Source organism: Trematomus bernacchii, unplaced genomic scaffold, assembly GCF_902827165.1.
Source record: "Trematomus bernacchii unplaced genomic scaffold, fTreBer1.1, whole genome shotgun sequence".
NCBI lineage: Eukaryota > Metazoa > Chordata > Actinopteri > Perciformes > Nototheniidae > Trematomus > Trematomus bernacchii.
Window position 1 is genome coordinate 938,506 of NW_022987593.1, and position 243,793 is coordinate 1,182,298.

The 243,793-nt window shown below is 40.6% G+C and overlaps 16 protein-coding genes across 22 annotated transcripts in view; 6 read left to right on the forward strand and 10 right to left on the reverse strand.

Annotated features, from left to right (window-relative positions):
* chic2 (cysteine-rich hydrophobic domain 2) overlaps positions 1-1,993 on the reverse strand; it is a 5,689-nt gene extending 3,696 nt beyond the window's left edge. The window contains exons 1-3 of the mRNA XM_034130186.1: positions 1,679-1,993; positions 315-369; positions 1-35 (exon numbers count right to left, since the gene is read on the reverse strand). The exon at positions 1-35 is cut by the window's left edge and continues 121 nt beyond it. Coding sequence (XP_033986077.1) covers positions 1-35; positions 315-369; positions 1,679-1,812 — 224 coding nt within the window. The 5' untranslated portion in view covers positions 1,813-1,993. The remainder of the gene's footprint in view (positions 36-314; positions 370-1,678) is intronic.
* A 965-nt stretch (positions 1,994-2,958) lies between these two features.
* On the forward strand, positions 2,959-4,428 carry rhbdd2 (rhomboid domain containing 2). The gene has a single exon (XM_034130308.1). The coding sequence runs from the start codon at positions 3,224-3,226 to the stop codon at positions 4,211-4,213; it is 990 nt and encodes a 329-aa protein (XP_033986199.1). The 5' UTR covers positions 2,959-3,223; the 3' UTR covers positions 4,214-4,428.
* Positions 4,429-4,820: 392 nt separating this feature from the next.
* Positions 4,821-10,636, reverse strand: LOC117482256 (OCIA domain-containing protein 1-like). Its single transcript, XM_034130309.1, has 8 exons — positions 10,454-10,636; positions 10,175-10,259; positions 10,009-10,062; positions 9,869-9,916; positions 9,095-9,218; positions 7,556-7,728; positions 7,076-7,225; positions 4,821-5,030 (listed from the first exon to the last, which is right to left on the reverse strand). The coding sequence occupies exons 1-8, from the start codon at positions 10,505-10,507 to the stop codon at positions 4,993-4,995; spliced, it is 726 nt and encodes a 241-aa protein (XP_033986200.1). The 5' UTR covers positions 10,508-10,636; the 3' UTR covers positions 4,821-4,992.
* Positions 10,637-13,299: 2,663 nt separating this feature from the next.
* slc34a2a (solute carrier family 34 member 2a) lies at positions 13,300-19,543 on the forward strand. Its single transcript, XM_034130307.1, has 13 exons — positions 13,300-13,362; positions 14,417-14,480; positions 14,593-14,703; positions 15,056-15,184; positions 15,540-15,683; positions 15,875-15,986; positions 16,289-16,481; positions 17,515-17,610; positions 17,702-17,822; positions 18,176-18,343; positions 18,436-18,552; positions 18,740-18,864; positions 19,007-19,543. The coding sequence occupies exons 1-13, from the start codon at positions 13,339-13,341 to the stop codon at positions 19,541-19,543; spliced, it is 1,941 nt and encodes a 646-aa protein (XP_033986198.1). The 5' UTR covers positions 13,300-13,338.
* A 2,290-nt stretch (positions 19,544-21,833) lies between these two features.
* bglapl (bone gamma-carboxyglutamate (gla) protein, like) lies at positions 21,834-23,847 on the reverse strand. Its single transcript, XM_034130394.1, has 4 exons — positions 23,775-23,847; positions 23,316-23,669; positions 23,114-23,210; positions 21,834-22,711 (listed from the first exon to the last, which is right to left on the reverse strand). The coding sequence occupies exons 1-4, from the start codon at positions 23,833-23,835 to the stop codon at positions 22,609-22,611; spliced, it is 615 nt and encodes a 204-aa protein (XP_033986285.1). The 5' UTR covers positions 23,836-23,847; the 3' UTR covers positions 21,834-22,608.
* A 7,316-nt stretch (positions 23,848-31,163) lies between these two features.
* Positions 31,164-37,659, reverse strand: LOC117481613 (endoplasmic reticulum resident protein 27). The gene is made up of 7 exons (XM_034129357.1): positions 37,526-37,659; positions 36,241-36,326; positions 34,855-34,992; positions 34,652-34,768; positions 33,858-33,983; positions 32,975-33,172; positions 31,164-31,351 (listed from the first exon to the last, which is right to left on the reverse strand). The coding sequence occupies exons 1-7, from the start codon at positions 37,581-37,583 to the stop codon at positions 31,310-31,312; spliced, it is 765 nt and encodes a 254-aa protein (XP_033985248.1). The 5' UTR covers positions 37,584-37,659; the 3' UTR covers positions 31,164-31,309.
* Positions 37,660-44,824: 7,165 nt separating this feature from the next.
* LOC117481614 (retinal cone rhodopsin-sensitive cGMP 3',5'-cyclic phosphodiesterase subunit gamma-like) lies at positions 44,825-45,168 on the forward strand. The gene is made up of 2 exons (XM_034129359.1): positions 44,825-44,919; positions 45,051-45,168. Exons 1-2 carry the CDS (start codon positions 44,825-44,827, stop codon positions 45,166-45,168), a joined length of 213 nt encoding a protein of 70 aa, XP_033985250.1.
* Positions 45,169-47,626: 2,458 nt separating this feature from the next.
* LOC117481615 (retinal cone rhodopsin-sensitive cGMP 3',5'-cyclic phosphodiesterase subunit gamma-like) lies at positions 47,627-47,972 on the reverse strand. The gene is made up of 2 exons (XM_034129360.1): positions 47,878-47,972; positions 47,627-47,744 (listed from the first exon to the last, which is right to left on the reverse strand). Exons 1-2 carry the CDS (start codon positions 47,970-47,972, stop codon positions 47,627-47,629), a joined length of 213 nt encoding a protein of 70 aa, XP_033985251.1.
* A 5,221-nt stretch (positions 47,973-53,193) lies between these two features.
* Positions 53,194-53,768, forward strand: LOC117481616 (retinal cone rhodopsin-sensitive cGMP 3',5'-cyclic phosphodiesterase subunit gamma-like). The gene is made up of 2 exons (XM_034129361.1): positions 53,194-53,303; positions 53,651-53,768. The coding sequence occupies exons 1-2, from the start codon at positions 53,194-53,196 to the stop codon at positions 53,766-53,768; spliced, it is 228 nt and encodes a 75-aa protein (XP_033985252.1).
* A 1,513-nt stretch (positions 53,769-55,281) lies between these two features.
* On the reverse strand, positions 55,282-90,665 carry rbfox2 (RNA binding fox-1 homolog 2). 6 transcript variants are annotated; one of them, XM_034129364.1, is made up of 13 exons: positions 89,544-90,665; positions 82,768-82,818; positions 69,223-69,426; positions 68,252-68,413; positions 67,683-67,736; positions 67,451-67,543; positions 63,648-63,735; positions 62,225-62,281; positions 61,966-62,113; positions 60,847-60,883; positions 58,892-58,983; positions 58,580-58,676; positions 55,282-58,204 (listed from the first exon to the last, which is right to left on the reverse strand). In XM_034129364.1, the coding sequence occupies exons 1-13, from the start codon at positions 89,793-89,795 to the stop codon at positions 58,160-58,162; spliced, it is 1,380 nt and encodes a 459-aa protein (XP_033985255.1). In that variant the 5' UTR covers positions 89,796-90,665; the 3' UTR covers positions 55,282-58,159. The 6 variants fall into 6 exon arrangements, with proteins under 6 accessions (XP_033985255.1, XP_033985256.1, XP_033985253.1 ...); XM_034129365.1 differs by lacking the exon at positions 60,847-60,883 and adding an exon at positions 61,271-61,316 and having other exon boundaries at positions 58,604-58,676; positions 89,544-90,664; XM_034129362.1 differs by lacking the exon at positions 60,847-60,883 and adding an exon at positions 61,271-61,316 and having other exon boundaries at positions 89,544-90,664.
* A 2,482-nt stretch (positions 90,666-93,147) lies between these two features.
* On the reverse strand, positions 93,148-103,958 carry LOC117481618. Its single transcript, XM_034129369.1, has 18 exons — positions 103,575-103,958; positions 102,431-102,580; positions 101,835-101,953; positions 101,562-101,739; positions 100,409-100,521; positions 99,136-100,327; positions 98,838-98,962; positions 97,422-97,677; positions 97,059-97,186; positions 96,862-96,958; positions 96,619-96,741; positions 96,180-96,352; positions 95,676-95,773; positions 95,065-95,192; positions 94,672-94,852; positions 94,363-94,507; positions 93,565-93,641; positions 93,148-93,194 (listed from the first exon to the last, which is right to left on the reverse strand). The coding sequence occupies exons 1-17, from the start codon at positions 103,927-103,929 to the stop codon at positions 93,567-93,569; spliced, it is 3,636 nt and encodes a 1,211-aa protein (XP_033985260.1). The 5' UTR covers positions 103,930-103,958; the 3' UTR covers positions 93,148-93,194; positions 93,565-93,566.
* A 5,476-nt stretch (positions 103,959-109,434) lies between these two features.
* emp1 (epithelial membrane protein 1) lies at positions 109,435-116,218 on the forward strand. The gene is made up of 5 exons (XM_034130154.1): positions 109,435-109,546; positions 110,307-110,397; positions 111,540-111,639; positions 111,881-112,021; positions 114,811-116,218. Exons 2-5 carry the CDS (start codon positions 110,323-110,325, stop codon positions 114,969-114,971), a joined length of 477 nt encoding a protein of 158 aa, XP_033986045.1. The 5' UTR covers positions 109,435-109,546; positions 110,307-110,322; the 3' UTR covers positions 114,972-116,218.
* Positions 115,907-120,971, reverse strand: zgc:101679 (uncharacterized protein LOC450058 homolog). The gene is made up of 12 exons (XM_034130153.1): positions 120,842-120,971; positions 120,395-120,441; positions 120,118-120,190; positions 119,407-119,566; positions 118,455-118,523; positions 118,220-118,340; positions 118,025-118,117; positions 117,738-117,802; positions 117,353-117,434; positions 117,183-117,229; positions 116,757-116,812; positions 115,907-116,651 (listed from the first exon to the last, which is right to left on the reverse strand). Exons 1-12 carry the CDS (start codon positions 120,898-120,900, stop codon positions 116,570-116,572), a joined length of 954 nt encoding a protein of 317 aa, XP_033986044.1. The 5' UTR covers positions 120,901-120,971; the 3' UTR covers positions 115,907-116,569.
* Positions 120,972-121,033: 62 nt separating this feature from the next.
* On the reverse strand, positions 121,034-124,286 carry si:ch211-243a20.4. Its single transcript, XM_034130155.1, has 6 exons — positions 124,088-124,286; positions 123,232-123,498; positions 122,391-122,512; positions 121,926-122,042; positions 121,668-121,778; positions 121,034-121,569 (listed from the first exon to the last, which is right to left on the reverse strand). The coding sequence occupies exons 1-6, from the start codon at positions 124,179-124,181 to the stop codon at positions 121,507-121,509; spliced, it is 774 nt and encodes a 257-aa protein (XP_033986046.1). The 5' UTR covers positions 124,182-124,286; the 3' UTR covers positions 121,034-121,506.
* Positions 124,287-126,604: 2,318 nt separating this feature from the next.
* si:ch211-243a20.3 (uncharacterized protein LOC100151507 homolog) lies at positions 126,605-130,548 on the forward strand. Its single transcript, XM_034130391.1, has 5 exons — positions 126,605-127,096; positions 127,524-127,593; positions 128,474-128,604; positions 128,808-128,937; positions 129,934-130,548. Exons 3-5 carry the CDS (start codon positions 128,490-128,492, stop codon positions 130,253-130,255), a joined length of 567 nt encoding a protein of 188 aa, XP_033986282.1. The 5' UTR covers positions 126,605-127,096; positions 127,524-127,593; positions 128,474-128,489; the 3' UTR covers positions 130,256-130,548.
* A 5,836-nt stretch (positions 130,549-136,384) lies between these two features.
* grin2bb (glutamate receptor, ionotropic, N-methyl D-aspartate 2B, genome duplicate b) lies at positions 136,385-238,896 on the reverse strand. Of its 2 annotated transcripts, none has more exons than XM_034130513.1 (16): positions 238,415-238,729; positions 233,659-234,280; positions 213,855-214,544; positions 180,590-180,733; positions 178,059-178,329; positions 175,436-175,628; positions 166,072-166,186; positions 165,474-165,664; positions 163,586-163,757; positions 160,809-160,962; positions 159,396-159,521; positions 155,934-156,163; positions 154,812-154,972; positions 152,593-152,780; positions 145,937-146,175; positions 136,385-143,078 (listed from the first exon to the last, which is right to left on the reverse strand). In XM_034130513.1, exons 2-16 carry the CDS (start codon positions 233,665-233,667, stop codon positions 140,724-140,726), a joined length of 5,238 nt encoding a protein of 1,745 aa, XP_033986404.1. In that variant the 5' UTR covers positions 233,668-234,280; positions 238,415-238,729; the 3' UTR covers positions 136,385-140,723. The 2 variants fall into 2 exon arrangements, with proteins under 2 accessions (XP_033986404.1, XP_033986403.1); XM_034130512.1 differs by lacking the exon at positions 238,415-238,729 and adding an exon at positions 238,846-238,896 and having other exon boundaries at positions 140,724-143,078.
* Between the last annotated feature and the right edge of the window lie 4,897 nt (positions 238,897-243,793).

Here is a 243,793-nt window from a genome sequence, read left to right on the forward strand (position 1 = left end):
CGGTTGATACTGGCTTTGAATTCCTCTGGTGCCACCTGAGGAAGTGCACATACAGTTAGCAACATTGAGTGTTTTCAGATGGAGGGTTGCAATGCTTTGAGTAGCGTTCTAAATCAATTTAATCTAGGCCAAATAAATGTAATCTGCATTTATATGTGGTTTACTATCAACACTGTTTGTGCTAACAGAGAACAACATGCATCATATATTATGTATGATGTGTTGGCTGGTAGAATATAAGGTAAATATTTTAGATGTGAAAATGTAATTTTGCCATGAATCATATGCATTATTTATTACAACAAGACACTCACCTTTCCTGTAAGTGCTGAAGGAAATTCTGACTCAAATTTGTTGCTAAGCCCAAACCTGTGGGAGAGAGGGAAAACCTTACTCAGTTATACATAGGCAAATATGTGCGGTTAAAATAAATATTTACAAAAGGGGCATCAAGTCTACCACTATTTTACATTGCAGGCCCCTAGTTTACGCCCGTCGCCTGCAGCTATCAGGGGTTATTTTTGACAAGTTAAATATGCCAAAGGATAAACTTCCTCATATCTACCATCTTATTTATAAAAGGAGCCCCATAAAACAGACAACATATAATTATATTAAAACCGGATATTATAGTATCTTCGGTATGTCAAAAATGATAGGCCTACATGGCTGTGTTTGACCCCCAAAAACCCAATATGACCATGTACCCTAAACCTAAATCAAACCAAAAGTGATTGCCCACAACATCATACATCTTGTTTTTCCACTACATTACACAGCCATATGTGCCAACAAGAGTAACCACAAAAGGAGTGCTGGCATACAATGTAGTATCAACACTGTAGTGTGCGAGAGAGCAGTGAACAACGAAACAACCCTTTTAATTTCAAGTGAATCATCAGCACGTTGTGTGTTCCTTCAGTTAATACTGTTACAACAACTTTGTGTTTTTTTTAACACAGTAGCTAGCTACACAGAAATGTTATTGAGAGTACCAGTAAAGTTACATTTTTAGGGACTTATACCTCACTACAATTCAGAGGTTAATTCAGAGGTTTAATGTACTTTTACTCTACTGCATTTATTTATACCTTTAGTTACTTTGCAGATTTGGATTAATGATGTGAAACCTAATCAACACTTAAATAAGACTTTAGTCACACCTGGAGTAAATTCACAAGCTTGCACTATACAACAATTAGCTCCACCTTTACCAGCTGTGGTAAACACTTTAATGCATCAATAATTATGATCAAAACATGTATAACTCTGAGATGGGCCAATGCATAATGGAAACTTTTACTTTTAGTACCTCAAGTATATTTTGATGCCAATACTTTTGTACTTGTAGGCTACTTGTAACAAAGTATCCCTGCTGGTAGTTCTACTTTTACTTCTACTTTAGATAACACGAAAATAGCAAATACAACAACATACGTTAAAAAAAGTATGTAATTATTGAATATGTCATGTAGCTACATAGCTAAAACGAAAGCTCAATCTAATCAACCACTTATAGCCAGTTAGCTGGGTGCTAATTTAGTAGCTAGCTGTCTGCGCTAGGTCACCATGCTAACTCAGTTAACAGCCAGTGATCCACGGAGACTGCGGCTGCTGATCTCTTAACGGTACCGGTAAACTCCTCTCTGGTGGCCCCTAAGTGTCGCCGGGTGCTTACACAGTGACGTGGCCGGACCCTCGCACCACCACCGGGTCCGGAGCGTACTTGAGGAGCTGCTCCTCCGCGGCCCTGTCCTCGTCCTCCTCTTCCTCGTCCTCCTCTTCGTAGATCTCATCAAAGTCCTCCATCATCGCACAACTCGGCCTCGCGCTTCCCGGGACCGACACCGGGACAGACACGATGCCGACGAACAGCGAAACGGTACCGTTAAAAGAGTACACAGAGAAACGTGAAGACAACCGCACAGAAATATCCACCCGTCCCGGAGACGAAACAGTTCACATCGTTTTGCTCCGAAACAAAACATCAACATCCGCCGCAGTAACCGGAAGACACCGGAAGGGGGACAGACCTTATTATACATCCATGGACAGACGTGCTTACGTCTGATTATTTTCCCTTTTTTTTTTAAACAAAATGAATGAAGGGTGCTTTATGGCATTGCAGCATTTGTCCTGTTTTGTACTTTACGTTTAATTATTTACCATGACTTCAGTAGGTATTATAAATATGGAAATATTTTGTTTTTATATATGTAAGAATTCTTACAACAAAATCCATATCTCTATCATTGTCTCTATATCTATGTACGTTAACAGTATGTACAAACAACCTGACAATACCAGGGGTACATAACAAAGTAGAAGAAAGAAGGACATATTAATATATGATCTGATCAAAGTAAGTATGAGTGGCCTACTTAAACACATTTCTATAAACTCATGTGTATGAAATGCTGAGTATTTTAACCTGAATCATGCATTATGTCAAGAATATCTTGTGTTCTGCATTCAACATTTTTACAAATCAAGTACATTTTTTGAAGTATAAGCATTACATTTACTCAATAGGAAATAATCAAGTAAAATACAGTACCTTACGGAGAATAATGTTTAGTTATTTTTCACCACTGTTGCTATAATTTATTAATTTATAATTAATCATTACTTTTTTGTCCCAATTTTAACGCTGAAAATATTAATACAACTGGTTATATGTAAATATTATGATGATTATAATATTTATGACAGCTTACCGGAAGTTGTTCTAACAATCCTTCAAAATACGGCATGAACGTTGGAGAGATGTGACATTTATCCTGAATCTGAACCCAACAGGCTATAGATTTAAATTCCGACTCAGATACAGCTTAAATGCCTTGATTTCATACGCAGTTAAATACAACTTTCACACAAAATGTGCCGGTCTTTGTCAATACATATTTTATTTTGAAACGTTTGACCAGAAGTCTTCATTTAACACTCAAGCAGCGCGAGTCTACTTCCTTCTGGAAACAGCTTGCCATCGAACAGCGTTAGTTTAAGTGTTGCCATTTAAAAAAAATAGTTTTCGCACATTTAAGTTATCCATAAGGGCATATATCAGCCCGAACATTTTAAATATTTTATAATCAACGGCCCTAAAGCAATCTGGATATACCGGTACCGCCACTTCCTGTTTAGTAAGTGTGAAGACAAACGAATCACAGGCAAAGTTTTTCTTCCGCTCATCAGCCGTGGATATCTGAAGTGGTTTTTCAAGATGATGCGAAATGAACATTTTAAATGGATCTTTCAAGAGTTCAAAGGTTTGGTTCCTGACCTCACGAGCGGGATTGTAATAGTGGTACTTTTATCGTGTGCTTTGTTCGGCATACAAACATATTTCAACTTCACTCAGGGAGTGCTCAGTGTTGGTGCTACTGTGTTTCAACATGGGCACCTCCAAAGGCTCTTGGCGTACCCTTTTTACCACAAAACCTCTGCTCAGCTCCTCGTGAACATCACAGCTCTGGTGTTTCTCAGCGGCAGTCTCGAGAAAGGTGTTGGCACTGTTCGCTTCCTGTTCTTGTTCCTGCTGCTGTCGACCACCACAGGCTTTTTCTACAGCTTCCTGGATCTAATGCAAGAAGACAGCAGCCGGAGTCCCGCAGAGGGGCTGCTTCCTGCGGCCCTGGCATGTGTGGCTCTCACTACCATGCACACAAAAATGACTAAAGGATTCCTGTGTGGGGTCAGTTTCCCCACCATGGCTCTGCCTTGGGTGCTCCTCATAATCACCACTGCCGTCGTTCCTTACAGTGTGCTCCCCTGTAACATTATTGCCATCCTGGTTGGTTGGATGTATGGGAAAGGATGGTTCTCTCTTCTGAATATATCTGCAGAAAAGGCTGGAACTCTGGAGAAGATGATACCTTTCCGGTTGTTGAGGAGCATCAGGGGTATCAAGTTTGTCCCTGCTTCCACAGAGGAGAGGAGGAAAACACTCCTTCCACAAATCAATCCAACCCCTGGTTCCTACCCGGTCCAGGCTTATGCTCCATTGTCCAGCATGAACCCAGCCAATATGACAGCCAATATTTATGAAGGCTGGTCCAACTCGACTGCCGCTCTTTCCGGTCTCACACCACCTGTTATTCCCCAAGGCTCTGCTCATAGCTCTGGGCCAAATCATGGACATGGTTCACAGCAGAGTGTTGGCCAAAGCTGCAACCACAGCCATAGCGACGGTCATGGTCATGCTCATTTATAAGCATGATGATTTATTTAATTGCTTTACAGTGTTCCATCCATATAGAGGAGCCTTGCTGCCAGGCACCTGCAGCGTCTCTCGTTTTTGGCTTGATTTTACATTAGGGTATTACAGTATTTGTCGACCGTCTGAAGCTTGTATTTTAATGACATTTGTTTAAATGTTTGAAGTTTATGTGTAACTTTTGTACATACATTTAAAAAAAACAAAAAACATTTTGTACTATTTCTTCAAATAAACTATGTGTACTAAATACTTAAAGTCTTGGAAGAAAAAAACATCCAGTATATTTAAAGAGGGCAGGATTAAGTTTACTGTATGTTAACTGGACTGAAGCTCCCAAAACTTGATAGAACTAGAAAAACTATTTATTTTCATCCTCTCCCTTTTCAGGCAGAACTATGGACAAGGTATACTTGTATAGTGTGACAAAACTAATTATGATCTGCTGATGTTGTGGTCAAGCTATACACTTTTTAAATCGATACGTCCCTTGAGATAGATTACAAAAATAACAGTTATAACCCAATCAACACTGTCTTTGTCGATCCAAATTGTGCTCTAATAGCTTGCATATTATCTTTTTGTGTCTAAGAATAGAGGACAGTTTTTTTTCTTCTTGTATTTTGTTTTATTTGACTGTTTTGCAAAGATATATATCAAACTCTACAACTTCAGGACACATGTCAGACTGGAACAAAATTACCACTGGGCTGCCATCTATACTGCAGTATATGTGATGCCAGTGTACAGATTACATCTTAATTTCACATAAGGACTCATTCCTCCCAAGAATCTCCATAGATGTTGTTCTTCACTGTAACATAAGAGACACAAGAAGAAGGGGTTTAGTGTTTTACTGAAACATTTAAAAACAACAGCTGCACTAATTTCAACTCCTAGGCCAGCCATCCTCAAAGTCCGGACTCCGGTCCGGATCCGGACCGAACCACAACTGTCTCTGGACTCTGAGCAAATTATACTTTTCATATGTATTATCTGTGTTATCTGCGAGACATCGCCACAACGCAACGAGTCAAAATTCTCCACTATGTCCACTGCATACAGCGCTCTGCATGTCAGACTGTTCCACTGTCTGTGTGTCTGTCAACGCTTTGGTCCAATCACATTCAGCATCCCGTCAGCGTTTTTTCCCCCCACCAACAGTCTGCGAATCAGAGGCACAGTAGGGCGGGTCTTCGTTTTGCTGAACAAAATGGTAATCGCTGCATTCAGCTGTAATAGACATGTCAACTTGATGCTCTGCTCACGGATGAGCATACAAAACTGTTAAGATGATGACCTTACGTGTGTAAATATATTTTTTTCTTTGTGGGGGTCTGCCCCCAAAAAACAGTTTTAAGTCCTGAGAAAGTCAAATAAGACGGTGTGTAAAACTACACTGCCCACTGCCCAGCCAAAAAAAAGTAACCACTTTGATTTAACTAGGCCAGTAGGTAAGGACATTCCACTGGATAATAACTGAAATATAAAATAATGCATGACTGAAGTGATGGAGACCATGTTTGAAGGCAAACAAAAAGAGGAAATAACAGGTCAAATCAAGCAAATCCCCCTCTCAGATTCCACAGCAACCAGAAGAACATAAATACTGGCTGGTGATTTGATTAATCAGCTTTGTGATGGAATACAAAATGCACAGTGCATATTGAAACATTTTTTTTGGACCTTTAAGATTTGTATTTGAGTACCCCTGTCCTAGGCCGTATCTCATTTATGGGATTTCCCCTCCTCGAATCCTCCGGTAGTGACCCGGAAATGAATTTCAGCGCGCCATGTTGAAGGACATCTCATTTCTCTAAATGCACTTCGAGGATCGAGCGTCGAGGAGGCTCTCTGGAGGAGCTATAATCGAGGATACACTGATGGGTCCTCCACGGCTCCTCCGTGGATGCATTTCCGGCAACAGAGATGTTTCAAAGAGTCGTGACGCACGGGCGGACTGATCTCAGCCAATGACAGCTCTGCATGCATCCCCTGGATATTATTTTATTAACTGCTTTCATCGCGACGCGATGTTTACAGAGAGAACAGCTGTGAGGTCCGTGCAGAAAGCAGAGCAGTGTGTATAATATATATCACTCAGTATAACAGGCCTACTCTCTTTATTTGCTTTAGTTTAGTAGATATCTACAAACAAAGAGTCGATATTTTTCTAAAACCATTTAGTGCTTCACATAATAAAATACACAACGGCTGTAGCCTGACTATGCTTTAGGAGCTGTGTGTGTGTGTGTGAGTGTGTGTGAGAGTAGATGCAGCAGACAGACAGGTCTCAGTTGGTTTGGTGTCCTCTGCTTACTTTTAATACTTGTAAATACAACTTTTGGCCCGTAACTTATTTTCCTCATTGTAGCGACCAGAGAGGGGAGAGGGGGGGGGGGGATTAATCCAGTCTCTGATTGTGTTACGTTATTATGAGAGTGCTCTCATACTTGTTTGATTCTGAAATTGTATATATTTATATAAATATATACATATATGTGTGTGTCCGCATCTGTAGCCTGTTATTGTCTCATTATACCGCACTGTGAATGAATTAAAAGTAAATATATAAGTCGTCATGAACACATCTGTCCATCAGACAGAGGGCTGCTGTGCCTCCTGTCATCATTAATGGACGTCTCTTTAATATGACCACTCAGAGGAGAGGAGTTCTAATTTCTCTAACCGCCTGCTGCTTCCCCTCCTCTCTCCTTGGCTCCTCCGCTCGCATCTCCTGTGGGCGGGACTAAGACACGAGGATAGGAGTCGAGGAGGGGAAATCCCAGAAATTAGATGCGGCCCTAGTCTTTTCCCAACCCAGCAAGTGTTTTAAACATCTCTGCAGTAGAAGCTTACCGTCTTTCCTGGGTCTCCCTGGCTCCCTATCAGGTGATGGTTTAAGCAGAGTCTCTGACTTCTGAGTGAGCGTGACTTCGTAGTTCTCTCTGTTCTTGCCCCTCAGATCCTCATAGAGGATGGACTTCTTCCTGGGCTCTTCGTCTTCAACTGAAAGTGGTGGGGACAGTAGACGGGGACAAAAAGCGTTATCTAGGACATAGTAAAACTTAGCAGAAGTAGGAAACACATTTCATAGTTGGATTTATTAAGTAGAATGAGGAAAATAATGTCTGACGCCATCAATAAGCCTAATTTATCTTTAAGAAATACTCTTCAGTTATTTAATCTGTGAAAAAGCACACTCGGCTCATATTGTCTTTGCAAGTTTGCATCAATTATAAATGTGAAACCTCATCATCATGATGCTCTTTAATATTGATTATTTTAACAACTCTCTTCAAAAGACAGTAATTATTACACTGTATCTGAAAAACATACTGTAGCTCCCTGGAGCGCTGAAGTCATCTTCTTTGCCCATTGGCACAGGTGACTCTGAATTGTAGTCATAACTTTGGGTAACAGGCGCGTGGCTGGGGGCTTCTGCAGCCTGGAACATGGTGTCAAATGACTGGGTGTCTGGGTCACTCATCTCTGACTGAGGGCCTTTGGATCTGGGGAAGAGAACAGAAACATATTTAAGTAGTAGATGGAGGAGGAAAGCATATAGTCACAAACAAGTGTGTGTGTGTGTGTGTGTGTGTGTGGCAGTGTTGTAGTCAAGTCACCAATTCACGAGTCCAAGTCACTCTCGAGTCACCACTCTTCGAGTCCGAGTCCAAGTCCGAGTCACCAAGGGAGAGTCGTAGTCGAGTCCAAGTCCGAGTCACTCAAGGAGTGTCCGAGTCGAGTCCGAGTCCGAGTCCAAGTCCGAGTCACCCAAGGAGTGTCCGAGTCGAGTCCGAGTCATCAATACCTGTGTCCGAGTCCGAGTCCAAGTCCGAGTCACCTAAGAAGAGTCCAAGTCAAGTCCGAGTCACAAGTCTTCATGTATTAATCTTTGTGGATATATGTGTTGAAATGTAGCTGCTCCTCTACATTGCTTTTATCCTGTCATGTTATACTAATCTGTCTAGTGAACTGCTGTGAAGCCAGTTTGGCTACAATTCTTATAATAGGTGCTATACAAATATAAAGCTTATTACTAATATTAATATTATTATTATTATATATAAATAAACTATGTTTAAAATGAGTTACCTTTTAGAGAAGTGATTATATTGGTATGCCAATATTTTCTATGGTGAAGTTTTCGTTTTGCACTTTTATTTTGATAGTAATAAGACCGGGACTCTTATTTTGAAGGAACTTTTACCGGTTAAATCAGTTTACTGATAAAGATTTAGCCCCAGAAAGCACATGGCTACTTAGCATGCAAAATGACGTCATTCTGCATGTTAAGTAGCCATGTGCTTTCGGCTGAATCTTTATTTATTGATTAGATCACGTTACTCTGATGATAGTGTTCAAGACAGCCTATATGTCTGAACTCGATCCTTAGAGTAATGTGTTACGGAGCCTTCTCTTCAATATTGTTTCCACATAGAGCACTTTGCGCTGCTCTTTTCCAATGTGGAAGCAGAATGTGTGAAAGCATACAGCACGATGCGGGGTGTGTCTCTAGACATCTTTAGACTGGAATAGCGGGGCCCAGCACACGCCAGGATAGAGGACATCAGACTCCATAGAAAACTTGCTCGAGTCCGAGTCCGAGTCCAAGTCGGAGCGTCAATGTACAAGTCGAGTCCGAGTCATCGTGGGGGGAAAAATTCACGAGTCCGAGTCCAAGTCAGCGTACGCGATAATTCACGAGTCCGAGTCCGAGTCCGAGTCCAAGTCATCGTGCGCGAAAATTCACGAGTCCAAGTCCGAGTCGCGTCAATCAGTGCGCGAGTCCGAGTCGAGTCACAAGTCCCGAAAATCGGCACTCGAGTCCGAGTCCAGGACTCGAGTACTCCATCTCTGGTGTGTGGTACTCACACTTGTAGAGGCAGTCCTTTTCTGATGGCCTCTCCCAGAGGAGAGTTCTCCAGGCTCTTGAACTTCTCTTTGCATGGTCCCATGTACGACATTTTCCCAGCAAAGTAGCCACAAAAACCAGCGACTGGATAGGCAAACGTTTTTTTAATTAAATATTTTATTCTTTAAGACCTCACTCTTGATCAGACATTATTTTGGCCATTACTATTTGCTCTTTCATATAATATTCAGGCACATTTAAACTAGGGGCAGGGGATATTCATCACTGAGAAGAGTTTTGTTAGTGAATATGATACAGTAGCTAGTAACATTATTGACAGTCCTCACATATTGACTAGGAAAACAAGTTAAAAACATTTTGTAATTCAGTCAGAGGGGATGTCCGGTTTCATATCACACTAATAATAACAACTCAACTGCCGGTTTATTTGGCGAACACGGTCAATGCTAGTGCAGTCCAATAACAGTCAATTCCTACCTTAAAGATTTTACAACGTTCAGTTTTTCAGTAAAATTGTTTTGGAGAGGTGTTGATCCAGATTTAAGATTTTTCACAAAACAAATGTCCCACCGGGATAATAATCTGATTGATTCTGATAATAGATGTATTAGTAACACCAGACCAATCGACTTATTTTTTAGGGGCTGTAGTTTGTGTTGTTGGTTCATGCTTTTATTTATTTGTTACAGTTAGAGGTGTTCTTAATATTTTGTCCACTCATTAACATGATGCAAAATGTTTAATCTCCCAGCTTTAAACAATCATGAACTTACAGAAGACTTTGGGTATACTTCCAAACTTTGGATGCGGAGTCAGAGCACCTGTAAATAAACAGAAAAGGGTCAATTGAAAATGTAAAGTATGTTTAAAATAATTTCACAAGCTGATTCCTCTCCATTGTGCATAGCATTACCTCTGGCAAGTAGGGCTCGAGTGACACCCATGCTGAGCACCGAGAAGGGCAGAGCTGTAAAGGAAGCATGTTGAAGTCAGAATTAAGAAGACAGATTTCCTTTTAGCTGTGTTTTTTAAACAACATAACACATTTCATATGTCTTGTATGTCAAAGAGAGACTTACACCTGTACCAAAAGCTTTCCTGGGCGCACTCTTTAAACACCCTCTTCTCCTCTTTTGTGGGGATGTACGAAGTGCCCATAGGCTTCTGAAGATAAACACACACACTCACCAGAGTTAGCTTTAATTCTGTTAGTTAGTTCATTAGCACTAGGCTTATTAGCAAGCGAAATAGGCAGTCCCACCTCACAAACTAATACGCTTTCAACAGCAGTTCATCCAAAGTTAAAGCTAGCCAGCTAACACGTTAGCATCCCAACGCGTGTTTATGGTTGTGTTTACCTGTGCTACCTTTTGCGTACCCTCCTCTGTATAACCTGCGGTGGTAGACGACATGTTGACGACAATATCCGGGCCTATTTAATGTTTCAAAGCTTGTGAAATAACAAACTGTAAGCCACTTGGCGGTCTGGCTTCTCTGTTTGGTACAATGTCATTGCTCCAGATAGCAGCACTGACATAACCCGGAAGTTAAAAAGTATAATTTGAAGGTGAAGCGACAAAAGTGTTGTTGTCATAAAAATATTCAGAGCTCATGATTTTTACAAATGATCATACATACTATACATGCACATAATCCTAAAAGATTGCATAAATTAGACAAATGGGTGCTTTTAAATGGGTCTTTTATTTTGAAAATGATAGTCTCATCTCAAGCATCTCAAGGTATTCGACCTAGCCATCTAGTGGTTGTAGCCTAAATAACAGTGGAATATATTTTTGGTATAATAAAGGCAATACAAAGTAGTAGTGTAATAGTTATAGTAATAGTAAGTCATAGTAAAAGTTATATGATTATGAATAGGCTATTGTATTTATTGTTCACAACTAAGCCTTTGCATTGTAGGCTAATTGCTGCTCAAGTTATACAACTGGACGAATAACATAACATTACACACATTACTTTACACTATTCTCTTACATTGTTATGTTTATATTTTTATATTTCGCACATTCACTTTCTTTAGTTACATAAATAAGTAAAACATTTAATTAAGTATCAATTGTATAACTCTTTTGCTTACACTGTGCTGCAGTAACATGTTTGATTCATTTCGCATCTACAAATGATGACAAAAATAAAAAGTAAAAAAACAGTATTCCAGTTAATTACATCTAAACAATGTCAAGAAGTTGCCAATAGGGAATAGGAAATGTTGTAATGGCATTGTATGGTGTCTAGGTGATGCTGTTGATACTGATTGAAAAAGAAGACTTTGATTGCCTCTTCATGGGATTGCATAAAGTAAAGCTAAAACGTTATGCTAGTGCTGAAAAAGATAGTATCTAAAAAAAAATATCTGTTTAGACAAAGCAGGCACGAAGAGACAGAGGGGTGATGATGAGTGACTACACAATCAATAGGCTTACATTTATCGATAAAACTAAAAATAGAGGTGTATATTTTCCTTTGTTGTCCCAGTTATCCTCCATTCAATATTACTGGCAAAATGACATGAGAGGAAGTGCTACATCAAAATAAATTTGTGTTTGATCTGTGGTTGTGTGTGTGACAGAGGAGGGCTATGATTAATTTTTGTTCACACACCAGAGCGGTTTAGGGGCCGATCAAATGTAAAATTGGCTGCATTTTCGCTGTAGAGGGGGACCTGTGATTAATTATTGGTCACTTGAGCTAAGAGTCAATTATGTCTTAAATGCCTCACATGAGAAATGTAAATCTTTTAACAAGTCTTAAAAGAGGCAAGTTTAAAATGTAAACCCATCAAACACTCGTCTGCCTTCAGCTTTGTAGTGGTAGAGTTGTAGTCATGTGAAGCATAGTTCCTTTATAGCCTAATATAGAGCTTAATATAGCTCTAACCTTCTAAAAGTCGTGTTTATACTTCAGAAATGATACATTTGGTGTTCATATGTGAAGATTATGTAAAGTATAAGATTCAATGGAAAAACCCCATTGGCTTTTTGTCTCAGGGAACCAGGGTGGTTCTAACCTTTGGGTTGGCCTACATCACAAAACATCATCCCTCCAGGACTCTGCATATATTGATCGGTGTTTCCCAATGCCAACAATGACATCCTGAAATGTTTTTCTTTGTCCAGAACTCAAAGACATTCAAGTTTACTGTCATAAAGGAGTTAAGAAACCAAGATATATTTACATTTAAAAGGCTGAAATCAAAGAGCTTTTCTAAACGATTACTCAAAATGATTAATGGTTTATCAAAATAGTTGACCATTCAGTTAATAGTTAACAAATAATGGATTCATCTTTAAAACTCCATTGTGCATTGAAATGTTAAAGTACAGCGATAGGGACTGTATGTGTGCACACCACTCAGAGACAGAAAGATAGAAGACATTTCCTTTTTTCTTTTCTTTATTAATTTCTTTATAGTCTTTATAGTTCCTTTATAAATTCATGCCAATAAAGCATAGTGAATTGTAGATTTCCTCACCAAACATTTTCCAGTCACAGCTTCCATGTGGCCGAGGCTGACTTTTGTCCCTCTCAGTTCTTTGTGCCATCAGCCATCATCAACAGTTTGATGGGGCTAAACGTAAGTCGTTGATGTGTTGGAAGTATTGAACAATGGGTAGCTGTATTAAGAGAATCAATAGATTGCTCCAAAAAAATCTCATCATGTGCCCAAAATAGAACATAGTGCACATCCGGCAACCCCCTCACTACCCCATGCGGTCTATCTGTTAGTATAAACCTTTGCCAGGGAGTCATTCTCGATGACACTCCTCTCACATTGGACCACCAGCTGGAGCCAGCATCACTGAGGGCTGTGGAGTACTTTTGTTAAGGCGATACAGGAATTCGTTTTTTAAATGGATGGACATATTTGCAAAACGGACCAACAAACAATAGAACCTTATATAAATCTCAGGCCTAAAACCAGGCGTTTGGGTAATAACAGCAAGTGTAGGTGCAGGTGAAGGTAGACACCACCAACTCAGGACTTATCAGGGACCATGTGAGGGGGATTGCAACACAACCTGCAGAGAGATTACAGTTAACAGTTGAAGGTAAGACTAAGCAAGGTTTGAAAGGCGCGGTCATCTTATCTATGTGAGGGAACTCACATCACACTCTCCTCTGCCCTCCACGCACATCAACCTCCAATATTTAACTCTATCTGCGTGGAGATAGCACTTCTAAACCTGAAGCCCAGGTGAGCTCAGCACACACAGGGAGCATGGACTCGCTCGGCCAGCCACAGGTGAGGACAAGCATAGCTTCTATTGATCTGAATAATGTATAAACTGTTTCATATTAATTTACTATTTGAGATTGAATACATTACAATAAATTGTATGTATTAAGGGTAAATAAATCACAAAGTTATGCTATTGCTTTATACAGTGTATTATATATACCTGAATTATACTCTTACAGATATACTTTTTTCTCTAAACCTTTAAGCGTGCTGTTACTATTATGATGGTAACATATTTTATCATAGTAACATAATGAGATATCTTCTAGTTTGTACAAAGCCATATTTTTACGTTAAAAGTTCTGAAGCTATCATTTTTATAAATGATTGACATGAGTTGCATGTAAGTCTATAAACATGTGTGCCCTGGCTGCAAACACAAAGGACAAAATGGATCCAGGTTATTGAAATACTGGTAAAGTATTTATATTTATATGGAATTGATTAATCAGGTGATAAAAGAACACATTGACATTTCGACCATTAAAACATACAATTGTTTAAAAACATGTGTTGATACTATTATGGACATAGGTACATTCACAGTGTTGTGTACATTAATGATATACATCATATAATATAAGTACATTAACAAAGATTTGTATTAATAGATAACACATGAATTCAAATAGCTAACATAATGTTGTTTGAATGGAATTTTACTGCAGCTAGACCACGTGCCAAAAAGATCAATACCCTGGCATGTGTGTGTGTGTGTGTGTGTGTGTGTGTGTGTGTGTGTGTGTGTGTGTGTGTGTGTGTGTGTGTGTGTGTGTGTGTGTGTGCGGGTATGTGTGTTACATACTTTGTCTAACAGTTCATAATTAGCTGTTAAACAACTCTAAGTATGTAACACACATACATGTTGGTCAAATGTAATGATTTGATTTGACTGAAATGTCTTTTTCAGACAATATATGTTCATACAACTCAAATTAAACTTCAATACATTTCCTAGAAAGTATGTGACGTTTTTAATTTGGAAAAATAGCATTTCCCCCAATCATTCAGAAGGAAATCCTTGTATAATATCTTATTTTTCCCCTCTCTTTTTTAGCCAATGGCTACTCCAAATAATTGCGAGGAAGGCGACAATAAGAGCAATGACAACATGTGCAAAGGTATTTATTTTTGTGTGAAACGCAACAGAAGGCTTTTGATGAATTGTGATGATGTAATTGATATAGTTGTACAAAGAAGTGCCGTAAATGTGCATTGGTTTGTCTGTCTTAGAGGTCAAAGCGAGCCTTGCACACTCCACTGTGGCGTTGGTTGAGGAGGAGCCAGAGGAAATAGACCCGTGGGACCTGCCGGAGCTGAAGGACACAGGGGTCCCATGGTCAGGTAAAGACTTGTAATGGAACAATTATTACTAAGGTACAGTGTGGTCTTATCATTGGACTTTTGGAGGATAACGTGTGTCCTGATTAGATGTACATGACCATGTAATACATTTACATGCCCACTAAAGTATACATATCCTACTGTACATGTGACAAAGTGTACATAACATAACGCACATAACATTGTTACACAAGCACATAGAAGCTGAACATCATATCAATAAATTCAAATAAACAGTATAACTGGAGTAACTGATTCTGCCAAGACATAATTGCCCTATTAGTCGACAATATTTTCCCATGTTTATTATTTATTTAATATTTGTCATGTCTTGTCTCTGCTCTCACTCTAGCTTTGGATACCAAAGGGAAGGTGTGGAGGGTGTTGGTGTCGGTGGGGAAGTTCATCCTGCTGCTGGGTTTCCTCTACATCTTCATCTGCTCTCTTGACGTCCTCAGCTCAGCTTTCCAGCTTGTTGGAGGTAAACACAGTAACACCTATCTTAAGCCACTTTTATATTTAGTTTAACTTAATTTAACCAGGTTTGTCCTATTGAGATTCAAGATCTCTTGTTACAATGGAGAGCTTAGAACAGCAGCAACTTCAACACAAAGTTTTAACGACTTACTCAAAAGCACATAGATTTGAGTAACATCAAATAATGCATTTTCATTATATTCCTTATCATTGTTTTATCATTGTTGTATTGATGTATTTTGTATGGTTACTTACCTTTTTATTCCTATGTATTGTAACCTTGTCCAGAAAGAAGTCAATGATACTATTACTGTTTGAAGGAGGTAATATACACATACTCCTATGTTCTCCTTGCCCAGGTAAAGTAGCGGGGGACATCTTTCAGGACAACTCGGTTCTGTCCAATCCTCTGGCTGGTCTGGTCATTGGTGTCCTGGTCACCCTGCTGGTCCAGAGCTCATCCACTTCCTCCTCCATAGTGGTCAGCATGGTCTCTTCTGGACGTGAGTATGGGCACACACACACACACACACACACACACACACACACACACACACACACACACACACACACACACACACACACACACACACACACACACACACACACACACACACACACACACACACACACACACACACACACACACACACACACACACGCACACTTAAGGTTACCTTTGTTGCTTCGGCAGTGTTATCCGTCCGGCTGGCCGTTCCTATCATCATGGGCACCAACATCGGCACTTCTGTCACCAACACACTCGTCGCCATGACGCAGGCTGGTGACCGCAGCACCTTTCGCAGGTAATTATTTTGTATTTGATGGATTGGTTCCTTTTACTGCCTTTCTCTGCAGTCAAAAAGCCCTCAACATGTTCAAGAACATTGTGTTCTTTATCTAATATTCTGTATTTAGCCTATAATTTATGATCATCAAATGTATCTGAAAAGTCACAAAATGTGGAGATTTCTATTATAAATAGTTTTACTTTCATGCTTTCTTACTAGATGACTTATTCCTGTACAGCAATAATATGTAATCCCATTAGAAAGATCAAAGGTCATCTCACTTTGCATTTATCTACCTCCTTTCACAATGTACCCAGGGCCTTTGCAGGGGCCACAGTTCACGACTTCTTCAACTGGCTCTCCGTGCTGGTGCTGCTGCCTCTTGAGATCGCCAGTGGATATTTGTATGAGGTCTCGAAGCTCATCATCGACTCCTTCAAAATTGAGAGTGGAGAGGCCCCGGAGCTGTTAAATGTGATCACTGATATCCTCACTGACTCAATTATACAGGTAAAATGTTTCGCATAATTTCTGATTATTGACATTCTGGACAAAATGTTATTAGGTCATTTAAGCTATCCTGTGGGATTAAAGAAACAATACATATTTTAATATAATAATTGTATATTAACTCCATTATCATTTTGAAATTTAGCTGGCACTTATATCCAGTTTGAATTTGAATAAGCAGCCGTTTTCATTTCATTTCAAATCTTTATTTATCCAGGTGAGTCCCTTGAGATCATTGATCTCTTTTTCAAGGGAGACCTGCTCAAGTAGGTTCCACATGAAACATAAAAACATAAAACAACAGAACAACAAAAAGGACATCATACAGCATCATTACAGGGATTAAAATGTATCCACATGAACAGGTACCAACAGCATCCGATTGTGTAGCATCCAACCGAGCTTTAAAAACATTTAGTGGCACCAGATTGCTCAGTTTCCATTTAATTTGCAGACTGTTGCAAGACAGAGGAGCTGCGCATCTAAATGCTATCTTTCCCTAAGCAGTAATGCTTTTGTTATCAGCTGTTGGAAGTGTCTGGAAATATCGTACAATCATTTTCATAATTTATACATTTGCAGAAAGTAGTGAAACACTCTCCTTCTAGTTTCTCCAAGTCCAAGTTAATGTCTGTTAATGTGTTTTTTCAAGTCCAAGATTGAAATATATCCACTTTGTTATGGTATAAAATAAAGAAAAGAAGATCATTTCCATATTGGAGAGGCTGAAAACAGCCATTTTTACCAACAATTTATCAATTATAAAAAAAGCTTTGTGGACATTCTGTAACAGTAGTCATAGTTGGGCGGATACAGAAGTTACTGCACAGTGTAATCTACTGTACGTGGTCCACTGAACCTCTCATAAACCAATCACATGATGTCAGGGTTGGGGAGGCAACTACTTAACACTTTAGGGATATAACTACGCCATAGGGAGAAAACTAGTTTGGTTAACAAAGCCTAAACAGTTCCTTAAAGTTCTTCTTTGTCATGGTTTTGATCTACTTCTTTATTTTTCCCTTCAACCTAGTTGGACCAGTCCGTCATCAATGGGATTGCCACCGGAGACCCAGCAGCCAGGAATAAGAGTCTCATCAAGAAATGGTGCCATACCTTCACCAATACAGTAAGACCAAAACATTTCAGCTCCAATATCAAATATTCAAAAACATTAAGAAGATCAAAATCTTTATTGTCAAACTGCCAATTTGTTTCAGTCCTTAGTGTACGTCACGGTTCCTGGTCCAGATAACTGCACGTCTCCGTCCCTGTGCTGGGTCGATGGCAACTACACCATCACACTGAAGAACGTTTCTGAAACGTACAATCTCCAGAAATGTAAGAGCAGTTTTGACAGTATACACTCTATTTTCTGTAATCTCTCGATTAAATTAATGTATATTATTCTCACTGTGAAAAATTGGCTTCATTCAACATGACGTTGCAAACAAAGCACAGACACTACTGTTACTGTAAGATCATACATCTTTTAGTGAAACTTTTAAAATGTATTTACAATTGTATTGACCCCATTTCCACCAGCAGAAACAGATAAGCCGTATCCTTAGAACACATAATCGTTGACAATGTTTTGTTGTTGTTGCAGTAGGCCATAAAAAAGACATACATGCAGCTTTAAAACATGAAGGATACCAGCCATCGCTGATGCATGTGTTTTTGTTTGTCCTCAGGTAAGCATATCTTTGTGAATGTGAATCTGCCAGACCTGGCGGTGGGTCTGATCCTGCTCGCTCTCTCTCTGCTGGTGCTCTGCTCCTGCCTGATACTCATAGTCAAGCTGCTCAACTCCATGCTGAAGGGACAGGTGGCCTCAGTCATCAAGAAGATCCTCAACACCGGTGAGTGGCACCGCACACTCAAGTGCAGAGAAATGAATGGGAATGTGTTGGTTAGTAACACATGCATGTTGTGTGTCTGTTTGTGTGTGCAGATTTCCCATTTCCATTCGGCTGGGTCACAGGTTACATTGCCATTTTTGTCGGAGCTGGAATGACATTCATTGTGCAGAGCAGCTCTGTTTTCACTTCTGCTATCACTCCACTTGTCGGTGAGGTCATTCATCCATTTCATTCATCTCTATTTGTGTTTTTCGTTTTTACTTAAAATTCCTGTCAATCTTTTCTTCTTAGTAAAACAATCTACCTTGACTAACTACTTTCCTGGTTACACAGGGATGATGGTAGTTGAAGAGAGGGAGTGTAATTATGTGTTTTAATTCCTGTTTATTTGAATAGGTATTGGTGTCATCAGCATAGAGAGAGCATACCCATTGTCTCTGGGTTCAAATATTGGTACAACTACCACAGCCATCCTGGCAGCTATGGCTAGTCCTGGAGAGACACTGGCAAATTCTCTACAGGTCAGTCACTTGCACAAGAAAACATGCACACATACACCACAAGTACATTTAAATATGTGTTAAATTTATTTTTGCATTTTGGGAGATACAAGAACTATTAGGTAGAGGGAGCCTGTTTTCACAGAGTTGATGTTATTTCCAGATTGCCCTCGTACACTTCCTGTTCAACATCTCTGGCATCCTTCTGTGGTATCCAATCCCCTTCACCCGAATCCCTATCCGGCTGGCAAAAAGCCTGGGAAACATCACCGCCACCTACCGCTGGTTTGCTGCCGTCTACATCATCAGCTTCTTCTTCATTTTACCGCTCTTCATCTTCAGCCTGTCTCTGGCCGGCTGGAAGGTGATGGTGGGCGTGGGTGTTCCTCTGGTCGCCATGCTGATCCTCATCGTAGTGATTAACGCGCTGCAGAAAATGAAACCCCGGTGCCTGCCTGCAGCCCTGCGATCCTGGGACTTCCTCCCTCTGTGGGCCCACTCCCTGGAACCCTGGGACAAATTGGTTGGTGCTTGTACCGCAAAATGCTGTTGCTGCAGCAAATGCTGCCAGCTTGCTGTTGAAGGGGAAGAACACAAATCACACATAGCAGTGTATGATAATCCTGCAATGAGTGCAGAGAAGGAGGTGGAAAATGAGTTCAATTTAGAGCTAAACATTCTGAAAAACACCCGGCTTTGAGATTTTAAATATATATTTGTGACTATGTGTATATAATGCAAAGAGGTACATTAGGCATGGCACAAGGACCAAACACATCCAGGCAAAACTATTTAAAATGTATGTTATTCATTTAGTATAAGATGGTTTAATAAGGAATATCAGACAATGCGAGAAGTAAGAATCCATTTTATGATTAAGATTTGTGAACAATAAGGAAAATATAATTTTCTATTGGCTTATTCTACATTATTTGGTTTTCTAACATTTTTGAAATACTTCTTTCATTTGATCAAATCATGAGATTACTAAAATAATTCAATACAAATAAGGTATAGCGTATGTTATTTAATGTTAAGTTAAGTCAATAACTGGGGCTCATAACGAACTGTTATTTAAAAAAGCAAAGCAATGCAAAGGTTGTTTTTTATTCTATATTATTACAATGTGAACACTCTGAGGATGCCATGGCCTTCCATACAGGAAATACAGTCGGTCAGAATAACATCTGCACAGAACCACAGGTTTTTACTGTGTATAAGACACACTGAGATCCTTATCACATCGTTTTAAGGTGTATAATAATTCAATTTAATTGAGACAGATAATCGTATTCAAGGAATATGTAGTTTGAAATTAGATGACTGTGCATCTGACTTAATGTTTGTAACTCTTTGTACTTAATCTTGAGTTTCTTGTTGTGTTGCAATAGTATCTATATGAACATGTAAAAATAAAATGTTAAAAAACTATACCCAATTGAACGTTTTTTCCCCTCAGCTGGCCGAAACCACTAGACTCATCATTTTAAATGTTCCCTCATTAGCTTGTGACGGCCGCACATTGATTTCGGTTCGTTTGCGTTACCGTTCTCGTGTGGCTCCAGCCTTAGAGAGGGGAGGGTTGAGAGGGTGCAGTGGCCTTGATTAGGCATTAAAGACAATTTCGGTTTATCGCAAGCTCCTTATCTCAAAGTACCATAAACGTTATCAGTATCATTAGTATCACTATTAATATTTCACAACCTCTCTAATAGCTGTCTTTCAGAGAATCCAGTTTTTAGCTGGTTCTTTTTTATGACCGTTTGTCCAGGAAACTGTAGTGCTGACGTTTCACTGTCACTGTAATTAACCAATTACAAACAATATGACATGGATAATCAATATGCCAATATTGAGGGTGTACGACTGTGCCAAAGGCACATACAACCACGAGACACTACATGGTAAACTGACTCAAGTTAATATACACTCAATATAATCCTCAAGTGTTTTACCAAAGCACATTTTACTTTACAATATATACCACCTTTTCGACAGTATTGTCAATTACATTTGAGCTACAACGCTTTTTAATGAATGCTGCTGACAGCCACTTGTATTCCATAACTGCAGCTATTGTAACTTTCCAACCTGGTACATGGTGGATCTTGTGACGCTGTGAAACTATCAAATGTACATAAGTACATCAAATTTGATATATTTTACTTTACTTGAATAATTCAACAAATTGCTTTGGTGTGGCAGAACTTTATCAATTTTATCCCTCAACTAACCCCTCAAATGTAAATTGTGACCACTAGGTCGGGAACCACTAAACCAAAGAATCTTACTTTATAAAGAATGTAATCTACCTACAAAAACGTAATGCTGCTAACTGTTAAGGAATAATTCTTCTAGATATCTAACCTTTTGCTCTGTGACCGGTCAACTTGACTGGCACGAAGGGTAATTGTTGTGGGAACACTGAGGCACTTCTTTATCGGTGTTTGTGGGCTCTAGGATGTGAAATCCTTGAGGCCATGAGCGTCGGACGCAGGTGGCTCAGTGTTCCCACAACAATTACCCTTCGTGCCAGTCAAGTTGACCGGTCACAGAGCAAAAGGTTAGATATCTAGAAGAATTATTCCTTAACTGATGCATTAGGATAACAAATAGTAACATACTGCATAATGACCTATCTGTCCTGGGAGAGGTTTATTCAGACTTATGTTTTACCAACCTTTGTTCATAAAAGTTTTCCCATGGATGTTTTAGACTAGAGTACAAGATCTATGATTTTTTAAATTATAATTTAGGTTAAAAATGGGGCAATTCATAACATTATAAGTAAATATATGATATTTTCTTACACTTCATTTCATTTGGGAGTGCAATGTGATAATGTAATATTATATTCTGTCAGAAAGTTGTTATGTATTTCAACAAATACAGCACCAAGTCCTGACTTTGGACTAAAAGCTAATTGCTCAAATCTTTTTGACTGACCAACACTGTCATCTAGTGGCAAATATCGGAAGAAGTAGATGCTGTTGAAATTTGCGCATGTTTATTTATGAACACCAATTGAGTACAAAATACATTTTAGCCACAATTAAAGCAGCTATAATTAATATTTTTATATTAACAATGGATAACTTGACTACTTGTATCTGAAATGTGTTATTTGTAGAGAGGAACCCAGGAGTTATCATCCAGTTCTGCATGTTTAAACATATAATGTGATTTATTTTACCAGCTCATAACATTTTGTTCATTGAGGACAGAACAACAATTCGACAAAACAAAATAATCTATTATTTTGAAACCCAGAGGCAATTTTTGGTTACAGTCATTACAAACAACTGATGTGCATTTTACACACACTGTACACTACCACTATCAATACACTACTACTTAAACTACACTACTTCAATACTCCATCTACTACTTACAAAACTGCTGCTTCTAGTTGAAATAAGACTAAAGCAGGAAAAAACAACGTCAATACATTTACATACAATACATCTGCATTGGAAGCACCATTTGTTGCATTATACAACATACATGAATTATAATGTATCTTGTGAGTGTTACTCCACAGGCTCAGTCTCCATGTGCCTCTCTGAAGCCTGGAAGAGGCCTCATCACTGGACCATAAAAGCTGGTCACATTTGCAAGGATTTATGCCTAAAAGTTGAGCATCATTACATGGGCCAAACACTTTTTTTCTTTGATTGTCTAGTCCTGGTTCAGGGAAGTTGCATCATTATATTACAAAACGACAGAGAAAAACAGTTCTTATGTTGATAAAGAGGAATCTTAATCTTAGAAGGGGACGGGTCCGTAGTAGGCGACGTATGCGGCGACGATGCCTGCTGTTTCAGCCATCTCGTCACAGCCGTCGTGCAGCTCACACACCTCCCACAGACTGTACGGCAGAGGGGAGAAAAACATTAAAAGTGCTGTAAAATTTACTTATGTCTATTACTTATGTAAAATGTCTTATGTACTTAGATTCCTTATTTTAAATCAGAGCTTTTTTTTACACTAGATAAAAACTACAATGATTATTTAACTTTTGTTAGGAGTGTCCACAAATGATTTATGTTGACTACCGGACAATTTAATTAAAGTACATTTCCAAGTTCAAGGCTTTTATCAGTCATACGTACATAGCTACAGTGTAGTTATGATGATGAAAATCTTAGGTCACAGGCTCCACCATAAGTGTAACACAATAAAACAGGGGAAAAAAAGGGAAATAATCCCTGTACAGAGTATATTGTTGCGTAGTAAGTCAGTAATTTCCACATAGAGTAAATAACTGTACCTCTCGAGCTGCAGAGGGGAGAGGTCTCCTGCTGGGGCGGCTCTTCTTCTCCTCAGGAGAACAGCAGCCAGGTCTCTTGTCATGACCACCTCGGGCGCTGTAGGGACAAACATTACAAGCTCAAACCTTCTTGAATTTCCTTGTAATACAGACACACTTTAAGTCATTTTAAACCATGCAAAGATTCTTTCCAAAAACTTACCCTCAGTACTGGCTGACTCTGAGGAAGATGAGGAGGAAGAAGAAGAAGAAGAAGAATCGGAGGCAGAAGAGTTGGATGCTGAGGAGTCAGACTCAGAGGACTCAGAGGAAGATGATTCAGAAGATGAGGAGGAGGAGGAGGACGAGGAGGAGGACGAGTTAGAGTTGGAGTCAGATGCAGAGAAAGAATCAGACTCGGAGGAGGAGGAAGAGTCTGGAGCAGCAGCAGCCGTGGGGTCAACAGCTTCGTCAGCAGGTGCAGCTTCAGCAGCTGTGTCGTCTACAGGGTCCACGACAACCTCAGGTTCAACAGCTGTGTCGTATCCAGGGTCCAAGACAACCTCAGGTTCAACAGCTGTGGAGCACAGAAATAACACTTGATACACACTCTGTAAAGGCTTACATTATTTCATAACACAAAAGCAACAGGAATCACAGCAATGATGAGAGTCAGCCTTACCTCCCATGGACCAGCACACTGACAGAAGAGCACAGATGGAGAGGAGAGTCAGAGTCTTCATGATGCCTTGAAGTTAGTTTCACGCTGTAGACACGCTGATTTATTGGTTGCCTGCTTTTCTCAACCTTCCTTCGATGGCTTGCTCTGTTTCTTTCGCCCAATTCCAGGTCAATATATACTGTAGTCCACCTCCTTTTGTCAAACCAGAGATGACCTTCTGATTGGCTGGGGAGTCAAGTGTCAACATTTCCGCTTCCACTTCTCATAAAGTAAAAGCTCCCGTAACACCCACGCATCCCTGGCACTTGGTCCAAAAACTCCTTCACCCGCACACAGACTTACACAGCCACAAAAATTCCTGGCATTCATCTGTACGTACGGAGCATATGCAGTGTGTTAACCTATATCTACTGTATGCATGTTTCCTTTACATGAAATTAGAGACAAATCAAGGGAAAACAAGGGAAAACATGAGAAAAGACCTGTGGGAAAAAAAATTGTATTTAGGGGATTCCCTTTCCCGATGATTCACATCGAAATACACACTCTATATTTAATAAATATTTACCTTTAATTCCAATTCACTCTTTTGAACCCAATGTAAATGGCTACTTATATTACTGAATTTACACAGTTTCTCTCTCTGGCTCTTGGGTTATCCAAAAATTACTTTTGATCATATTTCTTCCAACAAAAATGCCATTGTTTCCCTGTCAAACCAACAATTTTTCTATGTTAACAAAACTTTTATGAACAAAAATATGAAACTCCAAACCAGTGGTGTTACTGATTTCTAAAAAATACCCTTCAAATGTAAATGGGATTTTAATCAGGGAGAGATTGTTGGAGGTTTGACTGTTAACATGAACTTTGCCAGTTCTGCCAGTGCTGTTATGTTGCTACACTCTTTGCCCCAGATGTGATCAGCCACCCCCACAAACCCCAAACTATAGCCCGAGCTGACCACAAGCTACTAATCGAGTGACATGGAACAGCAGTGAGCCTCATTATGCGACAGAGCTTGATTACAGTGTTGCAGAGATCCACCAGAACCGCAGTCAGTCGCTATATACAGAACCATCTCGGAGCAACTCCTGGCCAGATTCAGGCACGGCCATGGCTTACCAACGCGTGGCCCAATACAAAGCCCCACTTGATGTATTTCAGCGGGTATAAATATAAGCAGCCCCCATGTGTTGGATGCAGCTCTATGCATGCGGCTTTGGATGCAGCTTTCTGTTGTTCCATACCGTTTAAGTGTGCCTTCTGCTGCGGTTCATGTTGGTATTTGGAGTTTGCAGCTTGGTCCTATAAACCCTATTGCAACTTAAATACTGTCTAGATAACCCAAAGTGTGTGCACACATATCACTTAATGTGTATATATATATCAGAGGGCCCCCAAACAGCTCCATTTGTCATTCAGTGAGAACTTCAGTGCTGCTGCAGGGTGACCCTGGTGTCCTTCGTGTGTCAGTGTTATTCCTGGTGTCTTGGATTTATCTTGGACCTTGTGCTGTGTAATTTCAATGTCTGGTCCAGTGTCCATTTTTGTGGGAGAGAGGCAGTCGGAGAAAACAATTGCCAAAGCATCCCTGAATAGACAGGAAATACAGTTGATCTGGTGCATTTCTGCATTTGTGTTGTTCCCTTGGCTTTTAAATCATTTGATATGGACAATAAAAGATGGCAGCTTTATCTTATTCTTGTTCTGTGTTTACACATGTCCTGTTTGTCCAGGGGAAACTGGAAAACTGAGGTGCACAGGTGAACAAAACCCTCTCTCTTTTCCTCCGTACCCAAATCTCTAAAAACGGGGGTACAACGGAGCTGATCCAGATTTGCGTCCGATATGACGTAATATCGGAAATATGGGCTGGCTTTACACCCACGGCCCTATCAGAAATGTTGCTATCAGAAAGAAATGGCCGACTGTTTTGGACGTAAAGGCCCTGACACACCAAGCAGTCACCAGAGAACTCGCCGACGCCGACTGTTGCTTCGCCGTGTTCTCCTGCGTCTTGGCCATGTGTCGCACTGGAACACACCGCAAAGACTTCAGCCGAGCACGTACGAACTGCGCATGCGTGAGTGGCAATAACTCTCCTTACCAGCAGGCGGCGGTAGTGTGTATTCGTCATTCAAAAGAGGCAACAACCGGAAGACAGAGAAGAAGAACAGACTGCGTGATCTAAACAAACAACAAATAGCGTGTGCGTTCCATTTTCACTCTCGTCCATCGAAAACATGTTTCGTGCGGTACGTGGATTTGCGTAAAAAAATAGTTTTTCGGGGTTCGGGTGTTTTGTTTTATTTTAAATAAACAAAGTGTTGGCTTTCAGAATATGAAACTTTTATTTCCAAAATCACACGATAAATACATTTTTGAAGCTTGTAAAGGGAAGATGACAGCTCTCACTCACAATCTGCTCTTCCGTAGCGCAGCTTCCCCTCCCTCCGGCTGACATTATGAATGTAAGGCGTATAGTAATCATAGATAACACGGGAGGGTCAATTACAGTTTGTTTTCATCTGATTTCAATTAAACAAAGTCTTGGCTTTCAGAATATTAAACTTGTTTCGGCAAATTCAGATGATAAATACAACTTTGAAGCTTGTAACGGTATAATTACAAGCGGAGAACGGAGTAACTTGACGTCACAGCAGGCATAACAACAGCCGGTGTTTCTCGTGAGTGTTTTCCCTGGGAAATAAACTAGGGCTGTCAAGTTAACGCGTTAATAACGCGTTAACGCAAAAAAAAAATTAACGCCACTAATTATTTTAACGCGATTAACGCATGTGTATTTTTTGTCCTCGGCCGCCGTAGTTTCAGAGCGCATCGAGTTTAAAATACCATCTACAAGCTGATGCTGACAGCCCCGCTCCTGCTGCCCGCTTGTAGCAGACCACACTTCCACGCTCACCGGCAGGCCCGGACTGGCCATCGGGAGGACCGGGAGGGTGTGTGTATGTGTGGCGCGAGCGAAGCACACCTTACGTGTTGTTGTTAGCATCTGGTGCTAGCTAGCTGAGCTAACGGATATAAGGAGCTGTTTCAATGAAAACAGAGGAGTGACATTTCGCCGACAACTGCGCCGAGCACTTGACTTTATGCAGGTAGCCAGACAGCACACTCAGCACGGATAGTGCGCGCAACACAGCTCATACACACAGGCATATATGCCTTGAGCTGCACATAGCTCCAACGATCCTCCACATTCACACACACACACACACACACACACACACACACACACACACACACACACACACACACACACACACACACACACACACACACACACACACACACACACACACACACACAGTATTGTATGAGAGAGGTTCTAGGTTGAATTGAGGCGAATATTTGTAATGTTCAGGTTGTTGTGTTTAATATTCATGAGAATATTTGTCATTGTTCAAATGATAATAAACAAACATATAAAGCATAGTTGTCCACTCATATGTTGATAAGAGTATTAAAAACTTGAAAAATATCCCTCTAAGGTACATTTAGAACAGATAAAAAATGTGCGATTAATTTGCGATTAATCGCGATTAACTATGGACAATCATGCGATTAATCGCGATTAAATATTTTAATCGACTGACAGCCCTAAAATAAACACAATACACACAAACGCAAAATTACACAAACACACACACACGTATACACACACACACACTTGCGAGCTTCCCCCAGTGCAGTAATCCAAACGAAAATATCTTCCCTCCGTAGTATTTTGATCATTTGCTCCGCTAATAATCAATCAGATCGATGGATTCCAGAGAAGAGGAAACTTTAAAGGCCTTTTTCTCAAAATGATGACTCGGTGACAGTCATTATATAATGTGACATATTTCGCTTAATATTTGGAGTACAAAAACAATCCTGATTTCGATGGAGCAGGTCACATTATGGGGTGTTTCTCAATCGCGAGTACGCTTGCTTGGTAGCACATGTCTGCCGAGCATCTTGCTTCAGAAGCGAGGCAAGAATACTTCCTGACATTTGGAAAACAAAGAGTGGAACAGGCTAACAAGTGTGCAGGTGTGCGTCATATGAGAGGCCCCGCCTTACATCTTCCGCCACAGATTTGGGGAAATTGGTCCGTGCGCAAAGCATTGTGGGGATTTTAAGACCAGTTTACATTAACAAGCATCGCTAACACTCAGAGCTAACCTGTACTGGAGAGAGCATGTGTAAAAAAACAGGAAATAAAAAAAGGAACTCACCTTGTGGTAAACCCGCAAAAGAAAAGAAGCATTTGAGCTCCATACTGTTTCTGAAATAATCCTTGATGTGGTTTGGAACATGATACGGAATTGAATCACGGCAGCATTTAGCTGTATCTGCCGGTAGAAGGACCCAGATCAGCATAGGCGGTGCGTGAGGCTCAGGTTTGGGAAGGCTAAATAACTTTTTTTACCTGACGCTGCCCGCCTCCGGCATCTATAGAAAAGAGATCAACTCAGTGAAAGCACCGCCTGCTAACCAATCAGAGCTCAATGTGCGGAGTTTAAATCTATAAAGTCATATTACAGGATAAAGGAAATACAGAACAACTGCCATATGCAGAGAAGACGCCGACTTGTCGCACTTATCATTCATATCACATCATCAATCAGATCATCGATCATATAATATCATAATATATCATATATTTCCTTATCTGAGTCAGCTTCTCGAGCCGTATCTGGCCGTGCAACACTTACATTGTCACATACTATGCAGAAGTATTATTTTAAGCAACACATTAGGTTGACGAAACACTCAACTCAAATGTAATTAAAGTCAGATCCACTCGTGTCTTAGTGATATCATAAAACTGTACACGCTTTCAAACACTCGGTAGTTTATTTATTTTTTAACCAGTTGTTCTATATTCACCTTGCAGGTGCAACTATGCTTGTATCCTGGATTATATGTTAAGTCATGGATGTTTAAAGTTCATATTTGTCTAATATTAGTTTACTTTTCATTAATGAAGTATGACGCTGCGCTGTCAGTACACTTGTCCCTGTTTGTGATTGGTCAAATATTACTAACCCCGCCCCTTTCACGTGAACGCGCTCTCAGCTGGAGAGAGAAACCCTGGCTTGATTTACCGAGTTGATAACCAGCGTCGTAGGACCGCTTAGCGAGATCTCGTTTGTTAGGGTTAGTTAAGATAACTCAAACATATCCAGGATTCCAGGGTATGTTGAACTGGCTTCGTAGTACAGGGCACAGGTGGCTGCATAGCAGCGCTAATGTCAAAGACACAAACATTATACATTATATTTTTATTTTACCAGGATGCAGTGACAAAGATATTTGGGAAGGCTTAGCCTTCCCTAGCCTACAGTACCCGCCGCCCCTGCAGATCAGCCATTCTCTAACAGGGCTGAAATAGAGGGATATGAGGGATGTCTAAAATGCATGATCTGTTTGGTATTCTGAGCAATACATATCATAGACATGTTTTTATATATTTTTATATATCTGAGACCCATAATATATGCCTAAAAATAGCATGATAGGAGACCTTTAAGACCTTTGAAGACTACTCATATCAGTAATAAAGAATGTATGACCACTGGTCCGATACTGGCCAAATTCACTGGATTAGATATCGGAGAAAAAGAGATGCATTTGCCTAAACTATCTCTCAAAACATGTAATCAAGGTAAAAGGTTGCATTGAGTTTTGCTATCGTACATACGTAGATTTGAACTTTTGCAGATATTCACACTCAACATTTCATTCGATTTTTGTACTAGTGCTGAGCAAAACAAATCTTGCTTAAATTTCTGTGTAAAACATTTAAAATAAATACAAGTATGGTAATTGTTTTTAAACCACTTAATTTGTTCAATAGTGCAGAAAAAACATTTCATTTGGCATGTTTTGATATTATGCCCTGAATAAGATAATCTTAAGAAATTGTTGTATATTTCTGTCAGATCTATCATATTTCTTTTCCCATTTTTGATGTAGTAAGGTGTTTGTGTGCCCCAAGCAAGGTAGGATTTAGAGAAATATGCAGGAATATAAGATGATAGTTGTAAACTTATGGAAAGAAGTAAATATCTACAGCATTCTTAGTTATTTATGATATGTTAGACAGAGGTGATGAGGGACATTGGACCTTAAATTATTTATTTTTGCCTAGAACGAAGATTTATTAGGTTTATTTGGGACTGCATAGTTTAGACAAAAAGGGCCCAGACATCTTCAGAATTAAATCTGTTTTGCAGACGTTTGTGTTTAGTTTAAATTAAGGGAGAATCAGTTGAAAAAGAGATTTAAAAAAATAAGAAAAATGTTAAATTAATCTTAACTTTGACAATAATTGCTCACATTGTGTGTTCTTGGAACACAAAATCCCAAAATGCTTCCACTGATTTTACTACATTTTATTGTATATGTAAACACAGAACAATGTCAACTTAACTCTCGTTCGTCACTTCTTAAAACTAAATGTCATGTTAAGTTCTCACACAAACATTAAAAATGTATATCAAAAATCTCTGGTTTATGATCAACTCTGATCATCATGCATCATCATGCAACAATTAAGTTTACATAAATGTGACATTTAAATACCTAACATTAAAAAGATATTGTAATATTATTTCAAGTCAGTTGTTATGGGGCTGACTATTTTATACATATGCATCACACAGTTTGCTTGTTGGTGGTATAAAGCCATCTCACTGACCCTATCACATTTTATTATGTAGCATGTCTCATCTGTGGAGTGTCTCGATTGCAGCTGTAAACAAACCCGGATGGCAGGCAACACACGCTATATTTCCTCTTTCCAGGCTTTCCAAAATCCGCCGGAAGCATTGGCTTGGCAATACAACACCACTAATTACACCGATCCCAGACTGGGCCTTGAAATTCCCTTGTTGCTTAGGAGAATATTTCTGGGTCAAACCCAGACATTTTCACCCTTGATGTAGCCCATCTGCTGTTCTTTTATAGAGCCTTTATTGCTAAAAACTCTCTTTATCCATATTTAGATACCGATATTCATCTGAGTTAAATCTTAATTGTGAGTTTGATGCCTTGATCTGTGATTTTCTTTACTGGGTTTCTTATGTAAGTTAGTCATGCAGATATTATGTTTTTCCCTTTATTTACACACTGTCCAGGATCAATTATATGAGCAACTTTACTGCCTTGCTCCATATCTTCCCAGTCTGCTCTGTGTCAGTCTCTCTGAGGTCGTTTTGTTGTGGGGTTGACAATAACTTTTGTGGACAGACGAACTCACTCCGCCAGATCTCTGCGACTTGTGGCCAGTGACCTGTGGTCCGCTTACCCTACCGCAGGCGGGCTCACTCACATAAACATAACACGAGGTAAATAAGGAAGGACACACATGCACACTTGCAAATGCTCATTTTGCATAGTTTATTTTGTGTTGGAGGGAACAATTGCAGGGCTTGACCGTCTGACACAGCCACACTGTTTTCATAAAAGAAAGAATTCACATGCTTTTCCCATTTAGATTTTTTTTAATACATTTTGCATTTGTCCTATAGCTCTGTTTTGGGTTCTACTCCTGCCTGCGGCACCTCCTGAAAAAGAAAATGTTGTAAGTTAAATACAGCTGAGAGGATAAATATGTTCAACATAGTGTACTTATGTAGTGTTTCATAGACATAATGAGTCTGAATTTGTCTGGAAGAAGGCTCACAGAAATGCTTTCCTTAGGGAATTAGCTTCTTCTATGCCAACCATATTGCTGCTTTTTAAGAAATTATTTCATTTGCTTTGCTTGACTTTTATCTGTCAGGAATTGTCAGTAGAATATAACATTCATTGCTTTAACAAGAAAGAGTAATGGGAAAACACAAAAGTCTAAAGAAAGAAGGCTTTGTAAGCTGACAGTTTTCTTTTGATACAGCCAAGGAGCAGATCTGAGACTTTATAAATTAGCAGTAAACACTTTGATACTGACCACATACCTGATAATCACACATGGCATCACTAGACACACAAATGCCCACAACACAACAAAATGTGACGAATAAAACACACATACTAAAGAAACAGATGTGCATGCAGATCCTGTTGAAAAAGACGTCCGTGCTAAGGTCAATCAGACTGAACAGACGGATAAAGATGGAGTACGACTTTAGAGAGAGATCAATGTGGAACTAGTGACACACACATGGACCAATAGATGGTCAGTCAGTGGCACTTTTAGTTCTTAACTGACATTTCCTCCGTCTAGTCACATGTTACTTGACCAGCACATTGATTTTAATGTTCCAGCCACAAGGCACTTATTTTAGTAAAGATGATGACACCTTTTCACAGATTTTGGGACTATGAAGCATTTGCCCTTACTATAATATATAATGTATAATAACTGTGGAACATATTTGTAGACTGTTTTGTCCCACTGTTCAACTTCCTGTATCCAAGAAGAGAGCGCAGCACTTCTTCTGCAGGCTCTTTAAGCCATGTTGCTGTTGTTTTCATTGATTGTCCTGTAGCATGTAGTAAACATAATTCATACGTTTACATTAAAAGCAGATCATTTTAATTGTATGTTTTATAATATTTTCTCAGGTTTTTTTGTTATAATTGTTTCTCTTCGTTAAAACCATAGTGCAAGTCCGCAAATACTGAGATATGATGTGGTATAATAATTGACTGCAAAACAATGATTCAATAATTCGCAATACTTTTACCCTACAAAAAGTTAATAATAATAAATGAATGATACGCTGACTGTGTCTAAAAGGTATGAGAGTGGAAATGTGATCAATGTCAACATGTGTTTTTTGTCAAGAGGATGTTTTCAAGGCCTTTACTTCAGGAAATACCAGAAAGCTAAGATTATCAAAGGCCTGTAGAGCTTCAGACTGTGACACCCAGCTGCAGCTCAGTGTGGTGTAGCAGTGAGGTTTTCTGTCTGTGGTGTGGTGTCTATACTTTACAGCACCACTACCACTTACCTTTCAGCCACTTCTTCGAACATGACAAGTGAACAAGCGCTCCTGTTCTGTTTCATCTTGCTATACCTTCAATCACTAAACTCTGTTGCTCCTTTCTGCATTCAATTGTTAAAAGATCACTCACAAAAAATAAGTCGTCCCAGCACATTGAGCTACATTTAAATCCTGAACGTCTTGTAATATATGTTACCAGCAGCAATGACTCATTTTAGGTAAGCCATGTTGACTGCTCACCTTCAGTTCCCCTCGTAGGAAGGACTGGCAGAACTCCTGCACTCGCTCCGTAGAGATTTTCCCCTCAGGCAGGAGCCACTTCATGTCAGAGTCACCGTCATACAACCCAACTCGAGGGAGGTCCTTAGACTTGAGGCCGAAGTAGCCCAATGACCGGGAGTTGGACTTCACTGCTCCATTTATCAGAACAAACAATAGCTGGAACACAAATGTAATCATTTATATAAATAAAGCTCAATATAGATGATATTAAAGTTAGATTCTCCCGGTTAGGATTACTTAAAGGTCACCTATTATGCAAAATCCACTTGTTCATGTCTTTTATACATAACCATGTGTCCCCTCTGTGTAAAGAGATCCTGAAACTTTCAGGAAAAAAGATTCGCTCACTTTTTGTCCTGATCCATTTATATAAAAACCTGTCTGAAAATGAGCTGATCAGTTTGTCCACTTTATGATGTCATAACGATTTTTTGGCTTGTGTAACCATTAGCCAATAACCAACCAAGGTAACCCCCCCCACCTCATCACCTGAATCTCCTCCTAGAGCACCATTGTGTTATTTTTAACCAAATATCTCGCAGAGGGGCGTGGGGAGTGGCTCCTTATTTTCATCTAAAGTAACAGACAGAGAATCAGCACTTTTGAAACAGGGCTGAAACAGAAGGGTTTATGGGATGCTACAATGATCTGTTTGATATTTCGAGCCAAACACTTCAGAGACATGTTTTTGTATATATCTGAGACCTATAATATATTGATGAAAAACAGTATAATAGGGGACCTTTAAATAACCGCAAAAATCTTACTTCTACTTTAAGTCTATAAGATCAGTTTGTTATTTTTAAAATCATTACTTTTCAGGTGACAATAATATCCTCACCTTGGATGTGAACTGAGGGGCGAGAGCTGCCAGTCGCTCCTTCAGCTTAGTGTATTCTTTACTCTCCCTGTTGGCAAAGAGCAGGAGGTGCACCTTCACCCCCGAGTTAAACAGACCCACCGCAGTCTGAGGAGAGAGACAGCAGCGTTATATTCTGACCAACCCTGATCTGCTGTTTCATAGCCCTGTTACCTCATAGGCCTTTGATATGTTGTCTGCTAAGTACAAATTATAAAGTAATTTAGTTTTAGTTTTATTATTTATTCATATGTTGTACATTGTAATATTAATGTAGGCTATTCATTTATCTGACACATTTAAACCTAGGACTTGACTTGAACATTGCTGAGTAATAACCACCCAACCTTTTTTAAACAAGTAAAAATAACGTTTGCAAGATAACAATAAAGTGCTGGTTAAACATTGACACATCAAGAATAGTGATAAAGCAGAGGTCAGTGAGATACGATGAAATAACACTGACTTTCTGCTGCTCATGGTGTAATTTAACTTTTGAAACTTTAAAAACATTTTGTTGCTAATACTTCTGTAGTTTTAATAGACGCAGGAATGTTACTTGTAGTATTTCTGAAGTATGGTATTGATACTTTTACTTATTTAAAATATCTTTGGTTGATTAGTGGGAAGTTGCTTTTTGTCTTTTATTAATTTTGCATTTGTCTTCAATTAAAATGTAATTAATGACGAAAGAATTAAAGCTTTAGAGGTCAGATGGCAGGAAATAAATAATAGTTTTTGAGACAGAGAGAAAAGAAAGAAAAGTTGGACTATACCACTTGGTTGTATTCTGTGATGTATCGGACCTCGTTGATGGTGATGAAGTTTACAAGGCCATCAGTTTCTACCTTCTTGGCATCGTCAAGGCTAAGGTTCTCCTGGTGGTTATCTGCCTGGATCACATAACACATCAACATTGTTAAACTGACATAATTTATTGTTGAAAAGATGCCGCGAGTAATAAAATAAAAATAAATACCTTTCTGAAAAGTGTGATGGTGCCTGAGGAGAGGCTGTAGTCCGCCCACACCTCTTTCTCAGTGACGATGGCGATTGACACAGAGTTGACTCGCTTTGCAGCTGCAACGAGTTCCTGATAGCCGTGACTGTCTTCTCCCTGAGACACAAGAGAACCGAGTCAGTGTTACATCTCGTCTTTTCATTACCTTCTTTTACTTTAATCTATGTTTATTTCTGTGTTTCTTTCATTATCGCCTGCTATGTAGTAACTTTGATACAATTTCTTGTCTTTTTTAACATTTGTAGGACATTAAAAAGATGCTTTAACATTCAACATTTGTTGTCCATTGGTATATATTTATAGTTTATTAACACATGTTGGCCAATGCAATTCTTACCAAACAAGTGGGCATGACATATGTTACATTATAAATGTTATATCTTTAAAATTACAGGACATGTATTATTACTTTTTATTTGTTATGACCATCTTTACTTTTTTTCTATTTTTAACAAACCGATTTTGATTCCTGCTATGAGATAATTATTATTATACATATGGTATCCCTACCATTTCAGAGTTGTGATGCATTGTTTCTCCTTAAAATGACTATACTTTCATTAAAGACCACCAGTAGGTATACAAGAAAATTCTCCTGTTACCATCCTGTTCCTCGAATACAATTTGAAAAAAGTGAAGCGAGCATAGAGAAAGTCAGAGATGAAACAACAAACAGAACTTGCAGGAGGAGAGAGATGGAGCTGACTCAAAGAGAGGTGAATCATGTCTATTTTTGAGACAGCATTGCATGAGCTCTGGCTATCCCTTTCATTATTTTGCAGCCTGTAATATGTGTTCTTTCCTAGTGAGTTACAGTACCAATATTTTGGTTTCTTTTGACCTTCAGCATCATGGTTCAACTATGCTTTATCCTCATGTGCTCTGTCTTATATTCTCCTCTGTTGAACTTTCTCTCTGTGTTTGTTGACAAGAGGGTCAATGGAGCCAATCCCACAAGCCTTCAGATACGTGTGGCTTTCCTGTCAAGTGGCCGGCGATCTTCCCCCGCACACAGAGTCTGGCCAAAGGGCTGGCCTCTGTGGGACAGCAGCCACTCTCGCTCCTCGCAGCACCAGCTATGCCAAAGGTGTGGCCACATGAAGAGTAGGCTACTCGTCATCCAAATCTATTTGTGACAGCAGTATCACCAGCAGGCTGCAAACAAGAGCTGTATTTTTGGAGCTCTCGCAGTCTCACTCTCTGCTAATTTGTCTGATCATGACCGGTTTTCAGCATGCATAATAAACAAAGCCATAAAACAGACTCTCTGGGCTTCAAAGTTGTCTGAAAGCTGATTTGTGCAGACTGTTTTATTCTTCTGTATATGCAATTATCATGTCTGACCTCCAGGAACCCGATGACCACCACTTCCGCAGAGTCGATGAACGCCTCGACAGCTTTGGTGTCACTCAGTCTGGGCAGGGCACTGTCTGAGAAAGAAAGACAGGAGACACACTATTTAACGTATTTGAAATGTACGGTCCTAGTAATTGTTTCAACAATATAACAAGAGTACAGCCACACACATCCTCACACATTACCGTTGATTTCCTACATGCTGATGTTAAGCGGGCATTTTGTAAACAAATATTTCACATTTTATTTGATCATGTTAGTAAGCTAACATTTGCTAACACGAACTATAGACAAAGTACTGTTTGAAATCAGTTTGCAGATGAGCAAACTTTATCCAATAATCTGAAATGTCAGAAATGTGAACTTTCTGATGGGGGTGAAGGGCAGAGTTGGGAAGTAGTGGGGTACTAAACTTTCTTACTGTACTTAAGTACATTTTTCTGGTATCAGTAGTAGTGTGTTGTTTCTGAGGAAGAGATAGAGTCACCCTAGAATCTACAATGTAGGCGTTTATTTCCCCACTTTGTTTGTCTTTGCTTGTGTTCTAAATGGTTGTTGTTCAGTGTTGAAACATTCATTAGCTAACAATGACATAATTACAATTTGAAATAGAAGATCTTTAATGTTCTATTAATATAAAGTGAGGTCCAGTTACCAGTTACTCTATGAAACTGTTGGTAGTTATGGGTACTTTTTACTTAAGTACATTTCGAAGCCCATACTTTTTTACTTTTACTTGAGTAAAGAAGTTTAGTCAGCACTTTTACGAAAGTATTTTTAAACTTGAGTATCTGTACTTCTACTTGAGTAAAGGATGTGTGTACTTTTGCCATCTCTGCTGAAGGGATAGTCCGGGGAACCTAGAAGGATTCAACGTCTGAGAATATGGGCATTAGAAAATATCTTGTGTCAAACCAAACGTTTTAAGATACTTATCTGGATATATTTTATGGTGGCACTACAGGACATGTTAGGATTCATCCTCTGGGGACCATGCTTGTCTGCAATTTATTTCAATCTATGTTGTTCCTGATATTTTACAAAAATGGGGTAGAGACAGGGTCACTAAAATGATTTTGATTCTTCCTCCGGGAACTATTAGGTCCAGATCTAAACAATTGTACAACATTTATTAACAAGTTTAAGTGGTGAAAGACTGCCCCAACATCTAAAAATGTACAGAGTTTCAACATGTTGAGGAACAAATAATGTAAGCAGTGAGAAAAACTCTGGAATAAAACCAAGAAGAAACTGATTACTTAAATTAGTTTACCTTTCTCTGTGGCAACGACAGACGACACCAGGAGGGAGAGAAACAGAATGATCAGCATGTTTCTAAAGATCTGACTGACTGGAAGGCAGAAATAAAAGTCCAAAAGACTTTGTAGCTGTTTGACTTTGTACAAGGAGTCGTGTCACCTCTGCTGTGTCTCTCACGCTCGCCACTTGTCAGCCGGCAGAGGCTGGTGCAACTTCTCTGGGATGTGATTGGAGGCTCAATGGGAACCAGCCAGGTGCTGTTGATATAAGCAGGGGTGGTGGGGTGTTTTACTACGTGTCACTGTGGGACAGGGGACAGGTGTAAGTGTGTGTCTGCACTCTGGTGTGGCGGTAATCTGAGGGTTGAGAGGGACAACATTGAACCCATTTGACCTCCGCTTTTGTGAAACACACAACTCCTTTTTTCTTGTATCTTGTTTTGCTTAACAACTTTGCTGCTGTGCATTACATGAATCTATAGGCTGGATAACATGCAGGCTGCAGATATACAGTGAGGAGGCCAGGGAAGGACCAGCCAATGGGATGCATGTTGCTACATTCACCACAGGAGGGACACAACTCCTAGACATCCTGTTATTTTCAATGCACACAGGGAAGTTTGTTTACCTAAATGTGTGATGAGTTAAGAATATAGCATTTGGAGAGACAATGACAACTTTTTTCTTCTTGTTACTATCGTGAACAATTATTTTACCTTCTTCTAAAGCATCTTTAAGTACATGTCCATGGGTAATATAAAACAGATGTATTACTATTTTCATTTTCTTTATATATAGAATAGTTTTATAATCAAAAGTGTTTCCTAAATTCAGTAAGTGTAAAGCAAGACAACTGAGCAATGTCTATGTTTTCCTAATGCCATATGAATAAGACATTTCATATAATTGTAAAGTGTTACAAGTGTCACAATGATGTTCAATTAATTAAATTGGCTATAAATACCATACATGCAAGGAACAGATTTGATCATCAATAACATTTCATATATTCTCAATCATAATAATAATCATAATCATAAAAATGAAAGCAACTAAAGTGACATTATAATAACAATTTGAGTCCACGCTCCCTCTGCAAGTAATTATCTCACAAATTCATTAAAATAAAATAAAGCTCTAGTATTGGTCATATTGACCCATGCTGTTGTAACCATGGAACCATAAACAATAATAGAAGAACAACCATTGAATGTAAAACTGTGGGCCAAGAAAATAAATATACAACATTCTTTCTCACATAACTTAGCAAGAAAAAGATCCCACAAACTTACAGCAGCTCCCACACACCGCCACAGAAATGTTGTTTTATGTGGAGATGTTAAAAAACAAAAAGGCTCTCAAATATTGATACATTTATTTGTAACAATCCCCTAAAAAGTATTAAAGTATTAAAATACTTTATATGAAGTTTGATGTTTTACTGTATTGAAAATACGTCTGATAAAAATGTTTTTGGGCATATTGCATTTTGGTCGACCACAGAGCGGAAAAAACTGCTGGATGCTTAAAAATAAATACCTTGAACTCATGAGGACAGGATGGTATGAACTCTGTAAACTTTCTCTAGTGCTCTCAATAAAATAAAATCCACATTTAATAATAAAAAAAAAGATATTTGGATTGAGAAATAGAGAATAAAAAGCCCCCCAAATGCTGCTCTACATGTGAAATATCACAATGTGTTTGTTACGGCCCGTCCACACAGCGGCGTGCGTTGAAGCTTCAACGCTTCTGCCCATTCACTTTGAATGGGGTGACGTCACGTTTCGCCGAACTGCATTGTGGGAGCGAAGGATAGCTTCAAAAGCGTTGCTCGCTGCAAAAGTTGAGCAATGTTCAACTGTTGAAGCTTCGGCGGAAGCGTCAGCCAATCGAATAATATGCCAGTACAAGCTCTAGCCAATCAAACCGCGTGCTTGTGTGTCAGGGGCGGGAGATTCATGTGATTGGTTGTTGGTCGAGTTTCAGCCCCCCCCGCCGGCAAGCTTCAACGCACGCCGCTGTGTGGACGGGCCCTTACAAGGGGATAAGAGCAATAATGAAAACTTGTATTTCATCGCAATATTAGCAAATGTTCCCTCAGACAAAAACATGTTCATGTTTGTTCGGGCTAAAAGGCAACACTAATACGTCATTAACTTATTGATATATTGATATGAATATTCTTATTGTCGATGAAACTGAAATGTAAAACCTTTTTAGTGTTTATGGTCACTACTTCACAATTATTTCCTTGGTACCCTATATTTATAACATTTTTACATAGAAAGTTGTGGGCGGTAAGGTAAATCATTACTGAATGAGGTAGTGAAATATGGAGGACGGAACATGACTTAAGTATAAATAAATAAATAAATAAATGTGTAAATAAATGTATGAAGAAATACAGGAATAAATAAATAAATACGTAAATAAATAAATAAATAAATACAGGAATAAATAAATGATGAAATAAATACACAAATAAATAAATGTTGAAATAAATACACAAATAAATAAATAAAATAATAAATAAATAAATAAATGCATAAATAAATATAGAAATAAATACACCAATGTATAAATAAATAAATAAAAGTCGAAAATAAAACAGAACACACGTTATTATATATCTTTCATATATTTCTACATTTACGCGAGATACATTTATTTATTTATGTGTCCGTATGCTAATGAGGTGGGCGGTCCTAACCTCAGTCTGAAGCAGGATTCGCCAATTGTTGGAGCCAGGCAGAAGCAAGAGATTCGTGTCAAGTCGCATCTGTTCATTCTGTGTACAGTGTACACCCACGGCAACTCGCTAATAATGGCTTCTTTAATAATTGTTCTTTCGTACTCCCGTTCGCGATGTCCCCAGCGGTGTGCCCCCAACGAAGATGTGCTTCAATAACGTTTGGGGGCAACATGTAAGATGGACGCCCAAGGGTCGCCTCCTCTGTTTCCGAGAGGATTTCAAGTTGGCGGGCAACCTCTTGAAGACTCTCAAACACAGCTGGATTAACATCCACATCCATGTCGAGCTGAGCCAAGTACTCTATACATCGTTCCACATGAAACTGGACATAGAGAGGACATAGTCTTTTGGTTCTCCGTTCTCTAAATGGCCCGCTAATGATCTCCAATGGCTCTTAAACCAATACCCATAAATAATCCTTACAACTGTGGATAAACCATGGATGTATAAAGATAAGGGCTAAACAGTAAAGCTCCTGCATTCGAATCAGCGCGGTTAGCCAGGTAGTATAGCCCTCTGCCAGAAATGATCACACACTCCTGTAACCAATCCTGCTTCAGACTGAGGTTAGGACCGCCCACCTCATTAGCATATGGACACATAAATAAATAAATAAATAAATGTATGTCGAGTAAATGTAGAAATATATGAAAGATATATAATAACGTGTGTTCTGTTTTATTTATTTATACATTGGTGTATTTATTTCCATATTTATTTATGCATTTATTTATTCTTTTATTTGTGTATTTATTTCAACATTTATTTATTTCTGTATTTATTTCGTCATTTATTTATTCCTGTATTTATTTATTCCTGTATTCATTTCGTCATTTATTTATTCCTGTATTTATTTATTTATTTATTTACGTATTTATTTATTTATTCCTGTATTTCTTCATACATTTATTTACACATTTATTTATTTATTTATTTATACTTAAGTCATGTTCAGTCCTCCATAGTGAACGAATATTCTGTAACACTGGAGATATAATGTAAAATGAATGACAAAATCGTTTAGTATTTTTTAGCGGGGAAGACCAACATTTTTGTCCAACTGGCCAAGAGAAGATTCGGTTTAAGTAAAAATGACAGGCCAATGACAGGTTGCTCATATGGTTGGAGTTGCAAATAAACAAAGCAAAAGTGCTGATTACAATACAAGCAATGGCAGAAAAATAAATGTGGTGAAAGTCAAAACAAAATGAATAGGCGTTGAACATTAAATATACAACATGACAACCCCTCTGTATTAGTTATAGCAATATTTAAAATCTTTAAGACTTTAAATTATCTTTGTATTTTATTATTCAAAGAAATATCAGAGCAATACCTGTGTTTCTACTCATGAAATTGTGACAGATGCTTAGATGTTTGATGGTGACATAAGTGATGTAATGTAGGTAAACATGAGGCTTGGGGATTACTGGCTTCAGAGTGTTGCCAGGTTAAAGCTGTCACGTCTCCATCAACCATTACACAACCATTAACCCTGTTAGGCTTTGACTCAACCTCTTAGTGTAAAGGACTTAAATGACAGTAATTAATGCATGATCATATTTCAACACTTTTTGCCCTCTTATTCTAAATGAAAATAATTGCCCGGTTGGCAACAACACCATGTATGAGTGCATGTTTCTGTTGTTTTTAGCAATCAACTTTAGATCAAGATCAAAATAGCAGGATAGTGATGAAACTCACATGCAGCACTATAGATACTATGTGTGTCTGCATTGACCCTTATGGACAAGTCCCAATTCTATTACAGCCTGTAAGCTGGCAGCCTGTCAGGCCTCAGAGTGAAGAGTCGAACCTTCGTGTCAGAGCAAACAGCTAAGTGGACAGAAACCATGACAGTGCCTGACAGGCTTCACCTGAGGTATGAGGCAATCAGCCTCTCGAGTTCTTTTTTGTTTTTCTTGTGTCTGTGTCTGTGACCTGCTGCTGGGATTTAAGGAGGAATAAGATGTTAGTCTACATGTTGTAATCACAAGCACATGGGCTTTGCAGATCAACTCTCTCCTTCTAGGAACTGTATTTTAATACACACATGCCATAGTTTGTGAGCGATTTCTGGACCCATAGGCTGCAATTTAGGGAAAGATTTGGTTCATGGTCAGCAGTATAATGAAACTACACTGCAGTACACATACACTTTAAAACATGTGAAATGTTTAGCATAATTATTTCTTTAAGCTTCAAATGTAAGGTTGATAAACTGAGCAGTTGCTGGTGTCTGAGGCAAATGTTGCTAATCCCTGTTACTTCATTGTATGTCCAAATATATTAAGTTATCTTTTCTGCCAAGAGTGTGTCATTTCACACACATGCATATATTCTCTTTAAAGCCCATCCCTCTGGCTTTTTTCGTATCTGCTTTCTGAAGACAGAAAAAATACCAAACAGTTTAACTTGCTGCATAATTAGATGGTTTTGCAAGGGTTGTTTGATATTGCGAGTTAAATAATTTACAATGACACATGGACACATGATCAATTAAATTAGAGAAGCATGTGATTCCTGTGACTTTGCAAAGTCTAATCCTACAGCCACAGAGTATAAATAGACCCAAGAGGATATTTTTCACTCCAGTTACTAAATACATTCAGGGTTTGCTGAGTTAAAAAAAATATATACAAACCATATCATAAGATATTTATCTTCTCTTCTGACTTTTTTCATGCCACACCCACCACAGTAACTCCTATTCCTCTCAGTAACCAGCAGGTGACAATCATGTTTCAACAGAAAATAACCTGCGATTTAAAGGAAAAGCCAGACTGCTCTCGCCTCTGACAGATAATCTCATTTTCAGATGAAGTGGACAGACCAACAACAACACAACACAACATATCTTACACAACATTCTTTAAACAGCTTGTTTAAAGGCATGTTTGTCTTTCATCCAATATAATCATTTATTAATCAGGCATTTTATGTGCGGTGATTATTTGTAATGTGCGTATTTTCTCTACTTTCAAAAACGTCAAAGCTTTATTGAGAGGACTCATTCCCTCTGCTCATCAGTATTTCTTTGAGACATGATCTTGTGATGCTTGAGATATGTTTGTTCACTTGTGTTGGAGTTTTTTTTTCTTGCACAATCTGTAGGGATTATTTCCTGACCTGCCTGGCCCTTTAAGAAAAAGGAGTGCACTTCCCCTTTTAAATGCTTTTTAATTTTTTCGGTTCTAAACATGGGAACATGTTTGTTTCATAAATGTACTTATTGAAAAGTACTGTGCTTTAATGCTGTGAGATACTTTACTTGAGCACATTTTATTCAAATGTCTTTCCCTTTGCTACATGCATAGAATTAAACTATTAAACTACTATGTTGAATGCCTCCCTATGTTTAAGATTTCAATACTTGTTTCTCCAAGGATAAACATTTTGCATTTATTATGCATCCTACTGATCAAAATTAGGCATTGCTTATTTTGAATGAATCAGTGAAGTTGGCAGTATTGTCCCTCTTTAACCCGATTCCACGCCATGAGGCCAGGGCTTACAGCTGATTGGTTAAGTGGTCTTTATTTGTCTGTGTGATAGTGAGACATGATCTGAAGGGGGCTCAGGGCTCTTGCCCTTTCCAGATCATCAGGAAATGTACGTCATGCCACATGATTGTTTACAAATAAAGTGAAACCATTTTCCCACTTTTTGTTTTTTATAGATAATAATGTGCCCTTTGTGGCTGGATCATAGCATATTTTTTCTGTAATTAAAGTGTAGAATTGAATGCAGCAAAAGTACAGTGTATGTACTGTCACTTAATAAATTACATAATTTCAACTGACCCTTTGACAGATTTACAGGCACTTCTAATGCACCTTGTATGTAAACTTGGCCACCTTTAGCTCCTCTATTCTTGTCTGAGCTGGAACAGGAGTGGTCAGAGCAGAGTTGGCAAATCAAACAATGCCAGAACATTTGAGTGGATTAGGAGATCAGAGAACTTTAAAAGGCGAAAGTCAGACAGAAACACAGAGAGAGGAATACCACACGCTCATCTGAATACACTTTGAGACTTCGACAGAAGGTAAGATGAAACTGCAGTTTTGTCTCCGCTGTGGTACAGAGAGGCTGTTTCTGCTATGATGGAAGAGAAAGATGGACAGAGTGATGGATTTTAAGCTTTTTTCTGGAGTGTCATTGCTAAAAGATCTGAAATAAGATCTGAGATACTTCCTGAGGAGACTTCATAAGGAGTATTTATTTGTGCTGGACTTCTTGTTGATACTGTTAAAGCCCCAGTCTCTATGTCTTAATATCTCTTTTTAATTGATACATCTGATAAACACAGAGGAGTCTTGAATCCTGTTTGGTATTTTTCATACTTGTGCTTTGGTGGCATGTCTGGATGTTAAAGGTGTCTGTAATGATACCTTTTAAAAGAGGAAATCATTGGTTGATGGTTGCAGTTTAATCTGATGAAGCAATGCATGTTTATTGTAGAGCACCTTCTAACAGCAAGGGCATTCAAAGTACCTTAGTACCAATGTACTTTGCAAAAACATCATATATCGTTCTTCTTTTTCAGTGAATAACTAAAATGGCAGACGCAGCCGTTCCCAAGGCCGCCCCCAAATTCAAGCAGAGGGCCATGCGCACCTTCAAGAGCAAGGCACCCAAACCCGGCCAGAAGGGGTGAGATGGATTTAAGATCACACACATATAAACAGTCTCTTTCTTTATTTGCCATTTCAGATCTACTCTCAAGCAATAAAAACTTTAATCTCAGTTTGTACTCATCCGATCCTTTCATCTTCTGCACTCAGATTCGGAGACGACATCCCCGGCATGGAGGGTCTCGGCACAGACATCACCGTGGTCTGCCCATGGGAAGCCTTCGGGGACATGGAGCTCAGCGACCTGGCCAAATATGGAATCGTCTAGCCCCCTCCCCTCTTCCCTTACCCGAGTTATCCCAGTTGTCCCTGATGTTTTCCCACTGTTGATTTAGCAGCTGAAATCTTCTTCATCTAATCTTGTTTGATCCAGAGAGGAGAAAGCTTTTGATCATTCAAAGGTTTGACCTGGAGAAAAAGAAATCCAGCACTCTCTCTTTACTCATGCACTTTATCTGCACACGTCTTTCCACCAATTCTCCATCGTCTGGACCTGAGCGTGTGCTTTCCCCAGAGGAAGAAAATAAATCCAATGCAGTACCATTTTTAATATGAAAGAGATTTTTCTACATGTTTTGCTCTTCAATGATTCTTCAACCTTTCCTCAAAGCTGCTAATTTAACATGCACAAATGTTTATAAGTAAAAATCTAATATTAAGAGAAAATCGACCTCCCTTTTCAGTAAAATATATCGTTCTTGTGTTATGTCACTAGGGAGGAACATTTCAATAATCAATAAATGTTCCATAAACCAGCTGTATGTGCATCCTTCCATTATTAACACCAAATGCCACACTGATGTTTACAATATGTCACTACATAGCCGACTTCAGAATATAATAGTATATTTATGGCATGATTACTCACCATCTGACACTAGTGTAGCCAGAGTGACTAGAGTTGCTGCTATGTCACCTTAAACTGCTTATTCACAGTAAGTCTATTACTTACTATAAGAAGAAGATGGACCTTTAGTAATCCCCAGAGGGGGAAATTCAGTTTCCACTCTGTCATACACACACATGTGTTTTTTATACAGGTACATAAAGTACACACTTTTTACATCATGCACATACATATACAAATACACACACAATTATATGCACACATGCACATGCAGTTGAGAGGTCAGAGCGGAGGCAGCCAGTGAGCAGTTGGGGGTTAGGTGCCTTGCTCAAGGGCACTTCACCAGGAGGTGAACTGGCTCCTCTCCAGTACTAGTCCACTCTCCGTATTTTTGGTCCGATTGGGACGTGAACCGGCGACCCTTCGGTCCAAAGTCCAATCCCCCTACAGACTGAACCACCCTATAACATACACACCACACCTCAAAACAACATTTTCAGCTACTACAGAAATCTTGCATTTTTTTGAAGTTTATAAAAAAGAAACAATTTAACAAGAAATAATTTGTCCGAAAATTGGTGTAGAATATATATTTTTAAATAATAAAGTTCAGTTTAGTTTGATAAAACAAAATCTAAAAATAAATGTGGGCCTATGTTATATTACATATTATACTATAGTAAAATATAATATGATTATATAGTCATATAATAGTTTCTCATGGAAGTTCATAACTGTTGAGAAAATGTCGTAAAATGTCATAGTACAATACAGTATGTAAAAAATGTGATACATTTTATAAACTAACATAAAAGTCTAAGTATAGTTATTCCTGAAAATGTCATAAAGTAAAAACAAGTTAATAGTATACAATGTCATTAAAAACAGATTAAATAAAGAGGTTTCTGTGATAGCTGAACATTTTGAAGCTGTTCATCTTATGTTTCGAAGCCTGCGAGATAGTTCAGGCTGTCGACTGGAGCACCAACGTGACGCACCTCGTCCCTCTTAAAGGTCACCTATTGTGCAAAATCCACTTTTTCATGTCTTTTATACATAAACATGTGTCCCCTCTGTGTAAAGAGATTCTGAAAGTTTCAGGAAAAACAATTCTCTCACTTTTTGTCCTGATCCATTTATATAAAAACCTGTCTGAAAATTAGCTGATCAGATTTTGGCCACTTTATGATGTCATCATGTTTTTTTAGCTTGTGTAACCATTAGCCAATCACCAGGCCCGAGCCTAGACACCAAACTCAAACTATATGCTACTTTTTATAAACATATAAAAGAAACACATGAGTTGTCTGACTGAACTCTGCTAGTGGCAACAATAGATTCAGTCATCTTCTTCTTGTACAGATTTTATGTAATATATTGCGGAGGAAAATTGTGGTATTTGAATAATTGTGCAGAAATGCTGTTTTATTTTGTATATATACGATAATACGAACAGTGAAAGACACAAGAAGCCAACCTATAAAGTAGTTATTTTGGGTGAAATGCTCAAATGTGTTTAATGAAAGGAAGAATACAAGGACAGATCTTTTAAAATATAAACATTTATTGTGTTTCTGGAATTGTTTCTCTCAAAAATAAAAAAAATAGGTTGTTTTCTGAAAAGTTTATAAAGAATTCAAGTGCAAACGTATTCGGTTAATACACAAAATAGATATATTTGCATCTTGACATGAAATCCATAACATATAACAAAACCTATTTTATATTACAAATTGAACTGCATTGGATTTCTTTTTTTCCCTGGTCAAACCTTTGAATGATCAAAAGCCCTCTCCTCTCCTCTCTTGAGCAAACAAGACAAGATGAACAAGATTTCAGCTGCTAAGAGAACATGAGGGACAACTGTGAAAATTCAGGGCTAGACGATTCCATATTTGGCCAGGTCGCTGAGCTCCATGTCCCCGAAGGCTTCCCATGGGCAGACCACGGTGATGTCTGTGCCGAGACCCTCCATGCCGGGGATGTCGTCTCCGAATCTGAGTGCAGAAGATGAAGGGATCGGATGAGTACAAACTGAGAGATTAAAGTTTTTATTGCTTGAGAGTAGATCTGAAATGGCAAATAAAGAAAGAGACTGTTTATATGTGTGTGATCTTAAATCCATCTCACCCCTTCTGGCCAGGTTTGGGTGCCTTGCTCTTGAAGGTGCGCATGGCCCTCTGCTTGAATTTGGGGGCGGCCTTGGGAACGGCTGCGTCTGCCATTTTAGTTATTCACTGAAAAAGTAGGGAAAAAAGACGAGATATTTTCAGTACCCATAAACCTTTTTTTGTTTGACACTGCTTTGTCACAAAGTTATTTAAAGGTCCCATGTCATGCTTTTCTGGTTATTACCCGTCCCCTTGTGTGTTATGTAGCTTTTTATGCATGTAAACGGTCTGCAGAGTCACAAACCCTCAAAGTACACCCTGTAGCGAGTAAAACTCTAACACAGAAAATACCTGTCTATTGCTGCCCCAGAACGCCTCGTTGGGGATTTCTCTTTTTCCATTGTTTACTTATTGGGTATAGTGACGTATTTCGGGTATAGTGACGTTACGTTACGTCCGCGGAGCCGTTACGTTTGGACCAATCCGCGGACTTCCTCACACACACACACTCGGCGGGACGTTGCGCGAGGCTCGCTGCTGCGAGGAGCGGGACACTGTGAGCTGGCTCACTGGTGTGGGGTCAGCGAGACATCGAGACACCGCGAAACTCAGCCTGGGCACGCACACAAACTCCCAGCCAGGCTGCGGGTGTGTGTGTGTCTCGCTGTCTCGCAGACGGCCACTGGGCTCACAGGGAGGGAGGGGCAGGAGCTCCAACAAGCCGTTTAGGAAAGAGAGTGAATACACATACTATACAGAGATGCTGTATGAGAAACCAATGTGAGTTTGGAAAATTGCACAATATTAATTTATTTTAGTAGACCTCAATGGAATTATGATCAGTAGAAATGACCATGACATGGGACCTTTAAGTCTCTCGCTGCAACACAACTTTGAATGCAATTTGATGTGCATTGCCTCTAAAAATTACTCTGCAACCATTAACCAGTGATCTCCTCTATATAGGTGTCAATACACACAAATTGAAAGCAAAAGCTTGTCAACATCCATATATATAAAAGCATAAATGCATTTCGTTTTCAAAACTCCTCTGTGTTTATCAGATTTATTAAGTAAAAGAGGCATAAAGACATAGAAACTAAGGCTCCAACAGTATCAACAAGAAGTCCAGCACAAATAAATACTCCTTATGAAGTCTCCTCCGGAAGTATCTCAGATCTCTTTTCAGATCTTTTAGCAATGACACTCCAGAAAAAAGCTTTAAATCCATCACTCTGTCCATCTTTCTCTTCCATCATAGCAGAAACAGCCTCTCTGTACCACAGAGGAGAAAAAACTGCAGTTTCATCTTACCTTCTGTCGAAGTCTCAAAGTGTATTCAGATGAGCGTGTGGTATTCCTCTCTCTGTGTTTCTGTCTGACTTTCGCCTTTTAAAGTTCTCTGATCTCCTAATCCATCTCAGATGTTCTGGCATTGTTTGTTTGCCAACTCTGCTCTGTCCACTCCTGTTCCAGCTCAGACAAGAATAGAGGAGCTAAAGGTTGCCAGGTTTGTATACACTTATTTCAAGCGAGTCTAGATATATCTGTCAAGAAGTCACTGGAAATGATGGCCGTGTCATTTATTGACAGTAATTAGAATGATAATAAAGTAAAAGCCAAAAAATTATCAGAATCATCATAGTCATTATTAAGAAATGTATTTTCTATCTGTCCCACATACATCAGTATTTCACACACACCTTATTTGCATCAATGATAATATTTAAATGTCAGTTTTATGCAGTTTATTTACTGCCACATAGAGACTTGAGACTCCTAGTCATATTGACACCACATTTAAGACACAGCAGTAACTATAAAAAAATACTTAAAATTGGCAACACTTTCACTTTACTTGTAAACAAACACGTCCTGACATAACTTGCAGGAGGATCTGGAAAGTGCGGGGAGAGCCCTGAGCCTCGGTCAGATCATGGGTTCAAATAAAGACCACTTAACCAATCAGCTCAAATCCCTAGCCTCATGGACTCATGTTAAAGAGGGACATCTGCCAACTTCACTGATTTATTTATCATTGTGGCATAAAAAGAAATGTCTGAGGGGAAAGAAACACTAATGCTACACTCCAGTGTTTAACTACAATCACATTTGAACCTAAATCTCAGAAAATGATGTGATTTGAAAAAGAAAATCTTAATTTAAAATACCCTTTCATTTCATTAGCTGGTTAAGACTGTTACATGTGGGTAACAGCTCTAAATGGACCTGAAACTTATATTTAACCGTCAAATTGTTAACAAGGTGAAGAATGAGCTTAACAGACTTAATTAACAACTAACTAAAGGTATGTGTTGTGATTGTATATGATTTACAATTGTAAAATATATATATATTTTTTTTTAAATGCTCACGTATAGAACATACTATTGACATTGAGCTGCCAAAACAACTCATAGCCTTCAGTAAAATCCAGTGGAGACCTTCTGCATTATGTAATAATGTTACATACGTCTTCACATGGCACAACATATGCTTTTTGAGCTCCTCCTTAACCTCATAGCAGAGAGGTCAGAAATTATGGAAGAGCATTTCAGGGGGATTAGTAAGAGTGAGTATATAAGCAGACTGAACAGCAAAGACTGGAAACACAGAAACTAACCAGAGAGATCAGCAAGAAGCCCACAGCAAATAACAGGTGAGAAGAAATTCAGCTTTTGATCTCTTAACAATTTGGAAAGGATTAAATATAGAGAATAAATAAGAGTGGTTATATAAAGCATGGCTTCTGATAGATACTGTGGGGAAGAACACATGTAATTGATGTGACCTTTTAATTGTAGAAACCTGAATTATGTTTGGAGATGAAAAGAGCTTGGCTTGAGATGTGCTGTTCTTGAACAATTTTGATTTTTTTTATCTGAAGTCTAAGCTAAATCAGGGAGAAGCTGATTGTTTTCTTTGGCTTTTCCTTCACCTTGTAAGTTAATATTGTGTGTTCTGTGTAATATGCATCCTTTTGTTTTATATGTTTTTCTCATCCATCTTTTCTATCTTATGTAAGCCAATCTTAATAGTGTTTTTAAGTTTTATTTAAATAAAGGGCAGCTGTTGCTCAGAAGGTTTAGTGGTTATCCACAGATTTTAGGGCCTCAGGTTCAAGCCCCAGCTCCTCCAGTTAACATGTTGAAATGGTTTTGCTAAAGAACCTGAACCCCAATTTTCTTCGGATGGCTTATCCAATTGTGTGTGAAGGAATATGAATGTTGTGGCACCTTGTATGGCAGCCTCAGCCTCTTTATGCATGTGTGAATGCCGACTTGTGTTGTAAAAGTGCTTTGACTGGCCGCAAATACTAGAAAATTAAACAATGTATTAATCAATTTACTGCTTATTTTTGACCTCACGGAAGTGTTAATTGTTTTTTTTCATACAGCACCCAAAACCTGTTTACATTGTACATTGGGGCTGAATAAAATCAGGATAGAACTTACAATTAGGAAGAAACACAAACTAGTAAAGTTCAGGAACTTATTGGTTAATAAAGCAACCAGTTTTGTTTGCGTGTTCAAAGTATCATCATAGAGGTCAAAGTACATTCCCAACAAGTCTACAGCACTTTAGAGCTTTACTGTAAAATAAGACTTTTACCTGAGGTCAAAGATTAGAGGATATTGAAAAAAAAAATGTCCTTAGACTCAGGGTTTATTATGTGAAACATATGGCATGTATGTGTGCTGACCCTAGAGCAGGGGTAGCCAACACGGTGCCCGCGGGCACTTGGTCGCCCGCAGAGGCAACGTGAGTCGCCCGCGGGGCATGTTCTAAAAATAGCTCGCCAAGCAAATCCAAAATGTATAAAATACACAAAACAAAAAAGGAAATGTAATTAAAAGAATCTACCCTATGCATAAACGAAACCTAAATCATAGCGAACTCTATCTACTTACTACAACTCTATATCTATCTAACACCCCTCCTGCCCCCACCCCCAAAATTAATATCTACCAATCACGTTCTTGCTTGATTTGCGGGACCAGCGTTGCAGTCTGGAAGAAAAGCAATGTGGCACCTCCCCGCTGATTTTCCTTCTGGCAGAATCTACACAACACATCAGCCCCATTGAACAGCCTATCATGCCAGCCTATACAACACATGGGGGGCAGAGTTTTACTCTGTGTGTTGCAACTTGCATATCTTTATTGCACTTGACGCACACACGCATGGCGTCATTTCCACCTGGGACAGGGGGGAAATGTCCCCCCACTTTAAAAATATGTTTATTATTATTTTTTAACGCAAGCCGTCGATCGCCACGGAGGAGCACACAGCCTCTGTGAGCGAGCGAGACAGAGAGAGAGAGCGAGAGAGAGAGCTAGGGAGGGAGAGGGGGAGAGAGAGGGGGAGAGGGGGAGAGAGAGAGAGCGAGAGAGCTGGGGGGGAGGGAGGGAGGGAGAGAGAGAGAGCTAGGGAGAGCATACCTTTATCTATTTAATATAGATAAAGAAAGAAATCATTCCAATGTGTAGGCCTACTATAGGACAGTAAAAAAAATCAAAAAACAGTTTGAAAGGGGAGTGATTAGTAAAATAAGCATACATAAAAAGAAAAAATGCTAACTAGGTAACATAAGATAAGAATAAACCAGTTTAAATGATTTGTTATTGGTTGTGATCATATTCTAAAGATGTTTGGATTATTGAAAAGTATACAGCTCTCTTTCATCTGAGTGTTGAGAGCTGTATCCATCAATTCATGTTGTGCTCAAAGTGCTCCAGATTGATGCATTTCACTTCAACATTAAAAAATAATCTTCCTGGGGGTGCATGCCCCCCGACCCCCCTAGAGGAGGTGAGGACCCCCCTGGAGGAGGTGAGGCCCGTCCACCCCCAAATAAAGCAGGTTAAAATAATTAAATTGCATACATGTTCTTTTAGTAAACACTGAAAACGGGTCCCACAGACCCAAACAGACACAAAGGTTAAAGGTCAGCATATCATAATGTTAAAATGTGCTAAATATATACACTGCAAAAAAAGAAAAGAAAAGAAGAGTAAAAGTAGCCCCCGACTTGTTTTATTTTTTAAAAGTAGCCCTCACCCTAAAAAAGGTTGGTGACCCCTGCCCTAGAGTAACTAAAGTATTACATTAACTTTGTGATATTCTGGTCTCTTTGCCATGAGTAATCTTTAAAGCCAAGGTGTAAAAATAGACAAAGCTACTGTATAACAGTGTCTGAGGAGCTTTATGGTGGCCTCACATGGAGTTGTAATATTGTCCAAACATAGAACAGTAGAGCTTAGAGGTAAGATGTTGAGGAAAGGTCTTACACATGAAGACTAAAACAAACTGTTTTTCTCTCAGTGCTTAAAAGATGGCCGACGCAGGCATTGCAGTTCCCGCCGAAAAGAAGGCCCCTCCCAAGTTCAAGCAGAGGACCACTCGTACCTTCAAGAGCAAAGCCCCTAAACCCGGCCAGAAGGGGTAAGAGAGAATTTAAAGAGGGGCAGAAAGACATTTACTAAAGTACTGTACTTAAATGTTTACTTGAAGCACTTCCATTTTCTGCTACTTCAAACTACTCCACTAAAATGTTGCACTGAAATTGTGTACTGTTAACTTCACAACATGTATCTGACAACTAAAGCTACAAAGTACTTTTCTTAAGATTCTTTTTTTAAGATTTTTCTTAAAAGAATAACAGAAATCTTATTAAATGAAGCCAGTGATTGTGAAGGATCTGAATATGTCTGTTACAGATTAAAGTCAAAGAAAATCTCAAGTAAAACATTCCAAGGAAAATTAGGACTCACTTTTGTTCCTTTTTTTAGATTCGGAGACGAAATCCCCGGCATGGAGGGTCTGGGCACAGACATCACCGTGATCTGCCCATGGGAAGCCTTCGGGGACATGGAGCTCAGCGACCTGGCCAAATATGGAATCGTCTAGAAACCTGCAGCGTTTTCACCACAACCGCTCTACCTGCACTGATTTTCCTTTTGCCCGGCCCACCTACCTCGCCCTGTTCTCCATCACCTTCCAAGATACCTGAGCTGATGTCTGTTTTGTGTTAGGCCAACCTGGTTTTTCGAAACTTTGCACAAATATATCTAAATAAAGCTGATCTGAAATTGGCAAATAATAATTATATAATACAATTTATTATTTATACATGCTTCACTGAGGGGTCAAATCTATGAGCAATAAATCGAACTTCCTTCCCCGGTACTTTGCACTTGGCTTGTGAATTTCTGAGAGACAATAGACTGAATCTGTTGTAAGCATGGTTCGATCACTGTTTTGCAGTTTATCACCACTGAACCTTCACTACTCTCTCCTGCCTTTTCTACTCCACTTCCCTTCTCCTCTTTGGAGCTATTACTTTTTAATGTACAGCTATTTATTATATATATATATTTCTATTTTTATGAACCATGAATGTATGTGTGCACAAAGTATTAGAATGTGAATAAATGTTTTCCCCAAATAAATGTTGTCTTCTTTAAGTAGACAGTAGAACTTAATGGGTTAGAGGGAATTACTCTCCCAAACACCCCAAAATGCCTCGATTGGACTCCTTTGTTTACTTCCGTAACATAGTGACATCAAAATGTAACACTGGCACTTCTATTTGCTAGAGCCCCAACACATTGTATTGATATATGTTATAGGATTAGGGGAGGGAGATCTTTAAGCAATTGACCAATCACAACAGTGCAGGAAAGCTAACCAATCAGAGCAGACCGGGCTCTGGTTTCAGACAGAGGGTGAAAAGAGATGCTGCAGCACAGGCAGTTTGAGGAAAAGAAGGCATTTCTTGAACATTAAAGGTGGGGTAGGTACGTTTGAGAAACCGGCTCGAGATACACTTTTTGTTATATTCCATGGAATGCTCTTAACATCCCGATAGCAATGAATATCTTAAGTGCTTTGACAAAAAAATCCCTAAAAAAAATGTAATCTGTGGAAGCCGTAATACTGTAAAAAGCACGACCAATCATTTTAGCCGGCCCGGCTAAAATAACTGGATGGCCTACCTGCCTGTCAGCCTTCCATCTGTGCACAAACTTATCTCGTGCCCTCATTGGTCATGTGTGCGTTCGTGCGTGTTGGAGGAGGGGCTCTGTAAGGAAGTGGCAGATTTTCTCCGGCTGTGTATTTTCAAATTCTTGCACACTCGAGCTGGTTTCTCCAAAATTACCTACCCCGCCTTTAAATAACGTGTAAATGTCCCAGTAGAGGCAAAAAATGAAAATATGAAACCTGAAAATCAGCATTATAGGGCCCCTTTAAGGGCTGTCAAACAATTCTGCTGGAGGTTTTAATGTTACTGACTTGGGGATCAATAACATTTTAATAGATCATAAGCCCTAGCTTGTGTGTACAACATAACCTACAGAATGACACTCATCCATCTTACTAAAACAATAGAATATCAAAAGAAAGCAAACTTAAAGCCTGATCACAACAAAACATTTTTATATAAAACATTTTATATGGACATTCAATAACAAAAAACATAATGGCAGTCAAGGGGGATATAGACATGACAGGAGGGGGAGAGGACTGTTCATTGAGAAACCATAGCAACTATGAAGTATGGCCACATAGTTAACTATAATACAGAGGCAAGAAAACCGCGACAGGAAAATGAAGATGCCACTTTATGTGGCAGCCATTTTGTTTGTCAGTAGGTCTTTTTGCCAAACCGCACTGTGCTCTTTGTGTTAGCTAGCTTAGAAACGGCTAGCTGCCTGTCATTCTCCGGAGAGTTTAGTGGTAAAGAAGAACGCAACTGGGCTCGGCTGCTCAGGAGTCAAATATTAAAGACACAAGATTCATGCAAAACTTTTTTTAAACTTGACAAGTATCGCTCATGCTGGTTTGTCCATGCCGTCAGGGCTTCAGTAAGTCCGTCTTTGTGTATTTTGTGTAGCACGCCTTGAGTTGAAAACGTGTTGGGGACTGAAGGTTAGCATCTTTGGCTAGGTTTCCTTTTCTTTTTCTTTTTGCCCAGAGCACATTCGTAATAATTTGGAAATATTACAACAAAAATGTTAAATGTCATGATGAAATCCAACAGCAGCACACTTAATAGAAAAAAACCATCTTATTGACCTGTTTTTCCAAACGTGAGAAATGAAAAACAACGGTAGCTTTGAAATGAGTTAATAGGAGAAATAAAAGACATAACAGCCCCATTTTACACACAACTTAGATCATATCCCACAATGACATTTCATTTTTAACCATGTTGGAATATTACCTGCTAATGAAATGAAATGTGCTAACACATTTGACTGGATATCTTTAAAAAATCTGGAGCGACCATACAGGTCAGGCTGACAGATTAAACCACTGAAATGTAAGGAGTCTGCTCAAAACAACAAAACAATTAAATAAATGTAAAACTCAAACAGAAAGGAGCACAGCTGGTTTGCTGGCTATTCATTCCAAATGTCTCGGTCTCCTGCTAAATATGTTTTGAAATATAATCAAATGTCACGCTAACGGATCCTATAATCAACCCAAACAAAAAAAAACATAGTGTGGATTGACTTGATATTTAACCAGAGGACAATAGTTTGATAGTGTTACATGCACACTTTAGTTTGTGCCTTCCTAGGCGCTCCCAGCTCAAGATGTTCACTCCAAAGAAGAAGAAAAAAATAAAACTTGAAATTGAACTTGCGCCTTATTGGAGAAGGAACAACATTTACGGATATAAAAAAAGAAAGAAAAGACAAACAGAATATGAAAAAGAAGTAAATAAAGACAGCCATAGGATTATGATAATAACAATAACAAAGATAATATATTTATACATACGGCAGAAAAATGTGCTTTCTACAAATCTTTGGAACAAAAACAAAAGCCAAAAAAAGAGCCACGTTCTGGAAATATAGAATACAACGGTATAGAAATATGCACAATAGTAAGGTGTTTTGCATTTAAATATTTTCTATGAACTCACCGACACAATCTCTCTCTTGCTCAGTAATCGCTGCTGCAGCATCTCGAACACATTTACCTACTAAAGTATGTTTCAGGAAGACTCATTCAATGTTGGACTTTGCTCTATAAAAGATGGAGCATGAGGGGAAAATCCAAATAATAAATCTCTACATTAAAGGATCAACAAATGCTTGAACCTCAGGGTTGTGGGTGGATGGTTTTGTTTGGATCTAAAGCTAAAAATCAATTAAATACGACAATGCTTTAGGGTTGCACTTTTTGTAGTGTTTTCATGGTGGCTGCACACAGAGTGTAGTGAAATCCTGTGCATGGAAAATATGATGTGAGACTATATTTGTGTGAAATAGTCAGATAGGTGAAATATTTGTTATATTGATGTTTATTTTCAGTTTTAACCCCAAGGTTCACTGTTGGATCTACATGTTCTACATCAGCAGGGTGTGCCGAGTCAAACAAAATAATGGTTTTATAAGAATAATAATGAGAATAATTACAATAATAATAATAATAATTTGGTAACTTTTTTCTCTAAACTAATTTCTTTGCATATCATAACAATTTTAAGTTTAAAGGTTCACCATTTCCACATACTAAGAAAACTTGAGGTAAGGAACAGCTCTAATAACCCTCCCTCCCTTCAGCCTTCGGACATGATTTCCGTAGCGTTATTAACCGTCACACATCATTCTTCCAAGCCGCCATGTTCAGTCTCCTCTACCAGAACACAGCGAGAATGGAAGTCCTCTCTCACTACTATCCGCCCACCTTAAGGAGGAATTATAAAAATCCATCAGTGGGTGTTTTTATCATTTTAGTGACTCTTCTTTCTGTTTCAAAATGTTTTTTTCCGGTGCTCTTTTGAGGCAACTTCCTGCTTTCCAACGCTCTGACATTTCGTGGACATTTTGATTCCCTCTCTTTCTCCTTTAATGTTGAGTGTGTGCAGGCCACACAGCACTCAGCTCTTTTTCATACTTGGTTGTCAGCTGTTTAGTTATCCACCTTCAGCCTTTGGAAGAACATCTGGGCTCCATCACGAGTCTTGTGCTGCTGAGTGCCGAGGGATTAAGAAGGGGAGACTATAATACAGCCGTGCAATAGGGAAGGCGGCCATTTACTGTCTTTTTTTCTTCTTTTTTTTTTTTAATATAGAGGCCATCCATCAGTCTTTAATACAGCATTCCTCTATTTCTGTAGTAGCGTATATAAGAAAACTTGGGACTGCTCTGGGGTGGGATCTGAAATATCTTGATGTGGTCGACACCACACTTTAAAACTGGGTGCAGTCCACCTCCACGACAACAGAGGGAGCTCTTTCAGAGAAAATCAATGGAAGAGAGAAGCTCCTGGGAAATGTAGTGTCTTTAGTAAGGGGCAAATCTACTGTATCCTCCCCTGTACAGCGCGGCCTATGAAACGACAAAAGACAAACAGTTAGTCAAATGCTCACAATTACTTTACACATTAAATTATCATTCTGGTGATCTATATTTTTCTTATTGTAAATAAACAAAACAAAACAACCTAGAAACAACTGTGAATGTATTGGTCTAACAAGTATTTTCTGTGAAGTCAAACCCATGTTATATCTCTTCCCTGTTTCACAGACCTCCATTATTGTAAAAAATAATAATCAGTGAGCCACATTACTGTAGGTTCATTTCAATCCTACATACATGCTAATGTAAGTAGACAAACACATTGTTGGTTTTGCTCTTTCATGACAGTTGTTGACAATGACAAAAATATAATATATCCTTTGCCTTATTCTTTAATTTGTTTACCTGATATGGGCTGAGGGAACTTACCATTGCTCCCACTCCATAGGCCGCTGGGTTGAGCGCAGCATGGTAAGGGTCTGCTGTGTAAACTCGTCCGTAGCTATTGAAAATAGACAAAAGGGTAACATGAGTTATCTCATAATATTTTTTAGGAAAAATAAAGGACATTTCGCTAAATGATGTATATGTAACCTCATTTTGGAAATGTTACTACACTTCGATATTTTTGTGTGTCTTTCTTAGATAGTGTGTCTCCTTAGTGGTAGAGGAAGTTGCTGAAAAAGAGCATCATCCGAGGTCTCTTTGTCCACTCACCTGTCACTGTAAGCTGCTGCTGCAGCAGCCGCCGCTGCTGCCGGATTTGCTACCGCAGTCGGCTGGGCATAACGATACGCAGCATAGCCCCCCTGTGATGAGGCGATGGAGAGGATAGAGAGGGAAGGGGGTAGTGTGTATGTGACAAGAGGAAACGATGAAGGGAGAGGTGGGACGGAACAGAAACAAGAGTAAATTATTGTTAAAAGTTTGCTGTTTTCTCTACACACTAATACTATTAGTTAATCTAAAGGGTTACATTGTGAGAAAAACTGCTGAGAAGAGAGCGAAAGATTAACAAGCAGACAGTCAGCAAAACTGGCTAATCTGGTGCAGTACAGCATTCACAAGGATGTAGCTCAGGCTCTGTGTCGGTCTCTCCCTCCATGACTAACTCAAAAACAACATCTGTAATTGTACATTATGTGCCTTACTGTTTGGAGCGTTCCCCAGTGTATTATTAAAGTGCTTTTATCTTTCCCACTATGCGTTGGACATGGAGGGAGAGAGAGTTCATACCCATTACTGTGCCCCACCCCGGTTCCCTTACCAAAAACACACAGTTAAAGAAAGGGGAAGGGGTGGCAAGATGATTGTGTCATTATTTATGTTGAGGATGAACAGCTGATGAACAGACACAAAATAAACTACAGGTGTAAGAAGACAGTCAGCCAGTCAGATTAAAAACACACACACATACGCTCACAGGGCCAGCGACCAATCACTGACAGACACAGCATGCTTTCCCAAACTCAGAACGTAGAGCGTATTAGGCCAAACATCCCTAAAAAACAAACAAACACCGCTGCATTCTACCCTAGAGGATCAGTCAAGACCAAGTCCCCGCATTCAGGACCACACAGCTGCTGCTATGGGAGGGAGGCTGGACTGGGGGAAGGGGAAGGGGAGAAGGAATTGACATGAATAGTACAGAGGGATGAAAAGAGAGAGGGGGGGTGAGGAAGAGGAGTCAAGAAAAGAGAATAATAACAGAAAAGGTTTAAATGATTATCTGAGAGAATGAAGAACGTGAAGAGAAGTGAAATAAAGCGTAACAGATAGAGATAGTTTAAAGATGGAGAAGAGAAATCGGGGAGGAAAATGGGGGGGGGGGGGGGGGGGGGTTGGCAGGGGGAGGGGTCAGCCTTGTAAATATGTCTGCATGCCGACATTGATTCAGTTAGCATGCCACAGGTGAAACAGATAGGGAGATTCCTGGAAGGGGTCTGAATTATCTGCTGATAGAAACTGTCCTCCCGTTTCATTTTATTATTCATGTATTGTTTAGTACAAGTCCTGTTTGTATTAATGCATGGAAATGCAGATTACTAACTGAGGTTTGTGTACAATATATATTTCTAAATGACATTTAATTTAAAACACCAAAACGTCCTGCCTTGAAAATGTGTTGTCAGTATTTTTTAACCCTCAATTATTTTCACATTTTGGAATACAAGTGTGATGAAAATGTTAAATAATTTCATAAAATCAGTTTAAATATGTTTTGCAATAAGAACATTATCAAAAGTATAAATTCAAAGATGAATTTTGGTGTGTGGTGTCACCAAAACAAGACAAAATGCATTTGTTTTCACACTGAGCTAAATGTTAAGTTCGGGAACAATATGTACATTGTTAGCTGGATTTATTGCCCTTTGTAATAGGTAAAAGTATCAACCATACATACTGCACCTAAGTTACCCATAATGTACCTCTCTCCTGTAGATTATTTGTGAATGGAAGTTTTATGTGGTATAATTATTCCGTAATTCAGATTTCAACATAATTATTTTCTCCCCCTTCCGCAACTCCACCCATGTCAGAATCCAGTGAGTTAGTAGAAGAAGACAGAGAAGGCATTTCAATCTCAGATGGTCAATTATGTCTAGCAGCACGCAGTCATTGGAGACGAGGAGGATGCACACTGGCTCTCACACAGAGTGTGTCAACCCTACCTGGGGCAATCTGCCACTAATGTCCTGAAACACTAGTCTACAGAGAGAACAGAAACAGCTATTGTCAACCTGGTCACACACGCACACACACACTCATAATCACATTGGTACAAACTAAACTCACAAATGCACAGAGACAAACCCTAGAGGCGTCTACTCCTGAATGTACTGCGACTAATATATGTATGCATTGTTTAAAGATATATGAGATGGTTCATGGAAACTAAAGTGATGAGTGTCATTTATTTGTTATCTAAGATTAAATCAGGGGGAAAAAATGTCTCTAGCTGTGATGAAACAAAACACCCAGAAGTACACGTCTCTATGGGTTTGGTCCGTGTCGTTTCACACTTGAAAACCCACAGGCAAGAGGGGGACATCGTAGATGAGGAGTGAGCAGTAGAGGAGAGAGAGGCATACTTACATAGAGGTCAGCTGCACCGTAAAAGCCATCCTGATAGGCCATCACACTGAGAGGGAGACGACATAGGAAGGAGGGAAGGAAGAGAGGAAAGGTGGTGGAAAGTCCAAACAAAAAGATGGTGCGATGCGCCACCATGTGGGCATTGTAGAAAAGTGACGATTTAGGAGAGAAAGGTGAGAAAGCGGGGCACAACAGATTGTGAAAGAGAGAAAAGAAAGAAGGGTGATATTATTACACACCGTGCAACATGCAAGACAAAATACCACCTCTTTGTATACATATGCACAAACATTAGAGTGAGACTACTGTGAGACAAATGTCTATTAAAAGAAAAATACTACTCTATTCGATCACTAAAGTATCATATCATTATCACCTCTGCGGTACAAGGAAATGGTATTTCAGCTCAGCAAATTACAATGTCAATATTCCATTAAAAATGTATTCAATCACACAGCATGCACAATTATGACGTATTATTTTCTACCAATTAACGACATGCATTTAAGAAGAGGGTGATATGCATAACAACATGTCTAGCTTTTATTATCAATAATAGTTTGCTGGTTTAGTTATCAATGTTATGTGTATGTGTGTATGTGTGTATGTGTATGTGTATGTGTATGTGTATGTGTGTGTGTGTGTGTGTGTGTGTGTGTGTGTGTGTGTGTGTGTGTGTGTGTGTGTGTGTTTACCCAGGGTAGGTGGGGATGGCGGGCTGAGGCACAGCCGCCCGGACCGCACTGTAGACGGGCCGGGCGCGGCCGCGCAGGTGAGCGCCTCGGAAGGTCGCTGCGGTGGAGGCAGCTGCTGCGGCTGCTGCTGGGTATGGGAACCCTGGTACTGAGATGGAGAGAGGGTGAAAGAAAAGCGTCTTAGATCCCTTTAAGATTTTAATATTAAGTGTGCGTCTTTTTCTCCATCAGACTTGTTTGATTATCCTTTTTGTCTTACCTGTATAGAGTTCAGGGCTGTACATGGCTCCAACCATAGGACTCAACTTCCACCCTGCTATAGTGAAACAAAGACAGTTTAGAGGGAATATTTTAAACTTCCTGACTGTCCGTCTGCACAGAGCCCATCTGTCACCACAAGGACAAGTTAATATTAGAATACATCAAAACAGTCATTTAGACTAAATTAATATCAGAGAATAAGAAAACCGAGGCCTTTTGATGCTGCTGCATGTAAATATGAATAATACAAACATAGGAATGTATTGTATATTTAATTACTTAATTTGTATTGCCATTATTAAGTGGATTTTATCATTTCATTTTACATTAATAATGGCATTGTAACCCCTTCTTTTAGTTTAATCTATGTTTATTCTATGTCATCCTCGACGGCACACTTTCATTCAAATCTCACATCAGTAATATCACTCGGTCTGCCTATTTCCATCTACGCAACATCAACCGCCTCCGCCCGTCCCTTAACCCTAAGACCACCGCCATTCTTGTTCACACCCTGGTCACTTCCCGCATCGACTACTGCAACTCCCTTCTCTTTGGTCTCCCTCTCAAATCCATCCACAGACTTCAACTGGTTCAGAACTCTGCCGCCCGCATCATTACCAGAACCCCCTCCATTAACCACATCACTCCTGTTCTTCAGCAACTTCACTGGCTCCCCGTCAAATCCCGTATAGTTTTTAAGATTCTGCTCCTCGCCTTTAAGGCCATCCATAACCTCACTCCTCTGTACATCTCCGACCTCCTGCACATCAACACACCCATCCGCACACTCAGGTCTTCTGCTTCCCTCCACCTCACTGCACCCCCCTTCCGTTTAACCACCATGGGGTCCAGAGCCTTCAGCCGCTCTGCACCCCGCCTCTGGAACTCCCTCCCACCTGACATCCGCAACACTGACTCTCTCCCCATTTTCAAATCACGCCTCAAAACATATCTCTTCACACTCGCATATCCACCCTGATCATTATCCATCACACATCCTCTGTTTTTTATTTATTTGGTTATTTGATTGATTTATATACTGCATTGTCTTGTTTATGTTTCTTATGCTGGTGTTATCTATTGTGTATCTTGTTTTTTATGTATTTGTACGGCGACCTTGAGAGCCTTGAAAGGCGCCTATATAAAATAAATGTATTATTATTATTATTATTATTATTATTATTATTATTGCTTACTGTAAAGCACTGAATTTCTTGTATTATTATTATTATATCAAAATCAAGTTTCATTATAAGTGTTCTTTTCATAGAAATGTTGTTGTATTTCTACACAGTTCTATTGTGAAACTTCATAAAAATGATATGGGATATAATGGATTACTCTCGAAACTCATAATGACTGCCATATTACCAAACACTGTCACAATCTATCAAAACAGATTGTAAAGATTGCATTACCGTATGGCAGAGTAGCGAGGCCCTCTCCGTTAGAGTACGGGGTCGTCATCTTCTTGTTTGTCATCACTCTGGCTGTGGCATTATTCACCTGGACACCAGAAAAAAAAGGTCAGGAGCTTATTCAACCCAATTTAGCGGATAAACAAGCACTGAGGAATTTTTGTCAAAGGGATGCAGAATCCAATCACAATATAGTTTACGTTTCCTTTAACTGAATGTATTCTGTGAGATATGAGGGAGATACTCGGCACATGATGATCAGCGTCTTCATATGGTGCTTTAGATGTGAGGTGTAATTATACTTGATTTTGTTTACTTATGACAGAGGTTAATTCTGTTGATGAGCAGCGATGGTATTTGATGCATGCACTTCTTTTATAAAGGAGAAAGACATTGAAAACAAGGATCCTGGTGAGTAAGTCAGGCAGTTTTGCACACAAACAATGCAACCATTGGCACACAGAACAAATCAAATAATAAAATATTTCATAACAAAAGCATTCAAAAAGAAATCCAAGAACATTGTATCGCTACCTTTAAAAAAGGAGGGAAAAGAAGGTGAATTAAGCTGCAGATTCATCAGTTGAACACAATGCAAAAAACATCAATCAAAGAGTTCATACACAAATTACACGCAGCCAATCAAGAGCGCATCACATCACCAGAGGTGAGCAAAAACTAGCCAATCAGCAAGCATCAGATGCAGCAAGAGACCAATCGGAAAAAGGTTGGCAGCCCTCCCAGTCCAATACACATCATACAGAAAAAGGAGGGGAGGGAGAGAACGACAGAGAAATATAGAGGGATGCAGGAGAAGGAGCCAGTCCACATGAAAGGACACAGAAAAACACATACATGATGTGGAGAAGAGAGAGAGTGAACAATCCATCCAAATGTGCAATTCTTCTAATGAACAAACAGAAACAACAAGATGCGATACACACATACAAAAGTACATCCGACCGTTTGCCTACATTGGATCTAACTGTACAGGAGCAACAATGGAGAAATGATAAATGGAGCAAGAACAAAGAGAGAGAAGACTAAATAAAGACAGAGAGAATGGGGGATGCAAATATCATTCCTCAAAAAAAAAATCAAATCAAACCATGGTTGTGAAACACTGCCAGGCATTCCAGATCAGTGTTGCACACCAGAGAGACCTCGAACCACAGAACCACCAACACACACCATCCAGAACCAAACTGATCGAAAAGTAAAACAAGGACACCTCTTTAAAGGAATCAGAACAAATACAAATCTGCCGTGTCTTAATCAGTTGCACTTATGTTTGCTTTGATGGGGTCTTCAAATTAATTTATAGCAGCTTTTTACCTTTATTACAAAGGACTGAAATGCTTAAAATGTACATATTACTAATGGAAAGAAGATTGGCTTAAGGTAAGCATCTTATATGGGGTGCAATATATTAATCTAAGTCTATATCTTGAATTTGAATTTTAAGTCTTAACAGCCATACCTCTACAACTGTCTGCGGTCTACAAAGTGGTACAGAAAGTGATTATCAAGTACTACAGTACACCATGATATACAGACAACTAGTATCCTCTCTCGAGTAAAGCTAACATAGCACTCATGCTTCAGCATGCTGTCCCACTAAGGTGCAGAAATGCAGCTATTGGCTGACACATGACACAGAGAGATGACATAGTACTATATGGCGTCATACAGATGACGAGAAAGAGAGTAAACCATGCAGGATACAGCTCTGGAATTAAATGCTGAATGCAGTTAGAGAGGTGATTGGAATGAATGCATAAGAAGTGGTAGTCATAGTTGTTGCACTTGCAGATAGATGCAGTACATTCAGTTATACAAGTGGCCTTCATAATGCCATGCGATCAATGGCTAACCTCGTAATCGTTTCATTCACCACCTCCCCAATCAATCACAGGATTAGCCAATCAGCTTCTGTCAATCAATCAGGCTCCTATCAGTAAAGGGGGCCGTCATTTGGGTGTTGGGTGCTTTTTATAGATTTTTTTTTGACGGATGGGGTGGGGGGGAGGGGTCATTCAAAGATGATGCCATGTGTACACAACTTACCGTTGCCAGGGAAACGGCGTGAGGACACGCGAGCAGTTACCGTGGAGACTGACAACAACAACAACATACAAAAATCATCAGGGAAATAGAGAAAATATATGTAAGAAAGAAATGATGAACCAAAAAAAAACATAAACAAAACGAGGTAATGAAAAGCAACCCCCACTTCTTGGTAGAGAGGAAGTAATGTAACAGGTCACGTGTCAACAGTCACCTACAAGTATCAGCCATTTGACAACGACCTAGCCTCTCACTACAAACACAGATCAAAAGTTGATAAAGGAGCAAACAAATGGAAACAGAAAATATCAGAAATAAAAAAAATCTACCTTAGGAGGCAAGCTACCTGTTATTATTGCTCAGATTATATTCAAATAACTGACAAAATAGTTACTTAAAATCAAACTTCTCCAAACCTAACTTCATCACAGGACAGGGAAATGGACAGAGATATGGGGAGGGATGGACAGCAGAAATGCAAGTGGGGACACAGACTGGGAGACAGACGTACAGACTGGCCTGGTGAAAAAGAGTGGAGAGAGATGGAGGAGAACCAACAAAAAGAAAGGAAACAAAGACAGGAGAGGGAACGACTGCTATCTATTGCATTCTCTCTCCGCCCTCCATATTTTTAATCCTTCACCACCCACACACAGACAGAGAGGAGTGCAAGACTTTCGAGATCATGCATGCAGAGGAGCTTTAGTGGCAAGTAAAAAAATAAAGCGTGAATTTAAGAGCCAGAGCAAATGGCATAAGCATGGTGTATCTGATCTCCAAGGCCATTTGCAACTGAAATCTGAACTCATGCTGACAAATAATAAAATATGTCACAACAAAATGCACTTCCGTGATATCTGGTGTTCTTTTCAGCAGTGGTGGATGCAAGTGTGTGTGTAAACAAAACATTGTTTTTTACCATCCATCTTGCATGTCTGAAATTAAACAGCTTTTTTGAAGCATCAGAAAATGACACCACACTTCTCACGGCAGTCTCATTCCAACAAAAAAAGAAAACTGCCCCCTGAATTGCTTCCCGTCATGCATCAGTCTGCTAACCGGTCATTCATTAAAAAAGACTGCTACCCAGAGTCACCCGTGTGATGTTATCAGTGAAAAACTCCATGACGATATCTGACCTTATCATCCATCCATGCAACATAGAGTAGCCTCTCACAATCATCAGCAAGCACTTTTTTTTCAGAGGAAAAATAACTGAGAGGCTAATAACGCCCCCTTCCAATCATTAATAAACCAAAAATGGCCACTCATCATGACCATGACAGAAGTGATGATGGTGATGGAAAAGGTGCAGGAGAAACAAAAAAAGAGAAAAGATCCTACATGCTGTTACAGAAGCGGATATCGACAGCGCCCGTGTTGTAGTGACGTCTTTCCGGCCATGCCTGTTGTGTAGCCACTCCACACAGCATGCTTTGCAAACCACACAGCTTTAAGATCAAGGTGCAATGGACAGCCCACAACATCAACAACAACGACAGCATAAACATCGACAGGAAGTGCCGTCAGAGAGATGTCTGTGTGCGTGGCACCACTGCACCATGCTATAGTGAAGCCAGAGGGGTTAGAGTCAGACACATACAGCCACCCGGAAACCTTCTCTGGGGCAGAAACGACCAGAACAGACTCAGCCTAATTATCTGACATGAAGGGGGAAACTCCTGAAGAGGAGAAAATGGTCGCCGTTTCAAAAAAAGGCAAGGGTGGTGAGTTACCTCGATTTTACGTCCTTCCACCAGCGTACCGTGAAGCTTCTCCCTGGCCCTCTCTGCATCTGCACTCGTCTCGAAAGTTACAAAACCAAAACCCTGAGAGCAGAGGAGACGAGGAGATGGAAAAAAGAAAAGAGGGGGAGAGCGAGAGGGGGTTGAGAATACACGTTAATCTTTCGCTGAGCTCATTTCTGTCAACAAGGTTTTTTTTCTTCACATTTTAATAACTTCATACCTTGGATCCTCTTTCATTGAAAATGATCTCGACATCAAGGATTTTGCCGTATTGCTGTAAAAGAAAAGGCGAGGAAGATTTAGAGGCGTGAGTCTTGTACTGTTTCTTGCCACAGGGTGTCAGCACTGACCAACCACGATGAGCTGGCATTGAGCCAGCTTTGGCAGACTTTTTTTTCCTCATAATATCCTTCTTTCCTCTGCACCACATTTCAAAAACATTCCTCTTACAAAAAAGCCTAACATAAGGCCAGATATTCACATCTGGCCTATAAAATCGTTCTACAAGATGGCTTTCCAAGTAAAGGTTTAGTTTTTTATCCAAATATGAAAAAAAGGATAACTTTTAGCTGAAACTGATGGGAACAATACTTCTTTCATTTGAAAATCCTATTTGAGGACACAAAATAAAACTATAAAAATTGAAATCTGAAGACACAGTGCTGTCGTCACTGTATTGGTTCTTTGAGTCGTTCTTTTTACTTACTAGAAGCTTTAATATAAAGCTACTTTTCTAGGTTATGTAATAATGCATATTGGTAAAAAGGGGGGATATTGCGGTCTACATACACCAAACATCTGCCGTAGGTCAGGGTCTCTGAAGCGGAAGGGGATGTTGGACACGTGGAGGCGTTTGGGTGACCCCTTAGCGTCTGTATCGTCCCCGATGCTCCCTCCACCTCCTGAGCCAACACCCGACTGACCGTCAATCTGGGAGGACCCATCTGACTGCTGGGAATGGAAGAGGAATAATGTAATGTTTACAATCCAGCCTGCAACAAACAATTAATTTACTAATGATCTGCCAGTCATTCTCTCGATTCTTAGCATTGTGTGTATGCATTGTGTTATTGTAGTACTGGGTCTTTATTGTATATTGTGCACACATTTAAAGTGTTTTGTATTATTCTGCTTGTGTTGTTTGTGTTTACTGCGGTAAGACTGTTGAGGCTGCCCTCTAGGCCACGTCACTCTTGAAGACGTTTTTTATCTCAATATACTTTTACCTGATTAAAAAAAGTGTATTTATACATAGAGAGGTTTACAGATGTTAATGTGTGGAAAGGGCCGATGGTATCATATCTGTAATTACTAACGTTCAGTATACTGATTCTGCGTATCAGAGCAATCATGGCACTGAACGCTTGCGCTATTACCGCTTAGTCTTCCTCCCTGTGCAATAACCCATACATGTGCAATATTATACACACAAACATATTTATTATGATATACTACTTTAATTATTTCCTGCACTTCATTTTGTTATTGTTTTATGTATGTATGAATGCTGCTTGTCTTTGTTGTATGTTGTCCATTCTGAATGTTTTGATAGCTTTAATCTTCTCGTTGTACTTGTATAATAACAAATAAATGCTTCTAATCTAATCTAATGTTTGGGAAAAGAACAATCAGATTGGTGCGTCCAAGAGAATTTCTACTATTTGGTTATCTTTAGAACCTGATCCTCCACACTCTCGCTCTCGCTGCCCTTTCAAGGCAAAGCCCTGATGTGGGCTGCAGAGGAAGAGACTGGCACTCACTTGGACACTGAGGCTGGCAGCGTTGGCGGCACTGTTCACTGCTCCACCGAGTTCCACGGGGCCCTGGACGGCCCCCGCTGCATACAGGCTGCCCCCGTAATCCAGGGCCAGGCCGTTCTGGGGGGGCGGCGGTGGAGGTGGAGGGAAGGCAGAGAAAGGCGGGGGTACGAGGCCCTCCTGACCGCCAGCATTATCCTGAGCGCCCTGTTGGAAAAAGAAGAGAAGAGTGAGGAAGGAGTGAAAGCTAAAGTAGCCGGCTGGCTAACGTCCACAGTATCTTTTACAGAGAGCATCACTCGACCACACAGAGACCACTTTCCCATGAGCCTCAGTCTAAAAGTCATACAAGCGTGGATATTATATTTCCATTTCCCCACGTACGGGTGTGTAAATGCGTGCATGTATCCACACACCCCCCACCTATTAAATATTCACTGCAGCCACATCTATTATTGAGGGTCAGATGCCTCCATACTCAGTGTTCTACAATGGTGAGTGTCTAACGCCTGCACACACACTCACAAACGCCTCTGCTCACAAGCCACCTTTGACACGCAAACACCCACACACCTAAATGCTCACACAAAGACCAACTGTTAGTGAGGAAGCCTGCCCAAGTATCACTATTATTATATGACAGGGAACAACATCATTACCCCCAGAAAAGAAACATGGTACTTATATTCAAGTGCGTAGGAGAACAATACCGGCACCCACAAACACGACACAGGGATAACAACACACACACACACACATTCCTGGCTGTTGGCAGTGGGGCATAGATACCCTAAAATGGTAATAGTAGGAGAGTGAAGGAAGACAGCGGGGACAGGGGGGGAAGGTAGGTGATGAGTGATGGAAGAAGCATGACCCTGTCTGTGATCCATGGCTACAAAAGATACACCAACCTCCACTGTCTCTCAGATCCTTTTATAACTCGCTAACGCAGCACTAGATGGCAGATGAATTCAAGACAGTAGGGAGAACATCTTTTTTTGTTGGTTTATTGACCAAGCATTATACAATATTTATAGCAAGACTAAGTATAAAGTCATGTTGCTCTGCTCTGGAGATTTGTGATTAAGGATGAATCATCATGCTAACATGGATTCAATCATGTTTACCATTTTACTTTAAGTAGTTAGCATGCTGGCATTTGATAAGCAAACTAAGCTAATTATCATACTCTTAAAAACAGCTGATGATGATGGGACACAGGACAATATTGAACTGATGATGGGATCAAGTGGAGAGTTGTTATAATTATTCCTGAATGTTTGTACAGACTTGTATTAAATTCAGCTAGCATGGCTTTATAAAGTATGAAGAATTAGACCTTGAAGGGGATTCAAAAGTCCTGGGCATAATTGCATTTTGTCCCGGGTGTTTTTATCAGTTCAACCATTAATTAAAAAGGCCACTGGCAATCTGTCACAGTCTGACATTAAGATATATTAGAAAATAAAAAATTAAGAACTACAAAACTGAACAAATAATAATTCCTTTTAGAAAGCGGACAAGGTAATCAAAAGACACCTAAAAAACTAAGTCAGATCATGAAAGACAACAGTTGAGTGAAAGAAAAGGCAAACAATGGCTTCTGTATAAGATTATGCTCTTTCTGTCTTCCGGTTTCCCTCCAACTTTTAAGAGTCATAATTACTTGAACTGTTATCATTTTGTATTAGCAGCAGAACTAATTATGGTGGCACTAGGAACAGGTAATAATAACAATAGTTTATTAGTAAAATAAATATTCAGCTTCTCTTTATACCACTAAAGAGAGATGCTTACTAGACATCTGCTTGATGTGTGTATATGTGTGTGTGTGATGCAGAAGCGATGCCCATCTGAGTTGCACAATAGATCTCTGTCCCTTTGGGAGTGTTAAAAGTGTGTGTGTGTGTGTGTGTGTGTGTGTGTGTGTGTGTGTGTGTGTGTGTGAGTACACGCCATCTGTCTCCCAGCTTTTGACCTTTCTCAGCATCACACCTGTGACACGGTAGCCGGGCCCCTCGACTCAGCAACAAAGCGGCGATGCACACGGTCGACACGGATCACATCGATATTGTGACATGAGAGCAGCGACAGCAGAGCTGCACCGAGTTGACAGTGAGAGGGACACTTTGTCGTGTAAATGACACAGGTACACATGTGTAATGCAACCAGGCTTTACGTATAGTGTTTAATATTTACAAATCAAAAATAAGTGACATTACAGAAATAATCTGTTAACAGGTAGAGACATTAAAACATCATCTCATTAGTTGGGGTATATTGCATTACACATTAAATGTTTTTTTTGGTTTTTAGAAAATGCCACCCCTTGCTGTGCCGGTCAGGACCTCTATAACAAAAATGTGTCTCATGTGTATTTAACAAATTGTATAATAAACCCTGATTGATGCACTTAAGCTTTATAAAGACATTTCTGTTAATTATTGTATTACTGTATATCCCCAAAGCACAATAAAGTAAATATAAGTTATTACTAATCAGACCTCAATACTCAAGACTTTAAAAATAAACTTGCAAAATAACCACTTACTATGAAGCTAATAACCCACATTTAATTGTAATACAAAAGTGTTCAGACACAGATACATGTTTAAGACAGTAAAGACCTCTGCAACACTACAAATCTCTGGCACTAACATCACCAATATATTTAATCTCTACTCTCTATTTCTATTATCTATTCAAATAGATTCACCTGATGTCTATTTCACTTTTCCAAGCACATTTTTTGAGAAAACAGGGAATGCTTTGAGATGCTCTGAACCTTTTATGACTGCAGCTCTGGCCTGATTTCAGCAGGATAACCACAACCAGCAATCCTGTTATCTCCCTCCCTCCCTCCTCTCCCCGATAACGTACAGTAAATGTGTGTTCATCAGGAATCTGCACTGCCGTCCCACTCACTGCACACATCCTCGCTTCATACCTAAACTGCTTCTGCTGCCAGGTGAAGAGTCTCCACCTCAGCCAGAATAGAAACCATGTTCTCCATATCCTGTGCCGAGCACTCGAGCCTCACAGCCGCCAGATTACTGACCGCAGAGTCCAAGTTAAACTGCATTCACATTTTGAAATAGCAGCTGTGTCCGCTCCTCTAAACCCCGCAGCTGTATGAACCTCTTCCAATGTTGTCCACAAGCATTTAGAATAAGAAGTTGATACGTGATAACATCCCTCACATCCTTGCTTTCCTGTCCTGACCAAGTTTCATGTAGCAGAATGACCGTTACACTTCTTCAGAAACATTTAGTCATTATAGTCACAGGCTCATTCTGCCCTGTAAATGTTTTAATATCATCATGCAAGTAAATACACATTTAGATCTGCGATATCTCAATCTCAGTCAGAAAATTCCACGTGTACATATTTTCCTGTCAACCATTCTTTTCATACCTTTTTCTTTCAATAGTAGTTAGAATTCTAGGCTCTAATTAATTTACAAAAGCTCAAAAATAGGCCAGAAAAATGTTAATATGCAAAGGCATTTCTCTCTGTAACACTGTTACATCACTGATGGTAATAATGTGCACATGAGCTGAAATCCTCGGATGAGACATCCTGCATTCATTAGGTCTGAGAGTGAGAGAAAAAGAGAGCCGAGATGAGAAACATTAGTCAGTTTAGATCGGGCTTTACACAGCAGGAGACATAAACACATTATGTGCTAAATGATACACTTGCTGACTTCTTCTTACATCTGCTCTTCCTAGAATCATGCCAAGTTACTAGGTAGGAGCCCACTTGCATGACAAACAGAAATAAGGAAACTAGACCTGCTCCTGTGTCACACTAGAAAGGGAAAGTTGATCACCCCGGTTGGGTCAAGTGGTGAAATGAACAAAGTAAAAAGAGGGCGATACACTTGGACTTTACCTACGTGTAGAGAGTTTTACCTTATTGCTGCAACATGTTAGCAAACAGCTTATTATAAAAATGAAAAACAAGACAAATGTTGATCTCTCCACTGCTTTTGTGCCTCCTCTGATGATACATTTCATCTAGCAAATTAGGTAAAAAATAATATGCTTTTCATAATTTTGACAACAAATCTTCTAAACTAATGACATTATCAGCCCCAGCTACACTTTATGTTTAATGCTCATTTGAAAATGTTTGCACACTAACAAGTTTAACGAAGGCGGTGAACCTGATAAACATAACACCTTCTAAACATTAGCATATTAGCATGCTACTGTGAGCATTTTTCCAATGCACTGCTATGCCTAATAATTAGTTTGTGTTGTCCAATATCGTAGGGAAAATAGTTTTTTAGGTGATCCAAATGGTTGCTGCAGAGAATATTGTCTACAGACGAAGAGCAAAAACATTCTACCGCTTATCAAATGAGTTGGGAAAACTACCATCCTCCTGCATTTACATTTTCATCGCAGCTCCCGTTGTCTTACTCGAGTCCCAGCATTGATGAGTCATGAGAAAATTCACTTATCTGCTGATGAGTCAGTCTTGGACTTGACAAGTTGTGATGCAACCAAGACAGTATGATGGTGACTTGAATGTTTATTACTGCACACTTAGGACTTGAGGATTTCAAATCTTGGCGGTGATACTATATATTATCTCCACAGTCTATACCACTGAGCAGATTATATGCCTATCAATCAAAACATCCTCCTCATTAATGTCGTTGCTCACGCACAGAAACAGACTAAAGCCTAGCAGGGGAATGGACAACCCCGGCTGTTGCCGCTCCTTCTGCCAGACAAAAATAGAAGCAGGAATAGGAGCCAAAAACAACCTTGTATTTGTGTTTGACGACTGGCCTTTTCAGAAGAGATCCATTTTAGCCGCATCTCAACAGCTCTCTTCCTGATACACCGTGTCAACAGCCCAGTATCTACAGAAATAGTGTGTGCCTGCTTTTTTTCCCCACTCTCTCAAAACCTCAAGTTATGGGCCTTTTGCTGACTGTGAGCGGCCTTTGTTCTTCGCATCCGGATAAAAGCAAGTGCTAAATAAATGGACACAGATAAGAGGAGGAACACAAAGACGGAGGAGGGAGGGCAATCCTGTTCAATTTGAAGAAAAGTACTGCCCTGTAGACAGAAAAGGGTTGGCTGTGCATTTGTGCCAGCACTCAGCTTTGTGTACGTTTTGTTTGTGTACATGTCGTGTGCATATCAGCATGTGTGCGCGTTTGTGCTTCCGCTCCCCTGCCGTTGGGGCGTTAAGGCATTAAGGGTTGTGTAAGTGTATGCGTTGGCCAGGCACAGGCAGTGACTCAGAGCGGTAGCTGGCTTACTTTCGGGTCAGTTAGCAACAGCAAGTGTTTCTGAGGAGACATGTTATAAAATCGGCCCGTCTGCAGCAGTCTCACTACGCTACGAGGAGACGGGGAGGAGGAGAGGAACGTGGCTAAGAGCTAACTAGGACAACACCGGGTCATTTCACATGAATAATGGCATTTCAGTAACTTACATTCTCGGGCCCGCAGCCATCAGTCTGTAGCCTAATTCAACAAACAAACTTGACTGTGGAAAATGTGATTCATGCTGTTAGCAGCAGCTTACATTTTGGCTCAATAATTGTATTAAATGGAGAAGCTGTGTTCAAGTCAGATATTGGCTTCTGACACCATGCCGATGCTACCCGAGCTGCAAACAGCTGGAGAAACATTTACGGCGTGTCTGTGGCATACCGATGAGCCAGGAGACACCCTCTTGTTAAATTATTCCATCCCACGTCAAAACCTCCTCCTCCTCCCCCTCTTGCTCTTCTTCTGCGCTCCTCTTGCTGCCGTTCTCCCTTTCCTCCCACTCTCTCTGCTGCGCTTCTTTACGCTTCATAAAATCCAGACGGGACCCTTGCATACGTCCCGCCCCCACTCATGTCAATCAAGCACATTTGCTTCATAGCAACAAGATATCGCTGGAGCCTGGGCTCCTCCTCCCTCACTCTTCTCAATCTCCTTATAGGGTAACATGCCTGCTTGTCAAACAAACTCCTCCCAGTAAACCCCCATCCTCCCCTTGTAGGGTGTCACATACGACCCCCCTTTCTCACACACCATTTCTGGGAGACCCCACTTCAACAGACATGTGCGCAGGGAGACACGCATGACTAGCCTCGTCATCCCTCCACAAGCTGTGTCAATGGCCCGCTGTGCTCCACTGCAGCATTTTATGAAAGATAAACACTGCAAACAAAAGGGTGATGACATTATTTGTCCACATTTATTTCTCATTAAAAGCAACGCGCCACCCCAAACAAACAAATGTGCAGGTGAACACACAAACTAGCAGGCGGACATGTGTTTACCAAACGTGCATACGCGTCTTTCAATACATTAGGTATGACCATCAAACGAGTTAGTCTTGTTTGAGCTCAGGTAGGGCTCTGTGAAAATAAACGTACTCGCCTGTTTGTCGTGTGTCGTTTCAAAATGCACACAAACCGGCCATAGGACAGTGTTGTCACTGTCAACCGCACAAGAGTCAGCGAGCGCAACCCTTATCTCTTTCAAAAGGCAGGTTCTTTTCAAATTCACGCATATACCTCACTGCGAGTGCTTTTGAAGTGATTATGCAAATAGCTTCTCAAAAAGCCATAACCGCTCCTCTAACGCCAGGTTCGGGCAATTTCTTAGTCTTTTTTGTTCTTTTTTATAGAGGCATAGTTCAAAAAGGTGTTTACCTCACATGGCTCTCCCGACGACATTTTCCTCACTCCTAAAACCATTTAACAATCCCTACAAAATGTATGACTCATGCAAGTTGCCACGGCAACACAGCTCATTGGGATCACTTACCGACCATCATTGTTAACCCTGCAAAAAATCAATAACAAGATTTGTGGAGGGTGGGAGGGAGGTGCAGAAGGGTGGGTGAGGAAGGGGATGAAACCTCGTGACCCGGTTACAGTTTATGAAAGCGTGGCAGTGGTTGTGTGCGTGTGCGTGTGCGTGTGTGTGGGTGTGTGTAGTAGTCTTGCAGCAGGTAGGCATCTCTCCCTTGCCTTAGGGCACACACTTAGGTGGGGCTTGAGAAAATATTTCAGCTTTTGCACCCAATGTGCTACTTCAAGTCTCTTGCAGCAGCGAGGGCCAAATATATTAGCATACAGCCACACAATAAAAGGGCTAATAATTTACTGCCGTCATGAGGCAACTGAACACTCAGTCACACACACACACACGCGTAACTGCAAAGTCAGCTCTACAGTATGAAATTGCATCACAGAGAAAACTAGCTCTCTCCAGTTGACCTAATATTGTTGCTTTCAACTCCTCTCATTTGTCTACCTCTGCAAAATTCCAGCTTCTTAATCCATGAGCAATTGCCTGAGGGGGTCCCATCACCTTAAAAATCAATTTTCTGTTCTCCCGCTCTCATTCTTTCACTCTTTTCCCAACCCATCCCCCTCTTCCAGGGGCTCTTAGAGGAAAACATTGAGATAACAGCTGCCAGGGCCCCAGGGAGAGCAATAGGAGGGAGAAAAGAGGTCAAACAGTAAAGACAGCAGGAATCCAAGGTACAGCTGAACGAGAAGCACGCGCGCAATCAACGATAGGCAGAAATGCACACACACAGACCCTGACTCACACCAAACGAAATGTAATGATATGAACGAGACACTTCACGCACCAACTTTGCAGCCCACTGTGTGCTTCAGCTGCTGTGTGTTTGTGAAATGTGTGACACAGAAATTACAGTGAGGAGGTGTTGCGCTGAATAGAGGACATGCAGAAGAGAGATAGAAGGAGGAGAAAGAAAGAGAGAGAGTAAAAAGACAGAGACAACTGTTTTCTGGGGACACCTGTCCCTTTCGCTCACAGGGCTTGAGCGATGTGCAGAGACAGCTGCAGAGGCAATAAAGAAGAAAGACTTTTTACGTTCCTCACCCTCCCCCTTATTCCCTCACTGTTTCCACTCAGAAATGTCTAAAGAGTTTACCGCAGAAACAGCATACTGCTACATCCAGCGGTACAGACTAACATGCTGTACTTCATGTATCTTCGGAGCATACATAATACATGGCAGAGCACAGTTTCTGGCAGTGGCAGCTCTAGATGTTCAGAGTGCGTGCGCTTCTAGCTCTGGGCAGGAGAACAGATGCCACAACAACAGCGTAGAATAACACGTCGCCACTCGTGCATTTCACCGTAGCAAATCATAATTGTAGAGATACGATCTCCAAGGCTGTATCTCGCTGTCATCTACGCCTACTCCGCTAGTTTTCTGTGTTTATGTCCCTCGTAGCAACTGGGTGCCTAACGAGAGTCTGAAATGCCCTGACCAGAGCACTCTAGTGAAGCGGGTCGAGAAGAGTCCTCATCTGTTAGCAGTTAATTAACATTTCATGCTCAATGACAGCCCGCTCTGATGCCGTTCCATGTACTGTGGAGGCTCGGCAAAGAGATACAGCAGCAGACGCGTACACACACACACACACACACACACACAGAAAGGACGATAGGGAAAATATATGGAGATAAACACTCACCGACAACACGGAAGGATAGTACAGTCCCATCATCGTATTCTGTGCTACAACTCAAACTGCTCCTCTCTCTCTCCTTTCCTCTTCTCACGCTGCCTTGCTTTCCTCTCCCTCCCAGAGCCTGTGTCACCTCACCCGCTCAGTCTCTCTTGTCTGTCTCACAGATTCAAAATCTCCCTCTCTCTGCCCCCGCTCGCTCTGTCTGCCATGCCAACCCCCCCTCCTCTTCCTCCTCCTCCTCCTGTGCTGGCCTCTGTCCCTGTCACTCTCCCTCGCTTGCTTTTACTTCTCCCTTTCTTCTCCTTTCCCCTCGTTATCTCTCTCTCTCTCTCCCTCGCTCGTTCGGTCTCCCACTCACTCTTTTCTTTCTCTCTCTCCCACTCGCTCCTTCCTTCCCCTCTATACCCTGCCTTGTGTTTTGCTGCTGTGCCCTTGCCTGCTCATCTCTTCTGTCTCTTCTCCAGCCCTCCTCCTCTTTCACCCAGATAGCCTGACGCCTCCCCCTCCCACTTCTCTGCCTCTGTCACACCTGCAAACTTTCCCCTCCCATTTGTTTCCCTCTCATGGCGCAGTTCCTCCCTCCCCCTGTCTCTCTCTCTCTCTCTCTCTTTCTTCTTCTGTTCTCTTTCTACATGTAGGTGAGTTAACTGGGGCTGCTGGCACCACTGGGAGAGGAAGAGAAGACTCTCCTCTCTCTCTCTCTCTCTCTCTCTCTCTCCCCTTTTAGAGATGCTCGTTGTTACATAAATGTTCTCGCAATTTACATGTTTGTTTCATGTTTGAATAAGCGCCCAAGTCATTTTTCCGAAAAGTCACGACTGCACTCTAAATAGATTAATACAGAAACGTTTCCATAACAAATTACAACCCAGCTGAAGTCTGAATACAGTCACAGTTATAATGCATCTTATAGTTGAAGTGAAGGCAGGTTTTTCTTGTATGCAAGAAATGATGAGAAGGTCAACCTGGGACAACAGTTGTTTTTCTACCAAGTTGGGACAGGCTGCCTTTACACGGGAACGTTTGCGTTTACGCACCGTATGCGTTTTCAAAAAAGTCTTCCGTTCACACGCATTCGATTCATTTAACGTGTCTGTTCACACAAGACCGCTCGACCCGCTGGAAACGCTGTAGTACATATGCCAGGCGTGTAAGTGGCGCTGCTGCCGCCACAAAATACACCAAAAGCAGCGAAGAAGACCCCGGAGCATGGTTGCCCTTCTGTTTATGCCCCGCGGTGGATTTAGCAACATGTAGTAGTTCATGTAATTCTCCATGTCCACTTGTTGCTGATGGTTGTGGTAGAGGAGCTGTAGATTTTGCACTAACATCTGTAGCATGGTCAGTAGCAGTAGCACTAGCAGTAGCTACTGACAGTAGCTATCTATCGGGAAATGATCGTATAGAGGCGATTACACGGAGCCGTTTGACCCCCCAGAGCGTTCCGTTCGCAGATCTATCCACCTTGGGACCCGTTATCGTTTGCGGGGTCCGTTTCTATCGTTTTGTTACGGCCTTGTGTAAATGAAAGGGCTATACGCAAGAGAAACTATGCGGATACAACCCGTTTCGTTCCCGTGTAAATGGGGTCTCCCCCTCCTCCCTCTTCTTGATGCCCCCTAGGCTTTTTATATTTTGTTTTCTTATCTGTCTTGCTACAAAATCTAAAAATCTCTTGCCCTTTGCGGACCATTTAAAGTAGAAAGAAGTTGATAATCCTTAAAGAAGGACTGATCAATATTGTTTGCATTACCAAAGGGCTTTGTAAAGCTGGATCAATTCCTCAAACGGTGCATTTTAGCATATTTCAGCTCATTGTTCTGGTTTGACAGCTTTACTCTTTTGTTTCACACTGACCACTTCCACCAATATGTTTCAAGCTGCACAAAACATCTATTTTCAGCCAAAAAGCACAAAAACACCTGTACCCTACCTGGCCTGCAAAACCACGGATACACTAGGTTAGCGACTAGCTGGAGAACATAGTGTGGAAGAGGCTTTAAATGCAGCAGCTTTTAATTAGCAGCTAAAGAGCCAGATATCTTTCTCAGACATATTTAAATACGGGGATATTACATTATATGTTAATTGTTAGACGCTTTTATCCAAAGCGACTTACATACTCAATACTGTGGGCAATCCCCACAGGAGCAATTTGGGGTGAAGTGTCTTGCCCAGGGACACAACGACATGCTGACTGCAGTGGGGTTTGAACCTGTGCTCCCTTGATCCGAACGCCAATGCTCTATCCACTGCGCCACACGCCTCCTAGAGTATATCAACCACTGTGACAGGGAACATGCCTTGGGCAGTTATTCCAAACATAAATTCAACAAAAGAACGACGTGTGTATCAAAGCCAAACAAACCGTGGGACGAGAGGATGCATCATGTCCCATCCTTTTTAATAAAGCAGTCAACAATGTCCTTCCAACAAGGTAATACGTTACTCATACAAAACAGCACGGCATCCAAGAGATGCACGCATGGTTTCCTGTGTATCCCTTATGCATGGAAAGGCAATTTAAATCTTGCACGGGAAAGGCAGACTCACCGAGTAACAATGAAAACTACTATAACAGCGAGAGCATATTAAATAATGTAAATAATTACATTTTATTACGAAATGTTGGCTATAATGGAGTTTGATACAAGATTTAAATATACAGAGAAAGTAAACATGACTCCTTTTTGGAATTAGATTATTCACTGTCAACCCACATGTCCTTAATTATTGTGATGTAGGGAAACAATTACTGGTTATTTATTTTATTTTTTGAAATATCTGCTGATTCAATTAAAGCGATAATTGTTTATCATCATCATCATCACAACTTCACAGGGCCAAACATGACGACAAAAAAAAAAGGTTTAACTTAAAGTCTAAATGCCCAAACTAATTAGTTTACAAAGTTATATCAATTAGGAAATCCTCTTATTTGAGAGTCTGGATTCAAATAATGAAATTGTTAAAAAATGACTGATATTATCAAAATAGTTGCCAATATTTTTTCTTCTGTCCTCTGTCACTGCGATGAAAATGCTAGTCATCTAAGGCCTAGGCTCCACGGGAACTAAAACGGGTTGTATCCGCATATTTCTCTTGCGTATAGCCCTTTAAGCTACACGACGCCGTAACGGAACGGTAGAAACGGACCCTGCAAACGACAACGGGTCCAAAGGTGGATAGATCTGGGAACGGAGCGCTCTGGGGGGTCCAACGGGGCCGTGTGGCAGCCTATACGGTCATCCTTTTCTGATAATGACGACGCAATAGCCCCGCCTCTCCCCGCCTCTGCTGCTCACCCCCGCAAAAGTACACTGTACACTGAATTCAGATTATTTATCTTTATCTCGATATGGACATAAACGCGAGTGAAGTCTATTCTGACAGGACGGAGACACGCAGCTCCTCCCGCTGTGATGCAGCGGGAGCAAAACACACACTTCAAGTCAGATCATCACCCTTAGCTATTTTAATTACCTCTCAAACTACCTAAACTAGTTATAAATATGTTCATTTTTACTGTCGAGTCATCATTACTGGATCAGCTGCTGCATGAGACAGACACTGACTCTGTCAGAAGAGAGGAAAGAGAGACAGGCTACGTGTATTTTATTATTATATATCATTATATAGAGTCGTTATTCATTTGTTTTAAAGCTCAATAAATAACAAAGAAGACCTTTGACCGGCACTTTTATAATTTTGTCCGGAAGATTTAAACTTTAACACACGTTGACCGGCGAAAAACTCTGCCCGGTTCCCTCGGCCCCCACCGCTGAGAATAAACAGAAGTGCAGCCATGACAACCATTCTTCTTCGCTGCTTTTGTGGAGGAAGTTGCTGCTTTTGTGGAGGAAGTTACAGCGCCACGTACAGGCTCGGCATATGTACTGCAGCTTTTCCAGCGGTTGGATCTAAACAGAGCTGTCTCGTGTAGCAAGACACAATCCGGTGTATATTGCGTGTGGACGGAAGGTTTTTGGCGTTTGCGTTTGCGTTAATCCTATGCGTTTTGCCGTATGCGTTCCCGTGGAGCCTGGGCCTTAATAATTGTATCTTAAAACAAAAGAAGCTAGATACGTTTTATATCTCATGTCTGAAAAGTCTTCGCCCCTCTCTTCACACATCAGGCTGCTGCTGCTCTCCAGGCTCTTCCTTTCAGGAGCCTTTGATCACATCATCCTCACACCGCTGTTGACAGTTTAGCACCTCTGCGTTGTGGGAGCCTCCAACGGCCCGCATTGTTTTTTTTCCTCTGACTTTTTTCCCTAGTTAGAGGACGATTCATACTTCCGAGTCCCTTAAGCAACTCCTGACTGACCTCTTTACATCCTAACGTGAGATTGCTCGCACGAGGCAACACTACTTCGAACATTATTATTAGCAAGGAAACGGATCAAAGATGTATCATCTTCCATTGAAATGAAAACTGGCTAATTGGCTTCCAGGCTTCCGCTAAATGGCACAACAGACTGCCAAGAAATCAATCTCTGAAACTGAAGCAAATAAGAGCGTACAAGTAAAGGCTTAAGACAGATAGAGTGCAGATAAGCAGCCAGAGGTTTTTTGGGTATCACAGAGAGCGAGGGATGAAGGGATTATGGGCAGAGCATGAGAGGATGAAGGGAGGATGATCTAAGGATTAACCACATAAACTGAACAGTCTAATAACACAATCAGTAGACTAATACAAACACTAGTAAACAGATTGTTGCCTTGCACACATACTTAATAGGCTTTCATATGGTGTTTATTAGTATTCATTTGCGGAGTGAAAAACTAGAATATCTCTGGTTAAATAGCAAAAATTGAAAAGATAAAAAATGATTAATATCCGTACTTCTTGTTTGGAGTAGAAAGGAAAGTTGTGGGAGGGCAGGACTAGGGGAGTAAAGGGTGTGGAGGAATTTCTTCTTCTACATGACTGATTCATTATAATCTACACCCCCCCCCCCTGACCTTTTGGTTTAGGGATCTTCATTGAGCCTTAACAATGTTTTATGAATGGTAAAGAATTATCAGAAAACTGGATGGAAGAATTTAAGAAAAACATGAACTCCTTACCTGACTAAGAGATGGGTAGCCATGGTAGCCAAGGGTCAAAGGGTCGTTGTTCTGAAAGACAGGAGAGCAGATTGTTGTACACATGGTCAGTCATTTGCAAAGCAATACATCCCTTTGATGTAATTTTTTTGTATTATTAGTCAGGAATGCCATTTCATTCTCTCACACGCGTCTTTATTCCTTCACACATTTTTATTTGACTTTACAGCTCTGTGGTGTTACCGACTCCTAATCAAATTAACTCGCCCGGTGACACACTCCTGCCATCTCCTCCAGAGTTTTCCACCCAGCGGATCTTTTGTCTGCTTGCAAAGACGTGATAACGGGGGCGAGTGAGATCAGGCGAGCAGAAGATGAAAGGCGAGCAGAAAGAAAGAGCTTTCACCACGGCTCTTAAATCATAAATAGGTCAGGAGTGTCGGCGAGCATGAAGCCCGTCGGTGTGAAGCGGCATCATGAGCACTGATGCAATCCCCGACACATTCCTCTCAGTGTTCTGGCTGTGTAAAGCAAAGACGGATACATCTGACATCTGGTGAGTAATTACAGTTTAACATGGCACGTTACCCTAAAAAAACAATTTGTTTGGAAGCAAACATTTCACAGAATTCATGTCCCTATTACAGGAAGATAGTTGTAACTCTCTTTTATTGTACTCATAACACTGTGTTCTAGCTTTTATGCTAATATATTCCATTAAAAAAGGGAGCTTTACGCAGCAATTACAGCACGCTTTGAAGGAGGAAAACAGATTTGTCTCTGGATTCATATCACTAGATTAGAAAACAATTCAGCTCCTCCCCCCCCCCCCCCCCCTTTCTCTCTTCCCCCCTCCCCCCCGCATGATCTTCCTTTCAACTGAAACCAATGTCCCTCATCTGCTCTATCCTCAGGGGGAACACTTTGCTTTGCGCACTTTAAAGCTTCAGTTCGCCTGATTAATACTGTAGCCATCTAACTTTGGACCCCATAGGGCCTTTTCGTTAAAGCAAAGAACAATGTTTCCAAATGTACCGGGCTTGGTCGGGGAGGGGAGGAGAAGGAAGCATCTTCCCGGTCGAAAAAAAAGCAGTTTGTGTGAGTCTATCTCAGAGCCAAAAATGTACTTAGTGAACTGGCTTTGGGAGGCAGAAGCTCTAAATAATGTATTACCTCTTAGAGGCTTGAATAACATGAATAAAGTATTAGTCCAAACTCTAAACACAACACACTGGAGGTATGGAGGAGGATGGAATCCAAACCAAAAAAATGAGAGACAAAAAGAGGCTTATGGGGCAGTACACCGAGGTAGAGGGGCAACACATCTGGAAATCATACTCCGAGAGGCTGAATGAGGAACCAGAGATGGAAATACAACGGGAAATGGACAGCAAAGGGGGAAAAGAGACGGAGGGAGCAAAGACAATGACTCATACATGAGCGGAGTCATGTGCTTAATTTCCTCAAGGAACTGGGAGGAATGAGAGAGGGAGGGCTGCTGAAGTCGAGTGTGTATCCCTCTCAGCACCGCAGTCACCATCACAGTACATGAGAGGCAAGAAGACTTGGTACGATAGTTAATCAGGCTTTATTTTGCCGATGATGACGAATGGAGCACAGCTTATTCTTGTCTGTGGGTGGTGATGGCGTTTTAGGGGGTTGGGTGGCTAAAACAAGAGAATGGACAGCAGGGGAAGACCGGGTGAGCAATCAGGAGAAAGTAACAAAATGACTTGAAGTCAACAGATGGCGAGGAGGGGGAGGGAAGGCGAGCTCAGGGGGGGGAGGGAACAGGGCCGACCCTGTGATAATAAAAATCGGAGGACAAGCGATGTACAAAAAGAGCAGAGCAACTTTCTCCTTCAAACTATCTTACAATACAATTCATTGTACACATAAACCCATTGCACTCTTCTCCAAAAACTACAGGTGGTGAAAGGTGTTTGTGTGCAATTGTTTTGCGAATGTGTGTGGGGTCTAATTTAGTCACAAGACTCGTATCTATTCCTATCGTGCCTTGGGACTGCTGTTCTTTTGAAGAGGAGTGGAAGAGGAACTACATTTCACTGCTCTGAGAGTCATCCTACCTAACTGCAAAGCAGGGCACTCCACACACTCAGGAGGATGTGAATCCATTTCATCCACAGAGCACTTATGTGCTAAGCCTCCAAACAGTCGGCCGGTGATCTGAAGTTTGTGTCCCTTCAATGTACTTCACATCCCTCTGACTTTCCACAGTAAACCTACACATGCTTTTTCAGGACGGTGTTGGCCGCAGGCAAAGAGGATTTTTGAGGCAGGCTTGATGGTTGTGCGACAATGATCACCATATAGCAGTATCGTCTGGCGCATCACATGCAACAGAATCTACTGGTGTTCACTGCGCTGATCTGCATGTTAAGATAAAGCTATTTTTATCGCCCAATTTATTTCAGACCTGATTGGAGAAGATTAGTATTTGCATGTAATTATTTACTGCAAAACATAATTGCCTATTATGATCACACTCCATGATTATTCCATAACAATATCATTACAATAACATTTGAGTCTGAAACTGGACTTTTTGGGACCACGGTGATGACATTAAAAAAATGTCTGCTGTGTACTTTTATATTTCATCTGGTGTTTATTACATTACTGTTTGAAATTAGATACTGATATCAGTCTGACACGGACTCAAATAGCTGGATGAGGTATTTGTGACAATAAGCAATGTGGTATTGGATTTCAATATTTTTATAAATAACAATTTAGACATTTATACCTTATCGTTCCATGTTGCTTTACAAACTTCGGAAAACCGTGTTGAAATCACACTTGTTTCCTTATTACAAAATAATTATCCCAGTCGCTTGCACACAGTGCTGTACACATTTTGTTTTAATAATGGTATGATTATTATTATTATTATATATAATGGCCGATCAGTGAATCCCTAATTTGATGAGCACAGGGCTCTACAAGTGCAGTCAAACTATGTAATAAATAATTCACATATTTCTACCGAATCTGAAGCACTTGTATATCAATTATGTACTGCTACTAATAATTATTCTTAGTATTTCTTGGTTAACCAATTAATTATCAAAACATTTCAGAACACAAGATAATTTCCAGATCAAATCAAATAAAACATTTCTGATTTACCAGTCATGTTTGTTAAACAACAGTACATTTTCACATTATATAAAAAGGGGCTGGAAAAAGTTGATTCGTCATTTAAAGAATTATAATAATTAAACAACTAGTGAATTAGCAACATGGGTGAAAATTGATTTCACTGATTTTCATTAACTCATTATTTCTATGATCTATGATTATTAAATAAAATATTGATATTTCAATCTGTCAGAAAATATTTAGTTGTAAAGTATATGGATCAGCCAAATATATATTGTTGTTGTCGAACAAAAGATCATAAGAGATAAAGCATGGATGAAGCATTAGATCTAAATGAACATGATTAACTATAAGCATACAAACAACATCATAATCATCACTGTAGGGTAACAAATCACTTAACTACAATTGACATGTGAGGATGGCTACACTTAAAGCACATCCAATCTGTCTCCAAGCGGAGCAACCAAACATGAAGGCTTCTCTCTCAAACATAATCCATTTAATAGACCTCTGCTGTCAGTTTATCACAGCAAAACCGGGTCCCGAAAAACTAAATAAATATTCTCAGCTCAGAGCAAGAGTTCATTTTTCTTGCTGACGTTTCCCTGCTATGTCAGTGCCGTAGCTGAGATGAAAGTGCAGAGGGTGATCCACCAACATTAATGTCCGTATCAAGTCATTTGTCCTCGCCGCTGTCACCCCAGGCAAGACCTTATTAGGTTAGAGAGAGCCCCGGTTCCTACGCAGTGACAACAAAACACGAGCCACTCAGCAGTAAAGCAGATGGATATTCAAGCGGACAACCTACTCTCAACATTTCCCCAAACCGACTCGGGATGAAGATGCAGAGTGTTGTTATGAAACCACTGCCATCTGGTAAACGCAGGACTTCCCCAGTGCAGCACTGGAATGCATAACGGCCTGAACATTTTTATTTTTTATTTTATTGGGAGCACTGTGGCTGGTGGCCTGTGCAGTAGATAGCTTAATATTCATTTAAAACCTATACTATTGGACGGGCACAGTGTCCATGGCAGGAGGTCAGCACAGCAGCTAATTTCTATGAGCAGCCATGAACATTTGAACTCGTACTGTTGACTGCACTTAGTGATCTTTATTCGTCCGTGTTAGCTGAGCATTCAGTCATCCACTGCATGCTGCAATGATTTATATATGCACTGCTGCTCTGCGAAAACTTTGCAGATTTGACTCGACAGAGCATTTCCACCCCCGCTTTGTGTTGACATCATGCCCCTAATGAGAAAAACAGCAGCGTCAACAACAGAATGGGAAAGATCCCATTATTGGACAGCAGTGGTGCAAATGGTTTATATCACAAGTCAGAGTTCAACTTGTGCCGTGATGCTGTTATTACATTTAAAATGGAATAAGGATGGAGGAAAGTAGACAAGGTTCTTGGAAACGGTTTGCTGTAACATTTTCCATCTTTTTATGCCCCTCTGAAGATTAGCTTTACAGAAGAGCTAGTGTGCATTTTTACAGATGCCTCTTTGAAAGCAGAGTGCTGCGATTTAAAAAGTAGGAAAATGTAACGTCACTCAACCCAATTCGCTTCTTGAATATCGATGGAGTCAGCTTTTTCTATGGGGTATAAAAAGATATCAAAGTGTTTAACTGTATATACACAAACTGGTATATTTAAAAAAAAACTCTAAGCTGAGCTAACAAAGTGAATATCAGTCTTTAGATGAAGCAGAACATTTGTCACAACTGACAAGTATATTCATCATATTGTATCAATTAAATCAATTGATAATTTAATCTATACATTGTCAATTACAGTTTCCCTGAGGTGGCATCTTCTTGATGAATCATCAATAACACTTCAGGGAAAACGCACATCACAATAACCTTTAAGTTTAATGTGATGTCTTAAAATGTCTTATTTTGTCAGAAGAAAGGCCAACATATTTTTTTAAATAATAGTTAAATAATAACAATAAAAACAGGATATTGTCATATTTGATAAGCTGCAAACAGCGCATGTTTGGTCCTTCCACTTATAAATTAAGTTTAATTTCATAAGTAAAAAACATAAATAATCTTTATCTAGATCATACCAATGTATATGTTTGCATTTGTGCATGTGTGTTGTATAAACCCCTTTGCCTTAGATAAGGATCACAGGATCAGTGTGGTTATAATGCCCCCTCCAGTATGAGATGTGATCCCATTAGCTGGAAACAAAGCCTCTTTACTGCCAGTGATAGGGTAAATCTGTTCCTGCACCAACTGAGAGAGGGGGAGTAAGGGAGGGAGGGGAGCATCTCTCCCACTTTCATTTCCGGACTGTCCAGCCAGCTCACATTCAATACATTTTAGGGGCTGAAGCTATTGATCTGCACATCTCTCTACCCGCACACAAACAAGCACACACTCTCTTCCACTCACATCTGTTTCTAAGTGCATTACGTTCCTAAGCCTGTCGGTCAGCACTCACCAACAGCACAAGGATGTAAAACAAGCCATTTAGTTTTCCACACAGAGGCAAACAGGCCACTTCACCTCCATTACTAGCGCTTTCAATGGCAAAGAAATAGCTTTCCATTTTCCAATAGAGTGCCTCACCCCACCTAATACACCTTAATGATGTCCAGGACATCCTCCTGCAGCGCTCTATTAAGAAATATTTCCCCATTGTTGGGCTTCAAAGGGAGAAAACCTGCAAATTGATTTGACTGACATTGCAAGAAAATAGGTTAAGAGAGTCAGTCACTTTTGCTGATTCAAGCACAGACCAAGAGGCAAAACACTGCAGCAGTGTTGTTGATAAAAGCAGGGGTCTGAAATTCAAGGTAATTAGGTTGATTAGGTTTGGGCTGTTTGCCCCCTAATAAAACTGGAGGCCTTTGTTTACTTCAAGTAGCCCCTCCTATCCACTCCCCTTCCTCAAAGATCACACAAGCAAACACTGACATCAATTTACATTTTAAACCAAATGTTGTCCCACCATGATGCCACATGGCAGAGGGTTCTTTGTATGATGAAAAGGTCACGTTTGTTTACATTCTCCACCCTCAGCAGAGACTGCCTGGGCTGTACTTATATTCGTACAGAAAGGCAGCTCTTTGGGGAGTTAAAGCAACTAGATGTAATGTAACAAATTGATACACATTGGACTATTGGACTTGCTATTAGGTAACAAGTTATTTAGTAGCCTACGCACATAAAAAGAACTTTTAAAAAGAGGTGCTGGATTAGCCTGGATATAAAACAATCCAAGACAATAATCAGATTGGTATGGTGTATTACAAGATATACATTCTGCAAAGGCACTGTACAATCTTCTAAAATTGGTTTGCAATATAGAAGCTACAATGCTATTTTGTAGCTAAACAGCCCAGTGAGCACCATTGATTAAATGCTTACTATTGCAACCCCCTTGTAAAATTGAATTATCAGCATGTAGTCATGTACAGCTGTGAAATGTGGTGGTATGTCCTGTAGTGCTGCTAGTGGACTGTCAATGGTGGCCTTTCTGCTGCAACTGTATCTGCAAATATGAATTCGACATGAACAGATTACAACCTAAAAAGAGGAAATAGACATTCACTTTAAAATACCCAAAGAGATCATTACACCACGCTTGTCATTAGCCCTAGCAATCGTGGATGCATTTACTGTATTTGGAAAAAGAGTATCCTCCTCACCTGGCCAACCTCGCCGATCCCTCCCGAGCCGTCGATCCGGGGACGCTTGCACTCCGCCCCGGTAGAGTCCACCAGAGCAGCCGCTGTCTGTCCGTCGGGCTCCGGGTCTCCGCGCTTCATGCCCCGGACAACCGCAGCAGGCCCGCCCACGTTAGGGTGCACCCCGGCCATGGGGTCCAGCTCTCTATCCCGGTCCATGAGACCCCGGGATACAGGCAGCATGATGGATGCAACGTCGGTAGACATTAACATTTAAAAATCTTCTTTTGTTCCTTGTCTTTTGCTAAACTGGGGGTGAAAGAGACTGCCTAATCCTGTGCACCTTTGTGCTTTAAGTCAGTCTGTGGACGGTGTTCCACTGCAGATCAAATTGTCCAATAATTCTGCAAATGAGCCTCTACTGTATTCTCTACTGGGCCTTTGTATGACCCCCCTGAAGAGTTGAACTGTTTTGTCTCTCTGGTTTAAGAATGTAATCTATCCACCGCGTTTGTTTAAAAAAACAAAAAGCTCGTAAACGCAGTTTTTACCTTACTGCAAAACAGAGTGTCTCAATCCAAACATGTCCCCCTAAAATACCAGCAGCTTTGTATCGCGTTTGCTGACCGTGTATGTATTTACTGCAGGGCTGCCTAAGAGGCCTACGTTATTTCAGATCATAACACGCCAATTAAATAAACACGGATTAAAACAATGGCTCGTGAGCATAACCTACCGCCCAATTTCCATTTGGCCTCGTCTTGTTTCTCTACGAGCCGTCTGTTTTTTAAGAGCACAACATCAACATCCTACGGCAACCTCAAGACGAAAGAAACCTCAACATGTCTTCCCTGTCGCCTTTTTCCTCCCTGTCTATTAGCCACAGACTTGCACCAAAGAGCAGAGGTTCACTGAAAGTCAATCCGCGTCAGGAGCTCTCTCTTCCCCCCATGTTAGTCCGCAAGTCTGCGTGAAAAGGAGATACGATTTCAACCCCAAAAAAAACAGCAACCAAACGGACGGAGGTGTTGCGTTGTTTCCTTCCTCTCTCTCGTTCTCGCCTATAATTTTCTTTCCTCTCTCCGTTTTCCCGGTGTGATCTTGTAGCGTGTGTGTTACAGAAAGGAAATTGTCCTCCCTCCTCCCCTCTTGGTTTAGTCCTTCCCCTCCTCCTATCTTCCGCTCTCCCTTTGAACGCTGAGCCAGGCAGCCATGCAGCCTGCAGAATACACGCAGTGTGCCGCAGTGCTTCCATACATTTCACCGAGGGGAGGTGTGTGCGCATATGTGTGTGGGGGGGGGGGTCTTATGGCAGTGAGACGACCACGCTGTCACAGTATAAACCTAAGCCTTTAAATCATGTGTTCATTTCGCTATTGTTTTTTTACCGGTACATCATTTCCAACATTTATCTTAATGAAGCCGTTTTTACAAAAAACGTGTTTATTGGCGGTCACATTACATGGCAGAATAACAGAGAGTCTGGTCTTATCAAGTCCAGCTCTAGAAGATTTCATTCCCAACTCATTACACAACCAATAGGCCAAGGTCTTCACACTAGCACAGCTGTGAGTCATGCAGCATGGAGTACCTTGTGTTCCTCTGGCATTTTTATTGCTTGGATGACACCCAGTGGTCAAAGGCTACCATGGGAAGCAAATACTTCAAAGGCAATTTGCTGTAGCAAATTATAGGCCTAATACAAGCAAAATATGATTTCAAAAGTCTCCCATTTGACTTGCAGGGCGTGAGAGTGGTTAGCCTCCCCTGACTACACCACCAATCTCATGCTGAACATGCCAAGGTGCCAGTACAGTATGTGTGTTCATGCTCACATTCAGGCACAAAATGCTCAACCGCAGGGTATAAAGAAAGTCTACACATTGTCTGCTCCAAATAAATACTTTATTTGTCTGTCTCTAGTTCCTCTTGCCTGAGAAAGATCTTGTAGATGGAAATGTCTCCCTGAAAAGAGAAATAAACAATGTATATGGACATTGTGCAGCCTCCTTTGCGTCTGCCCTTACATAGTTACCATATACAACCTTTATGAAAGAGGAAAATGCATGTGCTCTTTCTGGGTTAGCAGAAAGATCACTCACATTTTGTTACATAGGAAGTTAAAGCCAGGAGATCATCTGCTAAGCTTTGCATAAAGACTGGGAGTGAGGGGAAACCGCTATTTCTACAAAAAAAACATAATCCACTTAGCAGCACCTTTAAAAAAGGACAAATTGTGCTTTTACTAGTAGTATTTGTTGGACCATTTATTTTGAGCTGTGACTTCCAAGAAGGTTCCATTCCTTGCCACCCATAGACTGTATATATAAAGTTGCCACCCTGTAAACCAAATAGGCAACAAATTGCTACTTTTGCACTTTGGTTCTTCAACAAATAAACAAACATACTGGCTATGTTTGAACTAAAATGGCTGTTGGATGGTGCAGACCTCCACCTAAAATAGGTGTACATGTACATCAGCCCCATTGTCTGAATCCACTCCTACATTGGAAATACACGCATACATGCTTTGCTTAAGTGTCAGAGGGGATGACAGGCAGAAGACAAAGTCAGGCCAGCTGTTTCCAACAGTTTTAGCTAAGCTAAGCAGCTGTTAGTTAGAGCCTTATAAAACATGTGTATACTCTATTAGAACAGCTGTTCGGGTGGTCCAATACTTTTTTAAATCCCCTCCCCCCTCACAGCAAATTAGCTGAGGGCTTTTGGTAACTTTCCAAACCATCAATCAATCCTGCGTACACATCCATTTTACAGATGTGTGGATGGAGAAATGAACCAAGGTTTAAACTTCTCTTTTGTCACAAACTATTTGTCACTTTATGTGAAAAAAAAAGTAACAAATAGTCAACACGATGAAAGAACTTCAGGAGAGACCATCTGAATATGTGCACTGTAAATGCACAGGAAAAAAGCAAGGTTAGGGACACAAGTTGAACATTTAAAAAGCTATAAACTGTCTGTGCAGCAAATCGGCTTCATGCACTATAGTGTAACTATGTCAAATATCATTAACCACTTCAAATAAAATAAAAAATACAATTTGTATCAGAATTACCTGACAAATTAGCACGCAGTTAAACTATATAATGTTCCAACTGAGTAATCTGTCCATATGTGTGTGATCAAATTTGGGTGTAAATTTGTTAAAGTTCCAGACTTCATCCCCATACTGATGTTTGGATAGGAATGCTTTTCTGGACATTAAATATATGTTCTTTGGATAAGAATACACTTACACAAACACCAATAGAACTTAAACTTCTGCCTTAAACAATTAGACTGACTGTGGTCATGGTCATTATAGACACTTAAAACCAACTTTATTGTGTTTTGACATTTTAAGTGTTTGGAAATTGTTTTATGCACATTTCTTGTCTTTCTACCTTTTTTACAGAACACTGGTTAATAGCAAAAGCTTTAGTTATCTTGCTCAAACTTATGTTGCTGTAAACCTTCTGTATGTTTTACATAGAGGGCAGAACAGCACAGCAGTCTCAACCATGTTTATGTAAAAGATACTGCCTCCCTGTTTCTGTGTGAGTGCCACTTCCTGCTGTAAAACCTAGTGGCTGCAAGCTCAGGCACAAACACACACACTCAGTCAGTCCTTTGAGAGCTTTTATTGGCGGTTGATAAAAGTGATGTCCAGATCTGAAAAGGAGGAGAAGAGAGGAGATGTGTTCAGTATAAAACAATAACATTGTGTTTCTACATGAACAAAACACATTAGTACTGCATATCAGATCATAATCATGACCATCATCTCAACCAACTTTAATTGTCTTCCATGTCGTAACTGAAAAACAGGAAATGGATCAGTCTTGATAAATAATTCAAAATTCTCCTCATTACTAAATCATTGCCCTGCTGTCAAGTAGAACTGCAGCTACTTCAGGCTCTCAGGCGGTTTTCAGTGAGGAGGGTTGTAATGGAGCTCCTTCATGTGTGTTTTCATGTCATCTTCAAAGTTCTCTAAGTGCGTGGTGGGTGATATGAGGACAGAGTGCACATTTTCCCTCACCGTCACTGGCCAAAGCATCCCTCCACACAAGGCCCGTCCCGTGGCGAGCAGATTTCAGTCGAACACATGAAGTAGATCTGAGAGGGAGGGGAAAGAAGAGCAGGATTTGGATGTAGAGTCCAGTCCCGAGAGTGTGCAGCATACTATGACTAACAGCTGCTACCAATTGAGATTTGGCCACACTTTGCAGTTTACAAAATGGCCTCGCCACATGTCCTTGCAATGAATGCTGATTTAGAGATACAGCTGTCAATGGTTTCATTCTCCATGGACTTAATGCTCATTTTAAAAAGGCACACAGCCATATACGTTTTACATTTATTTTCTCCCAAGAAAAAATACATATAAAGTAAAGGTTCCAATGCCAACAGCCACTATCAGATAAGATTACATTGATGCTCAACTACTCTAGGCAGACAGCTGCACGTTTGAAAGGTTTTCCATTGCTCGAAAACATAAAAACTATAGGGGAAGTGGGCTTAGAGCATTGTGAGACATTTAGGGAAATACGCATATTTGTTCTCTTGCCAAAAGTTAGACAAGAAGATTGATACCACCATTAAATATGAAGCTCGGGCCAATAACTGATTAGCTAAGCTAAGCACAGAAATGTGGCACAGAAATCCCTGAACAAGCACTTTATAACACTATTAAACCACAACCTGTCATTTTTGTACACTTCAGCTTTTGTATGGATTAAAGAAAACCAAATAAAATGTGTTAATTGGTGAACTTTAGATTTGTGGGGACAGAATTTAAACAAATTAATAGAATCCAAGAGTCTCTGCTTATGCGTACCTCCTCGTCCGGGTCCTTAAAGTCGCCGTCAGGAAGGAACTGGAAGGTGCTGATGGTGAAATGGTGGGTCTGAGCCTGAGGAGAGGGAGGCCGAGGATCAGAGAGCACAGCTTGCTGCAGGGCTGGATCCAAGGGGTTGGGACACCTATGAAGTGAAAATGTGTCATTGGGCATCACAATTATACTTCCCTGATATTTGCAGTTATCTGAGTGAAATGCACTTTCTAAATGTGTTGTGTTCCATCTTCAGTAAGCTTTTCCTCAATATTTTGTTGTTGATGTTCCGCTTACAGAAACATTTGGACATACCCGTTGTAAAGCAGCATCCAAACAGCCTTCCCAGAGCGGGGGTAGGCCACACAGAAGTTCACCAGCAGCACCAAACTGGGATCCGGGGCGTTGAGAAGCCGCACTTCCAGGTAGAGGGGTTTCCCCAGCAGCATTTGCAGGGGCTGGTGATACTGAGGGTAGAAGCTGCTGTACTGCGCGTCTGGGATGAGGGTTGTTGGGTTAGAAGGAGGTTATTTGTGAAGCACATTCCACACACTCAATGCTATTTCTCATACAGCTGATCAGGAGATGTTTGAATTAGAACATTTTATTTTTTATTCCTGTGTCGGGAGACACAGGAATAAAACAGCACAATATTAGAAGTTCTTAGCTGTACAAAGCAGTAGTAAGTATTGAAATAAAGACACCTACCTTTGGCAATCCTGAGCTGCACTCCAAACACCCCCTGTGTCTGAACTTCAGATCCAAGAGTGGGAGTTTTAACCAAGTAGCTCACACTCAGAACGGTGCCTGGCAGAAACCTGCACTCCACCAACAACCTAAAAATGAGACGGATAACTTAATAGATATACAGCATGCTTCTGTTTTTCTGTTTTAGTTTTTTTGGCATTTTTCCTTAGCAGGAATTAAACCAGAAACATTATGATTTAAATGGCAAACCATTGGACTGGCTGGTAACTAAGTGGAGCATTTAGCAGCTCAAGAACATTTCTCTTAGGGGTTGGAAGAGACCAAAAAACTAAGAGGGATAAATACTGGGCTATGATTCCTCAGGTGGACACAAGCACGACTCTAAATTAAGGAAAATGTTTCTCCATAACTGCTGGATGAGTATATGAGAAACAAGTTTGCTCCATTAACCTAAGAGATGATATGTCATATCAAGCAAGTGTAACTAATCTTAATGTGGAGCTTAATGAAACTGACAATAGATCAACTAAATCTAGTTTTGCCTTTGCTCAAAAGAAAATGCAAAAGTCAGGAAACTTTTACTCTGATAGTAAAAAACAACATGCTCCAACCTGACAGGAGAATCCCTTGTGATGGTGCCGTAGTTGAGGCTGAGTGCTTGAACCTTGTTTATGATCTCCACCATGTAGATCACCGTTTTTCCCGCCATCTGTCAGGACACAATCGGACATGTCACTTATTATGTGGACATTAATAGTTTTTAAATAGTCCATGATCAGTAAGGTAACACAGGAAAACGTACAGTTTGCTTATTTTAACCTCTGCCAAAAAAGTAATATTTTTGGTTCTGTTTTTTTGTCAGCAGGATTAATGCAAAGCTACTCGCCCAATTTTAAAGAAACTTGAAAGGGTGTACTGTGGGCCAAGTAAAGCTTGGGAGCGCTCTTCTCGTAACTAGTTAATATGGGTATAAATAAAGTAATAATAATTATAATATCACCAGACAAGTCCTTTAATCATTATTATATTTAGTAAAACCAATGGTCCAGACATACATTTACTACTCGGGTTCTTTCTCAACTTTAAAACAAATATTTTCATTCATAAAAGCATACTAATCTGCGTGTCCCACAGCCATCCATCGGGATCTTGAACAAGGCGTAGTCGGAAGTCACTCTCTCAGGTTTGCAGGTGGAGTTGCCAGCAGCGACAAGCATGGCAGGGGAAAGAGGGGGGTCCGTGAGGGAGGCCGGCACGGAGAAGACAAAGTGGCGGTCAATAGTGCATTCTGGAGGAGGACACAAACATGCAGTCATGTAAAGGTCAGATGAACAAAAGGTCAGTAATCTCAGGAGGCAGCTGATAATGAGACCCAAGGTATCTTATACCCTTTCCTCATTCTGTGCCTCTTCCAGCTTGAATGATGCTAAGCTGGCCCTAAATAGGCCACTTTACATATTCACCAGCTGTATTGCTAATAATTACACACACACAAAAAGCTAAACTGTACTCAGCTAAGTGGCTGGAAAAGCCAGCGGGACACAAACTACTCACCATCCATGGGGTAGTAGCAGGCAGGGGGGAGCTTGCTGAAGCAGCAGCCCACGGAGAGGCACTGTCGCTGGGATACAGAGCGGGGTCCGCAGGGGAGACGCTGTTCGATGGGAAGGTTGCACTCTGAGGGACAGCACGACAAATGTCAGCTGCATCAGTTAAAATAACTCTGAATGGCCGGGAGAAAACACCCTTTGGCAAATTGAATAGCCTTTCAGAGGTGTAAACATAAAATCAATTTACCTTGTTCAGACCTTGGGATGTCAACTGGACAGGAAAGCCGAGCCTTCCGTTGCCCATGTAGCGTCACGTAGACGACAGTGATGATGTACAATTTACCCTTTTAGTGAAAAATGTTCATACAATAGTTAATGGGCACAGCAAATGGTCAATTAAACAAAAGGTCATGTGCTCAGTGTGAAAGCTGAGTCAATACTTGCCTGCACACTCATGTGGCAGCGCGAGTGCAACTCCAGACTCAAAAGGTTTTTGCCATCTTTGCCTTTTCTTGCAGAATACCCACAGTCCTTTGGGGCATCCTGGAGGATCATCTGGTTCCCTTTGATGTCTGAAGAAGTAAATGTGCAAATATACAATTGTGTTTTTGTGTAGACTTCAAAATGGCACAATTACAGCCCTCAGCATGGCAAGGCAGCAAGTTTTAAATGCATCCCAGTCAAAACAAAAACCAAGACCTACCTTTTCCTCCTTGAACTGTACACCAGAGAGGCCCCCCTGAATCAATTCAAGTCATGCAGACCTGATGGCAACCATATGCAACTCCAATATACACATGCACACACCTTTAACAACAATTCCTGAGATGGGACCGGGGGCGAGCTCCACAGCCATCTGATAGGAGGAGCAGAAGACTTTAGGCTTTGGGACAACAGGGGTCGGGCTGACCTTGGCGTTGGGGGTGCTGGCTGGTGTAGGAAACACTGATGGGGTAACTACTGCAGGAGGGGCAGTTTGATACGGGCATTGCAGGTCCAGAGTCCTATACTGCCCCATGGAAAGGTCCCAAAACCGCAGTGGTAAGGAAATAGTCGTGGGAGTCTAAAGAAAAAGAGATCAATAAAGTCAGTATGAGCCACCACGCATGTTTTCCTTTCCAACTGCATTTAAAAATAGAGCCTGCAAGCTGAGATCAACTCACAAAAATCCCTGAATTCATACCAGTTTTGCTGCACAGAACATAAAAAAACGCCACAACGTACACAAGCATGCAGAGCTAATGCTGCATATGTTCCATATGGGATTAATCGTACAAATTTGAGCTGCTGACTGGGAAAAACTGCTGGTTCGTATTATACAAGCAGGACGGGTGTAAATCGCTGTAATGTCAACCCAAGAGAAACCAACCTCCAGCGTCAGCAATCTAATTTCTACTTTGTGGTGTCATTGTTTTGGACTTTGTTTAGGCAAATTAAACACTTCACAATATAATGTAGTGTAATAAAATCACCACCAAAAACTACACACTCAAAAAGGAAAGCTCATGACCTCTTCAACACCTCAATTACATCTTTCCATCTGGTTTGTCTCCGTCTTATTACAGTTATTGAGAGTCTATTGGTATTTTATATGGACCAAAAACACCTTCACCAGAGGAAAGAGCAGGACTTTCTCTTTTCATTGCAAGTTAAAATATGTTGATCCTACTCACCTGTCACTAAGACTTGATAGTGTCCAAAAACTGAATTGAACCCATGAGCTTCTCAAATACCAACGTTTATCTTAAAGTATCCTGATTTCATAAAGGCAGATATAAAGCCATTTCATGGAGACTTCTAAAAGATACAAATAATTCCTACAAAATGGTTATATTGTCATTAGACCTCTAAACTACATTATTACTACATTAAGAAATAATTTATTTAAAAAGGATCTGAATACAATATTCAGACTCAGAGCATATCTATGATTAAAGGGATGGCCTCCACAAGGCTGTCAACATGGCAACGCACAGCCGTACTGGCTATGCAAGCAAAGAACAGAGAAGCTCCAATTACAAACACACGAGGGAGAGCGACTTCATTCTCTGCTCAGGTAGACATCTCCCCACAATATATCTTCATAGCAAATTGTTGACTTTTAAAAAAGGCACTGAATATATTGAGATCCTTTCAAATAAAGACTGGGACAGAGTTAAACTAAAGTAATTATATAAAAGAGGACATTTTCAGGTGTTGACAAGGCATTATGGAGGATCTCACCCATTGCTGGCTGTGGCAGGCAGGCAGAGGAGAGTGAAGGAATACCCCAGAGCCCTCTGCTATCTGCAGCATGTACCTACACACCGGAGACACACTGGAGACTAACAGCCACGTCATCATTTCGTCTGTTAGAAACAAGGATTGTTAGATAGATGAGATGATATGACACACAATTCATGTAATTTAATTTTAGCAGTAAAAGCTGATCTATGCACACTAATGCAGTGGAGTGTTTCTGACATGAAAAGCCACAAGTCGTTCCAACACGGAGAGCCTCTTTGTTTACACACACACTGACCTTTGACCTGGATGGATTCTGGGTGAGCAAAAGGCAAGAAGACAACTATCGCCCCCATCAGACACTGGAAATGCTGTGGAGTGGGTGCAGCTGTAGGGGAAACTGGATAACTTGTGTAGGTAGGAGTAGTAGGGATCGTAGTGGTACTGGTGGAGGTGGTTGGAGGATGTGTCACTGGATGATGGGGGTACGATGGAAGGTTGTGTGGCGGGTAGGGAGGATGGTAGTAGGGATAATAGGGATACGGGGGGTGGACATACATGGTGTGAGTGTTGGGTTGAGTGGTTGGTGTATGAGTTTCCTGAGTAACTGTCTGAGCCATCTCGTTGCCATGTGGCGGAGCTGTGATATGTGGAAAATAAATTGTTTCTTTAGGGTAAGACTGGTGGAAGGGATAGCTGGGAAGGTCGGGCTGTTTGGGAACCATTGTCCTAGTGATTGTAGGTGGAACAGGGGAAGGTGTAGTGATGGCAGGATGTGAAGTAGGAGCAGGCTGCACCCCAACACCAGGGTTGGAAAACAGTCCATGATCGTACAAATTAAAAAAAGCGGGAGGATAGAATGGATAGACAGGGTACTGTAGACCAGCAGGTTGTTTCGGTGACAGCGGGCTGGGTGTGAGAGGAGCTGGTGCCTGGGTCACTGGTGCCGCAGTGGGTTCAGGATAATAGGGCATCTGAAGATAATACTGAGGGTAATAAAGACTTGCTGGCTGTTTGGGTGGGTGGGTAGCTGGAGGGGATGTGGGATGAGGGGTGTGGGCAGGTTGTTTCGGTGACAGCGGGCTGGGTGTGAGAGGAGCTGGTGCCTGGGTCACTGGTGCCGCAGTGGGTTCAGGATAATAGGGCATCTGAAGATAATACTGAGGGTAATAAAGACTTGCTGGCTGTTTGGGTGGGTGGGTAGCTGGAGGGGATGTGGGATGAGGGGTGTGGGCAGGTTGTGGTCCAGAAGGGAAGACCTGGGGAAACGGTGGGTACTGGAATGCAGGATCGGGATCATTGGGGAAGTGAGGAAGCTGAGCAAAATGCTCCTGGGTTGTAGGCTGAGGAGGAGTAGTAGTAGTAGTAGGAGGAGGGGTGGTGGTGGTTGCAGGGCTAACAGTATCTGGGTTGTAGGGAAACTGAGGATTAACTGGGCAGGAGAGGATGTATATCTGATCATCTAATACAAACTGGAGATGAAGACCACCCTGAAAAACAGCATCACATCAAAATATAATCAGTACAAGCCAGCAGCCCACCACATACTCCATTCAAGTTAAATAACTTACTGAATGTGTGATACAAGCAGCACTGTAGGAGATGAAGAAGGCGAGATTCCCAGGACTGGAGGAGACACGATACGCGCACTCTTGAGATACAAACGGACCCCAACCTCCATTGACTGTAAAACATTTAACACGTGTTTTTCGAGAGGGCATATTGGCAATATGGGAGATTTAATAACCTTACTGGCTAACTATATTTAAAATGTGGCTCTTTTTAGAATAACATAATGAATAATAAAACAAAGATCAGTATATCTCCACTATATTGGTAGAAATGCTGAGATGGCTTTGAGACAGCATAGAGATCTTAATGCAAGAATATGAACCAGTCACTCTTATTTTTACAAATCCATACATTCACATTGAAAACATAATAAATATTAGCATTGATTTCAGGGGAAATTGAGATAAATATTTTTCTAGTGTTGGTTACTGTACATGTAGTTCAATTCCTTACTGAATAATAAAATATATTGTCAAATATTTATGTATAAAATATTTTAAAAGGGTTCATCTTAATTAACCATGTCTGTTTTTCTTTCATTCTATTGCGTTTATTTTACATGTTGTTCATTTCTAATCACGTAATCTCTAGCTAAATAACTATCTCAGAGTTTAGCCTGTTTTACCTTGACATATCAGATTATATTATTTTTCAGGAAAATGTCAGAAAAAAAATTAATCATTAGGGAAATTGTGGACCCATAACATTTAAAGAAAATGTATGACCTTTTTATTTCCCAAAGAGCAAACAATTGATAATGTTTCAAAGCCATCTCCATGCTGACAAGAATATTATCTTGTTGTATTCATTATTTATTTTGGCCTAAAAGTATACACATTTAAATAGATGTGAATCCAAAACCATTATGTCTGAAGAAACTGCATTTAGCCTGAAAAAAACCGTAGCATGTAAACACGGCTAAATGTAGATCCATCCCTTGTCAGATTTAAATCTAAACCTCAATTATTCTTCAGATAAAATGAACAAATTCATTAAAAAGGGCTAGTTTGTTATCTATGTAGATTATATTATACTAAGATATATAGTACTAGGCAAACAAAGCAAAGACACTTTACAATTCAAGTTGTTGTAATAAAAAACAAGTACTTTGTCAAACAACTCAGTATTAAATCACAGATTACCCCAACGTACCTACGACTCCCAGTAACTGTATATCCTGCTCCTGCATCTGCAATGCCATGCCGTAGGGTGAGCAGAACACCCAGGGGGCCGAGTGGGAGGATGAGGGGACAGGAGAGGACGCTTGCACGGGACAGGAGAGCTTCAGTGGGCTGCCCCACCACAACATGGGCAGCACATAACTGCCATTCTGACAGAGAGAAACATACAGGGGGTGATGAATACAGGACAAGGGAATCACTGGTGGAGATATAATGCAGGTGCTACTGCTGCTGCTGCTGGTACCTCCTGTGTAACGTAACATGCACCATAAGGCACCATCATCTCGAGGTCACTCCATGACGTCTTCACCAAGTAACCACAGTATGGAGGTAACTGGGACAGGGAGATTGGAGAAGCTGTCCCTGTAAGAGAAAATGTATTTAAAATGTGGATTGGACGGTTTAGGCATTAATCAAGCTAAAATACCAAACATCTGCTAGCTCCTTAAATGTGAGGATTTTCAGATTATTTGATTTTGATTATGTTTGTAATTGATTTGTTGCACATAACTAGCAATTTCAGGACTCTGGGAAATTGTAATGGGCTTTTCTAATTAGTTTCTGGCAATTAACAGAATAAACAAATTATAAATGTAATTGAAAAACAGCAGAGAGAAAGACAATTAAAATAGGGGTTACTTGAAGTCATGGTACATTTTAAGAAACATCAATAGTACTGTATTGATTCTCACCACAAAGACTAGCATTTCATGTAGATATTCATTACCTGTATATAAAATATGTTCTGCTGTTCTAAAAAGTTCCTTCATAACATTTCCATTTTCCACCCAAGCTGATAAAAACATTCAAACAGCAGTGCACCGCCTTCATACATCTTACCTCTGTCTACTAACAGGTGTGTGAATTCTTCTCCAGCGGCAGTGAAGGTCATGACACCATCATCACACTTCACTAAGGGGCTCATAGCTAGCCACTTTGATAAATATGGACTGGAGGTGGGGCCAGACACCTTCCCCTGCACATGAAAACCTAAAAGGATATAAAACAGCATGTTAACAAACTGTAGAATAGTTTACACTTTACAGCTCCCCGTCTGAGCACTCCTTGACAATGGTAAAAGAAGATCTTTAGTAGTAACAATATAATAGTATCAGATTACATACTGTATTTCTTTCCAGAAAACATCCTAAAAAGAAAATATATTCAAGATCTAAATTATCTTTCAAACACTGCTTTCAGTATTTCAAATGTTGGTTTATTTATTCATTTGGTTGGCCTTAAACTAGTAAAATCTAAATACAGTGACTTCAAAACTAGTTTTTTTACAATAATGAACGATAAATTGAAGCCAATACAGCTATATTGGTGATATTTAAGTCTATACTTCAATTATTATTATTAAGATACAAATGGGTCTCAACTTATCAGAAGCAGGGATGTCGTTTTTTTAAATTCAAGATTCAAGGCTTTTATTGTCATTCGTACATAGCTACAGTGTAGTTATGTCGATGAAAATCTTAGGTCCCAGGCTCCTCAAACAGTGCAATAAAACAGATAAAATAGTGCAAGTAAATACAATAAAATAGAATAGAAGTAGAGCCATAAGAGTCTATACAAGTGATACATAATTTGTCATTTGTAAGTTGCAAACAGGTAAATGTTATGGTCAAAAACTTGGGCCTACATTACCCACAAAAGCAACCCCACTACTGTAATGGGCATCAGGTGTTTTTGCAGTAGCGGCTAATTTAGCCTCAAGCTGCTAACCTCCAACGGACTGGAAATGGTGAGCAACAGAGGTCTTATCAACTCACTTACAGTATTTCTCGTCCACAGACTCTGAGTTTTGACTTGTCTCCAAACCTAGCCGACGCTGACTCAAGTGACACCTTGAGGTCAGTTCTTCACGCCACTGCCTCTGGAGCCACATTTATACAACTTAGTTTCACATATGCAGCTGTAGGCTCACCCTAAAACACTCGCAAATTAAATTAAAGTGCTAAAGTATGGGTTGTTTTTGTACCTGTAAAATCTGCTTGATAATCATTTTTCGAGGCAGAAGTCGAGGTCCTTTCAACCGCTCGGATGTGTCCGATAGTCCTAAACAGTCGATCATGACGCGTCGGTGCGCTGCCATGTGGGTCTGGTTCTCCGAGGGAAACAACAGATTCAGGCCGAAGCTCGGTGAGATCCGGCGGGTTGGATCTGGGCAAACCTGGGCCCTGCTGCTGGGAGTCGTTGTCATGAACTTGGTAAGCAGGTAAACCTTCCTTTCTTTGTCCTAAACTTACCGAATGACTTACTTGAAACGTGAACAAACACAGCGTTGCAATAAATGACAACAAAGTAATATAATCTCTTCTCTGTTTGCAAGACATGCTGTATTGTTGATGCTTTTTGGTCGCACTCCGGCTTCACCTTAACAAGAGGGCGATCAATTAAGAGTCATCAACAACGGACCAATGAGAAAGCTGCACAGATGGTAATGCTGGTAAGGAGCCAACACGGCTGAGTGCATCTTTTGGTAATCATAGTGACACTGACTTTACCCATTTATATTGAACATTTATTTCGGTCTAAAGTCATATAGAACTTGTCTATTGACGCACCAGTACAAACACAAAACAAGACGTGAATATTAAGGTCATGATGGAGCTTTCAAATAACTTGTTTCACGGTAAATTAGGTTACTGAAATCCCACAACATATGGCACGATGAACTTTATAAACAAATGTAAGGTTATTTGGTTGATTCATCATTAAAGCTGCTTTTTAGGACATTCTGCAACCAACTTCTGATGCTTTCTCATGAATATATTGTATCACATAATAATGTTTTATTTAAAATAAGAACACAATATTGAATCTGTCCTTTTTTATTTATAGATAACTTACATTTGGTCTTTTCCAAGTTAGAAAAAGAGGTTAGAAGACGCCCTATCCTAGACATCATGGGGTTAGAGGTTTTTGTAAGCAGGAGGTGGATGCTCCGATTCAAAGTTTGGTCCTGCTCAATGGTTCCCAGCCTTAGAGTTTGTGATCCCTTAACAAAGCAATGTGTACTTATTATGACCAATCCTCACAGGTCACCGATGTCTACTGTTGTGACTCATGTGCATTTCAACCAAAAGGTTTTGTTATTAAAAGTAAATAGTTAGTAATAGACTGGCAGTAATAGACAATGATTTTGTATATGAGGTAGAGGACTGAAAGCTGAACTGATAGTGCAGTATGAGTCATGGTGGAGGGAAAATGTGACTGTGGTGGAGTTTCTCCCTTATTGTGTTGCTGCAGATTGGCAACAGGCCGTATCGGGGTGGACCGGCTGTAATCCTGGGTGTCCAGAGGCAACGAGAGTCTCTGAAATGTATCTGAAAAGCTCAGACTTTTTTAACCTAAAGCCTGTAGTGATGGCTTTGGGAAACGATTGGATGTTACTGGAATGTGCACTGACAGTTCAAAGGAAGGCAGAGCTGGGGAGTGTACAGTAGCAGACAGGGATTTGTTGTGGAAAGTTGTATGCTGCGTAACAATTTCAGCACGTTGTTGCTGCACGTGGCCTCTGTAACACTAATGGCCTTTTCAGAAAATGTGGTTTAAGCTGTGCTTGGGGCTGTCTTCATATCTATCAAACTGGCGTACCAACATACTCCCAATGACAAGGCTACATGCGGAAGAGGAGCAGGTATATTGCTTAGCATGTTCAACATTTTAGAGTAGCATTTTAGCAAATATGCTAATTCGTATTAAACACAAAGTATGCAGTACGTTAGTATGCCATTTCAAATACAGCCTTAGTCATAAACCAAACGGTGGGCCGACTGCTTTTTAAACCAGAAAAAACAAACAGATGATGGTGCTGATGAATGTCAGAGGATCGCCAAAAGTTATCAATATAAATCTTCAGTGAAACATGAATGTCTGCACAAAAGGTCATGCCATCCATCAGGTAGTTGTAGATCAGTCTGGACCAAAGGGATGGACCAACACTCAAGTAATGATGTCATAAACCTCTAAAGGAAAGGTAGGAATATGTCATTTCATTTTAAAAGCCTAAGATGTCTACTTGGATATTACATTTCTTCAGGAGTAAAAATATAAATTATGTAAAAAATAAACACATGGATTTAATTATTTTGAGAATATTTCACTTTTTTAAATCAGGTCTTTCAGTAGCATCTACTTCTGTAAAATGTATTTCCAATGGATGCCCACTGCAAAAAGGATGTTAGATTGTACTTTCTGCAGAGGCCCACATGTTGTGATGGGAATAGAAAACTCCAGTGTCTCAGATGTGGTCCATGAGCACCCACTCACCGTTCACTGTGAGGATATGACCAACCATCAGGGCTCTGATGTAATGGTTTCAATTTTGACTTCTATTCAGAGTTACTGCCAGGAGAAAATACTTCCCCTTGTCTGTTCCTACACCCTGTGACAATAACACATCTCTCAAAATGATTTTCATCTCAAGAGTACTGAGACTTACAATTGTGGCTCTATTAGCGCCCATTCAGTTTTGCACTTAGTCATATAACAGAACATGTGAGAAATGTATTTACTCTCCAAGAGATATTTGGTTTCAATAGGTCTCATCCAGAATTGCTAGTCTTTAACTTACCTCTCCCCAGTTTTGCATTCTCATGTTAAAGAGCACTGTTACAAAGCTTCAATGTTTGGGAAAAAGACTACCAGGCAATCTTTGATACAGCATGTGTCTTGAAGATACTTCCAGAATTCTCAAAAATAACTTTGACGAGTAGGCTGAAAAAACTACAAATCAGCCTGAAATATAATAATATTTTAGTCGCTGGGGACATTTAACTACATTTGTACATTTACTATGATACTTAAAGTAAATTTTTCTGATTAAAAACAACATTTTTATGCAGGTAATTTACTTGTAATAGAGTATTTTTTAACAGTGTGGTATAACTATGTTTACTTAAGTAAAGAATCTGAATACTTCTTGCTCAAATTGTACAAAATACAAAAAAAAGGTTACATGTATACGATGATGTTCAATTCTATTTGCACATCTTCACACAGAAAAATGTGTTGATATTTTGCATGTGATTTCTAAAACGACCAAAAACATTATGTCCTTGACTCCTGGATTAGATATCACAGAAGAAAATTGGGTAAAAGGTTTTGAAGAGTCTTATTATGGAAGAACCTAATAATTATTAAATTACCTTCTAGGTGGCAAATGTTCCCTTTAACAAACAACTGTAGGAGAAGGGAGCCTTCTTTGTGCCAAACCACAAAGAATAAACATTCCCCTTTCTGTTTTACTTCAATCACAGCATCTGTACACGCTGTACTTTCTCTGCTTTCTGCATTGAACCATGTAAACTGCTTATTTAATTCTTGCTTCTGTATTATTTTACCGGCCACAGATGACCAGAGTGGGAAAGTGTCAGGATAATTCCTAATCCTGATATGTTTCCAGGTTACTGAGTGAATCTGTACTGTCAACAAATGAGGGAATGCTCTGTAAAAGAGCAAAGGGAAGCAATTATGGTATCCATCCTCATCCCACCTTCAGGGGATAAAGTAGCCATTGTAGTACGGGGATCAGGACTTCCTCAGTCCATTTGGTCTTCACTAGGAGTCACACAGGCCTGAGGGGAGATAAGACACAGGCCTATTAGGAGAAATATAATACCTTGAAATGTTCTTTTTACTGTTTTGTATGTACTGCTTCTTTGTAGAAGTTAGAAAACCCATAACTGCACAAGCTTTCTTTCATCTGAGACTGATGATAAAAGGATTTATGTGCACTGCTGCAAAGTAATCCCCTCATAACATAGTGTTATTTGACTGCAGCCAATAATAATACCAACCTGACAGTATCTATTTAAAATATGACAGTTAGTTTTTATCAGAAGAGTCAAATCACCTTTTACTGTTTCTGCTGGCCACCCTTGATAATGTAAATGAGTATTTCTATTCATGCCACCCTTTTGTGTTCTCGAGTCCGATGTCCAGAGGAAAAACTAAATGTCGTATAGTCAACTTGTGAGTTTATAAATGTCAGAAAAAGCTTCCTACGGGTATTATATGGATGACATTTCCAATGCAATGAAAGCTCAACCCACTGCCCTTGTAAAAAAAAAAGAACGCTTGGAAACACCAAGGATTTGAATGTCAGCACATATATATATATCTTTCCACCAAAAGTGTTTCAGAATTTGATTATTAAGAGCTCATGTAAGGGCACAATGAATGAGTTGATTTACTTTGGTTTATACGTGTACATGTAGGAAATGAACCCAGTGTGGGGAAAGATTAGACATTTTATGACAAATGTATAAAACAAGGTTTAACTGAACATTTACATGTGATTCACCACTTTGTTTGACTCAAAGTAATTGATATTTGTTAGTTTTCTGTTAAAATATATTTTATGTCGTTGTACAGTATGTTTTGGATGTCTTATGAAAACTTTGGGAATATCATCTTAATCTGCAAATATGAGCTGGAAAATAAAGTAGGTTTATTTCATGCTGAGAATCTGTTTTTTTGCCAAGTAGGATTTTACATACAAGGGTTTTGTTGTGGTGTATAGCGGTGCATACATTAACACTGTCTTCTACACTCACTAAACATGCTCCACAGAAGCATATCTCTGTCTCTGTTTTCCTCCCGCTCTGTTCACACTAAAATTGAATTTTTCCAAAATGATCTCCAGAGTCTGTTGATATTGAATTCCGTCAAGATCCGGGCAGTATTAATGGAGCTTTTTTAAAACTATGATGTCCTGTAGGCTGGCCAGGTGATGGTTGAGGTGCTGGCTGTCAGTAAAGTAGGACACCGTTTAGTCACCTCTATTTCATCTCAATGTTGTGAATAAATAATTCACATGTCTCTGTGAAAAAAACTGTCCTGTTGCAGAAATCTGATTATCATAGTGTTGCACAGCTTCTAGCCCACTTAACACACTCAACATGTGTTACTGCAATGAGAGCAGAATCAATGTAGTCACACTGAATAATCTATTGAAGGCTCTTATTGATTTAAATGTCACTCTCTTGCACCAATCGAATCTTCATCTACTCCAGCCCATATTTAATTACATTTTTACTTGCTGCAGAACACGTTGCCATCAGAGAGTAACTGCTGTTAGGAAGATGTCCCTGATGTCTGGGGTGCTGCTGTTTGAATCACTTCCCAATGCCCCATCTTAAGAAATCATTTTCTGAGCTTAATGAACGGGCAATGTGTGAAAACACAGGTAAAGACACACTAGTGTGTGCCCTAAATCATATTTCATATTCATAAAAAACACAGGACAGCTATTAAGATAAGATAAGAGAGATAAGAGTGTTGTGCCAGAGTAACAAAGACACAATAAACCCAGCAGCATAATAATAAAAGTAACAATTTAAAAAAAAACTACAATAACAGTGCCGTACAAATATCAAATAAAAAACATAGATGGTCAAATGATGATTGTAAAAAACTGTACAGTGAGTGATGAGCAGTCACCTATATAGTGCAAAACATAGTGGCTGATCATTTGCAAGTTATTATTGCACATTGTTATTAATATTGCACATGATTTAAGCAGAAAGTGTTTGTAATGATGATAATAATTGTGGCCAGAATGTAAAAAAGATGTGACACTCAGGTAAGAAATCTCCCCAAAAATAATTGAGCTTGAAGCAGTCTGTAAGGAAGGTAATTGAAGGAAAAAAGAGGTGATAAAAATCAATGTGACAATGAATGATTAGAAGACTCTGATCCTCTTTACGCACCGTTTGGAGATGAAGTGGAGATGAAGGGGTGGAGCACAACCTGAAGGTTTTTGGTTCGTCTGGACATTTCATTGAGGGGAGAAAAAAAGAAACTTTCTGGGTGGGGCTTGGTCCGAGGAAAGAGAGGGAATGGAGAGTGAAAACAGGGTGATGTGTGTGCTGTGAATTCAAAACTGGGTGGGTCTACACTGTTTCACATTTCCCAAAAACTCCCGGCGCGTTAAAGTACTTACAGGTAACGTTCACAGCATTGTTTTTTACTTTGTTAAGTTATTGTTTGTGTACAAGACGCTGTATAACGCTCTTACGTATGGTGTGTGTGTTTTTGTCGCTGTGTAGAAAAGTTAACTATAGATTTTCTTTGAAGAATGGTGCGGATGTGACTGAGCGCAAAAAAGTTTTGTAAAGAATAAGCAACTTCAACTCTGTAGATGAATGCAACGTATATCAGTCAAAAGTGTTTATATATAAAGTGTGTAAAAGTTAGAGGTGTGTTTATTTTTGGTTTTCTGTCGTCGTATTCTCGCGCTCTTTTCAAAGTGGTTGTGTGTGTGTGTGTGTGTGTGTGTGTGGGTGGGTGGGTGGGTGTGTGTGGCACCCATTTGGGAATGCCCTCACTGTCTAAACAAATGCGCCTTTCTTGTCGATGGAAACAGACTAAAGCAGTTAAGAAAGTCGTTAACAAACGGATACGTGTTTCTTTTGGGAGTTACAAATGACAGGCAACATACATGCGCTGTTATTCAAGAAATACATAAAATATGTGAAACTAGTGGTTGTGAAGTGTGTGGCAGCAGATGTGCGTTTGTGTGTCCTTCTGGGGCGAGTTTGGGCTTGCATGCAGCGTCTCTGTCCGTTTTTTTTCCGTTTTGTGGCGTTACAGTATTAATTTGTGACAGCTGTGTGAATGGTTGCTTCCTCACAAGCCTTTCTTATAGTCTGTGCTTGGAAAATACATAATGGTGTGCATCCTTCCTTTTTCCCCATGTTATCAGTTTTCAGAAGGCCACGATGTTGATGCTAGCAGGAATCGTTCTTCTGCACATTACCACTATCATCCTGCTGCTGGTGGCCGCCATTGATAATGTAAGTGGATTAGTTGTATCTTTTGTTTTCTCATTTAACACACTCACAGTGCTCAGAGGAAGAACAGGAGGCTGAGAATGGGCTAATAAATTCCCACCAAATGGCTCTTTCCAGTGCTGGAATGTAACTGAGTACATTTACCCAAGTAGGCCTACTGCAATTAAATACATTTCAAGGTAATTGTATTTTAAATATCCTTTGTATTTTATGCTACTTTATACTTCGATTGAACTACATTTAAGAGGGAAGTATTGTAGTTTGATATCTCCACTACATTACGTTATTCCTCCCATTCCTGTCCAGTGAAAACCACGTATCAGAGGTTTTGCTTTTGAGTGTTTGTTATAAACAGAAGGATTCTCCCAATTTCTCCTAAAAAAATTGTTTTTATTAAATTAAATTCTTAAAAAACCATTGCATCAGCTGAAATTGCTCTGTTGTAAGAGATACAATCTTACAGGGCTACAAATATATGAAGATCTTGTGGAATATGAAGTGTTGCTGTAATTGAAACCGACCAAGGGGGTATAAAGGAGTTTAAATTAGCAGAACTACCAACTTCTACAACCATAAAATACAACATTAATGCAGCAGTAATATTAATCAAAAGACGGAAAAGGAAATTGTACTTCTCATTGAGTCTGTTTAGTTTTTATACTTACTTTTACTTGAGTAAGATTTTAAATGTAGGAATTTTTTGTTTTTAGTAAAGTATTTGTACAGTTTTACATTAGCACTTGTGCTTAAGTAAAGGACTTTAATACTTCTTCCACCACTGGCTCTTGCACAATTTTCCAAACTCCCAACATTATATACAGTATATACATTTATGGAGGCAAAGGGCTGCACGTGTGTCATTAAACCACTTGGAAATACCCAGAAGTCAAATGTCAAAATATGTTTTTGGTATTTTGCCACACACAGTGTTGCAAAAACATACGGACAGACTTTCACCAGCTCTTACAGAATATGTAAAAAACAAACAGCCAAGCCAACTCAATAAGAGCGGGAGGGGTCACTGAACAGGAAAATAATTGAATAAACAAAATACTCAAAGTATTTATTTGCATACGTGGTGCAACCAGTGTATGTGTCTTCATATTATGTTATGTATTCATTCTTACCTTCCTGTGTGTCTTCAGGCCTGGTGGGTCACTAACACAGTGTCCACTGACTTGTGGGGCAGGTGGGAGTTGGCAAACTCCGCATGGCATTACACCAACCTGAAAGACTATCCAGAGGGTAAAGTTCATATGTTGACTTGATCTGAAAGCAGATTCAATGTTTTAAGCTGTAGAAACAGAAAGAATGCTGATTATAAAATGTTTATCTTCTACAGTATGTAAATATGTTTTCTTTAACTATTATATGAATGTTAATGAGCAGACCAGTTATAGTGCTGAATGATGCAACATTTACACTGCTTGCCTCTGTGTTGTTGCGAGTCCTTCACTGACTGTGTTTTGTCATCCCGTTGTTGCAGAGTATCTCCAGGCGGTGCAGGCCACCACAGTGCTGGCCTGTATCTTTGCCATTCTGGCCTTGTTTGTGTTCGTAGCTCAGCTGTTCACCCTGCCCAAAGGCCAGAGGTTCACCTTCTCCGGCATTTTACAGCTAATCTCCTGTAAGTAACCCCGAGTAAAAAGTCTAAACTGCAGCTGAAAAAAATGTTTATTTGTTTTTAGCTGAGATTTGTTAATTTCTATGGAGGATGTTTGGCAAATGCTTGACTTTTTAGACATGTATTTCTCTGAAAATATCAATAACTTAATTTAATAGGACATGACTGACCGTACAACATATTGAAATTCATTAACTTTCTCTTCAAGGACATTAAGAATATCAGCATGTATAGTGGTAAAACAGACATGGATGCAAATACAGATCCACATACAGAACATTGACTTGTTTTCCGTAGAATCTCAGGCGTTAGTGGCATAGCTGCAACAATTAATTGTTTAAGTAATTTATCTTGCAAATATGGCATAAAATGCGGTTTTACTTAAAGTATTTGGGTTTCAGACTCACAAAACCAAACATTTAAACACATAACCTTAGATTTTGAGAAACCTTGATTACCATTTTTCACATTTTATAGTCCAAAATATAGATTTGGAAAATAATCAGCAGTCTAATCAATAAAGAAAATAATGGTTGGTTGTAGCCAGAGATTTGATTGAAAGTCGGTGCGGTTGAGATTGTATTGTCATCATGTCTTGATTATTTTCTCAAACTTCAGCCTTTCGATCTTAAATATAAAACTGAGATGGTATTTTCAGAAAATTTGAAGGTGCCAGAAACCAAAATAATTTATTTTGAGATGCAGAGATTTGCACAACAAGTGAAAGTTAAAAAATCTGTAAATATATTGTTTCGAGTTTCTTTTATAAAAGTAGTTGATAATGTCTGCATCTAACAAATTATTTATTGGTATCTCATAAAAGAACAAATATATATCAGGGATGCAAACTTGTCACCTTTCGGCGAAATTCGCCGTTTTGATTCCAAAATAGGTCGTTTGTGTGATTCATGTAGATCTGCAATAAAAATATTTTTGGGGTATGGGGGGGGTCTGGGACCCGGAGTAATCTGCGGCCGCGAGCTGTTATGTGCCATCATGACACGCATGGTGTTCTTTTTTTATATATTATAATGAAGCGCGAGCACAAGTCTTCCTGCCTGTCAGCTCTGCTCATGGATGTATAATAAGGCTCTGCTGCTCCGGGATGAGGGTCTAGCTTCAGCAGCTACATTACCTACGGTGCGTTCGTTAATATTAACTGTGCGGTCCAGAGTCACTGTGGCACAGACTGGACCGCTGGTTAGAACGGGGTGTTCGGAGCAGCAGAGCGTGATGTGCACTGAAAAGTGTTTCTGTCACAATATTATTTAATGAATCGTTGAGCTAGCTAACTAGCATACATTGTCACTATCTGCTAACGTTAGCTTTAGCCTTCGTTTTCAAATAGTTTCTTTCATAGCCTATAAACGGAGGTGGTATAAGTATCTTGTACTTGAGTAAAAGTAGAAGTACTCAGGTCTTGTACTTGAGTACAAGTAGAAGTACTCAGATCTTGTTCTTGAGTAAAAGTAGAAGTACTCAGATCTTGTACTTGAGTAAAAGTAGAAGTACCAGACTGTAGGAATACTCTGTTACAGTAAAAGTCCTGCATTCAAAATGTTCCTCAAGTAAAAGTAGAAAAGTATTATCATCAAAATATAGTTAAAGTAGCAACAGCAAAAGTAGTCATTGTGCAGATTGGTCCATTTCAGAATAATATATATGATATGTTTTATAATGATTGATCATGAAAGTGTTTCCAAAGCTGGTAAAGGTGCAGCTAGTTTGAATGACTTTGTATACTGCAGGGTAGCTTGTGAATTTACTCCAGGTGGAACTAAAGTCTGATTTAACACTTGATTATATTTCACATCATTCATCCACATCTGTGAAGTAACTAAAGGTATTCAATACATGTAGTAGAGTAAAAGTACACCATTTACCTCTGAACTGTAGAGGAGAAGAAGAACAAAGTAGCAAAACATTGAAATACTTAAATAAAGTACAAGTATCTAAAAATTGTACCCAAGTATAGTACTTGAGTTTATGAACTTAGTTACTTTACACCACTGGCTATAAAGATAGAAAGACAGCCTTGCACAGAGGCATGAAAATACATTTTCAAAATGCTCAACAGTCCTGCCAAAATTATAAACTGACTGCTCCACAATTAAAATAAATGCTTAAATATATTTCTATTAGATGTGACTCTTTGGCGTTTCTGTTATTATTAACTGCTGCTTTAGTTGTTCTGACTGCTAAAATCCTCTGTTATTCCTCATTTTAAAGCCGATATTCCGTGGGGTCGGAGGGCTTGGATCCTTGTCACCTTTTTCATACCTGATGAGTTTGCATCCCTGATATATATTGTAAGGACTGGGACAAGAAAGGCATTCCTCCTTACTGATTATTATTAGTCGGCAACATTAAAGTATTTCAAACTGAATGGTGAGAAAAAAATCACATTCATACCACTGAATTATCGATATCACATTAAGATTTCATACTGTGACAGTTTTCTGTAGAATTCAACATATGCATGGTTAAAAGAGCTTTGAACTACACTAATCTGTATGTCACAGTATAATAAAGTAAAGAGGGTTAATGATGGATTATATTTGACACTGCTGCTAGTACATAAAAATACTTGAAGTGTAAAAGTAATGGACTTTGAACATGTTTCTAATGACTATCTTTGGGAAATTAGAAAAGTGAAACTGCCATGTTTCTCATTTATTTGTAATTGCACTGAAACTGTCCTTGTTCATGAGTGTTATCTCATAATGGGAAAAATAATGACTTCTTAATAGCCTGTCGGGTGTATTTGACAATTCTCTCCTTCTCTCCTGCAGGCCTGTGTATAATGATAGCAGCCTCAATCTACACGGCCGAGCTTCACCCCAACGAGACGGAGGGGGGGTTCGGACACTCCTACGTCCTGGCCTGGATCTCTTTTGTCCTCACTTTTATCTTAGCCATCACCTACCTCACCCTGCGGAAGAAGAGCGAGTAAGAGGATGAAAGGAAGGAGGGCAGGCCAGAGATCATGTTCTCAGTTTGAGTTTGGGAAATGAAAGAAAAGGATTTGTTTAAAAAATTGGAGAAAAAAACGTAGGATCTTTGATCTACATCTGCAGCTAAGAAAATAGGGAGGGATGGGGGGGGTTTATGTCCAATTGCTTACAAGAGCCATTTGTTTTGATTTTTTTTTTATGGAAATGGAAGTCATGCTTGCATTACATGAAGGGCTGAACTTGACGATATTACTTCACAGATTTCTATTTGATGAAAGGGCAATATTTCACTGAGTAGAGCAGTGCAGTGCAACACAAGGGATGGGGCAACCTTTAAAAGTGCTTATTTCATAACAGTGTAACCATAAAATAATTAATAAATCAATGTTCTTTTATAAAGTAGTTACATACACGTTTGGAGAACTGTCCATATCAGTTAGTAATGTAAAAGAGTAGTTTGAACTCTGGAGAAAGATGTTTTTTCTTGCAGAGAGGATGGATGCCATTCTGACTAAGATAAAGATTGGAAACAGTTAGCCAACCACCAAGTGTGAAATGTACAATTGTTGGTTTTAGGACTGATATCAACTTGACTGTTCGTTTGGTAAAGCACTCATCAAAAAAACAAGAAGCTAGACAGCGTTAGAGGTGCTGGTTTGTGGATTTGGTTACCGTTTGACTAGTTTCCATTTGCACACTTTTGCTAACATACAGTAATAAGACAGGTATCAAATATTTCCATCCAACTCTCTGCAAGAGAGGAAGAGAATAGCTTACCAGAGCACAAACTATTTTTTAAAGAAAGCAAAGGCCCTTTTAAGATTTAGCAGTAGAAAGTACTTATCATCCAGAGACTGAAAAGGTCCTGTATCTGAAGGTACGGCAGGTGGGAGAAACTACAGGATTCCTGTCTAACAATCAGGAAAGACGAGCCTTAATACACAGTACAAGTTTAATCATGTATCCTTATTTTACAACTGAAGTATAGTGTATCTTTTTGTTTTATGTACATTGTAACCATTATATTTTTGTAACATTTTGTATTGAGTGTTTTTGGTTGATTTCGTGTCTGTGGTTGGCTGCTATCATAAGAAAAGTACATGCAATTTGTACAAGTGAACGAGGGATGGAGGACAATGGTGTTTCATTTCACCATAATTCAAAACTATGCAATAGGTTTGTGTGTTTGTAATTACATTGGAATTTAAGCCATATCATTTATTAATAAAACAAATCATAACACAAAGCCTTCATGTTTCATTTTTGAACTGCTATTAATGCAACAAAGTCACTGTTACATAATAAATATGGATCAATTCAGTAGCCATAACTCGAGGACACAAGATTATATTAAAATTAATTTAAACTAACTGAAATTAGCATCCTAAATAAAAACACTTCTTGAAAATGCTATTGGATTTTCACAGACTGCTTAATAAGGTCAAACGTTTCGCATTGCAATCATTTCTGCAAGTTACAACATTGAGGTTTTGAAAGCAAATCTTCCTCAGGCCTTACAACAGACCCAGTCAGAAACAGGAATGTTCTGTTATATAAAGTATCGCTCCCAGAGGAAGTGAGTAAAACCTTGACTGCACTAAATGCCTTGGCCAGACGGCGTGATGCGCTCCTGAACCACCAGATGGAGAAGATGGTTCTGCTCAGCACTCAGAAAGGGCCTGAGGAGAAAAAAACACATAATGAATATGGAAAATTAAGATTGAGAAGCAATAAAAACGCTGCTCAATCCCCCGTCACATGATGGAACTTTTCTGAATGCTCACCATAGCTCAGTCTGAAGAGACTTGAGGGACTCTGTGTCTTTCTCCTGACACGCCATCTGCAAAACAGATTCACTGTTATGCACTGCACAAATAAAACCATAACTGCAAAATCAGATGACCTTGAAAAATTCCCAGGATTTTGTCAAGGTTTAAGCTCATTTTTAACATTTTTCAATACTGTGTATAGAGTCTGTTGTGAATAAACATCAATCTGGATCCTTGAATATTTTATAATTGCGTCATATTGAAAGACACATCAAAGTCTGAACACTGACATTGAATGCTGCAAATAGAAAATGATAATTTCATTGTCAAAGGAAGGCAAACTTGAGCACAATCCTCTCTGGTGACTGATTTTCCTGTATGAGGCAGGAAGGATCAGGAAATCCTGTGAACCGTCTCAAGTATGTGAATGATAAAACTCACCACCACAGACTGCAGGAGCAGGAAAACATTCTCAGGCAGGAAGGTCACTGGAGGAGAGGAAAAGAGCCACGTTTACACCACTTCAAATACATGGCACTCAATAAAAGACAATGGTTAGAAATCACACCCTGTTGCTCTAATATCTTGAATGAATAGTGCGCTGCATTCACCTTGACTGTGAGGGTCGAAGGACTCCCACGCGTACCTCTCCAGGGTCTGGGCATGTTCTGGTAACAGCTTCTGAGGCGGAGGCTGGAAGGGAAGACAGCAATGTTGGACCGTTAAAGTGTTTCTGCACCAGTAAATACAAATGCAACAAATACAATTTGCCGTTAGCACTATAATTGACATTATTGACAAACATTTTTGGACCCAACATGTACATGTTTGGAAAATGTTAATGTATTTGTACTGTATTTATAATAAAACATAGAAAGTTAGACAAACAAGTTCTCCTGAAAACCTTGATGTTAAGATGTTTCCTACTCCACTCATTTTAGGCTTGCAGGTGTTACAAATTATAATATAATTATTTTAAATATAAAAAAAGCTTACCTCAAGCAACATCAACAGCAGTACTCTGGAGACCTCACATTTTGCCACAATGTCCAAAAAAGCACCTTTTTTCAAGGAAAATTAAGATACAGAAGAGAAATGTATTCATTTTCTTATCAGATCCAGCTTTAGATGTTTGTAATTAAAACGTTCTTAGCACTAAATTTGTTCTGATGACATTGAAGCCTACATTTAACCTGTGTCATTGGCAATCCATTTATATTTAAGATTATTTTATGCAGGTAGAGCCTAAGATTATTATTTTGTATATAAATTCAGAGCCTCACCAACGGGGGTGCTGATGCCTGGAAGCTGCAGTCCTCTCTCCTGGCACGTCAGCTGCATCTCTGTGAACACTGACAGAGCACCGTCATAGTCACCTGCAAAACACAAGAGACATGAAGGCTCAAAATGCAGAAAATCAAGAAAAATCTCACATAAAGCACACATCAACTACATATCAGAAGACAAACTGAACTCACGTGTTAGTATTTTACACGTAGCCATTTCTCCCATTGACAGCAGCGCTTCAATGGGCGTCTGTGTCTGCAGCTCTGCAGCCCTCTGGTAATGAACGATAGCCTCCCCGGGTCTGTTCATCTCCTGTTGAAACCACAGAGGGGGAGAGGTTAACAGGTCAGTTTAACAACAGTATATACAGTTACAATCAAAGCTAAGATAATTTATCGTTTTTACATCTCTGATCCAAAGTTTTACCTTCAGTGCGTTGCCCAGTTCTAGACTCAGGCTGGCTGCCATCACAGGCTGGTTCATCTCAATGTGCACCTGTAACCCATTCATACGTCAGCATTATCTTACAGTCTCTATGTATAGAAATTTGGAAACAATACAGGAATGTACTTTGTAATTTATTCTGCAAACCATAAATATCAGGGTTCATACACTTTTTCACCAATGATCTTCCATGACCTTTACCTAATTTTCCATGACCAAAGAAATTACTCTCTCAGCGGTACCACTGAAAATGGTTTATTTTAACATGGAACAGGAAAATAAGGTCTGAAACATGTTGTGCCTATCTAAAACAAATCAAATAGTAGGCTTACTAGCTTCTACACGCTAAAGCAACTACAATCTCTCACCAGCAAAATACCTCGACAGTTAAATGCCATTTTACGTTTCATTACTATACGATACAGTATTTATTATCATTATAGTATTACTATTTCGGCGATTAGATAAAATATAAATTATATTTGATGCAACTTTAGTTACATTTCCATGACTTTTCCAAAACTTTGGGAAAAATATTGTTTTCCATAACTTTTCCAGGGCCTGGAATTAGCATTTTGAATTTCCATGACTTTTCCAGGTTTTTAATGACCGTAAGAACCCTGAAATATGTAGTCCACGAGAATTGAATACAGTATATACTCTATGAATACCACATTATCCACATAAAATGTAAAACTAATTGAATTACTACTGTTCAAAGATTCTGTCCCCACCTCCCTCTTGTTGTTTTTTGAGTGTAAATATTTTGTAAAAAAAGGTAACAAAATGCAAAATAAACAAAGCTGAAGGTGAAATCCAAAACGTTCTATAGATATTGCAATTTTGTTATCGTGAATTCTTGCAATAATAAATGTGTAGTGACTAAATGATACCAAGGCAGCCTTACTTCAAGCATTAAAAAAATAGGAATCACCTTGATGGCAAAACTGTAGCAGTTGAGAGCAGCCTGGAGATGCTCGTCGAAGCCCGGGGCCTGCAGCGCCCGGTTCTCCTTCTCAGACGTGAGGAACAGGCGGGCAGCGTCGGTGAGGGCCAGCGCCTCTCCAGGAGCGTTAAAGAGAGTCTGCTCACACCTGCAGTGAGACATTCAGGATGGGTAATAACAACAGATGAACATGACACCCATATGTGACTGTTGAACATTATATACCAAAGCCATGCACATTTACATGTCTACTCTTCTGAGTCAGCTTTACACAAAACGTGGAGCTTGGCTTGAGGGATTTGATCTTTTGCTGCCACAGGAAAGATAATGTAAGCCACTGTTGGGTGATGCGATCTAGATTAGAGTCAACAGTGTCTCAAAGATGTTGGATGTGGTTGATGTCAGAGTGTGTTTAGGGAAGAAGACCTATTCAACACCAAACTGGGAAAACCCATGCTTTATGGGCCTTGCTTTGTGAAAGAGGTCACACGCAGAAAAGAGCCAAACTGTTGCTAATGTAAAGTAGGAACCAGGCCATTATGTAACATTATGTATGTTGGGTGGACACCACTAAAATCATCTGCAATACACAATGAACACATACTTTGGGCTTTAGAATGTATCTTTTCTTCTGTTAAACACTGACCTGGTTTAGGTCAATATGGTGCAACATTTATGAGTTTACACTTGTCCACTCACCGAGCCATGGCCAGGTTACAGAAAGCCGCATACTGAAGGCAGTCCTGCTGCTTCAGCTCCTTTGCTAACTGACCTGAACACAAGTGAAAACAGGGAAATGCAAATTGAGAAGAAACTGATGATATATATTATAGATTATATGAAGGAGAACAAGGAGAAGGCCGGTGTTGGTGTCATGTCGTGCGTAATGAACGCATACTGTAATGTTGACACCATAGGATAGGTTGACACACAGTGTAAAGGTAGCGTGGGGTTGTTCAGAGATACTGTCACTTACCAAACTGCTCACTCGCCTCCGCTACATTGGGTTTCCGGAGGAAACGTCTGCGACAAGGAAACAAAAGCCTTTCAATTTTCTAAAATATTACACTAAGCTCTACCAAATACACTTAATCTAATATTTGAGGTGCTTAACATTTGAATGAATGATGCCTCGCTAGTAGGGTTAGCTAGCACGGATGTAACTATTAGCTGTCAAATAACGCCATAATTAATCAGTTACTATTATTCATGAACTAAGCACTTAACACATATTGACATGATATCTGCATTAAAAACTACAATCATGCACACAAAGGTAGGTTAAATAGCGTAATGTGACGTTAGCCTAACATAGCTTGTTAGCGCTAGCTGTTTAATCTGCAGCATTATTGTCTCGTAACGTTAGGCTATTCCTAATATGCTGTCATCTATCCATATGAAATGATGAAACTCAAAGCCTTACTTCTTTAGTTTATTCGACACAGCACGATATCTCGCCAGAAAATCGCCCTCTGCAGCCATGATTAACCCAGAAAAACACAACAAACCGAACCAGGAAGTGCAGCTGAATGGAGCGTTGCCACTGGCTCGTAGAATCAACACCTAACAATGTGATTGGTCAGCATAGCCCATATCAAAGAATGAAATGCCACAATTGTAATCAGAAAACTTTATTACAGCCTCAGGTTACAGATAAAATACAATACACTACTTGGAATAAAATACATACAAAGCATGTTTAAAAAGAAATTGCATGGATTAAAAAGAAATAACTTAACTCGACCCAATATACTTATCCTTATGTATATAATCATTATAAACCCAAAATGATTTTAGTCATTAATCTTGCAAATACATTCATAAATTAGACTTCTGAAAACACGTAGCTTGTAGATTACTCCTCATTCAGCCATAACACATTTAAATAAGAAGATACGTTGCAGGAATCAGACTCTGTAGTACACGTCTGTAGTACAGTGCTGAGGAATTTATGCTATTTTTTAATTGTGCTCCAGTGCATTTGAAAGAGAAACATATTATAACATGATCATTTAATTTCAAACATTTGCACTCACTCTGGCCCTGATGGTCAAACACAAAGCAACAATTCACATGGTTATTTATGATTCAAAAATTCTCATAGACACACTCAAATGTGCCTTCATTCTGGTCTTGTGGGCTTTGTGGCATCTGTGGAGAAAGTACAAGACACGTGATCAACTACAACAAAAGCTTGGTTTTTCTTTTATAACAGCAAAAGTGACGAAGCACCTGAAGTCCACACTGACCTTTTCTTGCGGTTCCTTTTTCTTGGGTTTAGATTTTCTTTGGTTTGGCTCTTTCTTAGCAGCTGAGTGGTCCAGCACATCATAGATGGACCTGGGTCGAGTCTCTAGACTCTGAAAGAAGTTTTGTAATACATTTTCAACAAATGTGAAAACATGAACGTGAATGCAGTGAAGATGGTCGACAGAAAAGTATTGCGTTATAGTTGAATTCAAATGAAAAGCATCTGTCTCTATTCTCTTGAGAAACAACGTTCTTACTGCATAGAAAGACGTAGAAGGAGCTGTTATTGCATCCATGTTGTCTTCCTCCACCTCTCTCTGCTGCATTTCTTCTCTGTTCTGCTTTCGTTTTCTGCCGCTGTCGCCACGTTCTTTCTACAAAAAGGTAATTTTATGCATCAAGAGAAAAATGAATATCAAAACTGGATTCAAATTAGACTAAAGCACATGATTCCGTTTTTGTTATGTAGCAGTTACCTCTTTAGGTTTGTGTCATGTGAATGGAGTAAATTCAATGCTTGAATATAATAATTTGCACAAAATAATCTGGCTTTATAGGACAGCCTGCCTTTAGACTTGAGCTATGAAAACACCAGTCACAGGATGAGGTAACAATGAGGTTTTGATAAAGGACTCAACTTCATCTGGAGCTTTAAAAACTAAACGACAAAACTGCCTGTCACACACAGCAATATTCTCACATTGCAACACGTTGTTTCTTACCCCATGTCCTCTGAAGACATACACTGAGCCGACCACACTGAAAACCAGCAGCACACCCGTGAAGACGGCGACCACGATGATCCCTGGGTTATCCATATAGACCTGCTGCCTGTAGCCCTCATCTGGAAAAACACCATTTAACATTTGATGTCAGTATGTGAAGCAATGTTTCATTAATTGGCTGATTTGGGCTTTTTTGTATGTAAACTGAACACTTTCATTCAGCATCAGTACTAGTCCACTTGTGGCTTTGCACTTTACTGAACAGTACTTTCCAACCTGAAGGGTCCCAACATAAATCTCAATGGTCACTTAAAGGATAACAAAAACATTTATTCTGTCCCACAAAAACAAATCTGTTCATTTAGAAAATACGAAATTGAGTTTTTCTTGTAAAATATACAAAAAAGGTTTTGAGGGGCTCTTAATATCCACATCAAAACGCATGTCCACTCAATGGAAAAAACGAATCCAACAATATTACATTTGTTGGAAGCTAGCTTTAGCAAACATTATGTAAAAAAAACGTTCTCTAGCAAAGCCAAGCAGAGCTCTGTTTATGCCTCAATCTGTTGACACTGGCATGTATCCATCTGATAAAGACTGCACTTCCTGTCCCACTACTACATCACCTTTTCTTCACTACACATTTATGCTCATTTAATCTAAATCACTGTTTTCATCTGGTCAGTCGTTAAATTGAGTCATTTTTAATCCTATGCTATCCTAGTGCTTTGAAACTGAAAATGAAGAGGATCAGTAGTATAAAATCTGGTATTACCGCAAATCTTAACTCCTATAAAAAAATCAATATAAATTACATTTTTCTTTTAGTACTCACCTCTCAGACGAAGAAACCAATACACTATGGCTGTTTTATATCGGCAGCTGTATTCTCCTGAAATGCTCAGGGTTTTCAGCATCACTGGTAGCATGCGCCTCAGTTCCAGGCTATTCTCAGGGATTTCAGAATTATATATCACTTTTTGGAGCGGGTTGGAGCATGAGAAGGAGTCACGGCTTTGGTTTGCTGGCATCGTCAACCAACAGACAATGCTGAGATCTTCGCCTTTTATTCCCACAAACACTGAGCTGTCCATGCTGAGTTCTGTCAGGAGACATGACATAGAGTACAAAGAGGAAATGTAATCTATATTATCTAAAATATCTATTATTAAACAAAAGCACCAACATGCTTTGGTTTGAGTTTCATAAATGTGATGATTTTCAGTTTTTCTCTCTTTTGTTTCATTAGAGACTAAGTCTTTTGCTGAGTTCTGTCAGGAGACATGACATAGAGTACAAAGAGGAAATGTAATCGTTTAATCAGGTAGTGGTTGAACAAAATATCTATTATTAAACAAAAGCACCAACATGCTTTGGTTTGAGTTTCATAAATGTGATGATTTTCTCTTTTGTCTCATTAGAAACTAAGTCTTTTATCGTCTTGGCTGGACAAAATAAGTAATCTGAACACTTCACCCTGTTTTTTTTTATAAACAATTACACATTTATAGATGAAACGATAACAATAAAAACTAAACATAAGATTGATAATAAGAATAATCATTACTTTTTACTTGATTTGAAGCTTAAGAAACACATATCTTAACTTCTTTGGCAGCAAACAATAAAATAGATACGTTAGTAATTTACAAAGGTTCAATTTCAGTCAGAGAACAGTTTGAATGGCTTACTTGGTGTGTCCATTCCTGTGCATTCAGAAAGGAACAAACAGACAAATATCCAGGTCCACAAGAAAGAAAGATGCCAAACTTGTTGAGCTCCCATGTTCTTATCTTTGGGTTTTTGTAGAGATGTTTCTAGTCTTCTATGTTGAGGTTGTTCCACAAATCTATTGAGTGTTTTAGTTTGTCTTGGTTAATAAACTGCAGTGTTGGGTTTCCTGTTCCTGGCAAAACCACTTCCTCAATTTGTTGAGTTTTTTCTGTTATCATTGCAGACACACCAAAGCCCAAATGAAAAGAGCATTAACAACTCTGTTTCATGCAAGAGACATTTAACATTAAAGCTTGAAATCAATGCACAGCATAATGTTACATCCACATCATTACAATATAATATTACTACTTGCTTTGTATTGTGTTGAATGGGAATATTTCTTGTTGCAGTTCTTCTGTGACATTAGCTCCTGGAAAAGTGAAGTGCAATGTTGGCCTTCCACCACAATGAGACAGTGTTGGGGAAATAAAAGTGAGCCATGAGCCCACACCATTATCATGTGTTAAGTCAAAGATAGAAGAAGCAAAAAAGACTCAAGCAGGGAGGGAAACAAATGTGTGTGTGTGTGTGTGTGTGTGTGTGTGTGTGTGTGAGGGTTTCCGTTAGCCGGTAATCACTTTATCTACTATAAGTAGTTTGTTTGAATGTAATAATTATGTTGTTTGTTGTTTGTGGAATCATTTATTGAAAAATGAATCTGAACTTTTCGATCTGTTACGATTATAAACTGAAGCAATATAAAAATGACTCCCATTAACTGAGTTTTAAACATCAGCATATCCGGTCATAGTCCGGTAATTACCTGCTAACGGAAACTCTGCTACACAATTATTATTATTATTATTATTGAAACATGACCGGTAAGTTTCAAATTTGTCCGGTAAAATAAATTCTTTCCGGACATTTGACCGGCAAGAAAAGATCCTAGCGGAAACCCTGGTGTGTGTGTGTGTGTGTGTGTGTGTGTGTGTGTGTGTGTGTGTGTGTGTGTGTGTGTGTGTGTGTGTGTGTGTGTGTGTGTGTGTGTGTGTGTGTGTGTGTGTGTGTGTGTGTGTGTGTGTGTGTGTGTGTGTGTGTGTGTGTGTGAGGAATTCAGCTGAAGGTGACAAACTGCCTGTTGTTAATGTGAACCATGTGGCGGCTGGTGGGGACTTCTTCACAGCAGTAACTCTCGGAGGCTGCCAGGAGAGGCGTGCACATGTGGAACTGCAGTGGTAATCATCATATTTAAACTCTGTTTGTTTGTCTGTTTTTCTCACCCCAACTACCCCATTTATGCCTCCTTCTTTCTTCACTCGTAACTAGATTTTATTACCATTTTCTTTCTTGGCTGCATTAGTGGCCAACTCTGACCTCACCCACAGCCGCAGCATGAAAACAGACACAGAGAGCTGGAATAACATCTGGATGCCAGTCAATAGAGAATAATTTGTTCCATTTCATATCCCGTCTGCTGCACGCCATATCTCCTCTCTTTCTTGGGGCTTATAAAAGATAATTTAAGCAAAACAAACATCTATGCACCTGCAGATCTTAAAACAAAACATATTTACATATCAAAGACTGTGAGTGTTGCATTGGAAAGAACATTTGAAATGATTGTACATTAAATGTCTGATATTCCCTGATGTCTACATGGTGGTAAATAAATAGGAACGTTACCTGCAGTTTTGAGAAGCTGTTTCTGATACAGTATACTTGGATCCACCACAATTCAGAGGGAAAGTTTTACTTTTTACTTCAACGTTTATTTTGCAACAGTAGTTTCTTATAGGTTAAACTCCAAATGATATAGTATTTTAAAAGAAACGCCACCTAAACTTGCCATAACTTCAAATGTCTTGTTTGTCCAACCAAACGTTGAGACTTAAAGGTGGGGTAGGTAAGTTTGAGAAACCGGCTCGGGATACACTTTTTGTTATATTCCATGGAATGCTCTTAACATCCCGATAGCAATGAATATCTTAAGTGCTTTGACAAAAAATCCATAAAAAAATGTCATCTGTGGAAGCCGTAGTACTGTAAAAAGCACGACCAATCATTTTAGCCGGCCCGGCTAAAATAACTGGATGGCCTACCTGCCTGTCAGACTTCCATCTGTGCACAAACTTATCTCGTGCCCTCATTGGTCATGTGCGTGTTCGTGTGTTGGAGGAGGGGCTCTATAAGGAAGTGGCAGATTTTCTCCGGTTGTGTATTTTCAAATTCTAGCGATCTCGAGCCGGTTTCTCAAACTTACCTACCCCACCTTTAAAAGTAGTTTTAAAATGTCTTGTAAATACTTCTGTTTTTCTAGTTATATAATATTTTTGTAATGTGTAACAGCTACCTAAGGGATCTAAATTCTTCTTACAGTAAGAAGCCCTTCTCAGATACACTGTATATTATATTTCGATAATTGTCAATGCTTTAAGCAGCATTTTATTGCTGGAGCTGATGGAAGAGGAGCTGGACGACAGGAAGCAGAGAATAGATGGAAAAGCTAACTATAACTCAAATTTGAGGAGAAACTGGATCCTGCAGCGGAGTGAGATCACAGCTTGGACACATATACCTGTCTGTTCCACAGAGGGCTGAAGAGAAAAGAGAAAACGAGGTCAATTATGAGACTTATCTGAAAGAAGAGCAAGTGCCACACATCTGGCAGCAGCTGGTGTCAAAGTTTCAGAGAGTAGGAGTTGTGCGTGTGTAGCAGTTTAAAGAAAAGACAGCTCTCTACAAATGAGGAGTTTTTAACCTGTGCGTTGGACCTGCCACACTCTACTTATTATATCACAGCTGGGAGGCGAGGGGGGAAAGAGCCGGGGTGAAAATAGGCGAGAGAGAGAAAGACAAGGGAAGAAATAATAAGAAAAGACCAGAGCATTGTCAGAGTGGAGAGGCGACAGAAGCATATGGTATTCAAAATACTTTGGAGAAGTACTTCCTGCTGAGAGTTGAAGCATCATCATCATTTAAAAGTCGTGAGTATCAGCTCATTTGCTCTCCAGCTTGTGATGCTTTACAAGTGAACTGTTAGTTTGTAAAGTTAAGATTTTTCAGCACACCACACTCATCATCATAGTGAAGGGACACTGTTATCGGCTTGATTTTCAGTTATGTGTTTGTCCAGATGTGAAAAGTGAGATTATAGCCTGGCTCATTTTCACAGCGCCTTTCATCAGCCCCCAAATTCATATTCTCTGAAAACATTTATAATACCTCAACCATGAGTCATCAGCTTATTATTGTCCAGTGTGATTCGAAGACTGTCATATGGATGCAATCCTGCTTTTCCCTTCTTTATTTTTCTTTTCTGGGTCGCATGAGGAGGTCGACCTCCTCTCTTGTTTTTCCTCTCACACACCTGGAGTCGTTGATTGGAGTAAAAACACTCTCTTTGTTTTTCAGATCAGACTGTGTTCATCCTCTAACAGACGCACAGGACTGACTGTCACAGGATTAAAGGACTTCAGTTAGAGTAAGTGCAATCTTTTGAGGGATTTCTTTGTTATTCGTTAAAAGCACAGGGTATTTGTAATTGATTTATGGATGGTTTTGAATGTTTAAATAAATAAAGACAGCTAGCTGTACAAGTTGAGGGAGAAGTATCAAACCCTTTTCTTAAAAGAGAAGAATACCACAGTGTCAAATATGCTTTGAAGGTAGTTTGTAGAAGTAAGCAGCAAAAACTATGAATTATGAAAATGTGTTAGGTCATTATTTGTTAAAAATATTCTGTAAATGTTGTATTGTAATGATCACTGATTCATACACTGGATTATGTAACCCAGTGTATGAATCAGTGATCACTACAGTATATTCATTAGCTGCAAGAAAGCGAAAAAAAATATGCCTTTAGCCATCAAATGCATTCCATTTCATAAACTGACCATATGTGTTTCCCATTTTATATGTTAAATCTTAATCTACAAAGTCAACAATGTGGTCAGAAACAAATATGTGAAAGATAAAAAGTATAAAGTAGCATACAATGAAAAAGTAGAAGTACTTGCAAATATGGTTTGCCCCCAAAATAATTGCAACAAAAGGTTTCTTAATGTATTATTGTATTTTGTTGCAATTTTTTTGGGGGTAATGTGTTTTTTTCTCCATATATGCAGCTGCCTTTTATTCTATTATGTCACTCTCCACCACGGGTTACAATGTGTGTGCACATCTGCAGGCTGCTGATATTTTTCTGGCTGTACAGCACAAGTAGTGTGTCTGCGTTTCATCACTTCTATTATTTATTTCTGTGTGTGTTTTGTATTAGAAGAAAAAAAAACATGTCAAGAAGTGTATCTGTTCATTTTCAACAGACGACCTGTAGGTTTGTTTTTCTCTCTTTCTTATCAAAGGGGGAAGTTTCTCATCATGGCCCCTCCCTCTGTGTTGATGCTGCTCCTGGTGGTTGCTGTGGTAACTGGGGCCCGTGCAGCCAGCGAGGAGAACGAACTGGATTATGGGTACTGGAACTACAGAGAGGGCGGTAAATCACGAGCCTCGTTTGGTTACCTCACATTGTAGTGATACAAGGCCTGTAGAATCATTGAAGATGTGAATTATGAAAATGTTGGGGTATTTGGATCTTTAAATGATTTCTCAGCACATGTGCCTATAATACTCATGATTCAGCCATGCTGTTTGGACTGTAAATTGAAGCCTGATGATGGTGTGATGGTTTGGTTCCAGCCGACAGTGTGAATGTGGCCTCAGTGCGCAGTGTGACCAGAGTTTTGGACGCATGGGGAAAACGCATCTTCCGTGAGATCAAGACTCTTCTGCACTCTCAGCCCAGCACACTGCTGCCAGACTACTCCAGGTAACTCCAGGTCAAACACACACAATGTGACACTTTCGGCCTCTAGGGGTCACTTAGTGAAAAAATTAAGCAAAGTAATTGGTGCTGTTGTAAAGGAGAGTGGGATCATGGGAGTCTTCTCCCTCATTACTGTCATAGCTGTTTATTTCCACTTCATTCTTCAGGGAAGATTCAGGACCCCGTGATTTAAATCAGTAAAAACACTGAATAAATCAGTTTCACAAGGGAGCTGCTAATGTTTGCTCAGCTGGTTTATCTAATAGGCCTATCTAAAGATCAAGGCATTCAATTACTAAAATCCTTCATCTCAGTTAAAGTATAATGGCTAAAGAAGACTGAGATCCAGAAAGTAGCACTTTGGTGCGATTCAAGAGACTGGCATTGTGTTGGCCACTCATTTGCGTGATTTTGAGAAAAAATGTGCGTGATGTTGAGATGCCCCTGGTAACTCCTAATAAACTTTACGCTAACCATTGTCTAAGGGAAAAGTAATGACAAACGTAGAAACACATTTTACTGAGCTTTTTACATAATATAAAAGAAAAGGTTTAAAAACAAGTCGCCATGTGAGGTCAGTAGTCCAATCAGGTGCCAAGTGTCACACTCATTAAGCATCCTATGATGAAAAGCAGTTTGACCCCTTGAGTCCAAAAACTGCCTTTTGAAGACGTCGCCTATCATTAGCTATAACATCCACACACTGTGCGTTAGTATATGTTTCTTAGAGGAGTGGCTTTGGGAGGCCTTAACGGTGGGACTGTGAATTTTTCAGATGGATAAACTACTATGAAAATCTAGCTACTCTGGTTTCTCCATACCCTAGTTTAAACCCTCTTCAGCAGGCTAATGTTATGAGTGATACTAAAGAAAATAATCAGAGTTAGTAATGTATTGTATTTGATAATCCTCCCAAGATATTATAATCATCCACCCTGTCACGACACACTGGTATCAAGATATTTAAGTATAATATATCCTCCCCTGTTCGTCCTGTAGGGTGCGCCCTCTGTCCGAGTCCGTCAACGACCTGTTCAGAGAAGTCTCCCTACTGCGCAGGCGCATTACAGAGCTCTCGAATCGCCTAGCAACCCTGGAACCGTTCCTCCGTCGCCACGGCTACCGGGAGGAGGGGGAGGAGAGGGCGCGAGGCGACCGGGCGCATGCTCCTCAGATCCTGAGAGGAGAGGTCGCGAGCCTGGCCCAGTACACCGCGAGGACCCCACCGAGGGGGAGTCGGGTGGTGAGCAGGAGACGGGTGAGAGTGAAGAGCGGGGGAGTGAAGCTGATCCAGAGAGAGATAGACACACTGACACACTGAGAACTCCTGCATATATATAATATACTTAGATCTTTTTTATATTCAATACGACATAAACATAACATATTCACTGCTTGTCTTATAAGATCATACTTTTTTTTTTCTGGTTTGCATTTGTCAATAAATAACTGTAGCCTATAATGATTGGCACACTGACACAGAGAACAACTCCTGCATATATTATATAATATAGATTATTTTATATAAAATACTTATATACATATATATATATATATATATGACTTTAACATAACTGCTTGTCCTATGAGATCATAATTATTCTGGTTTGTATTAGTCAATAAATAACTTTTTTTATGATTCTAACTATTTCATTGCCCAGCTCTGAATGTCAGATTGAGTGTCAGATTTTACCTCAAAAGGAAGATATTCATTTATGTAAACACATGAAACGATTACACCCTTGTAAAGGGCTGTGTTAAAAAAAAAATGTCATGGTCAATTACGGTAACTTTTGTGATTATGGAAATTAAAATGTAGAAAATATTTTAAAGTACTGATTTTACCGTCAAGTTTTTACCAGAAGTCACCAAAAACTGCTTAGGTAGCAAAAGGCATTTTCGGCAACAGGCTAAATTAACAACAGAACTCACCTTATTCCTGTTGTTACCTGTTCAGGTACACATTTTGGCTTTTGTCGCGGTTCAAACACCGACATCCATAGAAAAGTTTGGTTTCGTTTTGAACCGAACATCGGAATTAACGCCATACATGATATAATAATGCACTAAAGTTAGACGAGACGCTTAAAACCAGTGAGAATTGTTATTTTATATTTACCGCCATCTTGTCTGTAAGGGTGTCGGGAGGGACAAGTGAGTGTGATTCCATTCTTCATAGTTTGGGAGGGGAGAGGAAGACTCTTCTTTTATGATTTAAAATCAGATTTTTGTGAGCCCGAAAACCTAGACGTGTACTAAACTGGTAACAGCACCCTTTTAACTATAATGCCTATGCAGTGGTTCTCAAACTTTTTCTGCCAGGCCCCCCCTTTGGAGGAAAAAAAAAGTCGGGCCCCCACAACACAATAGTCAGGCTCAGTGGCGGCGCCAGAGATTTATTTTGGGGGTGCTGTGGGGTAGCTTGACGTTTCATGGAGGGTGCTCAAACATTTAGGGTTTCCCATTAATGTACCGGTCACTACAGTGGAATTTTCTACTGCAACAATCCCCACGCATATACACAATGTACCCGCGACTGTTATGCTGCGTTCACACCGGACGCGATGCGAATATTCGCTTCGCTCTAATCGCTCCTATCGCATCGCTCTAAACGCTCGAGTTTCACCGCGGCTGCCAGCTGTGTTTACTCGCATCATTCAAACAAGACGCGCTGGCTCGGGAGCTACAACTACAACAAAATGAACATATTTTACCGTGATTAAATTGTAATACACGTTTCTAAATGATGCCGAAGTAACAACATACTGATACCCAGTGGCGTCGCCTGGCCTGGGCATCCGGGGCTTTAGCCCCGAATGTTTTTTCTGTAGCCCCGGACAATTCTCCCTCAATAATATAATACATTAACCGTGCTTTACGTGAACCTCATCATGACACGAGAGGACGGCAGCACTGTAATTTCCCGTGTTCATTGAATGCAACAGAGGCATGACACCAGACCAATCAGAGAGTTGCATGGAAATAAACGTGTGCTTGTGTCATTCAAGCTCGGCTCTGTGTGTGTGTGGCGCATTTAGTGTGAGAGAGAGAGAGAGCGAGAGAGCGAGAGCGAGAGAGAGAGAGAGAGAGAGAGAGAGAGAGAGAGAGAGAGAGAGAGAGAGAGAGAGAGAGAGAGAGAGAGACACACACACACACACACACACACACACACACACACACACACACACACACACACACACACACACACAGAGAGACACAGAGAGAGACACAGAGAGACACAGAGACAGAGACAGACCGACGCCAGCAGGGACCGTGTTGTTAGCATCTGGTTAGCAAGCTGCGGACATAAGGAGCTGTTTGTTCCACAACAAGCTGGAGGAGAGTCCTCTCCTCTCAGACTGAGAGACTCAGGTGAGCTACTGTAAAGGACTCTCTGAGTGTTTAGATACTTACCTTTAGTCTAAGTTATCTCAGTGGGTCTCAAACGGTTTGGTCACAAATTATTCAAAAGATTATTTCCGCGGCACACCTTCATATGATCATTATAGTTACACAAAAAATAAGAGAATAAATGAAAAACAGTTATGAAATACTATATGGCAGTAAAACAAGAATAGAGTTTAAAAGGGGAGTGATTAGTAAAATATCCATAAAGAAAAAGTACATCTGTTTACAGTTCTGCTTCATATGGGTGTTGAGAGAGGTATCCATAGATCTCTTCATTTTGCTCTCAAAGTGCACCAGATTGATGCTTTTAACTTCAACATTTAAAAAAAAATCTTCCCGGGGAGCATCCCCCCGGACCCCCCTAGAGGAGGTGAGCCCCCCACTCATAAAAAATACCACTTTACCCCTGCCTATATGCCGTGAGCTGATTATCGACCCGCGTGTGGGGAGTGTTGCAGTAAAAAAATGCCACTGTAGTGCCGCCGCCACTGTGGGCTAAGCCCCGAATGTTTTCAGGTCCAGGCAACGCCCCTGCTGATACCGGTTAGTAAAAACCATGAATTAATGCTTTGACAAGTCTACAGACAAGACGGCAGGCGAAAAACCTTTTAAAATGCTTGTTTTCTGAATGAAGATCGGGTCGACCAGGCTAAACTAACGTTGTATATGCTCATTCCACACACATAACAACGGCCTACAGACATAAATAAAGCAGCGACTGTATTCGCCATGACACAGACAGTCTGTGGTTTGTACTTGTTTAACTTTTGTCTAGTTTCTGAACAGATATGAGGAGCTGTGAGCTCTGAGTGCTAACTGCTAACAGCTAACGGCTGATGTTGTGTGGTTGAACGTCAGTGACGGCAGGCTGAGATCCTCACCGCTGATTGGCTTCCGCGAGAACACGTCACGTGAATTTGACGCTCGAGTTGAAAAAATTGAACTCTCGCGTTTGACGCGGCCCCCTTCAATCGCCTCAATCGCGTGATTCGCGCCGCGTCCACCGCTTCATGCGCACCGTCGGAGCGAATTCGCGTCTGTCCGCATCTCTGCATTGACTTTACATGTAATCGCGCCGCCCCCAAACATCGCATCGGGTCCGGTGTGAACGCAGCATTACAATGAAGGCTCGATAATCAGCTCACGGCATATAGGTGTAAGCAGGGGTAAAGTGCTATTTCTACAGGTGGTGTGTGGACCTCACATAGGGGAGTCCGGGGGCAAGCTCCCCCGGGAAGATTTATTTTTAAATATTGAAGTTAAATGCATCAATCTGGTGCAATTTGAGAGCAAAATGGAGATCTATGGATACCTCTCAACACCCATATGAAACAGAACTGTAAGCAGATTTACTTTTTCTTTAAGGATATTTTACAAATCACCCTTTTAAACTGCATTCTTGTTTTACTGTCATATAGTATTTCATACCTGTTTTTCATTTATTCTCTTATTTTTTTATAACTATAATGATCATATAAACGTGTGCCTCGGAAATAATTGTTTACATTAATGGTGACCAAAACATTTGAGACCCACTGAGATAACACTGAGAGAGTCCTTTAGCTCACTGAGTCTCTCAGTCTGACAGGAGAGGACTCTCCTCCACATTGTTGTTGAAAAAACTCCTTATATCCGTTAGCGTAGCTTGCTAGCACCAGAAGCTAACAACAACGATCTCAGGTACCGGTGCGCTCTCTGTCTCTCTCTCTCGCTCGCGCAAACAAAATGGCTCGTTCCACACACACACAGAGCTTTAATGAAACACAGAGACCCAGACGTAATAGTACTGTACTGTATCATATTATTTTCGAATCAATAATCTTTCAAATTATGATTTTTTTTTTTTTTTCTTTTTAATAACCATTTTTCCTTCTGGTCTCTCGCGCCCCCCCCTGGCATGCCTCTGCGCCCCCCAGGGGGGGGCGCGCCCCCCACTTTGAGAACCACTGGCCTAATGCATCATACTCTTAAGCTACAGTGACAGACTGACAGGACTTGTTGTAGTCCTAAACCCTAACTTTGAATAAGACTTTCCAGAAGCATCTCTCACCACTTTGCTTTGACTAAAAGGGAAACTGAATATAAAAAAACAGTTAATGACTTACATTAAGACACGTTTTTTGGGGCATTTCAAGTTTTTTCAGAAATGTTATTTATAAATGTGCAAATGAAGCAAGTAATTGTTGAATGTAGGAGAAGTTTACAGGAATAAATAGAAAAAGTTAGAAAAATACACATTTAAAAATGTCTTTTTTTTTGGGTGTCTTCTTTCTCTGAAAGAAGAGCAAAATAGCCCAAACACTTTAAATTGATCAGTGCATGAAAGAAAAACGTTTTTGCCTGTGAGTGTCTATCCTTGAGTTTACACAATATTTTCCAGTTGCATCTCTCACCCCTGAGCTTACTTTATCTCTGCCTTGAACTGCACTTATAAATGCAATGTACCGGTGCACCGTGTCCTCATCAACATGCTGGAACCAGAGGATGCCATGTTGTTGCCACAGGATGTCAGTGCTCTCCTGCTGCCGTAACATGGAATTACAGCTGATTCTCGGAGGCTTGATCTTTTGTTTTTTCTCTCAGCTGAAGTCAGGAGCGGTCCTCATGGGCCCAGCAGGGGGTGCCTATTATCTGCTAACATAATTATACTGTTTGTTTGTGTATGGTGATCTTGTGTGTGTGTGTTGTGGGCACAGGCATCAAACTTTATGCCTTCATTAAAACTTTGCAGAGTGTTTCTACAGCAACCAGTTTCTTTCCTCCTCTTCTACAACTCCTCTTGTCTTCTCCACCACAGACTGCAGCATGTTTCTCACGTTTTTAACTTGCATCTGTTGCACATTTGCTGTCGGTCTGTTCCTCTACATGGGTTTCATCTACCCCTACCAAACTGTAATCTGTACATCTATCCCCCTCCCGTCCCTCCGCCTCTACTTCTCTCCTCTCTATGCTACTGTGTGTGGGCGTTATAAGCTCAGGCTGTACTTTCCATTTTGGTATTGTTTTGTCGATGCATTGTTGCATCCAATCCAGTTAAGATGCTGTGGGAATACTGTATAAATCTCTCTCGCTGTCTCTCTTTCTACACCCTGCCCATCTCTGGAAAAAGAGCCAGTTGCTAGGTAACAGTTAATTGTCAAGAAGTAGTTACATGTGTTGCAATGCACGCTGAGGTTGTTGGGGCGGTGTAAGGAGTAAAGCAGGAATATGGAGAAAATAGTAAAGATTTTTCTTTTTTAAGAAGCAGGAGATTACAAACTGATTAAAGGATATTTCCTACCGCCTCACCTCATTTTGATTCAGCCTCCCGGACCGCAGATGTTAAAACTCTCCCACCAATTCTATAAACACACAAGGCATCAGTACATTTTGAATCCTGCAGCTTTCTTTAAATAACTCCTGTTGCTGGACAAGGCTTTCAGAGTAAAGAGAGTCTGAGGAGGGAGTTTTTTTGGGGGGCTTTGATCTCTGCTGCTGTTTCAGTTTGCATCACTTCTTCCTCCCTCAATATCTCTCTCTTTCTTCTTCTAACTCTCGCTCCACCTTTTTATTCTCAGGCCTCTTCATTTATTTTCTCTTTGGTCTACAAAGCACTTATCCAACATGAGAACGACACTCAGCTGCAGCCATTATCTCCTCTGTCGACCTACAGCATGGGACATAATAAGAACATGTAAACAGTACATTTAAATGTCAAATATAAGACACACATGAAAGATATAACTGTTGCTTGCTGCCAACCTGTGGACTATCACAATTTCAGTGAATTCTAATTAAGGGAAAAGGGAATTGAACATAGATTATTGCAATACATAATTCGGAAGACATAATAGTGGTATCGGTCAATACAATTACAATAAATGTGTTTTTTGTGGGTCATGTTTTAGGGAGATGGAGAGATAAGTATATATACATTTATCTAAGAGGTGGGTTGATATCATTTTAAAAAAATGTCACAGTCAATACCGGTATATCGTGACAAACCCTCCTGTTGACGCAACAAATGATAAAAACAAGACAAATCAGTTTGAGATTTCTTATTTTTTATTAATACTCAACACTTTTATTCCAAAGAGACAGAAGAATAATATTTCTCAGCACTTATTTTCACATTGACTGCGTTTAATCTCATTTTCAATATTACTAAATATTCAATCAAATTTGAAATACTCTCTTCACACAAGTAATTTCTCTCCATACAAAAAATGCGAGTTCGAACTAGATTTTTGTCCTATGTACATTTTTCACAATCTGTACAGTTCAGGGGTGGAGTTGTTCGATTCTTCTGTGGCACAGAAACACAAAAACAGAAGATTAGCCAAAGAGGAAAGAAAAAAGAACACCTCAGTAAAAATGCGATACATTTTCGATTGTGCTTTCTGTGGGACACTTAGTAATGGTGCGTTGAGAAAACAACCTTCTTAGCTGGTCTTTGACCAAACCAAATCAGAAATAAAATCACATTAACAAACCATGACGCATTAAATGTGCACAATAAACGATTGCACGTATCCTGGCCTGAAGTCATTACAAAAGCAGTTTTGCGTGGGGACCAACGAATCAAAGATTTATCCCAAATAGATCTATTCATTGCCATTTTTGTACAGTTTTTATCAAAAGTCCATGAGCGTGAGGTAAAGTATTTACATACAGTTTCATAATACATGTACAATTAACAGTTATCTCTCACACACACTCTGTCTCTCTCCCATATGAGCACACACAGAGGTAATTAAGCGTATGTATTCAGGCACATACAACAACGGAAATTATGATATTCAAAGGAAAATACCAGGAAAGTAGTTGAAATGATGAAAAGGCTTCTTCAGTGACGATGAATTAATCAAGACCTCAACCTTGTTAAAAGCATTTACACCAACTAGCAAGAAAATTGATCCTTGTAGAAGATTTATAAATATATTTTCTAGTGTAATCTTGACTTAATTTAGCAATTTGTATTAAAGTATAACTAAAAACTTTGACTGTTGAGATTGGTGTCCTATCTTGCACAAACACACACGCACACACACACACCTACAGTACTACATGGATCATCAGTACCAATTAAATTGATAAAAATTCCAAATATTGTTCAAAAACACCCATTTTTCTGGGCTAAAAGTTAAGATTAAAAAACTGAAATAAAGAAGAGTGTATACATGCAAGTCCTCACAAACACTAGAGACCCCCTAGTATCATACATACTGACTTGTCAACCTAGAGAAGGAAAGTCTTCTAAAGTTTAGACTGGGATGTTCAACAAACTAAATAAATCCAGTCAGATTGTGCTTAGGTTTCTAAATTTGGTTTGGCAGAGTGACTAAATGTCTGGTTTATCTGACAATAAATAACTGGGAGTGGGGAATAGAAGTTTACAATTGTGATTGATAATATTTAATGGTGGTGAAAGGCTTAAACCAAATCTTACTATTTGTCAGTTTCAAAGCAGAGATGACTTTTGTGTCTGATGTTGTGAATTTGGGAGCCGCCATTTGATCATGAAACAACATCAGTTAGAAAGGTGATGCTTTTTACTAAATGTGCCACCTGCTTCACTTTCTGCTGACTTCCTCTTTCTTTTTTTCTCCTCACGTCTGCATCTGACACAATTCACACAGGATCCCAGAGGACTTGAGGGCAAATTATTTCCTTCATTAAAATCTCAGCATGTGAAACAGATTATGGTCCAGCGGGGGGGGGGGGGGGGGAAATCAGTGTTACAGAACATTGTGAAATTATTCTTTATGTTCTGTTGAATGTGAGTTTCAGCTACACGCTGGGCAAAATGATGAAAGGGATAATATGATGAAAGACTTATAATATGATGAAAGTCTTATATTATCCAGGTTATCTTTTCGAAATGTAAGAAAAAGTCAATACAGTGTATTTCTTTGTTGAGATAGCTGAGATCGATACCACTCATCAAATATCAGTTTTTTAAATAATAATTCAGGAGCAGTGGCCTGTTAGCGTAGCTTCTTAGAAAGACTGGAAACAGGGGGAACACATCACACCTTCCCAATTATACACTAGCTCTTTATATCTCCTATGTTTAATCTGTAAATAACTCAAACAAAAGTATCAAACAAGTTGTGGTTTTGTGGACTATTCCTTTACCGGTAACTTTGAGAAAGTCCCACAGCCTCCAACATATCATCGTTACACTTCAGTTTTTGTATGGATTAAAGCAAAAAGATATATCCAGAGAGAAAAGTAATATATAATGTTTATACCTATGTTTAATTAGTGTAAAAGGACCTGAAACTAAGAATAGTTGTGTCTTCGTTACCTTTTAATGAGCCCTTGGTATCTAGGTAGCTGAGCTGTTTCAGCGTCTGCCATGTTTCAAAAAAGCTCGAACGGACAAACTAAACTCAGGCTGTAGAGAGGGCCTTTTTACCTTTTTTATATTACCTGAAGGCCACTGGTTCTCCGAAGCTCTTTATCTGCTAGATGCCACCAAAACCTACACACTGGACCTTAAATAATAACCTTTAAGGCAATGGTTGGTGGATGCTGTTTTGTGGGACAGAGCTAGGCTAGCTGTTTCCCTCTGTTTCCAGTCCTTATGCTAAGCTAAGCTTACTGACTGCTGGCTGTTGCATTGTAAGAGATTGGTTTAGATTTTCTCATTAAAAGCTTGGCAAGCAAACAAATCAGTGCATTCCCCAAAATGTCAAATTATCAGGGAAAAACTATTAAGTAGCATCATTGGGAGCACAGTTGCATGTACCAAAAAACCCCATTTTAAAAGGTAGAATTACTTATTTATGAGTAATTGCAAGAATAAATCAAGAGATCATTTGGGACTAGGTACCAGTTTCCTGTGGTCTTTTACACCAGCAGAGTGGACATGTTCCCCCCCTCATTATTCAGATGGGACCATCTAATACAGCAGGCAGGGCTTAGAGCTGTAATCGTGAAATAATTAACATTACTGCAGCTCATCGCAGCAACAGAGGCCTCGCTCTGAGTCCATTATGTGCCTGTCCTGAGCAGCAAACTGTCACGGCCGATTGAGTTGGACCAAGTGAGACGTGATGAGAGCAACAAGAGAATATTAAATGTGATTTACATGTTTTTAATGGACAGTCGGATCCTGGGTCCCAGTTGTGAACTGAGGAGGTGAGGAGTGATGAAGCTAGTTGAACTTCTTTGTAATTCAAGGACTTAGTTGAATGGTGGAGATAATAGAAAAAGAAGCCCCCGTTATTTTCAACTCTTATTTTTTCTCATGCACTTTTGGGGAAAACAGGAATGTTTTGTTTATTATGGCACTGTGGTTTTAACCCTTGTAATCCTGCTATTGATTGGGACAAATGCAGGAATTGAAGCTTCCTCTACGGCGGCAAATTCTGCTTTATTACATCTGTCAAATGCCTAAAAGTCTGTTATGCTTATGAAACCCTCATCAGACTTCTTCAGGTGTATTTTCACACTTAAATCAATTTGACTAATTGTTTGCAGGTGGATCTGTCTACCAACAGAACAGACCTTGTGTGTACAAAATCAGTAGTTATCCTTTAAGGCACGTCCAGCTCAAAATGTGAGACCCATTTGGTACTGCCGAGCAGAAAAAAGGAGAGGAAACGGCAAATCAGTATGATGATGTTGCTTCTGCAGCTGAAAAAAATACCTTCTTTGCAAATGTATAAGTACATAGAATGTACTCAGCAAGTCATGCCTTTCACATACACTTCACAGCACTCAAGAGTAAGAAAAGTAAAAAAGAAAATCAAACATGAAGAATAAATAGCAAAGAAGAGTCCAAATTACAGGAACCCAAAAAAAGTCTACCAGTCCCCTGTAACATTGGTAAGCTAAGAAATAATTAACATCATACAAATATGTAACATGAACTATTTAAATCAATAAAATTGAAAAAACAATCCAAACCGATCATCATTAAACACTGGAATAATATTCAATAATATTATCAACATTATCAATACAATTATTATTAGTTTACCCTGTTACTTCAACAGAAGTGCTGATTTCTCATTCATGATTGTATTTCTGTCAAACAAAATGTTTGTTTTGGCGTTAAGGAACTGCAGGAAGGAGGGAAAGACAATGAGCACGTGAAGAGAGCAGAGACTGGAGATTTGATTTCACTTTTCCCCCTCCCTCCCAACCGTTCTGAGCGTTGGAGCAGCACCAGAATCCTCTCTTCTCATTAAAAACTTGTCTCCCGCCGGACTTCACAGCTTAGCCTGCAGCGGCCTCTGTGCATCGTCCAAATTACATTCCCATTTATCGGAGAACAACACACACAGTATAGTGTCTCCTCATCCTCACACAGAGAGGTCATCAGCATCTGTGTGTTTCTCCCCCTCTTTTCTTCACCCACTTCATCTTCTCCCTCTCTTTCTGCCTCACCCTCAGACGTCTGACTCAATGCTGGAGAGCTTTTCATAAACGTGTCCATTGCTGGCACCGTTGAAGGGTCTATGCCCCGGCCCCAAACCCAAAGTGTCCCTGGCCACAGGCATTAGCTTGCTGGCCCCGTGGTGGTTCCCCATGGGCCCCCCTACCCCGCCCAGACACAGATCGTTGGGGAACCTGGGGGCCACATTGGACATCACCCCAGCTGTGGCGGACGCGGGCAAATAGGAAGTCGTTCCCATGGAGCCGCGGAAGTCCCCTCCTCCCCGGCTGTTGTTGAGAAGTTGCTGCTGCTGTTGCTGCGTCTGTGGCTTTTTGATGTAGTACGGTTTGCCGCCGTGTAATAGACACTGGTCGTCGTCGAAGGTTGGGATGAAGGGGTTCTGGTTCACCTTATCTGGGTAGAGAGATTTAGACAAGGAGTAAGTCCCGGCCCCTCTGCTGCCACCACCACCTCCTGACATAGCTCTATCTCTGTCCCTCAGGTCTCTCTCCCCCACCGACCGCTGATGCAACCCACCTTCTCGGAACAAGCTGAAGGACGAGCCTCCCTTCGCCCTATCCCCGCCTATTCCTCCGAACATGGAAGACTCCCCTGCATACCTCTCAAACATGTGAGCGTAAGGGCTGGGGCCCTCCATGGAGCGATCTTTGTCTTTTAAGCTCACACTCCGAGGCTGGGCATAAGGCCCCCCAACGCCTCCGCCAACCCCTCCCATGCGACCCGTCCCCTCCCTCTGCAGGTCCACAAATGTGTCATACGAGTGCTGCCTCCGTAACACCCTCCCCCCTGGCCCTAGCTTCCTGCGCTGCGCCTGAGTTTGAGGTTGGGCCGGTCCCACGCTACTCTTCCTTGCAGCGAACACCATGTTGTTGTCCTCGCTGATGTTGTAAAGGTTTCCCGGCGGGACCTTACAGGAGTCGCCGCGTTTGCAGCTAGCGGAGCTGGGGCGACTGCTGCTCCCCCCAACCCCGTTAGCCGGGCAAGCGCCACCCCCTCCGTGGTGACACACATTGTGGCTATTACGACACTCCCAGTCACCCCCTGCTATGCCCCCCCCTCCTAGCCCAGAGACCCCCTTCTCCCAGCAGGTGTGGGCCTGCTGCCCTGCCGACACTGTGCCGAGCCCACCTTTACACTCCGGCTTCTTGCCTTTACCTTTGAGGAAGTCTTCTACAGGAACTAAGCTCTTACAGATACCACCACCACTACCACCGCCCACACCGCTTCCTCCACTTCCACCCTCGTGCTCCCACTGGGCCTTGCCCTCCTTGGAGCGGAACTGGTCCGCATAGAAATCCCTCAGGTTCTCCTTTTCTTTGCGGAATACGAAAGGTGAAGAATTACCCCCTCCTCCTCCTCTCTTCCGCTCCAGGGGAGGTGAGACCGTGCGGTGTGCCTGAGGCCCGTGGGGGAAGTGGTGGTGGACGGTGTGGTGGTGGGCTCTCCTCCTGAGGCCGCTCAGCTCTATCTCGTCCTGCTCCCGTCTGCACTTGGCCGAAGCTGGCCTCTTTTTCAGGCTGTCCCTGTACTGCTTACGCCGCTTGTTGTTGCCCTCCAGGTTGCCGTAGGTGACAGTGTGCGTTGAGATATCCGAAACGTCTGAGCGAATGTTCCCATCATCCCCCCCTGAGCCTGCCCCACCCCCACCACAGTACCGGTCATGACCCCCGATGAGCCCCGTGCTGGATGCGCCTCCTTTGAAAGAAAACCTCCCGTACACATTGTTCCCCTTGAACCCACCCTGGTCGGAGTCCGCAGGGGCGTGGCCGGCAATCAGGTCGAACTTATTGGTATTCCTGTGAGTCATGGATGGGCGGGGCTGGGTGGTGAAGATGGGCGCTACCCCTCCCCCTAAACTGTCGCAATCAAACATGCCACCTTCCAACGAGCTAGTGCTGCCTAAGCTACGCGGCCTGTTAGGCGCGGGGCCGGACATACCCAGAGCCGAGGCCGGGTGGTGGTGCAGGTAATGGTCCTGGTACAGGTTGCTGTCCTTCAGGGGCAAGTTCCCAAAAGTCCTCTCCACCTCGCTGATGTAGTCACTGAACATGTTGTCCTCTGGCAGGTAGGGAGGCGCTGTCTTGCAGTCGGCAGGGTGACCTACCAAGCTGCGCCGGTGCTCCTGCATATCATAGATAGTCGATTCACGCGCGCTGTGGCTGTACTCCAGCGCCGGGTGTGGAGAGCCGTTAGCGCCCGGGACGGCAGTCATGTCCTTAGCCGTGCGGAGCAGCCGCAGGATGTTGGAGTGGGTGTTGTTCATGTTCTTCTTCATGGTGGCTGAGGGCGAGTCAATGGTTGACTTGTTTTCCTCAATTTGTACCCCGTGGATGCAGCTCCAGATACCCTGGAGGGGGAAAATTATAAGAAAAGGGAAGCAGAGAGAGAAAGACAGGGTGAGACAGGCCATGGGAGGAAGTAAGAAGTACGAAGCCCAAGAAAGAAGAAAACTACAGTAAAATGTGTCGAAAGGAATCAGGTAACAAAGGGGGTTAAAAGTAAGAGAGAGGGAGTCAAACAGCAGATGCATATTGAGAGGGAGAGAGAGAGAAATCAAGAGAGAGGGAAACAGAGAGAGCGAGAGGCAGAGAGAGGTTAATGCATTGCCATGTTCTCCCTGACCACCCTCTTGTTTACACACTATTAAACAGTAATAGGGGCTGAGTTCATAAATGACTTTTCTCCAGGGAGCAGCGTGGACCCTCAGACACAGAGAAGGGAGGGAGCCGATCAAAGCTCGGGCGTTTGACTGCCAATCAATAGTTTTAATCAATGTCATTTAAATGCAGTTGACACAGGTGCTACAGGCTCTCTGCCGCAGCATTGTTTTACTCTTTTTCCTTTTACACTGTCAAGGAAATAATCATTTTGTAAAGGTTTTGTTAAATGTCCTATAAATGTCAAGCCATCTAGAAAGGTAACTATGAATAGTCATTTCCTACAGTAAGTACATTCGGTACGTTGATGTATTTCCAAATATCGATTTTTCTCTCTTGACTTCTCACATGGTTTCATTTCAAGTGATCGATTATCTCACCAAAAAGAAAAGATTTTTCTTTCCTCTCCCATCAATCATCTCGTTTTTAATACTTTACCTAGATTTTGCCGCCAATACTTATGTACTTTTACTTGTAATGGAGTGATTTGACATTGCTGTATTGGTACTTTCAATTAAGTAAAGGATCCAAATACCTCTTCCACCACTGATATCAAGAGCCATATGCATTAACAATCGTCCGTTTGAAAAGTCATTCCCCATTAGTATGTGTGTTTTCTTTGGTTTATTGGTAAGTAGGATTTTCGAGAGAGGGGAAAGCCTTTTGCGGGTGAAGTCAAACAAGCGTGCTTAAAATGTGGCTGAGGGAATCTGTGGTTGATGCGACAGCCAAATCCGAAAGGTCGAGGACATGCTACCCACCAGCCAGCACGCGGTCCAATGCTCCTCAAAGGCGTCAACTTGTCAGAAACGGTTTCTGTCTGTCTCTTAGTCACTTTCCCTGTCACTGAGCCACATTCATGAATCTGAATCTTCAACCCTCTTTTCTTTCATGGCTCCATTCTCTCTTTGTGTCTGTTTTATCTCAGTTTCCGGGTGCTCGGGTGAGCGGCAGCCACTCCAATGGGATTGTCTGTCTTTATCTCTCTGCATCTATAGCTACTACAGCTCCTGGGAAAGGTACCAGAACTGTGTCTGTTCTTTTCTATACTCTGCCTTTGTCCTGGCACCCGTTTTAGTCTTTATCATGACCCTCGCTAACTGATCTCTCTTTCTTCCTCTGTGTTTTATTAGCCCTTTGTACTTTCATCACATGTCCATCCTTACACTTTCAATAAACTGTATATGATAAAAAAGATTTTAAAATCCCACACCATGTGTTTAACCAGGCATGGAAATTTATAAAATGCAGAAGCACCTTCTGAAAGGTGTATGCACTTAAAATGGATGTTGTAATGCAACAAGCGAAATCAGCCTCCTGCAAGTAAGAGCTACTGTAAGAGTAAACTGTCAACGCAAAAAGTAGTGCTTTCGATTTGCATAAAAATAGAGTTTCTGAAGGAAACACAAAGACATTTGTCCAATTCAACAAAGACAGACAAATGATTGTGTGTTTATGAAGTACTCGAGCCCACATCTGTGTTTTAAATTGCCTCAGGTTAGTTTGAGTTGGTGTAAACCAAATGACATTACAATTACAAACACCAAACACATAAACCTGGTTGCCCTTTTCTCAGGCAAACAATAACTGAGACAATTTTAATTCGACAACAAACACGCCACCCCTCTCTCTCTTTCTTAAAAGGTAGCATTATGCAAATGAATTACACCTCAAGTGATTATTTATATGGACCTAAGCAGCCTGCATCAATAACACTGAGACGCGTTGTTTAGTGACCCATCTGAGCAGAGTCGTAACCACGCCGAGATCTTCGACATCCACAAACACAGCTTCAGGTCACCGGCTGAGAATGAGCAGCATAGTAAGTAGCTTTTATTTCAGCAACATTAAGTCAATTAATTATGGACTCTTCCCAAAGACTGCACGATTTTTTAACCCTGTCAAAGACTGGAGTCTAAGTGATTGTTGCATAATAATGCTGGTTGGTCTCACTGTCAATCAGCATATCAGTAGGCGATGTCTTTAAGAGCAATGATGCTTTTTGTATCTGCTTCTTGTGTTTTGTATCGCATTAATGTGTTATTTATGCATCAAATTAGTTTTTCACTGTCCCTTATAGGTGAATGGGCTGTACAAGTTTACAATGTTTTAATAACATCAAACTTGTTCTGTGTATTTAAATTGTCCTGGTTATTCTAATAAGTAAATGTGCAATACGATATTTTAAACTAATGATGCAACTGTAAAAGGCACATAAACTAAGTTTTGGTTTGGGTCTTATAGGGTTACATTTATATTTGTATATATAATATTATGTTATTGTAATAGGATGCACCTCTGACTTGCAGTGTGTTTAAAAAAATGTAAAATGTCAGGTTGCGTTAGCACAGTTAGCTGTTGACTTGTGTTCTGTTGTTTAACAACTGCCTGCCTGGGCTAACAAAGCCACAGGTTAAGTCAGGTGAGTCATCGTATCCTGCTGACTGACTCAATACACCTCAACCACAGCCAGTGGTTTGAAAACAACCACTGCTGTGATCTTTCTGTGAGGAGGACAAAGGTCAAACCCAAAATAAAACACACTCACTCTGCTAATGGTGAAGGTGGCCGCGGGCTGTCCCGTGCACACGCCCATGAAGCAGAAACGCAGCTGCCAGTAGAACCAATGTTCACAGATGAAAGTGAGTAATGACAGAATCATGGCGGCCCCGAGCATGTAGAAGACGCCCGCCATGTTGTCCACGTCCAACTGGCTGCTCATCACCTCGTTCTTCTCATTGTGGCAGATGCCCGTCAGCCACAGAGCCTCAAACTCCTCCATGTCACCTGAAGGAGGGAGACACACACATAAGCAAGTTACTGTAACAATGAGTGTGTTCCCATGTTGGTTTGACCTGTGCACTCGGATGAGTCTGCCTCTGGGTGTTGGAATATGTAAGTGTGAGAACAAAAAGAGGGGTCACATCTTTTGGATGGGAGTTGATGCCAAAAACAGCTCAGGTCTCATATACGTGCAACAAATGTCATGTTGCATTATTTTCACTGAACACCCCCCTGAGGATCATCCTCATTAAGAATTGCTTCTGCAAGGCTATCCCTTACTTGTTGTGGGAAAAGAAACAACTGCCTGCTGGGACTTAACAGTCCTTGGGGAGGAAGTGTGTGTGTGGTCATGGGACGAGCGTTTCCGCCCTTACATTTCTCCCCGTCAGTTCCACATCCCCGGGGGGACTGCTATGGGGGGAGGACACGTCCAGAGAGATTTGTTTGATCTGCACTGATGGTCTGTTTTTAGTTGCGTTTGTGTGGGATCAAGGGGGTTTATATTTTCCCAATTCTTGTATAAAACCACTTTGTCTGTGAGGCATGTGTTAGTCTCTGACAACTGCCGGTTAGTTTTTACTTTAAACTCAGTGTAGAGCCATTATTGTAGAACAACTATCTGTAAATGTGTGTGGAGAATTGTGATACTGTATTTTAATCAGATTTGTAAATGTTTGATAGAAATCTCCAAATCTGTTTTTAGATTTGCTAGTGAAGGGGAAGTAGTCTCCTAGCGGCGGGACGTTAGGCTGAGTGACCTCAGGATGCTCCAGCTAGCTTACATTTTTCTCATTTCTGGTCTGATAAACAGTAAATAAACCAAATTCAGTGCCCCTACATTTTCAAGCTGCTAGTGAGAGGGCAAGGTTTTGATTCACAAAAGGTGATAACTGGAGCGGTACAAACCAATATCCAAAAGTCTGCAGATCTCGGCCACCGCAGAGGTGTAGCAAAAAAATCATGTGCAATAATACAACCAAAAATAATATGTAAAATCATATCAAATCTGGAAGCACAGATAGTGTACATTTCTATATTTCTTTCTGCATATCGATTAAACAAATGGCATAAAACATGCTTAGCAATAATCTCAGTAGGTGTTGTGTATTTCTGAACCGTGAGTAGAGCCAGGGTGCTGTTTCCCCTGCTTTCATTTTGCTAAGCTAGCTAAGCTAATTGCCTCTAGCTCCATACTTAATGCATGGACATGACAGTGTAATTCATTTCCTCATCTAATAGGATTCATAAAATGTCAATCGAGATCTCTAATAGGAAAATGTTATAGTGTTCTGCTATGAAAAGTCAAAATGCTTGTTATGAAAATATGCCTATTCGATATTTGATGTCTTCTTAATAAGTAGCAATAAAGTGGTTAAAAAACCATGGACATTTCAAACACAAAAGTCTTAATGCTTCTTGGGGGCGACCCTATCATCTTCAGATTAGGGTTGGAAACAATTGGTTCCCATTGACCTCTTACACTATTGATCCTTCTTCAGTCTGCAGATGTTATGACAATGACTTAAAGGCAGGATACATGTTCCATTCCTTCTTCCTACTTCTCCATCTTCAACCTTTTTCTTCCACTTCCTTCCTGGTCATGTTTTTGTTCAGATAAAGGGGCCCTCATTTTCTCCTGATAGTAGATCTTCTTCCTCTGCACATATGATTTTCATCATGTTCATATCTGGACTCTAACAGGACACGTCAGATATGAGCAAACATCAATGAGTCTGAACTCTTAACCTGGACCAACATCTGAGTGCCGACAGCTGAGTCGGACTGCATGAGGTAAGAAGTAATGTCTGACATTATGGACTTCGATTAGGGAACATTAGTGCAGACATGATGCCTGATGTTTGGTGAACATACAGCCAAGCATGCACAACTCCAAACACACACCCACACACAAACAGACACACACACACACACACACACACACACACACACACACACACACACACACACACACACACAACACACACACACACACACACACACACACACACACACACACACACACACTGGTACTTCAGGGTACATCACTCAGCAGCGTATGTCGAGGTTTGAGTCGATTTGGCTCATAAAGATCTGATCTGAGGTGAATGTTCTCGCTGCACTGACCCCTTCATCCATCACACACACTGTGATGGAAAGTGATAACACATCAAAGTCGACCATGTGTGAGTGAGTGTGTGTGTATGTGTGTGTGTCAACCTGCTGTAAAATATATGTTCTGGCAGGTGGTGAGCAGTATGCAGCACATACTGTCTCTGGAGGTGGAGTGCTACTGTAGGTGTACTCTCCAAAGGCAATGATTTATATCAGGAACAATCATTTATTTAACATGAAGCTGAAACTCCTGAAACACAAAATAAAAAATAGCTGGTGATGCATACTCAAATCTTTTATCGCACTTCGCTGTTTCCCACAAAACTTTAGCCCTTTCCAGCAGGTAGGAAGTACGAGAAATACTGTAATACAATAGGATATTTGATGCCTTTGTGTTTGTGTTATCTTACTTGTCAGATAACAAGAAATATGCGCAAAAAAAGATTCACCATCTTCTCTCACTCTCTAGCACCAGGGTCCTTTTGGACATAGGACAAGCAGAGGAGCAGAGACATCGTTTTTCTAACCAAATCCCTTCAGTTATTCTTCTTCTATTCTGATACATTTACTAATTTATTGCAAATTTAAGAAAATATGAAAAATGGCCCCTAAGCCTGAGCTTTTTTTGTGACATTTCTTTTTTAAACATATCTTTTGCTACATTGGTACTTTGGTAAACCTACAGTATAGTAAAAAACATAATTAAAAGAATCAATATTATAAAAGTTTGACAGACAATTGTCCTTTCAAGGTCACTTTTTTGTTTTTATCTAAAGCTTTCAAACACATCATGCTGCGTTCACAAACAGATGGAGGTGCTTAGTTGTCATGGAAACAATTATTATCTAGACACATAGAAGGTGTCCATATATGGAGTAAATACAGTTTTTTGAAATCCTGAGGAAAGTAGGAATATTTTATTACAACCTTAAAAAAATATGTTTTTTTATCCACAAACACCTACTGTAACTCAGACAGTTCTACCTAAAAGTCTTGAGGAAAACATTACTGCCAGCTACAATGAACAACAAATATAAAAATGGTGAAAACAAATGTATGAATCGACTAATAGCAGACAACCAGTTGGTAGACTTAAAGATGGAAAGCCAGCCTGACAATTCATCAAAACTTAAAATACATTTTTTGAATCTCAGACAATCATGGAGGCGTGCAAGACAAATGTAATTTCCTTCAAGAATTAAAGGTAGCACTGGTTGAATAATTGATAAACAAATGGTCAACTTGAGGTGAATCATTCCTAGTTCATAGTGGACCTATTATGCTATATTGAAAAAATATATTGAAGTTTTTTGCTTAAAATACCAAACAGTTCACCCATTAGGCGCGTTCACACCAAGTACTTTGCCGTATTTAGTGCCGGCACTCAGTGCCCCGGCACTTATTACCCCAAGGCAAGGCAAGGCAAGTTTATTTATATAGCACCTTTCAACACAAGGCAATTCAAAGTGCTTTACAAAAATGGAAGACATTATGAAAATGGCATTTAAAATCAGTCATTAAAAAGAAAAGATAATAAAATAAACATTAAAAGAAAAAATACATGGATAAAAGTTAAAAGTTTGCAATTTGCAATTCGCCCAGCCAATCAGAACTGGGGCACTTTTTTCCCCCAGGAAAGTACCATCTCTCAGCAGGCACTAAAAATGGGGGTAAAAGTTCCCGAGATGAAGTGCTCTTTTTGGTGTGAACGCGACATAAGGGGTACTAACGGAACTAAATGTGAAAAGTACGGTGAAAAGTACTCCGGTGTGAACGCGGCTATTGTAGCCATGCCTCATACTGCTCATACCCCTCTTTTGCAGCCCTGTTAGAGAAACAAGGATTTTGGGTCCTTAGCTTGAAAAAAAAAAAAAGAGGAGGCGGAGCTAATGCCTGATCAGAATTCTACTGGAGATAAAGTTAAATTCTGCTGTGATAAAACGCCATCCTGTTCTAAACCACATCAAAGATTATTTCTGAAACAGTATGGAGCTCAAATGCTTTTTCTCTTGCGGGTTTATCACAAGGTGAGTTCCTTTTTTTATTTCCTGCTTTTTAAACACATGTGCTCTCCAGTACAGGTTAGCTCTGAGTGTTAGCGAGGCTTGCTAATGTAAACAAAGACGAGATTACGTCCAAAACACGTCAGGCATTGTTTCTGATAGCAATTTTCTGTGGGTCCGCTGCCGATTTGACGTCAGATCGGCAAGAAATCTGTATCCGCTCGTTGTACCCCTGTTTTTAAAAGATTTGGGTAAGGAGGAAAAGAGAGAGGGTTTTATTTTCTGACGCTGCGTGAGTTCCCCGACGCACCGGGGACACATATTTATGTATAAAAGACATCACAAAGTGCATTTCGCATGATAGGTCCCCTTAAAGTAAGTGGACCTTTTTCTCTTACAGAATTTCCTGTACAACAATTTCAAATGTTTCAATAACCAGCTTTTAGATTGAAACCTTTATCACAGATAAACATTGACCTGCAATGTTCAGATCCTACTGTACTTTTTCTAATATGTGGAACAGCAGTTTCAGAAGTCTTTGAACAGGCTCCTTTAATCTCTAAAGTTCAGTTTAATGGTTAAAAATGTAACCCACACAGCAGCAGCACTCTTAAGACATGAGATGTTGTACGACAGGAGGAGGCCCGGGGGTCCATTGTCACATTATTAGTGCACACTGATGAGAAATGTGTGTGTCCTGCATCAGCCTCGACCTCGGTGTCATTTGTGGCCACAGCCTGTTCAAACAGAGGAGCCAAATGAGCATCCTGACAAACAGACACAAACCACCTCAACTGGCTCCATCCTCTCATAGTGAGAGCAGCAGCCTGATACTGAGGTCCTCGTGGATCATTGCACTCGTCTTTCTCTCCGACTGAGGCCAGACACCCTGCCGGCTTCTTTCGGTCACTAACCAAAACACACAACAACAGCTGGGTCGCAAAATAAACACACAACCAAAAGTAATTCACCTGCTCTCACTAAGGCACACATCATGTGTGTTGCTTTCTGCAAACTGTGGATTTAATCTCACTACTTGTGTTTAATATTCACATGTTATGGCGCTTGTGTAGTCAAACATACATGTGTCACTATACTGATGAAATTATCAGCTGCTGTCACAGTTATACTGTATTAATTTTTACAAAAACACGTGGTGAACACTAAATAGCCTATTTCTTATAATTCATTAGCCTTTGGAAGTGGTAAAAGGGTTTCAATTATTATTACGCACATTTCAAAATCTTTGGCTGAGCTTTTCGGCTTTTATGTCTGATTCTTCTAAGGTGGCTAACAAAGCATCAGGAAGTACATTTAACAGTAATACTCTGGTCTAAATGATGGAGGGATTTCACTTTTAATGAGCTGATACTGTGATTTATGGACAAAAGGGATTTTAAATATGAGCCTGCTGTTCATACCGGAAAGCTTTAAAATAACTCAAATCTTGTCAATTTGGAAAAGCTTGTTGAGATGCTTTACTGTTTACTGAGCTGGAAAAAACTCAATATATTTAAGGTTCTTCCTGTTGAATGACTAAATCCACAACCTCAGCTTGCCAGTTCAGTTTCTCTGAAGAATTATGTCACTTGCAACATCGTCCACAGAGCTCCTTCTACTTATCTGGAGTCAAGGTCAACATTTCCCCTCCCTGCCAAAACAGGCTTTGCAGTGTGCTGCCAGAACTTCCTGATTTCCCAAATAAACAACCTGCTACATTCCAGCTTTCACTTCAGCAGCGGCAGCTTCCCAGGCCTGTGGTTCCTGGGTTTTCACCACAACAAACAGCAAACTTACCAGTAAACTCTAAAATACCATTAAGAATACCAGCTAGGGCTGCCCTATAGATCACTCTGTTGGGCTGGCGGCTCAGTCCCTGCTGGGGAGGACCCGGGGCCATTAACGTTCCTTACTCTGTGTCCTCTTTTCAGCTTTGTCCCTCCAATGAAGGCACTGATATTTTTTCTTAAAAACAAAACAAAAAGTTTACCAAAAATACAAAATTTGTTGTAATTTTTGGACACAATCCTAGTGTTAATGTAAGGACACAACACCCATGAGATACCAGACCTAAACATCTAGGATATTGGATTGAATTGGAGATTTAATCCATTATTTACAAAATCATATGAATATGAAACTAATTTTGCAACTTCCACTAAAATCAAAAACAAACATTATAACCTCTGCTTAATCTGATTATCTGTTTTATTAAAAGAAACATGAGCCATTCTCATCAAAAGCTGCTTTAAAATGATGACCTTTATGAGGCCTCTTATTTCAAATAAAATAAAAAGTTCCTCACCGTCTCCAAACAGCATGAGGATGGCCAGATCCACGGCTCGTTTCCAGCCGGAGTCTTTCTGGATGGCGATGCCGTAGCCGGTGGAGGCAAACACCTTGCCGCTGCCGATGGTGACCAGCTTACAGCCTTCGTCTCGGCCCGCCATGTAGTTCAGCACCGCAGCGTCGTAGATGAAGGCATCCAGTTTGCTACAGAGCGCCATGAAAGGAATAGCTGTTAGAAGACACTTTTAAAGTCTGTGTCCATTTTGGACTTGTGAATGAGTCTGAAATCCCTCACTTCCTCATCACTATTCACATTAAATTAGCATTGATTAAACTAAACATCTATTAACACAATGTATAACTCTTCACACCAACATTCTATGGGTTTGTTATTTACTTTGAAACTTCTGAAGATTTTTCTTGAAAGTCTCATGGTACTTATTATGAATCTAATTCAGACAGTTGTATCAGCTAAGTTTGTTTGGTTTAAAAAGAGTTATAGGATTCATTTCCATGCATGATCCTCTCCATGTTTACCCCCCAAAAATATTCAACTCAACTCAAATCATTTATTTATAGAGCCCCTTTCCTACCAACATGCAACCCAAAGAGCCTTACAGAGAGGAACAAAAAGTGAAATGAATAAATAACATTTTGCATGGCTTTAAAGGGCAAAATACAACAATAAAATGTTAAAAATATTTTTTAAAATAAAAGCCAATAGAACAGAATTAAATAAACACCAGGGATAATAGCATACTGTTAAAACCAATGAGCTTAAAAAGTAAGGTTATTACATCACTTGAAATTAAATTAATTAATTCGTCATTCATTATTTTTGGAGTGCTCTCCATTAATTTGAATTGAATGCTTGCCTGTGCACATTTCTGCACGTTCAGACGACCTGCTGTGCATCGAGTCAAACACTCGAGGAAACGCTGGCTTAGCATTTAATTGGAATTAATTAATTGAAAGTATAACAATTGAACTTTCTCTGTTTCAGCAATAATTAATTACAAATTGCATAATCATTTCAAGGAAACTTACAACGAAATTATAAGAAATGTATGAGACCATGAATAATTAAGGGCTAATAAGCAAAACATTGCATTGAGGTGGTGTGCATGCTAAAGACACTATGAGGAACTATACAGCATATTGAATAATAATATGTCACAAAGTCAACATAAGAAAGGGAGAGATTCTGGATACAATGACTGATCATGTTATTCTATTCTCTTCTGTTCCTGGGTTTCCTGTAGTATTCCCTCAAATAAAACTGAAAAAATGCTCTGTTGCAAACAAATGTTTATGATAATTACATCTTTCATTCAGCAAGAAAGTTTTCACACCACTAGTTTGATTTTTGAAGCATAAATGCAATCCGGAGAAGTGATTTACTCAGTAAGCCACTTTGCCAGTTTGCAACCACCTTTTTTAGGACACATTAAAGATTCAAAATGCACAAGTTGGGTATTTACTGACAAATAGAAGTCCATAAAACAAAAAGGTGAATATTATATTGTGTGTTTATATATAAAGTGTATATTATTTAAGCTTGTGTTAACCACAGACCCTTTTTCAGGCTTCAACAAAAAAACACTTCTAAAATCTGAGTGGCTTAGGGACGAGGTAATTGTTGCAAAAATGCTATCTCTTTTCTTGATTTAAGGTCTCAGTCCTGCAGCAGTGAATTCTTATATTTTCTTTTCAGATCAACTCCGTCTGATTTTAAAGGTAAATTGATATGACAGTCTGCAGCTTAGTGACAAACTTCAATGAAACTGTTCCTCTGAGCTCTGAAGGCCTCTGTGGTCATTCAGAGGTGCATCCCTGCTTTGCATTCCTAATCTTTAAGCAGCTGGTTTGCGAAAAACATTTAACGACAGGGAGAGAGAAACAGTAAGATACCCGCCTGAGTTTCAGTGGCAGAGAGGGAGAATGTGAGCTAGCTTTCATAGTAACCACAAGCTCCGCTGCTATTCTGGGTGCTGATGCACAGCTCTACTGGCTGCCCACCCACATCGCCCTGAATGCTCCCTCTTCCTCTGTCTCCCTCTCTTATTCCTTCATCATCTTTCCTCTGTGTTGCATCAGTACAGGACCTCACAGCTCCATCACACTGTCTCTCTTCTCCCTGCTGAGATCCTTTCAACTCCCCCCCCCCCCCCCCCCCCCCCCCCCCCCACCCCCATCTGTCTCTCCGTCCTCCCCCTCTATCTCTCTCCTCCTCACCCGCTCTTCAGACTGTACAGCGCTTCGTCTACGTTCTTCTGGTGGAAGCTGGTCATGTAAGTGTGCATGTCCCGGTAGTTGTTGCGGATGTTGCGCTCTGTGCTCCCGTTGGGCACCGTGCCGAACCGGAACGGCGGTGAGAATTCGTTTGGATTCTGGAACTGTGGCAGGGGGTTTTTCCGGAAACGAAACCACACAGAGAAAATGAGAGAGGACACCTCGTTAGCGTTGAAAAAGGCGCTGAGCCGCATCAAACAGCCGTTAATGCACCGTTGAGCAGCATCACAGTGCTAAGTAGACCCACACACCTGGGAGACTCAAGACACATTTAGACAAACATGTACAGTACAACAGATCAAGTTCAAAAATAATCACCACCATTCAGGTCATACAAGTGAGAAAAGATTATTTGAGAGCTGCAACTGATGATTACTTTCATTTCTGATTGATACATTGAATTTATCGACTAATCGTTTGGGCTGTAAAGTGAAAAAGTGTCCAAAACTAATTTAGTTTAACATAATATAAGACAAAAAAAAGTAAGATATAAAAGAAGAGAAGCAGGTCCTCACTGTAAGTACTTTTTGACATTTCTACGTGAAAATAAATCGAAATTGATGAATATATTGAGGCAACAGGTAGCTTCACTGATAGAATGAGTGCATCATGTAGTAAGAGTTAAGCAATCATCCGCGGATTAATCAATAATTAAAAGAATTGTAAATTGTTATAACTTATATGTTACTAAGAGTGTTAGATTTGCTTTAGATACATTTAAATGATCACATTTGAAACTTCATGGGTGGTGTTAATTATAGGACGCTCATATAATAATGGGGAACCCCTGAAATAGACGATTCATCTCAATTTATATAAATACTTTTAGTTTTTTCAATAAAATGATGACTCACACTCTGTTTAAATGAAGGTTAACTGAAATACATTATAGAAAAAGGAGAAATCATCTCTATGGCAGCCCTAAATTGTAAACCCAATTATATATTTACTTACTTAGAATGCTTTAGAAAACTAAAAGCCATCCACGCTCACATCACCCCACATTACACACTTCACACACCTGCTCCTCCGCCCCTCAGCCCCTCACATTCCTTCAATTCACACCTTTTTATCTGACAGGCCCGACACCTGGTCCACATACTCCTCTTGGATCATGAAGGCGGCCAGGTTGGCAGTGTAGGAGGCCAGGAAGATGACAGCGAAGAAGGCCCACACTGACACCATGATCTTACTGGTGGTACCTTTGGGGTTCTGCACGGGGACGGAGTTGTTGAAAACCAGACCCCATAGCAACCAGATGGCCTTTCCGATGGTGAAGGAGGGACCGCCGGGCTCTGGGACAGAAATAAAAGAGGAGGGGTGCAAAGAAAGATGAAAGAGGGAAGAGAGTGAAAGAAATCAGTCTCACAGATCCCAGGTGCTGCTTCATTTTATCTGCATTTACTCATGAGCGCCGTGGTGGGAGGCACTTGATGGATGGCGCCGACAAAGACAGGATTTCTTCCCATCCTTCAGTTTTGTCAGCGATCGCAGGATGTGCTGTACGGTCCACGCCCGCTCCTCCAGACGCTGCTGTGACAACCCACTGTTACAGACTACCTCTGTTCCACCTACCTCTGCGGCGGCATGACAGGAAACACTACCTACTGTAGCTCTGAGGTGGCGGACACAGGGAGGAAGAGAGAAGGGGGGGGGGGGGCGTCGATGATGAGCAAACAGCAGGCTGCAATTATGCTACAGCTGGAGCAGGCTTTACATAACCCAGCGATTAAACCACACACAGCATACACTGTCATTCAGAAAACACTAACATAACTCCCAACAAAACACCATTACTCTCCCCCTCTCTGCTGCTTGATAAAAAGACCGAGAGCAGCAATATAACACATCTCTGGTTTGATCCTGAGCGGCTGTTTCAGGATAATGCAATCCTGAGTCAAACAGAGCTAGGTGTATACAAAATAGATTGAATCTGAACCATTGATTTTGATGGGTAAATTGATTTGAACGGCCTGCTGGAGCTGAATTCAACAGGGTAGCGTCGCTCCATACTGTCAGACACCATTGAACCTGACACATATTTTTCTATGTATGGTAATAGATCTACTTAAGTGTACTCATCGGTTTAACAACCCTGAGGTTTAACAACCCTGAGTGTGGCGGTCTAACGACGTTGTGTAGTATTTGAGAATGGCACTAGAAAAAAAGAGGTTGGAACAGAGCAGTCTTTGTTCTCACGGTGAGGGTAAGAACACTTAAGATCATCCATCTACTGGCTCTTGTCAATGAGCCTTTTCATTAGTGAAAGGGCTTAAGTGACTGTAGATGGAGATAAGTACTCCCAGACCCAGCTACACTCATTCAGAAGGGATTTTCAGAGTCATTTTGCACAAAAAGGTGCTTTCAAGGTAACAAAACAGGCAGAGTTATACTCTTTTCCACCTAATTTAGCTCAGTTTGAAAAGGTGATAGACCCATTTCCCATTGCCAGGAGAAGAATGTTTTTCTCTTTTTCCAGTGTGTCATGTTGGGCATCAAGCATGCACGATTGGTATACAATGGAAAGCAGATATTATTACATGTCATTTGTTAGACGCTTTTATCCAAAGCGACTAACATACATTCAGTACTGTGGACAATCCCCACAGGAGCAATTTGGGGTGAAGTGTCTTGCCCAGGGACACAGCGACATGCTGACTGTAGTGGGACTCGAACTTGCTATCCCCTGATTCAAAGTCCAGCACTCTATCCACTGAGCCAAAGCCGCCTGTGATTGGTTACTTCTGTTTGTTATCTGTTACCTATTCAGTCCCTCTGTCAAACTCTGAGACAGAGTTGGTTATGGATGAAGCATTGGAAGACGAACCAAGTCAGGTTGATACGTTTTCAAATGGTTTCTGTTGAGTTTAAATGAAGTGTGTTCATCTGTGAATAATATTACTATCATCTATTACCATAACAGTGTGACTGTAGTCTTGTGGCTACGCAAAGGGAATATAAATGATATGCTTTAATTATAATAAATGTCCAAACGATTTGCATTTATTCTATATTCACGTCAACATGCGTCACATAGCATTGTTCAGGAAAAGGTGTGAAAATGATCTTGATGACCCAGGTGTCATTCAGATAAATACCTGTGACTGCGGCAGAGTCATTTGTTAGCAGATTGAATGCAGATTGTAACCTTGTGGATGAAGAGATCGCCCGGTAAATGAACTTCAATGTCATCTTTTTGGAGCATCCATTGACCTGAGGCCTGTACTACGAAGCTGGTTCAACTTAACCTGGATATGTTGGAGTTAGCCGGTTGGCGTAATCCAAAACATACGCGCTGGCGCTAAACTGTACTACGACGCTGGATATCAAGTGGATCGCTCAAGCCGCCGTGTCCTATCTAGTTAGGTGCGCGTTCACATGAAAGGGGTGGTATTTGGAGCATTCGACCAATCTCAAACACGGAGAAGCGTACTGACAGCGCAGCGTCATACTTCCTGAATGAAAAGTGAACTTTAATATTAGTCAAATATGAGGAAGTTAAACTTTAAACATCCATGACTTAAACACTTTACCCAGGATAAAAGCCACATAGCTGCACCTGCAAGGTGAATACAGCTGGTAAAAGAAAAAGTGTTTGAATGCGTACATTAACAGGTTTATGAAATCACTGCCCCGTCCAAGACACGAGTGGATCTGACTTTAATTAGGAGAATTTGACTCGAGTGTTTCGTCAATTGAATGTGTTGCTTAAAATAATACTTCTGCATACAGTATGTGACACTGTGAGTGTTGCACGGCCAGATACGGCTCAAGAAGCTGACTCAAATAAGGAAATATATGATACATTATGATGTGATATGATATGAATGATAATGGGACACATCTACGTCTGCACTCACAGTGCCGCGGACTGTACTTAATGTTACTCTGATCCGGTTACTTATGTCGTGGCAGATATTTAAGTAAGCTTTCTTAACGCTAATGTTATAATAGTCAGATTGCTCTGAAGATGGGAGGGGATATTCTATTAATTTTCACGTTCACACAGTCAGTTGATTTTGGCCGGTCGTCTTTCCTGCAACGGCAGTTTAAACTGTATTTCCTTTCTCCTCCTGTCATATGAATTGATCGCTTTAAACTCCGCACACGGAGCTCTGATTGGTCAGCAGGCGGTGCTTTCACTGAGTTGATCTCTTAGCCTGCCACCTAACCTGCTCCGGAGCAGGTTTGCCGCTCAGCATAAGTTACCATGGAAATCTAGCCTGCTAAAAAGAGAACCAGCGTCGTAGGACCGGAAAGCCCGAGATTTCCCTGAATTTAGCCGGCTAAGCGAAAATCCAGCTTCGTAGTACAGGCCTCTGGTTTGATATTGTGTTTGTATATGTGTGTGTTTGCATCAGTGTGTGTGTGTGTGTGTGTGTGTGTGTGTGTGTGTGTGTGTGTGTGTGTGTGTGTGTGTGTGTGTGTGTGTGTGTGTGTGTGTGTGTGTGTGTGTGTGTGTGTGTGTGTGTGTGTGTGTGTGTGTGTGTGTGTGTGTGTGTGTGTGTGTGTGTGCGATCCTCTCACCTCGCCCATCTGCCAGGCAGCGATTGTAACCCACTGGGCTGAAGTATTCAAACACAAACACAGCCACGGCCGACACCAACAGCAACATCACAAACATCATCACCCAGACATCAGCACTGAAGGGCTCTGAAACACAGAGAGGGAGAGGGGAGACAGGGGGAGGACAGGGTGCAGAGGAAGTAGAAAAGGGGAGGTGGGGAGGGTTGTGGGAAGACAGAGAGAGGAAGTTCATTAAACCAAATTAAAGAATATTACAAAATCCCCCCCTGGTGTCAACATGATTATTTGTATTCAGACGTTATGTACCGCGTGGCTCATTGTTCAGATTGATGGATTTTGTCTGCGTTTGTGTGAACACTAACAAGCACTTATCAACAGAGCAACTGAGAGGATTGGTGTGAATGGACACATGTACTCATTGAAATGGGCACATTTTCCACCACTTGCACTCTGCTTTGCAATGTTCACAAACATGGCAGTCTTGGACAAATACCGTAGCAGTCTAGTTAGCAAAACATCTCATTACAAGCTCCATTTAGTGGCTGCTCTGGAGCTTTCTACTGTATCAGCTTCATCAGCAGTGTTTATCGACAATTAAAGTTAATTGTATCAAAGCCCACTTTTCCTACTATTTATTACGGAAGCCCTGAGACGCAATTTAGAAAAACATTTCCAAATTGGATCAATATTGTTTTCTCTTCTGTCTGTATGTCTTTTAAAACATGTGAAAAATAAGTTTCTCTGTGATACAAAATGTGTTGTAAGGTTATTTGTAGGAAACATTTCTGTTGTTGTAATACCCATTTCGGCCCACTAGAGGCCTTTGTTCTTAATAGGACTAAAAGCAGCAGATTAGTGCTGATTTCTAGCCAAAAGAGAAACATGACATTGAGGTTACATTACTTTCTCTGAATTAATTTAACACAGAAGAGAACATTTTTTAGATAAGTCTTAAAAAATAGCTAACAACAATGTTCTCTTTTACTTTATTAACAATTACCTCTCTCTATACTGTACTGTTGTCAGATTGGATGTTCCATAATAACCACTAAATGGACCCTGGGGCGGGATTCATTAATGAACTACACTTTCTAAAGATTAAGAATGACATTTAAATCTCGGCCACAGCACTTTCACAACATAATGTTGATGCACAGTTTGTACAGATCATGTTTTTGGTGATATTCACAGAAAAATATAAACTTTTCAACCGCATATTATATCACCACATGACCAAACTTGTTGTTTTGTGCTGCTGAAAAACACAATTAAACAGTGTCCTTATTTGTGAACAACCCGCTTGTTATTGGTCTGTGAGTAAGCATTTATTATTCAATATGAGTGTGTGTGTGTAATTGTTCTCTCAATTGTGTGGTTCATCTGCCAAAAGTACCAGGTGTGTTTTTTCCTCACCGAGAAAGGCGGAGGGGGACACGGTGCCGTTGCTACGGGAGACCATGACACTGATGCCCGTCTCAATGAAAGGCACAGAGAAGTCGATGACCTGTGACCTCTCCTCGTTAATAGTGAGCGAACCCACTGCCATGTGAGCATTCTTCAACACCACCTGAAGGTCAGCCACAGACACACAGAGACAGACGGGGGGGAAACGTAGAAGGTCAGTGCTCAATTTCCCTAGGATCGCGGTTAAAACAGAGGGAGATGTGAAAGTCATTCAGTGCTGCAGTCCATAAACAATCCATATAGCAGCCATACATATATAGTAGAGGGGCCAGGTCGGAAGGGGGTTCTATTTAGAGGATACAAACCACATTTCTTAGTTTAAAGTCACAAATCGTAGCAAAAAAATGAGTTTGCAGTGATGTGATGACAACCATGTTTTAGGTTGTGGGAACCCCATTACAGACGGTGTAAGTAACTAGGGAATGCAACACTAACATGTCAGAGAGGAGGTGCAACAGTATGAAACATGGCGTTAATCTTACATTTGTCCATTGCGTTCCTGATGAACAAAAGCTATCAACTTTCCAGATCAGTAAATTATTATCTTCTGGATATGCTCAAATCACGACAATGTCTCTTCATATTCCAAATGCTAACAAGATGTGTTGATTCTGGGCTGAAATAACAATAATTTCCTCATTGCTATATATAATTGCAAAGTATAATTTTATCATCCAAGCATAAAACACATAGATGTGTGCCTTTGTGCCACAGTTCTGATGATCTTTTACGCAAATGTATGACTTTATAATCTCAGGAAGGTTTTAAACTTGTGAAGATGTAAGTATTCTTCCACTGAATATACCACTTTAATTGATCAAATATCACAGTTGTAGTTTTTTCTCTGAATGCTCCCCATTACCTCATCTCCTTTACATTTATGTTCACCCACAATGACCCTAATAGGCTGTGGTAAAAGCCACCGACTTTGCCAAGTATTTAATACGCTATTTTGGTATAATGGGAGCAGCAGGAGAAGGGGATCATTACTACACTAGGTCAGTCTTTGACTCCCAACCAACCCCAGCTTCCATCTGAGTGTGTTTAAGGTATATTTAGCCCTAAGTAGCTGGAGCCTCGAGCCATTTATTACAGGGAGCACAAAGACTGTGTTAATAAGGGATATATTCAGTATGTATGCCAGAGTGAGCAGACATTCTACGCTCAGTTTTGTTTTTCTATGTTTGTCACACTTCTTCATGAAGGCCTTCTTTATGTTCTCGCTTTCGGTTTCCTGCGTTTACTTCCCCCCCCCCCCCGGGCCCCCCCTAAACAAAATAGTTAGCTGCTTGCTTAGGCATTTCAGGACATGGACTAATGCACCAATGCATGCAGGCACTGCACATTTACTATCAAAACAAAAATATATATATGCAGTTTGTACTGTTATTATATTGCCCTGCACATATGAACTTGAATACGTTCCTAAGATGATAATAGTAAAGTTGCTTGTTTTATGCCATTATCAATTCAAATGGACATCACATTGATTTGTGAAGACTGCATTGTGCTGATGTGTTCAGGAGAGCAGGGTTTTTCCCTGAGGCTGCTTCCTCTCTCTCCTTCTCTCTTCCAATCACTTTCTCTTTCTCAACGTCTCTTTCTTTCTCCATCTCTGATTAGGAGCCTCATTGCTCTCCTCCTCAGGATTTGCAGAGCTGATCCCCCCCCCCCCCCACCCCCCTCAGGCCACATATGGGGAACAAGTGCAGCCTGATGGCGGACAGAGACATTGAGAAGGAGACATTCAGACAGTATATAATTAGACCTATCATCAAAATAAATTCCTCGGGGCTCCAAAACCCAGTTGCAGTAGTTAGCATTATTATTAAATGACATAGTTACTTGCTTTTTTATTTTATTTTTAAAATAAATTAGTAATGTGTGCATTGAATTACACATTATAAAAATAATAGTGAATCACAAACTGCTATAAGAGCAGCGATTTTAAGAGGTAAGGCAAGGAGACGGAAAAAACATCAAACATACTACAAACATTAAATAAGTAAACATAAAGTTGAATGAATACATGTAAATAATGTAATGATTTAAGAATGATTCATCTATAACTGCTGCATTTTTCAACCAGCATTAGATTCAGTGTTGGTGTGTTATGATGGGTTTATGAACAGAAAAGTAACACTGCATTTTAGTTTCAATGGCCACATTTTGTTTTGGTTCATATTTGTGAAGCCAGTATTCGAGTGGTCCAAATTGAGTTATTCATTTTACATTTCAGAGTTACAATTTTTAAAAGGACCTCCATCAGGGAATATTAACACATGCTAAGACAAAGCAAAGCTCGGTAACCAAATTCTCAGCTATACTCTGAAATCGCAAAGGTTTCTTACACAAAAAAATAGCAGATGTTAAATTTGACCCCTGCCATCTGAAGCAGACTAAGTTTTATAATGACTTGTTTCACTGTGTTATTATAAATAGTGTTGCATGTCTTCAGGGAGGCATACTGAATGCACTAAGCTTCAAGAAAATGTGTACTTACAGTAAATGGTGGTAGGAATACTTAAACCACCCACGATGGTGAGTTCAATGTTTGCCAATGATGAAAAAGACCTGCAGTCAAGGCAAATTTACAAAAATACTATGCTACTTATGATGGAAGTCAGTTAAAAATAATTTAATATAATTACAGTTTAGGTAAAGTGCTCTTGCGATTCAATTCATGCATAACATGTGTATGATTATGAGTAAAATAAAGGCCTTACCTCCCCAACCATGCCATTCCATGTCCCATTAACCTTCTTGCCATGTTTGCCGTTGGTGACCAGGTAGAGGTCGTAGGTGAACTTGACCGCCTTGGCGATCTTCTTTAGGATGTCGATACAGAAACCTTTGCAGCAGCGCTTGATGTAAATCCCCGAATCCCCCGTCTGATTGCTGGAGGGGGAGGAAGGGAGGGAGTAAAGGTAGGGGAAGAGGAAGTACAGTTTATTTGGGTTCAAGTTAATCAAACTAGCAGATGTAAAAGAGAGAGGAAATAAGCAGGGATGAGATTAAATAAAAGTGAAATAAAACAACAAGCTGACATGTGTCTGGATTGTGCAGGTTTTCCCTCCCACAAAAAACTCCCCCCAGTTTCTTATTAATACCGCCCATGATTGTATTCCTCCACCAACTATTCCCTATCCATGTCTGTCCAAAATGTCATCACTTTATCCTAGTACACATTTTGTGAATCCCGTTTATAAGCATATGAATTCTTGAGGCCCAAATTGTGCCATGTGAGTTCACGACCTTTGACCAACAAAATCTAATCAGTTCAGAGTGCAAGTTGACATTTGTTCCAAATTTAATCAATTCCCTTAAATGTTTTTGAGATATTTCATTCAAGAAAAAAATATGGATTTACATAAAAGTAACCCGAGAACATGGGGTTTATGTTAAGGCATACAATAAAAACACCAGGTCCTGCTCAGTGAAAACATATATGTTCAAAACATTTACTGGTTACTTTTCGTAGTTTTTTGCCACCAGGCCAAACATTTACTGGTTGCAGCTTCTCAAATGTGAGTATATGCTGCTTCTCTTTGTCATATTTGAGGACACACTTGGGAAGATCTTTGGGATTTGGTTTCATCCTGGGCTATTGCATGTACATGTTTCAATGCATTGAGAAATCTTTTCTTAGATCAAATGATAAAGCTTGGTCTTCTAAATAAAAATCTGCAAAACCCTGTACATCTGGCTCATGGAGTATTTTTCATTGAGAGAAATCCTACATATTGTCTGTGGCATATTGCTGCCTTTTCCTGAAATACTGTATGTCATGAAATGTCTGATGGAAGAGACGGACGGATTGAGAGAAGGCGAAAGGGGCCATAGGAGAAAGAACGGGGTGGAAGATCAGTCAATAAGAAAAGCACTGAGCCAGAAATGTAGGACAACCTCAGGAGGTTTCAGGTAGGCCAGTGATGGAAAAGGAGGCCATTGAAAAACAATCCATTATTGCACACCAAGGAGAAGTGGATAGCAAGATGGTGAAGAGGCAGGGAGGGAGGACAACACCGACAGAGACAAAGACAATGATCTAATTAGCAGAACTGAAGCAGGTAGAGGTAATCAAAGGACACCGGGAGATTGTGTGATGAGGAAAATGCTTCAATTGTTCTAAATCAAGGAAATAATAAGCAAAGAAACAGAAGACGCCTAAAAAAAGGGAACATTCAAGAAAAATGTCAAATAAATCATGGATGTGAGCATTCACCTCCATCTTTACAGGCAAGTTTTATTATAACATTGTTTTATTTTTGTATTATCCTTTGGTTATATTAACAGTTTACATAATTATTATGTTAGAGTACTTAAGCAGCTTTTGTGTTTTTTGTGTTTTTTATACTAGTGATTTGCAACTTTGAAAACAAAACCGGATATACCAGAAATTCATATTGCAGCCATTTTGATTATAATGTACTGTATATGTTTAACACTCTTAGTTTCATAAAGAAAAAGTGTTCTATTATTAGCACTTGACTTAAAAATATGCATAATGCATTCACTTAGTAAAACAAATCCAGACACACAAACTGTATGTCTTTAGGAAGAAAAGGGGGGAAAAAACGAACACACTTTTGTTTATCATGTCTTAACTCTCACGTTAGTTTGAGCTGTTTTCGGCACGGCACAGTGTTCCTCATGCAGGTCCCACTGAGCGGGTCCACGTCCTCTACAATCACAAACGGCGCCTCCTCCAGAGTCACGATGGACAGGTGGTCCTCCCGCTCCTCCTCGAAGCGAGGCCACACATGGTACCTCATCGTCAGGGAGCCTCTCTCCCACTTGCCAACCTGCATGTGAGAGTGGGAGAGAGACACTGTGATTTACGGGCTACTGTAACAGGGACTTCAAGTGGCAGAGAGACACTTCAAGTGAAGAAGTGACAGACACAACACAGAGGGGCAACATACCAAGCAGGGAAAAAAGAGAGGAGATAGTTTAGAGGAAGAGAGAAGGACAGAATAAGGTGCAGGAGGAGGTTGACACTAGAAGAGAAGAAGAAGCAGAGAAGAGGACAAGAAGGCAAATTAGGAAGAGAGGAGAAGGCGAGGAAGAAGAGGATAGGAAGGATAGGAAACGAGTAGAAAAGAGAAAAGGAGAAGAAACAAGATGAGAAGGAGAAGAGAAGGAAATGAAACCAAAAAGAGAGAAGAAGAAGAAGGTAAGGAAAAGAGAGGAGAGGAGAGGAGTTACTCACCCTGTCCCATTGTCTGTCCTTGTCGAGAAGAATGATGACCAGTTTGGGAAACATCTGGTGACCCTTTTCGCTAAATGACAGGTTTCTGCCTTCAAATGTCACATTCATGAGGTACCTGAGAACGACAATCGGAAAATATAAATATAACATTAGAATATACAAGAAATATGATGGAAGATGATCTGTCTTATGATCTGAAATCAAGCGGGTTGAGCCTCTTAACATTATTTCTTACCCACAACATTACAAATAAATAATGGATAAGAAACATAATTGAAATCTCCCACAAATACTCAAAATGGTGGTGAAATATATAAATGTTCCCAACAGCAACGCAACAATCTGTAAACAACATATTATTGACATACTATCACTAAAGTATTTTTTGTTAACAAACAGCTGCTTATTTACACACCCAGCAGAAACACTGCATTCATACTACTGTTTAAAAGTCAAATTAGGACTTTGTTGGCTCCGATTTGTTCTGCTGACTGAAACTTTTGACTATTTATAATAATATAACTGCTAAATGTTCCACTAGCCAATGTTCACCAGCTAGTTTCTAACTGTGTTTGCTGTTTGGTGCTGAGCAAGTTTGTGCTTTTGTTTTTAGAGTTTTTCTGCTGCTGCTGCTCCTGCATGGAAACCTGTCCCATAAAATGATGTTCCCAAACAACTAAACTGCATTCTCAGAGTAGGGACAATTATTTTGTCCTGGATTGGGGTCACAGTTTTAAACATATAGTAAAACATTTAATAGGTACTGTAGTTTACAGAATCAAACCACTCAATTATAACCATTATGATTCAATTTAAACATTATTAAAGTTACAGACGTAATCCACAATAAGTCAACATTGAATATTGCTTTCACACCGAAAATAAACCAGCCACCTGGAAACGTTTCAAAATTAAATTGAAGTTTAGTTTATGGGAACTTAATTTTCAGCCGACCAGACTGGCTGCTGAGAACAGGGTTAAAGAGCGCTTCAACGCTAGACCAAACACATCTGTGATCACAGGATAAGATGCTTTAAAGCAGCTCCTTCAGCGACAGGCTGCTTCACCCGCTGTGTCTCACAGAGAGATAACGCAGGTCCTTCCTTCCTGCAGCGGTCAGACTGCACCACCACCACGGCTCCTGGTAGACCCCCACACACATAGACTGGACTGGAAAACCCCTGTTGTGCAATAACACTGTCTGTAAGTATACAACTTTGTGCAATATAACCAACTGCAATTTCACCATTATTTGTATACATATTATTTTTTCCTCTCAGTTTTTTTTACAAATAAAGGATTTCTGATTCTGATTCTTTTCTAAGACATGAGGCTAACAAGCTCACGGTTAAAACAGTCCCTCCCACTGAAGAGAAGAGGAAACGGACGCATAAAATCAGGGAACCTATCTTATACATTCAAAAACACCATACACAGCTGGTCTTTTCAATGACTCATACATTGAAATTCTAGTTGTGAAATACTAGTAATGTTCTTTTATCAAATGTGGTTCAGAATATAATGTCTGCAGATATGTATAATTATCTCTTTACATTTCATATATTTATATGTATTTTATTTGTTAGTGGTTTTTTTATGTATCTTTGTGTGGAAATATAAATCTTGGTACTTTATTAGAACATTTACTTCCTTTTGTTCTTCACAACACTTTTCAGTTTCCTTGATTTTTATATATGTTTTTCATTGTTTTATTATTTGTCTTGTTTGTTTTGTGATGTATTTTGTGACACAATACGAGATCTGTATGTGGATCAATAGAGTGGAAAGCTGTTATATTTTATTAGTTTACATGTTGAAAATGATGTACTACTCATATTATTATACTACTTTTAAAATGCACTATTTTGCTTTTTGGGTTTTCCCTTTCCTGTAGTTTTTTGTGAATGCAAATGGTCTGCAAAGGCTGAACCCTGAGTTCCTTCCATAGGGAGTTTCTCTCCCACACACTCCCCCCCCCCCCCCGCCTGAAACGTTGCTTAGTTAGCCTTTAGTACGTCACAGATGCTTGGTCATCTTTGATAGGTGGCAAAACAAATTGTACCTGATAGACTCATACACATAAAGAAGGAGCAGAGGGAGCTGTGTCAGTCAGAGAGAGAGAGAGAGACAGCAGTGAGAGGTGTAGGAGAGAGTATTACCCGCCTGTATGAATACACAATCATATATGTGTGTCAACAAGTGTACAGCAGTGGCAGATAAGCTTAAATCATCTCGCTTTCTCGCTGCCGCCTCCTTCCCGCACTCTTCCCCGTCCTGATCTGTGGGCTGCAATCACCATGGAGACGCTCTGCCTCTGAAACAATCCACCGGAGAAATAAATATCTTGTCTGACTTCAGGAGTGAGGGGCTGCGTATGTGAGTGTGTTGAATTTACCCACCATCATCTCCAGCCAAGTCAACAGTGTGAAAAAAAGACAATTAAACTATTCAGATGAGCAGCCGACCTGAAACGTACCCAAGATTTTATCGCAAGTACCTCCTACTAGGACATTCAGTAACTCTATCTGGAGTGTCTTTGACTATATTTATATCTCGCCTCACACACGCTTTGAGAAAGTCAATAATGTGCCTCAAGCCTCCATGAAATGCCTATTGCTGCACACTGGCTGGCACACTGTAAGTGCTATAATGCGTGTGTAACATGGGATTAGCCTCCCAAACATAATCTCGGTGTGAATAGGAAACCGAACAGATCAAGGCGGTGTGTGTGTGTGTGTGTGTGGAGGCTCAGGAGGTCCAACTTGTTGTCGCCATGGAGACTTCTGTGACCAGTAGCGGCCTCTACTTCGTGTGTGTGTGTGTGTGTGTCATCGGGACGGAGTTGACATGTGTAAGCATTACGCAAAACGGCAACATAGGGACACATGCAAGGAGTGTCTTAACACCAGCATAATGTAATGTGTTGCCATGGCACCCACAACCACAGCAATTTTTCCTGCAATCAGCTGCGTTGCCATGGGAACAGTAATGTCACCCTCAGAGGGGCTGGTTGACAGAGAGGAGTATTTTTTTTCTGTCCAAACCTGAGTGTTTACCCACTTCCCCTCATGCTGTCTTTCACTCTCAGATCAATCTCTCCATCTCACCTCTGAGTAGCGCATCAAATCACACATCAATAGGATTCGTTTGCCCGCACATTAACCTGTGCCGGCACAAAGACTGGTGCATGCTGTGAATTTACAGAAGAGGAGGCTGCTCTTTTTTCTCTTTTTGTGTCCCTGTTCTATTGATGTAGGTTTTATGCGCCGTTTGATCCCTTCTCATGTCAGAATTTCTCTCTGCTGGAAGAAGAAAAATTAAAACTACTGTGATGAGCAGCTAGCAGAGCCTCGTGCTGCTTCATCACAGCCATATGCAGCACGGCTCACCAACTGTTCCCCAACTAATCACTGGCTGTGAGGGGAATTTATGTTTTAGTTACAGAGACACTGAATCATCAATGGCAGGGACACAATCCCGCTTCTTCCCTCTAATATCTCGTCATATGTGTTTGAGGACCACTTGATATGAATTTAATTTATCTCGGAGTGAAGCCGTACAGGGTCACACATTCTCTGTCGCTGCATCACAGGGATGCAATTATAAATAACCAGGATGTGCATTACTGCAAGTAAATCTGTGGATTGCACACACACACACACACACACACACACACACACACACACACACACACACACACACACACACACACACACACACACACACACACACACACACACACACACACACACACACACACACACACACACACACACACACACACACACACACACACACACACATACTGTATGGATGGGTGGATGACTCATAATCTGGGATGACTGCAGAAGACCTGACTCTGAAGAGTTACCAACTCCTGATGAAATGTGTTCTGCACATTACATTTCCTGTAGGGTACAGGGACGGTGTGAGGAGACTGTAATATGAAAGAATTTAAAAATATGTTAAATTATGCTAAGAGTACGTACGGTGTAAGAGCTGTGCCACTCAGGGTTCACTCCAGAACAAATTACATTCACACTGCAAGCCTCAGTGCTAGATCTTAGATTTATTGTTTTTAATTTCTGCTTTTTGTGAAGCAGCGGCTGTTACTCCTGTACCGAGGTGTGTGAGTCAGAGCCAGGCGTGGTGGGATCGTGACATGCTTCACTAAAACATATTTCATCTGAAAAGTAAAGAATCTCCAGGGCTACTTTTAACTACATCTAGTGATGTTGCAATGTACTGTTATGGATGATAACCGTGATATTTCAAGAATTAAATATTTTTATTGTTATCACGTTCACACATAAAAGAATAGTTTGTGTTGTGAATAATGAAATAGCAAGAACCATCAGCCTGATTGTTTATAGCATGACTCATCATTGTGTTCATTAAATAAAGTCCAATGACAGCCAGTTTGGTCAAAGTCAACTGTTTTACCAAGTGACTCAAAGTAGCCACCAACTAGCATCTCTCCCAGATACATTGTTGGATTTACTTGAAAATCCCCCCAAAATGTATTTATTGGGACTGAAACTGAATACAAAAAAACCATACAAATAAAAGAATAAATGTGTTGTTTATTTATTGACTCATTTATGAATGGTGGCTCCCCTCTGTCAGCATGAATAGAGAGTGATGTGGACAACTCATAGGAGAGATGTGAGGCTCTGAGTGTCTTTGAGCTGCAGCCTTTAATAAGTGAGTCCAGAGGAGCGCCATGTGATCTGAGCCATGAGGTCCCCTGTGGAGCAGGAGACATCAGACGGTCTGTGGAGTCTGGAGAGAGAGAAGTGAATCAGAGACCCCCTTCTCTCATTTAAAATGTGAACAAGGAATTAACAGACAAGGACACTGACCTTCCACAGTCTGCAAAACTTACATTCAAATGTTTCTAGTGGTCGTCTCTCATCTCAGGAAAAATCATCAGATTTTGTTTCAAGGTAACATGGATTTTTCTTTAACAGCACTTTACTAAGATGTCTTTTTGGAGAGAAGATATTTTTGGACAGGGTTAGACTGAAAAGCTTTTTAATAATTTATCTGATGATTTCATTTGAATTGTGACTTGCCAATGCATACTTCAACGCCAAAGAGAAACTCAAACAACCTTTTTACTGATTGACTAATGTAATTTGCTTGTTTAAAAGGTAAAATAAGTCTAATGTCAGTTTACACCACATTAAAATGTTTTAACATACACGACACACTGGTTGTTTTTGACTATATATTTTATCAGAGAAATAAGCTGAGCAAACGTTGGTGGCAACTCGGCCTGCAGACCCTCCAGGGGGTCTTTCTCTCCATAAACTTTATCAGACGTTTGTACATGAAACTGTTTAAGTAATTGTTTTTAACAGTTTCAAGAACCATGTTAATTTATTTTGGAGACGAGGAGACATATAGGGATAATTTGGTTCTCTGTAAAACCCTCCTGAAGAATGACAAATAAAGAAATCCTACCAGGGAGAAGCTGAGAGCAACGACAAACTCCCGTGATCCCACGCAACCAAATTCTGTCTTTGTTATTGTTTTGAATGACAGAAAAAAAAATGTATGTTCTGCCTCTGATGATCCACTTATAACATATTTTGTGAGTTTGTTGACATTGTTTCCTTTTGCTATTTGCTACACACACCTGACACCAAGTCTTTAGAAACCTGGATTCAACAGAGCCCTTTCCCTCATGTTTATCAAAGTCCAACAAGAGCCAAATTATGTACTGTTTAAAACGACTGTATGTGTATTAAGTTACTACACTAAGAAAACTTAGTGGCTTAAAAAACTCAAATGAAAATAAAAATGGATGGAAGTAAAACATAAAAAAGTACATTTATGTACTTGCGGTAACACTGAAACATGTTATAATCTCGTCACAGCACTGAACTTTAAACAGATGTGCGATGTTGGTCACAGATCCAATAAGTAAAAGGCCATATGAAATATCGATTGGTTATATCAACGGCAATTAAATGTCCCTCACAGGAATAAGGTAAAGGACACAGATGAGTGAAATGAGGTAAATAAAAGTAACCCTGTCATTAAATACAATAATCTTCCATCTTTACAATGTATGTATATATAGGAAATTAGGATGTGTGCCAACATTTCGTTCTGATTAAAGGTTCTAGCTTCATTTAATATAATTGAAAGTGCTTTACAGTGAGAATGGACTGCTGTAAGAGCATTGCAGAGCCAGAAATGTGAAAGACAGGAGAACCAAGGGTGGAAGATCTGACAATACTCAGTCCTACAGTAGTTCAGATAAGAGAGGCTGAGTGACATGGCGTGCAGGAGACACGTGTACATTTCTGTCACACCTCCAGGGAAAGAAAGGGTCTATAAAAAATACGTAATTTGTTCTCTCAATGTCCAAAAGCGCCATGAAATTGCCTTCTTGACTTCTAATAAACTGTGCAAGGATTTATAAGACCAACACTTTCATTGAGCCCATTAAGAAATGTAATAACACCATCTACTTTAAAGGTGAGACAGAATGAGAACAACATGCATGAGGCAGCACACGGGTCAGTTGGCCTGCAGACGAATATTTCTCACTGAGCTCTAGTATACGCCTCGGACTGCAGCCGGCCCAAAGACATGAAGGCAAGCGTCAGATCACATGAAAGTAATCTCACTTCAAGTTATTAATCATCACTTGCATCATATCTACCCGTGCGGCATTTCAATCAGCACAGGGATTTGAGAGGCAATTCGAACGCAAGCGCACAGACAGATTCAAAAAAAATAATAAGAAACATCTCTTCCCCTGCAACATACAACCCCTGAGTGCCTGAACCAAAACCACTTGGAGCACATGTTCTCATTACCCAAGTGTTCCTGTCCTCTCCGTCTGGCAGGAAATACAATGGATGGCCTCTAGAGCTATGTGTGTGTGTGTGTTTACTTATTTGTGTTGCGAGAGTTTTCGGTTTATGCATGTATTTATATATGCGTGTTTCTGTGTGTGTGCCCCATAAGGTCAAGCAGCCCCTAAACAAATTTGAGAGCGTGACTCACTGGGGCCTCCCATCTCTCCTGTCCATCAGCGCTGACAGGATGGCATGCTTACCCAGCATGCATGCAGCCCACTGTGGCCCCCAGCGATACAGGACCACGCAGAGACATATGGCCTTATTATTGCTTTTGTCTCTGGGGGTGAGGGGATGGAATAGGTGGAATTGTGTGTGTGTGTTTCAGGTCTCTAGGGTTACCACCAAAACCCACCAATCCAGAGTCTCTACTTTTGCTCAGTCAAATGGAGAAAAATTGGATGGTTTGTTGGAACGAACACGAACACGAACACGAACACACACACACACGCATACACACACACACACGCACACACACACACACACACACACACACACACACACACACACACACACACACACACACACACACACACACACACACACACACACACACACACACACACACACACACACACACACACACACACACACACCGTCCCAGGTGTGTGCCTGACGGATGATTGAGAGCTAACCCTGTGTCTGATAGCGCCCTTTGGGGACTGAAATATTCATGGCTGCGGTGTTATTGTTTTCTCAGGTGTGTTGGTGGCGGATTGCTACACAGCACGGATAAGTGCCCCTGATATTAAAAACAGAAACATGGGTAAATGAGACCCAAATCTACAGTAATACATCAACCTCAACCTGGAGATTAATGCAGCAGTGCCAGGGGAGGTTGCATAATATTTCCCTAGTTCTTTATATTCCTCAAATTCAAACTGACAGTGAGACAAACAAACAAAAGCAGAGAAAATGTTAAGTATACGGAAAACAGAGGGATGAAAGGCAGGCAGGCGCATAGTTGTGTAAGGCTGAAAAACATCTAATAAGGAATGACATCAGTAACTCTAAGCCTTTATTAGATTAAACCCTGAAGAGCAGTAAAATGTCATGCTATAACAACATGTGTGTTTGCATGTGTGCTTCTGTGGGCTCGCTATAAGTCCACTCTTGTTCTTTGGCTCTTTTTTCATTAATCCAGATGTCCCCGAGCATTCAATTAACTGTGGAATCGCTGATCAATGTGCACTGTAAAAGCCTGCCCTATGAAGTTAAATGGGGATTAATTATTGAATACCAATGCTCCTGCTTGTTCTGTAATGTGCCAAAAAGCGAAAAACAAGGAAGTTCAGAGGAAGAGGAAAAGATGGCTGTGGGTTAAGCTAAAGATAATACAAAGTGTTGTAATAAGTCTGAGGCCTAATGTCGCTGTTCATCTCATGTTTTTATTGGCTAATTAAACAGATAGTGGTTCTCCTTAGGGAACGTGTTGTCTTGCCTGTGTGTATCTCCAGTCTATGTTGTACTGCCCGTCTGCTGGATTTATCGTCATATTTTTTACTGTGTTTCAGCCACAGAAAACCAAACTACACATTTTCTTCCTGTGATTATACCAGCAGAATCCCTTGACTCTGACTCATATAAATACATTCAGCCATTCTTGTTGTTTTGTACATGATCCCATTATCATTTTTGTAGCTAAATATATTACAAAGCAGATAACCATTAGGTTAACATGGTGTATTGCTTTTTCATTTGCCATGTTTTTCCAGCAAAGTAAGAATGTCTTTCCTGTACCAGGTAAACACTTCAAGTAGTATTTAATCAGAAGCACAGCTTGTGTATTTGAAGTGACAACGCAACAGACAAAAGATCTGTGCTGAAAGTGTGAATTAAAACAAACGTGTTCCAGTAGTTCACAGTAATTCTCAAACAATGGGTCAATGTATTAAACAAAGCAGCTTCTCTGGGTTTGACAACTGTCACTAGCAGAGTTTATCAACTGGAGGAAGCTAGTGTAAGCCAATACTTATTTATCATAAGTAGCATGTAACCTAACCAAATAAAGTAAGTGAAAAAAAATGAATTTACTTAAGTCTAAAACGTACCTGAATCTATATAATACAATTAAATTGCTTGATTTCAGTTAAGCTTTTTCTTCTCAAGAAAACACAAATGAAAGTGGGATCACAATTGAGAGTGGAAGGTCTAAGATATTGGTCATACAATGCACTTCCAAAGTATGGTCAACAAGTGTTGAAACACTCTGGGTTTCACTCATTGACAGGAAAAAGCAGAGGTAGAGTCTCTGCTCCTTTTCCTGTTCCAAAACAAGAGTGCAACGCTTCAGCATGTAGAGAAATCTAAAGATGTGACAGCCCTGTCATGGCTGGTAACAGTTGGTGAACTATGATTGGACAGAAGCTATTCAGGTGTGTGATTTTACTTACACACGTTCAGTGTTCATCACTAATATTTGTATCTTTCTACCCCCGCCCCTCCCCCCTCCTTCCCTCTGACCGCCCCTCCCCGCTGCATTGACTCACTTCAGTATTTCCTTGGAGTGGCCAGTGTTGGAGCCCTTTTTGTCCGGAGTCCCGAGGCAGCTGGACTTCTGCAGGGTGTGCGGCCCCCGGTCCAGCATCATGGTGGAGGTCGCCGTGGCTATGACAGCCACTGCATCACGTACCCTGGCCTCGATGTTGTAGTCCCATTCGTCATATGCCACAGAGATAAGCCCTGGGATAGAGAGAGAGAGGGATGGAGAGAGAGGTGAGAGAAAAAGGATGAATGGAAAGTGGGAAAAGAAAGAAATATGGAGAAAGATGAAAAGGAGAGGGGGGGAGAGAAGAGAGTGAGGTTACAAAAAGGCAGGCAGAGTGCGATAAAAAAATGCAGGAGGGGGAAAAGAAATGAAAGTCTTTTATAAGAGGCTGAAAAGTGGCAAAACACTGGGACCAAATCATGAGGGCAGTCATACCTAAAATATCTTAATTTTACACAAGCCACAGTCAAAGTGTTACTTAGGTCTTACAGGTTGAAATGGCATGAAAACAAGCTGCTGAATGTGAGCGTCAGTGGAGACCACCAACATCCCTCAGCTCATTTTGTTATGCTTGGCTTTCCAAGCATGAGGAACTGCTGGCTATCACATGTCAGCATCCATTTCTTACAGTACACCCATGAACAACTGCGCTCTCAGGTCATTTTGTGTGGCTGGTTTGGATTATGTGTTCACATTTGAAACATTAAACAGTACATCTTTTGGAAAAAAGGCAAAGCTGCATGTTCAGACAGCCTTGGTGTTGTCACTGGTTTCACACACAAGTTAAAATGTGGAAATACAGGAGTCAAAATAAGCGCTTCAGACATGCTTGGTGAAGATGAAGGTGTGAGGGAAAGCTTTAGTAAAATGACAAAGGGGTTCAGAGATATTTTCTGAATACTACCATTAAGACGCTCATAATGTCTCTGGTAAGGCCGGCTCACAGCTGATGGCCACACTATACAAATAAAGCTTTTCCGTCTTTATTATCTCATATCTGTGTAAGAAATTGCACAATAAAATGATATAAAATGAACAGATATGAACCCCTAAAAGTCATTCACCTGAGGTTAACAGAAATCGGTATGCACCTTATCTCTGACTTGCACAGTGTAGTGCAAATAAACAATGAGGACATTTGCATATATGCAAACCAGCCCATCTGTCACTTGTGCCCACATTTCAATATGAAGCTTTTGGAAAACTTATCACATAATATTGTAATACAGATTGCAGTGTTTAGCTCTACAGCAATGAAGCAGAGGATAAACAGGAAGCATTTCAACCACTCCAAAATGTAAGAGTGTTTTACATCCTGTGCCCTGGGTAGGATGTTCACAGTTTAAAAAGGATGCTTAATGGCACAGAGCATCAAGAGGGCACCAGAGCTGCAGTTTGATTACATATATTCTGTATGACTGTCAGGGCATGTTTTAGGACAAACAAACCCTTGAAAACTCCCTCTGAGGATGTTCATCTTATCCAGTCAAGTCAAGTGGTGTCAATTTTAAAAACTGTTAATAACACCATTGATTGAGGAGAGAGAAAGAGAGAGGGAGAAAAAGAGAGAGCGACAGTTAGTTGTTTTGGTGTTGTTTACGCTATAATTAAAAAAGATGCATCATAATTAATTTGGCAATAGTTACTTAATGTTTAAACTTTGACATGAGGCACCTAATGAGCTCCTCTCTGCAAAAGCCTTAATTACCTGCATTTGTTATGTCAGCAACGGAGTATCTCTATTTAAACCATTAAATGTTAAGAACACCTCTTACTCTGTTTCACAAGTATAGTATATGCTGGTCTTTTGTGTTAGGCTTGTTTTAACAAGAATTCTTTGAGACTTGTTTTGTATTCCATAAGAGCATCCACCATGCCCCCAGGCTCACACGAGAGCCATGTCTCCAATGTAACAATAAGGGACACCTGATGACCAAAATATAAAAGAAACAAAATTTATTTTAATTTGACGTTTGCTAACAATGTGAGCACAAAGGAGGGAAATAGTTTCCAGAGTCTGCAGTATCCCCTTGGAAATAAACCTCACTAGCCTTAATGACTAGTGAGCAGAAGCCCTGCCCCGTCTCAGCTCTACGTCTGAAGTGTTTTAATAATGTCTTATATGGTTTTAAATTGACAGAGAATACAAAGAAAAGTACAGTCGTCCTACTAAAGATCAGGTAAGAAATAGACTGCTTTGTGCAACAGATTAATATCTGTTTTTATCTTTTTTTTCCTTTAAAAAATAATTTAGAGGGAAGCAATAATGCGCATGCAGATAAAATACTGAGAAGTAGGAGACATAACTTTGTGCGTGTTTTTAATGTTTCTGTTTCATAAGAGTTGTATGGTTCTCATTTACATCATCTATATATGGATTATGATTAGTATTCTTCTTTACTCAATTGCATGTACGGTGTTGACTGGCTTTGAATTGAATTTCAATTGTAATATGTTACATATTGACTGTGCACCTCTGGAGGATTAGGTAACTGCCACAGCCTCAGTTGATGGGGTTCCTTTGAATAAACCATGTCATCTATCTAGGGTCTGACTCAGCAGGTGGATCAATGCCAGAGTCAGCGTCTATCTTCGTGAAGCGGGCCGCTGGTGTTTGTGTTTACCTGTGGGGAAGACATCGGGGACGATGTCTGCGTCTCCAGCCACCAGCGAGGGCACGATCCAGGTGAAGCCGTACCCTGTGAGGCCCACAGAGTGAGCCATCTCAAAGATGGTGCTGGCCTCCTCCTTGGTGCAGTAGAGCAGGATCACCGGACTCTGCAGTTTCTTCAGCTGGTTCTGGATCTTGGAGTCTCCGTCTTCCAATGACATGTCCAGCAAGAAGACTTCTTCCAGCTCCCAGCCCACAAAGCTGTTATCGATGGTGCTTCGGACCTAGATAGGAAAGAGAGATTTAGAAAAAGCGTGGGCTGCTCACATACAGTCAAGTTGTTAAGAGAGATACTGGAACAGAATTGACTGATATTTCTCCTCCTCCAGATCCCAGATAGCAAAACTGTTCTGTCTTTACACATCTCCTGGGAGTAGGACAAGAGTGATGTGAGGTAGTGGAAGCTCTCATGAAAATCGTGACTTTCTTATTCTCCCCGAGCACAACACCACAGGGTTAATAGATTATATGCAGCAAGGAGTGATTTTAAGTATTAAGGAAGCTACATTTGGACATGGCATTAGGATGAAATACTTGTTTTTGTTTCAGAAAGAGAGTAATAGCTGTTCCTTGAGGTAATCAATTCAAAGGGAGTCATAGAGGTTGAGTAACAGGCAGACCGAGAGCAGCCTTTCCCATTATAACTATTATTTCCCTCTGTATTGAAAGAAGAAAAAGGAACCTTGAATCTCTTAGCTGTGTCTGATTTTTGCTCGAGAGGAGAGACAGTAGGATAGAATGGGATTTTGGCACTGGAGCTTTTCTTGTTGCTCAATTCATTGGGGCTTTGAGTTGTTAAAAAAAATATATTTTCAAATATTGTTTTCAGATATACAATAGGAACAGTAAACTCTTAAGAAAAAGGCAATATGAGACTAAACATTATATACATATGTAGTTCATAAACAATAGGCACTAAATATCCTGATTCATAACCTTCACTTAGATTCATATATACAATTTTCTCTCTTTAAAACCCTCTAAATTTGTTCAGAGAAGGGAAATATGATTAGCTGACTTTCCATAACTTTATTCTGTTCCGGTGTGTGTCTGATGTTCAAAGTTATTCAGGGTCTCATGCCGTCCCCTTTAAAGAGTCTGCTCAGAGCCCTGAAGATAAGGACTCCTCACTGAGGGGCCGCATTCAAAAAGACATGCTCGGCCAATCTGCCTTTCACATTAAAGCAATCAGAAAATGGAAGTCGCTACCCACTTACATCACACTCTGCCAAACCTTATCACTTTTAAAAGCTTGACATTATTTTGGCTAAAAACCAGAAAATCATGTCCTTGGAAAAAGAAGCATTTGTAAGGATCGTTTCACCAGCTGTACATAGTGCCTGGCTATTAATAATATAGTTATTATAATTAGATAAAATAACCCTTAAAGGAATTAGAACACAATTATATTTATAATCAGCATGTAACTGTCATATTATATAATTAAAACATGTGAATGTACATGTTAGCAGTACTACAGCATGTTCAATAAATTACTTAATTACATTTTCTTTCAATTAAAGCAAATGTAAACAGCCATTTTGTTTATAATACAGTATAAGTATAATATAACAACCCTACTACTACACAATGTAAAATACTGCAATATTGCACTCTATTGATCGACTCAATTAACTATAGTTTTTTAGCTCGTTGAAAAGGAGTACTAGTAAAGGTTTTAAATGGCAGTATTTATCTTTTTCTATTGGTGCCGTTTGTGTTCAGTCCAACGTTCAATTTGTTCAATAAAAGAAAGAAAAAGGTAGTTTCTTTTTTCATGAGCAATGAAAAAGAGCAATTTGATGTATTTGAGCAGAATACTGAAAGCAGCAGGTCTCATGAAAGGATAAGAACACAATATGACAAACCACAATATTTGTTTTATAATGGGTCCCGAAAGACAAAGGTAATAATACATAATGGGTCTGGTACTCAGTGCAAAAGTGAATTTCTCCTTTGAATCAATGGTTGAAAAAGTGTACTGTCACTAGCTTTATAATAAGACTCCTGCTGCTTCTGGAGTCCGCTTTCATGTGAGAGATACATTTATATCAACAGAAAGTATTCTTTCAGCTTCATTGTTCTTTTAGTGGTATATTATATATAAAGGTAGTGCATACACACCTACTGCGATAAATGCCCATTAAGTATACGATACAACCAGACTGCCAAATGTCTTTTTTTTACATTTAAAGCTTTTATTAAGCAGTTTTCAAATAAAAGGTCTATCTTCTTTATGACATCATTCGCCTAAAAAATTAAATAAAATGAAGTCCTTGAACAACATGCTTCATTTGAATAAAGGGATGCAATGGATTAAATCAGTCTTTTTATTAAATGAACTATCTTCAACAAATATACCTCTCAGTTTTGTTAGATTGCTGACGGCCTGTTAATAAAGATGCCTGAACTCTTTCGTTATAGTCCTGCTGTTTACAGAGCAAGCTGCATGTTACCTGTATGTCTGTATCTGTGTTTATTTACCTTGTTGACAAAGTCCTGGTAGCCAGGGTAGTATGTGGTGACAATGGAGAAGATGTACCAGTCATACTCCTCCATGATGTTCAACATGACGGAGGCCTGCTGCTCGATGGACGGACCGAACTGGAAAAACATGGAGTTGTCGTCCTGGAAACCAAAGAAAAGGAGCCAATCAGCAAACGATGTCATGAGTCACTCAGCACGAGAGAGAAACTGGAAGGTAGGGCAGCGATGATTGTGGAGCGTGTCCAGCTTTCACACGCCTCACAAACAAATATATTCCTGTTTATAGCTGGGAGCTTAATATGAATGCGCTGCAAAAGTATGACTTTTTATGTATTTATCCTCCTGTATTTATGATGTTTTTACTTGTCTGTGCAATGTCAAAGAGGATTTTTCCCCCCTAGTTATAAATATTCAAAACACAAACAAGGTGACTCATTCATTATCAAGGATCCCTATCAAAGCGTTGATTGCACATTTAGTATGCTGCGGAGAGCACGACAGGTAAGATGGCCACCTGGTTCAATGAAATTTAATGAAAGCATCAAATGTGTGGACAGACGTCTTTGTCCTAACGTTTTTCTCCAAGGAGAGAGGAAGAAGTCAAAAGAGCTCTTGGCGCTCCAGGAGTCTGGTGCGATATTGGCCAAGGGCAGGTCGGTCAAACCGTGTAAAACTCATCAGGACACAGGAGTCAAGACAGATTATTCACGAGTGTTAGGGACTGGAGGGGCCATGGCAGAGGGGCTGTAATAAGAACAGCATCATGTCTGGGGTCCTCTGTGTGGGAAAAAGGGAGTTGAGCGGTGACTGAGACGACTGGAGGTGGTGGGTCATGCTTCAAAGTGGATTCCTCATAAAGTCTATGTTGACATCAAATAAATAGTTCTCTGGATAACATTTATATTTAATTTAACACACTATCCTGCTTTATATTGTGTCTAAAGCTCTTCAATAGTGTTTTATTGTCAGAGTTTACTGTATATTTTTCTACTTTTTTAAATGCTGTTTTAATTCTATTTTGAGATGTTTAATTACTAGAATTGTTTATTTCTACTCTTTAATTTCTACTTTTGTGCAATGCCTTGTTTTGTTTTTGATGCTGCTGCAACGCCAACATGTCCCAATTTGGGATCAATAAAGCACCTCTTATCTTATCTTAGTTCAGTAATAATCAATATATATTGAATTGTATCAGCACTGTGTAACAAATGCTAGAGTCAAGCTTGCCCTGTTACACACCTTTCCTCAACGGACCCAACACACACTCATTCTGGACTTCTGTGTACTTGCTGAACAAATATATATTGTGTTTATGAAAGTCTGATGCTGTGTCTTCGTTTGAGACTTAAATCATATTCCTTCAACAGTGTTAGCAGTTTATGTGTTTACGTACTTGATTAATCAATTGTTTTCTATAGTATTGTCCTCTTGGTTTGTGCTCTTGTTTTCGAACATTGGTCTCATACATAAAAGAACATCTGAGAAAGTCTTTGTGATTTTTGTTCATTTGTGCCTTAGTGAATGCCAGTTGTTCTAATCAAATGAGAAGATCAACACCACTCTCATGATTGTGTGTTCAATAATCAGAGCTGCAGGACGTAGTTAGCCTGATTACACCTGTAGAGATGTCTTTATCAGACAAGCAGTTAGCTGAGCGATTTCCACTGTGAGGAGTCTACAGCCGAGCTAGCAGTTATTTAAGGAGGTAAATAGGCCAAGCTGTTTTTTGGGCTGAATGCTAATAACAGCCTGCTACCATGTTCACAATGACAATGATAACATGCAGATGTTTAGCAGGTTGACCACATTAAGCATCTTAGTTAAACGTAATAGCATTCTAGGGCGTGCATTTACATTTTGAGAGACTTCAGCTAGCTGTTATTTCCCCCATACAGTATTAGTGCAAAATTAAGCCATAAGCTATCTTTATTTATAACACAGAGAGTGGTGTCAATATACCTTAAGTCCATTTTACTCCATCATCTACGCTTAGTGTTAAGGACCTTTCATACATTACTGTGTAATTAGAAGACACAAATAAAGCTTTTTAATCAATTATCTCACGTCACTTGTCTTGATCTTTACATTAAAATGACACAAATGTAAACATTCACTGAATATTCAGTGAATATTTACATTTGCCCCGCTGACAACATACACTTGCACGCACTGTATATGTTTCATCTTTGTGTTCAGTTATACAAAAACGTGAACTATGTGTATCCATCCAGGTGTTCAATTGGTCATACAGGTTAGTCATACAGGAGGCTGAGCACTCTTCAGATAGCTGCGCTAACTCCACATCAAAGCCCATCTCCCCCTTCCTCCACTACCACTTAGTTGGTGGAGGGAATGGCTGTGTGAAAACGAGGGGGGAGTGTGTGTGTGTGTGTGTGTGTGTGTGTGTGTGTGTGTGTGTGTGTGTGTGTGTGTGTGTGTGTGTGTGTGTGTGTGTGTGTGTGTGTGTGTGTGTGTGTGTGTGTGTGCAATCTGAGGTTTTACCTACAGTGACAGTGGCTTCACTCGGATCTCTTCAGGAAGGTAATGAAGGTATTCTCACGCATGAACAGCAGCTAATGCACCGTTCACCTCTGACCGACACTTCCTTCATTGTTTGAGCATTACAGCGTTAACATGCTTCTAAATTAATCGTAAGGACGAGTGCTGCATGTAATTTACCGTGACATAATTATTCCATATGCGGATCCAGTCCTTTTCCATGTTCACTATCTGTCTATTCACCATACAGACTCCACTTTCTGTTTTTAAAAGAGGAAGTTGGTGGTATTCTTTATTTGTTCTTATCGTCAACAAGTCCCCTGAGAAGACTGAAACCAGCAATGAGTGGATTTTACTGAGAAGTGGCATGTAGACAAGCGCTTATTAGTCTGTCCCACAGACTTCCAAAGAAGACATCAATGAGCAGCACTGAATAAGTTCACACACAATATTGTGGAAATGACAATATTTCCTATTTTATAGGAGTTATATAAAGCATATTCTTTTTGGATATTGTACATTAGGGCCTCATTGAATACATTATTTTCCGAGTAAGACATGTGGAATCAAACTATATTGTTTTAGAAGCAATCTTTGGACAGTGTATTCAGATTTCAACTTCAAGGTTTTTTTACCGCTGGTTACAACTGACCCGTTTACAGTAAGATATGTGTGTGGTACACAAACCTACTAGCTTACATTTGCCAGGTTTTTTCAATTTATTTAGCAAAACCTGCAGAACAGACACAAAGCTAGAGCAAGGGACCAGCATGACTGCAGTTGGAAAAGAGGGGTTTGTAATTTATTTAAAGCTTAGCCGTAGGACATACAGTACAGCATTTACTTGAATTGGGGTATGATCGGCTGCATGTACATGGAAATATTAGTGGAATAATTATTTTCAATAGCCATGTAAACAGCTTACTAGGAATACTGTCTTTTTTTGGAATAAAGGGTAACATGTTAAAATGGGTGACGAGCTCCTTCCTGATGAACATGGCCGCTGTATCAACAGACACCGTCCTGTTGCTGTGAATACTCAGCAGAACATAATGAGTAATAATCCATGGCTGAAAATATTCTCCTGCAAATGTGCTGTTTACTCCGGTTTGAGTAACGCTACAACGAGGGGTTACGTATGGTAACCCTTGTTATATAAGCACAGGCGGAGCCCTCTACTGGACTCTATGGGTAACTACCCCTTGATCATATCATGCGAGCATTCATCCACTAAGACTTCCATAAACGTAGCCGGCCCCGGGGCGGGCCTACCTGAATGCGCGCGCATCTCACCGTATAAAAGGAGGCCTCCTGACTGTCATCCTACACCTCTCTTCAGCGAGCGGCATAGGACAAACAGTGCCCCGACCAAGACGCCGCCGGGCATATGTCCTCTACACTCACGCCGTTGAATAAGGCTGTTGACACAGCCACAGCCCGTGTAGAGTGTGCAAGGACCTCCCCCGCCTGTCCGCAGGCATGTGCAAGGCACTCGCAAAGCCATCCTGCCAGGCGCTTCTTGGACAGAGCTTTCCCGGTCACCCCGCCCCCAAAGCACACAAACAGCTGTTCAGTGCGTCTGAGGGCAGCCGTGTGCTCCACGTAACATGCTAGCGCATGCACCGGGCAGAGGAGGTGCAATTTAGCTTCCCTGGCCCCACTATGGGGTGGAAGACTAAAGCCCCCTAGCTGAATAGCCCTCGACCTGAACGCACTCCTTAGGCTCTTGGGTACAAAGGAGGGGTTCGGCCTGAGTGTCGCCCTGCTCCGGTCACCCCGGATCACAAGCAACTCGGGTGCACCGACAGAGCGGTTCATTCGAACACTCTCTTGGCTGACGTTAAGGCACGTAGCAATGCTGTCTTCCACGACAGTGCTTTCAGGGAGGAGAGCTCCAGAGGCTCAAATGGTTCTGTGACCAAAGCCTCGAGCACCAACGGCAGGTCCCACTGCGGGGCGGAGGCGTGCTCTACTGGGCGCAGCCTCCTGACCCCCTGTAAAAACGCGACATCAGTGGCTGTCTAAAGGTTGACCTGCCGTCAAATCCCTCATGGCAGGACGAGATGGCTGCTGCATACACTTTCACTGTGGAATGAGCAAGCCCTCTGTCCACCAGTAACTGTAAGTAGGACAAAATAGAGCCCAACTCACAAGATAGGGGCTCTATTCTCCACTCCTCACACCATCGCTGGAATCCCAGCCACTTCGGCCTGTAACAGGCTGTGGTGGATCCCGCTCTAGCTGCCTGGATAGACTGAATAACTCTGTGAGACAATCCACCCTGTCTCAGCCTGTCCCTCTCAGGAGCCAAGCCTGGAGAAGTTGGCCCAGAATGGGTAACGCCCCGATTGCACCTGCCTCTTGAGACATCGCCCCCCAGAACTGGGGAACCGCCCAGGGCTGGCCCACCTTCATCTGTGTCATGTCTGAGTGCCACTGTGGTGCTGTTGTCGCTCCTGACCAGTACATGTCTCCCCTGAATTAGGGGCTTGAAATGCTGGAGGACCAACACTACTGCCCGTAGCTCTAGGAGGTTGCTGTGCCGTGTTTCTGTTAGAGACCAGCGCCCACCTATAGCTCTCTTCAGGCAGGTCCCTCCCCATCCTGTTCTGGATGCTTCCGTGAACACTGAGTAACCCGAGCGGGACCACAACGTGAGCAGCCGCCATGAGACCCAGAGTCTGCATGAAAGTCAAAGCTGTCACTGTTGCCCCCTGTCGCAGCCTGCGAACCGCCCGAAGCAGGAACGCGCGTCTGCTGTCTGACAGGGTGGCGCGCAGCGCGCCTGCATCGAGCACCACTCCCAAATACAACGCCTGTTGGTGAGGTATGGGGGTGCTCTTCTTCCAATTGATCGCAAAGCCCAACTTGGTTAGGTGTAGGATCAATTGGGCGGTGCAAAACATTGCCCGTTCCCTGGACCTGGCCATGACTATGAGGTCGTCCAGATAAAAGAAAACTCTCATGCCATGGGCGCGCAGCTGCTTGAGCGCTGTGGCCACACATTTGCTGAACGTGCGTGGGGATAGGGAGTAGCCGACCGGTAATCTGTTGTACTCGTAGGCTATCCCCTGGAAGGCAAAAACGCAGATACTTTCTGCGCTCTGGAGCAATTTCTACATGAAGTACGCGTCTTTCAGGTCGATGGTGGTGAACCAATCGCCCGGCTGCACTAGCCCCAGTAATTGTTTGTTTATATATTGTTTATATATATGTCTGTTCTTCTTCTCTCGGTTATCATGCAGTCTGTCTTCCGGTTGTTGCCTCTTTTGAATGACGAATACACACTACCGTCGCCTGGTGGTAAGGAGAGTTATTGCCACTCACGCATGCGCAGTTCGTACGTGCTTCTTGGCCGTCGGCTGAAGTCTTTGCGGTGTGTTCCAGTGCGACACATGGCCAAAACGCAGAGACGCAAGGCGACGCAACAGTCCGTCTGTGTCAGTTCTTTGGTGTCAGCTTGGTGTGTCCGGGCCTTAACTCACACCGTATCCATTTCTCCTTCAGCCCTTAAACTCCCTCTTTGTCTTGCTATCCCTCTCTCCTGATTCTTACTTTCTTAAAGTGGGCTCAGAGAGGTGTAATCACTTGTGAGACCAAACCTGCCATTCATAGCGATCGTGAGGGCACTACTTACTTCATTCTCCCCTTCTTAGATTACAGCTAATCATCATCTCATTCTACTTTCTCTTTCATATCCTAATCAACCCTATTTAATTTATGTCCTTTAATCACATAGCATTAGTGTCAGGGTTTTATTCTCCTTCCTTCTTTCTCTTGACCCCCACCCTCGCCCTCTGTTTTTCCTCTCTGCCCTCAGTTTTTACATAATGCCCTGCAGCTCCATTAGTTCATATCACAGAGGTGTGAAGTGTCCTGCAGGGCGAAGTCTGTGTGACGTTATTACAAGAAGCGCTCGTTTCCCTGCTCGCCTGCTTTCTAGCCTGTCGTTTCACATCATATATCTATTCAACCATGAGCTAAAGAAAGAAGGTTGTGTGCTAATGTTCAACCTCTGTTTTTGTATCTGCTCTACTTGAATGGCAAGTTACTTTCTCTGAGGTTCTGTAGTTTGTGATGTCAGGCTGGGTTAGGCACTGTTAAAGCTCCCATGTCATGCTTTTCCGGTTATTACCCGTCCCCTTGTGTGTTATGAAGGTTTTTATGCATGTAAACGGTGTGCAGAGTCAAAACCCTCAAAGTACACCCTGTAGCGAGTAAAACTCTAACACAGAAAATACCTCCCCAAAACGCCTCGTTGGAGATACGTCACTGCCCATTTGATTCTTCCGGGTACCGCCTGATGTCATGCGGTACCCGGAACGAAATGGACCAATCCCGAAGAGCTATGGCCACACCAGCAGCGGCGTGTTCCTCCTCCAGAGGTTCGAAGAACCGGCATTTCACAGACGAAAGCTTCCAAAACATTGCCCAGTTTGAGGCCGGATATGCACAGCTTGTTTGGACCGTTTGGAGCAGGGGAAGATCCGGGTACACAACCTGTAAGTTTGCATTGTTATTTGTGTATTTATCAAACAAGACTGTTTAAATGTGTAAACTGTGTTGGACTGCTAAGCCATTGACACAGTGCTAACTGTGCTAACTAAGTTGCTAGAGTTTCCATACAGTATATCAACTCTAATATCAGCAGATGGCCTTGCATACATGTATCTCATAGCAGGAGAATGTCTGCATTCACACACAAAATACCTATTGACAGTATACTCCGGGTGATTTGCCGTGCGGTCAGTCGCGAAACGTAATTACATTATAGCTGGCGTAGCGTGTATGCAACCGATCTAACACACGGAGCTAGAGCTAGTTTTGGTCGGAAAAACATTTTTGTGATGCTACGTTGCTAGCGTTTAAATATATCAACTACAATGTCAGCAGATGGCCTTACATGTTTGTCATGGCAGGAGAATGTCTGCAGTCACACACACGGAATACTCATACAGTATACTCCGGGTGATTTACCGTACATTGTGACAGTACATATACTGCATGTAGCTAACGAGGCTAGCTGTATGCTAGCGCAAAACAATGTATTCATGCAAGTTACATTGTATGGTAGCAGTATACCCGTATACGATTGCAATTATAAACACGTTATTGCTAGCCTAATATGAACCACTAGCTTTTGTTCATAGTAGTTTTATTACACTGCATTATAGTTGCCTTTCCTCCAAGCTAACGTTCATATCGTGTTAGCTACCAAGGTAAACAAAGCTAGGTTAGCATATTAGCAGGCAAGCTGTTCATTACACAACTACTACTAACGAATCTAAAACAACTAACTAACTAACTTAGTTTCTCTAATATTTTGTGATTTGCATTTGATTTCGTCCAGCCAGATCCTGGCGGACAATCCATGACGGGGAAGGGACTTCTACTACTACTGAGGCCTCGTGCTAAAAGGCACCGCACCGACTGTGCGCAGGCAAGATGCGAGGAGGAATGGATGATATACCGTGTGTATATATGTATATTTATGTTCATTTTGTACATTTCTAAAAATAAAGTTTAATGGAAGTGATAGAAAAGCGTTTTCATTTTGAGACTGTGACCGAGTAAGAGTACTGCAAGGATGATGTATATTTGTAGTCCGACGGGGGTGAACATTGCACTGGTTCCATAGATAAAAAGTCAATAGGATGTTTCAATTGGAATTTAAATTATTAAAACAAATGATTAAGATGATCAGCGTTAATGCACACCAGAAGCAAAATGCTAACACAGCTAAAACACCCCCAAGCTGAAAATGGACACGTGTTCAGCGTGACAATGTTTTGTATATTGTTACTTAGCCACTTGTAGCATTTCTTACACATCTTAAATTCACAATTGGGGAATTTACTGAGTTGTTTCATGTCATAGAAAAAACATGTTAAATCTTTGAAGCTTGTGGTAACCACAGACATTGTTTCGAACAATCGAAACAAAAACCTGTTCAAAAAAACATTTACTTTGAGACAAGGAACTAGATTTTTTTAAATGCATAGCTCATTTCCATATTCCAGGACTTTATACAGCACCACTCTATTAGATCACATATTAATCAGCTTTAGCTAAATCATCACTCATCACTTGGCTTTTTAACATTATATTGTCACTTTCTATGTAGTTCTACTTATTGTTTTTCAACTTTTTACACCTATGTTTATATAAATATTAATAGTTATCATGTGGATATACATGTAGTGAATTTATTTTTATATTCAGTATACCCATTTACAATTGCAATGTAGTTTATATTACTTACATTTTATTTATCTAATATTTAATCCGATTCTCTTTGAGTTTTTACTTGTATGACATTCTCATCAAAAGGATCTATTAAAAGGGTTTTATCTGGGCTCACAAGTTGATGAGATAAGAATAGAGCAAGACAATAACACAACAAAATAACAATGTCACAGCCTGATATTAAAATGATTGTGAAAGACAATCAAAACAAGGGCAGTACTCAAAGTGCAAGTCAAACTATTAACATTAGCAGCATCAAATCCAGAAACAACACAGGATGCAAACTAAGAGTAGCGGTGTAAGAAAACAGTACAAACAAGCTATATTGTGTTAAAGATAGCGTTATGGTTTCTATTTGTCCATTTCTTTATTTCACCAATAAGGCATGTAGACCTGTATCTCCTGCACACTTAAATGGGTACTTAGGTTCCTTTTTTCTCCGTCTTGCTCTTTTCTTTGATGTTTTAATTGTGCTAAAACGACAGGTACATTATTTGAAGGGTTTTACCGTGAGTATTTTGACAAAAGAAAACAATGGACATTTTATTGTCATTGTTGTCAAGATTGCGACCTATTCTGACGCACCTGTCACACAGTGCGCACATTCCTCTTTAATATTAACAATATAATATATAATATAACAAATCCTGCAAATTCATGACAACTGTTGAGAAGAGAGGCTCTTGTTCCACTGATGTATTTTTAAATGTCCTTGTTTGCAGTGGCAGATCAAGACCAATTCATGTATTACTGTCAGTTTCTTTCTTTTTATCACTACTCACACTTCCCCTCTTGTATCTCCCACTGCTTCAAACTAAAATGTTTCCAAATAAATCTTTCAAAAGTGTTGTATCACTGAATCTGCAACAGTTAGTTGTGTGTATTAGCCTCCAAAAAAGTCTGGTGGAGGAGTGAATCACTTGGGAGTCTCTATTTAACCTTTGTGCAGATGTGGCACGAGAGAGTTAGATTAGTAACACAAACCTCTGAAGCTCTGATTCAGCTCCCTGAGGAACTACAGCGTAACATGTGAGTACAACCTCCAGTGAAGACGGTGACTCCACACTCTCAGTGAACTCACTACAGACCCAGAGGATGAAGGAAGTACAGTACAGTACAGGATGGTAATGCTACACACTCATCTGTGTAAATAAACCCTCACAAGTTGTTTTTTTCACAGACGTCTCTCCCTCTCAGTGTCACATTTAAATGAAACATGTCTTTCAGTGAAGCGTCAGATGCTGCTGCACGATTCCAGACGGTAACTAATGGGTGCGTTTGATTTCGTTTTGATTGTCACAGACACGTGGTAGCCGGCGCTGAGCCTTCCTCTGCGGCTGCAGCGCTGTGCGAGAGCTGGGGGGAGTGAGCCTCAAGCAGGAGGGCTGAAAGGATTTGGAAACTCATCTCCATGTCATGCCAATGAAAGCCTGTCTCCAATTAGATTTGCAGGGGAAGAGCGACATATCGGCCCACTGCTCAACAAGCCCTGGTGGGAGAGGATTGGAAGGTAGAGAGATGGAGAGGAGAGAGAGGCAGACAAAGAGAGGGGGGGTAAGGCTGAGAGAGATTGAGAGAACATGCAAAACCCTTAGAACTCATAGCGCCAGGTTCACAAACACACATAAAAACACGCACACAAAAGTGGCAGCAGCGTACACATCGTTCCCTCCAACACTCAGCTTTTCCACTTCATCACACTCGTCTTTCTCCACCTTTCATCTCCCTCCCTCCGTCTATCTCTCGCGCTCGCAGCCTGAGCGCCGCCGCTGCTGTCAATCCTCCTCAGTTTGAGCCCAACGTGCTCCATCATCACATTTCTAATCAAACACACACAGTGCTTTAATTAATCCCATATTCGGCTCTTTAATTATCAATGACCCTGTTTCCTCGTATTTCTCCCGGCTTCATTCAGTACACTTCATTTTAAACATCCCATAATGCTCTGATTGAATTACTCTTGCTATTTTTGTCGAGGAAATGATTTTCAGAAGCACTGAAATATGATTCACTCCCACAGCAGCCAGCGGAGTGGCAGTGATGGCAGAGCTTTCTGTAAAGCACCATCTCTTATATACTAGGCTGTTTGTGATTAACAACTGAACATAACGGAAACATTTATTACATCATGATCAATAATGGGGTTTTCTTTTAATAATAGTTTGTGATAAAAGTCTGATTCTACTGACTAAGTGTTTAATTGTAGTTCTGTGGGCCAGGATGTTGTGAACATAATAGATTAATTTTACCCAGCAATTAACAGACTTAGTCAATGGTGTCCCGCTTGCATCATAATTGTTGTTGATGGTCTTTGCCTTTCATCAGTACTCCTTGAACCATTTTTATTTATGGGAGTCAATATACAGAACTATCATCTAGATGTGAGAGAAGAATGATATCATGTTATTAAATCAGTTTGTTCCTGTAATTAAGTGCGTCATTTCGTCAAAATTATATTTAGTTTCAGCCAATAAATCTGCATTTGAAAACAAACAAGCAAAGTCGTTAGGTGGAAATGTCTTTTTGGCATTTCACAGACAGATTTAACCTCCAAACAGAAGTTCAAGAAGCCACAGTACCTTCGAGGGGGGAAAACAATCCAACTGACCACATAGCTACGCTTCCCCTAATACAGTATGTGGAACGTATAAAGGTATTCTGAACAAACCCAGGACACAACCTGCACCTCTCTGGTGGGGGGGGCACACTACAGAGGGATCTATAAGACTAAGTAAAACAGATATTATACAATCATCATCAAACAATACAAAATATGTTCCAATGCTCCAATTATTTCCAGAGGCATGCTTTTTACACTTTGCCATTTTAGTAAGTGTATATTGGTTAAACTATAAGTGTAGGCAAAACAAAAAGCCAATACATTTTTAATTTTGCATTTAATTTAGAATTTTTTTTATGCAAACAGATATTAGCGACTCAGGTGCATAATATTCCATTTTCAATTTGAACTTTTTTTCACACAAATGTCCTATAAGTTAACGTTACCTCATACTCACTGTCACACTAACACATGGCAGGTCTAAGGGCTTACAACTGAATGGCGTAAAAACTGACATTAACTTTATGGCATGCAGACACACAACTCACAACTTTGTGTCGAAACTGCAGCTGTCAATAAATTAAGGATTCAATATTTTTGTGTATTGTGTCTGCTTGACGGCTTGTTAGGCACTTCAACAACAGCCGCCCTGTATGCAAGGGACAGGTGTTGTTAGTTAACGGTTAATGACTGAGGAAAACATTTTGAATTACCAACCCTACTGAGAAAACAACTTTCCATTTTTGACTCTTTCCTAAAGGTCTAACCTCAGCAAAATATGTCACACTTTATGTTTAATGGGCAGATAGCATTAAAATGTCAGTTCATAGATAAACAAGTCTGATTTTAATCTCCTAATCTACTTTACATTTTTAGCTCAACTGTTAATAAAATGATTTACTGCAGTAAACATGTCTACCTCTAGCAGGTCTTCCTGTTTGAATGCAAATGATCATTTGACAGAAAACAAGGTAAAGTGTCCAGTGTTTTTACTCACACACTGACAGCTAGTATTTAAACCCAGGTTTATTGTTAACAGTAGATGAGTACACTTTATCCTGATGTATTGAGTATACTGACACTTGGTAACAATGACATCATCTGTGAATCTCACAGCGAGCCGGGAGAAGCAGGCTCAGTCCCTGGCAGAGGAAAGGCAGAGTGCCACATAGCTCATACTTGGCTGGCTAAGCGAGAGAGTTAGCTCGCTGCTGACAGACTCAGAGGAGGCGGCGGCATTCAGTCATCACTCAGGGAACAAAAGACCCTTGTGCTGCACTCTAGTTGAATGTTTTATAGTCAAACTTCAAATTGTCATTTAAAAAGCCAATTATTCAATGAATGCCTTCAATACTTCCATTAATTGACTCCCCATTATGAAGTGCAAACATGCCCAGAGGCATGAAAGGGACACCTGCGCTGTACCTTTGTTTAACACATTAATGCAGCCGGATACAATCAACCAGAGTGCACACATACTGTAGTCATACAACTATCAGAGACTTTAATGACTCATGATTCATATAAAATAATTCAAGATATTCATTCATTGAAGGATCATTTTGTTTTCTATGTAAGTATAAAGCAGCGGCCATGTGCACTAGCATGTTGATCATTCTTTCAAAGAATAATTTCTAAATATATCCATCATAATGTCATCAAGGGGATATCTTTACATGTCCTATTTTGTTAGTCGAAAAGTTCCCTACCCCTAACATATTCACTTGACTACCATATTTCAGAACAAGGAACCAGATGATTTGTAACACTTTACCTTAAAAACAAATCACAAATGATTCATTGTTTATTAAAATAGTCACATTTATCTTCTGTTTAGGCACTAGTCAATTTATTCATTCGCTAATTGTTTAACCCCGACATATGTTTGAGTAAAATAAATGCGGTAGAGTTTCTATTAACCTCTCAGGAAAGACTCCGTCATGGCTTCAATCCCACACCGCTACTGAAATGTAATCATCAACTTAGTCTCTAATCAGAAATAATTAATCTCTTTGTCTCACAAACACATTCACTTTCTCACACACACACACACACACACACACACACACACACACACACACACACACACACACACACACACACACACACACACACACACACACACACACACACACACACACACACACACACACACACACACACACACACACACAATGCCCAGCAAACACACACCCCCACACAATCACACACACACACACACACACACATGCACACACACACACACAAATAAAGACTCCTCTGAAAGCGCAAGAAACTCGTTTTTGCCTCAAGCTTTCTCCAACACTCCCTCGCTATCGCACTATGTGCACCACGAGGAAGATACAATTAATTGTCTGATTCAATCTCCCACTGCTACAGCTGACGCTGCGGCAGAACTCACATCATGTCAGTCAGGCCCAAAGCCTTGTCCTTGCACTGAGAGGCAGAGATGAGCACAGAGAACAGCAGATGAAATCAATTTCGTAGAGCAACTGGTAAGGAACAGATGGTGGGCAGTTCAAAGTGATGGAAATAGCAGGGCAGGAATACAAATCTATTAAAAAAACTAAGAAACTTGTCAGAACCAGGTAGCTCAGAAAGACAGTGAAGGGAGGAGGGGGGGGGGGGAGAGAGAGTCAATTTAGCATCACCTTTGGGCCGACAAGTTAATAGAAAACCTCCTTCATGAGGAGTTGATAAAGCTCGTTAGCACAGAAGAGAACGCAGGTAATTAATCACTGACACATGGGAGCGCTGTGTGCTGATTGGACCAGATCCCACCAATCCAGACGAGCCAGAGACCCAATTAGACCTGACCCCGCTAACACATGACCCGGCTAACCACCTAACTGTGCCAGCATGTGTGTGTGTCTGTGTGTGCATGTGCATTTGCCTGAACATGTGTGTGACGTGTGTGTGTGTAAGAGAGAAGAATAGCCATGCCAATATACAGACAATTAGATTACATATTGTAAAAAAGTTCAGATTTTTTAAGAAATCCTAAATAAAAGTTAACAGTTTTGTATTTTCTATGGATTTTACATTTAATTTATAACTTGAATCTGTTTTTCTCCCCAATACGTTTTTACCTGACAGTCTCCATCACCAAAAACATTTAATCCTACCTCTCTCTAATCGGAACAAATAGCATAGTTTTATTTGACCCTCTGTATCCTGTTACAGCTCATGTGTTTTAAACTCCACGACCCAATTTAGTAGCACTGTACAAAGAGTTTGAAGATTCATTCTAAACGTTGACATTCAGCTGCTTCTTTTTTTTGAAAGCTCATTCATTCAGTTAAAACCAAGAATTTCTGCCTAGTTTTTTATAAATATCATAATATATTACTATCATTTGTATCAATATGACTAAATATGTATTTCTGATCCAGTTTATATAATTTATTGAACTCTTACATGATGAGAACACGAGTTATACCTGGGCCCTGTTGCCGTGCATGCTTGTTTATTGAGACTTCTTTAATGATAGTTTGCACCTGTGCTTTTCCCGTGAGGATGTGTTAAAATGTCTTCATCTAACACAGACACGTGTCCTCTACTTTGGTCTCACTTCACTCGCACATTAAAAGGTGAGGTCGTCACAGTGACAGAGATCCAATCAGATTTGTTAGCTCCTCTACAAGTGGTCCGATGTTATTAAAATCAAACGCATGTAAACTCCTAAATAACAGCTACTCCCACACAGAGTTAGATAGCTTGCAGAAGCACACACACACACACACACACACACACACACACACACACACACACACACACACACACACACACACACACACACACACACACACACACACACACACACACACACACACACACACACACACACACACCCAAGCACACGCACAATCTCTGTTCTGTAACTGTAGGTACTTTGTGAAAGAAGGTTTTTTTGGCACCTGAGTTGAAAAAATCCAGGTGTTTTTCTTTTTCTTTTTGACGGACTCTTTTGCCTTTCGACACTACAGACATGTGCAGATAAAAAAACAGTGACACACAGAAACAGACCCTGCAACACAGTCGATAACAAACTGACAGAACATAAAGGATTGTCTTTACATACACTTTCTTTATATATAAGTAGTAACAAAAAGAACCAACATGTTTTGTTGGTCATTTGAGAAGGATGACTGCTTCAGTGTTGCACTGTATTCTGCAACAAGTCCTCCAACTCATACGACCAAATAGGTCGATTGTTCAAGCGCTTATTACGACCTATAATCACGTTTGAAAGTTTTCGACCTCTAGTGCTCCCGTTGACTGCAAACGCTACGGTGGGTCGTATATTCACAAATAACCCTCTCTGGAAAATCCTAAATTGTAGGATAGTTTGGCCATTAAAATGCTTTTTGATTAGATTTCTAGCGAGAAGTGTATATTGTACTTTTAGAATCCACGTCCAGTCGATGTGTAGGATCTATAGTTTGATAGATATTACGAAGATGATTTGAGGTCTCGCCAGGAGATATTAATAGGAGGATGTGCAAAACCGACAAACTAATAAGGCTTTATTTAAACATTAAAGAATACTTTAAGTTAAGGTCTTCTTTTGAATAAGAACAAAACTTTGGGGGTATCAACAGATACATATTAAGTCTGACAAAGTACTTAACGTCTAATATATTGCATAGTTTATTTTGGCACTTGACAATCACCTTCCCTGAATTTGACTCAGGTGTAACTAAAGTCTGATTTAAGGGTTGTATATATTTCACATCATTGATCAGAATCTGCAAAGTAACTAAAATAAATGTAGTGGAGTAAATATATCAGGTTAACCTCTGAATTGTAGTGGAGTAGAACAAAGTAGTACATGCTGCTGTAACAAAAAATATTTCCCAACTTGGGATCAATAAAGTATATCTTATCTTATCTTATCTTAAGATGATCGATGGCTACTGCCATATTTGCAGCTGGGCTGGACCAGTTTTGGATAGTCTGCCGTGGTTACATTCCATTTCAAAGAGCTGTTTGACGCTCGGCGTAACCTTGTCGCACTGCCACTCCAACACCCAATCACAGAGCTTGAGGACTAATCACGGGGTTTGTAAAGCAAGGCGGATGTTGTAGTCCCAAACGATAGCTGAGGATTCAGGGTAGTGTAGTGTCTTCGGAAACTCTGTAGTGTCTAAACTCCGAAAAAACGATTTGTTTCTCCGGATCGAAGGTCAAAAAACACAAAAGCATTGTACACAATTTAAACCAATCAATATTGTGTAATTAACAAGGATAAACTGATGTTTTTTAGTGGATGAGTAATGCAGATATCACTGTGTAATCATTTGACAGTGAGGGGAATACTTCCGGTTTTATTATGAAATCTTCGAGACCGGAAATACTGTTTTCACCCCGTGAGGGTTGACGCCAACTTTACATGGACGCTGCGTAAAGACGTACACGTTCTCCTGGAGAGACCTCAAATCATCTTCGTAATATCTATCAAACTATAGATCCTAAACATCCACTGGACGTAGATTCTAAAAGTACAATATACACTTCTCGCTAGAAATCTAATCAAAAAGCATTTTAATGGCCAAACTATTTCACAATTTAGGATTTTCCAGAGAGGGTTATTTGTGAATAAACGACCCTCCGGAGCGTTTGCAATCAACGGGAGCATGTTGTTTCTTACACGACCACTAGAGATGCTACACTTTAAAACGTGACTATGGGTCATAATAAGCTGCTGAACAATCGACCTATTTGGTCGTTTTTGGTAGGAGGACAGGCTGGTATTCTGTGACCCCCCCACGATCAGTGACCTATAGCAGTGCATCAATGATTTCGCCCTCAGGTAACCTTCAGGTAGAGCATCATGCATGCAGAAGATCAGCGACCTATTTAGTTGATATTTGTTGAATGATGAAAGTAGAATTATTATTATTTCCGCTGTGTTGTTTTGTTACCTTTAGCTTCCTTAGCTGCTGCAGTGAGGAGAGACACCGTGAGTCACAGAGCAGTGACGAAATATGAGATGTAAGGTTTCAGCACATTATATCTGAATATCTGTGTTTCACTGAGGCTGATAGGAAGAGTCTGAACATTTATATTCAATACAGAGCTGTTAAACCTCATCCCTTTTAATAATCACGATCATAGATATATTTTTAAAAGGTAATCTATTCAAATAATTACTAAAAGCTCCAAATGTAAATTTCCACAACCCTTATTTAATCAGTAAACAATGTAATGATGACGTACTGTGTTGCTCCAACTTTCTCTATTCAACAAATTAACTTTTGTTTTGAATTTTTTCCAATCAGTTTTGATTGAAAGTAATTAGATGTTGCTGTTAAATGACCGATGCCAATTAAAATAATCATTTCCTGGAGATGTTTACAACATGTTTGTTTGTTATTATAAAGTTCCTGCTTCCCACTTGCTGCACACAGGAGCCAGGGCGATCTAGCAGCCATCTCACAGGATCATGAATTACATTTATATAACCACAATAACAAAAATCTATATTTTTCTCACCCCATTTATTTTTATTCTGTACAGCCCTGCTAAACTATGATGAATTATAAACACCAGCTTCTATTTATAGGCTGTTTGAAAGAAAAGTTCTCTCTGCATTCATTAAAAAAGGCCCCCATCTAAGGAATAATGGTACATGTGATTAGAAATGAAGTCGTGATGGCTGTGTCACTTGCAGTAAATGTGAATGAAGGACTCTCCACTGCAGTGCACTACTATGAGGCTGATCCACAGGTGTGTTTTATATAGCGGCTCTATTTTAGCCTCTAACCGTGTCAAAACGCATGTTTGCCCTTTCTCCTCCCTCTGCCTCTCCCTCCCTCTTGCGTCTCTCCTCCCTGCATCCATACACCCTGCCTTTTCAATTCTGCTTCCCTCTCTAACAAGCACACAGGGTGAGAGTGCAGGCTGGAGTCAAGCGCAGCGTGGAATGAGAGACATGCGGTTCAAAACCTTTTCATGACGCGCTTTTCTTTGGCACGTCTCAACTCCGTTTCCTCTTCTGTGTCTATTCACCCGCTCCACTTCCCCTGAAGCATTACTCTCATTTGCCCTCTTTCATACATTCATCAGCACCGGGGGAACAAGGGTGATTTTCCTCCACATTTTCATTTGTGCACTCACCCCAATAACTCCATCTCTTCTCTCTCTGTTTTCTATACCAATGCTTTATCTCTGTATGCATGTATCCCTCTCTCTCCCCTTTATCACGCGTGCTGTTAAATCAGATAGGCTGGATAAGTGTGGCAGCATGGTTACACAGATACCAGCGGCATCAGAGAGAGCTACAATCAATCACTTCTCCCCTCTCCTTTCATCAGCTATCTCTCTCCCTCTCTGTAGCCCTCTCTTTCTTCCTTCAATCTTCCTGCTCTTCTCTTCACAGCATCCTCTTCGTCATCATTATCTTTTGAATGTCATTCAACATTTCCTTTTCTAGTTCAATAGGTTGCTTTTGATTAAAAACCAAGACCCCTCTCACTAAAAAAAAAATGTCCTCCCTCCTCATATTATTGTTCTTGGAGAGCACAGATGCCAAACCGTCCTCCCTCCATTTCCTCCATTTGTGGCGCACACGTCTCCTTCGGCAGTTCGAGACTTTTTGACTGACAGCAGCTGGCCTGTCAAAGTCGGGGAAGTCAGGGAAGAAGAGGAGGAAGCAGAGAGTGAAGGAGGGAGACACAGAGGAGGGAGGGATCCAGAAAGACATTTCTAATTCAAAGAGACATGCAGTGTTTCCGTGGCAACTCGGTTCCCATGGATACGGTCTTGCTAAAGATGCCATTAGTGTGAAAAAATACCTATTTACACAAATATAGGAGCATATCTATTCTTAAGAGTCAAGACTGTATGTTTCAGTTGCTGATATGAGAGAGGAGACGCGTCACATTCCTGCAGAGTTTTAATCCGCTAACACACCTGAGGTCAATTATAATGGTTCAATTACAGGCCACTAATGTTAGCAGCTCAATTATAGGTTTGGCCCCTTTGGGAATAAGAAATTACAAATTGTCTCGCTAATATTATTAACTGTACTCTGAGCTTTAGTGCTGAGTTTTGTTTTGACTTCACTCAAATTCAAATTACTTCTTTCAGATGAGGCCGCAGGGGCAAAATTCTCCATATATTGTCTCATTGACCGTGACAGTCTGCAGGCTGGGACCACCCACTCATATTCACACACACATATTTATATATGTGTACTATATATAACCAAGACAAGCTAACCCGTGCTGACAGACGTGCACTGTATGTTAAGTCTTGCTTGCTGTATGTGCTGGGGCAGGGGGGGGGGGGGGGGGGTTGTGACTATAATTAACTGCATGTGGGAGTGATGTCCCTCCACCGTCTCGGCTGTTTTGTGGCATATGGCTGATGATTCAACATAATGAGGTCTCATCACAAAAACAGACACAGATCTATGTCACTGCTTCATCAGAACAAAACATCCCTGAACGTCCACCACACCCTCCCCATGTAGGGATGCAACTAACACATATGTTCTTTAATCTATTAATCGGCTGGTGCTTTTGCTGATTAAACATTTGATTATTGTCTATAAAATGACAGGAAACGTGAGAAATCACTATTAGAGTTTCTTACAGTCGAAGTAATTGGCAAAAGCCCCAATTGTAGTGCATTGGTATGGCATTAACTCACTTTCTTTGGTTTTCCATTTGCAAAAGTTGTGAATAGTATTGGTTAACTTGTTCTAGGTTCCAAAACACCAATACCAAAAGATGGAGTTAAACACTGCATGCCACTGATTGATCAGAGATAATTGTCACTATTGCAAGACGGGATATATATATATATAACTAAGCTACTGTACAGTCAAAAGCGACTGCAATATGTTGTATTTACTTGGCCCACATTTTTAAATATGGCAGTCAGAAGTCCACTGAAGATGTCATGGCAGTGTCACACAGCGTTGCTATTTCATTCATCTGATCACCCTTCCTACAATGAAAGGGTTATTTTTGCAGTGGAAAAGGAAAAAGAGAAAAAAGGACCAGGTACCAAAAGTGAGATGACTCGAGTCAAAACAAGCAGAGAAAATTAGGCATAATGTTTGTAGCTCATGAAGAAATGTGTCTGTATGTTATACCTGTGGCGCTGTGACATTAAAATCAACACATTTCACCATGGTGGTGGTCATTTTCTGTTGCTATGGTACCTTGGGGTAGCTGGCTAGCTACTGTATGTGGGAAAATGACAACAACACCTCACCTTAAACTAAATAATAAAGCTTGGGCTGGTCACTCTTTATTCAACTGTGGGAAAAACCTGTTAACGAGCACAACAGCAGACCGTTTGAGTCCCTGAACAGACTGATGACGTAGGTTGTGTTTCAGAGGGCTTGGAACAAGGGAGCCTAAATGGTATGGTGGTCTAATCAGTGGTTGAGTAACGTCTCTATAGCGTTTGTTTGGTTTCAATGAAAAGGATGCATTAGATTTTCTTTGTATATGTGGCTGATGACTCTCCAGGGACAGGAACATGTGTTTTATACATTTTTTTTAAATGCAGAATTATGAAGGAAAGGAAATAAATCAGATGCTTTTCATTGACATTTCTTATTTGTATGAGATTGCAGATAACCAACACATCTTCTGTATCTGTGGTTAACACATTTTTGTTTATAATCTCACTCAGATGTGTATCAAAAACTGTGCAAATGTGCATCATTCATGAGCCAATTCCTTTTAAATATACCAACCATTTGCACAGAACCACTTCATATTTTGTATTGCTGAATGTAAAGGAGGTCCTGGTATGCAGTGCAACAGTTCAACCCTGAGTTGAAGAGTGTAAGCAATGATTGATACAGTACACCTGATTTATAACAGCTAATGATATTTTCAGGTATTGTGTCCACTCAGTCATCAACGGAGGGCGAATCACATTCACATTATTCCTCGTTTGCATATTCCCTCTGCATGACATGAATGCAAAGAAAGCGTCAAATGACTTCATTTTTTTTCTTCACTTATACACAGTGAGTGGCTTTGAAGGGTGAGAATGTAAGCTTTGAGCCGGTGCTTGCCGGAGAGCGTTGGCTTACTTTGATCCAGAACAGAAGAGGAGGAAAAAAAAGGGAAAGAGAAGGAGATTAGAGAGAAAAGCCGAGAGAGAAAGATGTGGCATAAAGATAGAGAAGACAGAGCGAGAGAGACGGTGAGGAATCCACAGAAACAGTAAGAAATAAACACAAGACAGCTCAAAAAGAATATACAGGCAGCCCGTATACCGTACTGTAAAGCTGAACATTTTGAGTCAGGCACTCCCCACCAGTGTGTGTTGAATAAACAGGACTGTGTGTGATAACACTCTGCAGGGGCTAACAGCTGCAGTGTCACATCATCTCTGAGCTTCGCCCGGGTATAATCAGCCTCAGCTAGCGCACAAGCTAACCTTCACAACTACAGCTCTCTCCAGTGCTGCGTGATAAGATATCAATTAAGACTCAAATCAAACATCAGATTTCCTCTTCATCAGGTCCAAACAGGCTCTCCTGAAACTCACTGTGTGTTTGTATACCTCTGCAGTAGCTGACACTAACTGTATTTCAGGCTTTCCGTGCACAATTCAAATCCCTTGTACTAAATATAGACAGTAGCCGCGGGGGTTGAGAACCACTGATATGGTACACAAGGTATTATATGGCCGAGTCATTTTATAACTCCATCATTGTCATGGTTTAGCTGTTTCAGCGACAGGTTGAGAGTCAGTCTTCTGCAGCGTGACAGCTTGAAGGCTCCTCGTCAACTGTGTCCGGAGAGGGTACCCCAAACACACCAGATGTATGTTCTCCACCTGAGAGGAATTAGGCAAAGTGAAGTGTACATCGTGGTGGACGGATGTTAGGTGTAAACCCAAAAGGAGTGTTGAGAATCAGGCCAAGGCCTATTAGAGAAGAGAGAGAGTGAACCAGTGCCAGTGAGGTGCCACTCATTGGGTGTCACTTGCAGTGAAGATAAAGAGCGCTGAGCAGGACGTGTCAGTCCCAGAGACTCACCAGCTGTCACCAACAGATATTAGTTTTCGCTCTTCATCGCTTACACTCGCACACACAGGCCGGAACATCCCATCACACAAAATGATAATCAGCCATTGCTTCCATCAACTACATTGAGGCAAATACATTCAAGATGTATTATACTATTTGGTGGTATTTCTATTGGTGTTGTTTTCGAGGTAGTGCCAGCCTGACATTAGTGCTATGGTTAGATTATAAGATGAAGGAGCAGGTACCGAAGAGTGAAGGTGTAAAAGATCAAAGATCTGTTTTAATAGCATCAATAACATTTTGATTTGTGAGTTATTCCTTCTGTGGCATTTTATTAGAGCTGGGCTCATGAGCAAGGTCAACATATTGGTGCAAATACTGTTTAAGGTAATATGAAAACAGTGTTTCTGTTACATAGTTTGTGTACAAAACTAAACGTACAAAAGTTTTGTTAAACGATTATCAAAGTCACATTTTTGTTCAAGCACATTTAGGGGACCATCATCAAAAATGTTTGACCATGTAATGTATTAATGTAAATAAAGACAATGGTCTAACATTTCAACTCCCAAAAGTTCTGTATAAAAAACACATAATAACAGGTGGATAAATACTAGGATTTTGTTGATGCATGAACAAAACTTGACTTTGTCACAGTGATGTGTCTTTGCTTCCTCCATCGCTCCCCTTCGCTCTTCTCTTATCTCAGTCACAACAAATGGAGGCTCAGTGATGAATGTAAATGACGGCCCTCCCCAGCACGATGCAATTAGAACAAACTCAACCTTTCTGCCTGTTTGGGATTAAATACCCACAAGTCAGCTGGCTCTGTCTGTGTTTAAGAGCCCTGCTCAGCCTGATGCAAAACCATGAAAACCACCACATTATGGGACAGTTTTTTTTCTGCACCGGCTCTTATCTTTGTATCTTTTATCTCTCGCTCACTGTTTCTCTCTGTATTGCCTAAACATAAAAAAACACTACATGATGAAGCTCAAAGTCATGAGCAATGGCGCCAGAGTTCCCTCGTAGATATACAGCTTCGGAAATAAAAACATGTAACACAGAAATGAGTTGGCTTTAAGTTTGAATCCCTGATGACACACAACGGTGAAAAATTGTCAGTTTGGACTTTTTTAAAGCAACAGCACTGCCTTAAGGATGGGGCTTTGGGAGGTGTGATAAATTAAATCTGCAGTTACAATGTGCGGTTAAGAGGGAAAGCAGATAGTTAGCATGTAGCATGGACCATGTCTTAGCAATCACCTTTAGTATTATTGGTAAAAATACATTACAGACTTTCTTTAGAGTACAGCAGCTTTAATATTGAGCACCTATCTCATGCTCTATGATATGATAACTGAGACATCTGTCAGCATTTATATGGCAAACACTTGATGTTGTGATTTGAAACCAACACAGACAGCTGCTGTGATTGGCACATAAACAGAATCACACAGAACACAACGATCCGTCACTCAATCTGATCAATGCTTGTACTTTTAAGATCAGTTGAAAAATATATTTGTCAGTTTTCAATAAAAATAAATCCATTAAACTACAAACAACAAAATATGTCGTTTGTGATCACTTTCCAAAACATTTGATTGTTTTCTTATCTGACGTCCCCATCGGCATCATTTGAACGTGCCATGTCAAATAAATTATTTCATATAAATATTTTCTGATTTGCTACCACTATTAATTATTATTAATATTTGACATCGACTATATGTCAAATGACAGAAAAAGTTGACGAAAAAGTACAGTCACCAATCACATGGCCAAAAACAACTCCAAATGAACGCTAATGTTGGTCTGAGCGAGAAAGTTCAAGTATGCAATTACCAATAATGCAGGGTTAAGTGAGGTTTGGATATGTTAAGCCACACTACTGCTTGGGTATACTACTTGGTTGAGGTTAGAGAGTATTCATGATAATGGTTAAAATAAATCAATGCTTACAAAGCCTAAGTCAAGGTCTAAGTAAAGGTCAAGTGCTAAAGCACTTAACGTAAAGTAAGTGCTTTGATGACCTAACCATCCTAAGTATGTCTTTGTTGTTTTTTGTCTCTATAATCACACAATGTTGCTTCTGATAGACAAGTGGGTCAATTTACATTTACACTTGAAGTTCAATGGTTAAAGTAAATATAAATTAGGCATTTTAACAGTCACTTAATACTGATGTTTTTCTTGTGAGGACAATTCCACTGAATTATGTCTAAATTGAATTCGTCTAAAGCACATCATCATCACTACTGTTGAGGAATCTGAACGTAGCTCTGCCATTCAGTGTCTCAAAAGTTTAATCTCATTTCATTTGAATAATATGCCATCCTTTACCTTACATAATAAGATTAGCTGGGTAATTAGGGCCCATATGCTGCAATGCTAAAAGGCCAGATAGTTACTGTCGGCAGGCGAGGCTCCCAGAGCCTTCTGACAACCTGTTGTAACCAAGTGCAATGCAGAAGTCTCCTGTGATCTCCAAAATTACTCATCCTGTCCACGCACAGCACAGCGGCTGATAAAACGATCTCATTATCTGGAGAGAAAGACGAGGCAGAGAAGGAGAAAGAAGAGATGAAAAGGACGAGCAGAGTATTTGCAGCTCAAATGAAGGGCACAATCAAAATGTAGAAAGTTATCAGGAAAAAAGGAGTAGCAAAACGAATTGCGAGAGTATGGACTGATTTCATGGGACAGCGAGGTCAGGACCACAGTCATAAACAGTTTAGGATGTTGTTTCGTATATGTGACAGAGAAGAGAGAGAGGAAGAAAGGGAACAGAGGTGGGATTAGGATGAAGAAAAGGGGGTGATGTGGACCTGTGGTGTGTGTGCGTGCGTGCGTGTGTGCGTGCGTGCGTGCGTGCGTGCGTGCGTGTCTTTTAGCTCCACTAGCTTGTGACTTAAAGCCGCAGAACATCGCTCTCTGATGTTGCTGCTGCATACATACAAGATACAAAATAAAAAGAATTCCTTGCAAACATGCAACAATTTGGTCAAAGACTCTACTCTCACTCCATTCCAATGTCTGTAAACAAAGATCAAGTCCTGACCTTATATATAAAGTCTATGGTCCTGACCCAGATATCCATTAACCTCACAATATTGGTTGTCTCCACTAAAGGTTAAATTGTTGTCAGATGTTATGGAGTTATGATGGGTTCTCTAATTTGGTAATTCTCTAAATGTAATTCTAGGATACATGGCGAATTGAACTAAATCACTAAACACATCCCAATAAGAATACTCCAGACATTGTCGCAGCTATACCGTTCACTGACAGAGGAGTAGTGGTTCAAAATAATGTCGTTTCATGACCTCACAGATTATGATAGACTGAAGGTTGAGTCGTCGTACAGTATTTGAATCTAGCTCTCACAGACCTCAGCAATAACACAAGATGTTGTCCCTCTGTTTCATCTGTTTGACTCCTAAAGAATTAACATATGGCAAAGCCAGGAAAATGGAAACATTAATCATATTCAGACGGCCATTACACCTCGCATAGAGCAAGGGAGAGAGAGTGAAAGTTTGTTTTAAGCTCTAATAGGGGGGGGGGGGGGTAGTTTAACAGGGAGAGGATGAGCAATCATTACTATAGCCTGCTTGTTGTTTTAGTCCCATGAAAATATGTTGTTTTATGTACAATTCAAACCAACAAAACTATGCCTAACATGTCAAAAAATATCTAAACAGCACTCTTGTCATAAATGAAATCTGATAAGTGCTGTGTTGGGTAGATGAGGAAGGACCACCACCAGCTCAAACTGACAGCTGGTTGAGACTTGTCTTTGCTCTTGTGTACAAGCTATATTGTTGCTGTTCAAGTGTATCAGCGTCAGCTGTGGAAGATACATCTGACATATGGAGCCGTTTTGTTGCAGTGACTAGGCACAAATGGAGCAGACTCTCCTGTCAATGTAACTTCTGAGACTGATCACACAGAGATCTCCTGCGCTAATTGTCTTCTCACTTTCCAAACATTTCCTTGAAAAGTAGAAATCCTTTCTAAACAGGACTTAGGAATCAGAGTGACAGAATACTAAAGAACAATATCAGATAATAGCTGCATGTTGTGCAACATGTTGTTGTAGTCTGTTCCTTAACTCTTGTCTTTTGGGATTGGTTGCAATTGCTGAAGGGGGCATTGAGAGGCAGTCCATTATCCCTTCATGTACAACCAGCAATCATAATGGGTTACATGGTGCATGCAGATTGAAAGGGGGGGGGATTCATAAAACTGCAAATTAGAAATGAGAACAATAGGAGGAGAAAATGGAGAGCACCCTTGGCTCAAACAATCATCTCAGCTGCGACAGATTAGCATAGACCTACGTTTCACTGTACAGCTACCAGCGTGCCTGGATAATGTCAACACATATTTTACAAAAGTAGCCAAACAAGTGTGCAAAAAGTTGGACTTCCACTGCCATGTGTGTCTTAAAAGCAGACAAACATCCATGCAAATTATGCCTATTAAAAGATAGAGAGGGTGTATAATTGTAGTAATCAATCAAGGGGTGGAGACTGACATATGTCTGAAATTAAAAAAGGCAAAAGCAGTTTTGTGCTTTTTATACACGGCATTTTGTTTTTCTTTTGATCGCAGAAACACCATCACAAGAGAGCCACAGCACAGCGGTCAATTCATCCACGAGTTTCACTAGCAACTACAAGGCAGTTTTTTACACAAATAGAGGTGTATATGAAACAAGCATGAACTTTAAGCCCCCACTGCATGGTTTAAAAGATGTGTAGGCAGTGTTGAAAGGGACAAAAAAATCCTGGGGGGAAAGAAATCAACTTTGAGCCGGAGACTGGACCGTTTATGAGGAATGGTTTCAGGACGCTGTGTGCCTCTAGGTAGTTTGTTTGCAGTGAAAACAACAACTGTAATCTCCCCAAAAACAGGCAAACAGGCTATTATCATTGAACACCAGCATGCACTACATGTCCACACACGTGCACACACACTCTTGAGCACAAAAGCATGTACACACAGCTTAAGTCAGAACAATAGATTCAGGAAGACCTCATTAGTCTCCAGAGCTGGAAGTGAGGGTGGGCCGGGGCCAACTTCGTCGTGCTATTATGCCAATACCAACACATGGCACGCAGTGAATTAATGGCTAAATGGAAGCATACAAATGGTTTGGTGCATAATGGGCCTACCTGCATCTGTCACTGATTCATTATAATGGGGAGCTGAAAAGGAAAATAAAGCCAGGAGTGCTGCGATGTATCATCAGGTTCATATGGTCTCACTATCTGCACTGAGAAGTGTGTTGAATAATGTGGTCTAAAGATCAAGTGCCTTCAATGGTGTTCTTAATGGGAATCACTCAGTGGCACGCCCTACATTGAAAGGACTTCAGGGAGATATGGAGCACATTATATTAGACATAGTTGTGGACTGATTAGGATCGAACATGGCGACACACAGGGTATTGAGTTATTGATGCTGGAAAATCACTCTCGTGCTCTTTTGGAGGTGTATGTGCACACAGCATGTTCACACAACTACCATGGCTCTATATGTTCCACCTCATCCACACAGCTGTCCATCTGTCTGTCACTCTTTTACATGCTCTTATCTCCCTTATTCCTAGGTTGTTGTTTTTTTATATTTGAAGCTTTGATTGAAGTTTACAAATGAGCATTTAAATGCCTGTCTTGATATTTTATGATATAGTTACCCAAAAATAAACGTTTGAACAGAATTAATAGACATGCAAAAAAAAGCTGCGCCGCATTTCAATGATACAGATTTGAATGTTAACGTTATGAACTGAAGCACTTGAAACTGTTCAATACAGCCCTAATCATGCCCATTGAGTCGAACAAAATACACATTTTTTGTCCACCGAGACATGTTTTGTCTTTAACTCTGAAGACATAAACTAAGCAAACAAAAAAACAATCAAAGCATAGACGGTTACTGTAAATAAATAAAATAAATGTTAATCGTTAAATTCTGAATTTCCCACAGCCCAAGATGACGTTTTCAAAGAATAAACAAAGCTTGAATTTTTTCTTATTTTACGGGTCGAACAATTGAAAATGTTTAAAGTTCTTGCACATAAGAGAATCAACTACATAATAAAATACAACTGTTTCAGTTGTACTATTGTTTTGATTTGCTTTATTTGTCTTGGATAGGGTTAAATGGATATCAGGTGGAGGGTTCTGTTGTGTTTTGATATTTTACTTAGACTCAAACGCTATAAATAAAACATTAAAACAGGTTCAGTTGCACAAAAAAATACTCTGTCACCACCGTGAAATATACTTCACCTCTGCTCCACTGTATTTTTGATCTCCGTCCCCTGTGTTTCCACCTGTTTTATGCTTTAATCTATTCATTATCTATTCAAAACCTCACCCCACCCCTCGGGGACTGAGTGTTAAACCCTGTACAACTGCTTTTGTCCGACTCAGAAATCATCATCATTTATTTTTCTCTCTCCCATCTCTAACTGCTTCTTATGAAATATATAAGCGTTGCCATGCCAACTGTGTCCACTGCATTCAACCCTGCGTTTTGTGTGTGTGTACAAAAATAAAAAAGGTTTAAAGGGAAACGAGCCAAGTGAACTGTGCTCTCTGAGGCTACAGTGAGTAAATGTTAACCATCTCATTTGTATGTACAGGCTATTGTTTTAAATGTTCGGCATTCAAGATGAAATTTGACTCTAAAATGGGCATTAACAATTACATATTTTGGAAAATGTATTGATTGCTATTTTCTACATTACATTCTTATCAAACATTAATACAGCCCTATTACACCGTGCAGTGTTACACTCGTATAACACCCATATCACTCTGTTATTACTCCCATGTTACACTATTAATTCAACCATATTACACTGCTACTAGACCCATGTTACACCCAGGTAACACTCGTGTTACACTGCTATAAGACCCATTTTACACACAGCCTGTCAAAGGACTGTTTCCCACAGGATACAAATCATTAAAGGGGTCGAATGTACATTATCCTCCATTTAAGTTTCCCTGAGATTCATTATTATTTGAAGATTAGTAGGAAGAGAGAATATTTAGAGAGAGAGAATCTAAATTCTGATTAACATCTTCCCCTCATACATCTTATTATTTTCTCCTTTACATGTTTTAATTAATTGCTGTACAATACTATTGACATAATGAAGAAGCTAACAGTATGTATTATTCACTACCAGCAATAAATAATATTGTCTCTTTGCAGCCTGATTTATAAGTCAACAAATTAGTAAATAATGTATTTTCTCTGTTGGCACATGATATCTGAAGACATTATGTATGCCCCTTAACAAATCTTTAATAGCAGGGCAACCCAAGAAAACCTTGCAATGATTTACATTTAAAAAAAAAAAATCTGCATTTTCCAGTTTGTCCAGCGAACTGTGAAGTTACCACCATAGTGGGATTTCCCAGGTGTCATCAAATGCTGTCTAACGCAGGAAACTCCTCCACACACACACACACACACACACACACACACACACACACACACACACACACACACACACACACACACACACACACACACACACACACACACACACACACACACACACACACACACACACACACACACACACACACACACACACACACACACACACACACACACACACACACACACACACCTGTTCTCGTATGTGCTGTGTCCTTCAGCCGTGCTTTAACATGTCTGTTACACTCTTGAACACACGTTCCCTCATGTCACTCTCAGCGTGTGCCCTCTGTCTCTCTTTCAACTCTAAAATGTGGTAATTATATGTTGAGCAAAATTCCTCTTCCTCCTTTACACCCACACAAGTTGTGGTATTTTATAACCATCACCCCCCCCCCTCTCTCTCTCTCTCTCTCACTGTTACTTATTTATTCTCTTGTTCTGTCCTTCTTTATCTTGACAGTATCATCCCTCCATTGTTCTTTTACAATCAACTCCACCATCACGTTCACAACTGTGTTTTCATGTGCAACAGCTTTTTATAGAAGAGAAGAAGAAAGGGCTCTGCCGGCTTTCTTCTGTGTCTTTTACACGCTGTCATGATGTGGGAACATTTCTTTCTGTTGATTATTTCTTTATTAAAGTTAAGAGATACCTTGATTTATATGTATCTGTGAGGCAACAAGAGGAGCCACATTTCCAGATAATATATATTTATCCTGAATACTATTTATTATTGTTTTTTTGGCTGTTAGTTCACTTACTTTTATTATGCTTGTGCTATTTTTACCATAGTTGTGTTACTTTGATTGTATTAACATGTTTGCCTTCTCTATTTGATTGGTTAGCCTACATATGTTGTATGTGCCTTTCATCTGCACTTTCCCTTTGTTTTTGTAAAATGTTTCCGCTGTGGGACAAATAGAAGACTTCTGAATCTGATCCTGACTCTGTTTTCAGGCAAGTTTATTATTATCCAGCATAATGGCTGCAATTAATCAAACTTAACCCCCTTTTTCTAATTAGGGCATTCAGTGATGGGATATTGTGATTGCTGAATGTGTTTGTACGTGACAATTATTACACACAAATAATATTAAAGTGAAGGTTTGACTACAGTCATTTCAAGAAATCAGTTTGTCTAGTTATCATGCAGATTTATGCAGCAAGGTTTCCCAAAATGTAATCATACCAGGTTCTCTAAAGGAGGAACTGCTGTGCAATAATGATGTTTCTACCGAGCATTGACTTCAGACAATAATTAAATAATGTCTCGTGACAACACAAAGCGTAACACGTGTAATATAATACATGTTTACAGATGCAAGCAGGTTGTTCCACAGTGTTTCAATTATTCAAAGAAAGGATCTTATGAAAGGTCATTCACATTTTTTTATTTTCAGAAGTCAGTAGCCTACTTCCCTTTTCCTAAAATTCCAACTTTCAATCAAATGAAAAACAAGCAGTGAAACATGCCAACAAAAGCAAACATTATGAACTTTGCTTCTTCTTGAACAGCATTTAATCCATTTGTATTAAAGGAGAGGTGTCATGGCCATTTCCACTGATCATAATTCCATTGTTGAGGTCTACTAAAATAGATTTATATTGTGTAATTTTCCAAACTCACATTGGTTTCTCGTGTATTCACTGAATTTCACTCTCTGCCTTTAACGGCTCGTTGTAGCTCCAATAGCTCCAGCCCCCACCCTCCCTGTGAGCACAGTGTGCTCTGATTGGTCGGGACGTTGTGAATCGCGCTGAGCTCCGTGGAGGTGTTGTTTCCTTGTTTAGATACATAGCGAAACACAGCCAAACTCATCCTGAGCACACACAAAGTCACAGCCGAAGTAAAAACAATAAGTGTGGCTTGATATTGAGTAAGAAAAAGGTTGATAAACGCTGTGAGAATGGGTCTGCAGAGAGAATTTCGCCGCGATCCCAACTGTCTGTTATCAGCCTGCAGCCAGGGAGGAGACATCAGTTGAGCTGCCTGCTCCCTGCACACAGATGTGTGTGTGAGGAAGTCTGTGGATTGGTCAATTTGGACCAATCAGCGGGGGCTTAACGTAACGGCTCCACGGATTGGTCCATTTCGTTCCGGGTACGGGTTGACATCATGCCGTACCCGGAAGAATCAAATGGACAATGATGTATCTCCAACGAGGCGTTTTGGGGAGGTATTTTCTGTGTTAGAGTTTTACTCGCTATAGGGTGTACTTTGAGGGTTTTGACTCTGCACACCGTTTACATGCATAAAAACCTTCATAACACACAAGGGGACGGGTAATAACCGGAAAAGCATGACACCTCTCCTTTAAGTAACGTTTTTTATGAAACTAAATGACTACTCTTTCTTGATTTGCTGTCATTTAACTTTTAGATAAGATAGCTGTAGTTCTTTAATGCGTTTCCACTGTTAAATATCTCAGTTTGACTCTTCACCAGTCTCTATCTGCTGAAATAAATGTTTGACAAAAGATCTCTAGTCAAGATTCGCTTTAAAAAAATAAAATAAAGACATACTAATCTTTTTAAGTGTTCAGCCACATGAAGTTTAAACAAATTCTGTACTGAAAGCTCTGGATAAAGATCATCACGTTCATGAATTAATAAGAACGAATTTACCTAAGTACTTCAAAAAGGAAAGAATGTCAATCGAACTAAACTAAATGTCTTGAAAATTAAACATACAATGTGTTTCTGAAGACATAACTCAAACCAAACTATAGAGCATCTCCATGATATGTCCCATTTTCACAAAGACAGCTAATAAAAAAACAACCTCAGCGTTGTATGGATTGTGTCATTCTTCTGTCTTTCTTCTGTGGGGGACTTAAACATTGCTAAGCCTATTAACGCAACATTATTGAAAGGATACGTTTCAAAGCTATTGTTCCATTTCTGGATCCTAGATTCTCCTTGTGCGGCCTGGTTTCAAATATCTTGAATCCCGATCACACAGAGATGCTTTTTGACTAGTTATGTACTCTTTTGTTTCCCGCTGCGACTCCTTTTGGAGTTAAGTCGACTCGCTGTCAGGAGCTCCGATATGACGTCAGGCTCCCAGATTAATTAACACCAAATCAATCAGCAGAGAGCCTGGGTTAGAATGACAAGCAGCACTGAGTGGTGGGAGGCTGATGAATCTTAAAAAAGAGAGAGAAAGTTCTCCTTTTTTCTCTTAATTGGCCTCTCAACTTTAATGAACCAGAAATATCCTTAATATGAGTGTTATGATTCATTGTATGAATGAGTTACCCATAAAACAAGCTTCTCTGTCTCGATTAAAACGGTGTGAAAATAATATAATATGATGTAAAAATCACATCGCAGAAACAATATTGCAATTATTGCTGGATGTAGAAATAACAAAAATAAAGAGATGTCATTACACTGCGTTATCAATTGTGCAGCGTGGCCAAATATTAGGTCAAACATAACATTTCACAATCACATTTAAGTGTTTTTTGTTTTCCTACCTTGGCAGCCATGACCATGGAGGAGCCCCCGCGGATGCCCAGGATGGGGATGTGTGTCTGGGCCGAGATGAAGTCGAGGATCTGAGCGATGGCCTCCTGGTCCGTGTCGTCACCGAACACCACGCCCTGCAGAGAGTTCCTCGTCATCTGAGCACAGATCCGATTGATGATGCTCTTGGGGTCGGTCTCGTTCATGGTGACCACCTCCACTTTGGGAGGGTAAGGGATGTGCAGGAAGTCCTCTTTCTCAAGCCCCGCCCCCAGAGTTACTTCACTAGAGTTTCCCACCAGGATGACCGCTATGCTGAGAGAGTTGATCAGTTTGGGGTTGATGGGGGGAAGACCCGGTATCGCTGGAGAGTATTGAGGCGGGATGACTACCCCTCTCTGGGTGCCGCCTCCCCTCTGGCCGCCTCCCCCCCCTTGGGCACCTCCAGGCCCCGAACCTGGACCTCCACCCCTGCGGGACTCGCAGACGGGCAGCAGAAGAATGGAGAAGAGGAGCAGAGAGAAGGACCAGGAGAGGAAGGGCAGGGTCAGCCGAGGCTGGGGATAAGGATGATGAGAGGACTGGTCTGGGTGAGGAGGAGGGGGGGTGGAGGAAGGGGGGGAGACAAAGTGCTTGTCCTGAAGACGGGAGGGAGAAGGGTGGAGGCTGACAAGCATTGTGAAGGAGTGTAAATGCCGTCCCTGGAAGGAGAGAGAGGGAGAGAGACAGAGAGATGATGTTTAGTTGTTGTTTGTAACACCTTGTACAGCAGGCTTTGGCAATGCTATGTTTTTGATAGGTTCATGCCAATAAAGCTCCTTTGAATGGAATTTAATTGATAAGTAAAAACATCTAAACAGACTTTACGGGATCAGAAAATAAAGGATCATGATAAAACACAGGACAATGTTTTAATGACTTGAAAAAGCTTTCTAGCTCGCTGCTATGGTAAATAATTGGAAAAGTAGAGCTTGATCCTGTACACTCATGGAAGATGCAGCTGGTACTTTATAACCATACAGTACCATACGCTGACAACACTCAATTCATTCTGTCTTTTCCCCGTTCAGAAACCCAGGTTGTCGCACGCATCTCTGCTTGTCTAGCTGACATCTCTCGGTGGATGTCTGCTCACCACCTCAAGCTCAACCTTGACAAGACTGAACTGCTTTTTCTTCCGGGAAAAGATTATCCCACTCTTGATCTAACAATCAACATCGGCCCCTCTATTGTTTCCCCAGCTCAGACTGCAAGGAATCTGGGTGTGACCCTAGATAACAAACTTCCTTCACTGCAAACATCGCTGCAACAACCTGCTGCTGAAGATACACTCTTTACAACATCAGGAGGATACGTCCCCTCCTGACCCAGAAAGTGACGCAGGTTCTGGCCCAGGCTCTCGTCATCTCACGCCTAGACTACTGCAACTCCCACCTGGCTGGTCTACCTGAATGTGCCATCCGACCTCTGCAGCTCATCCAGAATGCAGCAGCTCGTCTGGTCTTCAACCTTCCTAAATTCTCCCACACCACACCGCTCCTCCGCTCCCTTCACTGGCTTCCAGTAAGTGCTAGAATCCACTTCAAGACACTGGTACTTGCGTACCATGCTGTGAATGGTGCTGGCCCTTCCTACATCCAGGACATGGTTAAACTGTACACCCCAGCAAGTGCACTCCGCTCTGCATCAGCCAAACGGCTCGCTGCACCCTCACTGCGAGGGGGACCCAAGTTCCCATCAGCAAAAACACGTCGGTTTGCTATCCTGGCTCCAAAATGGTGGAATGAGCTCCCCATTGACATCAGGACAGCAGAAAGCGTGCACATCTTCCGACGCAGACTGAAAACTCATCTCTTTCGACTCCACTTCGACCAATAAAATGAAAGAAAAGATACTAACTAAGCACTTATATACTAACTAAGCACTCATATACTAACAAAGCACTTATATACTAACAAAGCACTTATATACTAACAAAGGACCGGCTTATCTAAAGCCTGTTGAGTATCACTTGAAATGGTTTGGCTCTATGAAACCTAATGTACTTATATTATTCTGTTTTCTTCAAGTTTGTATCTTCTTGGTCGAATGCACTTATTGTAAGTCGCTTTGGATAAAAGCGTCAGCTAAATGAAATGTAATGTAATACAGCAAGTCATCAATTTCATCTAAAATGTGGAAAACTCCATCACAACAAAAATAAATAGAGCATACCATTCTCTTTCTGCTTCATTATTAATTTCAGTTCAGTATTTTCTTATTTATTATTATTGATTGAGGTGCATAAATGACACAAGCGTGTTTGTTTGTAGAATTTTGTATTACTTTTTCTCCACTACTCTCGCTCATCAAACTGGTTCTTCAACATCCCTTTTCTAAAGTTTTCCGGTGTAAAAACCACCTCATCTGCTCTTTTTATTGGTGTGGCAGCGCTACATCTGGTGGCAGCGTTGGGTTAACTTGTCTTCATGGATAGCCACACCAAGTGAACCACATCGCAGGGAATCAAACCACCGCACACTGAGAGAGCATCAAGTGACAATGCCACATCCATTACACTGTGCTGAGACTGGCTTTGAGGAACCCTGTGGCACACATCAAAGACACAGCGCAAAGGAGAGAGAGTGTGTGTGTGTGTGTGTGTGTGTGTGTGTGTGTGTGTGTGTGTGTGTGTGTGTGTGTGTGTGTGTGTGTGTGTGTGTGTGTGTGTGTGTGTGTGTGTGTGTGTGTGTTTTGAGAGAGTCAGGACAACACTGGGTACATTTTGACAGATTGACAGCCTCATGGCTTCATGGACTAGCTGCCAGGCTAAGTGACCATTACACACTGAGTCCCCTCTCACTCCCTCTCCTTCTCTTCTTTTTGTCTCTCCCCCTCTACCCTCCCACACTACTTTCATTGCTTTCCTCCATCTCCCCTCCAAACCTGTTTTGTTTCGGTGGCTCCCACCATCCCTCTGAGATTCCTTCACTGCACTCTGAAGTCAACAGCATACCTATTATTTACTATTATTGCTATTATTTACTGCTCCTCTATTAGCAGCCGTACAAAGAGCAGTGGAGTACAGAGGAGAAATGATGGAGGAAAAGAAAGAGAGAGGCGGAGGGAAGCGTAGAAGCAGAGGGAGGTGACAGGCAGGGGAAACAATTAGTCATAGCATGATGTGAAAATTGTGGTTTCTCACTTTCTTGTGTGTGTATGTGTGTGTGTGTGTGTGTGTGTGTGTGTGTGTGTGTGTGTGTGTGTGTGTGTGTGTGTGTGTGTGTGTGTGTGTGTGTGTGTGTGTGTGTGTGTGTGTGTGTGTGTGTAAGTTTATCAGCAGGACAAATTTGGGCATATTTTCTGCATAGATAACAAGACCTGGAATCTTATTAAGTGTATGTTCATGCTCATATTATAAATTAAGCATGGAGGAGCGCTTTAGGTGAGGGATAAATGAAGGGTAGAGTAAAAATCTTCTTCCTCGCTCACACAACACCTTTGCTAGTCATTTATTTATCTAGCACCCTGTGTGTTGAGCAACAGCGGTCAGCACCAAAAACAAAAGTCCAACGGAAACCTAGCAGAAAAAGGGAAGTGGTAAGAAGAACTGAAACCTGACAGGAGTTGGAAAACAGTGTCAGAAAGCAAGGAGTCATCTGTGAAAGCAATATTGGAAATCAGAAGCGGAGGAAACATGATATCTACATTAAAAAGTGTTTGTCTAAAAAGGCCTCATTACCAGAGGTTTGTCAGACCTAATTGCAGGTGCATATGCTAATTGTAAACAAGCTGAATTTTCCATGGAGGCGCTACAGTCGAGCCAAAAGACAGAAAGAGAGAAGGAGGGAGAGAGAGAGAGAGAGGAGGAGGAGGAGGAAACGAGTGGGAGGAAGGCAGCAGAGAGAAGAGAAGAGGAGAGAGAAGAGTGGGGCGAGGGAGAGAATAAATAGAGACATACACAAAAGAGATGGAGGTGGAGGAAGGAACAGCAATAAGAAACCCAAAGGAAGGGGGGAGGGAGGGAGGGAGGGAGGGCAACACAGCTGAAGAAAAAAAGATGAAAAGAGGACATGATTAGCACAAGATGATAAAAGAAGAGTCAAGGGTGGGGAGGAGGTTAAAGAAATCTAAATGGGAAGCAAGGAAAAGGGAAATGATCTCAATCCAGTGTGTTGAGAGAAAAAAGGCTGCTGAATCCACTGAGAAGAGACACTGGAGGGAAACTGGAAGAGCAAAAATCTTTAAAAATAATGCAAGAAGTGTGACAGTGAACGGGGGAGCAGCGAGAGCCGTTCGGATATGTGTTCCTGTATAACGGCAGTGCTCGTTTCCATAGTAACAATTCAAATATGCCTCCACATAACACCCTGATGGACAGGAAGATACACACAACTCGCACTAATTCATGCAGCGTACTTCATGCGGTGCGTGCCCTCTCCGAATAAAACACAGTTTACTTCTATCAGCTCTAGCACATAATTATTGCACTGACTCTCAGCGACTAAAATAAAATGCACGTAACATTAAATAAATAACACGGTGCCTTCGCATAAACGCGCGCATGCACACCCACGTACACACATAAGTTAATGCGCTCCTGCAGATAGAGGTGATCCACTGCGCCAGCTTTTAGTGTACCTCACATTAAAAATGAATCTCCAAAAGAGCTACAGGCAGATAAACAGAAATAACACGATGCAGGAAGCATGCAGCGAAGCAGGAGCGGCTATCAGAGCATCATACAACATCTCTCCCCCATTAACAACATTGTAATGGAGGGTGTCAAGAGTGAATCATATTCTCATGGCATTATAGGACTCAACAAAACCGTCTAATACAGTGTCAACGGAACAAAGTTGACATGCAAATGTATTTGCTCTTTTGTGCCCATTACAGCACTCACACAGCAATTACAATAACATGTGCGGCGCAGAGAAAACATGGATAAGTGGCGCTGAACGGCTACACAAAACACCCACATGTGTGCTTTGTTTGTACCCGGTAATTTACTGCCGACATGACTAACCCTCAACCCGGTGCTCCATGAAGACTCTCAAGCATGGGCAGAGAGCAAATGGCTCTGCAGGTCAAGCTCTGTTCGGTCAGACATCTGAGCCCTCCTCATGCAAACTGTATATGGCTTCTGTTTCATCCAACATGAGAATACACACACACACACACACACACACACACACACACACACACACACACACACACACACACACACACACACACACACACACACACACACACACACACACACACACACACACACACACACACACAGCAGGCTCTGGGTTGTAGAACAAATAAACCCATGTTAGAATCAGGATTTGTATCTTCTGAATCTTCTCTATTTCTAAGATAATTAATTTTCTACAAAATAACACATTGCTACTGAAGGAGAGTTATCCAACACACCAATGTAATGTTGTGTCAAGCATTATTGATTTGTTAAAAAGTCAATAAGGCTTGACACAACATGACCAGTTTAACAGTGTCATTTTCGCCTACAGTGTATTATTTGTATTGGCTAGCCTAATCCTACCAATTCATTAAACCTTTTGGCATGAATACATGTATTTGTCTTAGCTGCTTGTGTGTGTTTACATGATTGCAATCAGTTGATATAACTTGTACAGATATAAGAACTAGTCTCTGCCTTCATTTTGTCCCTGATAATGCTCAATGTGAACAGATCTGCACGAGAGTAGAGTCAGCTGTTAGCAGCGTGGGCATGTAAGCTTGTGGAGTTTAGATTTTGTGCAAAATTAATACAGTTTTCTGAAAGATCGTTTTTCACAGAAAGAAAAAAATGATATTACAGAAGGAATTATGACCTTAATGACTACATAGTGAAGAGAGTATTGAAACATTAATAACAAATGTGTAAGGAAAATGGGATTCATCGTTTTGATTTTCTTTTTTATGTGGTATTGAATTTGGTATCAAGCTTTTTCACTGCTATTGGTATGGACTTATGTTACTGTGATATGAAATCCCTAAACTGGAGTAGATCCTAAAATCAGCAGCCCTATGTGGTGAATCAAGAATCAAATTTGAATCGAATCATGACCCCATGAAAAATCGAAAGTTCACAAAAGAACTGGGTTGAGCCTGATCATCCCAATAAGACTGATGCATCAGTCATATCACACTTAACATTTACAAAGAGCATTGATCACAGAAGTCTGTCAAATGGCAGAAGCCACCGCTAGAATAACCAGAGCTGCTTGAGACTCTCGACGGCACGCGCTCACACTCGTGGACTTCCAATCTGCCAATAAAGATTCCCCGTGATCAATCAAGCAGTGAACCGTGTGCCGGGAACGACTCAACCCCCACAGTAATGAAGATGTGTGGACGTTAACGGTCAGATGTTTTTTTGTATATTGCCTGGGATTACAGACTGTAGGGTTTATACTGCAGAGAATCTGCCACGCTATTTAAAACACACGTTGGCCATCATTATCAGGCTCTACTATATCCCTGGAGACTTGATGTGGTGGGCTGCGCTGTATAGCATTTGAGAGGCATTGTGGGTAACATAAGCTGACAGGCATATCTATTAAGGAGCCCATTTACATTCAGTGGGTGGTCAGTTACAGGTAAGAGTGCTACTTTTGTCATCTCCACTAAAGCAAACACTACATCAGACGTGATTTACAAATAAACACAACTCATACTAAACAGTGTGCTTTAACACATTATGAAAGGCATTTTTATACGACTGTAGCGTCAATATATCGCGTACAATGTGGCCTGACAGCCGTAAGAAAGAAAAGATCTTTAAGATTTCAGTGTTTTCACTGCGTTTAAAGGTCTAGATATCCCCTGGAGGGATGCCACAGCAGGAGACGATGTTTGACATTTCTGTTTACTCTTACAACTCCAATATCATCAATAATTCAACCCTACTTTATTTTACTAACTAGAGCCAGGTTTGACTGCCATCCAACATGCTTTCTATCACAAATGCTTTTTTTTAAAGAGAAAACAAGGATCAAAATAAGGACTTCATCTGCATTATTTGCATGTGATTTAGAATAATATTGAAGTGTGAAGTGTTGTGTGGTGTATATAATAAACATCTGTACAGCAGAAGGGCCGTTTTAAAATCAACACACCTTATCTAAAGTAACATAAACAACACATCAGCACATCAGCTGTCTTACACATTTCAGTGTATTTTAATTGTGATGCAGGTGACATCCGTACCAACATTAAATCACAATGAAAGAGAGCATAACAAATATGTTTTCTCTTTTACCGTTTTTTTATTTCCCAGAAGAAAATAATCTTCTGGGTTTGGGCAAAACATTATTTTATTTCATTATTAAGACTAGTGACGTTTTTGGTGATGTGTCAGTCAGAGCTGTGTGAAGTTGTGTTCAGTCAGGTAATAAGACCTCATGCAGGTATAATCACTCCCTTGCAGTCATGGTGGAAGTCAACACAAGTTCTATTTACATCCTCTGTAATTATTCAATACGCTTTCACAAAGTCAACCGTCACTGTGAGGTGAATGTTAGCTGACCTCTGAAGCTTGAAATAGTCACAATGACAGTTAAATACATTTCTTTGGTGTGATATGCCTCTCTCTAAAACAAAAGATCACTTTTTTTCTGCAGTTTCTGTTTATTGAATTGTGCAGAACGGAAATACTTGACAAGTGTTTTCTTGCTGGACTCATGTGTTGCATTCAGTTGTGTCACTGAACCGTCCACTTAAAAATTAAGGAATAGTCTTTTTTCATGCAGGGCTTGTGTCAATCTGCACAAGAATTTAGTGCGTTCCTCAAATATTTCCAACTTTAGCCCCTTGTTCCAGGCTCTCGGGTCTAAAGAAATGTGTTCCTATTGTGGAGCAGAATCTTTTAAAATGGCTCGTAAGTTTGTAGCTTTATTTGAAAAAAAACGTCCAAAAACCGATGGGAACAGTAATACAAAGAGCTTTTGTTGGGGACTATTTTCAGATTTGGATTAACACAAAAGGTGGCCTTGTGAGTTTTAACGTCAGCAGGACCGTTATTTAAAGATTGACCAGAAATAAACTGGTAATTAAGTTTGCGTCACGCACTGCAACAGTGTGGATGTACGGTCTGTTATTAATAGTTTTTTGTGTTGTGCTTTTCATGGGATTGTGCTGATTCTTTTGGACACTAAAGGGTGTTTGTTTTTTTGTAACAGGGTGGGATGAGAGAGGCTGAGAGAGAAAGATGGAGATGCTGTTGTAGCATTAGCAGCAGAGCAGTGTAGGCAAGAGAAACATATAGTCAGGGGAATATAACATATAAGGCGCAGTGTGTTTCATGATAGTTTATTTCTCTATTGAATAACCTGCTGTCACCTCACTGCTGTCGTGGAGAAGCGCCAGAATGTCAGAAAAAAATCCTGTTTATTGAAGAGCGTCTTGGGTGTTTTATTAAGTGCACTCTAGTCTGGTCAAGAATCCTCTATCTGCTTATTGCACTTATAATGAGACACACTATGGATCTCTGCTGTGTTATTGAGGTGGCATCCGCTCTCTAGATATAATTATACGGTCTCTTCATCAGAGGCAAGAAAACTGACCGAGACCGAGAGCACACACACTCACTCACACATCTCACACCAACACATGACCACACCAGCACATTACACACAACGAAGCACACTCAGAGGCAGAGGAGAGAAAAAAAATGCAGGATTGAGTCAGATACATCTATCCCCCGAGGTCTTCATTACCTCATTGAAGTCATTTATTCCACCGAGGTTATGTCTCCTGCTTTGGACATAATTTAGCAGCGAAATGACATGTCCCTCGATGCAGCAAAACGGTGGGTTACGTATTGTAACCCTAGTTATATAAGCACAGGCGGAGCCCTCTACTGGACTCTATGGGTACTACCTCTCAACCATACTATGCGAGCATTCATCAACTGAAATATCTATAACCGTAGCCGGCCCCCTGGGGCGGGCCTACCTGAATGCGCGCGCAAGCCCACCGTATATAAGGAGGCCTCGCCTCCTGGCTGTCATCCTACACTTCTCTTCAGCGAGCAGCATAGGACAGACAGGGCCCCGAGTAGAGGGCTCCGCCTGTGCTTATATAACTAGGGTTACAATACATAACCCACCGTTATATCTCACACAGGCTCCGCCCTCTACTGGACTCTATGGGTACAGTGGGTGGAGCCCTGATGCCTAAACGCCCTGTCGTCCAACAATATCGAGTCACCACACTGCCCCTGACCGGCTTTTGGTTACCAGCCCCTGCACCACAACCCCCTCTCCCCCGGTTGTGACCGTGGAGAAGTGGGGGCCGCAGTTTACCTGGCTGGTAGGGCACACTCAGACACGCTTACCTCGTGAATAGTGTGCCTGGAAAACAGTGAGGAGAGTCTTCCAGCCCTGTATGGGGCTTCCTGCGCACCACGTTTCCCGGGTCCCTAAGGAGCATGGGAAAACATAAGTGCACTATGTCCAGGGGGGCGGTCAGATACCTGCTGACCCACGCACTACTGGGCGCTGCCTCCTGACCCCCTGCAAAAACTGCAACATAAGCGGCTGACTGTAGGCTGACCTGCCGCCAAATCCCTCATGGCAGGACGAGATGGCTGCTGCATACACTTTAATTGTGGAATGAGCAAGCCCCCTGTCCACCAGTAACTGCAAGTAGGACAGAATAGAGCCCAACGTACACGATAGGGGCTCTGGACTCCCTCTTCACACCATCGCTGGAATGCCAACCACTTTGGCCTGTAACAGGCTGTGGTGGATCCTGCTCTTGCTGCCTGGATAGTCTGAATAACCTTGTCAGACAGTCCCCCCTGTCTCAGCCTGTCCCTCTCAGGAGCCAAGCCTGGAGAGGTTTGCACCTGCCTCCTGAGACATCGCCCCCCAGAACTGAGGAATCGCCCAGGGCTGGCTCACCATCATCTGTGTCACCTCTGCGAACCACGGCGCTGAGCGGCGATCTGGGGCCACTAGGATGACTGACAGACGCTCTCGTCTCACCCTCTCCAGGAGGGGGAGAATGAGGCGTACCGGTGGAAAGGCGTAGAGAAGCTTTCTTGGCCATGGCTCGTGTGCAAACGCGTCCACCCCCAAGCCTATGTACTCGTAGGCTACACCCTGGAAGGCAAAACGCAAATACTTTCTGTGCTTTGGAGCAATTTTGACATGAAAGTAAGCGTCCTTCAGGTCGATGGTTGTGAACCAATCGCCTGGCTGCACCAGTCCCAGCAACTGTTTTACAGTTAACATATGACATTTTCTGCGTGCAATGTGGAGATTCAGGCTGTGAAGATCCAGAATGGGCCTGAATTCTCCTGTCTTCTTGGGAACCAGGAAGTACAGGGAATAGTGCCCTTCCTCTCTGTCTTGAGAGCGCACAACAGACACTGCCTGTTTTTGCAGCAGGGCCTGAATCCCTGCCGAGAGGATGATAGATTTGCCTCTTTTATGCCTGTGAACGAAGGAAGGATGCTGCAAAACTGGAGTGAATAACCCAGTCTCAGTGTCCTGTCCATCCACTCCGTTAATACACAGCTGCGCTCCCATTCCCCATAACACTGCGTTAGGGGATGTGCAATCAGCTGCGAGGCCCCAGCTATAAAGCTGTGGTACTCCCTGGTGACCCGTTCTGCCGCAAAACTCCCCGTGAAGGGAAGTTCTGCCCATGGAGGGTCGACACCGAAAGGGCAGATTTTTGACTGAGGCCCTTGAACGCACCGCGGCGCGGTCTCGTGGGAGAGCATTGAGTTTTTACACTCGGCGTTGTGTGTCTCCTAACCCTAAAGGCCCTGACACACCAAGCAGTCACCAGAGAACTCGCCGACGCCGACTGTTGCGTCGCCGTGTTCTCCTGCGTCTTGGCCATGTGTCGCACTGGAACACACCGCAAAGACTTCAGCCGAGCACGTACGAACTGCGCATGCGTGAGTGGCAATAACTCTCCTTACCAGCAGGCGGCGGTAGTGTGTATTCGTCATTCAAAAGAGGCAACAACCGGAAGACAGAGAAGAAGAACAGACTACGTGATATAACCAAACAACAAATAGCGTGTGCGTTCCATTTTCACTCTCGTCCATCGAAAACATGTTTCGTGCGGTACTGGAGCTATCAGCCATTGGAGTGTTGCTTGTGGAAGACATTCTCAAGCAACCGTTTCGCTTCTCATGCACTGCTTCGCTAGCTGAACAGCCAATCAGAGTGATTTCTTTGTCCGACTGCCTGTGGCCGACGCACGGCCGATTCAACATGTTGAATCGGCCGTGCGTCGGCCATGAAAGGCCAAATAAGGCGTGTCACGGCCGACGGTGCGGGACACACCAAATTGAGTTTGGGCGACAGGGTACGCTTCGTCGTCCGACTAACGAAAACGGCCGATTTCGGCCTGGTGTGTCAGGGCCTTAACACGCCGGCCATAATGCCCCTGTACCCGCATAGCGCGGTTTATCACTCTCACATGCGCATGCCCACTAGCTGCTTCCTTTACTGGAGTTACAACTGGGGCAGCGAGTGGGGAATCTGTACGGTTAACATTATGTGGAAGTGTGGATTTGTGGAGAGAAATGACACTTAGACTGGGATACATGCAATCATTTTTATTGGAACGTGTCACAACAGATGCATCATACAGGGAGGAGGCGGGATTCGCCCTTGCGTCCTGGGTGGAGAAAGTGACTCTCTCCGCCGGGACGCTTCTTCCCACCCAGAAGCCCTTTGCTGAGGCGGAGCCGGAGCGGGAGCCTGTCAGGGTCGGTCAGCCCGTCCCCGCGAGTGCCGGTATTGAGCCGGTTCTCCGGGACGAACCGTGGAGGCAAAGGGAGCAACGGGAGCCACGGGGGCTCTATACCGGCGCCTCTCTCTCCGTCTTACCACCGGTGGAGATCGGCACCCACAATTAAGCCCGGGCACGAAGGGCAGGGTCGTTGCTCGGTGAGTCCATGACTTTTCTTTCAACTTTCTGTCTTTTCTCGCTCTTAGCTCAGTTGTTTCCTTGCTCGCTGAAGAGAAAAGGATGACAGCCAGGAGGCGAGGCCGCCTTATATACTGTACGGTGGGCTTGCACGCGCATTCAGGTAGGCCCGCCCCAGGGGGCCGGCTACGGTTATAGATATTTCAGTTGATGAATGCTCGCATAGTATAGTTGAGAGGTAGTACCCATAGAGTCCAGTAGAGGGCGGAGCCTGTGTGGGATATAACAGGGATCTTTACAAACCGGCCCACCACCATCACACAGGGCATGTAGACCTACAGTATGTTTCATGTACAATCTGTCACATGAGTCAACGCCACAGGACTGCAGGCTGTTTCCTTTCAATAGGTATTACATATCGCCCTCTGATACAATATGTTTCACCTCTTTATCCAGAGCAGAGCAGGCTATTAAGAGACGGTGACACGCTGTTTTCAGCCTCAGCTGATAATGTATTTTCTCAGGTTTCTTCCACTGGTCGGTCTGAGAAGCTGGGACATGACAGTGGAGTTGTCTATCCTAATTTGAAGCCGATTTGCTGCTTAACTGGTGGCAAAATCTGAGCGTTTAACAGCTAAAGCTCTCGAGGTTTTTCAAAGCACACCTATGGCGCCTAGGACTCCTGAGAGTAGTTTTAATGAAAGACCAACAATCCATTTTGTCTGTTTAATAATTCCTCTTAATTACCTGGGGCCTCCCATCGGCCCAATACCCACAAGGCCTCCTTCTACTTCCGCCAGCACCTGTAGAGCAACGCCTGCAAGCAAGCCCTCTGTGCCAGGCCGTGTCATTTTGTTTTAACAAGCATCATTATTTATTTTATCTAATTAATTGATTCTATGGCGTGAAAACCCTTCTGTCTGCTGGTCACAAAACAAGAACAAATCTGCACTGATTTAAAGTCCTGTTTTCATGGGTGAACAAAGTCTGACCTTTTTCTGATCATTTTGTTTTCATGTTATCATGTAACATAATTATCTATAGAGAGAGTATTTACTTGAAACGGACTTGATGGTAAACAACCTTGAAAATGAAAGATGTATGTTAATGTAAGAAATAGGCTTAAAAACAAAAGAAAGTAAAACTGGTGCTGTATTCTTTTTTTATGTTATTTTACTATTCAAAGAACCTGGTTTTCCCTCTCCTTTGGGTGAGGCGTGCATACGCAGCTCCATTATAATCTACATGGCTGTTTAAAAGTGTGACAAGTAATGTGACTGGCTGAGCTTTAATTATTAATAATTACCACACCTTTCTAATAATATTCCACTTTACCAACCCATTTTGTGCACAGCTTGACGTCTTTGAACAGAAATAGAAAATGTGCTCTGTGCTATTGACCTCGAGCATGTGACTAATGCTAACTCAATACTTTGGCATGGACACCATCTCTTTTATTTCCTTCATACTTTGTTTGAGGACTCAAAATATATATTTAATATCAATCTACAATCAGAGTACTTTATTTATTACTTGTTTAATTTACAAAAAATATGCTGTTGGTCATTTAACAGTCATGTCTATAAACCAAACTCAATAAAATACAGTACATTAAATTGAGCTCCCCAAGAGTTGTTAGTCTGGACTGAATCAACATCAGCTGCTGGTTCTCCACTCTTCTTCAAGTCAGTGTATTATCTGAAATCACTGACAGTCTTAGTCATTGTCGTCCCAACCTCACAAGATTAAATTCAATCTTTTTAATTTAAACACAAGTGGATCTACTGATACTCTATGAACTGCTTTATCTAAAAGAGCTCTCAGATTCATAAAAAATACACTAATATTTGTGGCTGATAACCTGATGAACTGTTAGAGGTCGAACACGATAGGGGGTCAACTTTTGTTTTCTTTTAGTTTTATCCAGTCATCTGGTGGTTATATTCTTAATGGCAGAGAATGTAGTCTTGTCTTAAATTGGGTGGGTGATATAGCCTTCAAATAATAATAACCCTTGTTTTAAAACAAGTCAGAATGATTACCATTCTACCAGTGAAAGAAGGTCCACCTCTATCTGAAAGTCATAAAATACTTTCCTTAATTCCAATGTCACATCTTCAAATTGAACGAATAAATTAGTATATTTTTCTGATCTTACTTTCCTTTCAGCCCGAACCTCGAACATTTAATCCAAGATCCAATCTCTCATGATACTGGACACATAAATCTCAGCAATATAAGCCCATACACTCCCCTCCACTTAGGCCTAAGTGTCCAGGCACATGGTTATATGTCCTCTGTTTCTCTTTCCTCACCCCCCAATTAACCCCCCTGAGAGCTTTGCTCTACCTTTCAGCCTTTACCTCCGTCTCGCTGATAACTTGTTCCTCTGCTTCGTTAGGAAAAGGAAAAAAAATCCCTGACAACTGCCGCTCTCCCCCACCGCGCTGACGTTGTTCCTTCATGTTCAAGTCTGTACATGCGGAGCGGCAATTTTCTCCTCACCTTGGGGGAGGTCTGCCCTCCAGACCCACTCACAAGTCTCAAGTCAAAGCCAGTTAATTGACACGTTTCCCTCACTGAAGGTCAAATGGTGACAGATCCTTTGACACAGTTTAACAAACAAAGCCGCTAGAGACGTCAAAGAACTTCCACCTGCAAATGGTTGGAAAATACCAACAAGGCACAATTACATTTAAAATGTATAGTTGTTTTGTGGTTTACTTTGAAAGACGGAAATAAAACTAGGTCCACTGGTCAGAGTGTGCCATCAGATTTTTCTGTCAGTCAAATGTTCACACCTGCTAAACGTGGTTTATAGATTGCCACAGTACAGACACACACACATTGTGTTGCGGACAGATTGTGTATGAGATAAGAAAAAATTAAGCTTTCAATATATAACAAGTCCAAAATAAGCTGTGAAAGAAAAATATTAAAAACAAGGGTTTGACAACCAGAAGGTTCTGGAAGTTAATGCACAGAAAATGTAAAATAGTTCATGTTCAAGGATTTGTTTAGAATGTACAATAAAATATGGACTTCCATGAAAGAAAACTAAGAAATATGTTTGTGTGTGTTTGCTGTCAATTATATTTCTTAGTAAATACGACTGAGTCTGCAGATCAAACTTCAAACAAATCAGATTCCACAATTAAAAATCTGTATCTCTAAATGAAATGTTGTCCTTACAGTTGTTATTATGTGTATTTGGCTGTTTTAAGACAAATTACTTACCAACTTGTCAAGATTCTCTCATTAAAATAAACTAACAATCATCACACGGACCTATTTCTTCCTCTGATTTAATTAAATAGTGTTCTTCTATCTTTCATAATTTCCCTCTCCCTCTTCGAAAACATAATTATCACTCAGCAAGCCATCTGCATGACATGATTTTCTGTGAGTCCTTATGTCTATTTCCTGTCCGCCTTTTGAGGACAGAATCCTCAAGTATTACTTAATCTCGTTGGGCTATCAAACCCTCCATCAGCCCCGCTCATCTCCGCACCTCCACCCTTCCCTCAGCCAGTTGATCTTGTCTTTTGTTCTATCGCTCTCTTCAAACCGTCTGAAGTATCGTATGTAAAAAATTAAATAATCTTCCACTGAGTCTGTCAGTGGAAGAGCTTCAAAAGGCCTCCCTTTGGCATGCCATGAAAAAGTGACAGTCTGATTGAATATCTGCAAAAGCCAGCGCAGACATTGTGATCATGTTATTAGGGAACATATACAGGGTGAAGACAGATCTGTAGCTCCAGTTCTGCATCAAGGAGGAATACAAACCACTTTAGCTACAGTTTGTATTCTGTTCAGGTTAAACAGAGCCTGCACAAACAGAAATCTACGAAAACTGGTTGGCTGCCTGCCGACTTCAGTAACAGAAAAGCACACAGAGGAGCTGAGCATCGTGGGTAGAGGCGGCATCACAGCGTTGGGCCCCCTGTTCTCTATTCTTAGCTCCTTTTCCTCCTTCTCTCACAGTCACACATGACTAGGTATAGAAGAGGAGAGGTAGCAAAGGCATCTTGAGTTTGTCTCCAACAGAAACGGGATGGCGTTTATACTCGGTTTACTGTTTGTGTGGATTTTTGTATTTCCTACTATTTAAGCGTGGGGGAAATTAACAGTAAAACTGTAACAATCTATTCATACTTGACATTTTACTTGGTACAATATGAGGGGATCATGATTTGTACTCAAGCAGGGGGCATGCATGTGACCCACTGTTTGAATGGGCACTGACAATCGGAGGGTTTTCAATCGGAGGGTTTTCAGCCCCTGCAGGCAGCATATCCAAGTGTCATGGTGAAAGATACTTAAAGGTGGGGTAGGTAAGTTTGAGAAACCGGCTCGAGTGCGCTAGAATTAGAAAATACACAACCGGAAAAAATCTGCCACTTCCTTACAGAGCCCCTCCTCCAACACACACGAACACGTACATGACCAATGAGGGCACGAGATAAGTTTGTGCACAGATGGAAGGCTGACAGGCAGGTAGGCCATCCAGTTATTTTAGCCGGGCCGGCTAAAATGATTGGTCGTGCTTTTTACAGTACTACGGCTTCCACAGATGAAATGTTTTTATGTATTTTTTGTCAAAGCACTTAAGATATTTATTGCTATCGGGATGTTAAGAGCATTCCATGGAATATAACAAAAAGTGTATCTCGAGCCGGTTTCTCAAACTTACCTACCCCACCTTTAAGGTAACTGAAAGGCAGTTTTTTGACATACAAGCATCAGCTAGAATAATAATAATAATAATAATAATAATAATAATAATAATAATAATAATAATAATAATAATAATACATGGGATTTGTATAGCGTTTTTCCTACATTTCCTAAGACGCTTTACATAAAATCAGAACAGAAACAAAACAAACAAAAGTATCATATTTAAATAAAATAATAATAATAAAATAATAATAATAATATTCTAGGCTATTGTTGCCCGCTAATGCAAGAAAATGTAGCTAATTAGTTTATCTAACTCAAGTCAAATACACAGGTTAAAAACAGAGAAATTAAAAGTATATGGATTTCTCAAATTGTATTTACTATAAAAGACGTTGTGCATCCAGAGAGGCATGTATAACAGCTTTCAGCAGGGCTACATTAGGTTCATAGGCAACACCTAGCAACTGTGTTAATATTATATCCTCATTTTTTTTCAAGAGTGTTTTGCATGCATCGTTTTTGAGAGTCTTTTCTGAAGCGTTGTGTAACTACTTTGCTCTTCTCTCTCTGTCTATCTCTCTGTGTCTCTGAGTAAACAATAAACACCAGGCTGCTCAGCACCTGTAATCCTTCAACGACTCAATCAACATTTGTAAAGCTGCTCACACGAGGCTTGCAACCAAAACTGAGCCAGCCGGCTGTCTGAGAATTTCGGTGCCCACACATCGACGCCCATCTATCACAGCACTTCACCGTGTTCGCGGTCCGCCAGATCAAAACGGGGGGGAACCGCGCTCCCTCGGATTCAGTAATCCCCTCTACCCAACCCACACTCTCCCCAAAACATGCAGCATCACGACGCTGCGAACACACGCCCCTCCTGGGCCTTGTTGCTTACGCACTCAGAGCTACATCTGTCTACAAAGCTGCCTCCTTCATCCACTGTCAGTGAAGCTCCCTCTGGATTTACCGACTGCGCCTGGATCTCTGCTCGTCTGTCTCTTTTTCTGTCTGCCACGCCTTAACCCCTTGTGCACTCGTGTTTTCTCCCCTCTTATTTTTTTTTTTAGATGGAAAATCTGCTCTATAAACACAGTTCACATGCAGCCATTTCAAGCCTGCAGCGTCAGCCAACACCCAACTGTCGAGCGTAGGCTGAAGTTTAGAAATATTGTGGTGAGGAATTCGGCAGAGTGCAGTGTGTGTGCAGCATATGTGAGTGAGGAGTAATGCAGTAGTTCTGCTCAGTGTTGCTGTTGTGTTGTGAAGTAGGGACATCACCAGCTGTCACACATCTCCTCTAAGTCACGCTTCAACAAAGAGGCGCATCATAATAAGATAGTTACATCAGATCAGAGACGGTGAATGCGAGTGTGGAAAAGCTTGGTTGAGATTTGTGAGCATCTAGTCTCACCCAAAGCAAAAAAAACAATCCAGCCAAGAATCTAATCCACGATGCCACCAAGAGACAAATCCTGGCGCTGCTCCATTGGCAGCAGCCGGACACTGTGACAGAACGTGGGATTTGAGCATTTTCTGTTGCAAAAGTGTCTGGTCTAAAAGCTCATTTTGTGCACGTTGTCGCATGTGGACTCTCTTTCTGAGCTGATTTCACCCTCTCTCCTCTTTTTGTCGCACTGCCTCTTAGACAAGTCTTTTAATTATCTTTACACACCCTTTCAATTTTTCAAAGGGGCTTTTATCAGTCTAAATTGAGTCAACTCCGGCTGAAAGGAGCACAGGCTCTGCAGTAAAAGAGGCTCCATCTTCTCTCTCCTGCTTTATATTGTAACTATTGTCCAGACCTGCTTCCCCTTGTGAAGCAGCACAACATGACATTTTGAAGGCTTATTGAAGCAGGCCTAGTTATCCTTTATCTCAACACTGTGCTCCCTCACAAAGCGCCACAAGAAAAATGTGTGACTTTTGAAAATGTGTGAAAAAAGACAATTTGTTTTCTTCAGCACTGTTCGTGCACTTCATGATTTCCTGTCCTTTGATGGTCTAGCTCAAAATCAAGAAATTACTCATGAGCTTTAACAAGTAAATGTTAACATAACGATGTTTGCAAGTTGTCCAAAAGTGGAACGATGACCTTCGAAAAATAAAGAACGATTACAATTTCTATATATATTTAGTTTGACAGACAATTTCTAGAATATTTGGTTGTAAAGGGAAAATCACTGTCAGAGCAGTGTACAGCTTAATGAACCCGTAGTGAACTGCTTTTTCTATACAGTATATATATATATATGTATGAAGCATAAAGCCCAGTGTCTACCTTATTTGCCAAGCAAACCAAAGGGCAGATCCTCAAAGCTATTATCCCAAGAAGCACCAGATGTGTCTTCACAAAATCTTGCATGATCCAATATTCAACATGGAAAATCTGCAGATGCGTTTCAACTGCTCTAAATTTTTTCATGTCCACGAGCGAGGACTTTTTCAGCGGTTAAACATCGGGCGATTTAACGGACCAAACGGGGAAAAAAGAAATGGTTGCAACTGTTGTATATTTTGTAAATTTCAGATTCTGGGATAGATTTAGGACTAGACATAAATTGCGATTAGTTATTTGGCTGTAGTTAATTATCAGAATAATATAAGCCAATTTTGATAATGGATTATCAAGCAGAAATACTGCCAATTCACTGACTGCAAACTGAAGATGTCACCTTGGACTCTGAGCTACTCTCGCATCAATTTTTCCAATATTTACTGGACTTGAATATTAGTGTAATCGGATAGTTTGTTGGGTGGGTATTTGATTTAGGGATTCGATTTGTTTGATGTTTTTTTCTTTTTACTAGGCTATCAAAAAACACACTTTGTCCATTCCTGCACTATAGTTATGCTTAAATTGCAGTGTTAAAATTAGAAAAAATATATACCATCTAATCTTGGGCGCCTGACGCCCCTCTCAATCACAGCAGTGAACGCCACGCTTCGGTTCACCTTGGCCATTAAAGGGAAGACAAAATGCCGAAGACCTCAGCTGTGTGTGGCAGTGAATATTAGCTGCAGATTACTACCGAAGCTCAGGAGCCCAAAAGATTGTTTGGGGACAGCCCTAACAGATGAATCAATAATAAAAAGAATAGCCATGAGTTAGGACCAAGAAGTTTGGAGCAAAAGTTGAACTGAAAATCGACTCGGCAGATAAAAACAGCCACTGGAGTTTTTGTGGGGGAAAGTTAAGTTCACAGACACACAAACACAACCCAATGTGTGGAAAAGTCGGCCTACCTTGAACATTGCCAGCCCGGATCTCCTCTCTGCTCTTCAGAACTGGCATGATGGAGTGATCTGGGATTCGACTCCTCCTCTCATAGCCTCGGATGAAGGGATGGTAGACAGATGAAGTCACGCAGAGCTGCCTGAGGTGGGGTCCTGCAGGACGAGGGGTGAGGGGCGAGGGGTGAGCGCTCTTTAGGTTGGGTGAGGGTGGGATGTTGGGGAGTTATCTGTGTCTGGAGGAGGCAGGGGTGACTGTTTTTAAAGTGGAGTAATATGTACAAAGGACGCTTAATTACTTGATGATGTTACATATAAAGTTGACTGCCAACTCAAAATGTCAGCGTGCGTGTGAACTAAATATGTTGGCTGATGAAGGGACGCTGTTTCATTCGTCTCTTTCCATCCAACTCTCTTCCTCCGACGCTCGTGATGCAGCTCGCCAAGGTCTCCTCCCAGAAGTCTGCAAGTGTGTGAACACAGTTGCCGTGGAGATGAGAAGATGAGCAGCAGTGGGTGTGTACGTACTCCTCTTCTTCTTCTTCTTCCCTCCCTTACTTCTTCTTCTTAGGCTTTCTTGCCTTCGCTTTGCTTTAGCCAGTCATGTTGATGATCAGTTTTCCTCTTCCTCAGTCTGTCGGGGGGGGAGGAAGAAGAGAAGGACAGAGTCAGATAGCGGCGAGGGGCCGGGGATGGATGTGTTGTTGGTGAATGCCACTGTGGGTACAAGTCTATTGCCTCCGAGGTCAAGGCTTAGCTCAGTCAAGCTGCTGTGTCTACATGCCCCCTTTCACTGCAATCTCAATGTGTGGAGCGTTGTTGCCTAGTAATATCACTGTGCTATTTTCTGCTTAGGTGATGATCGGAGCACTTTCTTCTTTATATTCTTGTTTAACTGAAAGACTCGTTTTAAGACTGTGGCCATATTGTTCATATCAAGATGTCTCTACTTGAATATCTTGTTGTGTTGGACCACTTGTTGCAATGCAAGAAGAAGTGCTGCTGTGTTATTGGCTGAATTAGCTTTTCACATGATTGTTGCATCAACCTGATAAGGTATCCCGATTTGTTACGTTAAGCCCAATAAGGTCATTCTCGTCTGGTTATTTAACGTTTCACATTCGGGGGGATTTACTGTAGCACTATAAATGTATTTTTTCAATATTACAATATCAAATCACATACACTGTGATATATTTATTCCTCATCTGTACTTATTTTAGACCCGACTTTAAGTGATATTGTGACACTGTCATTTTTCAATGATTTATAGATGAAGATTAATAGATTAATCAATGAAAGCTTATTTTTGGTTGGAGCCACAGTAATGTTTTGTTATGTCAAATGCTTCTTCCTTTAAGACTTTAACTTAAGAAAAAATGTTCACATGTATATAATCACACAAATATTTTGTGTATCAGAAAATGTGTGTGAGTGTTTATCTGTGTATTTTGAGGAAGTCGGATATGTAGGTATACACATTTTAGCCTTAGGAAATTTGTCAGAGGTTATCTGCAAGTGTAGAATTGTAATCCTGTCTGGCAGTGTAATGAATTATATTATATTATATTACAATTTTTATTTACAAAAATCCATCTTTCTCTCTGACTCCTTCAAAGTCAATCATCTCCGACTCTCACAGTAGTATTAAAATGACACTGATGGCTTGACTAAGAATAATACAGTATTTCCTCAAATAATCCTCTGAAGGAAAACAACTGAATGAGGTTTGTTTGTTTGTTTGTTTGTTTGTTTGTTTGTTTAGTTCCCCAGCTAGGTAATGAATCAACAGCCTTTCAAAATGTTGAATAACGGGATATGATGCGAGTTATGTCAGAAAGACATTTTTACTAAGGCTAAGGTTCTACTGTGTGTGTCTGTTCTACTTCTTAAATCATCAAAATGTGTGTCAATATAAATGTTTTATCATATTAAACTAATAGACCTCCTATTTCTCTTTTCAGTACGTTTCATTTTCTTTATGGAAGGTTCTGATGTGCTCCGTATCTCCAGATTTTCCCAATCTTAACAGCTTGAATGACTCCTCTTTTGAACATAAATCCTTCATTAGCCTGAAACCCAAGAGGTGAGCATGCCCTTTTAAGCTTTTATATTTTAAACTACTGTGTGCTCTCAGCGAGGCAACATCACGCCACTCTTTTTAAAAGATATCTTAATCATTTATAGTGTTTGGGCCCAAAGACGCTGCATTAACTAGAAACTTTTAGGGAAGGAGCCCGCTCGTTCGCTCCCTTAATGGAGAATATTTAAGAAGAAGCTGCCGTAAGACACTTGTTATGTTTTTAACTTTGTATATTTGTAATACTAAGTGACAGCTTTATATCTTATGGGTATTTTGTGTTGTTAGGCTTCTGGCTGGCAGGAATCAACAAATGTACTAATATTTTAGTGTGGGTAAAAGATACTATACAGGCTGGATTTGTGCTTTGGTTTGGGGAACGAAGATTGAGTTGATTGAGTAAACAAATAACAGTGTGTTCTCATTTTGTCTAATCATCATCATGATAATTATGCCATTAATAGGCTATTAAGTTGATAAGCTAGTTAATTAACATAATAAGACATCTGGTTGGGGAAAAGCTACCCCAACTTTGGATCACCTATTAATGATATGATGCACTCTGAGAAATACGGCCTAGTGTGTCCTCTATAGAGTACAGTGCACTCATTAAGGTCATGCTGAAGAATGTGATACAGTGAAGCTGGTGCATGAGTCACTTTACATGTTATGTGATTCATTTGCAGAGATCTAGTCATTTCAAGAGATCTGCTGCAGATCCATGGAGCAGGAAACAAGAAGAAATGCAATGGAGGAGTGGAGGAGGAGGAGGAGGAAGAAGAGGAGGGCATCAACAAAGCATTGGTTTCCAAATCTCGACCAACTAAGATGCATTACAAAAAGGAGAGGAAGAGGGCTTACATTAATGCATGTAAATGCATGCACCTGCACTGGACTCATTGAGTGAGGCAACTGATGTAAACTGATGGAGAGTGATCTAACCAAATTAACTACAAGTATTTATAGCTGGTTTTTGCCATAAAATATAAATCTTCATAGAGGGAGAAATCTCAAAATCACCATTGAGAGAAGTGATCATGCGTGACATTCTTAGATATCACAGTACGTTTATAGAAAATGGATAAAGATCAAAAGCATGGTCTGATAAACAACCAATTAGTCACAGCAGGGTGAAGAAAGGTTTAGCAGCACAAGCGATGAGGAGGAAAATATAAAGATACTCTTCACAGAGAACCTGCTGATTAAAGTTCATGCAGAAAAGCTTTCCATCGGGATCATGCCGACACTCGAGTGCACGCACACAAACACATGCACACTTGCTGCACACGCATTCAGTGCATTCACTGTTCATGCATGTGCATACACTCAGTTGCCAAGAAGAAGTGAGTGCTATATGAATTCACTACTCACCTAATTAACTCTTTTCTGTAACACATAATTTATAGACTGTAGTGGAGATGTTTTAAAGAGGAGCAGAGTTGAGACACAAAAGCAAAGACAGAGCAAAACGAGTGGTCCTTCATATTCCTTCATGACGACATCCCACTCTCAGAACAATCAAGAAAGTGGTGTTTTTTAGCCCCTTTATCAGTCCATAAGAAAGGGGGGAAAGGGAGACTAACGTGGCTTTGTGTGGGCCTAATGTTTCACCTGAAGGTTGAGTGCACAAGTAGATGTCCATAGGCTAAACACTTTTAGTCTAGCAGTAGTAATGCTTTAAAACAGCTCTTGGCAAAAAGGTGTGGCAGTGAGAGACGAAGCTTTAAACACAACGTAAAGAAAGAAGGGAAATGTGACAGAGGAAAAGAGAGAGGTTGTGATGAAATGGGATATTAGGTTTTATCTATTACTATCTGTCTATCAGTCTGTCTCTATTTTACAACCTGCACAACCTATTACATCTTAAATCCACCGCAAGGCATCGCCCACTTAATCCACTGTTCAACACCCAACTAATGCCAACCGGTCTCTCTCTTGCCTGACGAAATAAGGAGAATGAAGACAAGTGGAGTGCGGAGAGCTTCAGGGATGAAAAAAAGGCCAGTTCTTCAAGGAAAATCTATCGAAACGAGCGAAGGGAAAATTAAAAAAAACATGCAGAAGCACAAGGATTAAATTCTGAAAATTATTTTGATGAGCGTATTTAAGGATTTAGGATTGTGTGTGTTGGTTGTATGAGAACTAATGGCTGCTGATGGACAGGCAGAATGAAAATAAGCACAAATCAGGCATGAAATGGGATACAGCCATAGTGACTCTGAATGCAGCTTAATACATAACATGTAGAGATTATCATTTATTTTAGGACAAATATTCCCAATTTAACCTTAAATAATTTGAAGGGAAGCTTTAGTGCCGAGAAATGTATCTCATCCTCCCTAAGGACTACATTTAAATCTTCTTTCCATGTTAATTCACAACAGGTTGCCAAACTTGATATCTTTATTAAATGGGAAAGAGGACGTGACGTGTGGACACATAGAAAAAGACTTCTCAAAGACAACAATTAAAAATGGGCGCACTTTGCCATGATGAGAAGAACAGATGAGGAGGGTGTGAAAACGCTGCGAGACCAGACCGATATCGACTCACTGAACACTGTTGTTTTAGGCATAGTTTAGTGTGCGAGTGCATGTGTGTGTTAATGTGTGTTTTATGTATACGTAAAGCACACACAAATACACACAGACAGACAGATGGACAGACACTAAACGATAGTTAACCTACCTAGAGTAACATTTAAGAATCCCGCAAGAGTGTGATGCAAAGAAAATGGGTGTGGAGGGACCAAAAGAGAAGGAAAAGGGGAAAAAAGAGTCATTCATGAGGAGATTTGTAGTTGTCTTTGAAGAAAATTCATCCAAGTTCATATAACATCAGACTTTAGAGACAGAAAGAGGCGTAGGATGAGGAAAAAATGAACTGATGGCAGCAGCTAGAAATTAAATGGCAAGGAGGGACTGACAGGTATGATATGGTTTGGTGAAAGGGAGGGAGGAGTGGAGAGGAGGAAAGAAAGGACAAAAAATAAAATAAAACTCCTCTCTCCTTCCTCTTTTCTCCCAATCATAAATATAGAAAATTATACACTAGGTAGATGGAGAAGTAAATGAGGAGGCAAATGACGGAGAGAGAGACTATATGAAAAGATGAAGCACCTCCCAGCACCGCGATGAGGAATACGAAAAATATAAAACGAAAGAAAAAATTGAATACTCCAAAGCCTTCCGTTTTTGCAATGTTAAGTGAGGCGAGGGGGGGGGTTGTCAGTTATATCCCCCCTCTCTCTCTCTCTCTCTCTTTCTCTCTGCAACTGGTCTTCTTTTATCTTCTGTTCTCCTCAAAGCAAGGTGCCACCTTCCCCTTCAGATGAGCTGTGACCCTTTGCCAACACAGCTGTTAGACATGCCACTCAGGACGGCTGCACGGTGGGACCTGCTGCCCAGAGATATAGAGAGCGGAGCGGAAACACACCTCTGGCTCCGAGCGCAGAGCACAACTCTCACCGCACTGACTCGCTCTCCTCCCCCTGCCAGAGAGAGGGAGAGAGAGAGACAGGGAGCGAGTGGGAGAGAGATGGAGGTGGGTTTCTCTATAGGGTTGTGAATAGATGCTACAGTGAAGAAGGGCTGTTGCAACAATTGTCATTTTTTTTTTTTGCAAAGAAAGCAATGGCTCCCTCTGTTGTTGCACTGCGCTGGAAATAAAATGCTAATTTGAGGTTTAATCAGGAATTAGCAATTTATTAATAATACCTTGGCAAGCAACACAAAATGTAAAAGCATTGGTGTTATTATGTCACCAAAACACTTCCTTGTATGTTGTGTATTGGGAATCTATTTATTTGAGCCAAAAAGTTTATAAATGTATTTTTTGAAAATGTAGCGCCAACCTTTTGAAAAACCAAATAAACCATAATGCCTCGACTCTATAATAAGATGCTTTGATGTCCTTTTAGGAATCAAATGTTTTTGTCTCTAAAAAACATATGTTAAGATATTTTTTTCATATTTTGCAAAAACTGAATATTGTTCTGTATACTCAATGCGAGTTTTCTCACAGTATAAGTCAATGATTAGCATTAGGATTAGGATTTGAAGCATTTAGTTTAGTTTGTTTTCTGCCGTGTCAGACAAAGAAAAAAACGACAAAAATGTCCCTTATTCGTAAACTGCTATAAGAATACTATACTAAAATTATATTTTACTCAAACTAAGTTGCATTTGATAATCATAACTCCTGAATATAACTACCAAATATTTACTCATTTACAGAGTTTTGACCCAGATGTTTGTTTACATAATGTCACTGTTGTTTTTGTTTTTTTATCAAAAATTGTTTTCTGTATACTAAATGCTAGTGGGGATTTTTTTCAAACACATAATGCCTTTAGCAATGTAGCCATGCCTTTAGTGGAAACCAGGAGAATTGCAAATATTTTCCCCATATGGCAAACATGAGAAAATGGCACTATCTGGTGGAAAATACTAAAAACTACAATTTTAAAGCCAAGGCATTGGGATTATAAACCAGGAATATTAAAGTCATGATCCTATGCTGTGGTGGCCAAGAGATCAAAACGTCTGAGTCTCGGTAGTGTTGCAATATACGTTTGCCAGGGGGACATTGTTTGTTGATGCACAGGTGGCCCGGGGGGACGACAATGACATCAGTCCAGGGACCAGGCATGAGCGTCAGTTCTGAAGTTAGCACGGCTAGGATGTTGCATTGTATCTTGTGTGCAGTGGCGGCGCCAGAGCATTTTTGTTGGGTAATCTATGGTAGGGCTAACCCATACAGTGGTGGTGCTCAAGTCAGTATTTGCAATGTAATTACATACACGCTATATCGCCCCCCTTGACAGTGAAACGCCACGCGTGAGGTTTAGATTATTTCCCTGTCTCAATCAAAATTGAACTGTATGAAATAAAACGGCACATTTGTCTTGTAGTAAATAAAAATGGATCACTGTGAACGTGACGTATGATAGTACACGTTGAAGATCCAATGGGGATACTGAATGGCGGTTTCGATTGATCTCAATCAATAAGGCATGACGCAGATCCAACGTTGCGTTGCTCTGATTGGCTGTAGGTCTATTCAAATTGCATTCGGAGGCATTTTGATCTGACCGCGGCCGCGCTGATATTTTAACGCCAGAGAATTTCCACACCTTTAGTGTATAAAACTCCCCCACTACTTAGACTATTCCTTGCACCCCTCTTATAGCATAAGCCCGAATGGTCTCAACCATATTGGATCAGTAACGTGCACTTGTTGTTACAGCAGGATCAGTTTGTGTGCTGTGGACACGACCCGTATATTTTCGCAATCCGTGTTCTCAACATTTAGCATTTTGCTTATTATTTAATTGAATTTGCATCACTTTTCATGGTGGGGCTAAGGTGGGGCTAAGCCATTTCTTGGTATGGCTGTAGCCTACCCCAGCCATACCCTGGCGCCGCCACTGCTTGTGTGGAACATAACAAGGTTCAAGGTTCTTTAATTAGTCATGCGAACATAGCTACAGTGTAGTTATGCCGATGAAAATCTTAGGTAGGAATGCTTCCATCGTCAATTTTGGGGCCGATCGCCGGAATCAGTATCGGCCGATACCGATCGCCGATCTGATCGAGTGGGTGGGGGCTATGGGGATCTTCCATTTAAAGTGATGTTTAAAACTCAGTTAATGGGGCTCATTCACTGGCGCTTCCACAAACAACAACCAACATAATTATTACATTCAAATTAAGTACATTATTCAAGTTTACATTAACTGTCTTTGGATAATAACACGGGAGAAATGAGCGGAAGCGCTTTCTTTTCCTCTCTCCCCCTCTCTCTCCCTCTCTCTCTCTCCTGACAGCCTGTCAGTATCGTCTCATGCAGCTCACTGATCCAGTAATGAGTGACCCGACAGTGAAGAATAAATATATTTATAATTAGGGATGTCCCGATCCGATCACGTGATCGGGGATCGGTGCCGATCACGTGATTTTCACGTGATCGGGGATCGGGAGAAAAAAATCGGGGATCGGAATTTTTTTTTTTTTTTTTTATAAAATATTTGTATACATTTTATTTAATGTTACAAAACAAAAATGACCATGTTCACGTCTTAAAGTCATCCTGAGGCCTTAGTTTTGGGTTAAAATTACACAACATCATGTATGTGTTGCTTCTTTTGGGCTTGTTTTCATAGACCTGGTTGCTTATTTCTCTCAAATCTGGCAACAGAGTGGGCGCAGTGTCTAATAGTAGCAGTAAGCTAACAAGAGGCTACGTTCAGCTGGTGACTCGGGAGTCGGGACAGAGAAAATGTCAGGAGTTTGGAAGTATTATAAAATTGAAAGCGAAGGCAGTGTAACAGCCAGATGCAATGTTTGCAAGGCGGAGGTTCCGCGTGGTGGAAAGAACAGAGCTACGTTCAACACGACCAATCTAATACAAACACCACCAACAACAACACGACGAGTACACAGCGGCCACTCAGGTAACGGCACTGAAACAACCGACACTTTCAGAGACTTTTAAAAGGAAAGAGAAACTACCCCAGAACAGCCAAGATAGCTGAATTCATCGCGTTGGATGACCAGCCGTTATCTGTTACCTTTTTTTTCCTCTTAATGCATTGCATAAAGATCGGATCGGGAAAAATCGGTATCGGCAGATTGTCAAAATCAAATGATCGGAATCGGATCGGGAGCAAAAAAAGGTGATCGGGACATCCCTATTTATAATTAGTTTAGCTTGTTCCAGAGGTGGATAAAATAGCTAATGGCGCATTTCCACTACACGGCCTCGCTCGGCCTCGCTCGGTATGGCTAGGCCTCGTTAGGACTGGCTCACTTTATGGCGCATTTCCATTACAGTTTAGGAACTGGGGTAGTATCTATAGTAACGCAGTGTAGGCGGAGCCGTGACGTCATCTTCAATGAGAACCCCAGAAAAACAACACAGCCGTTAGCTGTTAGCACTCAGAGCTCACAGCTCCTCATATATGTTCAGAAACTAGACAAAAGTTAAACAAGTACAAACCACAGACTGCCTGTGTCATGGCGAATACAGTCGCTGCTTTATTTATGTCTGTATAGGCCGTTGTTGTGAGTGTGGACGGTCGGAGCATATACTGCGTTAGCTTAGCCAATCTCCATTTAGAAAAGATGCATTTTAAAAGGTTTTTCGCCTGCCGTCTGTCTGCAGACTTGTCAAAGCATTAATTCATGGTTTTTACTAACCGGTATCAGTATGTTGTTACTTCGGCATCATTTTGAAATGTGTATTACAATTAAATCACGGTCAAATATGTCCATCTTGTTGTAGTTGTAGCCCCCTTGCCAGCGATTCTCTCTCTAGTTTAGCATACTCAGCCGGACTCAGCCTCGTTGTCTCTGGCCCTAGACCCACAATTTTATGAGGCCAGAAAAACTGTGAATTAGGACCCGCCGGCCGGTACTAGGCCAAGTGGAAACGCAACCAAAAACGGGCCGCTGACGTCACAGCCCTCTTAAACCGTGCTCCACGCTGTAGTGGAAACGCGCCATTAGTGTGTTAGGTCTAACTCTTAGGCCCCGGCTCCACGAGGACGGAAACTGGTTGAATCCGCATATTTCTCATGCGTATAGCCCTCTAAGCTCCACGACGCCGTAAGGGAAACGTAGAAACAGACCCCACAAACGACAACGGGTCCAAAGGTGGATAGATCTGGGAACTGAGCGCTCTGGGGGGTCCAATGGGGCCGTGGAGTCGCCTATACGGTCATTCGTTTTCATAGCCCCGCCTCTCCCCCGCGGGGTTGCTATCGTGCTCCAGTCGCTACTGACCATGCTACAGTTCTTTGTGCAACATCTACAGGAGCTCCTCCTTGAATTCAGATTATTTATCTTTATCTCGATATGGACATAAACGCGAGTGAAGTCTAATCTGACAGGACGGAGACACGCAGCTCCTGCCGCTGTGATGCAGCGGGAGCAAAACACACACTTCAAGTCAGATCATCACCCTTAGCTATTTTAATTACCTCTCAAACTACCTAAACTAGTTATAAATATGTTCATTTTTACTGTCGGGTCACTCATTACAGGATCAGCTGCTGCATGAGACAGA

Bases quoted from the DNA above. Each gene is read 5' to 3' on its own strand.
- LOC117481614 (XM_034129359.1), top strand. From the start codon at position 44,825: ATGGCAGACGCAGCCGTTCCCAAGGCCGCCCCCAAATTCAAGCAGAGG. The intron at 44,920-45,050 runs GTGAGATGGATT...TTCTGCACTCAG, and splicing joins CCCAAACCCGGCCAGAAGGG to ATTCGGAGACGACATCCCCG.
- LOC117481616 (XM_034129361.1), top strand. From the start codon at position 53,194: ATGGCCGACGCAGGCATTGCAGTTCCCGCCGAAAAGAAGGCCCCTCCC. The intron at 53,304-53,650 runs GTAAGAGAGAAT...TCCTTTTTTTAG, and splicing joins CCTAAACCCGGCCAGAAGGG to ATTCGGAGACGAAATCCCCG.
- zgc:101679 (XM_034130153.1), bottom strand. From the start codon at position 120,900: ATGGCTGCAGAGGGCGATTTTCTGGCGAGATATCGTGCTGTGTCGAAT. The intron at 117,435-117,737 runs GTAAGCTTTTTT...CTTCCCTTCCAG, and splicing joins TGCTGTTGATGTTGCTTGAG to CCTCCGCCTCAGAAGCTGTT. The intron at 117,230-117,352 runs GTGAATGCAGCG...CCTCTCCTCCAG, and splicing joins CTTCGACCCTCACAGTCAAG to TGACCTTCCTGCCTGAGAAT.
- emp1 (XM_034130154.1), top strand. From the start codon at position 110,323: ATGTTGATGCTAGCAGGAATCGTTCTTCTGCACATTACCACTATCATC. The intron at 111,640-111,880 runs GTAAAGTTCATA...CCGTTGTTGCAG, and splicing joins CCTGAAAGACTATCCAGAGG to AGTATCTCCAGGCGGTGCAG. The intron at 112,022-114,810 runs GTAAGTAACCCC...TCTCTCCTGCAG, and splicing joins CATTTTACAGCTAATCTCCT to GCCTGTGTATAATGATAGCA.
- si:ch211-243a20.3 (XM_034130391.1), top strand. From the start codon at position 128,490: ATGGCCCCTCCCTCTGTGTTGATGCTGCTCCTGGTGGTTGCTGTGGTA. The intron at 128,605-128,807 runs GTAAATCACGAG...GTTTGGTTCCAG, and splicing joins CTGGAACTACAGAGAGGGCG to CCGACAGTGTGAATGTGGCC. The intron at 128,938-129,933 runs GTAACTCCAGGT...TTCGTCCTGTAG, and splicing joins CTGCTGCCAGACTACTCCAG to GGTGCGCCCTCTGTCCGAGT.
- grin2bb (XM_034130513.1), bottom strand. The intron at 165,665-166,071 runs GTGAGTAACTCC...TCTCACATGCAG, and splicing joins AGGACAGACAATGGGACAGG to GTTGGCAAGTGGGAGAGAGG. The intron at 156,164-159,395 runs GTGAGAGGATCG...TTTCTGTCCCAG, and splicing joins CTGCCTGGCAGATGGGCGAG to AGCCCGGCGGTCCCTCCTTC.
- LOC117482256 (XM_034130309.1), bottom strand. From the start codon at position 10,507: ATGTCGTCTACCACCGCAGGTTATACAGAGGAGGGTACGCAAAAGGTA. The intron at 10,260-10,453 runs GTAAACACAACC...GTTTATCTTCAG, and splicing joins GTACGCAAAAGGTAGCACAG to AAGCCTATGGGCACTTCGTA. The intron at 9,219-9,868 runs GTAAGTTCATGA...TTGCCTATCCAG, and splicing joins AAGTATACCCAAAGTCTTCT to TCGCTGGTTTTTGTGGCTAC.
- LOC117481615 (XM_034129360.1), bottom strand. From the start codon at position 47,972: ATGGCAGACGCAGCCGTTCCCAAGGCCGCCCCCAAATTCAAGCAGAGG. The intron at 47,745-47,877 runs GTGAGATGGATT...TTCTGCACTCAG, and splicing joins CCCAAACCTGGCCAGAAGGG to ATTCGGAGACGACATCCCCG.
- si:ch211-243a20.4 (XM_034130155.1), bottom strand. From the start codon at position 124,181: ATGGGAGCTCAACAAGTTTGGCATCTTTCTTTCTTGTGGACCTGGATA. The intron at 122,513-123,231 runs GTGAGTACTAAA...GTGTTTTTCCAG, and splicing joins TTGGTTTCTTCGTCTGAGAG to ATGAGGGCTACAGGCAGCAG. The intron at 121,779-121,925 runs GTAAGAACGTTG...AACTTCTTTCAG, and splicing joins CTTCTACGTCTTTCTATGCA to AGTCTAGAGACTCGACCCAG.
- rbfox2 (XM_034129362.1), bottom strand. From the start codon at position 89,795: ATGTTAATGTCTACCGACGTTGCATCCATCATGCTGCCTGTATCCCGG. The intron at 69,427-82,767 runs GTAAGGAGTTCA...TTTTTCCAACAG, and splicing joins GCTACCCATCTCTTAGTCAG to GGCGCTCAGGATAATGCTGG. The intron at 58,205-58,579 runs GTAAACAAATTA...GTCGTTTCATAG, and splicing joins GTTCCCTCAGCCCATATCAG to GCCGCGCTGTACAGGGGAGG.
- LOC117481618 (XM_034129369.1), bottom strand. From the start codon at position 103,929: ATGTCTTGCAAACAGAGAAGAGATTATATTACTTTGTTGTCATTTATT. The intron at 101,954-102,430 runs GTAAGATGTATG...TTTCTCTTACAG, and splicing joins ACACCTGTTAGTAGACAGAG to GGACAGCTTCTCCAATCTCC. The intron at 96,742-96,861 runs GTAAATTGATTT...GCTGTCCCTCAG, and splicing joins CATCCCAAGGTCTGAACAAG to AGTGCAACCTTCCCATCGAA.
- LOC117481613 (XM_034129357.1), bottom strand. From the start codon at position 37,583: ATGCTGATCATTCTGTTTCTCTCCCTCCTGGTGTCGTCTGTCGTTGCC. The intron at 36,327-37,525 runs GTAAACTAATTT...TTTCTTTCTCAG, and splicing joins TGTCGTTGCCACAGAGAAAG to ACAGTGCCCTGCCCAGACTG. The intron at 34,769-34,854 runs GTATTTATTTTT...TATGTGATCCAG, and splicing joins CCATCACACTTTTCAGAAAG to GCAGATAACCACCAGGAGAA.
- slc34a2a (XM_034130307.1), top strand. From the start codon at position 13,339: ATGGACTCGCTCGGCCAGCCACAG. The intron at 17,611-17,701 runs GTAAGACCAAAA...AATTTGTTTCAG, and splicing joins GCCATACCTTCACCAATACA to TCCTTAGTGTACGTCACGGT. The intron at 18,553-18,739 runs GTGAGGTCATTC...TTATTTGAATAG, and splicing joins TGCTATCACTCCACTTGTCG to GTATTGGTGTCATCAGCATA.
- bglapl (XM_034130394.1), bottom strand. From the start codon at position 23,835: ATGAAGACTCTGACTCTCCTCTCCATCTGTGCTCTTCTGTCAGTGTGC. The intron at 23,670-23,774 runs GTAAGGCTGACT...TGTGCTCCACAG, and splicing joins AGTGTGCTGGTCCATGGGAG to CTGTTGAACCTGAGGTTGTC. The intron at 22,712-23,113 runs GTACAGTTATTT...TCTGCCGTACAG, and splicing joins TCCCCTCTGCAGCTCGAGAG to TCTGTGGGAGGTGTGTGAGC.
- rhbdd2 (XM_034130308.1), top strand. From the start codon at position 3,224: ATGATGCGAAATGAACATTTTAAATGGATCTTTCAAGAGTTCAAAGGT.